This window comes from Carassius gibelio, chromosome B9 (assembly GCF_023724105.1).
Source record: "Carassius gibelio isolate Cgi1373 ecotype wild population from Czech Republic chromosome B9, carGib1.2-hapl.c, whole genome shotgun sequence".
Lineage (NCBI taxonomy): Eukaryota > Metazoa > Chordata > Actinopteri > Cypriniformes > Cyprinidae > Carassius > Carassius gibelio.
The window spans coordinates 8,561,638-8,834,708 of NC_068404.1; the positions used below are offsets into that span (position 1 = coordinate 8,561,638).

A 273,071-nucleotide genomic window follows, 5' to 3' on the forward strand; every position below is an offset into this window, starting at 1 on the left:
GCCCAATCTGTGGTATATTACATTGACTTCCACCATATAATGTAGAAATAACTTTCAGCATACACTGCTACACAGTATTTAATGTCAAATAAACAGAATGCATGAATACTCATTAGTCATGACACATCCTGGATGACAAACTGCATGTGCTGAGATTCTGAAGTGTGTGACCAGTGGGCATTTTGCAATCAACAGAAACAGGAGCCAGATTCAACAAGAAAGATTGTGTTATCTTAAAAATATGAACATGCAGGAAAAAAGTAGGCTAAATCGTTCACATGATTTACTAATTTGTTCCCTCAATATGCTAAATTGTGTATACGATTTAATTTGCTAAAGATAGATAGATAGATAGATAGATAGATAGATAGATAGATAGATAGATAGATAGATAGATAGAACATATCTTTAAAGACTGAAGCTGTAAATCTCAACTTCAGAAGCTCTTATAAATCTATATTCTGAAGATTTTTACGGTTTTACAGAGGGGTTTGTTCATATACAATTTGTCTGTTTTATATGACATTTTCCCCTAAAACATTTTACATTTTATTTATTTTATTAAAACATATATTTTTTTTTTTTTTGTTAGGTGTGAGGAGTGATAAAAAGAGATATCCACAATCCTTTGAATGAAAAAACCCTTTAATGAAATATGTCAAAAATATAAAACAATATTTTTTTCCAGTTTCTGTTCTGGAATTGTTCCCAACGTAAAGTGATATTATCCCCCTATTGTTCCAGTTATTATAGAGGAAGAGACAGAATAAAGTATAAAATAAATAGAGGAGATGTGAGGGCAGATAAAGTAAACAACAACAACAACTTGGATGCTGATTTGAGGAAACAAATGGAAAGCAGGCCAGATTTTTGTGAGAGAGTGTGTATGTAAGTGAGTGTGTGAATGAGTTCATCAGTGTTTGGCCAGCCGCAGTGTGTGCACAGCTTGTTTCATTTCCTGTGGGACAAAAATGTCTCTGCCGTTCCTGCTTTCTCTCCATCACCCCATTCGCCTCCCTTCTCCTTTAGAAGCACATTCACAATGACATCAGCTTCCGCCAACACACCAGCAGTTGCCATGGCAGCACACAAAGACATTTTTGGGAGGAGGGGGGGGGGGGGGGGGGGCGTTGCCTGGCTGACACATTCAGACATGAGGCCGACCAATCCCCTCACCCCATGCTCAATAGACATTTGCACAGCCAGATGCTCTGTTTGTAAAGCCTTTGAAGACATTGGCTGATTGCATGTTTGGCCTTTCAGTTGGCCCGGCCTTTTCTCTGCTGTCCATTATAGTTTGAACTACAGCCATCCCCAGTGCACTCTGGCCCTTTCTATTGTTTTTCTCACTGTGCTTCTCAGACTGTGCAGTGACTCCGGAAATGTACAATACTAAAAATAAAGCACAAATGTTTTTTTTTTTTTTCATTGTCTTATTTCTAATTGTAGAGCTTTGTGTATTTAACACTCTAATGCATAACCTTAATTGTTAAAGGGAAAGTTCACCTTCACTTGCTGATCCCTATTGATTTCCACAGTTTGTAAAAAAAAAAAAAAAAAAAAAAACAGTATGCAAGTCAAAGGGGACCGGAAACGATCCCTTTAAGGCCCCTTTATTTCCAGCTAGTATAATGTAACCTGTTAACTGTGCTCTGAATTCTTTTTGTAGTTTTTTTTTTTTTTCTTCAACTTATCAAATATTTTAGCAATCACACTAAATTAGATATCATTCAAAAGCTTAAATGCCCACATTTCATCTTGTAAAAACTGTTTTGAAATTGGACATTGCTTAACCATTGAATTTGTGCTTTAAACATTTAGTGTGACGGTTGGGTTATGGGAAAAACACAAGGAGAAGGTAGGATCCAATTGTAGGTGAGGTTTATTGCACAAACAGGTAAAATACAAAATTAAACTGTCTAGAGAGACAAACCAAACAAAAAGGGAACCGGATGAAACGGATAAGACTGCGGATGAACAAGAAGGTAACGAGAAGACTCACAAGACAAGCAACACTCACACATAGGGTAAGGACTCCATAAAGACGACCGAGAAAGACAGCTCTATATAGGGAGACTAATGACTAAGGATAGTCAACACCTGTGCGATTTAATTGGAGTGCAATTACTGTGACGACATGACAAGACAAGCGGAATTAAAGTGCCTATGGTGAAGTGCCTAAGGAGAAGTGCGCTCACTAGGGGACACCCAGGAAACAGAGACTGATAGCGTGACATTACCCCCTCCCCTACGGAGCAGCTACCAGATGCTCCACCTGAAACCCCGAAAAACCCAACAGAAAAAGAGGTAGGAGGGAGGTGAAGCGGAGGCGGACTAGGGGGAGGGACGGAGGGTCAGAAAACAGAGACAAACAACCAGGTGAAAAGGAGAGACAAAGGCAGGCCAACCAGGTAAAATGGAAGAAAAGAGACGGAACAACCAGACGTGATGGAAAGGCAGAGACAGGAAGGTGTAACACAAAACAAGGAGTCCAGGAGGGTGGTGGACCGGCGGAAGGAAAGAGGGGAGGGACGGAGGGCCAACGGAGGAAAATAGAAAAAGCAAAAAACAAATGAAAACAAAACATGGTAAATGGAGGACATTAGGTGATGCCCACCCGGGCGGAACAGAGGGCCATCACACCCATGTGGTCAAAGCCGAAGCCCCCCCAGGGCGGAGCGGAAGGCCACCACCTCCACGTGGTCAGGGCCGAAGTCCCCCAGGGCGGAGCGGATGACCACCACGTCCTCTTGGTCACCGCCGAAGTCCCCCAGGGCGGAGCGGATGACCACCACGTCCTCTTGGTCACCGCCGGAGTCCCCCAGGGCGGAGCGGATGACCACCACGTCCTCTTGGTCACCGCCGGAGTCCCCCAGGGCGGAGCGGATGACCACCACGTCCTCATGGTCACCGGCGGAGTCTCCCAGGGCGAAGCGGTCTCGGGCACTGCATCGGGAACGGCCTCCGGCACCGCATCGGGAATGGTTTCGGGTCCCGCCTCGGTCTCCGGAACCGCAACGGACACCGCCTCGGCCTTGGGCACCGCCTCGGCCTCCGGAACAGCATCGGGCACCGCCTCGGCCACCACTTCGGTCTCGGCCTCTGGAACAGCATCGGGCACCGCCTCGGCATCGGCCTCTGGAACAGCCTCGGGAACAGCATCGGCCTCGGGAACAGCATCGGCCTCGGGAACAGCATCGGGCTCCGCCTCGGCATCGGGAACAGAATCGGCAACAGCATCGGCCTCTGGAACAGCATCGGGCACCGCCTCGGCATCGGGCTCCGCCTCGGGAACTGCATCGGGCTCCGCCTCGGGAACTGCATCGGGCTCCGCCTCGGGCACCGCCTCGGCATCGGGCACCGCCTCGGGAACTGCATCGGGCACAGCCTCGGCGTCGGCCTCTGGAACAGCCTCGGGAACAGCATCGGCCTCGGGAACAGCATCGGCCTCGGGAACAGCATCGGCCTCCGCCTCGGGCACCGCCTCGGCATCGGGCACCGCCTCGGGAACTGCATCGGGCACCGCCTCGGCGTCGGGCACCGCCTCGGCATCGGGCACCGCCTCGGGAACTGCATCGGGCACCACCTCAGGCACCGCCTCGGCATCGGCCTCGGGAACAGCGTCGGCCTCGGGAACAGCATCGGGCACCGCCTCGGCATCGGGCACCGCCTCGGGAACTGCATCGGGCACCGCCTCGGGAACTGCATCGGGCACCGCCTCGGGAACTGCATCGGGCACCGCCTCGGCATTGGGCACCACCTCGGGCACCGCCTCGGCATCGGGAACAGCCTCGGGCACCGCCTCGGGAACTGCATCGGGAACAGCCTCGGCATCGGCCTCTGGAACAGCATCGGGCACCGCCTCGGCATTGGGCACCACCTCGGGCACCGCCTCGGCATAGGGAACAGCCTCGGGCTCCGCCTCGGGAACAGCCTCGGGCACCGCGTCGGCCTCTGGAACAGCATCGGGCTCCGCCTCGGCCTCGGGCACCGCGTCGGCCTCTGGAACAGCCTCGGGCACCGCGTCGGCCTCTGGAACAGCATCGGGCACCGCCTCGGCATCGGGCACCGCTTCGGCATCGGGCACCGCATCGGCCTCTGGAACAGCCTCGGGCACCGCGTCGGCCTCTGGAACAGCATCGGGCTCCGCCTCGGCATCGGGCACCGCATCGGCCTCTGGAACAGCATCGGGCACCGCGTCGGCCTCTGGAACAGCATCAGGCACCGCCTCGGCATCGGGCACCACCTCGGCATCGGGAACTGCATCGGGAACTGCATCGGCCTCTGGAACAGCATCGGGCACCGCCTCGGCATCGGGCTCCGCCTCGGGAACTGCATCGGGCTCCGCCTCGGGAACTGCATCGGGCACCACCTCGGGCACCGCCTCGGCATCGGGCACCGCCTCGGGAACTGCGTCGGGCACCACCTCGGGCACCGCCTCGGCATCGGGAACAGCCTCGGGCTCCGCCTCGGGAACAGTCTCGGGCACCGCGTCGGCCTCAGGAACATCATCGGGCACCGCCTCTGCATCGGGCACCGCCTCGGCATTGGGCACCGCCTCGGCCTCGGGAACTGCATCGGGCACCGCCTCGGCCTCGGGAACTGCATCGGGCTCCGCCTCGGGAACTGCATCGGGCTCCGCCTCGGGAACTGCATCGGGCTCCGCCTCGGGAACTGCATCGGGCTCCGCCTCGGGAACTGCATCGGGCTCCGCCTCGGGAACTGCATCGGGCTCCGCCTCGGGAACTGCATCGGGCTCCGCCTCGGGAACAGCCTCGGCCTCTGGGACTTTCTCCAGGCCTTGAGGGACGGTCGACGCCTGTCTCCTCCTCCTCCGTCCTCCACGATGGCGAGTCGACGGCACCTTGTCTGGAGACTCAGGCGTTGAGTCGTCCATCTTAAGCTGTGGCTCTGGGCTGGCGACCATCCTGTGCTGTGGTGCTAGGCTGGTGGCCATCTTGTGCTGTGTCGCTGGGCAGGTGGCAGTCTTGTCTGGAAACTCAGGTGTGGTTGTTGCATCCCACTGAGCACGATGGTGCAGGTATTTGGTAAACCCCCAAAAGTCCAGGATCTCTAACCCCTTCATCTCCCATTGAGGTAAAGGATCATCCAGGCAATTATTAAACAAATCTTTTAGTGCTGCATCATTGTAACCTAACCCGACTGCCAAAGTCCAAAACATTTGCGCCAGACCACCCACCTCGCTTCCCTTTTGATGAAGGGTGGTTAAGTTCCGGAATCTCCCCCTCCGTTCCTCCATGGTGGCTGGGGAACAGATTTGAAATCTCACACCGCTGGATCTAGGCATGATGGAGTCCTTCTGTGACGGTTGGGTTATGGGAAAAACACAAGGAGAAGGTAGGATCCAATTGTAGGTGAGGTTTATTGCACAAACAGGTAAAATACAAAATTAAACTGTCTAGAGAGACAAACCAAACAAAAAGGGAACCGGATGAAACGGATAAGACTGCGGATGAACAAGAAGGTAACGAGAAGACTCACAAGACAAGCAACACTCACACATAGGGTAAGGACTCCATAAAGACGACCGAGAAAGACAGCTCTATATAGGGAGACTAATGACTAAGGATAGTCAACACCTGTGCGATTTAATTGGAGTGCAATTACTGTGACGACATGACAAGACAAGCGGAATTAAAGTGCCTATGGTGAAGTGCCTAAGGAGAAGTGCGCTCACTAGGGGACACCCAGGAAACAGAGACTGATAGCGTGACATTTAGTTTAAATACCCTTAGTGGGCAGTGTCAAGTATCATATCACAAATTGATCTACAATTTTATAATCAAAATGTTCTAATCTTGAGTAAACATGTATTGTTGGAAAGGTAGACAGAAGGTAATAGAAGTAATATAGTAAAATAAATTTATAAATTTGTGACTGGAATTAAATAAAAGTTTAGATGCCACCTGGTGGCTATTTTAAATAATAGCTAATTTTTTTATGATATCAACTTCAAATTTGGAACATAACTTGTGTATATGTTAGATATATGGCTTTTTTATGGACATTTAAATATATTCCATTTAATAATATTTCATTTATCTGCATATATCACAAAATATTGTATGTGAGAATGCATATAAGATGTAAGCTACTTGTGCCTTAGAAACACTGGATACATTGATACATTTTGAGTAATACTGAGTTACTTAAACAAATAGTTTATCCTCAAAAATCTCCACAACCTCTCATAAAGTTCATATTTCATGTTTATACTGAATGTTTAAACAAATGTAAATATTTAAAATCTATGAGGATTTAACTGTGCAGAGGACCTGTCATAACACATGCCTTATGATAAATTCATAGGCAGACTTGAAGGATAAAATACTTTGACTACATATGCATAAAAAAAAAGTAAAAATAAAAACTCAATGCAAAACTGCCTCAAGTAAACTTGTACATGTGTTAAGGTGGATAAAATGTGAATAACGCGAGTGTGGAAATGCTGATTTCTCAATTCTTTCACCGTCATCCTCTCCTTCCCTCACCCTGTCTGACTTTTCCTACCTAGGATTTTCTGGAATGGTGCTGGGTAAGGTAAAACTATAATAATAATAATAATAATAATAATAATAATAATAATAAAAACACTAGGGAATGTGCAAAAGGGTTTGAAAGTGGCAGATATGCCAGTCACGGGGAGTATTCCTTGCAAGCTGCACGTTTTTCCTTCCTCTCCTCATGATTTCTTCACACTCAACACACTCTTCACATGTTTCTTCTGCTTATCTTGCTTTCTGTTTATCACAGTAGGAAAAACTAATTCAATTTGGTACAAAAATATAGAGGAAAAAAAGAAAAAGAAAAGAGTGCTGCTTTCATAATATTATTAATAATAATAATAATTCCTTACATGTATATGGCGCTTTTCTAAGCAGTCGATGTGCTTTACATTGTTGGGGGTATCACCTCATCCACCAGCAGTGTACAGCATCCACCTGGATGAACGTTCGTGACAAAAAAAAAATATGTGCAAACTGTAAAGAAGCAGTTTGATCAGGTAATTCCTCACTATCCATGCTGAATCCGCAGCTTAAAGGTACAGGTTGTAGGACCTGCCACGAGAGGGTGCACCATCAGAACAATAACAATCACATGGTTTGATGATGCTAAGAAGGAGAGGGGAATGATGGGATTTGTCGTCTTCTACCCAAGCGCTGATGGCCATTATTCAGATGGAAAGATAAATAACGGATTTAATGCGAGTTCAACGATTTGCGTGAGTAGATTGCATACAAAGTCAATGCAAAGACGTGATCAGACTATGGATCAGAGGCTTCCTGGCGCGGGTCTAGAGACGCGATGCCCCGCGTTTGCCGTGTATGCTCCATACTACTAATCTTGTTGATCATTAAAATAGCATACGTTTTCTGTAAAGATATGAATCAAAACAACCTACCTGTCAAGTAAAACACAAGTGAGATCGGCATCTCTTTCTAGTTGAAGTTTGTCGCGAAGCTACTTCCGCATTTGTCCATGACACTGTTGTCATGTGGTTTTCTACGTCAGTAAAGGCGGTAACAAAGGGCAACTAACGTCATTGACAGGCGACTCACTGCCCGTGTCACTGTTTAAAATGGGAATTTTCTCATGATTTACCAATAGTTGAAAACATTAGAGATATTGTTAGTAATCAGCTGGACAAAATATATAACACTAGCCTAGTGGTTTTGTATATGTTACAAATTGTACCTATAAGTGAAAGTTAACGTTCCTAGCATTTTCGTCTCGTACATTAGACGTCACATCCTGATGTGATGTGTCATTACAGTACCTTTATGGGTTGTGTGTGAATGCACACACAGTTTCCAGGAAATCACTGGCAGTGTGAATGGACCAAAATCTAACAATGCTGGAACACTTGCCAGGACACATTACCCGTAATCTCAGTGTGAACGAGGCTATTGACAGTGATTCCCTATGGATACATATTCCACATACTGTCCTACAATACACACCTACTGTCAGGGTTTTGGCAAGGGAGGAACTCCGGTGCAGACAGGAAGTCACAAAACAAGGGGTTTATTTACAAAAAGGGGAAAAACAAAAACCCACGAGGGGGAAAACACTGGCTAGGGAAGACACTAAATAATTCTGCAAAACACAATAAACAAGGCAAACAAAGACACTGAACACTAACTACAAATAAACACTCACAGTGATACAAAACACTTCTTCAGGAACAATCGTAGCTGTGGAATAATCTCAGACGAGGTACAAACACAAATGTTAGGGAACAAATCTCAATGAACCGACGCAAGACAGAGCACACTAGGAAAGCTAAATAGAGGGAACAATCAAGACACGACAGGTGGCACAGATGGGACAATCAAGACACGACTAGGTTAACAAGGGGGGCGGGGCAAGGGAACGAGACAACACAAGCACATGGCCCAAAGGCAAGGCCATGTGCTTGTACACAAAACATGGGTCTGTCATGATCCTGCCTCAAGACTAGGAAAAATCAAGGACACGAGGGCAGAATCATGACAGAACCCCTCCCTTAAGGAGCGGCTTCCAGACGCTCCTCAAGGGAACATCAAACACGGGACATGACTGACATGACAGACTGGGACACAGACACAAACCAACAAGACATGACAAATAACAACAAAGGCAAACATGAGTACACAACGGCAGGGTTAGGGTGACATATCAAAAAAACAAACAGGGAAGGGGAGGGGGTGGGACCACAAAGTTCATGGGGGACAGACCAGGGTGAGTGGGTGGGGCAGGAGTTTTAGGAGGACGGGACGAAGGATGACGACGAGGGGTCCGGGCAGGTCTGGGTGGAGAGGGGTGGGGAGAGGTCTCTGGACAACTGACAGAGGACCTGACAGGGGCAGACACAGGATGCGGGGCAACACTTACGGGACGCGGGGCAACATCAACAGGACGAGGGGCGACTACATCAACAGGACGAGGGGCGACTACATCAACAGGACGAGGGGCGACTACATCAACAGGGCACGGGGAGACGACAGGACATGGGGATACAACATCTACTGGACACGGGGGGACATCTACTGGACACGGGACATCTACTGGACACGGGACATCTACGGGACACGGGGCCACATCAACAGGATACATGACTACATCAGCAGGACACGGGGCAACACTCACGGGACACGGGGAGGCGACATCTACGGGACACGGGGAGACGACATCAGGACACTCGGGATTTCTGGGGACAGGGTCTGAGGACAAGACAGGACTGACGGGGACTTCTAGGATACGGACAAGACTAGACAAATAATCTGAAAAGGCTTTAGCCGCTAAGACAATTGGCATCTCCTTACGAGATGAGACACACTGAACTAAAGTCTTTGCTGCAGAGTCGGCCGCGGTACTCTCCTGCGCTCTCACGACTGCCGACTTGCATACTGCCCTCTTCTTTGCCGGCTCGGGCACGCCAGCGCTCACCGCTGCTGGCTCGGGCACGCTCACCGCTGCTGGCTCGGGCACGCTCACCGCTGCTGGCTCGGGCACGCCAGCGCTCTCCGCTGCTGGCACGGGCACGCCAGCGCTCTCCGCTGCTGGCACGGGCACGCCAGCGCTCACCGCTGCTGGCACGGGCACGCCAGCGCTCACCGCTGCTGGCACGGGCACGCCAGCTCTCTCCGCTGCTGGCTCGGGCACGCTCACCGCTGCTGGGTCGGGCACGCCAGCGCTCTCCGCTGCTGGCACGGGCACGCCAGCGCTCTCCGCTGCTGGCACGGGCACGCCAGCGCTCTCCGCTGCTGGCACGGGCACGCCAGCGCTCTCCGCTGCTGGCACGGGCACGCCAGCGCTCTCCGCTGCTGGCACGGGCACGCCAGCGCTCTCCGCTGCTGGCACGGGCACGCCAGCGCTCTCCGCTGCTGGCACGGGAGGAGACAGGGTCACAGGACCGGCAGGCCCCCTCTTCCTCCTCTTCCTCCTTGGGCGCGGTGCAGAGGCCACAGCTGGGTCAGAGGCGGGTTGGGGGAGTTTGGTCTCGGGCAGGGCAGTCTCGGACGCCGAAGACTCAGAAGTTGACTCCCATGAAAACCGTCTCCCTCGTTTCATGGGGAGACTGCTGGCTGTGGAGGGCACCTCAGGACTCTGGGAGGGGCTTGCCTGATCCCCCAGGGTTGCCACGGCCAGGACACGACCCTCAGGGATCGTTGGCAGCTGGGTAGGTGGAGGGGACCTCTGTGGCTCCTCCTGGGAGATGCTTTCCCACAGCCGGGCATAATTACGGAGGATCCACTCCCCCTCGGGCGAGTATGGGAGGGTGACCCCCTTCCTGTCGGTGGGGGATGACGTCCAGCACTGCCTCCGGAACTCCAACAGGTGTTGGAGCTCGGAGGACCTCCTGCCTGCTGAGTTCCTTTTTGGTCGGTTCATTCTGTCAGGGTTTTGGCAAGGGAGGAACTCAGGTGCAGACAGGAAGTCACAAAACAAGGGGTTTATTTACAAAAAGGGGAAAAACAAAAACCCACGAGGGGGAAAACACTGGCTAGGGAAGACACTAAATAATTCTGCAAAACACAATAAACAAGTCAAACAAAGACACTGAACACTAACTACAAATAAACACTCACAGTGATACAAATAAACACTCACAGTGATACAAATAAACACTCACAGTGATACAAAACACTTCTTCAGGAACAATCGTAGCTGTGGAATAATCTCAGACGAGGTACAAACACAAATGTTAGGGAACAAATCTCAATGAACCGACGCAAGACAGAGCACACTAGGAAAGCTAAATAGAGGGAACAATCAAGACACGACAGGTGGCACAGATGGGACAATCAAGACACGACTAGGTTAACAAGGGGGGCGGGGCAAGGGAACGAGACAACACAAGCACATGGCCCAAAGGCAAGGCCATGTGCTTGTACACAAAACATGGGTCTGTCATGATCCTGCCTCAAGACTAGGAAAAATCAAGGACACGAGGGCAGAATCATGACACCTACAAGACATTGCATTTGAATTTTAGGTGTGCGTTAAGGTGTGCCTTATCAGTGGCGCATGAGATGCGATGACGATGTAAGTGTCGTGGCATTTAAATTTTTATGTTAGCCTATCCAGTTGCATGAATCCACTAGATATACTGTTGCTGTGTTGTTAATGACAGATATTGCGGGAAAAGAGCACATCAAAGCGGAGATCATCTTGTTTACATCAAAACTGAAACCAAGCCTTTCACACAGAATGCACATTTACTAGAGGGACATCTATCACCATTGCACTCGTGTCTCGCACAAAAGAGTGGCATTTTTAGAAAGCCATGTAAAATTTCACTTAGGGTGAAAAAAATCTTTTGGCTTTTCAACTGAGGACACAAAAGGGCGCATAGAGCAAAATATTATTAATGCACGTTTATTCAAAGCATAATAAAACATGACTATATGTGCAAAAAGGGCATAATTTTTAAAACAATGTTTATAAACCAGTTATAATGAATTAAGTTGCTATAACTATAAATGAAACCGCATCATGTATGTATGCATAGTTTAATACAAAGCCAACCACATATAATACATTTTTCATTAAAAAACACGAGTTGCAGTGAGATGGGGAAAAACCCCCAACATAAGTCTTGAGCTGTTTTTTCAAAGTTGAACTAGCATTAATTATGCATTTTAAATTTAAAAGATAATTAGAATTTAGAAAATGTTTTAGTTCAAAATTCGAATTAATTTTTTCGGCCAATTTGATAGCCCTAATATATATATATATATATCTGCATGTATAGAAATAGGGAGAGGGAGTGAAGAGACTTGGTTTGGAGTCTTACGATGCACAGGGATCAGCTGAATAGCAGGAGAGGTGAACATCAAAATGATCAGTACGACTGCCTGTGAGGTTTGCAGCAATGACAGTCTGTTTTAAAAAGAAAAGTCATAATTTTGAGAGCAAAATCAATAGAGCATGCTTTTAAAAACCCAGAGTCTCAGCTGAGCAATCTCCTTTTTGAAAAATAATCAAAAGAAAAGGAGCAAAAAGCATTGCTGAACACTGCTCATTGATCTTCATTCAGCCTCCCAATAGAGTCCAAGTGTGTTTGACTGATCTGATCTCTGAATCTCGGGTCGTCCCTTCCCTGCAGAGGAGTCAATACCTCAGCTTGAGAGACAATCTTAAAGTACCCATCACTTACTCAGCCTCCCCAAGCGACATGCTTAAAGGTAGATGCTCTCTGTGGGTGAACTTTTCAAGGATTGGGTCATATTACACCAAGACTTCGCCACACTATATGCATGTCTCTCAACAGACCATATAACATCTCTCTCTCTCTATCTTCCTTAGGCTTGCTTCCTTTTTTATCAGCTTCGCCACAGTGGAGTGATCTGCCTTGGAAATAGCAAAGCAAGCACATTTGTATGAAGGCCGTTAGAGATTTAATAGTGAGAAATGTCCCTCAGAGATTTACCAGGTGATTCATTATACATCATTTTTTGAAAGACACATAGGAACTGTATTTCATTTCATTACTCGAAAATAAAATAGCAGTAGTGGTCTGTCTGTCTATCTATCTATCACAGTATTCTTGCAAATGACAAAAGCAATGTTTAAAAGGCTTATGTCTCTTCATTTTCCCAGAAGCAAAGCAGCAGATGTTCTAAATAAAAACAGTTAACAATGTTATTGAATAGAATAGAATAAACCGTTATTGCATGACAAAAGCCTATTCTACAGAGACAAAACAGTCCGATTTATGCATTTTTTTTTTTTTTTTATTATCGCATTATTGGTAAATCAAGACTTTGCAGGTTCTCTTGTAAAAATAAAATAATTAAAACAACATTGAATGTGTACAGAAAGTGAGTAAATAGCTCTCAACATTAGGTTACTAAAACGGTCAGTTTAATCTCACAACCCCTAAAAAAACCTACACTGTAAAAATAATCTCTTTTAGTTTAAGATGAAAGTGGTGCTTGCACGTACACCGCTTTTATTATTGCAGCTTAAGTTTCAAATATCTGCGGATACTTTTCCACATAAAAGAAAATTTTTATAAATATGAACATTGCCATGGATTTTAGCGTACGCACACTCTAAAATCAAATCTGTGTGTACACACATTTTTTAAATGAGGCCCAATGGGTTTACAGTACAAGCATAATTCCAGTATCTCAAGGCCTGTGACACTATGTTGACTGTTTCTATATGAGATGCGGCTGACAAATTCACACACCAGAAGCATATTATATAACCTCTGTCAATGAACAGACAGAACTGACTTTATGAAAGCTGTGTGAAGCACTCAACAGAAAGCAAGTGCTTTCCAATGCTCTTCCACAGTGTGATACAGTCTCCATCTGCTGGTAGAATCATGGAGGCTTCATGTTCAGTGCTAACTTCAAAGGTACTGATGTATGAAAGCGCACTTTCGTGTTATAAAGGTCAAAATATTTAGTTAAAACCAAAGCACATGCTGAGGTGTTCTTCTGCAACAGATGTTCTGAATAATAAAACGTTAAATGTATGTGTGTAGGTGCATGTTCACAACCCAACAAGAAATGGCATTTATAACTATCTTAGAGTAAAATGTGTTATGCACAAAGTGTTTATTTAAAATTTGTCATATAAAAAATGTTGAGCGGGATATGATTTTATCCATCGGGAACTGACTGGATTGTGAAAAAGTGGTTGTTACACACCTGAAACGAGTTGTTAGAGATGTGAAAAACAAAGAGGGAAGTGATTTCGGAAGCGTACATGGAACTATATTTTGATAAAACATTATGAAGACTGATGAATCATGACATAGAGGAACTTCAATATGGGCAATAATGTTCATTTTGTGCATGGGTGATGAAATGCCACTGAAGTGTGAACCAAAGTAGCTGGATACAAAGTAATTAGATGAAGACATTTTTAGGAATGCTCCACAACATAAAGCAAGTGTGGTATTCGTGGAGTCCAGGGAATGTCAATAATTATCCTTATGAATAATTATAATAAAGCATATTCAGTCTCATTCAGTGTCTGATCCAAAGTCGTTCTCCATTGTCAGGCCAGTTGTATTGCTCCTAAGAAGGTGGAATCCCCATCCAGAGAGATATTTGCATTGGTACGAGGTATCAGAAGCTCCAGTCTGTCCCCAGAGTCCAACTTCACTAGGCCTGCAAATCACATGCTCAGTTACATTCATTTTTAATAACAGGTACATTATATATTTATTCATATATGCATAATACCTCTCTATAAGACATTTACAGCACATTAATAGTATTCACAGCAGTACATTACATTTAAAATACACAATTTGAAAATAAATAGTATTTACAAGTAAAGTGTCCCAATGCATTACGTTAATGAGAATTTGCACTCTTTTTTACACTGATAAGCAGCTCACCTCCAGTGTAGCATGTGTTGAAGTGATTGACTCGATTCATGCTCTGAATACAGCGGAACAGAACAACGTGCTGACTCTCGTCTCCTACAACGTTCTTCTTTATACGAATCACGATGTGGCCCATAGCGAACGTAGAGTCTGTGTAGTAAACCTGGGAAAAGGAGAGCTGAGCACACACTGAGCACGGTGTTGGGATGTCTCAAAGAGGCCAAAAAACTCAAGAATGTGTCATACGTTGAGAATGTATATACCTGACTATAGATGAAGAAGAAGCCTTCCTCTTTGATTAAAATGGTGCCCTGCTCTTCCTCCAGAGCCGTGCCACGCTTCAGTCCGACTTGCCATGGGATGGCTGTGCATATTTCCAAAGCAAACTCTGACAAAATAAATCAATAAATAAAAAGTCATTTTTGCTGTTGGGGTCAGATAAAGAATTTAAATGCTTCTTCCTTCCATAATAGTCTAAATATTATGATAGAAACATTAAAAAAATCTGAGCTGGCATGTGCCGCACAAAATGCTAAGATCCAACACATTATCATGGCAGTTCATGGGTATTTTACGTTTTAGTGAATTACATGTTTTTGTATGATCTGCTCACACACTCCAGTGACAGTAATGTTTAGAGGTTGAGTAAGGAGTAAGCCTTTATGCTCATTTTTTTTTACTTTATAATCAGGGACTTTGTCCGAATTAAATGCTGTGCCTTATTTTAACACCGGCATTTCTTATATTGATATGCAGAGTCGTAGGTGCTACACCTCTGCAGCTTTCCTCGTATTACCTCACCACGTTTCTAGACAGACATCCCTGATGTTATGGATGATGTGTTAATTAATTTGTCAGTAGTCCAATTAACTCTTTCCTGACTCTAGCAAAAAGCAAGGTCATGACTAATATAAAGGATCACTTGAATGTAATTTAACTTAAGTCTGTGGCAAATTTTGTGATATAGCAGTACATTTACATGCTGCAATTTTACAAACTCCTTTAGTACCTTTCTGGAAGGTTTTTCTCCTGTTGTTTGCCATCATTTGTAAACAGGGCTGGGATTCTGTGGAAAGATGTTTTCATAGGGGAAAAAAATGACTTAACGTAAATGCATTGTTATTAAATATGTCTTAAAGTATTGTCTTTAGGGAAAGAATGATTATGGCGGTGCAACTTCAATAATGATATTATAAGGGTTTTGCATTCAGTGACTCATAAAGCAACAGGATATGCAAATGTATAATGATGCACTTTTGCACTATGTGCATGTTTTTTTTTTAGTTTTAATTTATTAAGTGGTTTTAATCTTACACCATCTGTGCTTCTCACAATTCCTGTCAGTATACACACACCAAAAAACCACAGCTCTTCTCAGTTAACACTCAAAAAAGAAAAGCAGAGACAAGCATCATGGAATAAGCAGAAGTGTGCGCTTGCCTGCTTTGCTTGATGTATGACCCAGGCTCCTTTTTGACAGGACAGTATGGTCTGTTACGGCATCATCCATCTCAGTCTGCTTCAGATACTGTACACAGACAACCAGAAAACCTGCTGAATTATGAACAGCTCAGACATCTTCTACAAGATTACATTTCAAGATGGTTTGTTACTGGCACAGAACTCAAAGTTTGTCACTTTGTGTTATAGATTATAACAGACAATTTGACCAGCATGAAAGTGCTCAAAATATATCTACATTAGCTAAACCAGTTTAGCCATTAAAAAAAAAAAAATCTCAATTAGTTTTAAACCTGTTGATGGGACTGGAGCTAGTTGTCATACACTTTACTCTAGTGAATATTTCTTATTTCAGAAATCTTTCTGAAAAGTGAATTTCTGTATAGGGACATACCCTAAAGTCTTTTCATTTATTCAAAATGGGAACCTGCTATTAAACAGGCTATTAAACAACTTTTCAGCAAAACTAAGACAGTGACTGTGACACCAGATAATTCCATCAGCAATTCATTAAGAGCAGAAAAGTGCACTTTATTGAGCTGAGCAATGACAATATTGCATTCTTTCGAGCTGCTTATAGTAGAACTGAACTTGTTTCATAATTGATGATCAGAGCTTGGTAGATTACTTACAATTTTTAATACATTACTGATTACACATTATTATACATGATGAAAACTGCAGTTACTAATGTAACCTAGGGTAGGTAATCTATTCTGACTATGTTTAGATTATCGTTTTTTAAAACATACCATTGAATGTACCATTGTGATATAAAAAAAAGCAATGAGAGAGAAACTATATTCCTTTTTTTTTCAACACCATAAAATTGATTACGTTAAACCAGGGTTTCCCAAACTGGGCTTAATAAATGTAATGAATGGACTGTAAATTAAATGTAATGAACTTTACAACATTGTTATTGAACTGACTGAATAATGACATAGTTTTATAATAGTTTCCGGTTTAGAGGACATGGGTTCTCTAACAAGCCATAGGACATTTGATGTACTTGTATTGTGGTCCAAACCTCGATTGTCTCTTTGCTCTCTTCATCTTCCTGCTGATGGGTTTGTTTTCCTGCCACTTCTTCTAGTGTCCCGCTTTGCTCCTCTCTCCTGCGGACCACCTCAGCTCTCAAACCCTCCACCTCGGCCCGCAGGGCCAGCATATGGTACATGGAGATCACAGACAGGGAAGAGGAGGTGATGGTAGCAATCACCAGAACTAGAAACATCCAGGACAACCTTCTCCTTTCACCCCGACCTGGACCAACATCTTCAACAGGCATGGTGGAAACAAACTTCTAGAAAGTATGGTTATCAGTGAACAAGTGCAGCCTGAACAGCAAATATAGATTCTGAAGAAGCTCTGTTTCTTTAAAGATCTCAACCCACCTCAAAACATCCTCCTTACAGTGAGAGGTTTCTACTCAGAAAGAAGCTTGACTGGAGTTTTTTGTTATGCCTGCTGAATCCAATTCACCCTCAAATGGCATGAATATTCCTCTGAAGCTCTTAGCATACATTTCTTTAAGAAAAATCCTGGATCAGACTTCCTTTCCTCTTCAAGCTGGTATTTGTTGATGTGGTATAGATGAAAACTCGGAACAAAAGCAAACGTACTCAAAAATGTCCCGTCTTCAACAGTGCTCCTGCTAACAGTCTGGTTTTTGTGTCCCTTTCCTGCCGAGCTGTCCACACCCACCGTATTTAACACTGCACTGTAACCGAAAGTTGCTTTGTCACCACTTACTTTGTGGCTGTTCCAACAAACTGCGTCAAATGTGCAGAGATAAATAGCAGATAAATGAAAATGTCAGACATGGACTTGTTGACCATAAATGAATAGCACATAATAAAGTATATAAATAACAGTGACAAGCAAAAGGAAAGCTATTCTTGGTATAAAATCAAACATTAAAAAAACCCAGCAGTTTCGTTCTTTTTAAAGTGGAGTTTCCACCGTGAAAACCAGAACAGGAACCAGCGACTTCAAAGTACAAATACACTCATGCAGCCAAGTTATCAGAAGGGTTTGATTTCTTTATTGCATGTCACCACACAGAAAATAGAAAGTGTGATTCAACTGTATGTACATGAACAAATGATTTAAATAGAAAACCCAGAGCTCAAAACACAAATGTTGAAAGTATAAGAAAACCCTCCTTGCACATTCAGAACTGAATCTTTCTGCTCTGCTATTTACTGTAAAGAGCAAATATAAAACATGAGCAGCACTTTATATTATTTCATATATTCAGTTTATGAACAAGATGAAATGAGATTTCAACATACAAACTAGCCCCAGAGAATGGCCAGAACATGCCAATGGTGTGTTAGTAAACTCTTTAAGTAGTATTTTAGGTTTACACTCAATCACACAGACATTCAATAAGGTATCATGGCACATCACTTTTGAGTTCAACTAAATGTCACATTGCAAAACATTTTCATTTGAAATTATTTCCTATAGGGTTTAGAGGCAGTTATGAATTAGGCCTATATGATCAATAATGACCATTAGGAATATTTCTTTTCAAATCAAATGGTCAATAAACAGATGTACAAAAGTATCTAATGTATTGAAACCATCCAAAAACTGACGTCTTGGGAACTTTTTCTCTTGCATTGGCTGGTTCCACTTCTTACTCAATTAGAACTGTCCTGTTTTACTACATAACTAGTAACCATAAATAATACTAGCCGTAACTGAAGACATCTAGAGCTCAGCTGTGCTGTGCTATACTATACAATCTCTTGAGAACAACGGGGCCCAAAAGAGCCTGTAAAATCCCAAAAGGTGGACTTTGGAAGCCTGACATAAACTCTGGTTTGAAGATAGCAATATCTGCATGCAAACTGACAAAGGATCACTCTGCCTTGAAATCTGTCATCTTAAAATTCACAGGCAGTTTTCACGCATTACAACAGACGTGAGCGTAAAAGTGCATCAGAGCTAAACGAAATGTGCTGAGCATCTAAAGCATGCAATACAGTACATAATGGGCCAGGTTTGCAAAGTCCACCGTTCTCTTTTAATGGGTGCTTGACAGTCAACCATCAATGTGAGACTATAGAAACACAAACCTCATGCCCTTGATTCGATACATTAAATTGTAAAAAAAATAATAATAATTTTGCCAGCATTTACTCTTCCAAACAGGTATGATTTTCTGTCTTCTGTGGAACACGAAAGGAGACATTTCAAAGAAGGTGCTGGCTGCTCTTCAACTACAATGAATGAGGACAGAATCTTTCAAGATGACTTCCGGTCTACATTCCAAATCTCCCATAGACAATATTATAGCTTCTAGAAGGAAAATACTGACATTGTATTTGTTCTTCACTGAATCATCATGAGTTCATGAGAGAACCGTCTGAATGCAACAAAGATCTCATAATTCTGACAGAGTCAACTCACTGGAAAAGAGTTTTTAGTAAACAGCAAAACTTCTCAGCTGTCTATCATTGTGTGATTTCAAGTCATATGACCAACTTTTAAGAGTCCTTTTGAGTCTTCTACCTACAACTGCATGGAAAAGGGTGACTAATGTACTCTTCAAAATTCCTCCTTTTTGTTCTACTGGAAAAACTGGAAAAAGTCATACAGGTTTGGAAAGGCATAAATGGTAAGCAAATGATAGCAATTTTCATTTTTGTGTCAATAAATCCTTACATTGTTGTGAATGTTTCTGCTTTTTAAAGGAAAATGCAAGAAAATTGATGAGACACAGTGCAACAGTCACCAATGGGCAGGTTTTTCAACATGATCCAAACAATACGGGTCATTGGTAAAGATCTGATGTTAAGCACTTGACCTTATTAAAAGAAAGGAAAGACCTTATTTACAAGTTGTGCAAATGGACTGTGCTTGGAACACTGTCAAGCAGCTGCTATGTGCGATTTCACTCTAACTTTCAGAAGATCACTAAGCCTGAGATAGAGTAAACATAATTTAGGCTTGTTGTGTTTGTTGGTATTTTCATACAGTGCTCACAGTGAACTGTAGCCCACATGAAAATCAGTATAGAAATCTATACTTCTCACACACAGCTCCATATGCAAATTCATAAAATGGGACCAAACCACAATGAGCCGATTTCCTGAGTGGATTTTAAACCTTCCGTAAAAAAAGAAGGCAGTGTGATAAGATAAAGCTCCAACACATTACAGCCGGGTACAGAAGATTGTATGCATGAAATGCCATAGACAAAGATGAGTGAACTAGGATCAATTGCCCCCATTTTCACTAGAATTTTAAAGGCCAAAAATATTTTAATGAGCCCTCTGTTCCATTTAATAAAAAAAGTGTGAATATATATTAAATATAAACAAAATAAATAAGAATATAGCTTCTCAGCTTATTTAGTTTGTTAGAATTGTTTATTTCAGTAGTCTTAGGAGTTTTTGGAGTAGTAGTTTGTCATTCATGAGTAAAACAAAATTTTAAATGTGAGAATGTCAAATTTTATTAGCAACTTCAAGCTTGCCGTTACCAACTTTATGTATGAAATATAGGCTAAGTGGTAGAACAAATGTGACCATCTCAATTAATGTTAATCCCAGACATTATGATGTTACTTGTGAATTTTAAACCAAAAACTGATGCCTAAATTTAACTGTTCAAGCTCAGAAAGTAGTTCTAACCATTGTGTTTAGGCAAATAACTATTTCCAATTGAATTTGCAGGTAGTAGGGATTTAAGTATACTTTTGAGGGCAAACATTGTCAGCAAATAAAGAAAAGGACTGAGAGGGCATTGAATTCTTGAGGCAGATGCATTCATACTTAATATAAAATATTCTGAAGTCTTAAAAAATTCAGCCTTCTCTATTAAATAAATGAAAATCTAACTAATGAATTATTGGTGTGTGAGCAATGGAAAGAAAGAGCTTCTGAAGTTTGGGAAAAGAGAAATAATAATAGCAAGAGAGAATAAATTGTACATTCTATCTGAGAGGCTCCAGATTTAAAGCAGTCAATAGTAGTTAATGTTCTAGATTATGGTGACGTTGGTCGTCCCCTGGGCCGTCTCTTCTCGGGCATGGCTTTTAAGAAGCTCCTTCATAAACTGCTCTAGGGTGGCAAAATAACCCTGGCACTGCCAGGTGTCATTGTGTGTACCCTCGGGAAAGATGCCGAGGCGTTTAGTCCGAGATGGCGACAGTTCGTACAGCTGTTTCATCATCACCGGAGGGATGAGTTGGTCTGATAAGCCCGAAATGAAGAGAGATGGCATATGGCACAGTGCCACGTGTCTATAGGAGAGAAACTTGTTCTTGTAGCACCAGAGCGGTAGGTAACGCATGGGGAAGAAAGAGAACAGTGTGGCCGCCATGTGTGGGATGCTCAGGAAAGTGTTCTCCACCATGATGGCAGCCACTCGATGTGGGTTGCATGATGCCAGACGGATGGCCACCGCGCCACCCAATGAGCGGCCGAATAGTACCACCTTGGTCTTGTCGATGTCCGGCCGGGTCATGACATAATCCAAGGTGGCCTCGGCGTCCTGGTACAGTCCCTCTTCACTAGGTTCTCCTTCGCTCTTTCCATAGCCTCTGTAGTCCACCAGCACCACATTGGCCTTCAGATTGACCAACATCAGCAGCGCGTTCGGGACGCGATGGCCAATGTTCCCCGCATTGCCGTGGAAATATAAAATGGTGGGAGCAGAGATGGGGTTTTCGCCGGTGTAACGGAGCAGAATGAGGTTCAGCCGCACACCATCTTTGGTGCGGATGTACACATTCTCATGGGGGATTCCTGTTGGCATTGGAACGTAAAGACGCGAGGATGAAGGCTGGTCGGGAAAGTAGAGCAGAATGTCCTGGAACTTGTACAGGATGCCGGCCACAGAGGCCAGGATGAGTCCCAGCAAGATGAAGCCTCCATACAAGTGGAAGGTCAGAATGAGGGCCAGTAGGGACACACGGCAGACTGCCCAGGACCAGGTGCACATGGTCAGCAAACACGCCTCCAATGCCCCCCATAACCTCCATGGCTTCTCCATGACAACTGGGATGACAAGAGTCTCCAAACTCACTGCAGACGTAATCTGAGGAAACACAGAAGGTAGGTTTGTAGGGCTGGGCGATATTATTATATTTAACTATAGCATATATTTTTTGCATTTTTTAAACTATATTACAGTGAATATATGCTTCAATGGCATGGGTTTCTTCCTAATTACCCGCTACTTGTAGTATGGCATGGTCAGTGTTGGGGGTAACGAATTACAAAGTAACGGAATACAGTGACTATATTACTTTTTTTGGGTAACGATGTAAAGTAATGCATTAAACTAATAATATTGGTAACTACACTACTTTCCTAGACTATAGGAACGCGCTTTCCTGCGTTACACATGCCGTGTTTGCCTGTGTGTAAAGTTCTGGGGCGGGTTTCCCGATAACGATTGATCTTAGTGCTTAAGAGTGTTTTCTACGAGTAATTTTACGATCGTTCGTTATTGTTTGACGTGTGTTTCCCAGCATTTTACGTAAAGCAATCATACAGCTGTGCTTCAAGTGCTACGTAGGAGTAGCTCTCCATTTGTCAAGTGCTGAAATGTCATCTTATAGACGGTTTCATCTGGCGCATGCTCCTGGCCCTAAGTTAACTTCCGGTCTGTGTTGTGTATATCGGTCTGGCTGCGGTGCCATCTAAAAATGCAGTTAAAGTTAAGGTGATGAGTAGACTGAAGTTGGGCTCAGGTGGTTGTGATGTGGGATGTGTTTCCCATACATTTATTTATTTTTGGAGACTCGCCATGATTTTAAAACTAAACGATTTTCCAAAAGGCTTTGTTAAATAAACATGAGCACGTACTGCACGTTTAATAATAATAATTCCTTACATTTATATGTTTAAATATCAAAACGAGACACAGGTTTTTTTATATCACTGTATTTCTAAAGGAAGACTTGCATGTTACATGCCTGATAAAGCAGTTTGTGAACCCAGCGCTGCTTTGTTTACAGCTGTTACTGGGGAAACTTCTATTTCTCGCGCTTTAAAGCATCTCCTGCTTAACATTCCTTCCATTTTATTTTTAATAGTAAATCCCCTTTGTTTACCAAAAAATACAGTTTGCTTAATTTCAATATTTAAAAGAAAATCAAAATGAATGTTTTATGCCTTCATTTGATAACCAGAAAAATGTAAATACACAACAGAATTTCTGAGGGGGAAAAAAAAAAATCATAAGGCTATTTTAAGAAAAATTTAATAATTTAAGTCATTTTTATGCTTTTATAGATTTACACATGCAAAAACAAAAACAAACATATGATGAAGAAAAAATTAAACATTTCATAGGGCCCTAAACATGTAATTTTTTAAAAACCTTTTAATAAATTGCTGTGAAAATGTATGTGTTATGATTTAAATAAATTAGACATGCTTTTTGATTAATACAATTAAATTTAACCATTAAAAAGGAGTTGAGAAAGAAATTCAACAGAAAAAAAAAATGGAATCCAGAAAAATTAAAATGGAAAACGGAATTTGGAAAAAATTCCCTAAAAAATAAAAAAAGTAATGTAATAAGTAGTGAAGTTACTTTTCAAAAGCAGTAACTAGTAAAGTAAAGTAATCTCATTACAATTTACAGAAGTTACTAGAAACTAGTAACTAATTACTTTTTTTGGGTAACTACCCCAACACTGGGAATGGTGGGCCAAATCAATGGTCATAACAGGCCAATTTTGACCTCAGAATGAGGAAGAATTTGTGAAGTCAATCACAATGTATTTCACTTCCTTCAGCAAGAGGAAATGTAGAGTAGAATTGAATTTATCCATTGGGAATTGATTGGATAATGAAATGTGGGCATCACCAAAGTTGAGCAAGACTGAGTATGACTTAGGCAACTCCACTAAAACGTAACTTAAACAGCTATTTGGCTGTTGGATAACATTACCCAATTGCCTGTAAGGATAACAATACAAGTAAAAAAAACTTCTTTATCATTCTTCATGCGGGTTTATTATTGTATATTTGTTTGGCATTTCATTTGTTGTATACCCTTTAGATTTGCTTATTGAAAGAACAACAACAGCAGCAACATGGTGTAATATTGAAACGCATGTATTTTGTACTTTCTACTTAATATCTTTACTCTTTCCTTTCAATCTTTTCATGGGCTCGGATGCTTCTCTGTGTCGCTTTTTGCATAACTCTGGGTCATCGACACCAAGCTTTGTTGCAATTTCTCTCTAGAAATTAAATGCTTTCTCTGAAATCTCTCTGCGAGCGATTGTACAAGTGTGGATATATTTAATTGTGCCAGCTCAGCTATTCAACACTCCAGTGTATTCAGGAGATGTCTCCTGTAGGTCTTCTGCAGAATGAGAAACGAACCGGTAGAAAAAAAAATTGTGTGTCAAAGAAGGTGGAGTTTCAGGACACACCCACCGATTGTGTTCCATGGACCAATGGAAGCTCAAAGATGTTTAGCAACCAAAACGAACTCCCCCAGAAAGTTTGCATTGGTCGGCTGTTTCGAACTGCCGAAACAAACTCAAAACAAACTTTGTTTAGGCCTGATTTTATTCGAAATGCCATCATATCACTTCATTCTTTGATTTCGTTTGAAGTATATCCGGGCCTTAATGGCTCATTTCCACTGAGTGGTACAGTTCAGTACAGTATGGCATGGTACACAATTATGTCCATTGTCAGAAGTTGTGAATGGTACCAAAATAGGGAAACGTACCATATCACTTTTTTGTTACCCTTCCGTTGGGGTACCTAGCATAGAAAAGGGTACCAAAAGGGTGGAGCTTAACTCACTGCAGAACATTGGTTGGTTGATTAGAATTGTAACTTTTGCCTGGTACAAGTACTGGTATTATTTTATAATAGCCGTTTCTCAATATGTGTTATTTTCTGTTATTGTGGACTTGTAAAATGTCTTTACCCAAAAACCCGCATCATTTTCTAAATATTTCCAAAATTTGCCATGCTGATTTCAGAGCTCAAGGCGATCACCGAGCACTCAGTGCTCATTTATCGGCCAGGAGCAGCCTTAGCTCAGCTAGTCCTTCCAACATTTGCTGTTAGCTCTGATGTCTCTGTAGTGATTAAACATGAGATACAATTTGTTTTGGGTATATTTAACAGGCATTCATGGTCTTGTGAATCTATTCCTGTTCTTGATCATACCATTTTAGCGGAGCACAATTTTTTTTTTTAACTATGTAGCATTCGTTTGACTGAATTGTTGGCATTTTTCTTTGTTTTACTGTTATATAAGCCTCTTATACTTTCTATTTATACTTTAATAATGGCTATTATTGTTCATTAAAACTGACATTTAACAAAACGAGGCAGAGTTGTGCTTATTGTCGTGCTTTATCATTGATCGCTACTTTCCGGCATACACCACGCCTATTTAGTAAAGGTAATGTTGGCAGTGGAAACGCAAGTTGGATCAGGTTTTTCGGTCCTGAATTGTACCGTACTGTACTGTACTCACCTGTACCACTCAGTGGAAACAAACATACAGTTTTTTTAACATACTGGGAAATGACATGAGAGAACATCTGTAACTTAGTCCAGATAGGGGGAATTGTAATGTTTAAAAATTTATATATATATTTTTTGCATTGAAAAAAAAAAAGTTTTTTGTTTGTACATGCTTTCAATTATAGTATATCAACTATAATATAATTATATAGTTCTTAGAAAGAAAACATGGATAAGTTGACTATTTTACAACAACTTCTTGTAATTATGGCACATCCATTCAGGCACATCCAATCAGAAAAAAATATATATATATTATTATTTGTTTTATAACATTAATCTTAATAATTTTTCTCTCTCTTTAAATTTTCCTTATTTTCTTCATGGAAGTTTCCAAACAGAAAGAGAAAATTATAAAATTAGATAAAAATTTAATTCACTGGATTATCCAAAAAATATATATTTTTTGCAATATTGTAATTTACACAGTTGCCTTGACATAAAATCAATTGTGATATAGGACATTTGTCATACCACCTAGCCCTACAATGACCTTTACTGAAATACCATGGTATTACCCTCTGATACCATCATTGCACAACAGGTTTTTTTTTTTTTTTTTTTCAGAAGCAGAGCATAGGTGCACATATACACTGTGAGTCATCTAAACACACAGACATAAATTATTTAAGGTATTATGCGATGACACAACACAGTGCTGTCTGAAGCCCTCTGGGTGTTTTAAATACCAAGTCCAGTCTTGACCAATCAATTACACTGGAATGCAGATGAGGATCCGTATTCACTCATTCACCTACTGTATACTGCAGACAGAAACATTTATAGTTCACACATTGAGCTTTTTTTTCTCCAGATTACCATTACTTTTACCATGCATGGAGTGCAATAAAACAGACGAAGTAACGTTACCACGATCTGACCCCAATATCAAATTATGAACAGATCCGCACTAAACCCCGCACATTTTTTTTTCATTCAGCTGTTGACATAGGGAGAGAGAAAACACCCTGAAGTCCAAACCCAGCTGACACGAATCATAAACGCAATGATGACAGATTGATGTTGACAGCGGCTCTTTCCCTCTGGAGTGCATGTACTGCACAGCTAACACTGCTGCTAGCTATGTCTACAACACATCTGCTCACAGTCTGATACAAAACTACTCACATCTATCGCATTCTTCAGCGGTGCATCTTCAGAGAGCTGAGTTGACGAGCAGGTGAAGCGGTCATCTATACGAACAGCCCCTGAAATATCAGCTGATCCACTGTGGCTAGCAGCAAATCTAGCCAGACTGCTGCTGTACACTGGTGTCGCTCCAAGGAAGTTCCGGGCGGAAACAGCGGAACCTTCTGCTAACAGTCAACACGTCATGACATGTTGCTACAAGTTCGACGTCCGTGCTTATAAATGTTTATTCTCATAATTGTTACAAATGTGTATCCAATAACCTTGCTATTTACAAATCGTATACATTTATAAATTTAAAACACATGCGACAACTCGTGAAAATTAAAATCTTGCAACTTGCCCCCGTATTTATGAAAAATACATTTATGAAAAGTATTTATGAAGAGCCTTTCAGTAGGCTTTCAGTAGGTGACTCTCGTCTGTGAATGCTTGTTAGTATGTTGTGTTTACTTATTAAAAAGCAAAAAGCATGATGATATTAAATGGTCTGTAATTTTTGGGAACAAAAATAAAAATCAATAAATATGTAATTTAAGCGAGAACTGAGGTGATGATTTAAAATGTGTTACACACAACTATGTGTGACCCTAGATCACAAAACCAGTCATAAGGATACATTTTTTGAAATAGAGATTACCTGAAAACTGAATAATTAAGCTTTACATTGATGTATGTTTTTTTTTATGATGTGACAATATGTGGCTGAGATACAACCTATTTGAATATCTGGAATGAGAATGCAATAATACAATATATTAATATTCAGAAAATAGCATTTCAAGTTGTACAAAAAAAAAAAAAAAAAAAAAATACAAACAACAACAACAAAAAAAAAAACTCCTTTGCCATGCATATTACTAATCAAAAATTAAGTTTTGATATACTGTATTTACGGTAGGAAATTTAGAAAATATATTTAATAATATCTTTACTTAGCATGCTAATGATTTTTGGCATTGAAAAAAAAAATCAATAATTTTTACCCATACAATGTACTGTTGGCTATTACAACCGATATACCCATGCTACTTATGACTTATAGGAAGTCCAGAGTCACATATTATCTTAAAAATATTAAATTAAAAAATAAACAACAATTTAACTGTGTTTTTTGTACATTTCACTGTAATGATAAAACTCAAACTAATTATTTTTTTTTTTTCTTCCATTTTAACCTCCTCTTGTAATATGGCAAACAAAGGTCATCTGAGGGCCCTGTTATGGGAATCATAGCTTTGTCTATGGAGAAACCTCCATGTCACCAACATATGACCAGAATCACTTGTTATCTCTTGCAGATGTAAAGCGGTGGTCTCTTCTGCTGAACTCACGTTTAATTGTAGTTTCTAATGTTGTTAATTTAAACTCCAATGGCTTTTAAAAATGGTGGATTTTAAACTGCGGCATGAATTAGAAGTTCTTCTAGCTGATGTTCCCTTGATCAAGACCAGCAAGGTTTCATGGTGGTTTGGAACCAGGATCTGGGCACTGGCCTAGGAATTATTATAAGTTATTATTAGTATTATTATTATTTTTTTATTTTTTTGAGTGAAACACACAGCCTGGTTCCTGATTGGGTTCTGGCACCAGCCACAGTGGAAAAGCAGTATGTGTCATAGAGAGTCTTCAGTGCAGTGTCTATCATCTGTGACATCAAAGTAACTGGAATCTTACCTGAAATCTGTTACTGTGCTATTGCCCTCCCCACCCCATAAATATAAAAGATCGATTATATTTATGCATGTTCAAAAAGGAAAATAAAATTCATTTCCTTATATGTATTTCAGCTGGTTACTCACTTTAATTTTAATTTTTATTTTAAACTATAATAATAGATAGCCTTTAAAATATACAGAATATATATATTTTTTAAATGCATTTGCATTCAATGATTTTTCATTTGATCTTTCAAAATTTGCATGTTTATTTTTCCTCATGCACAATCACAATGAAATAGTAGTCAAAGTGATAATTTGAATACACAAATAACACAAGTCCGTGAACTCTGATATAGCGCAAAAGTTTAACATAAGCTTTTCATGAATGCCCAGTTCATTTAAAGATAAACCAAGACACTGATTCACTTAATTGCTACTGCATTGAAGAACATCATTTATTGTGTTACAGTAAGTCTTTTCAAAACTGCCCAGTCTTGGATATTTGTATTAATAATTTTAGGGCAAATCTACATTCAAAAAGGTGTAACCTGTGAGGTCCACTTCTGTTTCAGCTTGTAGAACTGTTGGCTTTACTTTTGTCCCTTCATCATGACTCCTCTTTGTTACTTCTGTTAACGCTCAGGTGCGTCAGTCCGGTTGATCAGGTTTAACCTGCAAACCTGTTTAACTAATAGGTCACTTCAGACAGATAAACATGCATACTGTACCTCACTGAAGAATTATTGTATTATCTCTTCTACACAAGAAAACTGCCATGAACACGATTCATATTTTCCTCTGAGTCACTATTTGCTCAATTCTCAGCCAATTTTCACATGTATTAACGATTCTGAAAACACTGTTGTATGTCTTATCTTAATTTAATCTTTTTACAGATTGTAGACTAAATTGTAAATTTTTAATTCTTCTTTTTGTCATTAAACTAAAACATAATAATAATAATAAAATATATTCATTCTTATTTTGCGGAAGAAAAATGTGTATGTGGTGTAAAAAAATTTATATTTTGAACTCAGTGATGTGTTATATATAAATTCTTCCATTATATTATGTCAAAATACAGTTGTTTTAAATAGTTATTATTTTACATACAGCTACGTATGATGCCCAAAACCAAAATTTCACACAAAACAATGGTTTGTAACCTCTTTTGACCTTAAAAGACAATTTATCTGATTGACAACACACCCCAAATAAAGGAACATCCAGACACAAATGAACAGACGATATTTGTTATTTCATCAGAACACAACTTTAATCATTTTAGCAGTATAATCATACCTTCGAAAAGATCGTAACTTGTGAGATTGTTTTATAAATTATTTCATCAAAGTTGCTTGTAAAAAAATTAAATAGGTTACTGAACTAAATCATCTATAATATTACAATATACCGGTAGTATATAATTTTTTTTTTCAGTATAGTCATAGTCATAATATTATCTCTATATGCCTTTAAACCTTTATCTTTTTTCTTAAAGTCATTGCTTTGCACATACCATCACACACAGCATCACAGCCTGCAGGCGCCGAGGTTGTGACCAAGAGGACAGTTCATGTGATGAAACCACTCCGCTCTCAGTATCCATCTCAGCACAAACCACCCAATGATCTCTGACACTTACAAAAGAGGATTTAAAAAAGGACACCAACTCAGAACACAAGGAAACCTCCAAATCAAACAGAGACACACATTGTTTAGCATTCTCCTAACGTATTTACAACAGAAAAAACAACTGAGGTCGAGGGCTGCATAGGTCCACAGGATTCAGAATAGAAAGTATTTCTGCTTGCTAAGTGATTACGCAGTGTGGAATACTACTTACACAATTTGGAAATGACCATAAAACATGTGCAAGCATAAAATACATCTTATAGTAGGTTTGGTGGTGTTTAGTGATATTAGCAGGCATCTGTTACATTCAATCTCGTTGGTCACTCAGACAAACTGTATGGTGATTGAATCCCAACAAACACAGAGAAACATGTTCGAAACCTGACAAATCAGAGCAACAACGACGCCGCTCTCTGTTTAAGAATATGTTTTAGTCAACACTTTGCTGTGAATGGTGTTGTCTGAAATACGTTTGGTGACCGATTCAACATGTTGCATTCGACCAAATATTTACGAGGCAAACCAAATTATTATATTGACATAAGTGTCGCAACTGACGGAACTCGAATCCTTCCTGACTTGTAGAGCATCGGCCAAGTATACTGTATATACAAAGGACTCCAGAGTGAACAAGCATGTATGTGTGTGTATTAAGGTGTGTGTGCATGCTTGTCTTGCTATAACAAACATCCAGAACTTCAAAGCAAATGAATAATAGTGCTACGCCACTGTCATTAGCCCACCTCTCTCTGACTATCTCTTCCTTCACCGTCAGGCCCAGCTGGAGAGGCAGAATTAGTTTTGTTTGGAGATGAACCGAGGGAATCATTTCTGTTCCAGAGCAGGTGGTCCGAGCTGAATGTCCAGGGTTATAAACTAACTAATAAGCTCTCGAGAGGGTATACTGTATCTATCAGTGCTTTTCTCTAATTATTCATTAGGAAAGTTCTCAGCAGAGCAAGCCGGACTGCCCTTACACATATCAAATAGGTCAGTTGTGCCTTGTCATTATGGTCAGGATTTCCTGGTCAAGCTGTCATCATAAGCGTGGCATAGCACTGTGTACATATACTACTAATTATGGTATTTCTGGTTTGATATGAAACAGAGTAATGTATTAATAGGAGATAGGAGGAATGAAAAGATGGGCCTAAAGTCAGAACTGTATGGGTAAGGATATTAAAAGTCATTATAATCAGATATGTTTGATAAAACTCAGCTTGCCCAATTCCACAAACAGCCAAAAATTAGTGGTTTGAGTACATTTAGTGGAAAATCCTGAAATTTTAAAACAGTGGAATAAAAGGAGCTTCTTTCCCAGCATTTGACCGTTCAGGTTAAATGCTTTTTTTTATCAGCTGAACTGAACTGCATTAGCAGTCTATTTCAGAAAAAAAATCACTTTGTGCTTCTGACGCATAAAAAAAGTCACCGCTAATGGTAGTTTAAACAGCAAAAGGGCAAAAGGATTGATTTGTTCTCTTAAAATCCAAGTTATTAAATTTGCCTCAGAGTCAGTATTCAGTGTTTAATGGTACTGCATGTGATGGTAATACATAAGAGAAAATCAGCTTTTTTAAGTGTAGACTAAAGGCGTGGTAACATTAGCAAAACATTTCCAAACCAAGCAGCTTAATGTTGGTAAATGCGATGAATTTGCATGTTCAAAGTTGAATCCGATGTGAAATTCGCAATTAGTTTGAACATTCAAAGTTTAAGTAATCTGAACACGATGCAAAATTCACTACAGATTTACACTCAAATTTGACCAAACCTGATTCAGATGCAAATTTTGCATGAAAAAAAAAAAGTTTCCCTTCATGCGGAATTCCAGATTGGGCTAACTGACTACACAGAATGTCACCGTACAAATGTGACTACACATCAATGGCAGACAATCTACAGAAATGTACAGGGAGGGAATAAAATGGTATGAAATGAGATTGCACCATTTTATTCCTATGGCATGCATTATGTCAGCCTGCTTTTGCACAATTGAAATATGGCTGCAAAACACTTTGTGTTTCATTTTAGTTAGCATACTTAGCCTTAAAGCTAGCTGTGACTGATATATGACATATGAATGTGTATCTAACATTAACGACTGTTAGTCATCCAATGAGATGGAAACACAGGGGTGAGGCCTGCTATTTCAACAGGTTCACACTGAGGCTGTCTAGAGAACTTCGATAAACTCAAGGCTTCGTTTTGTGTTTGTGTCACAGTGACACATCCTCATTAGAGCATACCTGTAGAAAAGAAGAAAGAAAAAAAAACAAAACAAAGTAATATATCAGCCCTTAACTTAGCCTCTCCTCCACACAAAGAACCAGATTCCTCAGCCCAGCCACCTGAGACGGGCCTCCGTTCTTCTATCCGGAGCCTCGAGATTGAGCTCCTCAGCTTCCTGTTGGCATGACTATCTCAAGGTTTGCAACAAATGAACATTATTCTCGCTGAGTTATTCATGCAATGTGAATCTCAGTGTTTGAATGCGTGTGGATGATGGGTAAGCCCTTTACTATAATAAAGAATGATGGATCCTCTCTGCGTTTGGGGTAATTTGTCTCGAGAGCTCTGATTGGCTGGGTTCATGCTGCCAAATAGCACTTTGGATGGTACTCGGAGTACAAGCTCCTCTTGTTTTCAGATCGTTTGGGTTTATTTCTTTAAAACTTTAGCGAGACTCTGGCTCTAACATGCAATTACAGAATATAGGGTAGAGAATATAATACCTTATAATACCATAATATATAAAACACTAATAGTGTTAAAAACTGTTTTGTGGACATCTTTTTGCAGATTGAGGGAACAAACAGAAGTCTGGATACCTAGACCTTTCAGTCGAGCGCTTAAGCAAATAAGCGACATGAATGTAGCCAGACCCCAAAGGTACTGACCTGACCTCATACCAACAACAGAAATATAAGGCTACTTTAAAGAGGTTACAGGATCTTAACGGGAGAATCTGAGTTGGGTGTCTTGGTATTTGTCTAGGCAGATTTGAAAGTGGATAAACTGCAATAGAAACCCTCGTAATGAACAGAGCAGCATTCAGAGAGTTTGTGATTACGAAGAGAAACGAGAAGAACATCTAAGTGGACACACGGATGCAAGCACAGGCACACATGCACACGCACCCGTCCATTCGCTCACATAGACACGCGCTCAGTCTTGAATATTCACTTGGATACTGTACATTTAACTCATCCATCTCTTCCAATCCTTCCTGCACAAAGACTCAAATGAAACGAAAACGAAACGGAATTAGATCCTGTAGTCATCTAGTGCAACAGAAATCCAAACCATAGACACAGTGTAAAAAACATGGTGCGAGAGAGCTCCGCCCCCTAGAAGCCTCTTTCAACAAAGGCTACGGTGTTGTCCCTTGTTCTTGTTGCTTGATTGGATTCGTCCAGTGTTTGTTTAGCTTTGTCGGTTTGCTTGGTTGGATTTGATTGCATGTCCACAGTCTCTGTACCAGAGGTCCCAGCAAGTTACCCACGCTCCGTCACGTCACTGTAACCGAGTGGCTAATCCGTCATTCCTCGTTGGAGGAGCTGGAGGTGAGGTTGAACCCGGTGGGATTGTGGGATGCTGTGAGAGTGGCAACAGTATGAAGGAGGACGAGGACCAGCAGGCAGAGTTTGAGTCTGCTGTTGCACAGTCTAGAGGCCGCTGACGAGGTCAGGGATGTCCCGTGCTGACACGACGGGTGAGTTCTTTTGAGAGTGCCTTTGGAGCTGTTGTCTGCCTTGCTGTCCCATCGGACATCGCAGCACTCTGTCTCTGCGTCTGAGGGATTGTCCTCTTGGAGCCCTGGGCCGGCAAAAGACACAAGGTTAACATATGTTGACCATTAAGTAAAAAAAAAAAAAACGTTTCAAAATCGAATACTTGAAAAATGTATTTTTGTTCATGTTGCTTTGTTTATGGTTTGGATTATTTCTTTATTTGTTAATTTGATTGATGAATAATGTGAAGTGGTGTGACCATCGAGGGTTTAAATCTATTTTAGCATTTTATTTGAAAAAAAAAACCATATCATGAATTTTTAGGAAAAAATTACAATCTTTTTCAAGGTAATTCTTCTTTATGGATCATGAATTATCAATTGTGAGTGGACACATCTTAAAAAATATATTTTTTATAATAATATATAATAAATGATTTTCAGAAGTCATGAATTCTTAATTGTGAGTGTAAACATATTAACGATTGAGTTAAGAAATATATTTTTTAAATTATTCTTAAATGTATTCTTCACAAATCGCTATTATATATATATATATATATATATATATATATATATATATATACACACACACATATTTTTTGAACAATAAATTTTGTTCCTGTTCTTTCTTTCTTTTTCTTTTTACACATTTTCTCAAATCATGAATTACTAATTTTGGGTGTTCACATATTAGTGTGTGTTTTTGCAAAAAAAAAAAAATTATCAAATTTTCAAGTTAAAAAGTGTTTTCATGAATTATGAATGTACACATATTATTAAGCGTTTGAGGTCTCACGACATGGCGTTTTATATTCTGATCTAACCTTATCTTGTCATAAAAAAGGTCAAGTTGTCTGAAATTTTATGAGACACAGTCGTGAGGGTCTGCGGGGCTTCTCTTAAATATAATATCACGTTAGTTGCACCACATGACATTTTACAGCCTGAACATAACTTGTTTTGTCATAGAAAGGTCAAATTATCTGATATTTTAAGAGACTTATTGATCTTGACACAATCATGCAGGGGTCTCCTCTATGATATTATTGCTTATGTTTTTTGATTACTCTCTCATGATTCTGCATGTTAGTGCTAACTTTGTCGACTGATATTAAGGGAACTCAAATTTAAAATTCAGCCATCATGTCGTTCAAAACCCATTTGACTTTCATCCTTCTGTGTAACATAAAGCAAGATTCTGAATGTTTGTAACCAAACATCTTCAGCTTCCATTGACTTCCAATCGAATTCATTTTTTTTATGTTCAAAAGATAAAGAAACTCATACAGGTTTGAAAAGACTTGAGGATGAGTTGATAATGACAAGTGGTGAACCATCCCTTCAATTAGTAGTTCAGTATTTTTGGTAAAAGATAAAGATGGATGGACGGATATGGTCAAATATATAAGTTACTTTTCCACTTGACCTTACCACACATAAATCATTGATGACAGGTGTTTATGGTCATGTGGTGATGATGATGGAGGCATATGGTCATGTAAAGTTTAGTGCTGCGAGACCAGTCTGTGTTAAGTGGGGATACTTAAAGCAATTAAAGGGCAGGTAATTACTGTGTGACCACTCAGCCAGTCTGTGCTCTTATGCTCTCAATTCCCCATTTATCATCAGTCTGTCTCATTATAGCACAAGCCTGCAGGCCATTGGGAGGCCAAAGCACTCATTCACATGCACCACTCAGCATGCACCCTCTGAGATTAGGAGAGGAGCATATCCTGACAAACACTGTTCAGGGCATTTGAGTACACCAGCCCTATTCTTAACATGCAGATCAGAGAAAGCCTATTTCATGCTCTTTGTATTCATACTCATGATCGGCATAATTATTCAAATGGAAGATAATTTAACTGTAAAGTATTTATTAATCCAATGAGTCAACTCAAATTTTGTGCAAATAGGATATGATCATGCTCATTCATCCAATGAAAGTTCAAAAGCAGAAAGAAGAGGGGAGGGATTGTACTTCCTCTTTCAGCCATAAGGAGGCAACAGAGACCAAGTGTGAAAAAAAAGAAGAAACAAATCATCAATAATAACAGAAAATGCTGCCTGCTCTGGAAATAAATGGTCCAAATCCAATGTTTACATAACATCCTGTCTACTGTGATGCCTTCATTTTGTTACATCATTCTCTGTCTATCACATCCCACAACTCTGTAGAAGTTTAAAAATGTAATATTATCTTTTTTAGTAATATTGTCTTCCCCCTTAAATTTATTACTCAGTTGTTACTGAAAAATAATCTTAGTTTATATAATATATATATATTGTTAGTATTTAATATAATAGAATTTAATGAATAACTTAATGGATAAATAAACCATAAAAAAAAAAAAAAAAAAAGCCAAGGCAACATTTCTCCTTTTTGTTTAGTTTAAGTTGAAGTATTCAAACAACTAAAACTGAAATTAACAAAAATTATAATGATATATCAGTGATATTAAACAACACTGGTTTGCAGTATATAAAAATATAAAATATACTATATGCATTAAAAAAAAAAAAAAAAAAAACTTGGACTTGGTTTTGAAAATGATCTATAAAGTAAAGTAAAACCTTTTAGAAATAATTCATAACATAAAAAAAAAAAATCTGTTTAATTTATTAACTGGCTAGGCAGTGGAGCAGTTGCCATTGGTTTCGGTCACAGCTAATGATTCAGTCCTCTCAAGAAGAGGAACCACTGGTGATTAGTTTGCTTGGCTAAAGGTCAAAGTGCCCACCTGTGCATATAAAACTGGGGCTTCCTCCATAGATGAGCTCATCATTGTCAGGCAATATGAAGGGACACCTCTTCTGGACCTCCAGGCAGTACTTCCTGCAGGGGATCCTGTTGCTGCAGTGCATCTGTGTGGTGTGGAAGAACTGGGCACAAAGCCAGTGTTTGTAGACAGTCTGTGCAGAGAGAAAAGTACAGAAGGAGAGCTGTTAGTGTTTCAGTCTGGGTGTCCATTGCAATTGATTACATCATCAGTACTGCGGTAACAGTCATCGCTTAAGCTCTCCCACCTATGTATCTTGGCAACGCTGCAGCCTTCTTCCTCTTCATCATTTTTTTCTGTCACTCACAGTCAAACGTTTGTTTTATGTTTTATATTTAGCAAACACACCAACATCAAGTAGCCAATACCATTGTCTATCAGTAATAATAGGTCGGAAAAAAAAGAAACAAATTGCCCAATGCTATCCACAATGCTTTTTTAATCTCTATACTCTTACTGTACTAGGCTATATGTCAACAACTGCCCACATAGCAAATGTCTTCTGGCATATACCCGGGCAACACAATGACTTTTCCCTCAGCCCAAGTACCGCAAAGAATGACGGACCAGAAGTGTATTAAGGACTCGGGCCATACATGGGCCATAACAGGTTTTATTAGTGGTTCCAATTCTCAGCCTTCCAGAATCCAGAATCCACAAATCTGAGCCACACCTGAGCCTTATATAGCCCCGACCCAACCCCAGATCCGGTCCGAATGAATTTCACGCGGGCCAGATGTGGGCCGGATCTGGGCCAACACTATATTGCTGTCTGGGAATTTTAATATTTCATATTATAACCTTGTATATTACTATGATCGCAATTATTCATTTTGTGACATGCCTTAATGCAGACAACAAACTATGCCAATAAAGTACATTAAACTGAATAGAAAGTCAGACTTAAAATCCACACATCGTAACATATTGCATTGGTTTTTCTAAGGTTTGGGGGAAGTCGTGGCCTAATGGTTAGAGGGTTGGACTCCCAATCAAAGGGTTGTGGGTTCTAGTCTCGGGCCGGACGGAATTGTGGGTGGGGGGAGTGCATGAACAGCTCTCTCTCCACCTTCAATACCACGACTTAGGTGCCCTTGAGCAAGGCATCTAACCCCCAACTGCTCCCTGGGCGCCGCAGCATAAATGGCTGCCCACTGCTCCGGGTGTGTGCTCACAGTGTGTGTGTGTGTTCACTGCTCTGTGTGTGTGCATTTCGGATGGGTTAAATGCAGAGCACAAATTCTGAGTATGGGTCACCATACTTGGCTGAATGTCACTTCACTTCACTTCACTTCACTAATTATTTTTTTAAAGAACAAATCAACCAATAAAGAGTGAGCGTATAAAGTATACAGTCTATAAGAGAAACGTAACAGATAGACACATGTAACTTAATCCTAATAATTTATTGCAGATGTGACAAAAAGCAGTACCACAGTAGTCCAAATGAAGATGCATTGCAGTTGCAATCCACTCTGGCAGAATATAATAGTAGTGTGAGGAGCAGGGCATAATATAATTTGTTAAATGCTAAAAATACTATCCCGATCCACTCCCTCAAGGCGCGCATTTCTTATTCAAAACACGAATCACCGGAAACCCAAGTCGCAATCTCTGACGAAACCATAGACAGTAAAAGAAATGGACACAGCGACCCCATTGGAACTCAATTGAGACAAGTGAAGCCCATTTTTAGAGTTTTTTAGAAATTCCGTTTCTGACGTGCAGACTCAAACGAAACTTGACAAAGTCAGCAACCTGTCTGACAGATGTAAATCTTCTAAGTGGCTATGCGTGCAAACTGCCATCGTTAATCTTGCAGAGATGGCGAGCTTGAGCGAGGAGTTCTTTGGCGTGAGTGAGCAGGAGTAAGTATTCTGATTAATTATTTTGTATAGTATTTTAAAATGTAACGCCAGTACGCCATATTAAGTTAATTACCTGCGAGCTTCTCCTCCTGTCTGTACGGTAATGCGACAGAGAGACGAGTGGCTCTGACGCAATCGTTAGCCTATTTTTTACAAAAACTGTTTATACGGGGCCATAATGTAACATAGAAGGTAATGGAGCCCTTTATAGATTGTCGTGTATCTTTAGAAATAAATAATGGACAAACGGAGTCTTTAAACGCCTCAGATGTAAAGTTATTCGCTGTCAAAGTGACGCCAAAATGAATGGGAGTCAATGGGAATGCTAACACAAGTGAAGTTCTGCTAAAAGATGGCAGCCCCCACCCGACTTCAACTTCCGGTTGAGTTCCTTGCCCCCTGGACGAAACCAACGAGAGCCAATCAGCGTTTGATATCACTGCCGTAAAACTCATTGTAAAACTTCTTAACGGCACATTTTTAAATAGTTACTATAGCTACAGAGGAAGGAGATGCATATCGCGAATGAATGTGGTTTGAATTTGGATCTGTTCCTCACACCAAGTATAAATGGATATAGGATTTAAATAAAAATAAAATACTTTCATAATCATTTTATTTAATGCTTGTGCTTGACAGAATACTAATAAAAATGATGTGCCCCCACACTCTATTATAGATCAGTATGTGTCCAATAGTAAACCAAATAAATATTACATGATAATGGTTAAATACTCTCTCTCTTACTCTTTCTTTTCATAAGGATTCTAAGCTTATTTGTGCCAAGAATAACAATATACAAAATTATAATTAAGTGCAGTTTAAAGCACTTGAGTGATTTGCTTAATTTTTAAATGATATGTTTCATTCTGTTTCGACTTGCCATTTCAAAGACTACATTTTAAAAATACTACACTTCATCAAAATGTATGTGTCCATTTAACCATTATCATGCAATATTGTATTTATCTTGTTTATCATGGGTCACATAATATGCTGCCAGATCTTAGCCTGATTTGGGCCACATATCACTGGACTGATCTGGGCCAGACTTCTCCCATCAACAATCGGCCCTCAAGTTGTTTGCTGGATCCCCGCCGTGCCGTCATTGCCACACATGGCCCAGCTCTGGCTTAAAGGGTACATGCCATTGCCGACAGGAGGCCAGCAGTGCCACCTTCAGGCCACATGTGGGCTAAGTCCGTTTGCTATGTGGGTGCCTCTTGATTCTACTTGATTCTTGATTCTATGTATGTACTGTTTGTGCTGTATGCACTGTGTGTACAAACAGACAGACAGACAGACAGACGGATGGATGGATGGATGGATAGATAATTTATCAGTTCAAGATCAAATTAATGCCAGAATATAGGGATAATTGAGTGTTTGTTTAATGGTTAACTTGTTTGTGGATTGTTTTTATGGGGTTCAATCTAAGGAATCATGTTTAAAAAAATCTATTTTTTTTCTTTTTACATTATTTTTTTCACATAATTTACCATTATTCAAAACCACTCTGTCCCTTCTTCTATAAACGTGTTGATAACTTCCTGCTTTTATGAGCCCCCCCCCCCCCCCCCCCTCAGAAATATGTAATGGGCTCTGATTGGTTAGCTAGTCCAGTGTGTTGTGATTGGCTAAACCACCTCTTGTGTGCGTCTAAATGTCTAACCCCTCACCTCGGCATTATGTGCTCTGGTTGTATTATGAACAATGGCATTGTCTATATTGCTTATCAATTTGAGCCCGATTAAGACGCAGAGGATATTAGTGAAGAAGATCACGCAGAACCTGTGCAACCACGGCTCTTAATGGTATTTTTATTGTTTGTTGTTGTCTCATACTTTTAGATACACTGTTATTTGTAAATGCTACTGCTTCTGTTATCTTTTAATTTAAAAGTTTTAAGTTTACATAGAAGTTAGAAGCATAGTTTGTGGTTAGTAATTACACATAATTTGTGATTTTGTTTGTGAGTGTTAATTAAAAAAAAATTTTTCAAGGGAAGACCAGAATTGCTTAAATATGTTGCTAAGAATGAAACCTGCATTCCATAGTTGACTAACAATGCTTTTGGGAAATTCCTGACACAGGCAATACTGGCTTAACCAATATTGTAAATTTGGGGCAGGACTATTTGCTTCTTGACCAATGGAAGACTTCAATGTTTGAAAACATTATTTTTATGTTCAGTGACATTAGCACATACATTTCAGCTTTATATTGAACATTACTGAGAGGAAAACAATAAAATATTCTGATGAGATGATGTAGAGCTCTTTTGTAGACGGTGTGCAACAGGGCTCTGTTAATGGCCCATTATGCATTTGTATCAGCACAGCAGGCATTAAATTGGATAAATAACCATGTGAACAAGCATTTTTGTTGTGTTTAACACCAAAACCTCCTTTTTTCCCACTAGCTAACATAAATGTGCACAGTCAAACAAGAGGAAGAAAGACATCAATCCAAAACCATTGGCTTTGACAGTTTCCTTAATGTACAACATAATATCCTAACACTGTTAAAAGACTAAATGAATGGACCGTAATGCATTAATTGTGCTTCTATAGAAAAACTGAGGAAAATCTCTGGCAAGTTTTCCAGAAGCTATTATTTACCGTTGAGCCAGCACATGACATACCCTCTTTCCCATCAGGAGCCTAATGGAACAAATTTGTATTAATTTTATTCAGAGAGAGAATGACAAAAACACAGCGAAACAAGTTAAAACAAACATAAACACCTTCTCTCCCACATCGCATATTAAAACTGTTGTCCAAACACGCAATGGACCTGTAGCTGCAATTCGTCGCTGTCAGCAGAGAGAAGAGCGCAGGCAAGTCCTCGACTCCATCTACAACAACAGCTCAGGCAATTATGAGTGCAATGAATCACTGTCTTTGCCTTAAGCACAGCGCCTTGCCTTCACACAGCTGTACATCATGTCACACCGCCATCCCCAATGAAATATTTATGTAGCGTCACTCGCGTAAACTCTTAAAAAGCACATTTCCTTCCTCAGCCTTGATCCTCCACCACTTTGGTTCGCCTGTAGGTGCTTATTAGATGTGCAGAGAGCAAACCTCTCAGCGGGCATTTGCTAATGCCTGTTCACATAATGAAGCCCTCCTGAGACAGAGTGAAAGCAGACATTCGTGGAGGATGACTGAACACAGAGGGGTACGATTGCAGCCTCCTGTCTCCTCCCTGGGACATTTCACGCAGGCCTGATTGACATGCAAAGAAAAAAGCTTTTCTGAAGTGAAATAAGCTTTTGTAGGAGTTATCTGAGGACATTGTGATGATCTCGAATCAACATTAGATTTGACAAATAGTAAACCACAGTCAGGTTAGACGCCATGTAGAATTTTAATGTGGATGAAAACAAGGCTATGAGGGATAGACATACAGTGTTTAGAATGGCTAGAAAGACATTTCACCAGCGTTGGCATCCCGTAGACTTAAGAATTGGTACTTATTTATATATAAAATTATTTTAGGTTTACTTTTGGTTTAGGTTTAATTTGCAAGAATTAAGGGCTTCGCTTAGATGATTATTATCTTTTAAGCATCCCTAAAGTCCGTACTAATATGGGACAAGGGGCTTTTAGTTATGCTGCTCCATTTGATTGGAATTAACTACAACATAAGTTATGCTTAAAAGATGATTATAAAATTATCTTAAATGCATTTTAAAGGATCTATTTGTAGAGTCACCTGATTGTAAATGTTTTGAGTGATTTGTGTATGTAAACAAATTTATTTTGTTTTATGTGTAACTAAATGTGCTGCTTATCTTGACCCTCTTGTAAATTATATTTGAAATCTTAAGAGTCAAAAATAAAAATAAAAAAATAAAATAAAAATAAAATCAGATCGTTCTGATTGAGGGTTAAAACACGACAGAAAATATAACTTATTTTTATTTATGTTACAATCTTGATTACATTATAAGTGGACCTCAGAGAACAGTACAAAATACGTAATAAAAAAGGCAATTAATGACCCCTTTAAATGTGACATATTATGCCCCTTTTGACATTATGTAAAATAAGTCTCCGGTGTCCCCATAATGTGTCTGAAAAGTTCCTTTCCTTGGTTGGTAAATCCATCAGGGACCTGATAACAGCACTTAAAACTCGGTAAAGTCACCTTTACGTGCTTAGGATGTTTTATTTGCACATCTAGTGAAAATAAAGTAAAATGTGCCTTTTACCCTATACTTATTGTTATTTCATTATCATAGAAGGTAATTTTTATATTCACAACTTCTCGTCATTTGGTAATTGTTATAATCACAATTTCACCATAAAATTCTGTAATTTTTTATCAATGCATTTTACCAAGCTAATTACGAACTTGCATGAAATGCAAAAGCCAGAAGCTTCCTACAATGACACTAGAATTTCTGCAGTATCGTGTACAATTGCCTACTCAATTCACATCCTGCACAATGTCTGCTCCAATCTGTATTAGTATGCATACTCCACGATGCATTGCTATAATGTAGCAGATAATACAATACAATCTTAATTCACTACATTTCTTTTTTATTATTACTGTATACCGTATTTAAATAATTACTGGGAAATAAAGCTGTTTAATTATTTGAGGAATGCCATCGTTTTAATTTAATTTGTTAATATTGATATTAACATTGAAATTCATTTGATGAATGAAGGAGAGTTTTCAGTTGAATATTAGTTTTTGCTGTGGTATCAGCATTGGTGACAAACCTGACAACCTTAGTGCTGAATGATGGGTGAAGTGCTGTGACAGTGACAGACAGTTTAAGAAAAAGTAGAGCAGAGCAGTACGATGATAGCTTAACACATACACCTCACTTAAGATGGGCACACACACATTCCCACGTGCACGTGGCACACATGAGCAGGGCCCTGGAGACTGAGCGTGGTGACGTGCTGGTGGCATTTGGAGTTGGCACATGATGACATTAATCCAGAGCTCATTTGCAGTGCTACAGTGTGGCAGGCCTGCTCAGACTGACAGAGAGAGAGAGAGAGAGAGAGAGAGGAGCTTCCTGGGCGTTTTAAACACACTGAGCCTTCAATGTGTGAATGTCAAATCCTTTATCTGGACTCTTAATTTGTCCAATCAACATTAATATTTAATTTTAAAGGTGGATCAATCCATCCAAAACAACCTACCACTCATATTTGGACATAAACTATGGTCTATGGTATTTTTTTATTTATTATTATTACATTTCAAAATGAGCATTTTCTATATTATTAGATTTTCAAATGTAATTTTATTCCTGCTATATAAATCCTTTGCAATATTATAAATTTAATTCCTGATACTTTTCAATGTAATGCATTGTTGCTGAATAAAAGTATTAATTTCGATAAAAATAAATAAATTAACATTTTTCATTAAGATGACAGCCCATATTTGGTATATTGCAGCTTATGCAATACAGTAATTAGCATAAATATACTATACATAGCACTTAAATCTATATAAAAAAATATCTATATACATTACTGAAAGGAATATATTTATAATTTAACATTTCTCTCATTTTGGATGGATTCTTTCAAATTTGATAATAATTTGATGTCGATGTTCCTATCTAAAGACTTTGATTCTTAGTATTTTATAAATCTATGAGTAAAAAGATGAGAGAAACAAAATGAAATTAAAGTCAAAAGCTCAATTCGTTTTTTAACTCTAAACCCTCCTTTTTCTATGGGGAGACCAAATTAATGCACCAAATAAATGTCATTAAAAATATATATACTTTTTTCTGTGGGACAACACCTTTCATATCCTAACTATTGTTGTAGAACATTGGCAGAACCTCTCACGGCTGGTGAATATTTTTTAATGCAGCGTGAGTTGCTGCTGTCCAGCGCTCCATTAGAGATGTGATGAGGGGTGAGTCCTTTCAGATGAGTATAAATGCATTATCGCTGTAAACACAACCTGAGCGACAAGGTGATGTACAGTCTCTGCTGAATCCCGCTGAAGGACATTCCATTGAAAGAGCCATTTATGCTTCTAATAGCTGGTTAAATCTACACTGCTGGCTTCTATAAACTTGCAAAGTTGTGACCTGAAAACCTGCCTCAGTTCTCTGCTATCTGAATTGCTTTTAACATTAATGCATTCTGTATTTTTAAAATGTAATCAGTCAATTAATCTGATGTCACAGACATCATTTATTGGACAGCATAATATGTAATCATTTTCTTCAGGTTTCTGTCTATCCATCCATTTTTTTCATTCATATATACTGCAGATGTGGGAGGACGTAGCCAGCAGATGGAGCTAGCATGCTAGGTCGGTGAACCATTGCGGATTGATACCCTCACTCAGCAGTCTCTCATTCACTTTAAGATAGAGTATCTGTTAGCAATCCCGTTCATTTTAATGTCACAAAGACTCAGAACCACCCAGAAGTAGGGCATTTGAAATACACCGTCTGTTGGCACTCAGGTCTTCAGCCAGGTTGTTTTGAGCAAAGCATCTAAGCCTAAAGGACATCTAATATTGATAAAATGATGTAGTACAGCAGCTAAAATCTTTATGGTGTACTGTAGCCTTGAGCTGCAAAAGCTCTGATCTCCAAAAAGATTTGTTAACGTATTCATTTGGTGACTTTTTGCAGGTTAAATCATTATAAAAGTAGGTGGAAAACAGCGAGTACATGCCTTTTCTGTGTTATGAAATAGTTATTGAATTATTTAGTCACCTTATTTTTTGAAAAATGTTGGTCGTGACTAGAAAAAAGAGTCTTAGCTTCCTTTTTTATAAAATGTATACAGATCTCGAGAAATTATGTTTAAAATACTGCAGGTGACTAGAGTAAAAAAAAAAAAATATATATATATATATATATATATATATATATATATATATATATATATATAATAAATATTACCATACTGTACTTCCCCTTGCTGATTAATCAGTGCATTAAGACAAGACAAACCACGTTTCCTGAAATGCTATATATGTGAATATGCAAATGTAATTTTCAATTTAAATACACACTAATTTGCATACATTTCCAGAACAGACCTATGAACACTGGATAAAGCTACATTCAAAAAGGTTTTATTTTTGTTGACATATTAATGTTTTTTACAGAGAGAGTCTGGAGATAGATAGATAGATAGATAGATAGATAGATAGATAGATAGATAGATAGATAGATAGATAGATAGATAGATAGATAGATAGATAGATAGATAGATAGATAGATAGATAGATAGATAGATAGATAGATAGATAGATAGATAGATAGATAGATCAAGTGAATGGCCTTATAAAACCTTCAAAATATGGATATGAAATACAAAGTACAAAGGAAGATTTCTGGCTTTGTGTGTGAAAATATACAGACACAGAGAGATAAACTGAAATAAAATAAACACTTAAATGTCTGTTTTGTATGATTTTATTCCACTAGTTTATTCCACTAGCCAGAAAGACTATATGACATGTTATGAAAGCAAAATAACCCAGAATCCCAAAATTGACAAGTGTATGAAAAAAAAAAAAAATTTTTTATAAATATTATTTTTTTTCCTACAGTGTCTTGCCTGAATCACCAAAAGTTTTTTTTTTTTCTAAATTATTGGCAATGAAACAAATATATATTATGTTCCCTCAGTTTTGTCAGCTGCTAAGCTTGAAATTTAAAAGGACGATGATGTCCTTTTGTCAGTGTATGCGTATGCGTCATTATAATTGATATAATAGTTTGTTCACAAACTAATGAGGCGTCTCTTTCTAAACAATAGGGTTTATTCTTCATTCAGGAGATCCAATTCATTTTATGCAATCATTAGCTTCTTAAAGGAAAAAAAATGATCAGTGTATCAAAGTAACTCAAAGAAGGATTTGTTTGGTGCTAAGACCAAAAAGCAAACGCAAACCTCACTTCTAAATCTAGGCATGATGGGGGCAAAACAGGGCAGGCACGCAGACAGAATCAAGGTTTCTGATGCAGGCTTCATCACTTTTTCGCTCTGAGGCTGCAGTAGACAGAGGATGGTGTGATCTCATTAGTATGAAGAGCGGAGGGAGTGTTGGCAGAGGAGCTCTGAGAATCATTCGGCTGCTATACTGTCTCTGCCCTACTTACCTAAACCCTCAGCTGCCTGCACAGGGACCTGCCCAAACCTACTGCATCCAACACTGCTTCTGCTCACATGATAAATGACCACCATGCCTCAGACGCAACAGCATGTGAGGAAGCTTGAGAGAGGAACATTTCCATCTTACATAAGCAGACTTTGCCCTTCCTTTCCCTGCAGTATATTTACCTTGCGCTACAGAAGGGAACAAAAGTCTGAGACTTTATTCATTTATAAATAAATATAAATATACTGTATAAAGAATTGTTGCCTTGACACTTAAAAGAAATAAGAAAAGTTTAGTGACGTAAGCTTAATAGAAATGTTACAATATCTTAATTTAAATAATAAAAAAAAAACATGAAAACTAAATAAATAAGTTGAAGTTGTAAAGTATATTAAAGCAAAAGCACATAATACAATTACTAAAAATAAATCTAAAATAAAAAATAAAATAAGAAATAATGCCATGGCAACTAACTGAATTTAAGTTTAAGTTTAATTAGATCTAAATAGAAATGTTGCAGTCAAATAATCAAATAATGAAAATGACAAAAGCACATAATACAATTACTAAATCAAACCAAAATTATGAAAAAAAAATTGAAAAAAAGCTTAATGTGTAATATATATATATATATATATATATATATATATATATATATATATATATATATATATATATATATATATATATATATATATATATAAATAATTCAAAATACTTAATTATATAATCATACCATTAAAACCACAATCCAAACTAAAATAGAATTCAAGTAATTATACTGCTGTAAAAAACACATTTTTATTTCTTTCTTTTGCCCTCTCTCTTTATTTTTTGCCTCTCCCTAATCACTCTTCCTTTTCTCTTGTCACTTTCAATCTGACAATGTGTGTTTAACTTTCCATTCTGGGGCATTAGCCAAACTATCCTGTAGGACTGCATTATTCCATTATGAGTAGGATAATAACATTGTAATTGACGAAAGGCCTTTTATTTCTGCAGCCTCAGTATGGGTTTTTAAAAGCCTCCATTGCCCTGTCAGTGCCTTTCCTTTGATGTTTTCTTTGCCTCTTCTTCTGAAGCCCCGACCAGAAGACACTGCTCAAACCTCGAGTTAAACTCTCACACACTTCCTCTTCTGACAACCTCTGTTAAAAACCATTGCAGTTAAAGCAAAACGTTATGTCAAAAAAACTACTGGCTTTTTCAACATGCAACGCTTATTTACCAAATTACGCTTTTTTAACCAAATTAACCAATTCATTGAGAGTTTCTACCTCATATAAAGATTTATAATTATACATTTCTATGCAATGATTATGCAATGGAAAATATCCATTCTTGGCTGAACTATCCCTTCAACAAAGAAAAACTGAAGTCTATCCAATTACCAGCCTGAAAGCCGCTTAAGTGTTGCTGTTTGGGAATCACCGGTCTATTTAACACCATCTGTGAAGATCCATCCTGAGACTACAGTAACTAAACCCTCCAGAGGATATGAGGAGGTCGAAGGTCAGAGGCTACCATCATCCCCAGTGAATGAAGGGGGTAAACAAATTCAAGGCAGGTCAAAGAGCAGTCTGCACATTTACTGCAGCAGGAGTGCATTACAACACGGCCCAGGTCACGGGTCACTCCGCAATCTTCAGTCCTGCATTCAACCACACACAAAACCAGAGCCAGTTTAATCAGTAGGAGTTGGAGGAGAGACAAATCTGAGAGGGACTGGTGCAAATAAACAATTTCAACATATGAAAATGAGAAGTTTGCTTCATATGAATCATGATTCAGAAATCAAAATCCATTTCTAAAGCTTTTTTTTAAATGTTTACCTGTGTAACTGAAGTACTATCATTTGTGCAAGTTGTGCCTTTAAAGTGACATGCATTGCATATAAACTAAAGTTAATCTATTCCCTGACAATCGAACCCATGACCTTGCATTGCTAGCACTCAGAGATATATGTATATATATATATATATACAAAAAGTGGAATTGTGAAATATAAACTCAAAATTGCTAAATCTTAACTACCAATTCTAAATACTTGTATATTTTTTTTTACAAATTTTGAGTTTATAATTAAAAATTATGAGTTTGCATCTCACAGTTCTGACTTATGAGATAAATAAGTCATGATTATGCCTTCTACACAAGCTTCTATACAATCTGTAATTGCTCTAGTCTAAAGGGATAGTTCACCCACAAATTAATGTTCTGTCATCATTTACTCACTCATTTCTTTCCCAAATCTGTATGACTTTTTGCTTCTGTTCAACGGCTTTTTCCATACAAAGTCAACAAACGCAGAGAAAGAAGGTTTTTGCCACATCCTTTTTTGTGTGTGTTCCACAGAAGAAAGTACAGTACAGACCAAAAGTTTGGACACACCTTCAAATTCAAAGCGTTTTCTTTTTTTTTTTTTCATGACTATGAGTCACACTGAAGGCATCAAGGGCTATTTGACCAAGAAGGTGAGTGATGGGGTTCTGGCCTCCACAGTCACCGGACCTGAACCCATTCGAGATGGTTTAGGGGTGAGCTGGACCGCAGACAGAAGGCAAAAGGGCAAACAAGTGCTAAGCATCTCTCGGGGAACTCCTTCAAGACTGTTGGAAGACCATTTCAGGTGACTACCTCTTGAAGCTCATCAAGAGAAAGCCAAGAGTGTGCAAAGCAGTAATCAAAGCAAAAGGTGGCTACTTTGAAGAACCTAGAATATGACAAATGTTCAGTTCTTTCACACTTTTTTGATATGTATATAATTCCATATATAATTCCATGTGTGTTAATTCATAGTTTTGATGCTTTCAGTGTAAATCTACAATTTTCATAATCATGAAAATAAAGAAAACTCCTTGAATGAGAAGGTGTGTCCAAACTTTTGGTCTGTACCCTAAGACATACAGGTTTGAAACAATGTGAGTGTAAGTAAATGACACTCAAGCGACATCAGAGCTATAACTTGTGCAGACGGAACCCCTGCGATTTGTGAAAAATGAAGCATGTAGCAATTCAACCACTACAGTTGTTACAGTTTAAACACGCATTCATCCTCCTAGTTCTGTTATAAGATTACAAATCACCAATGTCAGCCCAAATAAACAAAGCCTAGTTTCGCAGGAGATGCACAAAACAACACAAGCTAATTAGGATCCGACTTGGGCTCACGGCACAAAGTACATTTCCAAAACGTCAAACTGAAATCTGAAATAAAACACAAGCGCAATGTTTTTGAACATACAATGCCAACAAAACTAACAAAGTTCTAGTACTCATAAAAATTAGCTTCTGTTGAAGTCTTCGCTAACTGAAGTTAGTGAAGTGTGCTACGTGTGTTGAGTGAAAACAGATACAGATGTACAGGCTAATAATGGCTGTTATTCAGCCAGCAGAACCAGCGTGCTAAGCAACAGTAATTTTAGACTAAACAAAGCGGGTGGACGCAGGGGTTGGCTAGGCAACCCTCGCTCCTCATTACAGCCCCAGATAACACCCTGCCCTAAACAAACTGCACACGGTAGTAGGTGAGAGGAGAAAGATTAGCTTCATGTTGGCCTCCAAGTGCACAGCAATAATAGTCAGCTGGAAACTGGGAGGGGGTTGTGAAGATTTGACTTGTGATTGAAATCGCTCAAAGCCAGTGATTCACCTGCAATACACGACACGAGATGACCGAGCACTTTCTGCTTCCTGCAGTCTGTCTGATAATAAATAAAGCATTTTGATATTGCATGCCATGCCATGTAAATATCATTATCAACAGGCAGGCCTTATTACACGCTGCATAGCTTATTAAATATTAAAAACACGACTCCAAATCATATTCAGCCAGAGCTAAGTGAAGTGGGCACCTCTCTGTATGCTAACACTACTAAAAGGGAGAACGGGATAGAGCAAATGAAAGAGAGATAGTTTCACTTTAAAGTCAAATCAGGCGTACAAATAAGCATTTATTTCACACACTCATTCATACATCCTTGCGTTGCCAGATCTCAAAAGAACAACCAGCATCTTGGTTTAATAAAATAAAGTGATTCCGTTGTTTTTTTTTAGAAATATATATATCTGATGTAGATAAATAAAATGCAACCTATGACTTCTCGTGTTTTAAGGCAAAGAAAAAAAATATTTTTTTTTAATTAAAAATAGAGGATATGGCAACACTGTTATGAATTGCATAAATGATTCACTTTTAACACCATATATTGTGGGATTGACAGTAGAGCATGAGATCAGAGCAAGTGGAAAATATGAAAAATGCTCTAAAAAACATGGGAATGAGAGGAGAGGGGAAAAAATAACTATGGAAAAGCCAATCGCTCCTATAACAAGTGATTCAAAATATGCTGATATTGCTGTGGTTTATGGTGGATCTTAAATCATATTATTACATATTACAACACTCAGTCATTCAAATGGAGTGTGAATATTTTCATTGCACCTAGGCTGTGATTAGGTTAACAAAACTATATTCAATTGCAATTCATTCCTGGTTGCTTGGCTTGTTTGCTCTAGGTTATCTGTATTAGGTTTATTGTACTGGTAGCACTTGTTTGTGTTCATACAGGAAGCACTTCGTTCCAGATAACATGCTCGCCATCTGTTGATCTCTGCTGGTCTCATATGCATGGCTAAAGCACTTTTTAAAGTCACTCCAGGTAAAAGTGTCTGCTAAATGATTTAAATGTGAATTTAGTATAAAATCGACACCATATGCATAATTTAGGCATTCAGAAAAGTGCATTTTTCCATTTGTGCATATGTATGATGACTTTACTAGCAATCATAAATGTTCTGAAAATAACCAACATGCTGTATATTATACGGCACATCCCTAAAATAGCAGACTGTTGGTGTTTTGGGCTGTATTGAGTGGATTTCTTCCACACCAGTGCACAGAGGGGGTTACTAACTGTCATACAGGACATAGACTTGTAGGACATAGACAGTGCAAAGCAATAGGCACACAAGCTCATTGAAAAACGCACCCCTACTTGCATTTTTTGAAAAAAGTCCAAAAACCTATATTTATAATTCACTGCAGTTTCCAGCATAAAATATCAGTAAAATGGAAGTAAAACACCCACAACTTTTCTTTCTTTTCCCACAAATTGGTTAGGGGCAGACTATTGATCACAATACTATGTTAAGACTGCAAAACACTTTTACCATAGTGCATGATTTGTAAACTAATACATTTTGATATTTGCATCAAATAACCAGTTTCATATATATATGGCTTTTCTGACACAGTAAACTTGCTCGGTAGCTCACCTGGTACAGTGCTACACTTGTGATGCGAAGCAAAGGGGTTCCAGTCCCGCAAAACACAAATCGTAATAAAAGAGCTCAAATATTTGTAGAAGCAAGCTAAAATGTAATGGTTAATTCAGCAGTTAGGTTTTGTGTAGGTTGTATGTTATGCATAAAAGGCAATTTAACCTTTTAATGAGCATTAACCTTTTAGAGGCATTTATCTGACACGTAATTTATAAACTGGTGCAATGCATATAACAACCAATACAACAAAATGTTGCCACATTTATGTTTATCAGTTTCTGGGAACAATCTATGTGCTGTTACAGCAATATAATATCATTTTCAAAATTTGTCACTACACTTTTATCTATCAAGGTTGGGTTGGATTGGAAATAGAATAGCACACATTTCTAACATTTTTATCTTAAAAATATACATTTTTAAGTACAAGTTTGTGAACCCTGATAATTATCATAATTTAAATTTATAATCTGCTGGGCTTTTGAAGCAGCAACTTTATTTGGATATAATTTATGCCATATGGAAACAGTAAAATTTCAGTTCTAAAATAACACTTATTGAATCAACAGAAACAATACAATGTGAGTCAACAAAAACAGACAGGTGCAAAAATTCGGGCACCCCAGTGGAATAATTACATCAATTTTTACTAGAGCCTGAAATAACAGTCTGTAGATGCTTCTTATAGCCACTGGTAAGTCCCTGAATTCAGGCTACATGTATTTTGGACCTTATTGATACTGATAAATTATCCTCGTTTTTAAGTCTTTATAGAGTTCTTTAGAGCTTTTCATGTTGCTACTTTCCAGCAAAAATTCAAAGAGAAGAACAACTAGCAAGTTACTATCTTGAATATCCTTTTTCATTAAATGTTGCACTTTTATTTTAACATACACTGAGCTAATCATGTGCCCACTAAATTACTGAGAGTTGTTAACTGTAGCTGAAAAAAGTGCTTCTCAATATTATTAACTCATCGTTATCTCAAGGTCAAATCCCAAAACCATAAAAGCGTGCGGTTATTTGTCTTATTAAGAAACCACAACTAGATCCTAGTAAACTGGCAAATTACAGACCCATTTCAAATCTTCCGTTTATGTCTAAAATTTTTGTAAAATTTGTGTCTGCTCAGTTGTGTTTCTTCCTGCAAAATATATGTATAGCTATGAAGAATTTTGGGTTTTGGCCCCTTCATTGCACAGAAACTGCACTTGTTAAATTTACAAATGACTTGCTTCTTGCATCAGACCAAGGCTCCATCTCATTGCTAGTTTTACTTGATCTTAGTACTGTGTTCGACACTATGGATCATGACATACTCATAGATTGATTGCAAAAATATTGAGTTATTCAAGGACAGGCTTTAAGATGGTTTAGATCCTACCCTTCCGATCACTATCACTTTGTCTACTTAAACGGGGAATCATCTCAATTAAATCCAGTAAAGTATGGAGTTCCACAAGGACCTGTCCTAGGCCCTCTGCTATGTTCACTATACATTTTGCCCCTTGGTAATATTATCAGAAAATATGTTATTAGTGTCCATTGTTATGCTGATGATACTCAACCATATATCTCAACAAGACCAGATGAAACTTCTAAATTATCAAATCTAACAGAGTGTGTTAAAATGTAAAAGACTGGATTACCAATAATTTCCTCCTATTAAATTCGGATAAAACCGATATATTACTTATTGGACCAAACAATAGTGTATATAATCAAACTAATAAAATAGTACATGTAATCTTGTAGATTACAGTTTGCATCTATGGGTGTACTGTTACTTACTCTACTGTCCAAAATTTGGTACACTGATTTTTCTCTATTACCTTTTCTGTTTCTGGCATCCCGTGGTTAGGAATTACACAAACTTCAATCTAGATCCAGCTCCAAAAAAGACCTGAGATGACCGAACACCTGAGAAGAGATGATGCCAAACCCTCCGAAGATATCAGATGATGCCAAAACTCTAAAATATTGTTATAAGTTTGATCGCAAACATATAATCATTGCTATTAATAGTTTTAACTGTCTGTTTGAGTACATGATTACAATTACACTTGATTTTTACTGTACATTTTTGCCATATGGACATCATTTTTCACTACTGTTAAGCTATTACTAAATATAATGTAGAAACTTTAATTTTCTGTATAATTTTCTGTTGCTTTGCAACTATTTGCATCAGAAAAAGCACTATACAAATAATCTTGAATTGAATGGAATTTATTTTTTCTCTTAAAACTGAATGGCATATCACTACAATCTTTTCTTAAAAAGACAGATCAAATTATTATGCAGCCTCAGAGGGGTGCCCAAACTTGTGCATACAACTGTATATTTTCTTCTCTTTTATGATTTATTCAGTTTGCAGAGATGCTCAATTTGTATTTGCTTTAAAGTGACAGTTCAATCAAAAATGAACATTCTGTCATCATTTACTCCTTTTCATGCTGTTCCAAACCTGTATTACTTTCTTCTGGAGAACATGAAGATATTCTAAAGAATGTATTATCTTCGTTAGTCCAGGTTTGGAACAACAAGAGGGTGAGTATATAATGATACATCGTTCATAATTGTGTGAATTATCCCGTTAACAGCCGTAGATGAACAAAATATTACGCATTACTTTATTTTTCAGTGTGTGCTTTAGGTATTATTGTTCTATGTATCTGATTTGTGTCATTGTATTTGACAAATAAACCAGCACTGTTCTTGTTGTCATTTTTTTTTCTGCTTTGACATGTTGCTGCCATTTTTATTTAGACGCAGGACTGGCCGTGCTGAACACAGATGGGTGTCACCTCGGCCCAAACCCACTCAATAAAGCTATAATACTTTATGTCAAGATTACAGTCAGCCCCTTGGCTTGCCTTACAATGAGAATCAATAGCTTGAGAGCCTTCAGAGTGATAAGATAAGAGAAAAACACAGAGAGAAAGTGTGGACCAGAATGAATAGGCTACTGCCTACTAAAAAGACAGAGTGGATAAGAAAGACAATGACAGAGATAGAAAGACAACAACATTACAAAAAAAAAAAAAAAAAAAAAACTACCCACAGAAGCATGCTACAGGGGACAGGATGTAGGACAGGGGCATGAACTTTGGACAGGAGCCCATACACTTGCAAAAAAGAGGAGATAATCTGTGTTTTTGCAGAGTTGTTGGATTTGTGGCCTAGTGAGGGATCAACTAAAATACAAAAAGTGTCATGCAACAGGCAGCTTAAGGTGATGAAGTTTCTCGCACTACCGCACACAGAGAGAGAGGAGAATAAATATCAAGGGATGATATGAGGTTATAAACTGAATTTTTGCTGTGATTGTTTTTCTTACAAGAAGTTCCTGTTCCATTGTGTTGTACAAGGCAGTAGCACTTTACATGAGCAGCCAGAAGAGCCGGCATGATCAAATATTAAACATGACATTCAGTTCAGCATAAACAGGGCTTGTGAAAAGCACATTCATGCACAGAGAACAAAAATGATTTTTTTTCTACTGCAGCATCACTCTTGAATACATGGAAACAGTCTAAGTCAACATGAAATGGTATTCACAATCTATTTTCATTCTGTAATGTGTAATTTTGAAGCTAATTTCGATGCTAAATTATAATATAACACATCTCTTGAAATTGCATTCACTGATTGTTCACAACACAATAAATTGTTGTTTACAAAAATTCTTACATTTGCATACAGTTTTGCATTTCGCCACCTAGTGGCAGTCATTACACTCACCCGTTCACCATATTAGCATGAAAATGATATAATAATGTATGGTAACAGGAATTAATTATGAATGTATCTATGAATACATCCACAGAAAACAACTGACCAGCAATAAAGAAAAACACTTTTCTAGAGCTACTATTCAATAATTATTTCAGACATAATTATTCGTAACTGCATATTTTCCGGAAATGCTGTACAAAGGTTAACATTTTAGTGCAGAAATACAGGCAATTCTCACCTCACGCTCACAGTTTTCATTAAAATACTTCACATGTGTTTTGCTGGTCACACAGTCTAGCTGAAAAGGTTCAAATATGTAAAAGTTCAAATCAGAAAAAATCCTGTCCTACCCTCAATTCAGAGCGAATGACTTCCTGTCTGTTGTTTGGCAAGATTTTGAAAGTGAAAAGCCAGCTTTAGGTCAAATATACAAAGTATAGATGAGTCAATGTCCAGGACCCATACAATTTGCTGTATTCTCATTTTCTGGTATTTACAGATGACATTTCAAACCCACTTTCCCACAATGTTTATACAATCTTTCAATAAACTGCCAAAAAGAAATCAAGCCGAGAAGGAGGTAACCTTGCTTTAAGCATTTCTAAATTTAAAGTATTGATTATTATCCAAGGTGCCTTTGCAATCACAAGCAACATGGCCACAACCGACAAAACCATGCTAGTTTTAGAAAGACAATATACAGATAGAATACTAAAATGACAGAAGTATAGAAAGATATACGTGCATCCATATGACACATAAAATGCCAATTTGTAACGTTGGAAATATTTTAATAGGCGATTTCTGACATCTTTAAAATGATAAAGGACTGGGTCACAGTTGAGGGAGAGCTCCTGTATTGGAAGACTGAAAGAAAAATACAGAAATTATGTTTATTAGATTTAGTGCTGCAGAGCTATTTCTTTTCTGCTACTGCCTCTCTCTCTCTCTCTCTCTCTCTCTCTCTCTCTGCAGTGTGCGCCGCAGCAGACACATGACAAATGGACTGAGAGCCAAGAATGGTACCACAGCCCCTGGTGCAAGGTTACAATAAACACACACACACACACTGTACAGTGGAGAGCCAAAATAACATGACAACGCATAGACTAAGACACTCTTATTCATAAACATCAGACAGTCTGTAATCAGATGAGTTTGTTACCCACGAACAGGTCGATCGATTCAACTTGTTTGAAATATGGTTACTTTCGCACACGTCTTTGTAAGGTGTTTGCACACATTAAATTCATTTTGGCTGTTATTTAGCTAGTTTAAACTGAACATGGACACTGTGACTGTGTGATCAGGATGGACTCAGTCATGTGAGCTGGTAAAGGATGGGTGTTGATACAGATTCACACCACTTCTATCTGTTTAAACAGACATACACACCCTGCAGCTGACATTTGGCAGAATAGCCAGTGCTATAAAGTAAGCCAAAATATGGAATCCAGACGATTAACCAAACAGAGAAACATTGGGAACATAGAGCTACCATCTGCTTATGAAGTGTCTCAACAGGTGCTGTTTTTTCATTCGATGCAATATACTGAAAATAATATCACATGAGTAAGAAATATCACAGAGAGAAAATGGCTAGTGAGATGAATTCGTTTAAACAACGATCATGGCACAGAAAAAAAATAAAATGTACAGAATGATAGAACAAACAACAGAACGAAAGAACAAATGAACAATAGAAGGAACAAACAAACAAACAGACAGAACAATAGATCAAAAGATACAGTGAAGGAACAAATGTTAGATAGATAGATAGATAGATAGATAGATAGATAGATGTGAGTCAGTCTGTAACACACCACAGCAGAGCTGAATCAAAGCCACGGGTGGAAGTTAATTCTCTTCAAAGCCGTTTAGTGTGTGGCAGGCACACTGTTTAATTAAAACGTGATTTAGGAAGAAGATCACAGCCTCTTTATCCCACACGCACAGTTTTGGCTCAAACAGGCGGACCAGGAAGCAATCATACTCCATTCCAATTTGTGTTTATCGTGATGCTAATACCATGTATGGATCAGCCAGAACACTATTCATGAGGAACATGAGCCATGGTGCAGGACTCGCATTGGTGTGGACTCATGCATATTCAGTGAGACAGGAACAAGATGGCCAAATAAATAGAGAGTGAGAGAGAGAGAGAGAGAGAGAGAGAGAGAGAAGGTTATAAAGCAGGTTTGTTCTTCTACCCACACTGTGCTTTAACTAATCACACTCAGTATAACCTCATAAAGTCTTAGAATCACAAACAGTAAATGAAACAGTAGCTGCACTATTATCAAACATTTTATCAATCAAGCCATTTGTAGGTTTGATGGGATGTTGTTTTTCAAAGACTGACAGCCCATTTTGCAATATTCATTCTTATAGCATGCAAGCTTTAAAGGGGAAATTTCTACATCCCTAGTGGCAGTAAACAGAAGTGCTCAGAAGCTGGCCTGGCCTGCCTAGAGACAACTTATGGATACCTGGTCGCATAGCATAAATGTACCTGGGGGCACTTTTTAGAGAGATTTGAAATACGTATACCAATAAGTACATATCACTGCAGTTTCCAAAATAAAATTGTAAAACTGAGACACCTTTTAATCCTTTTCACACAAATCACCGACAATCACAGACATTTGCATTGGGACGGGATTTGTTTTCTCAGAGGATCACTGAGTTTGCTGAAAAACAGTCTGAAATCGCTCTGGAATTTTTACAGAGGTTGTGTAAGAAAATCACCAAGTACGTCTGTGAAACACAAATTTCTCTAACTAGCCCCGTCCGAATAGGGTTTTACTTCATTTCATGATAAAACTGATGCTTTTTCAATGTTAGCATCGCACATATACTATATCCATAGTGTTCCCGTGGCTCAAGTGGTGGAGCATTGCGTTAGCAGCGCAAGGTTGTGGGTTTGATTCCCAGGGAACACATAGGTAAAAAATGTTAGCCTGAATGCACTGTAAGTCGATTTGGATAAAATGCGGTGATGAGGCTCCATTTACATCAGGTGTGCCCCATCACACGTCGCCAGCCCAGGCTCATCTAGCGCTCCACCTCTCCCCAAAAACACACTCCTGTCAGGAGCCTGGTGAAGGGCGGCGATTTAGGATGGGGTGCCGATGATAATAAGGGGGAGGCAGCTGACTCGTCACAATCTCTATATAAGGAAATTGAAATGGCACAGTTGCATTAACAAATGTGTTTTTATATCAGTTTTGCATTTGTTAACACTATCTGGTGGGTTTTGGGTTGGTCTGGTGTAGGGCATATTTACAACATGATAGAGCATTCATTTTAAGCTACATCCCACGGATATTTGAATTCTGAACTGTCATGAACAATATGTACCAGAAGCAACGTAATAAAAAACATGACAATACATACGTGTATCAACGCAATTAAAACATGCCAGGATGCATGTACTCAGTGGACATTTCTCTTTGAAACTGTGGCAAAACGTGCAGCAAGGTACGTAAAAACAGTGTTGCACAAAACGTACACAGATGTACGTATTTTTATGTGACAAGGTTGATTTAAGGAACAGGAAAATTTAATCATTCTGGAAAGAACAAAACAAATGTACTGATGAAATGTAAACAGCACAAAAGAACGATCACACGGATAAGCATAAAATGACTAAGACCACTGTATTATGCATTACAGGCTGTTTGAAGGTAATATGACATGGCAGTTCTGGTGATAACAATTCTGGAGATTTAAGTTCTTCCCTATTCAAGGTCTATCGCCTTTCGAACAACGTTTTTGTTGTTTTACTTAACATTTAATATTTCCGTATTTCAGCGATCATGTGAACTGTCAAGCTCAAATGATGAATAATCCACTCATCTTTCCTATTCAATGAATCAATCAAACTAGTTTGGAAAATAAAAAGGATAAATTTGGATAAATTCAAACATTTACCTAAATCCACTGAAAATGAGCCCCAAATACATCTTTTCATTTGGCAGTGATGAGGATCTTTATTAAGATCAACACCTGAAATTTGAGTGATATCTGTCAGAGAGATTTTACTACGGTGATGTTTCTGGTGTTATTTTAAACTAATGCTCTTTGATGCGTTGAGTAGAGCTACCACACTGGGTTTGTCAGCCCTAATATGGCAGTGAATCAGCATTTAACAGCTTAATTGTGACCATGCAGAGTTACGACAGAAAGTATGCTTTCAATCTGCCAGCTCCCCTGTGAACCTATCTGGGAAAAGACGGATTGCTTCTATCGGTGAACACACAACACGGGGGACGCATGGCTCCACACATGCTCGCGGACTCAGTGGAAATCAATGCACACTCTGTCTTTAATTATCAGACGAATAACTCTGTAACCGCACAGGCATATTAATAATAGAAAAAGTCATCCAAACTCTGGAGCCATTAGCGCCTAGTGTTCTGGGGCTAATGCATCTTTTTAATAGGGTGCGGAAGTGTCATTGCTTATGGAGACAGGCATCCTCTAAGACCCTCGGCCCCTCCTTTCTCAAACGCTCTGATCTAGTGGAACAGGCATGAGCAGAATTTCCCCTTTTACATTTCTCAGTCTCTTTTCTAGTATTAGTGCACTTTTATATGAAGACATGTGCAATACAATTAAAACAGGGACGATTCACCCAGAGAAACTAGAGGTTAAAGGGGATAGCCCAAAAATGAATTTTTTTTGTCATTAATCAGTTATGTGAAAATCACTGGTGTTTGCAATTGTTGATGGCATCAGTTATGTGCCATTTTTTAATCTTATCGTCACAAATACAATTGAAATTTCAGTGCCAAAGGGAACAATTCCAATAAGTTCAAATGTATTTATTTTTTACACATAATTTTTTTTTACAAGTCTTGGAATATAGTGCTCACAATGAGTGGGCTTTCTTTTCTTTCTTTCTTTTTTATTCATTTTTGCCTGTTTGGCATAAATTAATTATATTAAATTAGATTTTTAAATTAGATTTTTTGTAATTTTATTCTAAGTACATAGACCAATTGTGAGGGGGGAACAACAACAAAAATGACAACTATTTTACATTCTCTCTCTCGATTCGGTTGATTAAAAATACAGCAAAAAAACAGTCATATTGTGGAATATAAACATTTAAACAATTGTTGGTGAAACCATATTTTGGTGAGAACTACTTTCTTTCATTTATTTTGACATAAATAATTTAATTTAATGCATGGCTGATTAAAAGCAAACTTTTTGTAATGTAGTGCACATTCTGTACACAAATCTATATCCTTATATAACAAACATTTAATTTACATTAATTAATTTAATTTGAAAGCATTTAAATCAATTTTAATCTGTGCGGCACTAAAAGACATACAGGCCCAATCAATACAGCTTTGATGGTAAAGGGCTACTTTTATAAATATCAACCCTTATTTCTCAAATTATAATTATTTCTTCAACAATACACTCATTTTTGGTGCTTGCATGTTAGAGGTACTACTGACCTTGCATAGACCGGAGCTGTCTGATTACAAGAATTTCTCCTTTTGTGTTACTCTAGTAGTTCAGCATCCTAAACTTTTCAAGGACAACCCAAAAAATGACATTCTGAAGATAAAATGTTTGCAGTTCATGAACATTCTAAACCACAGGCATTACCCTTTTAAAAACAGAGACTTTCTCCACAAGATGATGTGATAAAGGCAAGCATGGATGCATAAACCCTGCAGTTGAGGTATGAGGTAAGACCTCAGATTAACAGACCTTAATTTGTTTTTTCTCTATCCAGGGGTTTGGTAACAAAATTGAAGTGGTGAATTAGCATAGGTATATTCATTTTATTATACTGCCCGTGGCGAGCAGAGTCCCCAGTGACACTCACACACTTCACAAAGCAGTTTGAGGGTGGAGCGAGCGCTCTGACACACTCTCACAGTATGAATATACCTCCCCTGGACACATCATCTGAATTTCACACTCACAGAGGAGTCACTTCCAAATTCATCTCTTGCATTCATTTGTTCCACATGAGAGCATGCAGTTTCTCCCACTGAGGAGCCACCAAGTTTCTCACTCTCTCTTTGCAGTTCATCATCTTAATAAATACATTTGTGTGCAAACTGTTATCCACAATGAGAAGAGAGGCAGCGGTTACAGCTAGCATGCCTGATGATTGATGATCACTTACACCAGCCCAGAAATGCAAAATGCTTTATTCTTCACAATCCATCCAGCCATCAGTCCATGCATGTATATTAACACTACCGTTCAAACATTTGGAGTCAGTAAAATATTGTAATGTTTTTGAAAGAAGTCTCTTCTGCTCACCAAGGCTGCATTTGTTTCATACAGTAATTCAGTAATATTGTAATAATTTGCTGGTGCTCAAGAAACATGTATTATTATCAAGGTTGAAAACAGCTTATACTGTACACACAAACATGCATAGAGAATCTAACCAGAATTCCTAGCAATATATTTTTTTCCACTATAAATTATGATTGGTGTTGTCTTCTTTGTATATATATTGAACCATTTATAGCCCCTTGTGTTCATTATTGTGTGCAGCACCTGAAACAAGATGCACTATTACGCTTTTAAGCATTTAATTTACAGAGAAATAAAGCATGAAGTCTATATTTACGTAAGACACAACACAATTTTCTGCCTTGTAAGCACAAGTATTTCTTTCAGAAAATGCTAATCAAGTTTGCCATGCTTCCTACAGTCCTTGATATATTATATCCCATTTATTTGTATGTTGGTTTGTCTTCTAGCAGATTAAATGCCTCATATTCATATAATTATAATACTATTTAATTAATTCTGAGGTTAAATAGTCTAAATGGCCTCACATGCCACTGAACGTATAATTAGAGTAATGTGGAAATCGAAAACAGCCTGTATACTGTATACATACAAACACAATCAGATCCTGTAACACAACTGTACCACTAATTAAACTGTTTTCCCATTTTTTACATATTGTATCTGGCAAGCCTCATTCACTTCCAGTATATTTTTTAATAATGCTAAATGTTCCACAGAAGAAAGTCACAGACAAACATGGAATGACATGTTTGGGTCATTTAAGCCATTTAAGGATTTAATTCCAGACAATTAAAAAAGCCCTTATAGGACACAGATTTAGGGCAACCACAGGTCAACCTATACTTATAACAAAAAAGAAGAAGAAAAAAGGCTGTTTCTGATGGCTGGTGAACTTTTATGTTCTTCGCTGATCTCTGCATAAAACAAGTGCTTTTATAATTTCAGCCTCAGGGACTTCTACTTCTGAGATAATTGCACTGAGACTCAGTACAGTAAGAGGGTTTGGATAGACCAGTATTTTAGTAAAGATGCCCGTCTGCATTAGTGTAGACCCATGAGGCCAACGGAGAAAAATTACTGCATAGCTAGATGAAAATTTATTTCCAATTATCTATGATAAAACTTATGAGGCGATGTAACCTTGCAAAATATTACTCTCTATTGATCACAAATTATCAAAACTTTCTCCCTGCCAGCAGTCGGGAGCAAAAAAATAAGGCCATTAGGAAACTTTACTTCCAGCTCTTAACATACAATATGACTCCTTGAATATTTAATGAAGAACCCTGGGGTTAACCTTTCAATGCACGAATGTTTCACCAATCATTATTATATATTCAGGTCTTTAGCAACTCAGGTCTTTATATCTGAAATTGATACAGTAGATCTTTAACTGCTTCAATAGCATGAAACTCTCCTGATATTTTAATAACAACTTTAAAAGAAAGACTTCTATTTGCTAGGGGTGCTCTGATCACGATCGGCTGATCGTTAAGGCCTGGTTCACACGGGACAATTTAAAAATTGTCGGCCAATTTTCCAAACCTGAGAGACCCCACACACGGCGATAAAAAATCACGGGTCTAACAGTTTTGGTCGTTCAGTGTGTGGTGTGCAGCCACACGGCAATATCAACACATCACACACGAACCGATTTGACTCCCGAGCATTCCCAGGTAAGACAGGAAATCTTGCAAAATCCCTCGAGATCAAACATGACTTCAGAGTAAACAATCATGGCGACGAAGAGGACGCAGTGGCCATAGTTTGTGCTTTGTTTTTAACGGAAAAAAAACACAAGAAAAACAAGAAAAGGCGATGGTCAAAGAGGTGGAGACAACGCGAGCATGGACTATACTTGCTACATCATGATATGGAGGAAAGTTGTTGTTTTATCTCATAGAAATGTTGTTACGTACTACACAGATCAATAACAGTTCAAATAAACGTTCATATATTCGTTTCCATGTACTCTGGTGGACTGCAGTTGTGGATGTAGTTATGCCCATCGACTTTATTTGTATTTGTTATATTATATACGCCGGCTGTTTTGATTTTGTTTTCCGGTACTTTCTCACCGCCTCGTCACCTCGCTTTCTGATTGGCTACACGCCACAGTCCACAGGCTGCGTGATTGTTTGTCCTCGGGGGACACCACACACGAGAAGAAATCGGGCCAAATAAATCCAACATGTTGGATATCCCCGATTTGAGATCGGAGCGGTCCCGACGTTCTTCCGAGCAGAGGAGAGCAGTCTTAACTGTGGGAAGTCGTGGCCTAATGGTTAGAGGGTTGGACTCCCAATCGAAGGGTTGTGAGTTCTAGTCTCGGGCCGGACGGAATTGTGGGTGGGGGGAGTGCATGTACAGTTCTCTCTCCACCTTCAATACCACGACTTAGGTGCCCTTGAGCAAGACACTGAACCCCCCACTGCTCCCCGGGTGCCGCAGCATAAATGGCTGCCCACTGCTCCGGGTGTGTGCTCACAGTGTGTGTGTGTGTGTGTGTTCACTGCTCTGTGTGTGTGCATTTCAGATGGGTTAAATGCAGAGCACAAATTCTGAGTATGGGTCACCATACTTGGCTGAATGTCACTTCACTTTCACTTTTTTTAACACACCACACACGGCAGGAATATTTGATCAGATTATTTTACGATAATCAGAGCATCCTAAGATTGTCGGAAGGGGTGAATCGGGGCTAAAATTGGCCTAATTATCCTGCCGTGTGAACCAGCCTTAAATGCGCATCTCGTCAGTAAAGCCGGTTTTCTAATTAGCGGTTAATTCCATCAGGTGCGTGATTTCACATAGAACAGCTGTTACTACACAGAGCCGTTGTTAACTGAGAAGATGCGCCAATAAACGCTGAAAATGAAGTGGATTTGCGCATCTTCTCTATTAACAATGGCTCTGTGTAGTTACAGCTGCTCTATGTGAAATCAGGCACCTGATGGAATTAACCGCTGATTAGAAAACCGGCTTTACTGATGAGATGCGCATTAACTATCGGCCGATCGTGATCGGAGCACCCCTACTATTTGCTTTATGCCTGTGGTATTTACGAGTGAAACATCAGATCAAGGATTTGTATCAAACAGTGGAATAAAGGTACATTTCACATATTGAGTCTATATCTAATTATCTAATCTAATTATTTAATTATTGTTGTGCAGGAAAAATATATTTCCACTATTACCTACCTCTGGTATACATTTTACAAAAAAATAACTAGATAACAGTCATTCATATTGTAGTCACAGTGTTTAACCTAAGGACCAGTTTCTACTCTCATTCATATATATAAAAACTACAACAACAACAAAGTAATTAATAGAATAAAGCACAAGATGAGACACCAGCAAAAATATTTGCATTCCCGGCTTCTTTTCATCCAGCAATGACAATATGCTGTATAAAACAGAAAAACTGGAGCACAGATCTGCACAGTCACTAATCCCAAATGATTCCATTCGATTTCATTATGCAAATGTACTGAAGCCTGGACATGCGTGCCATTGGTTTAGTTTATAAGAAGAAAGCAGAACCTTAAGACAAACTGACAGCCAACAGACACTGTTCCACAGGACTTCACTGTCTGCTAGTTCTTATCGACCTAGTATTGACACGTCCATAACTGTTGGCAATGACAGATATGGATATTGATGATGTGTGCTTAATGAAACTGTCATGACAGATGCATGTCTACACATGACGCAATGCTTGCGTCAATGCAAAGGTCGCTGAGTTTCAAATGAGGAAATGATCACAGGTGCTGCCTTTCACAGTGTGTCCCGTCCACCTGATACCTCTCATTTTTGTCTGATACGCTTCAGGCAATTCTTATTTTTATTATATAGGCAATTTTAAAAATGTGTCTAAATATATAGAATATACACTTAAAAAAGTAAATCAAATGCTTCAAGTGAATTCATACATCACATTATAATATAATGCATGAAAAATCAATATTAATATTGAGATTCGCCAAAAAATATGAACAGAATTAGTACAATTATTAGTATTTTTAACATTTAACTTGAGTTAACATGAGTGTTATGACTAAGCTGAGGTAGGGGAAATGAGCATGAGCCATTAGATTTCAGCTGATAAATGAAAATTGAATAATGTAATATCAGCAGAAAACAAAAATGGTACTAGAATAACATTCTGGTCATGAGTAAAAGCATCTTTAGAAAGTTTTTAACTCTAACAACAAAGTATTTTAAAAGAGGCCATAACCATATAGTTGTTCAAAAAGAAAGAGTCTGGACGTCTCATTTACACTTAGCTAATTATTAATAGTTTCTTATCTCAAAACTACTAAAAGTAAAACCCACAGTCCAAATGAATTAACCATCATATGATCCAATTCCCCATCCTCTTTCTTTTGTCCAGTAACTACAGAGAGCAGGATGAAAGTAAACACAGCTGAAAATCAAACTCAAGCATTTGAAGAGGAAAGTGCTTTGGTTGCTCAAAAAGGCCGCCGGAGGAAAATAAGGATTACTACAGAGTGGTGGGGTGTTACACATCAAGCAACATAGCCATTTTCCCTCACCCAAATACAAAACATATCTTACAATAGAGGGATATGGGCATATAACCAGATTATGATGCATAGTGACCCATCATATGACAAAATCAATGCAGTGCATAGAAAGACATAGCTGACTGGGATCAATAGCTGTCCTCTCTCTCAATTAATCCATCTGTCATTCCACATCATTAGCAGAGATCATTTAATACAAGCACAGGAACAGATTTTTTTAACACTCAGTGTTAAGCTAATATTTTAGGGGTGAAAGAGAAAAAAGAGAACAAAATATCACTGTACTGCCCTGTCAAATTTCTATGAAATGTGGATGGTTGAAATATCAAAATAATATAAAGTGATTAATGATCATATGATCATGTATTTGAGTGATGTGGAGATCTGTGGGAACTGTGAACTGTTTCAGATGGTTCAGATTTTATGAACTGATTCACTAAAATACTTGTTCAAAAGAGTGATTCAATGTGAACTGGACATAACTCCAGACCTTTGCCTGCCACTATGACACATTCTAATATTGTTAATAATTTAGTTTATTTTCTTGTGCATACTGATTGTTTTTTTCATACGACCGCAATATATTGTTAGGGGCTGCGAGTATACATTTTTTTATTTTTTTTTTTACTGTCAAGTGCCAGTACCTGCTGAGTTGCAGTTTATGAAACACCAAGCATCACTGTTTCAGCTAAAAATCTTCTTTACTGTTCTACTAAAGAAATAAAGTCACTTACACCTTGGATGGCCAGAGGGTGAGTAGATTAAAAGGATAGTTCACCCTAAATGAAAATGTTATGTTTATCTGCTTACCCCCAGGGCATCCAAGATGTAGGTGACTTTGTTTATTCAGTAGAATTCAAATGGGGATTTTGCATTCAAACGGTTGCAGTCTATCAGTCTTATAATGTAAGCTGATGTGAATCACAGCTTTGAGAATCATAAAACATACACAAACAAAACCAAATTAAACCCTGAAGCTTGTGATAATAAACTGATGTGTAAAGACACAAAATTATCAATCTGTGCAAGAAACTGAATAGTATTTATTTAATTTATTACCTCTGCAATGTCTGAACAGTCCTGAGGGCATTCAAGTCTTCAGCCTGTGCGAGGCATCTTCTTCTTCTTGCTTTACGCCTGTTTCACATATAATCCGTCTGCAGTGCGTATGCAGTCCGTGTGCGTTACGTATGATGTGCTGAAACAGCACGGACTCATTGTGCTTTCACACAGGGCGCGTTTGCAGTCCGCTACTGATCCGCGGCTGTTTAAGCCACAAAAAACATGCTTTGTCCATTATTTTGATATCAAATCATGTAAAAAAAATAAAAAAGCTTTTTCAGCATTGTGGTACTCTTTCATCACAGTACAGTTACAATCTTTCATAGACATATTTAAATTCAAATATAAACAACGTATTATTCATGCATTTGACTGCTAGGTTTTTATAAAAAGTTGCTGAAACAAGCTGCAACACATTTAAACACAACATTAGCCTACTTTTCTTGTTAGGATATAGCAAACATTCAAAATTAAAACTCATCAATGACAGACACAGTCGACTCTCGTGCCTTTTGAATTTTAAATCTTTATTACACGCAATCAAACGGGTCTTAAATAACTTTGTTTTTCTGCCTCTATAAAAGTGCATATGTAATGTTGCCTTGTTTCTCTAAAGTTGCTCCTTTTCTTGTTTTAAATCTAGCCAAAACCCATGTGTTGCGTGTGAAACACAGTAGGCTTTTATTAGTATACATTTATTGTGAAATGACTGCATTTCCGTGTCAATCCATGTTAATTTTTACCGCGAACAACGCGCTGTCACTTTAATTCAGCGCGTGCAGCACAGCAAAAATAGAGTCTGTACGTAAATGATCGCTGTACTGCTGCAGACGCACTGCTCCTGGAACGGACTGACGGACCACAACCGCGTGCAGTGTGAAGGCTGGAATCCGTTAACATGGGTGCGTAAAAAAATACGGAACGCATACGCACCGCAGACGGAGTATGTGTGAAACGGGCGTTAGTCTTCTTGCTTGCAGATCGCCGACTTACAAGTGCATTACTGTCACCTGTCTCTCAAATGGACATATGATTATCCTAATTAAGACTGTAGATAAAGTGGCAATGGTCCATTTGAGATAGGTGGCGGTAATGCACTTATAAGTCTGCGATCCACCATAAAGCATGAAGAAGAAGAAGCAAAAGTGCTCAAGATAGTTTAGACATTACGGTGAAAATCAGAGGTAAAAAAAACCTATATAAATACTGTTCAGTTTCTTGCACAGACCAATCATTTTGTGTCTTTAAGTATCGTCATGAGCTGCAGGGTTTAATTTGGTTTTGTTTGTGTATGTTTTATGACTCTTTAAACCATGATTCCCATTCATTTACATTATTAGACTGATAGACTGCAACAGTTTGATAAAAAAAATCTCTGTTTGTGTTCTACTGAAGAAACAAAGTCACCTACATATTGGATGCCCTGGGGGTAAGCAGATAAACACATTTTCATTTCTGGGTGAACTATCCCATTAACCATAATTGTTCATTTTTGGACAAACTACCACCTCATAAATGTTATCTTTACATGTAAAATGAGTAACAGCATGTTGCAGCACTGATATAGGCTGTGGGTTTGTTGTTGAGTCTAATATACTGTGAAATTAAATGCTCCATCCTTAAATAAACTTACTTTATGTAGAGAAAAACTGCACAAAACACTCCATGCAGAAACAAAACAAAAACATTTATGTAATGATACAATTGAAATGATCAGGGACTTTGTTGTCGGGTATTCACTGAGAGGCTATGCAGAGTTGTAGGTGCTACACAGAGTACTTAAGTGTGAGAAACATTTATGCAATGTTTTTTACCAGTGCACCATCTGAATGTCAATATAATTATTTATAGTTAACTTCCTTTTATATGTGTATGACAGCCTAGACATGTCAACCTCCCATCCCCATTGACAATTCTCTGCTGTGTTTTATCTACTGGAAACAGCACACTGTTCATGTAGCCCGCCTCTGTGAACTCTAGGCCTTAATATAGCTCCCCTCTTAATACGCCAAATTAAAGCTCTTCAACCATTCATTTCTTAGTAATGCAGGCACTGAGAGCCCAGGTCTCTCAGGGTTGGGATCGATGTGGAATGGCTAAACGGGCACGTGCACAGGGGAGATGGCAAAAGAAAGACATCAAGAGAGGGGTTATTAGTCCACGTTATCACACAACACACAAATGGTTGGGCGTTGCACAGGGGGCAAACAGCCCGGTTAGATACTGTTTTATTTTCTCCCTCTCAATCTCCCTCACTCCTCACTGGCTTTCTTCACACCGTCATGGCTGTAAATCAGTATGCGGAGTAAAACAGAAAACTGGAGTGCACCCAGAGGATCTATGGGCTGCACAGGGGAGAGTTTCATTAGCACTATTAGTTCTTCCATAAACATTATGTCTTTCAAGCCTGCCAATGCCTTTAAATACATGTTGGCTCAGAAGCACAATGTGTTGGACTTAACTTTAATTGAAGTGAATGCCCTGCCCTGCCATGCCATTTTGCTTTATAAAAACAGCAGCTTAATGCTTGTCTAACATAGGTGGGGCAATTACATTTTTGCAGACTAATGCAATTTGTTGCTGTAAGAGAATATATGTGTGCTTTATTGAATTTTATTCAATCACACAGAGATAGTTGCAACACTTGAAAAAATTAAAGACAACCAGATGTGAAAACCACGTTGTTTACGTGTCTGACATTTTTAATATGCTTTAAAGACAAACCATGCACAAATTCATCACAATTGCATTTTCCCTTTAAAACTGCAGTGTACCAAATACAGACATGGTTCAAGACAGTCACAAATGCATAACCAATTCAGTCAGTTTGCTTTCACATAAAGTGTTTTACATATGATGTTGATTTTTAAAAGGAAGCAATCTAAGATGATGAACAGAAGCAGAAGACCAGGTTTGTTTAACATTAACGACACATTATTAGCTGTAATGTGTAACGTTGATAACAGTCAAGCCAAAGGCAAATTATATCAATTACCATATATGATGTTGTAGGTAGCAATACATAAAATGCATCACCCTTCAGACAAATAAAAAATATATATCATTCATCATCCATAGTCACTACCATTGTTTAGTGTTATTTTCTTCAGTTACCAAATACGTGTTATAGTAAAAACAGGTAGACCGAGCTGGTGTTCTGAGTGGAGGTGGATTCCAATTTACATAATCATTGCATATTCATGAAAAAAAAAAATAGAAATATGTAATCATGTCAAAGTTACCACGTTTCAATATTACCATATTTCAATGTTTAAATGTGTTCTTAATTATTAAAATATAAACAAGAAAATACTGAAACACCAGATCTTTTCGATATTTACATTCCTTTAAATCTTATTTTTGAGTTTCATATTTCTGTAAGGGCTCTGTATGGAATTACATTTGCTTCAGTAAAAATGAACGAAACTTTATAAAACTGAACGTAACTTTTACAGAAACTATCAAAAATATGCCATTACAAAAGAAGAAAAACTCAATTAAAATGAAAAAAAAAATGAACACAGTTGCACAAATTTAACAGGCTCTTCAAATATGCTTCATTCTTTGTTAATGTTTTTGAAACATTTGTTTTAGTTAATTGTCGATTCTGAATTCATTGCCACAGATTTCGCTTATGCTTTGCAGTTTTTTGTCTGGTGTTTTGACATAACTTCATACAAATCACCGCGATAGCTTTTTTTTCCCCTTTCTTTTTTTATTAATGCCGAGAACAAAAACATACAACATACATCACATAATATCAACCACAAAAAAATTTAAAAAAAAATAAAATAAAGAATAAAATAGAATTAAAGAAAAGAGGGCCGAAATCTAAACAAAATTACACAAGATCAAAGGGCAAATTCTAATATTCCTTATAGCTTTCTTATTAGTAGATACTGAGATTACATTCAAATAGTTTTCCATTTCTTTTAGAAGAACAGAGAAGACAGGTTTACAGTTGGAGAATTTGCAAAATCTTACACTTGACAAACACACCAATTTCATCCCAAAGTTTCTGAGTGTAGTGACATGACCAAAATAAGTGTACAGTTTCTTCAGAACTGGAACAAAAAGAGCATGTAAGATCAATGTCAGATTTAAATCTTTGTATAAACTTCTTTACAGAGTAGAACCTGTGTATGAGCTTAAAATTAATTTCTTTCATTTTGTCTGTGAAAAATAATTTTTGCGGCTCCAATATGCACGCCACTGAGTGCCAAAAGCCCACTATCCAATCAGAGTAGATCACTGTTAAGCCCGCCCCACGAAAGGTTTGTGTCAAAACACCAAACAAAAAACTCAGAAGCAAAAGATAAATCTGTGGCAATTTATTCAGAATCCACGATTAGCGAAAACAAATCTTTAAAAAACATTAACAAAGAATGAAGCATATTTGAATAGACTGTTCAATTATTATTATTATTTTTTTTTTCATTTTCATTGTGTTTTTTTTTCTTTTGTAATGGCTTATGTTTGATAGTTTCTGAAAAAGTTACATTCAGTTTTATAAAGTTACATTCATTATTACTGAACCAAATGTAATTCCATAGCTCTGTAGCATTTCAGTCACATTTGTAATATACAGCATACAAATAAGTTATCTTTTATTAACAAAATATATGAAACACCTTGGTAAATTAATCTGATTCATGCATTTATACAATTCATATGTGTTTCTTAAAGATTCTTTTGTTTTATTTTAGTTTTAAACTAGCGAGAATGTGAAATAATTTAAATGTTTATTTTGTAAAAGTCACAAGTGCCCTCATTTGCAGACAAAAAATAATTACATTTAGTTGTTCCTCAACAATATTTTTAAATGACTAATATGCATACTGTGTACATTAATTAGTCAGTAGTAACACATTATAGTTGTTTGGTATTTGGTTTCCTCTAAACTCTAAAATAGATTCTCCTCTCTCTCAGCATGTAGCTTTTATTGAGGATAGTAGAACCACAGCATTCATGTTTCCCCTCCAGTGCTTTCTGAGAAAAGCAGTGAGCTGCGGACCGCCCGCAGTCCACATGCTTCATCCCGGGGTCAGAGCAGTGGAGCACAGGGTGCATCTCACTGTCAATAGCATTTAATCGATTTCAGAGCACAGCTCCAACAATAGTTCAGAGAAGCTGGGAGTATCATCTCAGAAACACACCAAAGACCCATGGAATGCTGTCTTTCTCCGAAAAAAGATGTTTTGTGAGATGTCTACATTAAAGAATGGATGGTCTTGATGTTGTTACACAAAAGCCTCTAAGTGCCATTTGAAATTTTATTCTAAAATGAGCATTTTTATTAAGCTTTTTTTATATCATGTGTAGGTTCGATAATTTCACTTTCATGGCAATGAATAGGTTCTTTTCAATTATATCAACATAAATTAACTGAACATACACATAGGAGCCTGAGAAAAATACTAATTTTAGAAGAACATTTCAGATTTCACTTAGGGGCTTTTGCATCTGTACTCTTCAAATGTTGCCTTGGAAACTAACATTAAATACAATTTTATTTCAGCAATATTTCAAGATGTTATTATTCTAATTATTATTAATAGTTTATCTTTAGTTAATCATAACCACACTCCTTGCAACTTTACTGCCCTTAAAACAACTCCATTAATATTTACATAATTTTGAGGCGGATGTATTTGAAACATATCTTTTTCTATTTATCTAAAATAAACATTTTAAATAAAAAAGAATGACATAGGTCAAGTTTGGATGAGCAAATAAGTTTTACTTTTGAGTCAAGTATTCCTATAAGCTTCAACGGTAAGACTGTAAACATAAGCTTTTTTTATACAGTGAAGGACAGATCAAAACCGTCTTTGATATTTAAGGCCACAGATGCAGTACACAAATACTGGATTAAAAAAGCAACCCAGAATTCTGCATTGGACCTTTACTTAAGACATCACTGCCCTGTGATCAAACATCCAACTGTGATGCTTATTTTCTGTCTAGCAAGAAAAAACGTTTGATTAGCGTCTTAACAAGCTTGACCCATATTAAATGTGCAACAGTAAACTAAATATAAAAAAATGATAAAATAAAAGAGGTTTTCCCTTTTTAAGATATTCCCAAGACTTTCATGTGTCTAACAAGTCCATTGATGCCCACTGATCAAACAGAAACATGAAATGCTGTGAAATCTCCACATAAAGTGATCCATTAGCCAGAGAGATGCCCAGAGATGAAAGGCATCCTTGCATCCTTCCCTGCTGACACAGTGCTCCGTGTAAATAACCTTTTGCTCCGAATAGTGCCCATACATATTCAGTTAGAGAGAGAAAGGGGGAGTTCATGGGAGTGTTTTCTGAGTTTGTGAGCAACAGAGCGAGATAATTAATGCACGTCATGGCTGTCTGAATATTTTCCAGGAAAAAGCATGGTTATAAAACTCACATTCATATTCACACACACACACCGAACAGCACTGTATGTCCTATACAGTTACATTTGACACTGTTTTCCTTCATACATTAAATACAGCTAAGAATCTGCTCACATTGAAGTTACTGTTATTTTGTGCTTGTCAAAAAGACAAAATGCTTTGTGAAGGTATGGAAATTCAGAATAAACTGCAGTTAACTTTGTGTATTTACACACAATTATTGCGTTGGATAATACAAACCAAGCAAGCCAACAAACATACAAATTCTCCATTTTACTGGTCAGTTTTGAGCATTAGGTTTTGCAGGATGTGGAAGACTAACATAATCTGACATGCTTCACTGTCACAGTGCCCATATATAGCCACTAGAGGGCACGCTTCTTAGTTTTGTTTGTTTCTCTGGATCTCAGTTCCCATCACCCTTTGCTTTGACTATCAAGCCTCATTACATTTAGCTGTGCCTCAGTTAACTTGTTGACTAATCTAAGTCATGTCAACTCAAGCCCAGTTTTCCTTTTCTTAGGTTGCTGGTTTATTGTTTACTGTTACTTGTTTTCTGTTGCTCTGTTTTTGCCCTGATGTGGATTCCTCAATAAATGCTGCATTTGTATGTTTTTGTTTTGGAGCATTTCATGACAGAAGGCTGGGCTTATCGGATTGTGGACCATGGGTATTTGTATTCTTCCTCCTGCTTCGAAGAAGAAGCGGAAGGCCAGGCTCTCTATGTTGGCGGATCTTCACACACATGGGATGGAAGTAGAAGGTTTGGCTCAGACCTTCTGGGCTTTGCAGTAGGACAGGAGCTCTGTGAGTCCGAGCTCAGCAAGATTTTTAATGATTGCTTAGACAACCCCATGATTATCTCTGTTACCACAATTGACTAATGTCATGTTGGTCAGAGTCCATTGCAGTGCCCCTTGAGATACCAGAGCCTGCTCCAGTAGATAGCAAATCTTTACTGTCTCAGTTTCACAAGCGAAGGTTGAGAATGAGGAGGTCAGCAAGGTCAACTCCAGATTTCCCGGAGCCCACTCCAGTCGCAGAATCTATTCAAGATAGTTGAAGCCTACTCGCATATGACTTTTACAAACAAAAAGTGTATTAGAAAATATAAATCAAAATATTGTTTTCTGTGAGTGAGTAAACAAGATGATTTTCATATAATTTAGAAAGAAAAAATATAGGCTATAAGCTCCAGTTCTTAAAAGTCCTGGGGAACCATTGTTCTGTGTGTTTTATGGCCTTACTCAAGTGATTTAACATTTTTTGTTTTTCACTAACCATGCATATATATATATATATATTTTTTTTTTTTCTCAAAAACACAATCATGTACATACATGCTGCTCACATATCATTATAGCCCAGTTTGTGCTGATTACAGTGATATTAGACTTTAGCCATTTAGATGTTTATAAGCAACTGAAAAAACCACAAATGTCAGGGCATGGCAAAACTTCTCCAGGCCCCAAAAATACCCTTAGACCTCAGAGGGTTAATGTAAAGTGTTACCAAAATATTTTACTGCAATTCAAAACGAGCATGTGACAAATGAAACAATGAGCTCTGAAAACATGCAGCAAGAAGTGTTGAGAAGAAAGTAGTAACCTTCCCTTCAGACAGAGACTAACCACTGCAGCCTCTGCTCAGTGTTAATTAAGCTATTATTATCTGCCACTGACAGAGAGCTAAAGTAGCTTGTTTTCATTAAGATTCATGCCAAGATTTCCATCTTTGTCAGTAATCAGGCAGCTGATCTCACTTCATCTATCTTTGGGGCAGCGTTTCCTCAATCAAGACGATTAAAGCTCTTTTCTATTAGACACTGGCGATAATCTCAGCATATACACTCCATTCACATATGCCACATATTAACTAGTTGTCCACAATTTGTTGAAATATATTAATTTAAGTCATTTTATGTAGACCCCTTTGAAGATTGCTGAGGGACCCTAGTTCAGTATTTCATTATCTTGCTCCTGAAAGCACACCAACAAAACATATTTCTCCCTTATCTGACCCATTAATTTTGGGTCTTGGAATCTCTAACAAGCTGATGAGTTGAATCAGCTGTGTTTAATTAGGAACAGTTTGAAAATGTGTTGTGCTGGTATGCCTCAAGGAACATGGTTGGGCTTTGGTCCTGGCCAATGGCTGAGAACCACTTAAAGGGTAGTGTTTGCTTTTTAGATTTGTCTGCAATAATATTGAAGCTATTCTATAAAAAAAAAAAAAAAAAAAAAAAAAAAAAAAAAAAAAAAATTAATAAAATAAACTAAAATAAAAAATCCATGCTGAAACTGTATATCATTGTATGACCTAATTCTCATTTACAGTTGTCTGGGCTAATCCCTTGTCCCACCGTTCCAAAACCACCTCTGGATTGTAAGTAGACTTTTTATTTACTTATTTATCCATTGATAAAACAGATTGTATTTTAGCACGTTTTAAAGCAGCGTCAAAACAAAATATTAAGATTGCTGAGGAAGGTCATAAATGTATTTTGGTCTGACTGTGTTGCTGTATTGTACAGCAGTGTCTTCTCCATCCTATTCGTGGTTGGGGATAAGACCTGGAGAATGAGGAAGAGACTTGAGTTCCTCTCTCTCCGAATGCACAATGGAGCAGAGGATGAGGTGGGAATGTCAACGACTCTTTGGAGTGCTGAACAGCATGATTAAACAGGTCAGGCAGCAAGCTGGAGGGATTTTGTGTGTATACGTCTGAGTGCATGCCTTATAAGACTAGAAGTGTGAGCCAGCACATTTACAGCTCAGGATGTCATGGTGAAGACGTGGATGATGGCAGCAGGCTCACTTTGACTGATGCAGATTTATGATGATTGACGGGAGTTTATCACCACAGATAGACTACGGATCATGTAAACGCTGCTGTATTGCTGCAATTTCAGACCTCATTGACAAGCATCTGCTTCTACTGTATTGGGTTTAACTGATTACATTTACCTGCAGGTGTCCTCACACAGTTAACTGTGCTTCAAACCAACACACCCACAACAACTGAGTTCACAGGCGGTGAAGCTGTCTGATGAAAGCTGTGAAGAGTTTACATTTCACTATCCGCATTCATTAAGAGCGCACTTCATCATTTTCTACATACATTACCATTTATGAAGAGGAACTGCTTCTGAAGCAGATGAAGATGTGGGTCATGTAATACTCTCATAAAACGCCCTCCATACAGCAAAACTGTGTCTGCAGCATATAACAAATGTTCACAGTGAAACCTCAACACTCTATTTCACTTAACTAAACCAATAACTGTCTGTACAGACTTGACCTTACATTAAATGCAATCATACACATTGGTTCCACTTTCTCTTGATCTTTCAAATCAAACACAACATTTCCTGCAGTGGATTTAGGGCTCCTGTGTAAACACCTATTTAAAATGAGTGATAGAGCTGCAAGTTTGCAGTTGAGTACAATTGTGATGATTAATTGTCTCCAGATGAGCTGCTTAATATTTTTGTGGAAACTGTGATACACTTATTTCTTTGATTAATTGAAATGTGTTTTTTTATTTTTTATATCATTATGTCTTTGCTGTTTTGATCAATTTAAAGCATCCTTGCTGAATAAAAGTATCAATTTATTTCCAAAGAAATAAGGTGATCCAAACTGCATTTTAAATGTAAATTATATATATATATTTTTAATTTTATATACTTGATACTTTATATTTCTTATGTAATTTAATAATAATAATAAAATACTACTTTACTCATTTAATCAAAACATAAAAATAAAATAGTAAAAGTGTACAATGCATTAAATCTCCAGCCTCCAGTGTGTGTATATATATGAAGAGTTTGGTTAAAAAAAAAAAAAAAAAACTCACAAAATGCGATATTCGCAGAGTTAGGTCATGTTTTCTCCCTTTTTTTCCAAAATGCAAAAAACTCCAGTCTCCCATTTTTGGAGAATGCAATATATCTGCACAACCAATCACAGCGCACAATTCCATGCACATAAACCTATATACTACCTTTTCTTGTAACCTGATACAATCAATCAATGGCAGCGTCATCAGACTGATTGGAGATATTTAATGTAGATAATTTTCATTACTAAAACATCTAATTGTTACATTTCTAGTGTCCTACCTATAATAAATTTTACTGGACATGTAAAAAGTCATTTTTCTCAGTTTCACACTCTAGCGAGTTAAGGTCTTTTTTCCCCAGTAGGGAAGTATACCAATCTGCGCTGCGCAGACCGATCGGTATATGACATCAAAGTGCTGTGAGAGCTTTTCAAAAGGCTGCAGAGCTGTCTGCTTTCTAATAGCTCTCGCAGTACTTTGATTTCACACACCGATCGGTCTAATGGTGATGATCCACTTCAAGTAGAACAAGCTTGATTCAATGGACCATTCATAGAGAACCATTTACTTCACTCCTGAATGAATCAGCTACTGAATGAATCAAATGAATGAATAAACGACTCTCTTACTTAATCATTAAGACATTTACCACCACCTACTGGCAGTTTAATTTTATTATTTACAGTATAATTTTATTAAATAAATAATTTCATATTTCCATAATAATAATAATAATAATGAAATAATGAAAAAATGAAAAAATGAAGAAAAAAAGTCATCATTTACTCACCCTCATGGTCCAAAAGAGTATATGTAATACAATTTATGTTGAGTCACACTAAATATTTATTGCTGAAGCTACTTTTTTTTAATACCTGTTTGATACTATACACTACTTTAAATTTTCTTTTGGGAGTAATTTCTCAGCCAAGTTTCATGTGATTATGAAGGTCTGGAATTCTTGGCAGCGTTCATTGGCCAAGGCCCACCCATGAGGCCGTTTGACCGACATGTCAAACAACCAATCACAGTTCATTTTGTTCATCATCACGTTTTGAGGCTTGGAATATTTGAAAGATTCTATGCAGCAAACTTCAAATATTTCACATACTTTTGAAAATCCAGGATTTAGTTGATCCTGATAAGCGCTCGTTGTCACAGTTGTAAACGCAGCTGCTTTTTCTTCTTTAGTGAGGGGGTTTGTCGCCATGGCATCTTTGTTTCCAGGTGGAACATTAAAGAATGCAACTCCGGTGTAAATAATCTGCCCATTATTTGCTTTTTACTTCAGCCGAAGATTAATCCTCAAAAAAAAAAAAAAATTAAGAATCCTAAACAGTATACAGAGCTTATTTTTTGCAATAATAATAATAAAAAGTTGTAAAATGAAAGTGCTGAAGAAGATACATCATTCAAACAAGACTTTATGAAGACTACAGACTTGGTACAACTCATAACCAACAAAGGATAGAACAGAATCAGAACTATAAGAACACATACGGTAAATGAGAGAACTAAGCATGAACAGCTGGACAAGGATTAACTAATCAGAAACCAAGGTAACCAATTAGAGCTCATAACAGACATGACAGGAACTGAGCTAAACTGAATGTAATCGTGACATTAGCTGCCCCACTCAAAAGGGGTGACCTCATGCCACAACAGTAGATGACAGAAAAGAGAAACGAGGGTGGAGGCTTAGGTGGAGGGCGTGGTGCTAGTGAAGGACTGGAACCTGTAGAATTTTGAGGAACCCAACACCATGGCGGAGCAGACAGAGGGAGGAACCAGGGAGGAGCTTTGGCTGAAGGACTGGGTGACACCCAAAAGCCAATCCATGGAGGTGGAACCAGGGTACATGGAGGAACCAGCGGAGCAGAGAGATCAACGGACCAGGGTGACATCAAAGGCCTGGAACCCCAAGGTGGAGCGGCTGGCTCGCATGTCTGAGGCGGAGCCAGGGATTCAGCTAACCAGGGCGACAATGGAGCGAGCAAGGACGACAGGGAAACCAGAGGAAGGGAGGAGCCTGCTGAAGCTGAAGGGGTGGATGGTCAAAGTGACGCTGGAAACCCAGAAGTCCGTGGCGGAAGCTGAGCGATGATCAACCGAGGTTTGTCTGGATGTACGAGAAAGCCCAAAGGAGTCCTAGGGCAGACGAGCCTTGGTGGTGCCAAAGGAATGCAGAGCTGGAGCGGAGCTGGCAGGCTGACAGACCGAGGTGGAGACATGGGCCTGGAGGGCCAAAAGTGCAGCCGGGGACTCAGCACAATACCGAGCTGGTGGAGGGGAAGCCTGAGGCGAGGCTGATGAGCTGCATAGAGCTAGCGGCAGATGCAGAGGCGAGGAGCTGGATGACACCAGTAGGGCCAATGAGCCCAGGGGACTGGATGAAATCAGTGGGGAAGATAGGATCAGGAAATCGGATTGGGACATCGAAGGAGGAAGATCTTCGGAAGGGACCGGAGCCTCTAACAATCCAGACGGGACCGGCGAAGAAGACAAAAGTTTGAGGGTGGGTACTTGGGTGGGAACTAGATCCGCGGACCACAGATCTATAAGGTTCATGTCCGCTTCTGGCTTTAAGGTGGACTGATCAGCGTGCTTAGTCTCCACGGCTTCGGTGGACTCTGGTTCTGGTTCCTGAACAAGCCCTGTTGGTGTCTCGGGCTCGCTGACTGTGAGGGAGAGGCCACCGTTCTGGAGCATTCAACCCCCATATACTCCAGCCATCTTCAGCTTTCTGGCCTGAAGAGGAGATGTAATACTGGTGAGTCCATCCTTTCTGTTTATTTTGATGCTGTCGGTTATTCTGTCACATGATGTTGAGGAATGATAACAGCAAATGAAGATACAGCATTCAAAATAGACTTTACCGAGTCTTCAGACTTGGTAGCCTACAACTCATAACTCAAAAGGATATAACACAATCAGGACTATAAGTACACACATGGCAAATGAGAGAACTAAGCAGGAGCAGCTGGACAAGGATTAACCAATCAGAAACCATGGTAACTAATGAGAGCTCATAACATACATGAAAAGAACTGAACTAAACTGAAGGTAATCGTGACATTAACACATAAATACTACGGACCACTTGTATAACTTCTTTATTGTGTTTCTTTTTGAGCTTCCTCATTCAGTTATGAAAAAAGAGGTCAGGCTATTGCTTTTGTGTGTAACACCAAAGAATGAAAGCCATACAGAATTAGAAACACTTGAAGGTGATTACATGATCCTTTTGGACTGTGTAGAAGTTCTGAAAATAACAATAACACTTCATTCTATTTTGAACTCTACTGAATTATTAATTGCATGTCTCTTTTAAACATCACCAGCAATACCTAAGTGAAACAGCCATTCTTAGTATTCTTTTGTGCCCTTCCATTTGATTTTCTTAGCCACTATTTCTTTATGAATGCTCCTGTCCTCATAAATACGATCAATCAAGCGTCATCATCACGCTGATTTTACAGTCAAGCAGTATGCTGGTGCCTTTCTGTTTTTCTCGTTCTGCTTTTTAGCACTAAACAAGAAAAGTAATTTCTTCGTATTTTTTTTCACACTCAATTGCCTCTAACATGCCCTGGGGGAGATGGGCTAAGGCGCACTCATACATTAGAGCTAAATATGCCCCATAAATAAACCCCTGAGCCACAATGTCAGTGATTGTACTGCACTTGAAATACGCACAGTTTTCCTGTCTGAGAATGACATGTAGCATGAGGACGCTGACAGCTCAATTACAATAACTCAAACCGCATGTTTCGGTATGATTACACCATTCACCGCATCCTAAATCAAGCAATAATTAATAAAGCGTGCTAACAGCATGACAGAACAGAACAATTATCCCTCTCAAAACACGAGGCAGTATTTGGAAGGAATCACTTTTACAGCAAACGTACACGATTGTACTTAAGTCAAACAACAAACAGTGTCTCAAATGTACAATTGGATCTGAAGATTCACTTAGTCAGATATGAGCAATTAAGCAGTAACAATTTGCTGTGTAGTTTATATTATCTTATTTTCTTGTATGCGAGTGTATTGTACAGTATGTGGCTGTATGCAGGTGAACAACATTCCAATCAACCAATCAAAATTGAGGGATGACTTTTCAGGATATATCTCTTTTAGGCTTATGATCAGAGTTAGGTGCTTCTACACCCTTGTTATTCAGCTATTATTTCCCAATTATTTTAGGAATAAATTATGGTAGAGTTAGATTGTGTTAAGTCTATATTTTTGGACAGTAGTGTTGCAACCGTTGGATGCACAATTTGTTTCCACTGCAGGAACAAGGAAATAAATACATTTCTTGGTAAAAGAAAAAATGCCCTTCAGAAAGTCCATGCTGGCAAGGTCGTACTTTTTCAAGTTCCAGAACCTTTGGGGGCGGGACTTGGGCGCTAAACATCCTGACTGGTTGAGTTCACGCAGCATTGGTTGAGTTCAACCACCATTTATTTGATCATTTTCAAAATATTACTGTTATTGTGTCATGAAATGTAATTTTAAAAGTATTTCAGGCGAGAATGTAGTTGTTTACAACTCAAATCTGTGGTTTATTTATAAAGACAGCGCCTATTTAAAAATATTTTTCGCCGATCTCAGAGATGGTGAGCTCCACGCGATCAGCGATCAGCTCAGTCCTCATGTATCCGCCGAGAGCAGCCTCTCCTCAGTTAGACCTCCTGATATGTGCCGCTGGCTCTGATGTCTCTTTAGTGGTTAAACATAAGATATAATTCGTTTTGGGTAAATCTAACAGGTTGTCTTTGGTCTGTATTCAATTTATCTATATGTTAAAATTAAAATAAAAACGGCAAATTTATATAATATTTTGTTTCATTGTAATGGCTGCATATATACACATATCCCTGTTAAGTACATTTCTGCAGCTGTTATTATGTTTAAATGAAAACGAAAGGAGGCAGTGGTATTTTATATCCTATTTCATTTTATTGTAAATGTACAGTGAGTAGCAGATAGCAGTAATATAGCAGCAAATAGCAGTAGCCAAGGCGAGCTGAAGTTATGAAGTACGCTGCTGTTTACAGATTTACCGGATTTGCGTTTTCGCAGACATCACACTCCCGAGTCGAATGCACAAAGTCTGAACTACTGAGGATGCACGTCCACAATCAGCGTACAATAGTATTGAGAAACACGAGCATACCTATGTGACCAGTCTATTTGCCTAATCTTTCCGGTACTTTACACCGTGGTGGAAACGCAGGTCTGGGGGGAAAAAGTTCCTGGGGAAAAAAGTTCCTGGTACAAATGTTCTGGGTAATTTCGGTGGAAACGCGTCATTAGTTGTTTTTCACTCTTGCTATTTAGTATGCATCATAATATGCATGGCTTGTGATGAAGTCACATGGGAGAAGGCTGAAGATGCCATCTGTCTTTGCCAGACAGATCTACCTGTAAAAATTATCAATACTTTAACAGACAAGGGATTTCCATCTACATTCAGCATATTGTTGGTCAGCCAATAGACAGAGGTTTTATCTCACCAGCCACTGTCAGCGCCGTCCCCTGTCATTTGTCATCATTTGTTCTTGTTTGTGCTTGCTTGCTCAGTGCGGTCTAATTTAAAGACTTACATGCATGGATCGACCCCTGAAATCCCACTGAAGATATGCAGTTAGCCCTTCTAACCCATGTGTACAGTGGAATATGCTATGCTATATGTGTTTGAACAAGTATTAGCAAGGCAGTTATCTTGATTCCATGTATAGAACACACAAAACATACATGTGAGAGACATGAATACACTAGACCTTAATAATTCTCTAAAAACAAAAGGTTCTTCATCACTGTAGAAGCTCTTTCATAACTGTGCAACTGTACTTAAATCACTTCTTTGCTGCATCACCATAGCTACTAAACAGGGAAAAGTACATTGAGTATTGGACAAACTAGCACATCAAACAATTGAGCCAGGACTTCACAGACCCCTTTGATATTTGTGTTTGCTAAAGCTAAAGCTAATTTCGAATGTGATTTAACATCTAGCATGCAATTTAGAATCTTTGCTTGTTGCAGCTAGCTAAAATAGATTTATATCATGTTAACTCTCTTGACAATTTTAGCATGGCATGGATATGACAATGATAACCTATTGTCTTGGCGGAATAGATCTGCTATGCTGCTGTTGGTTATTGCTGTAGTTGTAGATTACTGCTGCTGCAAGCAAGTACAGGAACTTGCTACTGCCAATACATACACATTACGGTGCTGGGAGTATTTAAGACATACTGTTGCTGCGCAAATAAAATATTAAAGGGGGGGTGAAATGCTAGTTTTCACTCAATATCATGTTAATCTTGAGTACCTATAGAGTAGTACTGCATCGTTCATAAATCCAAAAAGTATTTAGTTTTATTATATTCATAAGAGAAAGATAGTCTGTACCGATTTTTCCCGGAAAAACACGAGCGCCTGGAGGCGTGACGTGTGGGCGGAGCCAAAGAATCATGAGTGCCAGTTGCGTTGAGAGCGTTTGGAAACTGTGACAGCTGTGAAGGCTGAAACTGAACGAGAGCAGCAGCAGCAACGACTCGCTCCGAGCGGGGCTCGAACCCGGGTCTCCGGCATGGGAGGCGGACGCCCTAACAAGCAGGCAGAGATATTTTAGGCAGTTTTACTCACCGCCTGTGGTTCCAACACACAATCGTGACCCTTTTTCGTTGGGATTGCATCATCCTTAAGAAATAAACTATACGCAAATCCGTCGTCAAACTGGGCTTTGTTTGTAAAACAAGCATTTTAGAAATGCAGGGAACAAACACAAACACTTGCACAACTCCGTTGATGCTCTGTAAAAATAAACTCCATCCACTGGTCCCTTAATGCTGTTTTTTCTTTGGTAATCTGTGCAGGGTTGTCTTGCCCTGGCAACCAAAAACACACTCCTTTTGTGACATTTTGCGACGCTCTCGCTCTGATCAGTGATTGTCTGTGCACAGCCTCTCTCTGCTCTGCTATACGGGAGCGCGCGCTCTTCCGGGAGAAGTGCCCTCAGGACCCATATAAGGAAATTCCGCTCCATCTAACGTCACACAGAGCCATCCTCGAAAAAAACTTTCCGAAACTTGTGACAAACCGGAAGGAGTATTTTTGGAACAGAAATACTCCTTCAAACATACAACTTAATTTTTGAAACTTTGTCCATGTTTAGCATGGGAATCCAACTCTTTAACAGTGTAAAAAACTCAGTATGCATGAAATAGCATTTCACCCCCCCTTTAACTAACCTGTAGCAGATCTGTACAGGTGGAGCTGGGGGAGGTTTCAGAAGGAATGGTTTCAGAGGAACTCTGATAGCACACTGCAAAATGCTCAAGTGAATGCCATTTAAATGTAAAGCAGTAAGCTCATTGGCTGTGTGTACAACATGAACCAATCAGCTTGTGCCAAGTCCTTTAATGCTGTGAATACCATCAGTTAGGTTAAGGACCCATCAGTCTGTCTAGAGTTTTATACTGAACAAAATTATAGACGCAACACTTTTGTTTTTGCCCTCATTTTTCATGAGCTTCATGAACTCAAAGATCTAAGACTTTTTCTATGTACACAAAAGGCCTATTCACAAATATGTCTAAATCTGTGTTAGTGAGCACTTTTCTTTTGTCGAGATAATCCATCCACCTCACATGTGTGGCATATCAAAATGCTGATAATACAGCATGATTATTGCACAGGTGTGCCTTAGGCTGGCCACAATAAAAGGCCACTCTAGGCCTTTAGCATCTAGCCTCATTAAACTTTTCCTACAACTATTTTTCCAATTTGCAAGAGAAAATCACAAACTTGTGCAGCACACAAGGGGCTGTGACCAATATTAGCCAAAAAGCATGCATACATTTTACAATACTATTCTTGTGTGACAGTCACACCTTGATGTAATTAGTGTAATTACCAGAAGACAACTTGGAATGTTCTTCTCAGAGTTGTTCATGTCCTCAGAATTATTTAATTTAATTTTTGTGTAATACTGAAATTAATTTGTGCAATCAGTAGATAAAACCACAAAACCAAAAAATACAGTTAAAATAATAAATATAGGAATTAAACATTAATTGTCCATTATAGAATTAAGAGTTCTAGGAGGTTAACAATCCAGAATCTTGTGATAATTCCAACACGCACCTTTAGCACTGATGCAATATATAGCATGTACAGTACACTATTCACAGTATGTGTAGCATGTGCAGACAGGGCATGCTTAGAATAACTTCTTGCATGAAATTATTCCACAATGCAATGCACCCAACTTAACCTTTTATTTCCAATGTGATGGATGAATTGGAAGTAGGGGTGTCGTGATATAGCTACCAGTATTGTCGATAACCGTGATATTTAAATCATGAAATATCAACATTGTGTTAATTTAGGGTGTGACAATATACCGGTATTGGCAATAGCCACAATATTTACTATGAACAGGACACTTATGATAACACGACACACAAAAAGCCTACTCCAGTGCCAGTACCTGGTTGACCTCCCAGGGTGGCAGTATTGCACCATAATGCTGACAACTGTCAATCAAGAAGAAGACGTAGTGCGTGAACGTGCTACTCCGAGAAGAACCATGTTTAAACAATAATTTGCCATTATTTTACTGATCATGGAATGGGAAGCGACACATTAACCGGGTCATGTGTTCATATATTTAAATTAAGGGGTGATTCTCTTAATAAGTAATATCAGATGTCATCTCTTTCTTTATTAAATTTTTGATTTTGAATGGCTATATATATATATATATATATATATATATATATATATATATATATATATATATATATATATATATATATATAAGCTGATCTTAAATGACAATGATGTCATATGACAATGTCATTTGAATATAGTGATCCACGTTCTATTTACAAAAAAAAATGTACTAGGCCTATACAGTGTATAATGCACAATATTCAGTAAGTATTTCACTCCAAACAGTATACTTCATAAATCCACTTGAGGCACTTCTGGCAAACTGTTTTTGATGCAATATGACTTGGGACACACTAATCTTATTATCTGACATACTACATATTTACAAATACTGTATATAGTATAGTGTATAAGGTAGTATGCAATTTATACAAACGCCTTTGGCATCATATAGAAGGTCAAAGTTGAAGACTGAAGGTTAAGTAAAACTTGTAAATTATTACTGTAAATTCACAAGGGACAAACTGCAAAGTCAGGCATGTCGAGTTGACCATGGAGCCATGCCATGTCTATTTGTCCAATCAAAGAGTGCCGCTTCACCTCAACCTCAGCCTCTACATGTTTCTATGTCCCATAGCCTTGCTCACTCTACATCCCGCTTCAAATGGCCAGGAAGCTTCCTGTTTCTGAAAGACATCAATGCATTTATTTTTGGCCTTTTTCATGAATGGTCACAGACCCCAGGTCACGTTCACAGAGACCCCTCTCCCTCCTTTCCTCCTACTCTCTCCCCCAGGGGGCTTAAAATCTAAACATGATTGATATATCTGCAGCTCTGGGCTTGCTGGCCAAAATAATGATTCCAATGAGAGCAAACCTCCCAGCTGTTACAGAGGAGGAGAGGACAGAAAGTTATTGAGATTAAAAAATAAATAAACCGTATGTGTGCAAATGCCAGAATGAGAGAGAGAGAGAGAGAGAGAGAGAGAGAGCTGATGTAGTGATGTACAGGTACAGTAAGCATACACAGGGCTGGTGCATTGCAGGTGAGACTGAGCTCTGCAGTGTTTTTGCAGATGACCCTTCTCAACACACACACACTCACAAGGACATATACACATGCACTAGGACACATACATGCACACACACACACACACACACACACACACACACACACACATATATATATATATATATATATATATATATATATATATATATATATATATATATATATATATATATATATATATATATATATTCTCACTTTCCATTTTACACTTACATTGTTTATTTTTATTTAAGTCTATACAAAGTTCTGTCATTAAAATTTGGGTGGACCAGGCCAATAGGTTCTAAGTTAATCTGATATAATTACTTAATCATTTACATGGCACAGCTCCTTTTCACATCAGCAGCTGCTCAACATTCAAATACTTGGCAAGTGCTTGCTGTAGCAGATGCAGTGCACTTCAGAAACCCTCCCCCTTCCCCAGCTCCACCTGTATAGATCTGCTATGGGGCGATTTCATGTATGATATAGATGGGGGTAATTTCTTTGTTATAAGTAGAGCAGCAGTATTTCTCACATGTCTGTGGATGTATTGGAGGTAGCAACTCTCTGTACTTGATCTGCCGCAGTAGCGTAGCAGATATAGTGATAACTGATTCTTCCCATAAAATTTTTTTGGGAAAGAATTACACAAAGTTGGTGTGCAGTAAGAGTGTAGTGCTATTAAACAATAGATACATATGGTTTTGGTAAAATCCGTCCTGAAATTCTATAAGAAATGTGCAAGATTACAGCTTTTCCCCCTTTATTTTTCAATTTGTTCTCCATTATTGTTTGTTAGCTTTGTTTAAGCTAAACAGTTGAGATTTTAAAGAGATTTGATTTCGTGTTTCATGTTCGATTGTGTTTTGGTGTTTTGTTGCATGTAGCAAAAAACGACTTTTTCTGCATTTCTATCTGTGTTGTTTTCTAAACAAAATTATGAAAACTGAAAATACAAAACTAAAAGCTAATTCAATAATACAATTTCCATATGAAAAAAAGATTTTGATTTCTAATGTTGTACCAGTGTTCTGTAAAAATCTTCTCCCACAAACATACAGAAAGATAGGCAGTTTAAAAGCCTTGCTCACATCTAAATCAATTCGATTACAGTATTCAATTCCTAAATAGATTAAACTACAATCTTCTTTTCCTAAATCAATTAAAGCCTTCACTATCAGCCAATCACATTCTCCCTGTCATTTCTGGCCACAAAGTCACTTTATCACAATTCAATTTCAACAAAAACACAACGTCTGAAACACCATCATTTTGTCAGGTTAAGCTCTCACCCAGAACAGACATTTTATGGTGGCTATAGTCACAGGTTCATTTCTCAGAGGGCTTATAATTTATTCATGTCGATCATTATTTTGGTTTTACTGAAATGAAGAGGATAAAAAAATGATGCAGCTTCAGCATTGATCAACGCTATACATCAGGCCAGCTGCAGCTCCATTTCAGCTGGCTCTTTAATTGATATTAAGACTGTATCAGGCACTGTAAATATTTGATGGTGTGGAGGTACAGAGAGGGAGAGTGGGTGTGAAATAAATCTGTTTTCTTTCCCTCTTTTACTTTCTAACTCTCTTTGTCTTCCTACATTTTCTAGAGGCTTTTTTCTTTCTACACTTTTTTGTTGTTTTCATCCCAGTATTGAAATTCCTCATTGTCTTTTACTCAATGCAAGCAGAATACAGCAGCAGTCTGTGTGCCGTTCAGAGAGCCATAAAGCATTCTGATGTATGATACATCACATCTTTCATTATCAGAGCACAAAGTCTGATCCCGGCTTTCAACCTATTCATTATCAAACTTACTGATCCTTGTCTAAAACAAGCCACAATCTGATCTGTGCACCAGCATACTCATTTCACACCCACCATCACTAACCCAAAAAAAAAAAAAAAAAAAAAAAAACAAGAACGCAGGGGGGTCGTCGTAATGTTTGGTGTTTCCTCCTGGTTGGAGGGTCATTTCAGGCTTTCAGAGTTGTACATGAGAGAATGACTCAGACCATTAATGGACCGTGGATGTGCAGCTTTGATAGGGGTCATTATGGAGTAACGCCGGTAAGTGGCCGTTAGAAGAGGAGAACAACTGTGAGAGGTGCATATGAGAGGATTGTGTTGGGGCATGTTGATGAGAGAGAAGATTCGGCTGGTTTATTAAAAGGACAACCAACCCTGTTTGACTGGCGTAATTATCAGGTCATTTCCAGCCGAGGTTCAGTCTCTTGTTTTAATGTCAGAAACAAAAACCTCCCACCAGATGCCCGCAGCCTGTTATCATCCATTATACAGTAACATTAGGCAAGCTTTGATCTGATTAAACAAATCTAGTAAGGGCACACAGGATTTAAAACACACATAATCCCTAAAACGGGAAGTCGAACCAAAACAAACCCTGACTAGATGCATCACGTCAATCATTAAAATCTGAAGGTCTCTTCTATGTGGTCCAAAATAAGTTGCAATGTGAAATCTCAAAATGAAATCAACCATAGGGAATTTAATTGTGAAATCAAAATGGAAATCAATAAAAATTTCATGCCACATTGTTGATTTCACATGAATGATGTCGCTGACAAGTTTAGTATGCTTTGTAAAAGTTGTGCATCCGTGTTTGTGCCTCACATATATCATCTAATAAGAAGGAGAAGAAAGATTAATCAATATTAATAAATCATGGCGTGTGTAAGAGTGGACACAGGAATGAATGAATGCACACAAGTAATCAAAAATAGCATGCAGTAGCTCTCAGTGCTAAAGGGTCAGTCAATAGGGATTAAGGGATCACAAAGGCTACATCACAAAATCTAGTGAGATTACTAGCTGTCAACAGCGATAGTGTTCTAACCATAAGTTTCATAAGTCACTGTTCTGACAGTTCACTAAAAAAAAAACCCACTATGGTATGCTCCAGTTAGACTCTGTCAGTCTAGCTAGCAGAGTATCTGGTTGCCATAAGAATAACTTCACATGCATCCCGAGGCTCCGTGACATATGTTTGTGTCTAGATGGGAAACATCAAATGTTCCTGGAACTTGTGTGAGTCTAAATAAACAGTATAAATATGTTGCAAGAGCAATGCAATTTTGAGTTTATACTACTTAGGTTATCTCGCTATGATCTGAAACAAAAACAATGACCACTTTTACATGGACATCAGTAATGCATTTATTTACCTTATTCTAAATAAGTCAATATTATGATTAAGGTGTTTACATGAGTTTCTTTAATAATATTGCTTTCATGTTGCCGTTTTACATGTTATAGTACATAGATCGATTAATTGCATGTAATTACGTCCCCACGCGATGCCGTCCTTCCCTTCAGAATTTCACGTATAAACATATAGTCCGTCTTCATTGTGATGCCATATACAGTTTTGGGTGTTTAACAATGTAGCCTACCTAGTTTACCTTTTTTCCAGTTTTTGCTAGCTAGACTAGCTATTTAGTTAACAATGTATCTAGTTACAAAAAAACAAAATGTTCCAGTTTAGAGTCTGCTAGCTAGACTTAGCTAACAATGTACCCTATCTAGTTTACAAAAAAAATAAAATAACAAAAAATGTTCCAGTTTCTACTAGCTAGACCAGCTATTTAGCTAACAATGTATCTGCTTGCAATAAAACATAACAAAACAAAGAAACACACACACAAATAATAATAATAACATATGCAACACAACTTTTTTTTTTTTTTTTTCAGTAACACTTTAAAAGAGACAGTGAAAGATATCCATACTCAGAATTCGTGCTCTGCATTTAACCCATCCAAAGTGCACACACATCTGGAGCAGTGGGCAACCATTTATGCTGCAGCACCCAGGGACCAGTTGGGAGTTCAGTGCTTTGCTCAAGGTCACCTCAGTCGTGGTATTGCCGGCCCAAGATTTAAACCCACAACCTTAGGGTTAGGAGTCAAACTCTCTAACTATTAGGCCACGACTTCCCCAAATAGTGACATATATACTATAGGGACCAATTCTCACTATAGCATGCTTAGTATGTTCCTGTGGCTCAGTGGTAAAGAACTGCATTAGCAGTGCAAAAGGTCATGCGTTCAATTCCCAGGGAAAACACATACTGGTAAAATATATATATATATATATATATATATATATATATATATATATATAGCCTGAATACACTGTAAGTCGCTTAGGATAAATGTGTCTGCTAAATGTACATTTATTATTACCATATTGGCTGTTTATTAGTATTTATAAAGCACATATTCTGCATCCCTAATCCTACCCAATACCTAAACGTATTAACTATTAATAAGCATCAAATTAGTAGTTTATTGAGGCAAAAGTCATAGCTAAAATAAAAGTGTGACCTAAAATTCTTTATGAAATGATTCTGAAATTGGCTTAGTTAAACCAATGATGCAATGATGCACAAAATATAAAGACAACCTCCTATCAATAATTTTAAGAGCTGAATAAAAATACCCTCATATACTGTAAGCCTCAGCTCCATTAATCAACTTGGACAGAGCTTTGTCACTGTGCTTGTCGCTTGCGGGATTGTCTTATTCATGCAGGATACATGCAAATTAGAACTAAGAAGGTATCTGAATAATTTGAGACAGCCTTTGCATTAGAAACATGTCTGAAAGCCGTCTATGTAAGCAGCTTAGTAGGTTTTAAAGCAGAAGATACATGAGCAGCTGATGATGAGGTCATCACACAGAGACATGCCTGAGCAGCAGCGGCTGCCGCAGTCCTAAGGTGCTTACAGGTCATCAATAAGTGTGCTCATGTGATAGACCTACAGTCATTTGAAACGTGCCCCGTCCAAAGCTAAATGTAAAGCTCTGTAGGCAGGCATGCACATCTGAACCTGTTTGTGTGCGTTTAAGAAAGTAACTGTGTGGTTATGCGTTAATGATCATTGAGAGGCTTAATTGTCTGTGTAATCCTTTATGTTCTACATCATTGACACTTTGTTCTTTAAGGCTGCTGAAAGATTGTTGTAATACTGTATTCTCTCTTCCTTCCTTAGCCTTTCTGACTTTTAAATACCAGACCTTTTGCAGAAAAAGGTCATGTGCTGAAAAATGTTAAGCATATCATGTTTTATGATCACAAGAACCAGACAAATCTCTGTTCAACTAGTGTCCCCTTTTTGATGATGTCACTGGCTACCATAAGGCAACTCTGTCTCAGAGTCAGGGAAAATCAAGGCCAAACAACTACATTAAAACAATCAAAAATCTTGTGATTCAAATTTTTTTTTTTTTATGTTACTCATTTGGCTTTGATTTTTATGGTGTTTAACAAGGGGTCTACCAAAACAAAACATGGCCAATAGGGGGAAAAACATCCAGAACTGTACTCTTTTCAATTGTCCAAAATGTTAGAATTTTCTGAATGATGGGCGTCCCAATTCTGTGGAAATCTGTGGAGCTTTCTGCAAGCTCTGCACACACAGATGAATTTGTTTATGAGCAAAGAAGTGATGATCACAAGCCACATGGCATCACTGTGAGCCCTGTTATTGCTGATATGTTTGTTGCAACAGAATGACAGCAGAGGTTCAGATGTGACTCTTTTGCTCAAGGCCTTCATTGACCTTGGACAGATGTGAAGAATTCTTCACTACAAAATGTTTGTGTGGGCTTGTGTGCTTGTGTGACATAGAACTGCACACACATCAGGGGCATCAAAAAAACAAAGAAAAAAAAACATTACACTGAAAACTTGAGTAACGGCTGATGAAAATTCTGAAAAATATCTATCTACCGGTATCTTAGCCCACTGTCCAAGATCCTACCAGACATGCAACCTATTTTTGGTTCACAGCTCACCAGAAACACTGCTTTGTTATATTTTTTTGCTTCCAAAATAGATGTAGGTTTGTGTTCGTACATCTTCACACATTACATTATGCATGTAATGCTGTATCTATAGCATAAGCAATTTTCAGCGTTTCTATCAGTTCACAAGTATCTGCCTATGTATTTGTGTGTTTATGAATTTATAAACATGCAAATTACCCACTTGAGTGCTTGCACGTATGTGTGTGTGTGTTTGTGTGCATGTACAGAAGATTGAAAGGGGGAGAGTGGGTGTGTGTGTAAGTGTGTGCGCACAACCTTCATCGTAACTCATTCATGCTTTCTTGGTGAGTGACACATTGGGGCTGCCTGCGGTTGCTAAGCAGTCTCTCTCTGGTTCCACCTCAGCACCCTGCCGTGTTCTCTCCTGCTGAGCCCAGCTCACATGCTCCCTGCTGCAGACCCCAACACGCTGCAAATCACCCAATAAATGTCTGCTTGACCCAATAAACGTCCATCATCTGTCCCCCACACAAAAAACTACATTTCCCAAGCCGAGTTTTAGTGACATGGAACATAGCTCATTGTCCTTCACAGAGGTCAGGAAGCCCTGATGCAGTGGACAAGGGATTTGACAGAGTCACGTGATGCAGTCACATGACCCACAGAATCTTCTGTTTCATTATTAGGTAAAAATGGGGTAAATGGAGAAAAATCAGTCTAATAGGAAAATACTTTATTAAAAACACCTTCTTTTATGTTCCACAGAAGAAAGCCAGTCAGAATGACATGAGGGTGAGTAAATTACAAACATACCTGTGCTACAAAATACTGGTTTTGTGGTCCAGGGTCACATTTATTAACACTTTCATTCAAGTAATTAAGGGAAAACAATAACGAATGCAGGTAAAATTATTAAAATAAAGTAAAATGAAAATAAAAAAAATCTAAAGAATTAATACTACAATAGTATATGCTTATAGTGAAAAAAGACTGGTCAGGAAGTAACAATATTTACATAATATATTTTTCATATAGCAAATTCTCCAGACTGTGCTATAGTGTGAATTAGTGTTGTCAAAAGACCCGGTACTTCTGAACCAAGTCGGTACTAAAAAAATGAAAATGCCACAGTACCAGGTTTCTTTAAGTACCGGTGGTACCGAGTACCCGGTCAACCCGGTTCTTGGCGCATACAGCGCTATTATTTCTGCGAAGCAGAAAACATAGACAGAATCTCAAAATCCAGTCATGAAAATGAAACTTTCATTTTAATATGGACAGTCATGGAATTTGTCAAAGTTAACATAAATTAATCAAATCAAATCTCCATATGGACCAGTATCTGTAAATGTTAAGCTGCAAAAGTTGATTGAAATATGAATCCTGCATGTTCTGCACGTCTCTGTGTGAATGAATGAATGGCAGAGAGGTGTGAGTTTGTTTACTACACAGACTGAAGCGCGGGACGCTTGAAGTAATTTCGGCATCTGCCGTCTCAATGAGGACATAAATACATAAACAACATCACCAGAACTGCTCTGAGTCACTTCACAAGCATTTTACAGTTTCATTTGAGTAAAACCACTTAATTTAAAGGTATTCATGGTAACCCGTTAAAATAAAAGTTTTTTTTTACATTTACATTTTTACATAAAGGCATTGCGCTAGAAATATTACTATTATTTAGTAGAATGTATGTGATACTGCTACTACTGTTGAAAAAATAATAAAACTTTATTTTTGAAGAAATAAATCACACAATATTTCTTCCATGTTTTAATTTGAATTGCAAATCCCCTTTATTTACCAAATTTTTGGGGGGTAAAACTGTTTTTCATAATTATATTACTTGTAGAAATACTTTAAACACAATTGTAAATATAAAGAATGGCATTGGTTTTATTTTAAGTGAAAAAAATAATAATAATAATTAGCATAAATTGGTACCGAGAACCGTGGATTTTCACTGGTATCGGTTACCGAATACTGAAATTTTGGTACCCTGACAACACTAGTGTGAATAAAGTCCCAGCTATGTGTTGTGCTTAACACCTTTTAGTAATACAAATCTAATAATACTATTTTCTTTACCCTTGCCTCAGCATTTGTTTATTTATTTATTTAGTTCTCGTTGTGTGCAGTAAAACAGTCATAAAAGGTGTTTTACAGTAAGTGAGTGGGAAGACAGAGGAGAGCTCAGGTGGGAGGAAATGAATTAGTGCCATGGCCACCGACTATAAAAAGATCTTGAGTCATGATGTGTGAGGAACCTGCTTTAGCTAATTACAGCATCACGAAGATCTCTGTGCCTTGGTTTCCAGGCCTTCCATTGTGCTGAACTCTGTTGTGTTATTATTCATCAGCAGTGCAAGAGCACACAGACTAGAGACCAATAAAAGCTGTGTTTGCAGACACAACAGTTCGTTTACATGCTCCGGAACATGATGTAAGTCTAGCTAACAAAATGTTCTCTCCCTTCATTTCCCGTCCACTTAGACAACTAGAAGCACTAGGATAATTGCTGCAGTATTTAGTATGCATATATGTAAAATTGTCTGCATGAATGTAATACATATACAGTATTGCTTCTAAATTCACTTTATCTGAAGCCCATCAAATGTTTATATTATAATGTACACAGACAGACATTTGTTAATGGCCAACAAATGGAAAACGAACCAGCAGCATGCCATATCTTTTTATATTCTGCCTGCCTTCTACATTGTTATAACATCTCAAAGCACTTATGAGCTATTCTAGAATAAGCACACATACAAAAGCTTTTCGTTGTTGATAAGCCAAACAGCATTAGCTCAGTACACGACTCACACAGGAGGAGGCAGACACACTATGGTAACAATAACAGCTCACACACGGAGGTGAGAAGCCAAAAACAAGAGCGCCAGACTCACCTGTGGCTCGTGTTATGATGTGTGAGATTGTGTGCGAATGTGTGAGCGGCTGGTCTGCAGTTATGCTAAAGTCCTTGATGAAGGACTACAGCCATCCTTTAGGTTCTTCAGATTATATTTGAGATTTGTCAGCATAAAATACTTTTCAGAAACATTACAAAAGCTTTTTGCTTTTGAATGGTATCACCCAAAAATGAATGCCATTGCCAATGCCATTGAAATGCCATTGCAACCCCTAACCCTAACCCTAACCCTAAAAGTGTCATACAAGTAGTCCACAACACTAAATCATCTAAAGCAATATGATCATTTTCTTTGTGTATCACAAAGAGTAAAGTGTATCTTTCACTGTATAACTAAATTTTCATTTGTCTTTAACAGTGTTGGGGTAACCCTACTGACTTCCACAGTATTTCTTTCCCTATGGAAGTCAAAATTTCTTCAATTTTTTTCTAAATATCTTCTTTTGCAAGAATGAAACTTATACATGTTTCAAATGATATTAGGGTGAGTAAATGATGACAAAACTTTTTTTGGGAGAACTTTTACTTTAAGAACAAATTCCTTTTAGGACACAGATCTACTAATGAAAGTGAAAGTCGTGACATTTGCCAAGTATGGTAGCCCATACTCAGAATTGGTAATCTGCATTTAACCCATCCAAGTGCACACACAAAGCAGTGAGAAGTGAACACACCGTGAACACACACCCGGAGCAGTGGACAGCTATATAACCAGCACCCGGGGAGCAACTGGGGATTCAGTGCCTTGCTCAAAGGGACACTTCAGCTATGGATATTGAGGGTGGAAGAGAGCTGTTCATTCACTCATGAGAATATCAACCCAGTCTCATGAAAATATGTATACATCATAATTATGTACCTTACTACTAATTTCAAGGAAGTTTCAAAGTGAAATGTTCAGAGAGTGGCGCTAAAACACACATTCAATATGTGCCATGGCACATTTTTTATTATATTGGTACAGGAATGTATTGCTGTATTTTTATTAAGCTCCTTGAGGTACAGTATTGTTCAAAATAATAGCAGTACAATGTGACTAACCAGAATAATCAAGGTTTTTCGTATATTTTTTTATTGCTACGTGGCAAACAAGTTACCAGTAGGTTCAGTAGATTCTCAGAAAACAAATGAGACCCAGCATTCATGATATGCACGCTCTTAAGGCTGTGCAATTGGGCAATTAGTTGAATTAGTTGAAAGGGGTGTGTTCAAAAAAATAGCAGTGTGGCATTCAATCACTGAGGTCATCAATTTTGTGAAGAAACAGGTGTGAATCAGGTGGCCCCTATTTAAGGATGAAGCCAACACTTGTTGAACATACATTTGAAAGCTGAGGAAAATGGGTCGTTCAAGACATTGTTCAGAAGAACAGCGTACTTTGATTAAAAAGATGATTAGAGAGGGGAAAACCTATAAAGAGGTGCAAAAAATGATAGGCTGTTCAGCTAAAATGATCTCCAATGCCTTAAAATGGAGAGCAAAACCAGAGAGACGTGGAAGAAAACGGAAGACAACCATCAAAATGGATAGAAGAATAACCAGAATGGCAAAGGCTCAGCCAATGATCACCTCCAGGATGATCAAAGACAGTCTGGAGTTACCTGTAAGTACTGTGACAGTTAGAAGACGTCTGTGTGAAGCTAATCTATTTTCAAGAATCCCCCGCAAAGTCCCTCTGTTAAAAAAAAGGCATGTGCAGAAGAGGTTACAATTTGCCAAAGAACACATCAACTGGCCTAAAGAGAAATGGAGGAACATTTTGTGGACTGATGAGAGTAAAATTGTTCTTTTTGGGTCCAAGGGCCACAGGCAGTTTGTGAGACGACCCCCAAACTCTGAATTCAAGCCACAGTACACAGTGAAGACAGTGAAGCATGGAGGTGCAAGCATCATGATATGGGCATGTTTCTCCTACTATGGTGTTGGGCCTATTTATCGCATACCAGGGATCATGGATCAGTTTGCATATGTTAAAATACTTGAAGAGGTCATGTTGCCCTATGCTGAAGAGGACATGCCCTTGAAATGGTTGTTTCAACAAGACAATGACCCAAAACACACTAGTAAACCGGCAAAGTCTTGGTTCCAAACCAACAAAATTAATGTTATGGAGTGGCCAGCCCAATCTCCAGACCTTAATCCAATTGAGAACTTGTGGGGTGATATCAAAAATGCTGTTTCTGAAGCAAAACCAAGAAATGTGAATGAATTGTGGAATGTTGTTAAAGAATCATGGAGTGGAATAACAGCTGAGAGGTGCCACAAGTTGGTTGACTCCATGCCACACAGATGTCAAGCAGTTTTAAAAAACTGTGGTCATACAACTAAATATTAGTTTAGTGATTCACAGGATTGCTAAATCCCAAAAAAAAAAATGTTTGTACAAAATAGTTTTGAGTTTGTACAGTCAAAGGTAGACACTGCTATTTTTTTGAACACACCACTTTCAACTAATTGCCCAATTGCACAGCCTTAAGAGCGTGCATATCATGAATGCTGGGTCTTGTTTGTTTTCTGACAATCTACTGAACCTACTGGTAACTTGTTTGCCACGTAGCAATAAAAAATATACTAAAAACCTTGATTATTCTGGTTAGTCACATTGTACTGCTATTATTTTGAACAATACTGTACGTATTGCGGCTGTTCAGAATTACATACCCGAGTGTCGCTAAAGGTTAATGCTCTATCATGTTGGAAATATCCCCTACACAAAACCCTACCCTAAATGTACCTGATAGTGTTAACAATTGCAAAAGCGTTAAAAAAAACTCATTTGGTGATGCAATTGTGCTATTTCATTTATTTTTAAATTTGAGCTGTTTTGTGGAACCATAGCACACAGAGTTTGTACCAGAGCTCTTCATTTCTCAATTGCAATGCCATATCACGTGAGCTACCATACAAACCTACTGAATTTCAGTTTCTTTTCTATAGGTTGTTTTTTCAGTTTTGCAGAAATGTATATAGAGGCAAGTATTTCCATTGAGCCTAGGTTGTAGAATATCCACCTTAAGCAAATCGCCTTTTTCAAGGGCCAATGGAGAGAGTCCATACATCACCCTTTGCAGAGTTTGAACCTACAACCTCAATCCATACTGATAACCTCTATAGGCTACACCGCCATTAGCTTCTATACTACACATTGTCTGGTAAATCGGATGGATGTTGACACCTGCAGGTCTTGTTGATTTTGTAGGGGTTGTGAACGTGTTGTTTACTGCATGTGAGGCATGTTTGAGTCACATGGTGAACACCTGCTCTGCACTTTCACTGCTCCTTTCATCTCTCTTTGTTCCTTATCAGTGCGAGAGAGAAAGAGATTCAGACTTCTGGAATCAGCATAAAAAGTAATTAATAAAAGAGGCCAAAGAACCACCGGGACTGTGTTTATCTGCAAGACGTCTAATTAATTTGCACTCCCAGTCCTCTGGACATAGTTTGTGTGTGTTTTGCTTTCTGGGAGTCTTCCTCCCTTCGGGAATCTCAGGCATTTCTTTTCTTGATCCCTCATGTTCCCTGCCTCACAAGAGCTTTATTACCTTATTACAATTAAACTGTCTGCACCATAAAACACAAAGACGACCACGGAGAGTGCTTTTGTCTGAAAGTGTGTATTTGAGCCAACAGCCAATGTGTCTCAAAGACTGTAGTGAACGTTACAAGTTTCTCTCGTGTGTAGCATTGCAAAGTCTGATTCATTCTGCTGATTTTGGACATCCAAAATGATCCTCTCTCTCATATGTGATGTTGCATGATTGCTTGTAGTGAATCAGTATATCCTAAATGGCCCACACGCTCATACAAGTGCTGGTAATTCTGATTCATTGTAGTGAATTGTGAATTGTGCAGTTAGGTATACATTTGTACTATAGATTGCAGTACCTTTGAAGTTTAAAAAAGAAGAGGAAATTAAATGCATTTGTTATGCAGATAATACAATTTGGAAATAAAAAATATGTTAAATTAGTAAATAAATAGAATCATTTTCAGTAGTTTTACAGACCTCTGCATCATTTCTGCAGTGGATCAGAGGAAGCTGAACCACATCATGCCCAGAAATAAGGATGAAATAGGCAAATTATTTATGGACAACATACATTTTTACTCCCAAACAACTCAGCGAGAAGCTTCTGTAGTTACACATCTTCCCGCTGGCAAACAGCTGCAAGTTAAATCTAACACTGAGTCATGACCTGCCTCGTTTACATCCGAGTGAATATAAATATATTGTGTGCAAATCTATGATTACCTGGCAATCAGCTTTGAGTTCATAGCTCTCTTCCCTGTGGGAGGGCCCTACATTCACGGTGATATTTACACGCTCTTCTACTTGCAGCTTTATGAATATCTCCCCAGCATGTATCAGGGGTTCCCGTCAGGTCTCAGCGAGCGGCCGGTGAAAAACGTGGCACCCACAACTGCCGCACAATCCGCAAGTATTCATGCCCATCAGATCTGCATGAAAATATGTCAGGGGGATTATAAAAGCCTAGTCACCTAATACAACCCTGCTGAAGCTCAATCCATGCACAGAGACGGGAGGTCTTTCATATGATAATACTGCAGTGATTGCACTCCACCTGACATATGCTCTCGCTCGCTCTCCCTCTCTGTCTGTCTGCTTCTATCTCTCTTTTTCCTCTCTGAACGCCCTTTGGAGACAGACCGGAATAACCCTTGACACGTCTACGTATACACACGCTCTCTCTAGAGAAGGACTGAAATAATCCTTTGGTATTTTCATGATTCCTTGAGGGCTGAATTTCATTGGCATAAACCCATGAGGACATCTAACAGGGAACGCTTGGAGACACTGGACCGTATCTCTAATATAGCGCACATGCTCACATGTTCTCCAGTGCCCTGAAGCCTGAGCTTTAATTAGCTTATGAAATATTAAATGCTCATCTGGCATTGTTCTAAGTAAAGGCTGCATATGGCTGGGAATATTTAGAACAGATCGAAGCCTAAAAGTCCACAAAGACCTTCTTTTGTGCCTTATGTTCTTGCTTACCTCTTGCACCGTGTCATAACCTGAAATTAGGTGCTGCAGAATTGCAAGGACATTTATGTTTATGCATCTGGCAGACACTTTTACCCAAAACGACTTATATTGCGTCTAAGGCATGAAATTAATTAGGTCATGCTTTCCCTGAATCAAACCCATGGCCTTGGAGTTGTTCTATTGTTTGAGCTATAGGAACATATATACCTCATTTAAAACTTTTTTGAATGCATGCTGTTTAAGACACATAGTAGGACACATGAGCCTGTCCTCCAACAAAAAAACCACCATAAAGGTCATTTGTGCAAGCATTTATTACGACCTATATTTACAATTTAAAGTTAAACGCCCTGTAGCGGACTTAAAAATAATGACAGTATCGCGTTGCGTCTGTCGTCATGAATTGACGTATAACGTCATTACCAATCAAAATGCACATTTATTTAAATGCAATGTGTGGCCGTTTTACACCGATCTCAGAGTATTTCCTACATATTTTACTACTGTAGGTGGCTTATTCGTTCGAATGACCACACCTAACCCCACCCCTAAACCTAACCCTCACAGAAATCTTGCTAAATTATGATTTATTGAGCATATACATTTTTGTGCACGTCCATTCGCTGGGATCGAACCCATGATAGCATGATTACATATCAAGGTATAACGCAATAATCTACTAACTGAGCTACATGAAACGCAAACCAGAGGGCAAATAAAAGAGTACAAAACATTAATATGAAAACGACCTTTTGCCGATTGGGGCGCAATTGTAGTATACGCTCTGATGGGTCGTATTTCAGGGATTTGGACAAAAGACCTATACAAGCGTATTGGTTGGAGGACAGGTTGAAATTAGGGGTTCACAATATCACAATACCCCATTTATTAGTATATTCCGATTTATTTGCCCATGCTCATATTCTCATTTTTTTTTTTAAGTTTTAAGGTACCTTTTACATTCTCTAACACCGGTGTTTAACTTAAACACACACACACACAGTTTAAAGTCGGTATGACATTGTGATCATCTTTTCTTCCTTATTCCAAATTGTGCATTCTGACATCTTTCTATATTTCCACATTCCTTCTGACTGTCATAAAACTAAGAAAACAATTCAGTGACGTCGAGGCAATAACATGATAACATGATGGCAAGTCACATGATCCCAATTGACTGTTATGCTTTCTTAATGGTAGAGCCTCAGAGGTTGGTCTGTCCTTTATGCCATATATTATGTCCTTTATCTCCACCTTGTCCTTCTTCTACACATCTACGAACATCCTGTCTATGGCCACACACATATCCACATGTCCTCAGAAAGCCGAATATGTCTGTTTATAAGTATGTAGATGAGAAAGTCATAATGCAAAAATAACAATGACTGTCTGATATGTTCTTGCTCACCCATTTACCTCAAAATGTGAATGACTTCACTCTTCCGTTGTTAATATAATTGTATCCCACAGGTCATGACACACACTAATATAGTGCTGTCCCGGTAATGAGCAGGTTCAGTTCTGACATTTCACTGATGTAAATGCGACACACACACAGTAGTGCAGCTGCTACACAGCAGCATTAAAGCATAAATATTCATCATACACTGTAATTGGTGCAAATTTGACTGGGAAGACCAATCATCATTCTGGATGGACCAGTGCCACCCTGGCCCTTTACAAAGCCTCGCTCCTGGAACACATCTGAATCGGCATCAGTGTTTCCAGGCTGCCACATTAACCAAGCTTGATCATTAATTATCACTTGATTATACATGTATTCACTGTGTGACATCACAATGAGAGGCCCAATGAAAAGTTCATCATGCCACTATTTCTGCCAAATTATCAAGCTGGGTTCTCAACGTTCAATTCATCAGGCAAATGATGCTGAATCGACACTGATCCAATCAGTTCCCCACAGGGCAGTACAGGAGTGCTGAAATTCAACCAATGCCCAATATCTAATGAGAATGATGGAGGGGGAGAGTGCTAGAGTTACATTCGCACAGTTGTGTATGAAAAGTAGAAATGTGCAAGACTACTTTTTTTTTTTTTTTGGATTGATTGTTGGATTGTCCAGTCGATTAGTCATACTTAAGGATGCTCTGAATAATTAGAGCCCACAAGGTCAAAATCAAACATTCAATTTCATATTCACAACACATTCTGGTGTTCAAACACAGCTGCACTCTTTTAAAAAAAACAGTTAAATTTTTGACTTAAAGCTGCAGTAGGGAACTTTTGACGCTCTAGCGGTTAATAAACATAACTGTTTGCATCTTGCGGAAGAACATTGTAGCCGGAACTACTTCTCTCTGTTTATGTCTATGAAGAATCACAAAGGTACTGGGTTACTCCGCCGCGGTAACCCTGAAGCAATCTAAAATAGTCTGAATATAAACACTTATTATAGGTGTACCCTAGTGATTCAGAACAAGCTAAAAACACGGTTTGGAAAATGGATTCATGGTGTACTCGCTTATTATGTTCATTTTTCTACATTTTGAACACAAAGTTACGGAGCGCAGCTCTGATTGGTTGTTTTTTACCGGGAGCGGATGACTTTCTGCAAATGGCAATAGGAGCACTGTGAGCAGCCAGAGGAGCTTGATTTTTTCACAGATTATCTGTCTCATATTCTACTGTCAGGACATAATGACAGGTTTAACAAATATGTAAAAAAATATATTTTTTACAAAAGTTCCCTACTGCAGCTTTAATACCCTATCCTAAAAATGCAACCATGCCTAAAAACAACCACGATGAACAGAATAGCCAAAGGACATTTGTCTGTATGTGTTCATATCAACAGTCATATCGAACATAAAAAAATAAAAAGCCCAGAATCAATGCAAGAAGAGGGCAAATATATTCAGCAAATAAATATGCTAAATATCCGTAAACCTTCACTGCACAAAACTATACAGTTCTCAAAAAAAAAGGAAAAAAAAACAGAGGCCTGTGGATTATATAATAACGGGAACATTGCTCACAGCAGACGATTTGTTCCTCAGTTGCCTCAGTAATTATCTTGAAATTTAGTGTTGAATGAGGCGAATTTGTTATGAAAGAAGAGCTTTAATGGCTGCAGCAGTGGTGCTTTAAAACAGATGAATTTAAAGACTTAACATATCTGAGATGGTTTGAGCGGCTGATGGATTCTGCACAAGCTAAAACCCTCTGTGGCAAGATAAAGCTCTCTTTAAAGTTCAATCCAAAATGAAAATTCTGTCAACAATACATATCCTCATATAGGCCCAAACCAAGCCCAGTCTCATGAAAAAAAAAAAAAAGGGATTCTTGCATATGTTTCTCTGAAGTTTTAAAGTTAAATGTAAAGTTAAAGTGGTCTCCATAAAGAGAGAGAGATTAAAAAAAAAAAAAAAACTTTTCTTTCAACTTTCTCTTCAACTTTTGCTGAAACAGATGAATGGGAATCTGGCAAAGTTCACTAAACCCTTAACCGAACCAATATTGTGAACAAAATAAACTCTAAAAAAATATTATGCTGTTCAGGGTATTGTCTTTACAAGTCATAAACAAGGCATTGAAGTTCTTCACCAATGTTTTTAATATTTAAAAAAGACAAATTTTACATATTGCTTATTCTAGAAACATTTTTGTTACAGTGAACTACATCCACACCGCCGACATGTTTACTTGTTGTGCACAAAATGAACACTGACAGAAAAAAGTGCCATTGCAGATGCACAAAATAAACATCACTGCAACTGAAAAATAATATTTGGGCTGTTTCAGCTAAATATTTTTGGTTGACAACATTTTGGTGACTCACCAATACACAGGTTGAGATGATATGACTCAAATGTGAAACTGTATTAGTCTACAAATCATACACTTTTAATACCTCAAAACATTTGACCACGTAGTATCATGCATGAAACTATGCAAATAATCTACTCCTGTAATCATAATTTGTGTGAAGATGAATACATCTAGTGTTTCACTGCCACTTGTGTTCATTTCAGCTTAAAGGGACAAAAAGTAACTTTTTAGGTATTTTAATATCTAAAATCAATATTTTTATTCATAAATATGCCCTCAATGGTGTACAAATACCTATGCCAATGTTTAAACTAATCCTTGTAAATGAAGAATTTATTATCTTTATATACATGGGACGGGTAGGTTGACGGAGGCTTCCATGTAGTTCCGCCATCTTGCAAAACTATAATAGCAGAGAGGGACAAAAAGTACTAAGCCAATGCGTTTCCACAACGCGTTTTCGGTCAGAGCCAGAAACGCAGGTGCAGAGCAGTGAGAGGCGCTTGAAACTGCACCGGCAAGTTTAAAAGTCTGGATTGCATTCTTATTATGGAACATACATATGCCGCGCCACAGGAGAAGAAAACATAGTCGCCAAAACAGTAAAAAATAGAACGTAAAAGGAAACGTGACCGTAGATTACAGAAAACAAGAGTTAATGTCGGGGAAGCTTTTTCTAGGTGGAAAGAGCTAATGCTTGATAAAGATTTCAAAAGAGACGCTGAAGTGGCCAGTTTTCTTCTCGACAGGTAAGTCAGTGTTACAGTCTATATTATAATATTTTTTTTTTATTTCTAACAATGCATATAATTCAGAAAATATAACGAATAAATTAGACATAACTACTAATTACAATATTTCATGTTTTCCACAGTCAGTAATTCATACTGTAACATTCGTTTGTTAGTTGTCATGTTGCAGTTTGTTTGAAATAACACACCTGTTCACCTGAAGGAAAACTCGACGAAGTGCTATTAGAAGACATCCTGTCAAAGCTTTTTGGTACATATCGCCTACCGTAGATGCAACGCGCATTTGAAAAAGCGAGGCGCTAGTTTGAATGCAAAATACAATTTCACCACTAGATGGGAGTAATTCCTACTTAGTGTCCCTTTAAGAGTGAACTGTATGTATATTCATGTTTTTTTTCTTTTTTTTTCTGTGTTGTCTAAAATTGCTTGACTTTGTTTCTTCTGTAGAACACAAAAGAAGATATTATGAGAAAAGTCTCAGAAGTGTTTTTTTTTCTTCCATACAATGAAAGTCAATGGGGTTCAATATTGTTGTTTTGTAATCAGAAGACGAAAGGCAGTCATATACTGTAGGTTCGCAACAACATTAGGATGAGCAAATGATGACACAACGTTTATTTTTGCAGGAACTGTCCTTTTAAATCAACTTTTTAAAACATTGCTAAAAACAAAAACGTATATGGTTGAACAACTAGTCAGCCATCCTGCCGTTTGAAAAGTGCTGTATGGAAATATCACTGTACACACATGCATGGATGCACACAAAGTGAAAGGGTGCATGCCCAGAGCAGTTGGTTAAATGACAGTCTTTCTCAGCCACTCAATCCCCTGGTGCTGGAGGCTGATTGACAGGCCTTTGCTGTGCTTGTCAATAACTCTGAGCTGCAGGTGCTGGAGGGGTGGGGGGACTCACGCCGCGTTCATCTCTTCTGCTGCTATATTTGTGCCTGCCAGTGCCCGGGCTGGCCAACGGGGGCGCTGTATGGAGCTGGAGGGCAGAGGAGGGGTGGGAGGAGGGCCAGACAAAAGCAGACTGCGGGACTCCCCACTGTCAGACAGTAAACAGGGGAAGTCCCGTGGAGCTCTGTCCGTCACCCATGGCACAAACAATTCAAAGCACCACCGCTGGACACTCAGTCCCATAGGAGACTGAAAGGAAGAGAGAGACAGCCGGCCTGTCAGAAGTTACACAACCTAGAGCAATAAGCTGACAGCAGCTTGGAAGAATAGGAAAGGAACAACAAATAAACTGCCGAGCACTACAGAAAGATCCCTATGAAGAAGAAGGGAGGTAAAAACGTCATTTTCATTTACACAAAATGAGATGCTCGTGCTCAGCCACACCTGAAGCTGTTATAACAGTCATTATCAGCATTTTATAAATAACTCTCATGCAAGAGGCCTTGCTGACAGCTTCTGACGCACTATCACCTCAAAGCAAAATTGGAACCCAGCAGCCAGCGTCACTCTCTCATCTGAATTCACCCAGCGGACCTGATCTGTAAACTTCATCAAGCCTGTGATGTCTGCCATAACCTTTCAAGTCAATGTGCTAAAGTGCAAACAAACTAATTTGTGTTTTAGAATCTTGTTCTTTAGCCACTGGAGGAATTACATCCCTGTTAAAAGTCTGGCATGTGGTGAAATGGACACTGGTGGATTCTTGACTAGATTAACCAGCCTCACACGAAAATGCATGCTAGTTGACCAACAGTGAGTACTAACAAATAGTTATCCACAAGACCAAAATGTAACCTTTTTTAAATACTGACACCGGTGAAAAAGAAAATTCTGTTTAATTAAGTGGGACTTTTAATTTTTACAGTGTTGCGACTTTTTTTTTGACAGCACTGAGAATGCCGCTAGGATATTTTATGCTGCATGCATATTGTAATTATTGTCAGTTCGAGATGACAACACTTAAAGTTTTACTTGGAGTTGTTCACACCCTTGGACTCGGACTCGTACTCGGACATGGATCTATAACACTATCAATGCCTAAACATAGCACCAAACAAATCTGAGGTTAAAAGTCATAGCCCTCAGAAAGCTCTCAGTACACAAATTGTAATTCTACAAGGAGTTGAATGCTTTTAACAAGTTGGTATATTTTAATTATGGTAATTATGATATGGCGTGAACGCACCTTTAGTAAAGTTGTAATGGATTTAGTTTAGATACTAGGACATTTTTAAACACAAATGTCAAATAAAGTGAAGGTTATCAAGTATTATTCATTTTATTTTTTAAACCTAAGAGTGGGTGTGGCCATTTATAAACAATTACAGAAACTTATTATGCATTATTTGCAGGAATATGTGAATTTAAATTAAATAAGTGTCATTATTTTTTGGCAAACACACCCCATATGCTGTAAATGAGGCTCATTTATAGAATTTGCTGGATTCACAGACTCCAGCACTATTTGATTGATGCAATTAGCAATCCACTATTACTGGCCATAAAAGAATAGTTTTTGCAGAAACAGCTACTCCAAATAGATCCATGCAATAACAGTTATTATGTGATTATTAGCATTAGGTATCTGCCACTCCGTTGTCTAGATATTTGGATAAGACACTGAAAAACCCATACTGGTCGACCACTGGCCAAAAATGTCATTATTAGGCAGAGATGAAAAATGCGATAGAATAGCCTGAATAATGTAAACCGCATAATGATGAATGGAGGCTAATGTAGTTCATATATAACCTGCCAATTCACTGACATCTACAGGTACATAAGAAGAAGAGAAATAATTTCCCCATCAGTGCTTTTTGAAATGAGGCAGTGGATGGAGGGGCTATCTGCCGTGCTGGACACATATTGGCCCGGCTGTAACAGGCAATTACAGCATCCACAGGGTGAAGATTAGAGTCATTAACAGTGCTTAACACCAGGCAACGCACCAGTGAATTATTAAAGACCTGGGATTCAGAACCTTACCTCAGCACTTCCTAACCTAACAGAAAAAAAAAAAACTTTCTGTAGCATGTACCTTTACTAAAAGTACAGCTCTTTTACAAATTGACCTTTTTAAAATGTTCTTGTTTTAAATCAGATAATTATATTGTATGTGCATATTATATGTGAGACTTTGTTATGATTCATGATCTGCTGTAGTCAGTTGTATTTTATTCATGTGATCATTGATTATTTTTTAATTTTATTTTGAAATTATTTAGAATATTGTTGAATTACTTGGAAATAACAATGCATATGCAACCTTTTAAATGTTTGGGTCGGTAAGATTTTTAAAAATGTTTTTGAAAGAAGTTTTGGTCACACTTTATTTTAAGGTCCAATCCACACTATTAACAAACTATTAACTACAGCTTTTGCCTTAAATACTTATAATTTGCTGCTTATTTATAGTTAGGTAGTTCATGCAGAATCTGTGCTTTATAAGCTAATAAACAGCCAGTAAGTATGTTACTAATAGCCATGTCAATAAGCAACTAGTTAATAGTGAAAAGTGTTAATGTTTTGTTCACCAAAGGCTGCATTTATGTGCGTCACATGATCCTTAAGAAATTATTCTAATATGCTAACCTGGTGCTCATAAACATTTCTTAGTATTATCAGTGTTATCAGTTAAGTACCTGTTTACTTAACATTTCTGTACAGTCTTTTTTGTTTTTGGATTCTTTGATAAAAAGTTCAAAAGATACTTATTTGAAATAGAAATCTTGTAACATTGTACATTTCTTAAATGTGACTTTTAATTAATAATGTGTCCTTGCTAAAAAAAAAAAAAAAAATACTAAAACAAACCCAACAAACAAAAAATTTGATTAAAGGCAAAATGGAATATGAAAATTGGAAAATAAAAAAACACATACAAACCCTAAATTAAAATTGAGAGATAGGCACAATACTATATCTATAAAAAGAAAGAATGAATCACTCATCCTAAAAATAAATTTTGAATGATGTAATCAAATAAACCTAGGGATTGGTTTATATGTAATGTATTATTATCTTGAAAAACACCTCTGAGTGTATCCCAGGTAAGTCTCATGCTGTTATAAAAAAAAAAGAAAAAAAAAGAAAGAAAATAAATTCTTTACTGGTAGCTATTTTCTTACCGATCTGAGCTAGTCATCTGCTAATGCAAACTGGTACATCATCAATAAACCAGCTACCACCTGATCATTCCAGATTAATGTGGTTAGACAGACCTGGTTTTGAAACACGCTAACAGCATACACACATTCAAGGTTACTGTGCCTCAACACATGAAGAGTGATGGTCAACGTTTTAAACACTGACCTCTGGGGTCTGTGCAAACTCACTGTGTGCAGTAACTCACTGTGATCTAAGTCCTTGTGATCAATGTACCACACATTCACACCCTCCATGCATCTCTCAAGGGAGTGACAAAGACTGAAAGAGCAGAAGAGAGGTGCAAAGCTGGAGAACGTGATTCCTGGAACATAAGTTGTGATGTTATTCTCTAATCCTGCTGCGACTTATATTCCAAAGCGAATTACATAATGCAATTAACATCAAGCACAAAAAAAACATTTGGATTCATGCTGAATGAGAGCTGTATGTGAGACCAAGTTTACAGCCGGTAGTTTCAGTTAGGCTTGGAATAAATTCGCTTAGGCTTGCCGTTTATAATATATGTTGTTTATAATGCCACTATAATTTATATTTGTTTTATACTTAAATTTTTCATTCCTGTTTTGTGCTGAAAACTGTTAAAGTTTGAAGGTTTGTAATTAATTTTCTTAACACAGTTGTTGTACCCTGAGCATGCCATAATGGGTTTCTCTCCCCTCAAAACACTGAGCCTCCCATGGCATCATTAAGCATTTATAGTAGTCCGCTCAGGGCTGCATTTCCCAAAAGCATTGTAAGCTTAAAGGGATACTCCACCCAAAAATGAACATTTGGTCATTAATCACTTACCCCCTGTCGTTACAAACCCGTAAAAGGTTTGTTTGTCTCGGAACCCAATTTAAGATATTTTCTGATGAACACCGGGAGGCGTGTGACTGTCCCATTGACTGCCATGTAAATTACACTGTCAAGGTCCAGAAAAGTCTTTCATCTGTAAACTGATGAGTTGATTTATCTGGATTTTAATATATGGTTACAGAGGTTTTTAGATGGATGCCAAGGCTTTTTAGGTCGGGTAGAATCTGGAATTTCTGACTCATTTTGTTTGTTGGCTTCCATGGTTGCAGTTTGTTGTGTTTTCTGCAAACTGGCAACCCAGGCTGCTGAAATGTTATGGGGTAAATTGTAAGTGGACAGAATAACACAGAACAAAACAAACAAACAAAAAAGACATTCTGACATGGACAGCACATTTTAAGAGTAGAATAACTAACTGTAGCACTGGATTTCTGAGAAGCAAGTATTCGAACTTTGCATGTTGCCTGGATATCTGCAGATGTATTTTGGTGTTTTTATGCTTTAGTACAGTCCAAAAACTACTGATATTAACCCTCTCAGGCTCAAATTAAGTTTTAGTAACTTAGTAAATTTAGTAACCTATAGTAAAGTTTTTAGTACTCCTGATTCATAAAATATGTATCTGGAGTAATAAGGTTTTTAGTTACTTTACTGTTGCAAATCTGCAATGCCTGCCTTGAGAGGGTTAAAGTCACTTTCTGAGGTTTTTTAACATTAATATGAGTTCCCCTAGCCTGTATATGCTCCCCAAGTTTCTAGAAATTTGAATCGGTGTAAACTGAGATTTTTCTATCTTTCTCTGCCTTTGAGAAAATGGAAGCTCAAACGGGCTGATCTTGAATCTCCTCGTTGTGACGTTGTAACGAGAATTGTTACCTCCCCTTTCTCTGCTTTGCCCGCCCAAATATTTACATATAATTCAGTCGCAATGTCAGCACAGGTGTTTCAAACAGACTTTTATGATATGGATTTCATGGCGCTGGCACAAACAGTGAGTAACAGTGTTCATTAATGCCTGATCTGTGATCAGTGATTGATGTGTAGCTAATCATTCAAGTTCACAAAGACTTTCTTTCGAAATCGTTTAATACTGTTTATGCATCAGTGACTCAAGCCAGTGACTAAACGATCAACTTCACGTTGTTTCTCTTAGTAGCTTGAAACAAATCTGTTATTTAAATTGTGATTTAACTACAGAGAGCGATCAAAGGACGCTCGCTTTTTTCCGGAGCTGTTACACATCGCGAGTATATCTGCACACTTGCCCAAACTGCCGTTACAATGAATGACGCTGTTATGCTGCACAACGGAGCTCTTACTGTATTAATGTGTTTGCTGTTAGCTGTGGTGAAAGCATTTTGTGAGGTAACGTGTTGCAATAATGACGAGATCACTGCATCCACGCGATAAACAGACTCTGTCTACTCAATGCTCATCACTGCAGCCTTTCATGTGATGGGGAAAAGATCGAAAAAATAATTATATAATCAACACTTCCATGATTCGTTAATCTCGACAGCTGTAATAGTAATATATATATATATTTGAGAGGGGTTTCACATGTAATATGCATTTCGAATGCAAAGATGTCAGCCAATCACAACAGTCTCACAGCAGACACGCCCCTTCAAACAGAGCATTCAGCCAGAGGGCTAATGTCAGGATATAAAAATGCTTTTTATTTCTAAATTTTAAATGTAAAAATCATACTAACAATATAAATACACCTAAGGAAACATTAAAAAGCATTTAAAGAAAAGGAAGTAATCCATGTCATGGGACCTTTAAATGATTAATCATGATTAATCACATTTAAATCAAAAGTTTTTGTTTATAGAATATATGTGTACTGTGTATATTTATGTATATATAAATACACACATACTGTACAGTATATATTTTGAAAACATTTACATGTATATATTTATATTTTAGTTTATATTATATATACATATTTAATACATTTTTAATATATACGTGTGTGTATTTATATATGCATAATAAATATACACAGTATACACACAAATATTGCTACAAGTGTGATTGCATCATATCATAATTGCTGTTAATAGTGTTCATTGTCTGGTTGACTACGTCTTCTGAAAATTTCTGTCATATGCACATAAACTAATAACCTTTGTTTGCAAAGGCTGTTTTAAAACATGCATTAGTTTTGTTATTCTGCTGGGTGATAGTAGCACAGAAACTGTATAATTCACCTTTAAAGGATTTGTTGTGGATTGATGAAAACTAAAGTATTTTTATAGCCTTTATAGTGCTTTTAAATGTTTTGTTGTGGTTTTTGTGTGGTTGTTGTTCTCATTAGGAAGGTGACCCCTCATTTAGAGCACAAACATGGTTGCCAAGCGGAAAGGAATTCACTCATTAGCATCATCCCAGCAATGTGACTTCCTATCAGCACATCTAGCATGTGTGTGTGTGCACAGAAGACATCTGGTGATCCTGTGGGAGATGTTCAGCTTGGTTAGGCTGCTGTTAGCTCTGCACTGTTGAGGACTTTATTATGAGAAATTAAAGAGTTGTTGTAGCTGCGGGCGGTTCAAGAACTGTATAAAGGCTGCTGTCTGAAAAAAAATCCTTTGGAAGTTTGGAAAGTCAGCGTTTTCTGACGGAGAGCTTTAGAACTATGTCCACCGAAAGCAACTCTTTCAGATGACAAATGTTTAGAGAACAGTGCCAGTCTCGCCTATGCCTTTGACCACAAATGCTAACTTTGGAGAAGTCAGAGGCCACATAGCTGGATCCCTTGAGTCACAAGTGCACCACTACTTCCTTTATATTAATGAGGCAAGTAGAAGTGTGCTATAACTTAATCTGATCAAAACAAATACATACAGTACATGTGCACATCCAAAACCTGAATAGATCAATGTTGATGGACAAAATACAACACACAAAAGGTAGAGGTCTGCCCACTGAAATTAAAAATTCAGAAAATGTATTCCAGCAAAGCAAAATGATTGCAGCAGTTCTTCATCAGGCACAATCCGGATGTCATCAGGATTGAACTGGTCAACACATTGCACTATGTTGTAAGTACATTTTTTTTCTTTCTTTTTTTTTGGGGGGGGGGGGGGGGGGGCTTTAATATCAGTGTCCTCACATCTTTTGTGTGTGTAGTAAAAATCATTTGGCTGAAAATGTTATACAAAAATAAACAAACAGTGTATTCCAAATACTTAAAATATTTTTTTCCTCATTTTAATAATAAAAATAATATATATGGGTCAATGACAAATAATATTTTCAAGTAGAAAAAAATATATTTTGAGCAAAACAGTTTTAAAATGCATTTTTATGCTCCCCAAAATGTATTGTGTTGATTTAGATTGGTTTTACAGCATTTTAGACAGCATTCATTCATTATTAAACAAGATTACTGATTTTACCACCCAGAAAATGTCAGGTGGGGCGACCATATATTAATTAAAAAATAATATACATTTAATTTACTTAGCACTACTAAGACTTGTAAATATGAATCACTGTAGTGTCTAAAATGCATACCACATGGTAATTATTTCCCTTTCTTTGTCTTTATTTAGTGCCCTTTTATTCCAAATCATATAAATTCTGTTTGTTCAAACACCCATTTTTCCATGAGGACTTTTTATGTTTTGTTTTTAACTTCAAAAATGATTTGTATACGTTATATAAAAGTTTACATTTATATTTCTTACTTCATTTTGCAATTGCAGTGGGAATTGATACATTTAAATGTAAATTTGCTGGTTGCACCACCTGACCATGACCGGTGTTCAATAATGATTGATATTCACAAAATAAAAATAAAGATATGTCATTTAATTTTATTCAGGTTTAAATTGGCTTTTTTATTTTAATTCTCTGACCAATTTATACTCTATCTCAATCATATAATTAAATTTCATTAACAAGAAAGTGCAAAACAATACTGCATGCTATGATAACATTTGATCATTGCTTCTTTAAAATATAACTTTGAAACCTCTAGAAACACATTTAATAAATGAAAACATCTTTTATATGAAACAGTGAATTAGTGCAAATATTGGGACAAGAAACATTAAGGAAAGAATTCAGTCGACTGTTCAATAGATTTAGTTGTAACAGTAAGTCAAGAAAGGGTTAGGTACTCTGCCCTTGCAACTGGATCACTTTTTTAACAAGCTCTATGCTGTGCTGTTTTCTCCTTGCTTGATAATGGTATCTACATTTTTTTTATAGATTAATTTAAAGTTGCAATTGTTTTACTATCAATGTTGATTATACAGTCCAATATTTTGAAGAATAGGACTCATACCATAATAAAATAAACAAATATATATATATACATATGTAGATTGTAACTTAACAACTTAAAAACTTAAAAGCTTTATATATTCATTAAAATGTATACATTTTTTTTCAAAAACATGAATTAACATGACTTTTTTTAGTTGGTTTAACTGTAACTGGTCGCGACACCTGACATATTGGTCGCACCACCTGACATTTCAAACTCAATTCAAATCTAACAGACATTAACTTGGATGCCTATAGAAATGTTTGACCCTGTGCTCATGGTTATAGATAAATTTTTTAAATCAAATACACATAATAACAACACATTTTCAAAGATTTCCAGGGGTCATACCACCTGACATGATTATTTGAATCAACCTCATCATTACTCAAAAAGGTCAAATTATCTAATATTTATGGGAGGGTGATTAACTTTGTTACTGCATTAAAGGGGTCCTCATTAGTGTTCTGTGTGATATCATATGCTGTCACATGGTTTTCTTAAAGGAACATTGCATAAAATTGCAGTTTTATGCCGGTCGCTCTCCCTAACATTAGTAGAAGTAAATTTTCCGGACAAAAGTTTTTTAAGTAATATAATAGCTTTGAAATAGCACCGATACACTACTTCCCCTTGTTTATAAGGAATTTAACATAAAATCATGCCAAAATATTTGATTAAGAATTTAATTGAGAAAATTAACATTTATTTCTCAGTTTTGTTTTCTGCTTGTATGTTAGGACGGTTGCACCACCTGACATTTTTGGTCTTTCAAACACCAAAACAAAAAAAAATCTATTGAATTTCAATAAAACGAAAAGGGTTTCTTATAAAGGACATATCGTAGATCCATTTGATATATTGCATGTATTTATTCAAATTCTTTTTAGGAAAATAATGAATTCTGACACAAAAAATACACGTCATGTCATTGACCCAGATATCCTCAACAAATTAAATATTAATCTGGCTTCAATGCTAATAGCATTTCCACATACTTTATGTAACATTTGAGTTATATGGTCTGGATGAATCACATTTGAAAATGTTATAAAATAGCTGATATATACACACACCTCTGACATGTTGAGACATATTTTGGCAACCACAAACAACCCACTGTAACTCTGTGACACACAATTCAAAAAATATTTAATTGTGTAAAAATGGTAAATCAGAATTTCTGCTGGTTGAAGAATTTGTACTGTATTATGGTATATATATATATATATATATATATATATATATATATATATATATATATATATAAACAATAAAAAAAAACAGATTACTTAATGTACGAACATTTTTGACTGGTAAAGGGAGAAAGAAATCTAAATAAACCTAAAATATCAAACTGCAAAGTTAAGAGGGATTACATCATCAGAGATTTAAGAGGGCTGAGGCCATCACTGATTTGTGTGCTGGCAGCTAATCGCTGAGAGTTAATCGCTAATTTCTAGGGGGGCCGAGATGAAAGACTTGGCTTTAAGTCCCTCCAAATAAGCTCTAGAATCACCTACGCATGTTACACACGAGTTACGTGCACATCCTCAGCTGTTCTGAAGGACGGAACATGTGGACTGTTCAACCTTATCAGATAAAAAAACATCAACACCAACAAATCAGATATCACACATGGTTTACTGCAGAAACCCCAGTCAAAGGTGGCATGTTTGTTCAGCTTTCTTCTGAGCATGAGCGTGTACGCAGTGGGGGTGGGGTCTGGGAGGGGGAGGGTTCTGCGCATCTTTGAAGACATCAGTCTCCTTGAAAAATATGCTGCTGCATTCCACATGATGTCAGAAACTCCACACAACCTGACTTTCAGCAGAACGGCACTTCACAGTGCCACAATTGCAGATGTTGTTAACCAGTTTAGACTGCCACAGACAGTAATCGCTTCATATAAATCACATCGCATCGCATCAAACAGTAGAATATCAAGCCGTGCCCTACTCCAATGTGTCTTCAGAATCCCGCCGAATGAATCACCGCCACCATCTGTCCCGAGCTGCTGATTGCCCAGAAAACATCTCCTGTCCCACCTGCCCCTCTTTCCTCCATTCCCAAGGTAAAATAAGAAAATCAACTACAGAAAAGTGCAGAAAAATTTCATTAATAAGGGAGGAATTATATGGCTATGTTTGGAATTGCTTGCTATACTTCTTATATTCAAAAAACACAAAGAACAAGCATTTATTAGAAATTGAAATTCAAACATCACACACATCTTTATTGTTACTTTAAAGTAATTTAGTCCTCGCTAGGTATTATTATTATTATAAAATATATATAAAACAAAATAAAGAGGTAATTTGTAATATTTTCTTGTTTAAATACTTTCTCCCTTAGTTGTTTTTTATTTTAGTTTTTTGTGCTATTTGTGTATCCAACCAATGGCCGCTGTTGAAAAAATCTATCTTAAAGAAGTCATTATTTTTGTTTTGCTGATGCCTGCATTGAAGAAATTGCATACTTCACCTTTTAAAACCGTGGCTATAATTACTTCCTGGTCAGACATTGCACTGGAAATGGAAGGTCAATTCAAGAACATTGCATTGTAGGATAATTGTATGCAATGTGCTCACACACACTGGAAAATATAGTAGGTCACTCAGATATTCCATGCATACTGTGCACAGTATGCACATTATATACTACACACAGTATGCATTTTATATACAGTACTGCATAAATGATAAGTGTAGCATTCCATTTTTCTGCATATAGCATGTCTCTATTTTTCCCACCCTGTCGCTTTCCCAGTATCTACTGAAGTCAACAGATTTCTAGCTACCAGATTTCTTAGATGTTATTAGTTGTATGCATTTCTCTGGCCTTTAAAGCTTTACATGATGGCACAAGCACCAAGAGCCTCCCTTTGGGGCTCCAGAATCAACGCCACAGTTAGCTTTAATGATCTGTTTTAAAGTAGACGCAGTAATCACGTTAGTAAATCAAACAGAGCAGAGCATAATTTAGTTTCACCATTTACAAAAACCTACAGATATGACAGCAGGAAGCAACAGACTATAAAGTGCAAGTTAGAAAAACAAAGCTTTGTCCTCTGAAACTGGATGAAGTCTGGCGTGACCCAGGTGCCTTGTCATGGTTGCAATCTGTGTCTGCCGTCCCAACAGAGAGCCACTGTGAACCAGAACTGTCGGTACAGTGCAATTTGTTCCGAGAGGAGAAAGCGCTGTGCCACCTACAGCACGTGCCTGCATGCCCACTGTCCCCAGAGGAAGGACACAGCAACAATTAGACTGTTGCATCTTCTGCTTTTTCCTTTGCGTAAACATTATTAACTAGACCTGTATCTTAAAGGTACAGTGCACAAAAAATTACAACCCTCATGGCATTACAAATCTGTAAGTCCTTTGTCCATCTTCAGAACACACAATAAGATATTTTCAATGAAATCCGAGAGCTTTCTGACCCTGCATAGACAGCAATGCAACTGACACATTCAAGGCCCAGAAAGGCAGTAAGGACATAATTAAAATAGTCCATGTGAGGTCTGAGTAATTAATTACAGAATTTTTAATTTTGGGTTTTAATTATGATTTTATGTTAATAACAGAATCATTCCAAACATTTGAAAACAGGGCTGAATTTGCATTTATTATATTAATTGACAAAATGCTTATAATAATGATAATAACAATGCTGCACTGTTGCTGAAAATATCAGATACTCTCATCAAACATAACAAGAACAATTTTCTTATGCTCACCAATGCTGTATTTATTTTGATAAAAAATATTACAAATTCATTAAAATTTTGCAATATTTATACAATCTAAAATAACTGTTTTCTATTTAAATATATTTTAAAATGTAATTTATTCCTGTGATGGCAAATCTGAATTGTGAGCATCAGTAACTGTCAGTGTTTTGATAACCTTACATTAACGCACGCACGCACACTCACTCACTCACTCACTCACAGAAACATGATTTCAATGATGGTAAACTATGCAATGACTCAACTAATCAATAATTCAATGAATAACTGATTATTAAATCTATCCATCAGTGTTGGTATCATTGCATGACTGCTGTTCTATCAAAGTTTAAAAGCAGTAACACTATATAATCTATATGTTTAAAATGATTTAAACATAAATATTAAGAAACAAGTTTTAACAACAGCAACGTATATTCTTTGGCTTTCTGTTTAGGTCAACGTGATTTCAATAAATAGAAATGCATTCATTATTACTATATGTATGTGGCACAACTGAAGGTTGAACAGAGATTAACCTAGCTAAAATATGCTGAATGACTATCAATTTTTGCCTTCAGCTGTTGCAGCTAGCATGATAACTACAGTAGTTACTGTCCTCAACATCTTAATTCATTTAACTAATGGGGGGCCACTGAATGATTGAATCTTGAAGAGCCACCAAAGGATTTCAGTTATTTCAAATTGGTCTTACAAAAGCAAAATAACCAAAAACCCACAACGACATTGGCCAAACAAATAAATATAGTAAGCAATAGGGTAAAAACGACAGGTAATTTCCATGTTTTGCCACAAAATTACATTTAATTATGTTTGTTAAGCACATATTTGTCCCATTCTCTTTCCCTTAGTGTGCTTTCACACTAGCACTTTTGGTTTGCACCCGGGTTCAGTTAACGCCAGAGTTCGGTTCATTTGGATGATGTGAATGCTGTCTTCTGAACTCGGGTGCGCACTCGCAAACCGTACCTTAGTCCGCTTAAAAATGGTGGACTGGGGTACCGTTCATGTGAACTCTGGTACAGTTCGTACCATACAATCGTACCAAATCGTGGAAGTGAACCACTATTAATGACATTATTTGATGAAAATGTGTGTTTGTGTGTGTTTTCACTCACTTTCCTGATGAGCATGACTGATGCACTGCAAGCAGAGTATGTCTAATTTCTGTTCGGCTTCAGCATTCTTTAGAGCATCTGTAGTACATTCGTAAGACAGACGCAAGTGGCATTATGTACCGAAGCTTGGTAAACAAAAGAATGGTTCAAAAAACGTAAATACAAGTGCAGAGAGTAATGTTATGCATTTGCCACCTTCTCTTGTGCCGTTGTTACTAAGCAATGGGGTAAAAAGCTGCTGGCTTGATGACGCAAATGAACTGCGGTTTGGGCTCAAATATTATAATATGAACACAGTCCAGCGGGGACAGGGGGAGGGGGAGAAATCGAACTTGGGTTCGGACCAGGCAAGTGAACCAAGTGTGAAAGCACCCTTACAGACACACACATGGAAACATAATAATACTACTCTGACGATTATATCAGTATTCACACTCGAGGTAACAATGGCACTGTACGTAAATCCCACTGTACGTTTACCCCACTGTACGTAAAAAATACAATAGAAATTGAATCAGCGTTGTTTATGTTCAGCATGTGTGCACTTTCACTGAACGTAATCAGCGTTGTTTACGTTCAGTAGACAGCACGCGCATGCTGAACTTAAACAGTGCTGATTACTTTGATTACGTTCTGGGGTCTGCAAAATGGCAGAAGATGGTTACTTGGGGAGTGGAATTGTTGAATAAATTATGTTATTATTGTTTTCTTTGCACACAAAAAGTATTCTCATAGCTTCGTAGAATTACGATTGAACCCCTGATGTCACATGGACTATTTTATTGATGTCCTTGCTACGTTTTTGTGCCATGATTGTGGTAATATCCTTGCTGTCTATGGGGGGTCAGAAAACTCTCGGGTTGCATCAAAAATATCTTATGTGTTCTAAAGATGAACGAAGGTCTTACGGGTCTGGGACGACATGAGGGTGAGTAATTAATGACAGAATTTTTTGGGTGAACTAACCCTTCTGCCGAACACTGTTGATAGATGTACAGACTCAGAGAGGAAATTCTCTCTTTCTCTCTCTCTCTCTCTCTCTCTCTCTTGCTCTCTCGCTCTCTAATAACTTAGTTATTAGCGCCATTTATCTGCTATCAATGGCTCAAGCCTCAATTAAATGACATTTTGGAATTAGCAATGGAGGCATTGGATGAGATGTGAAAGAAATTAATTCTACTTACAATGGTGTTCCAAGTACAAAAAACGGACAAATGCCTTAAAATATAGGCTAGGTCTATCATCTGATCAATGTCTTTAGGTGTGGTAAATGTAGTATAAGAGGAATAATTGACTCTGGGCCATTGGACTATTAGAAAAATAATACACACCCAAGGTGGTGATGTGGCCATGACATGAAGTCAATTATTCCTTACTTAATCCAGCATGTGCCTATCCATGACCTTTAGAGGAAGTTCACTTGAAGTTGTATCCTCCACTGCAGTAGATCTAGAAAATAGGGAACTTTCAACAGCTAAAGCTGTCATGGTCCCATCCTGGCTCTCTTTGTTCTGCAGTCTGTGACCTTCTGACCCTGTTCTGTGCCTCCAAGCCTTGTAGTCCTGTCCTGAGACACACACTGACACTGATCCTAGGACCTCAGCTGCAGCCCTCCCAGAGAGAGGGAAACACTCTCCAAAGAGACGTCTCATCGAGTCATGCAGAGCAGCCATCAAAAGATCACTTTCTGCAAGGGCACCAGTGACACGGCTCATAAATCAGTTTTAACACCATCCTGTCCCCGTCTTTTCCCTTCTGGCTTGTGCCAAACTCTCTAACACACAGACTATGTTCACTCTTATAGCAACACATTGTCAAACTTTAGCCAAAAAATGACATATGCATATAAAACCGTTGTGTCCAATGGAACAAACTGTCAACCATACTTTTCATCTTTGCAAAAATAAATATATATCACATTAAACTATACATATCAATATAATTACTCATACTATGATATAAGATCTTGGTCATACTGCCAACCTTTACTTAACAGTGTTGAGAAATCCATTTTTATATAAAAAGGACACCTCATTGTCTTTTTAAAACAAGAATGAATCATGTAAAATTGAGATGTAGGCTATCATGATGGAAGTAGGATCAAAGTACTGACCCTCACCCCCTTCACAGCATGAACACTCTGAGATTCAGCCTTCAGCAGCACAAGATCAGTCATTACAGAGGAACAACTACAATCCAATCCTAAAAATGAGTCATTTTCATCGGTTAGTAAAGAATTCTGAATTTCTTTGCTAAAATGATCTTGGCACCTTTATTGCTAATGACTTAGCTAATAGGACCTGATGCAACAATAAGCACATTTGAATATTAACACATTTGGAATATATTTTAGTCACTGTAATCCCTGTTGAAAAAAACACAAATAAAAACAAAAAATACATATGCTGGTTATGAGGTGATCCTGAGCAGGAGCTAGTTACCAACTTAAACCAGCTCATAACCAGCTCAGGAGCAGATTAAACCATAATAATAATAATAAATATCTATATAGATATAAACTGACAAAATAACAACTAGATTACTAAAACTCATAGGGCCCTATTTTAATGATCTAAGCTTAAGGTCTAAAGCGCATGCCACAGGTGCGCTCAATGATGGGAAAACGGTTGGCGCGCCCAAGCGCATGGTCCAAACAGCTTGACCCTATTCTCTTAATGAGTAATGGGTGTTGTGTTTAAAGGAGGGGGGGGGGGGGGTGAAATGCTATTTCATGCATACTGAGATTTTTACACTGTTAAAGAGTTGGATTCCCATGCTAAACATGGACAAATTTTCAAAAATTAAGTTGTACGTTTGAAGGAGTATTTCTGTTCCAAAAATACTCCTTCCGGTTTGTCACAAGTTTCGGAAAGTTTTTTTTCGAGTATGGTTCTGTGTGACGTTAGATGGAGCGGAATTTCCTTATATGGGTCCTGAGGGCACGTCTGCCGGAAGAGCGCATGCTCCCGTATAGCAGAGCACTGAGAGCACAACAGACATTCACTGATCAGAGCGAGAGCGTCGCGAAATGTCACAAAAGGAGTGTGTTTTTGGTTGCCAGGGCAAGACAACTCTGCACAGATTAACAAAAGAGAAAAAGCATTAAGGGACCAGTGGATGGAGTTTATTTTTACAGAGCATCAACGGAGTTGTGCAAGTGTTTGTGTTTGTTCCCCTGAATTTCGAAGATGCTTGTTTTACAAACAAGGCCCAGTTTGACGCCGGATTTGCACATCATTTATTTCTTAAGGATAATGCAGTCCCAACGAAAAAGGGTCACGATCGTGTGTTGGAACCGCATGCGGTGAGTAAAACTGCTTCAAATATCTCTGTGTTGTTAACTTAGCTATCGGCGCGTAAGCACATCAAGTAAACAACATGCGATGTTGTAATCAAACTGCACGAGTAAAACTGCTTCAAATATCTCTGTGTTGTTAACATAGCTATCGGCGTGTAAGCACATCAAGTAAACAACATGCGATGTTGTCATCAAACTGCACGAGTAAAACTGCTTCAAATATCTCTGTGTTGTTAACTTAGCTATCGGCGCGTAAGCACATCAAGTAAACAACATGCGATGTTGTCATCAAACTGCACTTTCCACATGTACAGCTTAAAAAAAAAAAAAAAAAAAAGACGACAAAGTGGAACTTAGTCCTTTTCCAAAACCGCTAAGCAAATATATACAGTTTCAGCACATACCACATAGAGACGTGGTTGCTGATGCTGCTCTTGTTAAATTTCAGCCTCACAGTGTCACAGCTTCCAAACGCTCTCAACGCAAAAGCCTACTGGCGCTCGTGATTCTTTAGCTCCGCCCACACGTCACGCCTCCAGCCGGTCATGTTTTTCCGGGAAAAATCAGTACAGACTATCTTTCTCTTATGAATATAATAAAACTAAAGACTTTTTGGAGTTATGAAGGATGCAGTACTACTCTATAGGTACTCAAGATTAACAGGATATTGAGTGAAAACTAGCATTTCACCCGCCTTTAATAAACAAAGTGTACGCATGTTGTGCACACGACAAAAAGATGCATATTACTAATGCACTCTTTAAATAACAAAGAAAAAATATTGAGCCAGACTTTAGACCAGGTATGAGTTGGTCAATGGTTCAGTCTATTTTCAGTTCCTCAAAATAGCAACATGCCAACAATGCACCTGAACACACCTCTTTTTTAGACCAGCACGCCTATGAGTGCACAAATGGGCGCAAATGCATTTGCTATTTAAACAATGCAGTGCAGTATGGGATAATGAGATCTGCGTCGGGCTGAAACTGACAAAAACATGCAGTCCTTGCACCGCATTGTGCCGGGTGTGTAATAGGGCCCTCAAATTATATTGCAAATAGAAAGTTGAAAAACGACAAAAATACCTAATTATTAAAATTTTACTGAAGTTTTCATGAAAATAGAAAAATAAAAATAGATTTAAAATATTATTAAAAACTATTTGATTATTTCAATGATACTAAAATATCATCTGTTATCATTCAGAATTTATATATTAGTGCATTTTTAGTGCTCACCACACAAACTGGCTTTGGTTGGCTTTTGTTCTAGTGTAATGACCAGTATATAAATAAAACAAATGCAATGAGTTTTTATTTCATTGACTGTAATGAATATTTTTCCAGAATAATATATTGAGCTACGTATACCTTAAAGGGTTAGTTCACCTAAAAATGAAAATTCTGTCATTAATTACTCACCCACATGTCATTCCAAATCCGTAAAACCTTCGTTCATCTACTGAACACAAATTAAAATAAATAAAAAAAATCTTCCGAAAATCTTCTTTTATTCCGAAGATGAACGATGGTCTTTTTTTTCATTTTTGGGTGAACTATTCCTTTACGGGACATACCAACTCCTTCAACATCAACTGTTTTATGAAAACTGTCATTTGACAGTTAAAAATGTGAAGTTAAAAACATGAAGTCCCTCTTTCATTCATTTTGATTGCACCATACTCATTAGTAATGTCTATGATGCTGTCATGGCCACTTTTCATTCCTCCTTAGCTAGTCTTATGATGCAGTACTCCTTCTCTCCTCTAAATCTGGCAACCAAACAGATGGCTGAGAGAGGGAGATAGCACGCATGCCCTGATCAAACATATGCTAAGCATATAGACATGCATACACGTATGTGCACAGCCCACGCTCATGTGCAGCAAGGAGCAAACCACTGCATCGCCAGGGAGGCCCATCAGGAGGAGTAGCTTTGAGGGTTACACAATCACATAAACCCAGAAACCCTCACACACTCACTTGCACACATAATGATGACAATGAGAGGATCCTTCAAAGAGAGAGTCGAGGAGAAGAGGACAATGGACAGAAACGTTGCCACATGCCAGGGGTCTGTTACTATAGTAACGAACCCCCCCCCCCCCCCAATCTCTCTTTCTCTCTCTCTCTCTCTCTCTCTCTCTCTCTCATTCTTTCTTCCATCTTTGCCTGGATTGAAGGAATAAAGGAAAACCAATTTAGTAAAACACATCTACATTTTACAATGCACAAAAATGAAAACTTGAGGTGCTCTAGATTTCAATGTCAGATTTTTCACTTGCCAGTAACAGTACATATTATATTATTATCAAAATCAATAATAAAATGGTGGTTGATTAGTTTAGCTCTTTTTATTACTTGTGCAATAAAATGTGTGTTTCACTGAATGAAGCCTTATACTTTTAGTCAATGACTTCTCTGAATGTTTCTTGATACATTTTCATCAAAAACATCTTTGTTTGCATTCCGAAGAGTTTGGAACGAAAAGAAGGCGAGTATTTTTTGAGGGAGAATTTTCATTTTTGAGTGAACTATCCCTTAAATAATTTACACAAATCTACTGTATAACTTTAGAGCACTTGCTGAGCACTTGAATGCTACATTTTTAGAATGCAGTCCACTTCCAAAAAAACTCTGTTGCTATTTGATTGATATATGAAAGCAAAACAGATTAAAGACATCTACATGAACTAAAAACAGAATTTGATGAACAAGATGTGACCATAAAAGAACAAAATGCAAATGCATACCAGGTTCTTCTCGCCACAGGAGCTACCGTATTTTGCCCTTTTCAGTTTGGTAGAGGCGTCAGAACCACTGACTACTTACAACAGCTCTTTGTGCTCAACTGAGAAATTCCTGCCATTGTCTTGACTCCTTTACACATTTTATAAGCTCTAAAAGCTAAATATGTCAAAAAAAGATGTCCCGGCACGTTTAGACCATATCCTAGGTTCAATGTTACAATATGAGTCTGAACACCAAGCCAAATGTACAGTATGCAGCCCAAAAGAACAAAGAGAACCAAACTACAAATAGAAACCACACTGTTAATTACTATTTTGCTGCTGAAACCAACTTCCAAAATGTAGCATACACCTCCAGCATTTTACAGACCATTGTATTATTCCGCAACATGTCAAACACTCACACACACAGATGCATTGAGAGATCCCTAAAGACGCTCCTAATGCAGATGCAAGGGGCAGCCGAATAGTGGTCACTAGGCAACAGCTAATGGGAACTTCAACAAACAATAAACAATAAACTTGACACTTACAACCATACACACACACACACACACCCTCACTCCCACTCATAGCCCTGGGCAGCGGAGGGTAATGTCTAGGTGAACGGCCTGCCTCTCTTCATTTTCTTTGACTGTCAGTCCTCATCTGGAGAACAGACTGATCCCCTCCGGCAGCCCTGCACTCCTACTCAACCACTGTCAACAGATACACACTCTCACACACCTGTTGGCAAGAGGTTCACATGAATACACACAGTACAAATGTGAATATTTATATAGACTTATTCATGCATAATGACACAAAGCACAACATATTTGAATCCACAAGTGCACAAGCACACACACACAAATTCTGACATTGGCAGTCCTCTGCTGTTTTAATAACAGGCACCGCTGCCTCCGAAGAGACTGTTTAATATGTTGATTACTCATAGGAGGTCATACACAACAGAACACACACATGTTTATTTAGCATCTAAATGAGGACATAGCACAGATTTCTATTGTTTTTATTCAAAAAGGAAAAAAGCTGATTACGTTTACTATAGGCTAAGTCTTTTTGCATTTATAGAACAACGACAACAAAAACACATTATTTATTAATATTTGTTTTCTTCCACTGGGAGCACACTGTTAAGGAGGATAAAGCTACAATGATACTTTTTGTGCACAAGAGAGAAAAAACAAATAGCACCTTAGCATGCGGAGGAGAAGAATTGTTAAATGAAGTCATTATTTCTATTTTCTTCACACAAAAAGTATTCTCGCAGATTCATAAAATTCTTTGGATTTTTTGAGCTGCAGTCTACATGGAAAATGTTCCATTAAAAAACTGCCCAGTAGGCACCAGATCATTGAACAAATTAAATTTGTTCTTTGCGGTCAAAATCCATTCTTGGATTGATGCCAGCAGAATCAGATGTTGAATTTAGGATACTTAATAGCACAACTTTAAATGAACAAAATATCAATGTGTAATAACTTAACATTGGGTTTGGTTACCATATCTTGTGTTTTACATAAATATGATGTTCGCATGAGATGTTTGAATGACTCGCAGATTTTGGTTACTTATTATTACAACATAAAAACAACAATATATTGATTATATAACCAAACAACAATGTCTTACGGGGTTGGTGGACTCCTAGGTGATCTGAGATGCTCTGATTTCAAGCCAGCAGCTTTGGTAAGGGTCACATAATGAAAACCTCATTGCTTTTATAATTCATTTTGTGAATTATATCAGAGTTGATTGGTTGGGTTCATGGCCTAGAAACAACAAATGGGAAAAACCCAAGGCAGAATAAAGAATTTTCAATAAAGGATACAGAGTTGCTTCCATTTTTTTTTTTTTTTTTTTTTTTTTTGAGGTACCTTGGGAGATAGCATGATTTTGTGACCTTGAAACATATATGGGGATAGTCACTAGCTTTACGATATACAGCACTACAGCATTAAATTAAAACTGCATTTTTGTATTCTTGGTGAGACAGAGAGAGACAGAGAGGGTGAAAATCTGCTGATGAATCTGTTGGACCTGATGTCCTCGGCACAGAAGGTGACCCTGACACCCACTCCATTTTCCTCTCACTCAAACACTTCTGTATCAACCTCCTTTTTATTCTCTTTATTCCGCTGGATAGTGGTATTCAGTTCTTGGAATTTTGCCATAAAAACTTCCCTTACCTTTTCCATTGTGGTAAACATGTCTTAATGTCATATAGTATAATTAATGCAAACACACTCTAAATGTAGACCACATCCACAGATATCAAATCTCTGTGCTATTTACTGTCTACATACTGTAGGCTACAACTTTCTAGTGTAGGATTCAAACGGAAATCAAACCTTATAAGTTGACATTTAGGATCACTGTTCAAATATCCAAAACTCCAAATGCCCAAATTCATTAGTGTTTAGCATTAGCATGCTGTTAAGCTATTTATGTAAAGGTGGGTTCAAGACGTGTCAGTATTACCATACATATAAGGTTTTGACTTGTAAAAAGTGCTCATATCCTTGTAGAATTAGTCATTTAAACATATGGAGCTCTGTCTTGTACGCCTAGATCACTACAACATCAGGTGGAAACACTCAAAATGGTGAACAGGTGAACAACGTTTGTATGCAATTACCCATGAAATCCGTTACAACAGCTCTAAAATATAAATCATAATAAAATATTACAGGTTTAAAAAACAATACTCAGGTAACAGTATGGTTTTTAATCAAGCATTTAAATCCAATTTTTGTGAAGAAATAAGTTTGTTTTATATAATGAGTGGTTTAGTTTATGCTTTATTGACATCTAAACCAGTGGTTTTCAACCTGTGGTCCACGGCCCACTAATTTTCTGTTCATTTCCAGTCCATTCTAGGGCTGTGCGATTAATAGAAAACGTCCTAAAATCACGATTTGAGCGTGCGCATATGCCTAACTCCAGGTTCACACACTGTCTGTGATGCGCCTTTTTTCTGAGCCAATGTAGACGGATCAGAGCGTTCTCACTGCGGTAAAAGGCTAGAAATAAAAACGTGCGAAAATAATTCATGTCTCACACATGAGCATAGAGTGAATTTGTTAGTGAACAGGATGCAGTTTAAGTGAGAGGAGACACGTTTTAAGTGTGCACACTCTCTCCTTGCAAAGCAGCGTGTATCTGAGCAAGCACGACCGGTTTTGTGACAGAGCAAAGGAAATCTGCTGCGAACAGAGAGATTCGCACTCGTGCATTATTTTAATGTGCTTTCGCGTTATATTTATGCGCTCTCACTGCTGACCGCATACACATACTGTATACACACTGCAAACACCTGAGGCACCGCTACAATTAATGAGCTCTATGAACAATGCATGGCAAAAAAGAAAAAAAAGTCCCTGTATACAGGATTTTTTTTTATTTATTTTTTTTGCCACAAGTCTATACATTTTTTTACATCTTCACTATAAGTGATAATTTTGACTTATGTCTGTTCTAGAGATGTTACAACTTTTTGATAAAGCTCTGATTGGTTTACTTTTGGAAATATGTTACAAATTAATCCTGAATGCATTTATGACTGTAAAAGCACAATTGCAAAATTGATCAAAAAAATCGCGATAGTATTTTTTTTTGTCCATATCGCACAGCCCTAGTTTATTCAATAAATATAGTTTAAAATCTAGCTTCTGAGTACTAAGTTATTAACCCAACAATAGCGGGGTCAGTTAATTTTTTTGAAGTGGGCCGCACAAACATATGTGTTTGGTTGTGTGGGCCGCGAGTTGAAAAAGGTTGGGAACCACTGATCTAAACAATGATCAACGCCACGGTGCATGGATCCAATAAAGCACAAGTTAAATTCACACACAGAATTCTGAGATTGCCATGTGATGTGCTCTATGTTTGTGTGTTTATAAAAGCCTAAATTAATTTTGTTCTTCACAAGCAATCATATATATTCACAAGACTTGGATTAAACCACTTGATTCATATGGATTTATTTTATGGTGCCTTTACAAACTTTTTGAATCTTTGGCTTACTTGGACTTGCAATGGTGGGACAAAGGCCTGTCACGTTTCATTGAAAATATCTTTAAAGATTAACTAAAATCTTATAGATTTGTAATGAAATGAGGGTGAATTGACAGAAATTTGGGTGGACTATCCTTTTAAGGCATCCACATAATGACTGTTATGAGACTTGTCTATTTATTACACAATGGATTCATTTTGTCGTTAATAATGTTGCTATAGACATGCATAATTCCAAGGAGTCCAAGGATGTGACTAGCTCTGAAAATGTGCAGGTTGCCATGTAGTAATTATGGTAATTATGACATTAATGGACCATAACACTCAAATAAGCATAAAAATTCAAAAGGGGCTATTTAGGTCATACCAAAAAATGTTGCATTTTGAAGAAAAAGAAAAGAAATATATATGTATATATATATATATATATATATATATATATATATATATATATATATATATATATATATATATATATATATATATATATATATATACTATTTGATATTACTGTACATCACTGGCTTTATTCACCATCTTAAATAAAGCCATATTTTTTTTTTTAACTGAGACTGTTGCAGTAGATCTTTGGATTGCCTTTTCTGTGAAGGATACTTGCAAAGCTGCCCCATAATATGGCAAAAACAAAGGCATAATTATGCTTCTTACCATTTGTAACTGCCTACCTCCAGTGCTGTCTATGTAAGCAGCTCACTAGGTTTTGGAATAGAACTGAAGCATTATTGAAGATCTTTGGTCTTAAATATCTTTTCACTGACACTCTTAGTTATTCAAACACTGCCCTGTTCCTGCCCTTTTATTAAAATTTGGCCCATTCTTCTTCTGCAGCCCAATTCTGCCAGACCCAGGCGTTTCCCTGAGGGCAGTGCGGGATGAGGCAGCTTAAAATTACCTCACTAAATTCTCATTCTACCTTCATCATTTCTTTCCTCCGTTCCTCTGCCAGTATCCTCTCTTGAACCCATCTCTCTGCGCTGGCGTTGAATGAATGACGGATCTTTTATGAATGGCTGATTACATGTAAGACAGGAAAAGAATGATGGTCACGTATCTCTGAGCAGGTCTACGTATCTCCTGACAAAAGAGTCCACAGGGACACAACGTTTAGCAGGGCTGGATAGTTAAAGGAGCAAATCTCCAAATCCTTTCAGAGGTAGAGTATGAAAAAGACAGGAAAGGGGGGTCCTCATATATATATATATATATATATATATATATATATATATATATATATACATAAACATTCTTGAATCATTGTTGTGTCTTGTCTTGCCTCTCAACAACTTTTAAAATATTGGCAGTAATTTAGTGACTCCATATGCTGATTCCAACTTTAACTTACCTGATAATGAGCTAATTCACCTTAAGGAAGTGAATCAATATACTGTATAATTCAAGAGACTTTTCAAGAGACAATTCCAGACTTTTAAGGTTCTTCGTTTTTTACAATTGTTTTAACATTGATATACATAAATTTTACAAAATTGATATTTCATTTATATTTTGTGTACATTAATGTTTAAATTTAAAATTGTGACTCATAGCACACTTAGTAATTTAACTCTGCAAAGACATATGCTCGAACTACCTTGCAAACAACACATTGACTTGTGGCACAATCTCCTGTACATTGATCTGTCTGTGCATCAGCTGCAGCACCAAATGCGTGAGGTGGAAGGGGAGCTTGCGCTCATCAAAATTCAATTGCGGGTCAATAATGCATGAGTCAACTGGGTTTGACTGAAGCAGAACAACCAAACACGCAGACGACGAGAAGACGTTTTACAAGAACGTTTTACAAGAACGTTTTACAAGAACGTTTTACAAGAACAACAAATGCATTTTCACAAGCTGTGATTACATGCCTAAGGGACGAGCATTGTTTACTTATGGCAAAACACATGGCTATCAATGGCAATTTCAGCATTTTTTGAAAAGCTTTCCATTTAAATTGCGTTAAATTGAATTGAGGTGGGCCGTAATAACATTACAGCAGAGCAAATGAAACCGAGGAAGAGAAGAGTCCCTGACAGGATGGAGGGTGCCGATTTGTGGCTAAGAGAGATGAGCAGATAGAGATGGAGAGATAGAGGTGATGGAGGGCCACTTGTGGCCTGAGGTGATGGATGGAGGAAGCATCACAGGACAGGTGGAGAGGATTTGCCCTCTAATGATTTTTCTCTCCATTCCACAGAGATATATGTCGCTGTCTTCAGAGCATTGGTGGTATATTCCCTTTTCTCTCTCTTTCTCTCGGCTCTGTGGCTAACTTTTTCTTTAAATGATGCTCTCGGTGTCTCTTTGACATGCAAACACACATATGCAGTCTCAAGCAGAGTGGAGAGGTTATGTGTTTGGCACGACTTCTTCTGTGAGAAGCCTCCAGCAGAAGCAGCAGCTCTCTCTCTCTCTCTCTCTCTCTCTCTCTATCCTCTGCCAGGGATGTGGGCGTCCGCTAGCAGTACTACCTGCTCCGAGCCCGACCACCTCACTTCATTGACACGAGCTGCCTGCCAGAAGCTCTATTTCTAAAGCAGACTGCAGCATTCCAAGTGTCTCATTGGCTGTTAAGTCTGTTCGGCTGGATTCATTAGGGGCTGCGGTACATAGGCAAAACAGGGCTATCTTAAGTGCACTGAGAAGAAGATTATTTTGCACATTTTATGTCTGTAGTGTTGTGCGTTATAGACTAGGTTGCGTTTGGATCACTTTTGGGTTCCATGGCTACTGCTAAATCACCTTCAAATCCTTTGCAGGTGGTCAAAATAGAGTTGTTAGGTACACATGATGCAATAAACACATTATTAAAAGAATATTTTGTTTGTTTATTGGTTGAAACCATCAATGTGTCTCCTATAAAGATATAATGTGTTAACCGGTAGATATTTTGCTATACCGTTTTTTACCGCAGTGACTACATTGTTGCTACCGTATCAGTGGGAGGACTGCTTTACATTATATACAAAAGAGATTGATGAAGAAAGTAAAATGCAGAAAGTTCAGAGCAGGGCGTGTTCAAAACCAGTCAAAGTGAAGAATAACTTATTTAACAGCTTTACATTTTAAATCTGGCTTGTTAAATCTGAATCTATCCTTTTATAACAGTGGTTTAACTTTTTTGAATATTTCGATTTTTTTTTGTTGTTGTAGTTGTTTGTTGAAACTGTGATACATTTTCCTCTAAGATTCCTTGATACACAAAATGTTCCAAATAACAACATTTGTTGAAAAAGGAGGTACGTTGTAACATTATCAATATCTTTACTTTCATGTTTGATCAGTATGCATCTTTGCTGAATTAGAGTCTTAATTTTCTATTTCTTTCAAACATCATATTATTTTTTGCCTTTATTATGACAGGGCAGATCTGAACCTAAATGAAGCGAAGTGGGAGAGAGACAGTGGCAGGATCAGGAATTGTCCTCAAGTCTGCATTCAAACTTGGCGCAACCACGCTGTATGCTGGTGTGCTGCCCACAAGGCTACCAACTATAGTATTGTATTATAAATTTAATTTAACATAATTTAATTTCCTGAACAAGGTGGAACATTTTTTTTTTTTTGACATATACCTCATAATGTACATAATGTACATAACCTACATACTACTTGCCCAAAAATTTAGTAGCTCTGTTTTATTTTTTTGTTGCATTTTGTCACTTTTGACACGCCAACTTACCATGCAAGCCTAAGACAACACAGCAAGTGCAGTTATGTAATATATATTCATTTGCTCTGCATTCAGACACACACACATGCATTTACATTGTACCAGAGACCCATTTTTTCCTGGACTCCACAAAGAAACAAGCTGCACCCCACATGTACAAGCAGATCCTGTTACTCTACTTGTACTGAAAGAACAAGCAGGAAGGCTTTTCATAACCTCACAACCAGAGATACAGGCAGGATTAGAGACGCTGCATGCAAACAGGTCGTGGTTTGGATTGGTGCTCCTCAGAAAGGCTTAAATATGTTAGCTGAGCTCTCGCAGTGTTTCGCCCTAGTTTGAGCAGACACAGTCCTCATACAACAGATGGATCCAGTCTGAATGGTGCTGGTCTCTCTCTGGGAGGATTCACTAAGAATGATTTGCGCTCACTGTCGTATCATTTATTTTTATATGCTGTCTGTGTTACTTTAGAGCCTGATTTACTAAGAGAATTATGCAAATGAGGTAACAGTGCGAATGCCTTCGCAAAAACATCCACAGTTCCCTATCTTGCTGTGAGTGTTAGACTGTGGAAGTCACATCAGCTTACTACAGTATTGCGTACTTTAAAGGCACTCTACAGCTGCAATCCATCACTGTGCTAAAAAGACTAGATTATAACACTCTATCCATTAATTGGATGAATAATTACTGCCATGACCAACAGAAAAAGTACACAAGCACTCTTTTTAACTAAAATCTCCTGGATTTTGCTGGCCATATTAATCCAACGTTAACTGTGACAGGTAAATAGTGATGGGTTTAGTAAATGTACTGTATGTACTTTTTATTAAAAAAAAAACTTAATTAAATTATTAAAACTGTGCACATTTTGCTACAGTACCAACAACTATACCATGGCAAAGTATCCTTCAAGGCAAGTCAGGTAATTTAGCTCCAACCTATTTAAATGGGTTAATGTTTGTAAAAGATAAATAAAGGAATAAGGTCTAAAAAACAGCGGTAACAAACTGTACTTCTCATGTACAAATCATGCTAAAAACATATTTTTTAATCCTGGTCTAATTAATATGCAGGCTCTTTTAACTGTAAAAACTGTCACACACCAAGCCAATGGTCAGCTATAAACCAATCCTGGGCTGCCATTAAGTGCCTGTTGTCCTAGAGTTTGGTATCGGTTTGATCTCTTTCAGTGGCTTTTTCATCTGATTGAACATGTTGAATTGGTGGCGGAGGCTGTCGGTGAAAAAGATCACTCTGATTGGCTGTTCAACTACTGCAGGGAATGAAAAACGCAAGGGAAGAAAGAGAGCAAACAACTAATTGATTTTCATTGTTTTGCTTTGTTTGCAGTTTGTATATCCGCAGTCCTAGCTTCTTTGTTATCCCTTTTTGAATGATGAGTAATATATAGACTACTGCCACCTACTAGTAGTATGGAGAGTTATTTTATCTTATATACATTAGCAGAATGTATGTTGGCCAATGGCTATAGTCCTTGCTGTGTGTTTAAGTGCAACTTTTTGGCCCACACGCAGGCGACAAGGATATTTTTCCTTCTGTCACCTGGTTGATGTGGGCTGATTACAATCAGCCACATGTGTGTGTGTAACAGCACTCCAGTGATCACTGATTTAGACCTGTTTCATTAGCCTGCTCTTATTCACACTGATGATGCTTCATGAAAAAAAAAAAAACGCTTCTCTGCTCGTAACTCCTCTCGTCTAAACAAGTCTACATGAGCCTGCTATTCATATTTAATGCCACTAAAACCAGCTGGGAATCTGAGCCAATTATCATCACTGAATGCTTCACACTCTCTCATACCCCACTGTAAAGAGAGAGGGAAGGAAAAGAGGTAGGAATGGAGAAACACAAGGCTAGGGGGTTTGTTGAGACAGCTCTCTTCCATTAGCACCATGTTGCGTTCCCTCTGGGACATGAGGGTGACAGAGACCAGCACTCAAACTCACTGTTGACCACTTTACAGCATGTGTATGCTGGGACACATGGTTCCGCCTGTGTGCTCTTCATGGGCAGCTTGGCAAGGGTGACAGGACATGTCTTGCAACGATGGATGGAGTACTGTAATGACCAAAACTGCACAATGAAATCAAAAACTATTAGCTAGAAAGGATCAAATAAATACAAATAATTAAATATGTATCATAGGTGCTATAGTTTTGCCATGTTTACTGGTAGGTTAATACCATGGTGTATTTTGAAGTAGGGCTGGGCTTTTTTATGATCCTTCAGAAATTATTCTGATGTGCTGACCTGTTGCTAAAGACACATTTCTTATTATTTTCATTCTTAAAAACATTTGTGCTGCTCAATATTTTTGTTGAAACTGTAATATGGCTTTTCAATAGAACGTTAAAGAAACAACATTTAGTCTATTTGAAATGAAATCTTTATCACATTTGAAAGTGAAAAAGTGAAGTGACATTCAGCCAAGTATGGTGACCCATACTCAGAATTTGTGCTCTGCATTTAACCCATCCGGAATGCACACACACACAGAGCAGTGAACACACACACACACACACACTGTGAGCACACACCCGGAGCAGTGGGCAGCCATTTATGCTGCGGCGCCCGGGGAGCAGTTGGGGGTTCGATGCCTTGCTCAAGGACACCTAAGTCGTGGTATTGAAGGTGGAGAGAGAGCTGTTCGTGCACTACCCCCACCCACAATTCCGTCCGGCCCGAGACTATATGCGTGTGTACTGTATATATTTATTATTTATATACAAATACATACACATACAATATATAGGCTACTTTGAAAATATTTACATATATTTAAATTTTTATATATTAATATATTTAATATATATAACGTTTCTTAAATACAAGCATGTATGTGTATTTAAATATCGTACACATATTATGTAAACAAAAACGTTTATTTTGGATGCGATTAATCCTTTGACAGCATATATATATCTGCGTACTCTATTGCAACTTTTGCAACTTGAGTCATTACAACAATCTTCATATATTTCCATATTCCTGCTGCAAATAAAATAAAATGGTGCATGAATATAGTAAGCATTCCATGGTAGAGTATATAAAAGTACCACTATCACTGTACCAACAGCACATTTACTATTATACAGTATACTGCATGTTGCCATCTTGGCTCATGGGCATTTCACTAGCAACTTCAGAAATGTGACGTGAAAGACAGCAGATGGGGAAATATCACTCCATTTCACACTTTAAAAGCCCTCAAAACATTTGTCACTCACATAACATCATGGGCATAACATTTAGACAGATGATTTATAGAGAGGCTGTGCAACAAAATGTGAAACTACTGAAAGAAGGGTTTGATTTTAGAAAATCTCCTCACCATATCTAGCTCACAGCCGACTGACAGTTTAAGGATATTCTGATTAAACGAAGACATTTGCAGACAGAGACAAAAATAAAAAATAAAATGTAGAAATTAACGGTTCACCTCAAAACTAATTAATTTGTGCCAACAATTCGATTCCATGCAGACATCTCATTAGCAGCTACAGGCAACACATTTAGTTTAAATTTTGGGAATTTTTTTTAAATATTATTAAATTGCTGAAATTTACTGTGTTCTTGTCATGGTTATAACATTACTGTATATAAAGGTTGCAAAAACATTTCTTACAGTCCTTTACTAACCTTTTTTCACCCAAAATATAATGCGAATGAACATTTATTTTTAACATTTTAAATTTTCAGTTGATTTAAAGGTTACAAACATTTCTTAGAACATTCACAAGTCAAAAAAAATACATCACTAGAACAGCCTGAGAATGTTGATCTCAGAACGTTGCCTCAAGGTTATGAAAACAAACAAAACATGCTGTAAGAAAAATGTATGGAATGTTCTTAAAACTTTTAGAACAATGTCCCACGCACATTACTTTAAGAATGTTTCATCCTGACATTTATATAACTTTTAAAAAACATTAGTGAAAGTTGTGAGAACGTTCCCCGCTAGCTGGGTATCTGCTATCAATGAGCTTTCCCATTTCTTCCTTCGTTCCCTTCGGTCTTCTTGTGGCTGACTCTATTTTCTCTGACAGTGATAGTGATCTGTGGGATAATAAAGGCTGTGTTTACATTAGGAACAGTATTCCATAAGGCGTCTCCTGATTCCCGCCTGCACCCCACAGCTGATAGTGTCTTTAATGACAGCACAACAGCAGCTATCTGGAGTAGTCTGTAGATACTGCGGATCCACTGAGATCCTGCTCCCTCATGGCCATTGTTGATCATAGATTTGCACTACAAGAGCACACACACCAAAAACAGCTGAAACAAAAACATTCACTCAAATACACATACAAACCAAACCACTATATACAGGTTTGGAACGACATTATGGAATTTCTTTTGAGTGGATATTCATTTTAGAAACAAAATGATATTCTACGCAAAGAAGAAATAATTGAAGATAATCCGACACTCAGGCACCCATGCAAACAAACCGCAGATTACGACTGGAGAGGGAGGATAAGGGCGATTGAATGAAAGAGACATTTTTGGCAGTGAGAAATTTAGTGCGCGTTACACATCGTCAGCGTAGACATCAATAAAGGCAGGAACTGTGCGCTCCAGCCCACTGCAGTGGCTTCGGAGAAAGAGGCATTTAGTATTGAAACAGTCATAATGGCTGGTCACACTCTCACGCTGTTTTCCTTAATCTCATTGTGCTCCGTAATACGTTTGACTTGCCGGCCCAGCGGCAGAATTCAGCCGCAAATGAGAAGAGTATGTTGGGAAGATAAAGCACCGTCTCCAGCCTCAGACAGGGAGAGGAGAGCTGCAGAGAAAAGACTGGCACCCAATGACACGTGCGAGGAGTCGTCAACAGGAAATGACATGATTACTCGTTATGTCAACAGGAGGCAACAGCAGAACAGAACCGGCACTGAAGACAGACAGTAATGAGGCCATTTTATGTAAGCAGAAAGGCGAATGTATGTAAATGCTGCACGCCAACACAACGGTATAAAGCAGCAGCTGTGGGCTTATGATCCAGTCAGCAACCTGCATTATGGGTAATTGCATGCAAAAATGGCAGCAGTAGTTGCTGTACATCAGAAGTCAGCGCTCATATTCAATCCAAACAACGTTATGTGCGGGGACACATAAAGGCATGATTGTGTGAAAAAAGGGCTCAGTGGCTCCGTTCCGAAACCTAGTGAACAGCCTACATAAGCAGCTGTCTTCTAAGCATCCTAACTGAAATGTAATGTCATAGGTGATTCATTTAAAACGTTCTAGAAGCAAACAAACATTGGTTTATATGAGCTTCACTCTATGAAAATACTTGACTAAGAATTGAATTCAACCAAGTTCGATATTAGCATGTTGCTAAGCTATTGTTGCAACACTCTAATAAACAACTATACAGAACACACATAATATTGGTTTTGCCAGTAGCATGTTGCTTAGCTAATGCTACAATAATCAAACTTAAAAATACTTAGTACGCAAAAATATTGGTTTATAAAAGCCTCACTCCAGGAAAACACTCACAACAGCTTGACTCACAACTGATTTCAGAGTTTGGTGTTAGCTAATAAACATAAAAATACATAGCACACTGAACGAAAATACGCCCAATGGCTTAAATCAAAATTGATTTCAGTTGAGTTTGGCAGTAACATGTTGCTAAGCTAATGTTACAATACTCAAAATTTATAAAAGCTGTACTCCATGTTAATACTTAAAACAGATTGACTCTCAATTAATTTAATAAAAGTTTGACATTAGCATGTTGCTAAGTTAATGTTGCAAGACTAATAACCATAAAAAATACATAGCAGACAAAACATTGGTTTATACGTCTCAAATACTCTGCAAAATACACATAAGAATCAAGTTTGTTTTATTTATATAGCACATTTAAAAACAGCAAGCAAAGTGCTGAACAAACAAAGACATAGAACACATGGCAACCCACAGATTCACAACATACACTCACAATAAATGGCTCAGGGCCAGCAACCGCAAAGGTTCCCCTCTATGCTTTAACTGTGATCTGGGAACAGAGAGAAGTCTTTGATCAGCAGACCTTAGATTTCGTGTAGCATTTTATGGATAAAGTTGATCAGATAGATAGCTTGGTGCCAGATTATTTATAAATTTAAAAACATAGAGAAGAATTTTGAACTCAATTCTAAGATGCACAGGTAACCAAGGCAACAATTTCAAAATTGGAGTAACGGAGACGTCATGGAATCAGTTCAGATTCAATATGGAAAACCAGTTATCTTTTATTTATCAACATTTGCTACCATAAGGTTAAGGTTAGGGGTTAGTATTGGTTTAAGCAATATATTCAGCACTGTTATTGCCATGACTATTGAAATATTGAAAAGGTTTCAGAAATATCATGAAAAAGCACCACTAGATTTCAACATATATATTATTCATAAGAAGGTGTGGCCTCATGCACTGACAGTCATCTACAGTCAAGCATAAGTCAAGAATATAAATTTGCATTCATATATGTTTATATATATATATATATTTAAAAAAAAAAATCAACTTGCCACATCCTTGAACTGCAAGAATCGCACCTGCTGCAACTCTGCATCACCAGTAGGCTGTCATAAATAAACTTCTGGCATCTGTCTGCTGTCAAGAAGTTCTGAAACAAGCTGTTTTTATCACGGTTCAGTTTTAACACATTTTTTCCCCCAATGAAAAGGAAGTCTTTATTAGTATGAACTTCTTTTGTATTTATCAATTTATTTTTGTCAAGGCATAAAAAGATCAAGAGACATATCATTGCTTTTTACCTAAAATGCAAAGTCATGAAGCATGGCACAAACATTGTTTGGTTGCAAGACACTGCTGTGTCCATCAAACGGATTGAAGGCAAAGCTCAGCAATCATAAGAAATCATATCATAGAAGGGAAGAAATGGGAGACTTCATCAATAAGCTTCTCATAAAGTCAGCACAGCTCTTCCTGGAAGCCGTAATCCCCCACACGTGCAGGGAAAACACAATCACATTGTGACTTCTCACGTGATTTCTCGAGTGGGATAAACACTGCCATTTCATGTGACATCGAGTTTCCTTCCGTTCTGCTGTTTGCACAACCAAAAACCAACAACACACTAATTAAATTAGATATCAGCTTCAGAGATGCAACAGGAAACGGTGAAGAGGGAGAGAAAGCAAGATGACCTCATCATTGGCTCTGACCTCAAGAGGGTTTGAGGTCTCTGGTTGACTCGGCTCAATACAGGACTGCCGTGACATCTGTTAGTCAGATCTGACTGAAGTCTTCCTGTCAGGGTCATATAAATAAATACGGTTCCTTTTGCTCATAGTTCTCCCAGGAGTGAGTCTTAATGAGCTGCTCTGTTTTATTCTAATTCATAATAACCAGCACATACTCATCTTAATTACCTACAGCACAGCACCTCCAGCTAAACAGCCACCTCAGTCCCTATGGACCATCCTGCAGTCTTGTGCCTGCGATTACAGATTCATCAGAGACAATTAGAAGACTCCCCAAATGCTAGAAAGACACTTTAGCCACTAAAGTTCACACCTCTGACACATCTTTTAAAGCGGGATCGATCAAAAATTATTGGGTTTTTGCATTTCATGTTTTTAAAAGCATTTCAGTTGGGAACTGGTAAAACACCTACTCTGAATTGAATATCTGTGATGAAATTTGTCAAAGTACATGGCTTTAGTCAAAGTTCATTGCTAATTTTTAATGGTCATCAAACAGGATGGACTGGGTTGATAAGATGGATCAACTTATTTCCTTCTTTCAAAAAAAGAAAGAAAGAAAGAAAGAAGTGATAATACCTACAATTCTGAGCCTGTCCTCCAACAAAAAACGACCATATAAGTCGTTTGTGCAAGCATTTATTACGACCTATATTTACGTCTTAAAGTTAAGCGCCCTCTAGCGGGCTTAAAAATAATGACAGTATTGTGTTGCGTCTGTCGTCATGAAATGATGTATAACGTCATTACCAATCGAAACACACGTTTATTTAAATGCAATGTGTGGGCGTTTTACACCGATCTCACAGTATTTCCTACATATTTTACTACTGTAGGTGGCTTATTCGTTCGAATGACCACACCTAACCCCACCCCTAAACCTAACCCTCACAGAAATCATGCTAAATTATGATTTATTGAGCATATACATTTTCGTGCACATCTGTTCCCTGGGATCGAACTCATGATAGCATGATTACATATCAAGGTATAACGCAATAATCTACTGAGCTACACGAAACGCAAACCAGATGGCAAATAAAAGAGTACAAAACATTAATATGAAAACGACCTTTTGCCGATTGGGGCACAATTGTAGTATACACTCTGATGGGTCGTATTTCAGGGATTTGGAGAAACAACCTATACAAGCGTATTGGTTGTAGGACAGGTTGACAACTCTACAGTGATGTTTCCCTTACAAGACTGCATTGCTTATAAATAACGTTAACATTGTAATTCACAACCTGAATGAACTGTATGGTATTTAAGAGTGCAGATTTCTAGATTTCAGAGGTTTTGTACATGTCCTCTAACAGAATGTAGCCTGCAGGAAGGATTAGTTCTGTAAAACAGATCTCTGGCAGAGCATGTGGCCATCCTCCACTCAGGAGAAGAAGAGAGACTTGGGAAGACAGAAGGAAGAAAGGCTTGTCTTAACTGCCATGTTCTAGAGGCAGTCCTGAGGGAGCTCAGGGAGTCTGTCTGGGCCTGTGTGGACACAGCTTGTAATAGAAATACTGAGCCAATCCGACATACAGATCTGCGGCAGAGGAAGTGAGATGGACAGTAAAGGATAGATGGGGAAAGAAAGATTCCTTTCGTATGTGTGTATAGAGAGTGAATATCTGAGACTAAATCCCCTCACCTAGAGAGAGTGTAACACAAGACTTCGGCTCTAGCAGTGGATGAGGCACGTAAGTGCACAGAGAGAGACGGTCCCCTCCTTTAACATCAAATACAGCAGAAAGAATCAGGAGGTCACAAATTGAATTAGACCGGAAGAAAGGGCCAGGCCTGGACCTGCAGGAAACAGCACTCCAGAGATACACAATTACTGCTTGTTTGCTTTAATGTGTGTGGGGCAAGACGTGTGTGCCTCTGTGTGTTGTATTGATGTGTTCTGTTGCAGTGTTACATCATGGCCAGCCAATCACAGCTCATACATGTGACTTCCTTCAGTTTAGAAAACAATAAAGGAGTGCTGCTGAAGTATATGAATATTTATCAAATTGGCACGACAGCAGTTCAGATTTCTTCAAATGCCCTGCTAACATTTTCACTGGCTCAAACATAAATTTGTTATTATGAAATTAAAAATTATATTTGCATTTATAAATGTAATATGTCTCACTATAAATGCATGCAAATTTCCTGAAAAATAACGATTGACTATCACAAGTCAGTTTTGATAACATTCCAAATGTCATTTATTGTGAGTGTATGTTGTGAATCTGTGGGTTGCCATGTGTTCTATGTCTTTGTTTGTTCAGCACTTTGCTTGCTGTTTTTAAATGTGCTATATAAATAAAACTTGATTCTTATGTGTATTTTGCAGAGTATTTGAGACGTATAAACCAATGTTTTGTCTGCTATGTATTTTTTATGGTTATTAGTCTTGCAACATTAACTTAGCAACATGCTAATGTCAAACTTTTATTAAATTAATTGAGAGTCAATCTGTTTTAAGTATTAACATGGAGTACAGCTTTTATCAATTTTGAGTATTGTAACATTAGCTTAGCAACATGTTACTGCCAAACTCAACTGAAATCAATTTTGATTTAAGCCATTGTGCGTATTTTCGTTCAGTGTGCTATGTATTTTTATGTTTATTAGCTAACACCAAACTCTGAAATCAGTTGTGAGTCAAGCTGTTGTGAGTGTTTTCCTGGAGTGAGGCTTTTATAAACCAATATTTTTGCGTACTAAGTATTTTTAAGTTTGATTATTGTAGCATTAGCTTAGCAACAAAAAATAAATAAATAAAAACACGCCAGCTTACTCTTCCATAAACCCAAATGTAAGGTTAGAGTGTGCTTAAGGCAGCAGTTCTGAAACAGGAAGCCTCAAAGGGAGCTGCAAAATTGCTTAAAATCATTAAAGAAGACAAAACCAGCTTGTAAAAAAGCTAAAATAGCTATAAATCTACAAGTAAACTGACATCTTTTTCTTTTTTAAAAGGGTGGTTGACTGCTTTTGTTCTAGGCTTAAAAATGCATTATATTACACACAAATTACCTTTATTCTACACTGCTCTGTCCCTTCTCCTATGAACACTCTGATGATTTATGAAGCCCCTCCCTCAGAAATACGCAATAGGCTCATATTGGTTAGCTGGCCCAGTGTGTAGTGATTGGCTAAACTGCCTGGTGCAGTCCTGAAACATCACGCCTCTCACCTTAGTGGCATATGCTCTGGTTGTATTGTAAACAATGACATTATCAATATCGCTTATCAATCTGAGGCCAAAGAGACCCAGAGAATATTAGTGAAGAGGGCCGAGCAGAACTTGTGCAAGCACAGCTCTTACAGGACATTTCAGAACGGTATGTTCAGAATGGTAGCATTTTTGTAACAGTAAAAAGTATTGGCCAGCAGGTATTGCACATTTTTAACACTTCCTGTAACTATGTGAAAAATATCTGTCTCTCTATACACAGAGTGTACAGCTGGAATACAGTTCATTGACGAGTTGACAAGAGAGAGAGATACAGAACAGAGCGTGTGCAGAGCAGGGGATGTGAGGAACAGAATTAGGAACCACTGCTTTAGAACATTGATTTTTAAACTTGTGAATCCATTAGAATTGTTAGAAGACAGAATCATGATTCGTATATGAATAGATTTTTTCATACACCCGTAGATTTGAGGGCACGGCAACAACTCTTCCTCTTCTCTAAAGTAGCACAAACCCCCTTAGCTGCTTGTTTCCGGGGGTAGGGTTTATGTACATTTCAGTGTTTGTGATGTCACCAATCTGGGAAGTAACTCGTTGTATGCAGGCATTAAACTGCCATAACTTTAAAAAGACAGTATCTTCGTCTGCATTGAACTTTCTTCGTTGTAACTTTGCAGATATTGTTTATGCTCAAACAGCAATATTACACACTAACTAACTTCAGTGAAATCACAATCAACCACCCCTTTAATTTATTCTCTTAAATCTATCATTATGATTTTAGAACCAGGCTTCTTGTTGTCTTGTAAAACCTAGATATGGAATTTTAAAATTGTGATTTCTAGACCTGGAAAAGTCATGGAAGCTAATAAAATCTTAAGAAGTCATTTCTATAGTGAACATAAATTGCTAACTGTGAATAAAAACTATTATTCTTAACTTCTCAATATCACAAATGATACAAAGCTGAAAAACACAAGTTCATTATTCTTTAAGGGAATGATTTTGGAATTTAATTAATTGTCTATAATGATTTTATTTCATTATTTAAACACTTTCAATCCTATATAATATTATAATTATATTTGTGTAAATAAAGTTTGACCACCAGCAGCTTTGTCATTACACAAGAAGTACCAAAATCACAGTCTAGATTCAGGCCTTTGATTATTGTCTCAGACAATGAGGGGCCTTGGAGTCAAAAAGGTTGAGAACCACTGGTTTAATATCTCCGCAGTCCACACACATTTGAACTTGTTTCCTCATTGAGCTCCTCATTATGAAACAAGAACGAATGCCTTCGCTTTATGACCATTCGCTCCAACAGAGAAAGACACTTCCCACATCCAACTTCATTTATCTTCCATTTCATATCTGTCTCGTCTCTAAATGGGAATTCACATTGGTAAATACGCCCATGTGTGCACAGAGCTGACAGTAATTGCTTGTGGTTTTACAAGTGTTCCAGACATTGGAAAACAATGATCACACGAGTGCCCTACAGGCCACGAGCGCATCTCTGGCCCGTGCAACGGCACTAGAATAGGGTCGTGATCCTTGGCTTTGTCCTCTGGCTTTCCGCTGAGCCTCTGTGCCATGTCAAAAAGGCCCCAGGGCTGAGGACGATAAGCCAACTCCAGGGACACGGAGTGGCATATGAGCCTCTAAGCCAAAGAAGCCTCGTCCGCAAACCCTCCTTTCACCATCTGCCCTTCCAGGAAAGGTTAAAGAGGACTCGAGCAGGAAGCATTGATTTCAACGATTTGGAGACCGTTCTAGTTGGAAAGGATTAAGGAGGTACCTGCTGCTCTGGCAGTGGCAGGGCTAAATGAAAGGTCTGGTTACTGTTGTTTATGGCCATGTGCTAGGCTTCCGTGCCTAGATGCAGGTGGACGATCCCTGCAGCAAGATTATTCTCTACCTGAGGAGAGTAAACAGTCACACTTGCCAGTTTCTTTCTCTACTTCGGGTTCATCTAGTGTGGGTGGGCGAGTTGGTGTATGGGTAGGTGAGGTTAAGAAACATTTCCATAATAGTAATAATGCTTGAATGTGCCTGTACAGTGGAGTGGAGATTTCTCATGTGGATTGAGGATGAATTGCTCATGTTTGGAATAGTTCATCCAAAAGAGAAAATTGTTTTTCTCATCCTCATTTCCTTCCAGAGCTTTTGTTCTTCTGTGAAACATAAAAAGAGACATTCTGAAGACGTGGTTCCATGTATTTGCAATGAAAAAGGACCCGAATCATGATTCATCAGTATGTTTCATCACGTTTTCATAAAATTGATCTCGCATCTAGCAGGAAAAAGGCTATAACCACACGAATGCAAAACTCACATGCTCTGGGTAATCTTATTCATGTGTAAAGATTCAACTTTATATGTAGATAAATGTTACCTGTTTTATACTAAGCAATACCAAGTTTCCAGAATTTCCTTTAAGACTTTATTTTTTGTTATTTATTTTTTTTGTCAAGTCAATAATTATGTTTCTTATTTTTAATCAGTTATGAAGTGTTTTATTGTCGTTGTCGTTAACATTATATCAGTTAATGAAATATATGTTTTAATTTAAATAAATGGTAAAAAGAAAATTGCTACTGTTTACATACACAAGAAAATACAATTTTACTACCTTTCTGCTTCAGTATTTCACATTTAATTTCAGGTGTTACTTGCCACTTCTTTGCTATTATTTGTGAATTTACTACAGCAATTTCTAAGTGAAAACGGCTTCAAAGTAAATCTACAGTAACTGCTTTTTTTCAGTGACTTTTAATATCCCACTATAATAAATAGAGTCAACTGTAAGTAGTTTGATTGTCCTGAAATGTAAACAACTCTGACACAATCAAAACCATACTATGTTCATTTCATCTTCACAACCAGCCTCACAAAGCAAAATTGCAATTTGAAGTGGGACTATATAATTGTGGTAGGTGAAGGGATAGTGTTCAGAAAACCAGCTTGAAAACAATCACAATTTCACCATTCCATTCAGTGCTGCAAGCACCACAGCAATGACACACTTCACCTTCAAGATCTCTTCATGTTTCTATGATGGATCTCTACAAGATGCGAACCCGCCCTCTGTATGTTAATCACCACTGATATTCAGCACCAAAAGTGCCTGTTCCCGGATGAGAACACGGGGCAGCACGGTGGAAATCGCTGTCTTTCCATCTCATTAATTTTCCTTGCAAACAGAGATCCGGCAGGTCCATGGCTCTTTAGTCCCATACATATTTAATGCCCAGGGGAAGAGGAGGCAGAGGGCCGGATTCTGCTCCCTCTGCAGTCACCATGGCTTAGACAGTGAATAAAGTGCCCTTACAAAGTCTCACTGTCGTGCTGTCAAGAGGGCAGCATCTCGCCAAAAATGTCATTATCTCCCCACTTGTGTGCAACAATGTGCAGGCCACAAAGGTGAGGAGGCGAGCAAACACACAGGGAGAGGGAGAAGATGAGGCAAAGATGTTTTTAAAAAGAGAAAAAATAGAGACAAAGAGAGACATGATTGTTTTCCCCTGAAATATAATTTCACTTCATGAAGCACAGGGGTCATTAAACTGACGTTCCACAATTTCAACACACAAAGAGCAGTGCTTGTGCAAAGGTCACACGAACATAAGAACAGATTTGCAATTTAGATTGTGTTAAAAGGATGCCAACTCCCCCAAATTCAGATTTTTATTTCATTACGACTAGGTGATACTTCCAACACTTTCTAGTCTGCATTTCACTCACTGATTAGATGATGAAAAGGAGGAGGACAAAAAAGAAAAGACTTGTGCTTCACATGCAACTACAGTGCCAAAACTACGTACTACATATATTAGCCAGGCAAGTATGCTCTATCAAATATAATACTCAGCCAAAACAAATATGTAATTGTATACTGTTTCTAACGAGAAAAGGAATGTGAAAAAAAAAATCTGACTATTATTTCATATGCCAGGCTTTATAAGGTAATGAATTCAAGTCTCTTCTAGGGGCTAAACCCAGACTGACCCATGGACAAAAAACCTGGTCATGTTCAAGGGAAGACACCTGGGCCCCCTTCACATCCACTAGCAGCTGTCAGTCAACATCTGTCAATCAGAGTCATTCTATCTGGCAAAAAAGCCCTGTGAGAACAAGCATCTCTCCACTAAGTGCTCCTGGGAAGAGGCAGTCTAGGTAGCCAGATGTTTGACTAAAGGCATAAGATCTGATTCACACTGCAGTGTATCTGGTCAAGAACATGGATGGTTGACACATAAAGTGACCAGTCACAGATTGTTTTGTTCATACCTCCAGTTTAAGGTCAGAATTATTGAAAATAGATTGCACTCTAATAATAGACTGTAAACCTGTATAGACTCAGTTATCAGGATTTCTGTCTAAGAACATAATGAAAACAAAGTATAACATGAACTACTTGTGCATAGTTGCCTTGTAAACACAACTTTTTGCATGTGGACAGAAAAAAAAGGATGTTGTTTAAAGCTGGCCAATCAGATTAGAGTTTGCCAGTTTTGTGTGCAGTATGCATCAGATGGTCAGTATAGGGACTGGGGGCGGCCCATGCAGCCTGAGGCTGAAACTAGGGAAGAGGTAACAAAACAAATCTTTCTCTTCGTTTTCATGTATTTCCTTAACTCCCTCTCATGCATGTATACGCACACATTTAGACAGATGGAGGATTATGAATTTATTTCTTCCAGAAAGTTGCTTTTCTGCCTTAGGTTGTCTACAGGCTTTTGGATTTTGGAATGGGAAATGGAAAAGTAATTTTAGGAAGTGTCTAAACAATCTATGGATTAATGTGGATTATGCATTGGATTTGTGTACCATCTGAAGTGTACATAGTTGATGTATGGCAGGATATGTACAGAGCATAATCCATATTAATGTGTCAGTTTTTATTAGTAAATTAAACCTTTAAATCAAAAATAAAAATAAAACATGCAAAACAATATAAGTATTTATTAAAGGAAAGAATTAATACCCAACATTTTAAATTTGCTGAAAATGTACTCACTTTTGGCTTCAAGTTAAAAATTCCTTAATTGTGAAATTATTTATTACAAACAAGCAGCTTTTCACTTTACAATATGTTGATTGGACTGGATTTGTTTGGATTACTTGTGGATTATCATGATGTTCTTATCAGCTGTTTGGACTCTGATTCGGACGGCAACCATTCAATGCAGAGGATCCACTGGTGAGCAAGTATGTAATGCCAAATTTCTCCAAATCTGTTATGAAGAAGAAGCAAACTCATCTACATCTTGGATGGCCTGAGAATGAGTAATGTTTCATGAAATATAAATTTTTCAGTGTGTATAAAACACTTAGCTAAGACTAAATGTACAATATCACACAGCAAATTGTATTAATCTGAATAATACTGTTTCTTTAATCCTAAACTATTAATTCTGAGTATGGGTCACCACTTGGCTGTATGTCACTTCACTTTTTAAAAAATACATTGCTATAACATAAAATGTTATAGAGCTTTGCAACACCTAGATGTGAATACAGCTTTAATGAAATATTAAGACTGTTGATGGGGAGAAAATGAGCAAAAATACGGATTGTTTTTGTTTTCATTTTCAGTGTGTCTTATTCCGGAAATACTACTACCAGTATGTATTTTGTGCTTGTTTCAGCACCATGGACAGGTACCAAATCACTCTCATATGTAAACCTGAAGATAAACAAATGCATATAGGGAGCAAGAGAGACAGAGAGAAAACAAACAAACAAACAAACAAACAAAAAAAACTAAAGAGATAGAGGCAACAATCTGCTGCACACCCACTGAAACCCTGTAGTGGGTAATGTACGTTACAAAGTGTCCTGCTGTCCATTTGGCAGGACATTTTGCCCTTGTTTTCTCATCCCACATCACAGGAAATATGAACTCAAAAATGTTATTGTTTGGGAATGGCATGTTTCATATGCTGTTCTGTGCTGTGGCAGCTGCAGCTGCTCAGTAGTCGAATGCTCTGTTAAGGTACAGACTAAAAGCAACAGTCCTATTTCATGCATGTGCAACAGCAACATGATTCATCACCATGACTGAAGAGGAATAGAGAAAAAAACCTGAACAATGACTGGAACAGAATAGCCTTCCGGGGATTACGCAGAAAAATCACTGCTGCGCTATTAACGTTATTGAAATTCCATAAAGCACTGCGCCACCTCTCTCTCGCTCTCTCTCACACACAATCTTTGTGTTTTCCTATCTCCTCCTAGATCGCAGGACACCTAGGACCATAAATCTCAGACTGTTTCAAATGAGAGGACATGCCCTCAGCTTCATCCTTCCACACTGAGGTAATTGCCATCTTTGAGAGGAGTCCCTGTGGATAAAAACATCTTAAACAAACCTAAGATGGTTTGCTGCTTTAAGCAGGTCTTTTTGCCTTGCTAGCTGAAAGGTGCCGAAAACCAACCCCCAATTCTACTCTGAGTTAGCAGAGAACAGCACACAAAAAACTTTACACTGCAAGGTACCAAAAAGAACCACTACACTACCATGGACATTTACCATGTTATTATTTTAAGTACCATTGTATTTACATGACACTTCACAGCAAATGAATAAGGCTATCATTATATATAGTGATGTCACTATATATAAGATACCATGAAACTACCATTTGATACTGTACCAACGTATTCCCACATTTGCCTGTTTCAGCTAGTGCTGTCACTTGAGCACACTCACAATAACAAGCAATATAGTATACCAAAATGATTATATATATATATCTAATAAAATATCTAATAAAAAGTAATTAAACAAATAACATTTGACTTTTTAAAATTGCATATTTATAAAAATGCTGAAACATCTAGCTAAACTGGGATCTTTGAGTTTAGTTGAGATTTTTTCTTCGAGCTGCATTTTTGTGTAGCTTGCCCATCAATTCTCATTTGTGTCATGAATAGGTAGGCTTTAGTGGATTTGCATAATATTTAGGAATCTTCTGAACACACCCCACGGTAAAGACATATTGCTGGACGTTCAAATAAGCTCCTTTCCATTTACCCCCAACTTGTGCATTGAAGGTGCCCAAAAAAATCCACCTCCAGTTAATCCACAAGTGCGCGCGCACAGTGTATCCGCGCACGTTCTCGCGCGCAGATGACAAAACAGCGGACCATACACATGTAAGAGCTTTTTTTCATATGCTTAACGTGAAAGAAATGTGACAGCATACCTGACGAGCTTCTGTTAGAAGCCGTCAACAAACAAACCAACACCATAGGAAAGGCAGCGTACGCCTACCGTGCACTCTTCCATACACGTCCGCATCGAATATACATCCGTTTCATATTTCTGAACCAAAAGCTCAAACTCTTGGTATTTCTCCTGAGCTCGTCGGTCGTAGCGTTGGTAAGCCTGGACGCACTGGCTGCATCCCGACGCATCAGCCATGTCCAGACTACATGTCAAATTGTCCGGACTCGTAAACCCGTGAAACAAATCCAAAAGCGAGTAGGAGTTACAAAAAGAAAGATAGAAATCGCTCAGGTTCCACTCGGAGAGGCCCGAGCACACGGCTTCCGCCTCGTCAAAAGTCAAGCAGTTTTTGGAGAAGCTATCAGGATGACAAGTTTCAAGTCTCCACAGAGGTTTGGTAGAATTGCCTATAAAAATAAGACTCTGCTCTCTCTGATGGCTGGATGAAAGTATATGGTCCGTGTGCTCCAGCCGTTTGTCTCGCGTCCTCGTCAGTTTCGCCTCGGCGCAGAACCACAGATGATCAGAGAGCAAAACGGTGATAAACAAAAGAGAGGCTAAGGACAGTCGCCATCTCTGGGCCCTTTCCGAATCGGTAAATAATGGCTTTTCGTCCTCTCGGGGTGCGAAGCAGATTTTTAAGCCTTCATCTTGCTGCCGACACGTCCAAGCACCCCTGGTCATATTTCAGGAAAGAGCAGCACTGGCCGACTCCACCGTGACGGCTCTTCTGCCACAAAATGCATTGATTTTAAATGTTTTCTTCCCGTTCAACAGCGCTCCCGGCAGCTGTATCCGACTCTCTGGGCTAGATGAAGCCACGCGCGGTCATATCTCCGTTATTGGCATGGCTCGCCGGAGAAAAAGCGCTTTCTGTGTGACAACATGCCTCCTCTGTTCCCGTATCTCCTCAAGGGAAGGCGAGACGCTGAACGAGCTGCTCTTTCCCTATCTGGGCGGACTGCCTTCGATCTTCTCTGCTGTTCATCATCATCATCTTGGGTCCTGTGTTAAGTTGCCGCCATGTTCGTCTTGAAACACTTTTTGGGGAGCTGGGTCATTTGCGTCATCTCCATCCTAGCGCAGTAACACAGATCTACAGACTACAGGAGATGGATATCCGCGTGCGCGCGCGCACACGCACTCACACACTCACTGGACGTGTCAATATGAGAGATCACCCATAATAAATGCACATTTCCCAGTACGTGTTTAGAATTCAAAGCCGTTCACCCCCTTGTCCTTCCTCTTGTCCAGATTCATAGTCCACTCATCTTCAGCATCCAGTCACGTTTCAGTCAAAAGCAATCCGTTTTACAAGCGCCGAGCAGAATAAAAGACGCAGTGTGGACGTTTAAAGACGCGATGGCGTTAAATAACTGCGTTTTGGCGGTGCGTAATGTCCTTTAAATGCGCAAAGACGGGAGGAAAAGGACACCACAATATGTTGCGTAAACGAGATGAAACGACATTTGCATGTGTCGTTCATCCAGTTCAGGCTGAAGTTTATTAGTATGCAGCGTGTAACTGTGTGTAAGGAGCCGGGCACAGGAGAGACAACTGGGCGTCAAAGCAGCACGTTGGAAAGCAAGCGCGGAAACGTGAGGAGAGAGTATATGTGTATGAGAGAGAGGGAGAGAAAGAGAGACTGAGAGAGAGACAGATACTGTATATTTGTCCTTTAACAGTCCAACATTGTGCGGCATGGCCCTGTTTGATCCTGCATTTGAAAGCAAACAAAGTGTGCACACAGTGCACAATCCCCACGCGCTTGGATTCCGCATTTCTGCCTGTATTTGGGATCTGAACGTGAGGAAAGAGCAGAAGCTGTCATGTAAATAAGTACTTTTCCCCATTTACACACTTTAACTCACCAAAACACTGTTAGATTCTATTGCTTGCCTTGGAGTAGCCTACCAAGTATATAGTCCTTTCCTTAAAAATTGCACCCCATAGACAAAACTTCCTGATACCAAAATAAAATGTTTATTTGATTGCAATTATATTATTAATATAGTTAACAAATATAGTAGAATATTAACTCATATTATTATTTAACATAAATTAATATTTATAAAGCTCAAACTAGAGTTCAAACTATGGAGCATGCCCCCTTTATAACTTAATGCCCCAATATTCTAAATCAGTGTGTAATAAATAAAGTGATACATGATAAGCATTAATGTTTTGTCAGCATTCTATAAAAGGATGATTCTAAAATGTTCCAGAAGTGTACTGTTTCTATGGTTACCATAAGGTTATCATTATCACTTTATTATAGATTTACATATCACAGAAATGTCAAGTGTTTTTATTTTTGTTTTACTTGTATGGGCATCATTTGTCATTTGGATAACTGCGCTAAGGACAGCACAAGATTATACCTGAAAACAGATTTCATCTCTAAAATATTTTATTAAATGTAGAGCATAAATTAATGAAAAATAAAATGTCAGATGGAGTTTTATATATATATATATATATATATATATATATATATATATATATATATATATATATATATATATATATATATATATATATATATGTAAATATAACAGAGCTATGATGTTAAAATACCCCAAAGCCTGAGGCAAAAGCCCCCGGGGCTACAGACTTTAGCCTGGAGACACCATGTTTTGCCTTTCTATCAGTAAAAATTAGGCTGTGAGGAAACTGACATACTCTAGATTCAATTGAAGGTCCTATATACATCACATTTTTCTAACCAGATGCTTTCCAGACTTTTCTGTTTCTTAGAAAGACATTTTTAGACTTGCATTAGCTTAACAATTAACCGCAATATGCAAATATAATATACTCTCTCTTTTTCTCTGCATCTTGAAAATATCTGTTATTATATAATATGTACGTTAATTTCTTATGAGTTACAATCTGCAACATTTTAATTATTAGATATTCTCATGGATCACATCAGTTTCACACTGCATAAAGACAAACATGTGTTGACCAAAGTGCTGTGGTGGTTTTGTTGCCATTTAGTTTTTTATAAAAAAAAAAAAAAAAAAAAAAAAGCCCCTGGAAGCCTTTAGCTCCATTACACTCTGTGAACCTAAATGCAGTTAGGGAAAACACAAAAAGATTTGTTTGGATGTTGTTGCACTTGCTATTGTCATCACAGCTCTCATAATGGCTAGATTATATTACTGATGAACCCTTCCCGGGTTAAAGATTTTAGAGGAAGTGCTTATCACTCATTAGAGAAAATCAGATGGCAGAGCAAGAGGAAATCAAAGATTCACATGGAAATAAAGAGGATTAACAGTGCCAAGACTGATCATCTGCTGCCGATCTGAACAGAACTCAACCTCTCCCATCGCAATATTTCATGAAAAGGCCCAGCCTACAGGAAAACATAGACATTTCCTTGAAGGAACATTTCTGCTGTAAATATATTTTAATTATACATCACAAAAAAAACAAAAAAAACAAGTTAGTGTTCCCTTGTTTTCCAAATTTTTGGTGTCACCCTAAGGGTAGAATCTCATCTACTCAGTGGAAAATTTGCCTGTTCATCTTCTAGAATATTTTCAGTGTTCTCGCACAACACTTTCAGCACACTCATTAAGAGATCTAAATTATGAATTGCGAGATGAGCCGGGGTGAAAATTGAGCACAGTGTCTGCATTAAAATCAAGACGATGAGTAGCACCTGTAGAGCTCATCTTCATTATGATGGTGTTTATGGACTTATCATTACACCAAGGGTTTGGTCTTGCTGTCAGCCAATCAATAAGTTATGGCAATGTTATCTGTCCAGTGGGCAGTAAACTCTAATGACATAACAGCTCAATGAGCCCCCTTCAAACAAACATACTCTAGAGAGCCGGCTGGTTCACTGCCACACACGGGGACGTGCTGGGAAGGGGGAGGGCCGTTCCCCCTTACCCATCTGTCACCAGTTACTCGTTCCCTGTCAAACTTTAATATAGGAGATCAATGTAATGATCCCAAGAAACACCCCTCTTTCAAGCAACTATTCATTTGCTGCATTATTGTTATTATTTTTTTCAGATGACCTCAGGTTCGCCTCCCATCGTCATAGCAACAGAGTAACCCATAAGACCTGACAAAACACCCTAAGGGGTACATATACAGCAGTTTTATCATTTGTCAAACAGAACTAAGGATCCCGTAGTCCTGTGGACTGTGTGTTTGGGACATTTGTAGTGGAATAAATGGTAGTCAGAGATATTAAGCGAATGAGATGACTTCACCCGCAGGCAGTCTCTGCCTAGAGCTTGATTCCTGTCCAAAGAGAATGAAATATGGCCAAGCATCTCTAACAACTTACTAGACCACAGCAAAGGCATTGATCTGTTTTCCTTAAAGGGATAGCTCACCAAAAATGAAATTCTCTTAAAACCATAGTTTCTGTCAAAATTCTGTCATCATTTACACAAACGCATAAGACTATTCTTAATCTTCAACACATAAATTAAGATATATTTTTTTGGCTCTCCACTCAAAGTCCAAACATTGTACAGATAGTACAAAAAGCCATTATACAAGGAAGACAAGTGGTTTAATTCAGATCTTCTGAAGAGACACAGTCGCTTTACATGATGTATAATTTAATATATAATTTAATTCAGGCTTTTATTCACATATAAACACTGATCAACACACATACATAGACCACATCAAATGTGGTACATGAAAGCCCAAGAATAATTGATGTTTTAAAATGTCATAGTATTGTTTACATGGATTTTCAGTTGAGGAATGAATGAATGGAATGAATGAGAGTGAGATGGCTGGTTGGTGTTTTAATGCTATTCAGCTTCCTTGGATATTTTGTTAGAGAATAGCACATTGATAATTTCTTAAAAAGCATTTTCTGAGTAGTACCATTTCCTAAGAAAACTTAAAATAACTGCATTCCTTTGCTTGTAAACAAGGAACAGCGCATCTGGGCTCTATGTCAGAATAATGGCCCCTGCATCGGCAGCTCCACATGCATGCATCATGGTACTGTTGTGATGTGAATAGAAGACTGACACGAAAAATAATAAATTATTGAGTTTTATTTTATTAATGAATTATTTTTTGTTTTCTTTGAGCATAAAGTATTTTAGTAGCTTCATAAAATGAAGACTGAACCACGGATGTCACATGGACTATTTTAACAATGTCCTTACTACCTTTCTGGACCTTGAACATTTTAGTTGCATCTATTCAGTCTATGCAGGATCATAAAGCTAATTTCATAAAAAATATATCTGATTTCATTAAAAAATATACTTTAATTTGTGTTACAAAGAAATTGGATGAATTCATTTAGGGCTGAACTATACCTTTAAGAACTTTAATGTGATTCTGGAATGTCTTTTTCAGCACTGTGCATATATTACAGGTATGTGATACATGCAATTAATGAAAATAAAGATGCATCTTTTATATTTTAAGTAAACTATGAATTTATTTTTCGGTACACTGTCCCTTTAATGGAGAAAGCAATGGATGAGAAGCCTGTGATAATGTATTGTTACACGCTGTACTGCAAAATAAAAAAAGATTAGATATTACACAACAACATGTGTACAGATCTAGCAGAGACTGAATCTTGTTTTGTGCACATGGCTTTCGTTTATCATGTTTGTGTCTCTCACCGTTCAGAAGTGCACAAAGGAAGCCTGAATCAATTAAGGAGCCGGGTATCATAGAGGTTCTGTAATTAAATGCATTGTGAGTCTCAAGGTCCTTGCACCGCCCCCAAGGCCCGTGTTAAATGAATGAGCAGATCACAGAGTTGATAAATTAATGCAAAATAGCATGGAGAGGGACAGGACAGGGATGCTGACTTTGACTGCTTATAATACAGATATTGGTTTCACTTTCTTTGCGAGTTTATCCAAAACATGTCTCATTTAGTTAACCCTAAAATTGTATTTACTTACATCCATGGCATTGCAGATCTGTATGACTTTTTTTTTTCTTTTTCTGTAGAATACAAAAGGAGATTGTTTGCAGATTTTGTAAGCATCGTTCAAATTCACTGTATATATATAAAAAAAAAAAAAAAAAAAAAAAAAACTTGGATATTTTACTAAGCTTCTCTCTTTGTGTTCTGCAGAAGAAAGGAAGTCACAGGTTTGAAACAACATGAGATTATTGAGTACATAAAGGCCACTTCTAGCCAATTTGACACCCTAGGCAAAATCCTTATTGGCGCTCCCCCAGATTGAGTGTTTGTATGCGTGTGTGTGTGTGTGTGTATGTATGTATATATATATATATATATATATATATATATATATATATATATTCTTTTCAGACACCAGTTTCTTGTCACATTCAAATTGGTTGTCATAGTAATAACACTAATTTGTGGAGATTCAGCACACTGTGAGCTCCACAAATCCGAATGCATTATTTGTAAACTGTCTGTTAAGATAAACATTTTGCACAATTTATTAGTTTTGGATTTGGATACACGTTTAGATATTATCAATGGCTACTTTTTGTATGTATCTGTTTTTTGTTCAATTGTTTTGTTGTTGTTGTGTGAAACATTGATTTTAAGTGTCAGTTACTGCATTATTATTTCAGTCAACACTATAAAACCCTTTGTTACCCCAAACTACATATAAAACCCTGATCAGTGGCATAACATTAATCTATCCAGCTCCTTAATGCTTTGCTACTCATTAACACGTGAACTTCCCCTTTAAATAATGTGATTCACTGCCCTCTATGTGAGTGATGCTGTTCCCATTAATTTGTGATTTAACTGATTCAGCATTTCAACATCTCCATTTGCATGCACTAAACTCGACAAATCATTTTAATTAATAATGTATTGTTCTCATGAATTACCAAATGTTAATATACCAATATATATTGGCTGTTAAAGTTTAAATGGGAATATTACATGACACACTGATCCTGTAACAATCAATTGGTGCAAAAACACACCTTTTGGGCAAATCTCGCAAACATGATTTATCAACTGCCAAAAATACTGCCTAAACAAAATACTGATTTTTTGCACTTTATTTACTGTACCAATATATTGTATTGGTCTTGAACTTAGCTTTATTGCATGGCCAAAATAAATAAATAAATAACTTGTCTTGCCAAAGCATTGACAGAGCCCATTGATCTAATGGCATTGATGAGCTCTCCAAATGTGACCGCCTAGCTCACCTATGTGTAGAAATGGCACTGGAGTTCATGGTGACACAAGTTACCTGGTGGAAATGTCTGAAGCCACATGCACAAGATGCTTGTGTTGCCATGATGCAGAATGTACAGCAAGCCTCTCTGCTCTACAACAATTTGAAAGGAACTTTTTACAGCTTTGTGACAGAAGTTTTCCTATGCAGGCATAGCCATGTGTTAATAACCACATGCAAGGTGAGCCATCAAGTTAATCTTTACAAATGCTCAGTTTATTTGGGCAGAAACAGTTTTCAGGTTCAGTTGTCAGTTTTTTAGATAATGATTATTGGAGTGGAGTCACAGGCATTTAAACACACACACACACGCACACACACACAAACACACACACACACACACACACACACACACACACGCAAACACACACACACACACACACACGTTTGTTTTTGTGAAAAGTGGGGACATCTCATATGCGTAATGGTTTTTATACTGTAGAAACTGTATATTCGATGGCCCTACACCTAACCCTGACCCTCACAGGAAACATTGTGCATTTTTACTTTTTCAAAATAACTCATTCTGTATGATTTATAAGCGTTTTGAAAAATGGGGACATGGGTTATGTCCTCATTAGTCACCCTCTCCTTGTAATACCTGTGTAATACCCATGTCATTATACAGTGTTGTGTCCTGATACGTCAAAAAAACAAGAGCACACACACACACACACACACACACACACACACACACACACAAACAAACACAGACACAAATGCAGGTGGATAACATTCTTAAATGTTTAAGATCACTAATTTAATTGATTAAGGTACAAATGAAACACGCACCTTCCAATATAAAATTAAAATCTGCTTTGGAGAATCTCATGAAACACATCCAGGTTAAATTTCTAATCCAACCCCAGTAAGACCAGTGAAAGTTTGCTACATCGTAAAATTTTATTCATTACACATTTCCCCACCAATTCTCCCAGCTACTTCTGAAATGTGGAGTATTTTACTTACAAATACTTTACTTGAAGGTACAATACAGAATTCTGAGCTCTCTACTGACACCAATGGTTGAAACATGAAACTGCGGGTTATTTATTCATGTATGCATGTATATGTTTTGTTTGTTTACTTTAGAAAGAAGTTGATTATGCTTGCCAAGGGCTATTCATTTAATCAAAAACACAGTAACAACAGTAACATTATGAAATATTACCATTTTAAACTATTTCATCTATTAGTTCAGTTTTAATTAGTTTTAATTTCTATAACAAAGTTATGTCTTTACTGTCACTTTAGATCAATTGAATGCATCCCTGATAAATAAAAGCATTAATTTAAAACTTTTGAAATGTACATACAGTACATGTAACGTCTTCTGAATGTGCAGTGGCAGAAACATAAAGGTATACACGCCTCAACAGAACAACGTTCATCTGATCATTAGCCAGCCCTCCTGGTGGCAGAGCCTCAAAATGTTGTCTGTTCTGTTCATGGCTCGCAGTGAACTGTGCTGCAGTAATTTGTCGGTGGAGACAGTGAGCATTCCAATAGAGCTTGTGAAAGCTCAAAGCTCAGCTATTTACTTCTCGAGATCTGCGGGAAATATCTGAGGTGTGACTTTTGACCTGCCATCCTCACAGCTTTCAAACACACCCTCACAGCATCATCACACAACTTCCCCTGTGTCTCACATCACAGCTTTCGATAACTAAATCGCAAGTACATGAGCACACCATCCTGACCCTGGGCTGCAGTTCATAAAATTCTCACAGAGAAGCTGTGTACCTGCTGAGTTCCTTTCAGATGTACACAGAGTGAGTGAGTCAGAGAGAAATGTGTAAACATGTTTGAATAGGCTAACATTAGACAACTAAATGTAATGGCCAGGGACCTTAATTTTCAGGCAGTTCTGCATTTCAGATCAATGACACAGCACTTATTTAACTGAAATAATAAATAAATAAATATTTAAACAATGCAATTCAGTGGCTTGAATAAAACTTTTCTATTATGAACAAGGTTGTGATTACTTGATACTCAATTCTGATATTGGGGTGTAATGATGTGTTGATGTTTCCATAAAGACCAAAATGTCTGGTTGACAGAACTGCCTTGATATTTTAATGAAGAAAGAAAATCATTAAACAAACGCAATTCTTGGAAAGTAAACCTTGGAAATTTGCATAGTCTTTTATATTTCCTTCTAAAAAAAAATAATAATAATAGGAAAAAAAAAATACTTTGACAAATAAATGAAAATTATTTGAAAATAACTTCTTTAGTTGCTAAAATAGAGAGAGAGTTTTTAATTTGAAAAAAAAAATATTGAAAGGCTTTTTTTTTTTTTAAATAAAGTCTGCTGTAAGGAAAATAAATCATGAACGTTATTATTATTTGCTATACACTATTTTCTTGTCGTAAAAATGGGCCATTTGTAAATTCTATGGGTCTGGCTTCTGATCTCATCTGCGTCCACTCTGTCCAGCTATTTTTAGCTAAACAAAAAAATTTGCTTTGCTGCTTGATATTGAAAGTTGGCGTGTCTTATATTATTTTAATGTATTATCTTAATTATGAGCACGCTGGCTTGTGGTGCAAACTGTTTTACTGTGTACTGCATGTTGTTATTCGCCTCCTTATTTAACTAGCTATATTTATTTTTCTGAAAAGAAAATCCCTTTTCTTTTCAATGCCAAGTCACTTCTTGTTAAACCAGGTATTGCCCCTGCATTTAATGTCAATTGGTTCTGTCCATCTCTGGGTCATGTCACTGTCAATCACACCCACACGCCCCTCCCTCCTCTTTGTGGATTTGAGCATATGCCTCCAGCCAGCTCGACTGCCCACGTGCCCATTTCTGCTTCCACTTCCCCGCCCTGTTATAAACATACTACATATGAATATCAACACACACGTACTCACACCCCACGACACCTGAAAGGTGGCCAATCAACAACATATGTGTGTGGGGTGTGCCAAAGCCAAAGAGGCATCTCTTTAATTAGCCACCCGCTGCTTTCTGGCAGTGAGGTGATGGCGGGAAAGTGCCCGTGTTCACGTGACCCCCATCTGAGCTTCTCACTGCAGTCTGGAGTTTTCTCCTTTTCCGACGAACATGAGTCAGACCCAACAGGAGAATTAGTGATTTGCAAACACGCAGCTGAGTAATGCTGAGACGCCTGATGGAGGAGAAGAGCCATGATGTTTGGATCAACTCATGCAGTGCATTTACAGTATGCCTGTATACACTGAAAAAGTTGAACTTTAAAAATTGTTAAGGTGGCTATAATTTACTTAAGAAGACAAATTCACATGATGTAAAATCTGCCAAAAGTATAAAAATTACTTATTTAGATTTTTTTTCCCCCTACCTGTTAAAATATAAAAGCTTTGACTGCCAATTACAATTCATATGATTTTAAGAAGCATTTGAAGTGGAAGACATCATAACTGCAGCATACTGGGAAGAAAAAACTAATATAGCACTAATATAGTTATCTTTATAGTTATCATCTTTGGGGTAAACAGGCCTCAGGTAAAAACTGTAAAAGTCATGGTGACAGAAAAACTGTCTACTGAGACTGTTGTTTGTTATGCACCTCATTCTGGACAACAAAGTGCTTGTGGTCTTGAACTGTTGAAGTCAACATCACATGCACAGTTATAACATGATTGCTTATGAGTCAAATAAATAAATAAAACTCAGGAAACACTTTAAGAAGCATACACAACAACAACAACAACAACACAACCATATTAAGTATTTTCTTTTAAAGGGATAGTGGTACTGAACAATATGAATATTGAGTTGTACCTGTTTAACTAAAACATGCATTAAACTATTGCGCTCACTGATTCACCTGTTGGAAACAAACAAACGAATAAATAAATAAATAAAACTATACAGTGATAGTAAAATGTGCCATCAGGCAAATTAAAAACATGCACACATCGCAAAACATTGAAAGTCAAATGAGCAGTGAGTGTAGAAGACCTAAGACTGTACTTTTTTACTCAAGACCATAGTAAAAAGGGCTTCTTAGGGCTTCCAAGCTGGCACTAAAAACATATTCAGTTTTATCCAAAGCAGATAAATGTGAATCTGGCAACATTTTTATTATGTTGGCTGGTGCACGCTCTGTGGCATTTTAATGTTAACAAAAGAAAATAAAGATAAAACACATTTGCGGAACCAAGTCCTAGCTTGTGCTAGTTCTTAGCTTTCATCGTTATTATCATATTTCATGATTCACAGGACTCACAGCCCAAACAACTGCTGTACCAGGTGAGCTAAAGAGCACATTTACTTTCTCAGAAAGCCATATATATATATATGCAAATATGTCATGTAAATGTCAACAAACTGCATGAAATTAAGTCTTTTTTATATTGATAAACAACCCATGTAATCATAATTTGTGTGAAAAGGAAGACAATTTGTTGTTTGAGCCTATGTTGAATATTAATGCAGTACTGTAGTACTATAAGCTACAAATAATAATAATAATAATATAAATAAAAAAGATCCTATAAAACTTATTAAATGTTTGGTCTTTTTTTAGCATTATTTATTTGATCAAGGAATCATTTTCAGTGACTGCAGTTTTATGTTTGACTGAGAGGCACCTGCTCCACACTGGCTTTCACCCCAGGCCTGTTGGTTGTGGACGGGGCATGCTGTAACTAGATCACGGAGCCTTTGATATGGAGCCGACCTCCAGATGAGCTCAACCTTGATCTACAGCAGCAGAGATGGAACATGAAAGGACATAGAGTAGGTTGGTGGTGGTGTGTTTTCAGAGGCCTCAGATGCACTCATACAGTCATCCATAAACAGTTAAATGTCAGCATTATTGGGAGGGTCAATATAAAGCTTTCGAATTCAAATTCTGTTCAGAAGTTAAAATATTAGTTTATCTGTCAGACATGACTAAACAACTGCATGAATATCATATATACCTATAAAACATACAGATCTAGTCTGTTGTCAGTTCAGTAGGTTCAATTTCTTCAGAATCAATTTCTCTGAACAAGTTCCTACAATCATGAGAAACATGGAATAGTGTTGGCGACGCTAGCATAAGTAGCTTGGTTGTTTCCAAAACTGCACAGTTTTTCTAGTAACATTCAGAATTCCCAACAAATAGTGACTAAGCATAACTCATTGTTTAAAACATCAATGTTTTTTTTTTTTTTTTTTTTTTTTATCATGCTTCACATCTGACTTTATACACAAGACAAAATACACAATTATTAAAGTCACTTACCTTAAATTCCTCTTTCTCACATTCATTTTAGAGAACCTGTACGTTCTGACATTTTATATGATTATCAGATTCATTTCTTTAGGTTCAAAGAGACACACTGATTCCCATAGAGACACCTGTTCTTTTTATTTATTTAATTATTATTATTATTGGAAGCGATACAAAACATATTACTATATTTACAAAAATAATTGAATAAACTTTGAATTTAAAGGCTAAAAAAGTTTGCTGATTATATTTTATCACACACATTTTGTGTGAGAAAATGTGTTTAATAAAAACAAATAGAGAAATAAAATTCTCTGTTTAGAGATAAAAAAAAATATATGACAGTCAGTAGCCTATATATAAAAAAATTTATAAAAACTACAACATTCATACTTCATTTTCTTAAGAAGTCTTAACGCAAAGCTGAACTTTGTATTTGTAATTTTTAATTAATTAATAAATGTATTTATTTTTTTGCTTTTAAAGGCATACCTATTCATTAAGACCTATGTATCCAAGTTTATTTATTTATTTATTTATTCATTCATTCATTCATTCATTCATTCTATTTTATTTTATTTTATAAACATGGCAGACATGTCATTGCATCACTTTGAGATGACTCAGTCTCCATCTCTCAGAGGAAATGCACCTGTCACAACATGATTTTGTTACTAATACTTTACTGTTGATTCCTTAGTACACAGAATATTCCACATATGGACTGCCACATATGTTCTGAAGAGAGAAAAAAAAAACATCCAATATATGGTTGAATTTCCTATTAGGTTTGACATTTCAAGACAAATGTTTTGTGCAGTTGGCGATTTATCTCTGATGTTTAACAGCTTTTGATATCATGATAATCTGAATGATTCAGTTGTACAGGACGGTCTTTATTTACCTGACAATCTCTGGGCATAATTTCTAGTTTTAATAGCTTAGAAATTGTCAAAAGCCACGCTGATCTTGACAAGTCTATAATGTATACATTTTTGAGTGATGTTATGAATGATCAAGCACAAATAGCTCTCGATATGTCATGCCAATTTAGCGTGTATAGATGATTTGATGCCATTTGTGTCAATCACATAATATTAGTGGCTTCATCTCTTAAGTATTTAAAGTGATTAAAGTGTGGACACATTTTCAAGGGACGTTTGTGTATGCGTAGGTGCATGTGTCTTTTTGACAGATTTAACAAATCCATTTCATGTCCTCCCTGAAGCACAATGCACACATGCCAGGATACCTACGACCTCATGCAATCAACTTTAGGCTCTGAGGATCTGTTGTGTGGCTTTAGGATGCTGTGATTGATGAGAAGAGGGGACAGCGATGAAGGCTGAAGAAGCAGAGATTACTCTCAACCTCAAGCGTTTCCTCCCCTCTTGTGGCCTTCCTCATCACTTGAATGCACCAGGTGTCTGTCTCGCTGATGCAGCTTGACGATTTGGCCTAGATTCCCACAATCCAATCAGGACCCTCTTCTCCCTGACTCTGGTTTCAAACAGGGAGCCCACGCTGCTGCTGACAGCTCTCCGTTGTTCCCGGAGGAGGTCTGAAATAGTTATTTACCTAGGTCTGAGTGGAGAATCTACAGCCTTCTGATCTCCAGCAACCTTAGTATCTGAGAACTGTCAGTGTGTGTTAATGATTTTGCAGGATATTCTATGTCAATGGACTGTTTCATTATTCTATCATACTGTTCTCCTAACGCACTAAACCTGCCCTCTGGCAAGAGTTCATCCAACAACTGTGATGTGCAATAGACTATAAAAAACACTTAGAAGAGTTTGAAGTCACTGTAGCTTAGGAAATATGTGAAGAAGACTGATGTCTTATTTTTGTTTAGAGCTTAAATAATGATGCATTTAGAGATCCAAATGTATTCAGAAGTAAAGCATACAACGACCACAGTGTAGTTGTCATGATCCAGTCACTGAACTTCCGTTAATTCACCACCAGAGGTCATTATCCACAACACAGACTCTCATACTATACAGTGCACCCTGGACTACATTTCCCATGCTCCATTGCACCAATCACAGTCAGTTGATAAAAATCACACATGCACCTGAGACCAATTACACACACAAATCACAATAAAACAGACATGCTTTATAAGCATTAGACTTCCTTTAACACACTGCCGAGTATTGTTCTGCACATATCCCTCCCCTAATGATTGTGGCGATATGTACGCCTTTCCGTTTCTAGTTTTCATAGTTTAGTCTTTCTGCCTTTCCGTGTTAGTTTCTAGTTTTCATAGTCTTGTTTCAGTTCCTGGTTTTCATAGACTTATGTTTGTAGTTTTCATAGTCTTTTCTCTGTTTCTTTTCATAGTTTAGTCTTTTTCTTGCCTTGCTGCATTTTGACCCTTTTGCTCTGGATACTGGATTATCCCTCTTGCTTGGCCCTCTGGATATTGTTCGCTCATCAAAGACCCACGCTTGCCCTAGGAATATTATTTGTATTGCCCTCTATATACCTGTTTGCCAGTGTTTGACCCATGCCTGTTATGACCACGTCTCAGTGTAATAAAAGCTTGCATATGGATCCGCACATCTCACAACTCGTCAGCCCCGTTACAGTAGTACAGTTATGCAGTTACTTGGGAGTATATTATTTATTTATTTTTTCTTCTAGTGAATCAAAATCACACAGCGCAAACTGTATAGTCCAAATCCCAAATAAACAACTCTTATGTGTTGGTATCCACTTTTTAGGCAATCAAAAACCTAAACTGTTAAATCCGCTCCCCAAACAACTGACTCTATGTTTTCGTTCTTATAAGTGAATCAAACCAACAGAGTGCCATATATATAGTCCAGTTTCTGAACAAATTATTGTTTCTTAGTGAATCAAAACCATTCAGCGCAAAACCATAAAACCAACTTAGGAATCAGTTATTTTTATTGAAAAAAAAAATCATACAGTGTACAGCATATAGTCTGATTGAAGAAAAAAATGAATCGTATAAGCCAGATCGTTTAAGTCAAAAACAAAAACAGTAGCCTTGAAGTTCTGGATGAATTTTTATTTTTATTTTTAGTGAATCAGGGGCATGCATTGTAATTAAACTTAAATCCCAGAGGAATAACTCTTAGTTAGTTCTTTTTGGTAAATCAAAATGATAAACTTTACATTTGTGTTTGTTTAATAGTGTTAGTTAAGCACAACTCTTAACCACTTCTTACAAATGTTTAAATGCACCTTTTCCAATAATTTTTTTTATGTATTTTTTCTCAAAATGACCTCATCATTAAAAAATTTGATTTCTCTTACAAATAATTATTTTAGAAGTATAAATAATTAGAGCAACCATTTATGGAACTGTTAAGGAACTGTAATTATTAAGAACCTGAACCAGAATTAGGTTAAATCCTTATTTTATTTTATTTCTCTTACATTCGCATTTTAGTGACCAGTCACAATTGCACTCGACCACATTAAAATCCAGACGTAAATACACCCAAGATATACAGTATTGTGACTGAATCATTGAAACTTAAACATTCATTTTTAATTATTCACATGCAACTATCCTTGTAATATATCAAGTCAAATAAAACACAAGCTCATGCAAATGTAAAGAAAATGCAGAAATGTTTAATTAATCACCAAATAAAACTCTGAAAGAATTTCTCAGGTACCTGATCACCATATCTGTGCTTGTAATTGTGGAGGTTGACTTGAATTAATGATCCATTCACTCCTTACATCTCATGATATGATTGTTCTGTCATTTCTCACACCTTCTCTCCTGATTTTCTCTCTGCATCATCCTGTCTCTCTGGTGCCATGGGGAGTCTTAGCGGTGGGTCAGGTCTCTGGTTCCTGGCCAGATGGAAGGAGCAGCTCCCTGTTGGAGCCAGTAGAAGCTATTGCATAAACAGCAGAAGTCTGGAGCTCCAGGGGTTCTGGGACTGAGAGTGTGTTTCAGATTCCCGTTCGAGAGGCCTGGATCCTAGCCCAGATCCCTTGCTCACCCCGTGTCCTCCACTGGAGATGTGGAATAGTGAATGCGTGCCACCCAGAGAGGATCATAGACTGTGCAAGAGTGAATATATTTTCCACTTGCCAAGTTTCTAGAAGGATGTGATTTTTTAAGTGCAAAATCGAAGATGTTAAATAAAATAGCTAAAAATGTCATAATAGCCCTCATAGCGCACCGACTTTACTTTTTTTCATCACTGTCAGATGAAAAACCAATGTAACCAATGGAGGGTCATATTCTGTAATTATGTTTAAATGAGATTGAGCTTGAAACTATATGTGAATATATTAAGTGTCTTTCTGAACCAAATCAGTTCAGAGCACCATAAAACCTGAAATGAAGTCAATGTGTAGGCTATTAATAGGATCAGTGACACTTTTAGTGACATTAAATACTGTAGGCTTCTGAAAATTCAGCTTTGTCATCACAGAAATAAATACAATTTTAACATGCATTAAAATATAAATAAATAGATGGATTCTGATAATGATTACCACGTTTGTCAATTTTTTTTATGTGTATAAGTCATGTCCAATACATGTGTGTGGCTCTGGGTCACAGAGAATGGAGCAATCATTCTGCAATGACGTAGATCATCTAAAATTGTGGAACCCTTAACAGAATAAATGGATTCCATGATGTTATATATGCATAAAATGTACAGAATTATTAGCTAAAATTCAACATAAAAACTGATTGAGATGAGTAATTGAGACTGCCACAAAACAATTTTGATAAACAATTGATATATAAACACAAACACATGCACACACTTCCTTTGAAGAACTGGGATTGCATTCAAGATGGCAGACCATGTTTGGATTCTCTCCTCATCCAATTAAAATGTATTGTCGAGTATGAAAAGTAAGTGGGAGTCCATGTAAGGTCTCTGTGTCTTCTGTTGGAAGAGGGCCAGAGTACCTCCTGTCTGAAAAGGCACCAGTCATCTCTTCACTCCACAGACTTCAAAGTGACCAACAATCTTCACTCCTAACAGCCACTTATTCCCTCTCACTGTAACAAATGCAGCTGGCCCTGTCAATACTCACAATGCCTTGCACATCGCTGCTAATTTTCCAATTAATATGAGCATAATTACATATGTAGGGAAGACAGTAATTTAAAGAAAGTACTAATCATTGAAGCGTAGCTGTTACAATCTCTCAGGTACTGTGTGTGTGGGCTTGGGGGGTTGGTTCAATGTGACATGCTGTATGGTCAAATGGCACAACTGTCAACTGCTCACTGTGCAGCTGCTTTTTACCTTAACTACAGAAACTTGAGTGAGTGTGTATTAGAGCTCTTGCAACCCAAACAAACCCATTTTTTTTTGTAAAATTGATTGCTCATAAAAAACAAACAAAAAACCACCACAGCCTCCTAACCATCCAAATACACTTATTGGCTTCATCAATCTGTCTCCTCTCAATAAGCTTGTGTGTGGTGGGCATTCTGGCGCAATATGGCTTCCGTCCCATCACCAAGGTGGATGCTGCACACTGGTGGTGGTTGAGGAGGTTTCCCCCTTCAATGTAAAATGCTTTGATTACCCAGAAAAGCGCTATATAAATGTAAGGAATTATTATTATTATTATTAATAACAAAACTATTTATGAAAATATATTAGATAATGCGTTTATAAAATGTATAAATATCAAACCATTAATTTGGACAAAAATATAAAAATTAATAAACTTTATACATCTATACATACAAAAATATCCCCCAATAAATATGTCTGAATCAGACATTTATGAAAAATACACTTGTCCTGCCAACCGTTAATCCTTTTGCTTAAAATCTGTCATTGATCTTTTTGTTAATGTGCAAGTGTGCTTTAAGCATCACTATTTAGCAATATGCTAATGAAAAACTCCAGTGAAATCAAATGGGAGTCAAGCCTCCCATGTGTTCTGTGTAGAAGCAGAATTTGTATGACATAAGGAGATGGCTGTAGAGTGCTCAAAATTTTCCACTTATGAGGTTACAATGAGCCAGCTGCCCATGTAGAAAACAGACAGCTCACTAGGTTTTGGAAAAAAGCCATAAACTCAATGACGAGGACATCCCAAAAAAGCACAAAAAAGAATGAGCTGTTTGTGTTTCCATTAAATTGCGAGACATCAATATTTAATTGCTGATCAAACAGCTTTTTCTTGCTGTGAACACAGGAATCGGTCATGGGATCGAGCATGTGTTTTTGCAGCCATCGCTGCACTGGGCTTTGATCTTCAGTCCAGATAAGCTATATTTCATTCCACAGCCACAATGACACTGGTACAGGATACAGTCTCACCCCTCTCTCCGTACACATGATGTGTCTCAGTCCCTCTCTACCTTTCTCCTGTGTTTTGGGTACTTTGTAAATACCTAGCCCGGACAGAGTAAAGCTTGGAGTTTAAGGTCAAAAGCAGAGGTGTCAATAACGAAGTACAAATACTTTGTTACATTACTTAAGTAGAAATTTGGGGTATCTATACTTTACTTGAGTAATTCTTTTTCAGCTGACTTTTTACTTCTACTCCTTACATTTTCACGCAAGTATCTGTACTTTCTACTCCTTACATTTTAAAAATGTAAGGAGTTCTCTCTGTTTTTGAGAATGTTTGAGTTCATGTTTAACCTTTTTTGAGGTGTTCTACCCAATAAATATTTTTCTTGCATTATAATTTGACAGTTTCATCCTGAAAGCTATGGATTTATTTTAAATATTTGTAATGTTATCCATGTTTTTTTTTTTGTTTTTTTGTGGCTCTTTTTTGTAACTATCGGTTCAGGCACTGTTTAGGCGCCGGTACCGTTTTAAAAGTATCGAAAAGGCACTAGACCCTACTTAAAAGTTATTATTTCTCACTGGCTCATTTACCAAATGGGTGCTTTCTCTTCATCCTCTACAAATTAAGATACCGTAGATAGTTCGGTATCCCAACTTTGTAACTCGTTACCCCCGAACACTGGACATAGCAGATGTATATTTGTGTATTGTACTAAAATAATGTATATAAGTAATGTATAGTAATGTATATATTTGCATTGTACTAAAGTGCGTTCATTTCACCCCGGCAGTCATATCACCCTGGAGCCCAAGACCGGTTGCCCACTGAAGCTAAGCAGGGCTGAGCCTGGTCAGTACCTGGATGGGAGACCTCCTGAGAAAACTAGGTTGCTGCTGGAAGAGGTGCTAGTGAGGCCAGCAGGGGGTGCTCACCCTGTGGTCTGTGTGGGTCCTAGTACCCCAGTGTAGTGATGGGGACACTATACTGTCAACAAGCACCGTCCTTCGGATGAGACGTTAAACCGAGGTCCTGACTCTCTGTGGTCATTAAAAATCCCAAGATGTCTTTCGAAAAGAGTAGAGGTGTGACCTCGGCGTCCTGGCTCAATTCGCCCATTGGCCTCTGACCATCATGGCCTCCTAACAATCCCCATATCTGCTGATTGGCTTCATCACTCTGTCTCCTCTCCACCAGTAAGCTGGTGTGTGGTGGGCGTTACGGCGCAATATGGCTGCCGTCGCATCATCCAGGTGGATGCTGCACACTGGTGGTGGATGAGGAGATACCCCCTGACTATGTAAGCGCTTTGAGTGTCTAGAAAAGCGCTATAGAAATGTAAGGAATTATTATTATTATTATTATTATTATTATTTTCAATGGGCATATATGTGGCTGAAACAGGTTGTCTAGTGCATCCCAAATTTTTCAACATGAACATTTTGATATAACATTATAGTGATTATGGCCTATGGCCTTTAGAAAAATTTAGTTTTGAGGAGGTGGGGTAGTGCACAATAGGCCCCTGTGGTGCGGCCTAAGTTTTTGTTCTTAATGGCATTTTTCTTCCTTACATTACTTTTACTTTTATACTTTAAGTTTTTTAAACCAGTACTTTTACACTTTTACTTGAGTAAAAAGCTTGAGTTGATACTTAAACTTCTACAGAAGTCTTTTTAAACCCTAGTATCTATACTTTTACTTGAGTAATGAATGTCAATACTTTTGACACCACTGGTCAAAAGAGATAAACAGCACTCCTACTGCTCACGAAATAAATAAATAAATCTGGGATCGCCCAAAAGCAAAAAAGAAGAAGACAGGTTGTCAAGTGAAAAAGAAAAGTGGTGTGAGAAAAGGTATTTAGAGGAGACGAGTAAAGATAGGCAGTGGGAGCGAGAGTGTCAATAATAGGTGAGAATGAAAATAGAGTGTTTTGCAAAGCATTGTGGGTAAGTTTAGAAAAAAGAAAGAGGGGAGATGTTGGATCAGGGATTGTAAAAAGAGCTTTAATGTGGACAGACTGATTGCAAGTTGCAATCAATTGATTGCAAGATGTAAGTTTCCGGTGTGGATTTGGAATGGTTAGCTGTGACAGCTGAAGAGACAAAATGACCCTTGTTGGTTGTGGGAAATTATCACATGACCCTTGTTGGTTTTTAAAGGTCAAGTTAACAATATTCCAAGTGTGAATGCATATACCATTCAAAAAGTTTTTTTTTTTTTTGTTTTTTTTCTGCCAATGTCCAGCAGCCCTATAGGATAAGCTTGTTTGGATAATGAGTAGATGGATGAATGCTCTGGCCTCAGGCAAACGGCAGTGACTCCTCTGCTCCCTCATGAACGGCAGCCGTCCCTCCACATCCCAGGGCCACCGCCTTCAGCCCACCGCCTCAAGCATCCATGACGGCAGACTGCTCCACCATACTCAATGGCACCGTGGATTCACCACAGCGGTGAGGGTTCACTGGCAGCGTGTCCCTCCTTCCTCCAGGTTTTTGGCACCAATGTAACAAAGTTTGTAGTTTGGGAAGAAGGAGGCAGGAACCGGCAAACATTTAAAGACTTTAATAAAATAAACAAATACAAAATGAAAGTTAAGTGGCAGCCCCTTACAGATGACTGCAGCACACAAAATACAATCCAGGCCTGGTCCTCTCTAGTCTTGCACTATCGTCACTCCTCCTTTTATCCTTCCGGAGCTCCTCCGTGGGACCTCGCTCCGTTCCCACGGCCATTACCAAACAGCAGCATCCACCTCTAAAAGCAATGACCACATTTATTGTGTTACATCTGCTCTCTCTGAAGCTCAAGTAAATTATTACATATGAAAATTAATATATTCAGTGGCTTCTCCTAGTTTTCTTAAAGATATTTAGAGCCAGTTTATCAGGAAGTGACCATTTTGTTCTCTTTGACTCGTTGGATGGATGTGTTTTATTAGCAAATGTTTTATGCGATATTCCAGTTTTGCGCATAAGTTGAATTTGTATCTTTGGCTGGAAACATAGCTGCTGACTGCATCCTTTTAAATCTCTGACTTGACTGTCGCCTGGAGAATGGAGAAGAGAGAGTAATGGAGAGAAATAGTGATGGGCTCTATAATGTCAGTGTACAGCCACAGAACGTAAATCAACAGAGGAGGATGATCTAACATTATGAACTTGGATCAGATGCTGGGCTTTGATTTACGGAATGGCTGGAGGGTCAAGGCCATGCCCTTACTGGCTGAAATCTAGCAAGTTGTCAGAATGGCAGAAACCTTGCCATTCATCAGTCAGTGTATGCTCAAAATGTAAAGAGTAACAATAGAGGGGTAAAAAGGGAAGGGTGAAGGAAATTAAAGTGAGACTGAAGAGAAGACATGTCAGGGGACAAAGAATGAGCTAGACAAAAGAAAGTGTAAGAAGACCTGAAACAGTGAGAAAAGAAGGATAATTCAACCCTAGGTGCCTAGAAGAATTTTTGGACTTGTAGTTTTTCACAATAACCATAAAAAAACAGTATGATGCTAAAAGACATGCTAGTTTTGTTGAGATAGCTAGGTTGAAGCAGAGAAATGTTGTGTCACTCAATGTCTCTTACTAACTTCATCCAAACCCTACAACTTATAAGGATCATGCCTGGACAGCCATTCCTTCACTGATTTCAAATGCTGCACGCACACACACACACACACACACACACACACACACACACACACACATCACATCGCCACAGGCAGCTGCCCTGTCACGGTGACCCGAGGGTGATACTAAAAACCAGATCGATAAATCCAGGTTGAAGAAGGTCAATCCAGACGGTATATCCTTACATGAGGAAATTGGACCTGCAGCCAGAGCTGTTTTTCACCCCCACTAGCACTTCAGCAGCTGCCAGAGCACCATAATCATCGCTAATTCATACTGAATCCAGTATGAGTACAAGTGGTTGACAAACTCTCTCAGAGTTTCACCACCTCTATTTGCATTGGTGCTGTTTGGTACTAGTTACCTGTGTGTTACAGTGCAGCAGGCTTGAAAGCAATAATAAAGTGTTTTCTGCAGAGCTGCTATTTCCACAGAGCTAATGCTAGTGTTTTTTTGTCAAGTATTTTCAAGCACTGGCAAGATCGAAAAAGTGGCACCTTTACATAAAAATAACCAGTGGCGTGTCAAACGTGTCAAGATCGACCCAAACAGGGTTGTGTCACACCACTGCTATAATGGAAGTGGCATATCGTGACAAAACAAGATCACTCCTAATGTAATCTGCTGTTGAATTTCAAATATTTTGCAAATATATACAGTATATATGAAGAGTTCAGATGCAAAAGCCTCTAAGTGCCATCTGAAATTTTCATATAAAATTAGGATTTTTATCAGGCTCCTATATTTATGTTTATATTTATTTCACTTTAATAGCCTGGAAAAGGACCTGCACATTGCAATTAAAGTAAAATGAAATGAAAATTTCAGATGGCACTTAGAGGCTTTTGCATCTGAACTCATGTCTTAATGTATTAATGTATTATCAAGAGGTACATTTATTTTAATGTGTTGACTAAGAAACTTAACCACATGTAAAGTACTTGATATTTATTTTAAATGTGATAGTCCATATAAATTAATATATTTTAAATGTACTAAATAGAACTTCAACACTATTATTCATCATAAAAAATAGGCCTACATGTAAATATATTTCAGTTTATGACAATTTAATTAATTTGACAGTATGCTTGGCTATATGTAGGAAATTACATGTAAAAACATACTACTACTAAAGTGGGTTTTAAAAAGTACTAAAGTTCAGCTAATGGCATTTAGCAAAAATCTAAAAATGCAAATAACTTCCAAATAACTTTTTTATTTATTTAATTTAATTAAATGTCCTAAAATGTAAGTATATTCTTTTAAATAATCATTCTTATATTAAAATATTATATATTATAGCCTATATCAAAAGTCAAAATAGTTGTTAAGTTGTCAAAAAAGTGTAAAATTAAAATCAAATACTTTTTGAAAATGTTTTTTTCTTAAGTTGGCAAAAAGTCACTCAGTCGCGCGCATATTGGAAGGAGTTCATTTTTTTCATTGTGTTTTTCTTCTTTTGTAATGGCATATTTTTTATAGTTTCTGAAAAAGTTACATTCAGTTTTATAAAGTTTTCATTCATTATTATTGAAACAAATGTAATTCCATAATTTTGGGAAGAGCACAATCAGAAAATTAACATAGCCAGTTCATCATGAGTAATTGCACCATCTATCCAACCAGCACAAGAGAAAACCCCTATAAATAATCATTATCTCTAGTCTTTCAGCATTTGGTTTGTTCTTTGGCCATAAGAGACCCATATTTCCCCGTTCAAAAACGACTAAAGTTACGTGTGTAACCCTGGTTCCTCGAAGGAATGAAAGGCTGCGTCGCGAATGAATGGGGACCCCGTCCAGCGTGACGTCTCTGAATAACGTGTATAATCAGTCCAAAGGAAGGGCGAGACGTCATAGGTGGGTGACATCAGAGACCAGGAAGCATTAAAGCATTAGTGGTGAAGCCAGTAATCAGCCTCAAAGGATGAAGCAAGCACCGGCCAGAGATGCCGGAAGTGTGGCACTGCGACGCAGCGTCTCGTTCCTTCAAGGAACCAGGGTTACATACGTAACCTTAGACGTTCCTCTTCAGGAACTTGAGCTGCATCAAGACCGAATGGGGAATGAGAATGCCCACACCGCCAGACTTTCAAATCTCTGCCTAGTGTGGAAGAGCACAGCTAAAGCAAGAGAAGGAGAAGGAGCCTGACAGGAATCGGGGACAACCCGTCCAATGGCAAACTTCAGACTTCAACTTCAGGAGTGAGTCTTGACCCCCAGGAGAGGGGAAATCAGAGGACTCGAGGCTTAGGATAGCATCCTGATCACCGCTTAGCATAAGCTTCTTCTGGCCTTCTTCTGAGCTCCCTCACTGAGGGAGCTCTGGATTGGAGAATGGTGTTACAACCTCGGTTGAAGAACCGGAAGCAAAGAGTTGTGCCTCCTCAGAGACCACATCTACAGCCTCTTAGCTCAGTGCCTCGAAGTGGCGCGCCAGCAGGAGACGGCCAAACTAGCTGCTCTGGAAACCTCCCAGAAGGTCACGAGCCTCTTAGCACTGCTATATTTCCGGGCGGTAACTGAGAGAAGCGCTTGCTGGAGACCGTTGCGCCCTGGAACACCGGCAGCGTTGGCAGATTGATCTCCTGAGGACACTGAGGAGAGACGGGTAAAGTGTAATGCGGTGTTCCCCAGAGGGGCCTGCCCTCTGAAGTCCTGAGCTGCAGCATCAGGACTCTCGTAGCTGAAGTCTCCTAAAAACGACGGTCCTCAGACCCACGTCATCTGCTAGGTAAACTGGACCAGAGCCTGCTCGGGGCAGGACCCCGTGAAGTACTCTTGGCAGGGGCTCCCATACTGCCATGTGACCTCCTAAGGGAACCAGTCTCGCAAGACTGGCCTCTGGTGCCTTCGGCCTGGGAGCACCTCTCTGACTCTAGTGTCAGCAGAGTATAAAAGTGACACCCCCGGCACGAGGGGCTGGAACATGGTTGGGACTGCTCTGCCCAGCAGCCCCTGACCGCCTCAACCTCCTCAGAAGAAGAGCGGTACAGACCTGTTCTCACATAAGAAAATACATCCCTAGAACCCGACATGCACGCTGTATTACATGTATTACATTGTTTTTATGTGAGTTTTTTCTACACCAGTCCGTGTTGACTCATCTCGTTGTTGACTACATTTAATACTAAGGAATAAAATGAAAGCATATTTATCTGACTATGTGAAGATAGATGTGCAGGGGCTATATATATATATATATATATATATATATATATATATATATATATATATATATATATATATATATATTTCCCCGTGCCTCAGCCTCAGCCCCAGCGCAACCGCAAGATCGCATGCACGGACACACTCCTCGGAGCGTGCCCAGCGAGAGAGCATGCAGCAGTGAGCTGTCTCAGAGGGCGAAGAAACCGCAGCGCTGGTTTCCAAGCCTCGAGAACGAGCTCTAGATCTAGTGAATACAGGTGGAGATAGGACAAGCCGTCTCCAACCCGTTCGCCAGATCATGTGCGATTCTCGCTAATGCGGTCGCCGCAACCGCAAGATCGCATGCACGGACACACTCCTTGGAGCATGCCCGGCGAGAGCGGAGTGCTCAACAGTGAGAAAAGCACAATCAGCCCCACGAGAGCCGACTGCGTGAGCTCCACTCTTCATTAATGCTGCTTATTATAATATTAGGCATAATATACTTGTGTAACTGGTGCTTGTGCAACTGATGCTTGTGCAACTGGCGAGTTCGTTGACACCTTTCCACATCAATCTCCTCAGAGAAAGACAGGCAGCGCGTCGCGCCCTCTCATCCGGGAGAAAGTACTGCAAACGCGGGCTTCCGAACCCCTGAGAGCGAGCACCGGATCTGTTGGCTAAGAAAGAAGATAGGGACTTGCCCGTCTTACATTCCTTCCAGCAGATCCGAAAGCGAATCCAGCAAGCACAACCACCGCTCCGCCTCGGCGAAAGCATGGCTTGCACCGCGAGAAACGCCAGTGAAAGCTCACTCCTCAAAGAGAGCCTTCTGAGAGTGAAGCAAAGGCTCGCATCGCAACCGTCAACTCCCTCGAGAGCTGACACTGCGCGTTTCACTCTCAAGCAGACAACACACGAGCTGCGTGTGTCCTTACATTTTTTTTTTTCTTGCCAGGGAAAACACACACCCTGAACACTGCCTGCTCTCTCCCAAAACTTCTCTTGATTGAAGCTTTAACAATGGAGTTTATCAGTGGACAAATGACACTAAATAAGACTCACAAACAGATAGCGACTGACACACACACACAGAGTGCTTGCTGAAGACACAAGGCTGATGACCAACTTTGCCGCTCATGCTTTTATGCTTCCTGGTCTCTGATGTCACCCGCCTATGACGTCTCGCCCTTCCTTTGGACTGATTATACACATTATTCAGAGACGTCATGCTGGACGCGTTCCCATTTGTTCTCGACGCAGCTCGAGTTCCTGAAGAGGAACGAGACCTTTACTCAGGATTTTCGGATCCTCTGCAACAATCCACTAGCCCCAGGATCACTCCTTCTCTGCAAGTCATCGCTGCCGAGCCCCAGGCTCAAGCACAGCCACCGCCCGGTTCGACCAGCCACACGATTTCCCCGATGCTGAGGCTTAACCTCACCTCAACTGCCTAAACTTCCAACTTCTATGGCATCTTTGTATCATTAGGCAGCACCAATAATTCCACTGATCGGAAAGAGGACTGAGGCAAACATAGATTAAATCTGATGCACAGTTTTCAGAGAGGGTAAACAAAGCAGATCTGTATGACCTATTCGTCAACCTGATTATCAACCAACCTCACTCCAAAGTCCACTCCAGCCGCCAAGGTGGCCAATAGATCATGCAAAGCCCCAAACTTGCCTCCCTTGACACCACCATCGTCCCACACAAGACCCAGCTCTCCTTAAGCGCTGGGTCACAGCAGCAGGCCTTCAATGAGCCTTGGTCGTGCCCCAGATCTCACTGCAGCAAAGCCTCACTCGCTTTTCGACTCAGCTCTACCTTTCACTGTGGCTCTTCCAGTCGCAGCGTCATATGCAAAATGAATTTTAGGTTAAGTTGCTAAAATAATATGAAATGAATAGCACGTATCTGCACAGTTAACATTATATGTATAATAATCATAGATGTCTATTGGTACAATATGTGTTACATGACTAAGCATGAGTCATTTTCAAAGCCTCCGTTATCACAGCCCACTCTACAATGCGAAAAAAGCATTTCAAATTTATCTGCTTTGGACAGCATTTTCAAAAAGCTCAGTTTTGGTTGGAAGGCCAAAACGGAGAGAAAGATGCGTTTCAAACAATACACTTTTTTAAATAAATAAGCTTCAATTGACCGAGATACAACTATTTGAAACTCTTGAAACCGAGGGTGCAAAAAAATCTAAATATTGAGAAAAGCACCTTTGAAGTTGTCCAAATGAATTCTAAGCAATTCATATTTCTAATCAAAAATTAAGTTTTGATATATTTACGGTAGGACATTTACTAAATGTCTTCATGGAACTTGATCTTTACTTAATATCCTAATGATTTTTGGCATAAAAGAAAAATCAATAATTTTGACTCATACAATGTTTTTTTTTTTTTTGTTTTTTGTTTTTTTTGGCTATTGCTAAAAATACACCCAACAACTTAAGACTGGTTTTGTGGTCCAGGGTCACATATTACTGTTGCTACAGAGGCAATAAAACCAATAATGCACCCATCCTTACAATAATCAAGCATTGTTCTTTATTAAAAATGCACTGGAACAACATATATTGTAAAAACCACTATACAAATATATCAAAAATACATAGTTTTGAATTGACTTGAACTGCTAATTCATGTTGTGTATTAGATATTGTGTTTCATCAAGGTCATTGATAAAGACACACATAGGCTTGCACACCCAAACAAAGCCTTGTGATGAAATTTATTTTATGTATGAATGTTTCATTCAGATGTTTCCAGCTCCAATTTTCAGAGACTTCTAAGAAAAACAGTGCTTATAAAAATACACTAATAACAAGTTAAATATATCAGAATTTTCTCCCACTCACATAACATTGCAGATGCAATTTTATAACAAACATAATGTTTTGACCTCTTTAACTTTAAGTTTAAAGCACAGTTTGGGTCTCCTCCACCTCAATTCAATGGGGCCTTTCCCACACTGGTGGGCTCCGAGCAGGCTCTGGTAATGGACCAGAAGTAGACACTCTCTGAGGACGGAGGCCATCGAGGTGGTCCCTTCTCGCATTGCAGAGTCCGGGTCCTACAGCCGGTACTTCACCATTCTTCATCATAGGAAATTCCTGAGGATTGCTTTTGGGGGCAGAAGCCTACCAATACCGGTTCTTCCCCTGACCTTGCACTCTTACCCCACACTTTCAACACTCATTGTTGGTTGATATCAGCTCAATCAGAAAAAGATGGCAGTTCGGCATCGAGGTGTTGTTCTTGCTCACATGAAAGAGCGTCTCGGTTACGTACGTAACCCTCGTTCCCTGATGGAGGGAACGGAGACGTTATGTCGACCGACAAATGGGGTCTCACTTGGGAGGCCAATCATCTCTGATTTTAAGAGAAAACGCCAATGAAATTGGCAAGTGGATTAACACACCTGAGCCACTCCCCGTGCCAGCGGGTATAAATAGGGCGACAGGTGCATCCACTCATTAGGTTTTACGCTGAGGAGCCGAGAACGTGTCCCGGCAACAGCGAATGGTTCAAGGTTGTGGCATGGGGACATAACGTCTCCGTTCCCTCCATCAGGGAACGAGGGTTACGTACGTAACCGAGACGTTCCCTATCTGTCGGTCACTACGAGTTATGTCGACCGACAAATGGGGTCCTATGGAAAACGCCATAACCTGAACCTTGTCACAACCCTGAGGCGCTGCAATTGTTGACAAGCCTTGGCGTGCCACAAAAGCTACGCGTAAGGTCGTAACCTTCCCAAAGCCCCAGCGCAAATCCACTGACCTTGGTACCGAAGGGGCCAAAGGGTGAGTACATCGCTGCTGGAGAAGGCCATGCTGCTGTTCCGCCCACATAAAGTAGATGGAAGGGATTTCAACCTTCAGAGAAAGATTGCTTCAAATCTTCCCTATTTGTTCTTTCAGCTGGCAAGACAATGGGGAAGCGAGCCTTTAGGAAAGGTCGCTACGGAGACCACATCCTACCCGTAGGGAGGTGACATGTGGATATACCGATATGGACTGACCCAGGGGGCAGTACTACATATGGAAAGGGTCTCTGAGGCAGGTCCTACCTTGGAGTAGGGATGGAACGGCTGCCAGAAGAGACTGACAGAGCGATCTGTCAAGGGAAGACACGGGTTTGCCAAGAGGGAAACCTTACCGTGGAAGAATACACATATGGGATTACCCGTAGGGAACCCAGCCATATGGACACCTAGCCCAGTACAGGGGCTGACCGGCTCCGGGCATGCTAACGCCAGTACTGGGCCTGGCGACAGACTGCTCCGCCAAGTCTGACGCCGAGGGTGCTGGAGGATGCTCGACCAGGGTACGCCAACCGGGGAACTCTACTGGGAGAAGAAGGCGCTCACATCCCCGTGTTAGGGGGAATGGCGCAGCAAGCGAGACACCCAGCCAGCCCTTCCCGCCAATTATCTGTTACCCAACACACGGGAGGAAACTGGCTCTACACGGAGGTTGTAAAACCTCGCAAAGGTGTTAGGTGTCGCCCAGCCCGCAGCTCGACAAACGTCTGCCAGAGAGGCGCCGTGCGCCAACGCATAGGAGGAGGCCACACTCCGTGTGGAGTGGGCCCTCACCCCCAGGGGGCACGGCTCGCCTTGGGAACGGTAAGCCAAGGCGATGGCGTCCACTATCCAGTGGGCCAACCTCTGCTTAGAGACAGCCTTCCCCTTCTGCTGACCTCCAAAGCAGACCAGGAGCTGCTCAGAGCTTCTGAAGCTCTGGGTGCGGTCCACGTATATGCGGAGCGCTCTTACGGGACACAGCAACGACAAGGCTGGATCTGCCTCCTCCAGGGGCAGCGCTTGCAGGTTCACCACCTGGTCTCGGAAGGGAGTGGTGGGAACCTTGGGCACGTATCCAGGCCGGGGTCTCAGGACAACGTGAGAGTAGGCCGGCCCGAACACAAGGCACTCTTCACTTACCGAAAATGCTTGGAGGTCCCCGACCCTCTTGATGGAAGTGAGCGCGATCAGGAGCGCTGTCTTGAGAGACAGGAACTTCAGCTCAACCGAATCCAGCGGCTCAAAGGGACCCCTCTGAAGTCCCGCCAGGACAATAGAGAGGTCCCAGGAGGGAATCAGGGGTGTCCTAGGAGGATGTAACCTTCTGGCACCCCTCAGGAACCTAACGATCAGGTCATGCCTCCCCAGGGACCGGCCGTCCACTGCATCGTGATGTGCTGCAATGGCAGCCACATACACCTTCAGGGTGGAGGGTGACAGCCCACGCTCCAGCCTACCTTGCAGGAAAGAAAGCACGACTCTGACCGGGCATCTCCGGGGGTCTTCTCGGTGAGAAGAACACCAATTCGTGAACAGACTCCACTTCAGAGCATAGGCCTGCCTCGTAGAAGGGGCTCTAGCCTGAGTGATAGTGTCTACCACTGCTGGGGGCAGATCACTTAGGTCTGCCGCGTCCCGTCTAGAAGCCACACGTGGAGGTTCCAGAGATCTGGACGCGGGTGCCAAATGGTGCCAAGCCCCTGAGAGAGAAGGTCTCTCCTCAGGGGGATGCGCCAGGGAGGGGCTGTCACGAGGAGCATGAGTTCCGAAAACCAGGTCCGGGTGGGCCAGTAAGGCGCAACCAACAGGATCTGTTCCTCGTCCTCCCTGACCTTGCACAGTGTCTGTGCGAGCAGGCTCACTGGGGGAAACGCATACTTGCGTAAAGCCCGAGGCCAGCTGTGTGCCAGTGCATCTGTGCCCAGGGGGGCCTGGGACAGGGAATAGTACAGCTGGCAGTGGGAGGACTCGTGGGAAGCAAACAGGTCTACCTGGGCTTCCCCGAATCGACTCCAAATCAGCTGGACCGTCTGGGGATGGAGTCGCCATTCCCCGGGGAAAGTGAGCTGTCGTGAGAGCGCGTCGGCTGCACGATTGAGCTCCCCCGGGATGTGGACAGCGCGCAGCGACTTGAGCCACGTCTGACTCCAGAGGAGGAGATGACGGGCGAGTTGAGACATGCGGCGTGATCGTAACCCGCCTTGTCGGTTGATGTACGAAACAGCCGCAGTGTTGTCCGTGCGGACCAACACGTGCTTGTCCAGCACTAGCGGACGAAACCGTCGCAAAGCTAGATGCACTGCCAGCAACTCCAGGCAGTTGATGTGCCAAAGCAGTCGAGGTCCTGTCCAGGACCCTGAGGCTGCCCGCCCGTTGCATGTCGCGCCCCAGCCCGAGTTGGAGGCATCTGTTGTGACAACAACGTGCCGGGACACTTGTTCCAAGGGCACACCGGCCCGTAGAAAGGCAAGGTCCGACCAAGGACTGAATAGGCGGCGACACATCGGTGTGATGGTGACACGATGTGTACCGCGGCGCCATGCCCATCTCGGGACTCGGGAGTGTAACCAGTGCTGAAGTGGTCTCATATGAAGCAATCCGAGCGGCGTGACTGCGGCTGCGGATGCCATATGCCCCAGGAGCCTCTGAAAGTGTTTCAGTGGTACCACTGTCCTGCCTCTGAAGGAACTCAGGCAGTTCAGCACTGAGTGGGCACGTTCGCTGGTGAGACGTGCCGTCATACTCACCGAGTCTAACTCCATACCGAGATAAGAGATTCTCTGCACAGGGGAGAGCTTGCTCTTCTCTCGGTTGACCTGAAGCCCCAACTGACTGAGGTGCCGAAGCACGAAGTCCCTGTGATCGCACAACTCTTCTCGGGACCGGGCCATAATGAGCCAGTCGTCGAGATAGTTGAGGATCCTGATGCCCACTTCCCAAAGTGGGGCAAGGGCGCCCTCCGCGACCTTCGTGAAGACACGGGGGGACAGGGAGAGCCCGAAGGGGAGGACCTTGTACTGCCATGCCTGACCCTCGAAAGCAAAGCGCAGGAACGGTCTGTGACGAGGGAGGATAGAGACATGAAAGTACGCGTCTTTCAGGTCGATCGCTGCAAACCAGTCCTGGGGCTGGACGCATTTGATAATGCGTTTCTGCGTCAACATCCTGAACGGGAGCTTGTGTAGGGCCCGATTCAAGACTCGCAGATCCAGGATAGGTCGAAGGCCACCGCTCTTCTTGGGCACGATGAAGTAAGGGCTGTAAAACCCCGTCCTCATCTCGGCTGGAGGGACCGGCTCGATTGCATCCTTCGCCAGGAGGACAGCAATCTCCTCGCGCAAGACAGGGGCGTCCTGGACTGCCACCGAAGTCTCGAGCACGCCATTGAACTTGGGGGGTCGCCGGGCGAATTGAATCGCATAGCCGAGTCGAACCGTCCGGATGAGCCAGCGTGACGGGTTGGGCAGCGCAAGCCACGCTCCCAGATACCGTACAAGTGGCACCAAAGGGACAGTCGACATACCCGCAGTGGTGCAGCGATGGGGAGTCGTGCCGCAAGGCCCAGAAGGCACAGCGTCCTGGGTCATCGCAACCACACTCCTCGTGTTCCCGGAGGAACTGGCCAGAGACGCGTGGAGAGGCGTTGCGTCTCCGAACCGCGACCTCTTGGCCGCTGGCGAAAGGGGGCGTCGTGGGTGAGAGTGAGGAAGCTGTGCGTCGCTCATTGTCAAGCCACGAGCCTTGCAACTCGGAGGAAGGAGAATTTGCTCTTTTATTGAAAATGTGGGTACCACTGGCCGTCCGGCCAGTGGCGGAACAGAACAAAACAGAAACTGAGGATTCTCCGCCCGGCCCTCCTCCGGGGGAAGGAGTGGCGCTGTCTTCGCCATCTCCTGAAGAGCAGTTCTCCGCATCTCCGAGTTGCCCGTGTCAGGGCCGCTTGGTCGACTTCCTGGAGGACTTCGCAGCCGGGAGTGACACGGGGGGCGCCGCTCTCCTGCGCGGGGCTCGACGCGCCGGCCTCGAAGAACTCTCAGCACGGGGCGGAGCTGGCGTAGAGGACGCAGGGGGGCGCCCACGGCGACGAGCAGGCTGAGGCGCTACCCGCGACGGAACGGTGGCAGCCGGAGAGACACGTCGGGGCAGGATGTGCTGGATGGCCTCAGTCTGCTTCTGTACCGCCGAGAACTGCTGGGCAAAGTCCTCGACAGTGTCGCCGAACAGGCCTGCCTGGGAGATGGGGGCGTCGAGAAAGCGCGCTTTGTCCAAGTCCCTCATCTCAGCCAGGTTCAGCCAGAGATGCCGCTCCTGGACCACCAGCGTGGACATCGCCTTCCCGAGGGACCGCGCCGTGACCTTCGTTGCCCGTAAGGCGAAGTCGGTCGCCGTGCGCAGCTCCTGCATCAACCCCGGGTCGGTACCACCCTCGTGCATGGTTTTGAGTGCCTTGGCTTGGTGTACCTGCAGGATAGCCATGGCATGCAGGGCAGAGGCAGCTTGGCCCGCAGCACTGTAAGCCTTGGCAGCGAGTGCGGCCGTCAGCTTACAGGCCTTGGACGGGAGGCGCGGACGATTCCTCCAAGTGGCGGCGTTTTGTGGGCACAAGTGCACCGCAACCGCCCTCTCCACCTGGGGAACCTCTACGTACCCCCTGGCTGCCCCGCCATCGAGGGTGGTGAGGATGGAAGAGGGAGAAGAGCGGCTTCTGGCCGTGAAAGGGGCCGTCCACGACTTCGTCACCTCTTCATGCACCTCCGGGAAGAAAGGCACCGGAGCAGAACGAGGTTGTGAGCCGCGTCCCGCGCCGAGAAACCAATCATCCAGCCGTGAGGGCTCGGGACTGGGCGGTGTAGTCACCTCCAGTCCGATACTCACGGCTGCCCGGGCAAGCATGGCCGACAACTCCAAGTCCGATTCGGCAGTAGCGACAACACCCGAGGGGGGCAGCCCCGCCGAACCTTCATCCTCAGAGGTCGATAACCCATCCCCCGATGCAGCAATCGACATCTGGTCCTCGGGCGGCGCACCGAAAGACACGCTGGGACCGCTGTGAGACGGCCCAGCAGAATCAATCGGCAGCTGCACGGGACAGTCGCTGCGTGAGGAGTGAGAGGTCCGTGGGGCGTGGCCCGGCGGAGAAGCTCTCACTGTGATCCTCAGATCTCCCAGAGCGCCAGCCGGCGGCCCTCTGCTCGAGCCAGAGAGACCGGGACGGGTGGCGACAGAGGGGTCTGCTGCACTCCCCTTGAGGAGTGAGAGACGCGATCGCAGCGCTGCCATGTTCATACGCCCACAGTAGACGCATGAATCATCCACGAGCGCAGCCTCAGCGTGTTGGACGCCCAGACACTGCAGACAACGCTCGTGACCGTCAACCGAGGACAGGAAACGACCGCATCCAGAAGGACACGGACGAAACGGCATCTTGAAAAAGACGCGAATCGTCCGTGATTTGCTCTTTTAGAGAACTGTCTCTTTTAGCCGAAGCGCCCAGGGGAATCGCCGCTCGCAGGGACACCACTGTAACGCGCCGTCACACCGACCAGGAACAGCTCTACCAAAAACAAAGATGAATGGCTTTGTAGTGATCTTCTTCATCGACTACTCGGCTCCTCAGCGTAAAACCTAATGAGTGGATGCACCTGTCGCCCTATTTATACCCGCTGGCACGGGGAGTGGCTCAGGTGTGTTAATCCACTTGCCAATTTCATTGGCGTTTTCTCTTAAAATCAGAGATGATTGGCCTCCCAAGTGAGACCCCATTTGTCGGTCGACATAACTCGTAGTGACCGACAGATAGGGAACTGGGTTTAACCCTCTGGAGTCGATCAACGGGAATATGCGTTTTGAGGAATCTTCTCCTGATAATCCCGAAAATATCTTAAATTGCACTTTCAGTTTTGATCTCATAGTTACACACATAATAACAACAAAACTTTGTGCATTTACAAAATAAAGAAAACAAACAAGGTGCGCTGTCTGTAGCCTTGTTCTGTGGTGATCTTCATTTAGAAACCCGTCATTAAAATGAACTGTAACTCAGCAAATACTCTACAAAGAGACATGAGAGATATATCTATAGAAAGCTTGACATGTCTATTTTTAAACTATGCAAGTGCTCCCGAAAACAAATATTCTCTGATAAAATGAAAGCTATGTGATGTCCAGTCTTTCACATCTTCCTTCATTATTTCTAATGCGACCACATGCTGAACGCACTATTAATATTAAAATGTTCCACATGAAGCTCACACTGTGTAAACTGCAATACCACAGAAAACAAAGCAGCGAGACTGTTTTTTTATTTTACTGTTCACTTCGCAGAAGATGCGCTGAGGATTACCTCAGGATGTGAGTTTTGGATTTCCTCAGAAAAAAGCAGAGATTTGAAAATCTGGCGGCGTGGGCATTCTCGTTCCCCCAGCTTAAGTTCCTAAAGTCTCAGGGTACACATGTAACCATGGTTCCTCGAGGGAACGAGACGCTGAGTCTCTGGGCCATACTTCCCGCATCCCTGCCTGCCAACGCTTGCTCCATTCATAGAGGCTAAATGTCCGCTTCACCGCATGTGCTTTTAAGCTTCCTGGTCTCTGTCACCTGCTATGATGTCTCGCCCATCCATTACTCTGATTACAATTGTGGTTCAGAGCCGGTCACGCTGAAGGGTGTTCCCAAAGCGTCCTCTGACGCAGCGTCTTGTTCCCTCAAGGAACCATGGTTACATGCGTAACCTGAGACGATTTATAACATTCATACGCTTGTGCAACCAGAATGACACAGTAAGAACCATGACACAATCGCATCTTTTGTAAACAGGCTTATGGGAGATAATGAATGTGATCAGTTCAGGAACCAAAGGGACTGCAGCTGTCGAGAGGCTGCTCTGCTTCATCATCTGTAATGCATGAGAAGCCCTTGAGAATCACAGCAGCACAGGGAAGAGAACAGTGATTACACTGTGGTCAAATCATCTCACTCAGATAGCCATGATTCCATCTCATCACCCTCAGGAACACCGGTTTCATCAGCACCTGCAGAGCAGAGAACATGGCTGTTACTGCGACACACACACACACACACATAAATATATATATTGCTTTTGTACTAGACATTACCATGGTGTTTTTGGATAATGTACGGTCTATATGTATGTATGGTTTTAATTTAATTTATTTACTTAATTTAAGATTTAATTTACATTTTTCGAATTGAGTACATTCATTGCTGATCATCAACCCAACCCACCTAAAAAAGACTCTGATGCCATTAATATGACATTTAGATAACGTGAAAAGTTATTGATCGGCTTGAAGAGGAGAAAATGTGAGATGCTCATTTGCAGGGGAAATGTTTCCTTTATTAGTTAATGTCTGCTTTCACTTCACAGGAGGAGCTCTAATTGCCACTAAAGACATAAAGCAATTTCCACCTAATTTATCCCTGGCAGGGCCCACAGAGGGCACCCACACATACACACAGACTACACAAGACCGTGAAAGACCCACACAGGGCAACCCTCTCTGTCAGAGATATGTCCAATTATCAAGTTCAGCTAATTAAGCTCCCCACTTTGTGCTCAGATTAGTCAGTGATGATTGACGTGAAAAACAGGAAAATTCACCAGCCAAGCCTGAAAAGAAATATGGTTTCCTCTCATTAATTAAACGTTAGATCTCTTATACTCCCTTTTACTTTCTTGGTTATAGAAATTCATCCAATAAATGTTGTTGTTGTTGATGTTTTAGAATAATAATAAATAAACACCCTTGAAGTACAAATACCAACATCCACAGACTGATACTAATTAAGAAACATTAAATAGTGGCAAATAACTGGACAACAATGTAATGACTATGGGCCACTTCGTCAGATATATTTGGGTGTTTCTTAAATTTCAGACACATTAATGTTTCAGGGGTTGACTTTTATTAAAACTGACAGATTTAATCTTCATTTAATCTTTTTTACTACTAACTTTTAAAGTGAATAAATTGTATAACCTTTAAACTATCAAAACCCATAAATGTATTTATTCAGTGAAAATAATTAGTATATTTTTTAGAACTATACCTATTTTTTTTGCAGAATTTTCACCATTTTTTAATTTATATTTTTAGAGTATATTATTTAGGGCATATAATTGGTCAATTCACTTCAAAATCACTTATTCATATTTTAAATCAAGATGAAATTGTGTGCAAAAATTTTATGGAAATATTATTTTAATGTAGTATGAATAGTCAAGTCAAGTCAGTTTATTTATAGAGCACAACTTAAACACAACCATCAATGATCAAGGTTACTTAATAAAAGGTTACTTAAGAAGCAACAGAGATCAAAATTAAAAGGGGGGAAAATAAATAAATATAATAAAATCAAAATATGTATATGTACAGGTGCATCTCAATAAATTAGAATGCTGTGAAAAAGTTCATTTATTTTAGTAATTCAACTCAAATTGTGAAAATTGTTTATTAAATAAATTCAGTGCACACAGACTGAAGTAGTTGTAATTGTGCAAAGTTTGGCTCAGATTTAACAAAAACCCACCAATTCAATATCTCAACAAATTAGAATATGCTAACATGCCAGTCAGCTAGTCAACTCAAAACACCTACAAAGATTTCCTGAGCCTTCAAAATGGTCTCTCAATTTGGTTCACGAGGCTACACAATCATGGGGAAGACTTCTGATCTGACAGTTTACCAGAAGACAATCATTGACACAATCATTGACACCCTGTTCACAGAGTGCTGTATCCAATGCACAACCAACCGAGAGAACTGCAGCCTTATGAGGATTGTCAAGAAAAATTGATTCAAGAATTTGAGTGAACTTCACAAGGAATGGACTGAAGCTGGGGTCAAGGCATACAGGTTTGTCAAAGAATTTGGCTACAGTTGTCAACCAAGTTGCTTGAAGTCCAGTGTTAAGTTTCCACAGTCTGTGATTATTTGGGGTGCAATGTCATCTGCTGGTGTTGGTCCATTGTGTTTTTTGAAAACCAAAGTCACTGCACCCATTTACCAAGAAATTTTGGAGCACTTCATGCTTCCTTCTGCTGACCAGCTTTTTGAAGATGCTGATTTCATTTTCCAGCAGGATTTGGCACCTACCCACACTGTCAAAAACACCAAAAGTTGATTTAATAACCATGGTGTTGGTGTGCTTGACTGGCCAGCAAACTCACCAGACCTGAACCCCATAGAGAATCTATGGGGTATTTTTCAAGAGGAAAATGAGAAACAAGAGACCAAAAAGTTGAAGACCACTGTCAAAGAAACCTGGGCTTCCATACCACCTCAGCAGTGGTACACAGAACTGAGGCAGTAATTAAAGTAAAAGGAGCCCCTACCAAGTATTGAGTACATGTACAGTAAATGAATATACTTTCTAGATGGCCAACAAATCACAAAAAAAAAAATTGTTCTGAATTATTTTAAAGGATGTCTTATGAAGTATTCTAATTTTGTTGAGATGGGGAATTGGTGGGTTTTTGTTAAATGTGAGCCAAAATCATCACAATTAAAGAACCAAAAGATTTAAACTACTTTATTGTGTGTAAATTTAAATCATTTAAATACACGATTTTCACAATTTGAGTTGAATTACTGAAATAAATTAATTTGAGTTGAATTACTTACATAAATTAAGTTTTCCACGACATTCTAATTTATTGAGATGCAGCTGTATATGTATATATATATATATATGTATGTATGTTTACATACATACATTTGCAATGCCTTATATACAAAAAGAAGGATCTTAAAATCAACTTTGAATTTGATAGGGAGCCAGTGTAATGAAACAAGAACAGGAATAATATGCTCCCTCTTTTTTGTTCCTGTCATCTTGCTGCCACATTTTTAACCATCTGAAGCCGAAATAGAGTGCTTTGAGGAAGGTCAACCTACAAGTTATAATAGTCCAGTCTGGAAGAGATTATTGCATGGATGACAATTTCGAGATCTTTTCAAAAGAGAAAATGTTTTACTTTTGCAACAGGTCTGAAGTGAATGAAGCTACGCTTTGCTTGTCATATTGTAGTAATGGATCATAATGGACCCCTAGATTTTATTATATGGTGTTATGTTAACATGGTTAAGTTATCACTTAGGCAATCTAACCTTCCTGTAAGAGAAGTATTAACTGTATTAAGTATTAAGCCTAGCAGAAGCACCTTAGTTTTGTCAGTGTTTAGTTGCAAAAAAAAGGTAAAGTTGGAGGTCATCTGCCTAGCAATTATAGTTAATTGTTATATTTCTAGAGAATGGAGCCTATAGGGGAAACATGTAGAGTGAGAACAATAAAGGGACATGAATAGAACCCTGAGGAACACCATAACAAATGGGCGCAGAAGCTGAGGTCGAACAACCTGATATGTGCTGAAAAAGTCCTACCCTTTAAATAAGAGGTGAACCACTGTAATGCCATTTACCACTAAAATGCTAAAAGTCCTGTGTCTAATTATAAAAAAGTGGAAATATTATACATAAAATACTAGACATCCTATCTTAAATATACTGCTGATGTAATGTCAACGATCAAGCTTTTAAGATTTATGTAACAAAACAAAAACAAAAATATATATATATATATATATATATATATATATATATATTGAGCACTAGTAAAATGCACAGCTATTTTTGAATTGCCCACAAATTGTTGTATAAATGACATCTACTAGCAGGAGCTAACTGGACCGTGCTGACCAGCCAATCCTTGAGCCTGTGGTTATTTAGTACAAATCTTTTCTGGTGCATTAATGGTCAACAGAGTAAAAACCAGAGAGACATCTGCAATTAGCCAGAATACCAGAAGATACCAAACGCTGCAGAAAACACACAAATGTAGGCACATATGCTCTCTCAGTGGAAAGTGGTGACTGGAGGCAGGTTGTGGACTCATCAGCTGGATGCTCAGATGGACTTGTGTCCAGGGTAATATAGCCAGACAGATGAGTGGGCTGGTGTAAACAGTCAGAGCGGATCTTTGACAGCACAGTGACTGCAGTGTAACATAGCACAATGATCACATCTCAAAGATGCCCATTAGCCTCAAAGCTTGCTGTTACATTAGAGCTCTGTAATAGGATGGCGCTCAATGGGGTGCAATTCATTAGTCCATCCCCAGCGAGGCAGTGTGACCACTACATGTACTATATTGTGCTTTTAATCACCACACCACAGAGCAGTTGCAGATGTCTCCCACACTGCAATCAAGATAAACACACATGCGTGTCAAGACTGCCTTTACTATGCGCCTAATTAAGTCACTTAGAATAAATGTACACAAACAAAGCAATAAACACACACACAAATGCTTTTGCACCTGCACATACATGCAAAGACAGTAGATATAATGGCACACAAACAAGGTGAAATTTTACAATAACAGTCCATAAATAGTAATTTAATAATACTTCAAATAAATATTACTTTAATAAGATTTATGTTAAATATTAAATATGAATTTATAATTTATAAACCAAATTTTGGTGCTTTTTGGCAGTGTGGGCAGGTGCCAAATCCTGCTGGGAAATGAAATCAGAATCAGCATTTCAAAAAGATGGTCAGCAGAAGAAAGCATGAAGTGCTCCAAAATGTCTTGGTAAACAGGTGCAGTAACTTTAGTTTTCAAAAAAACAAAAACAATGGACGAACACCAGCAGATGACATTGCACCCCAAATCATCACAGACTGTGGAAACTTACTGGACTTCAAGCAGCTTAGGCTATGAGCTTCTCCACCCTTTATACAGACTCTAGGAACTTGGTTTCCAAATGAAATACAAAACATGCTCTCATCTGAAAAGAGGACTTTGGACCACTGGGCAACAGTCCAGTTCTTCTTCTCCTTAGCCCAGGTAAGACACCTCTGACGTTGTCTGTGGTTCAGCAAATTCCTTGACATGTCTGTGTGTGGTGGCTTTTGATGCCTTGACCCCAGCATTCCTTGTGAATTTCACTCAAATTCTTGAATCGATTTTGCTTGACAATCCTCATAAGGCTGCGGTTCTCTCAGTTAGTTGTGCATCATTTTCTTCCACACTTTTTCCTCCCACTTAACTTTTTGTTTACATGCTTGGATACAGCACTCTGTGAACAGACAGCTTCTTTGGCAATGAATGTTTGTGGCTTACCCTCCTTGTGAAGGGTGTCACTGATTGTCTTCTGGACAACTATCAGATCAGCAGTCTTCCCCATGATTGTGTAGCCTTGTGAACCAAACTGAGAGACCATTTTGAAGGCTCAGGAAACGTTTGCAGGTGTTTGAGTTTAGCTGATTGGCATGTCACCATTTTCTAATTTGTTGATAGGTTATTTTATTTATTTATTTATTTATTATTATTATTTTTTAATGTTTTTTATGTCCTATTAAAACAAAAGACAAAATCTTGTAACACTGAGCAGGTTTGATGTGCTTTACATGACACCATTTTCAACTAAAACAGAAACCTTTTAATGTATCAACAATATGGATTCAGGTGTCCCCTTTTTACCACAGAGCTTGCAGTATGGGTCGTCCCATCTAAACCCCATGTGTGTAGATGAGACTGTGAAATAAGGGTTTCATACTCAAAGCAGGTGGGAGATGCAGTAGGGCTCCAGTCTCCATAACTCTGCCCATGTGACCTTGTGATTTGTCCATGCTCCCTGGGATGCTTGTTCCACTGCTTTGGACAAATGCATCTGTTCCTCTTGAGCTAGGATTTCTGTCTGGACCATCGTTAATTTTATGAATTTTAAATTTCATTTCAGTAATGGTTAACGGATAAGACTTTTTTTTTGACATTTTTAGCTCACCTTTGTGCAATATATATTTCATTACATTTTAATTAATATATACATATTTTAATATATACATCATTACATCTTAAAATATATTAAAACAGGAGAATGATTTTAAATAGGACAAATATTTTATAATATTACTTTTTTTCTGTAAGTTTAATCAAAGTAAACATATATATCAAAATGTTATTTCACAGTGAAAATGTGCTTTGTGGACTGAACTGTCTGCAGTAACTGGGTTGTGGAACTGAGGAGAGCGTGTTTGCCAGCTGTCAGTCTTCACTGCACATTCTATATCACTCTCTTCATCACATACACAAACTCATACGGACAGACCTGCGTGCTGTTTTCCATAATGCTCTGAGTAACATCAGTCCACATGAACGTAATTTGAAGTATCATTTGAAATGACAGAGTAACAGACCAAGTGTGTATAAATTTACCTGCTATGAAAATGATCCTGGGGTTGCTTGCCTGTGCATGTCAAGGGAATTTTAAATTTTAAGTGATGCATTTTTTGGCACATCCATTTTCTTCTCTCTGTGTTTGTTATACTTGCAAACATGAATCATTTATGTATACAGTTGTGTTATGACCAGTCCAATGTGTTTAAACAATTATTGGTTGCATTATTGCAGTAGTAAAAGGGATTTGAACAACTACATCTGTATATTATAATATTCTGATATATGACCCAACCTCACAACACCCCAGTGGCAACTGATTGATGCAATTGCACTTGCCAAGTGTCCAATCACAGTTCATCATCCTTATGCCGACCTTGCATTTGTGTGCCAGCTGTGATCGTGGTGGGTGTGTTAAGAAAGCAGCCTCCTCATTGGCCGAGATGAGTCATGGATGTCCTGGTGAGGCAGTAATTGACAGAGCTGCAAGTGAGTGGTGGGAGACTGACAGTGATTTTTGTGGCTTGAAGTGACCAACAGCTATTGATCTAAAGCTAAATCAGCATATCTTTATTAAAATGTGCTGCTTTAACCTCTTTAAATGTTGCAAAACTGGCATATAGGATGTTTGTATTTACAAATATGTAATGTTACAATCATATAATAATATACATATGTTTTGATATTTTGAAATGACACTGTTCCAAGGTAAACTGGCACTGTATTGTGAAACATGCATGATCCTGAATATTCATACATGTGTATGGCTCTGTACCTTGAATGGTTTGTGAGCTGTGGTGGTGCAGTAACCTTTATTTACAGATTGGCTCTGATGTCAGAGGATAATGCTTGATCCTACTGTCTCCATCACATACTCCCCTATGTTCATTGGTTCTTCATCTAAAAGAGGAATAAGCAGACTCTTTTTGTCTTCCCCCATTAACACAGTCTCTGCCAAATCATTTGCAATGATTTGAATATTTTATCACTGCAGCTATACTCAATTCGCAGCTGCAGACTGCCGAGAGTGAGAGACACTCCTGAGAAGAATTTGACTAAATATTGCAACACTGATCCAAAAAATCATAGACACTCTATAGCTAGATCTCATTTTATGTTTTTCTGATTAATGACAGGAACTGGAATCATATAGTCATTGAGCTCCACCTACTGTTGATGTGAAATTTATAAAGAACTGGTCAAATGATGATCATGATGATGATGATATTAATAACAATATAGGTAGGAACAGTACTTAACTGTACCAATAAAAATCAAATATCAGCCAAAATGTATATCTAATAGTTATTATAATGCACAAAATATTGAATAACTCGTTTGGACTGGATTAATGAATGATAGCAATGATATAGGAAAAAACATTTATTTCTACCATAGCATTATTTTTCTAAGCAGTAGAATTACAATATGTAAATATGTTTTTGAATTTATATATTTGATTTTAATTCCTGCATTCATTTTTGTTTTAGTCTGACAAACCATTAAAACTTATATATACAGATTTTACTAATGGGGCACAAATGATGCTCAAATACAGGAGGATTTATCGTTTCTGGCAGTGGCCAACGCTTCAAATCGTCAGCCTGCAGCTCTATCTGCTGGCTTTGCAGTTGCTGCACAATCACTGTATTGGGTGTTTTCACTGGCAGCACCACCTAGTGCTTCGACTCAGATTCAGTGACGACACTGTGCTTTCACGTTTTATTTATGGTCCATTCACCGAATGGGTGCCATTTCTGTCCACAGGACATTATATGTACAAATATGCATGTAAATGAACTCTTTTATTATTTAACAAAGTGTCCTGTACATTTATCTTACTGCAAATGTAAACTATATTATTTTAAAAATATACAAATTTATAATAATAATAATAACATTAATGAAAAATAATAATAATAAACACTGAAAAATAGCATTTGGTAGGTGTTACCAGTCTCTAACGCTACATTTTAACAAGAAATATAATGTTTACAATCCTCCAGAATTTTTTATTTTTATTTTTTTTTTTTTTTGCATTTTGTGTACCCCCATATCCCATCTGTGCTTTAAATACATTTAGGCTATTTCAAAATGAACCTATTATATTTGAGCTGAAATATAACTTTTTTTGTCATGTCCCCAGGTTGGTTTTCACTCAGTCCTGTTAATCTAACACATTCCCCCCTCTGAAAAAAATGGGGAAATTTCACAAGACACATTTTCAACTAGATATTGCAACCTCTGAATCTTCTGAAGTCAATGAAATTACCTAAAGCATGTGATCTTGTTTTCTTTTCTGTATATTTGATGATTTTGTAATGATGACTGGGAGCGTCAATATTAACTACTGTTATCAAAATTATTTATTTGATGTTACTCATTTAAAAAAAAAAAAAAAAAGTAACTCTGCAACTACATTTGAACTAGTGGTCATCAGAGTATTTGTATGTCTGCCACTGTAAATATATGCTAACACTTTATTTTGATGGTAAACCAACAGATAAACTGACATTAAAGTAAGTGTCTTTCCAAGTACATCAACTTATTATTATTAAACATTGCATTTTTTTTTCATATGGGGTATTAATTAACATAAGCTGCACAGGAAACACTCTAATAACACTCAACATCTAACCACTCACACACTGTAGTAAGATACTATGCAGATCTTAAATAAACAATGTCAAGATATGATATAGTCCATTATACTGTAAATGAAGTAGATTTAATATCGTGTTCATTGTGTGTTATAAATAATCATACTCATTAAACTCATAACCACAGAAACATAAGTATAAGGTTTATGTATGAACTGGTTCTTGCACATCAAAAGCACTTTTGAGTTTCTGTTAATGTGCATGACATCAAATAATAATAATAATAATATTAATAATAATAATAATAATAATAATAGTAATAATAATAATAACAACAATAAATTAATGAGTAGCCTACTTCTTAAGTTGAAATAAAAATGTAAGGTGTAAAAAGTATATATTTTTTCTTCAGAAATGTAATCAAGTAAAAGTACAAATAATCAACTTAAATATTATATGAATAAAGTAAAAATACCACAAAAATAATACTTAAGTACCGTAATCAAGTACATTTACTCAAATGTTTGACACCCCTGCAAACAGGAAACATCTCAAAACGGTAGGCTAGTTTTATATCAAAATTATGGCTTTACAAAAATACATAAAAATAAAACAATAAATATGTTATTTTCTAACTGTATTTAACATTTTCACAACTGTGTGTACATGCCTACAACTTTTCAAATTAATGTTTATAAACATGCTTCTGGAAAAAAAAAAAATTTTCCCCCTGTCCCTAATCAGGGTTAATGTTTAGCATTTAGGCTCATATTGACTACAACGTATCTTCTTTCTGCAAATATAATTATGCAAGTGTAATTGATTAATTTATAGTTTATATATATATATATAAAATTCATATCAGAAACTTCTGAGTTGTAACAGTGTGTAACAGCGCACCAGCAGAGGGAACCCTCGCCTGAGTACTGACAGTGTACCGCTCCCTCTGCTTCCACTTTCATTTCCTGTTTGATTAGTATTTAGGAGACTGTGGCTGTGTTCGAAATTGCAAACTTGCTTACTGCCAAGTACACAGTGTATACTTCCTACTATTTTTTGAAGAATAGAGTGTGAAAAAGTATACAATAAGCAACACGTTTCAGAGTAGCGTGCTAAAGTGTTGTCACATGTCAAAACATTAATTCAGCTCACAAACTTCAGTTCAGTACCTCACAAATAAATGTACTAACCATTCTTTTTACAAAGGCTTGTTAATCACAATTATTGTTAATGGTACAAAAACCTCCTTATACCTGTTCTGCTAACCACCTAATAACTGTATTATTAATGAGATGTTTTATTTAAAATTTTCAAATTTTTTTTTTTTTAATTTTTATTGAAAATCAATGCCTTTCTGGTCTGATATGTGATGGGAAAAGGAGTAGCCTAGAGCAAGCTTGGTAAAGGGTGGCCTCGATCTGGGGTCGATAGTGTTAAAATCATTTATCACACATCTTTTACCCACTGTGCTACTGATATTAGAAACACATGGGCATCTTTTGCAGTGCTGTTTATCGCAGCCAGGCATTGGTGGGCAGAGTTAATGTAAATAGTCTCTGCCAACAAATTGTTATTTATATATTATATTCAATATTTTTTATTATTCAGTGTCTTTGAAATAATCTGTACTGTATTAGGCACTACAGAGATAAAGGTGATGTAATTTGATTTGATCTGAAACGTTCTGTAGAGTAAATACATTTATGTCCTACTTGCGATTATTGTTTTTATATATCTTTGCGATAGTTTGTAGTTTACAGTAACATGTATGTATAAAATTGTTTTAGAATTACCATTCCCTGCCTCCAGTTAACTCACGCATTTGAAGATGAGACATTACATGGAGCGTGTTGCGTTCTGGGAAACAGTATCCTATGCAGTGTCTTCGGATGCATACATCAAAATTCAGCAAATGTAGCAGGTAATCCATGCACACAGAACATTCACATACTATTCACAGTATACATGCAGAAAACTGCAATATAGTAGGAGTTTTGTTGTAGTATGCCATTCCGAACACAGCTTCTGTACTGATTTCAGTATACTTGATCTATATTTAGCAGATTCTGGTAAATATAGTAGGTCATCCGGATATTTGATGGATACAGAAAATTTGCACACTATGCACAGCATACATACTGGATACTGCAGAAATAGTAAGAGTAGTATGATAGTATGGAATTTCGAACACAGCATGTGTGTTTGCTCATTGCAAAACATTGCCAGTTTACCTGCCTTACCAAGCGTTTCCATTGGCATTGTACCTGCCTGATCTGTGTATGATTCTGCCTGAGTTCTTGTTTTACAATTGTTGGATTGTCCCTTTGGACTGATAGCGTGATTTGGATTGATGATTGTGTTTGGACCTTTTGCCTGCTTACTCGTCTCTGCCTTTTGGATCTCCCTTGGGTATGTTGAAAGATTGGACTGATATTGTGGTATTGACTGGTCTAACGTTTCTGTCTATCGAACCTTCTATTAATAAACTTCAGCAAATGGATTCTAATCTGCTTCGTTGTTACATAGCGAAGTTTCAGGAATGTTTAATAGGCCTATTGTATGCAAAACAATCCTGCAACCTACATGTCTTGTTATACACTGCACACAAACATTTTATAGATTTAAAAATCCTGCTTATTACTTATAAAGCCCTGAATGGTTTAGCACCTCAGTATTTGAACAAGCTCTTGTTACATTATAGTCCTCCACATCCACTGCGTTCTCAAAACTCTGGCTATTTGATAAATAACACTGCGGGTGGCAGATCCTTTTCCTGTTTAGTGCCTAAACTCTGGAATAACCTACCTAACATTGTTCGGGAGGCAGAAACACTCTTGCAGTTTAAATCTAGAGCCCCTTTCACACTGTGATTCCGGAAAATACACGGGTAATGTGTTCCGGCATATGTTCCCGGGTCACTAGATTTTGCACTTTCACACTGCCAGTGATTACCCGGAATATGTGCGTGCATTCACACACAACCCGTAAAGGTCCCGTAATGACACGTGACATCAGGATCGTGACGTGTAATGTACGAGTCAAAAATGCTAGGCACATTAACTTTCACTTAAGCTGGTGAACGATCTCAGTGTCAGTGCAGATAGTGAGGAGATAACTGATCTCTGTTTCATTACAGTTTGCACATATTTGTTTCATCGTGAATGCTGATCTGCCTTCAAAACACTTGGTAAAAGAGTCGCGCGATAATGTGCGTCATCGCTACGACACGGCATAAGTTCTAAGGGGCTTAGATTAAAGTCCCATCTCTTTAACGTGGCTTACACATAAACTAACATGCTTCTAATATGCAAATCCTTTAAAGGACTTTTAGGCTGCATTAATTAGGTAAACCAGAACTGGGAACACTTCCCATAACACCTGATGTACTTACTACAATACAAAGAATGGCATCTACGCTAATATTAGTCTGTTTCTCTCTTATTCCGAGGTCACCAAAGCCACCAGTTCCAGTATGTATCCAGACCAGATGGTGTATCAGTAAGTAGAGAGGACCTCTACAGCCCTGAAAGACAGAGGAGACCATGACAACTAGATGAGCCACATATACAGATCCCCTATAAAGACCTTGTCTCAGACGATCACCGGGACAAGACCACAAGAAACAGATGATTCTTCTGCACAATCTGACTTTGCTGCAGCCTGGAATTGAACTACTGGTTTCGTCTGGTCAGAGGAGAACTGGCCCCCAACTGAGCCTGGTTTCTCCCAAGGTTTTTTCTCCATTCTGTCACTGAAGGAGTTTTGGTTCCTTTCCGCTGTCGCCTCTGGCTTGCTTAGTTGGGGACACTTCATTTACGGCGATATTGTTGACTTGATTGCATATGATTGCACAGATACTATTAAAACTGAACTGAGCTGGATGATGACATCACTGAATTCAATGATGAACTGCCTTTAACTGTCATTTTTGCATTATTGACACACTGTTTTCCTAATTAATGTTGTTCAGTTGCTTTGACACAATCTGTTTTGTTTAACCCTCTGGAGTCGATTAACGCGCATACGTGTTATGAGTCATTTTCTCCTGATAACTCCGAAAAGAACTTACATTACACTTTCAGTTTTAATCGTACAGATAAGAGCAATACATCAATCGAATCTGTAAAGGGTCTACTTTTTTTGGATACAGACATAATAACAACAAAACTTTGTGCACTTATAAAATAAAGATAACAAACAAGGTGTGCTGTCTGCAGCCTTTAGCCCTATTCGGGCGGGACTAGTTTTACAAGGGGTCGTTAGAGAAATCTGCCTTTCACAGACGTACTTGGTGATTTTAATCCCGTCCGAATCTGCCACGTCTGTGTTTTTCTCACACAACCTCTGTGATAATTCCAGAGCAAATTACCTACTGTTTTTCAGCAAACTCAGTGATCCTCTGAGAAAACTAATCCCGTCCGAATGCGAATGTCTGTGATTGCCGGTGATATTTTATTTCACAACGCGTTTCCTTGTGTATTTTGGCCAACGTGAATTACCGTAGATGCTCTTACCGCGCGGATGTTTGATATATTTGCTTAGCGGCAAATAAATAATAATAAAATAATAATACAAATAATAAAATCAAGAGCAAGATCACGTAAACTGTTAATACCGGCCATTGTAATATCAGCATCAGGTAAGATTACTCACGCTCATTTATGTACTCAGTTACATAATGTTTTAATTACATTTAATAATAATAAAAAAAGTAAAACAAGTTAAACTAAAGGAACCACACATTAACATGGTTTTGTTATACTAGCCATTTAGTATTTATTGTGTAATACTAAGGCAATCATTCTGAATGAATTCAATGCACGCATACAGAGCGTGTGACTTCTGTGATGCCCAGATGCACAAATCAGACCCTCCCACCTCTGTAATAAACACAGAGATTTTAGTCCCATGGGAATTGGTACATGAAAATCACAGAAGTCAGGTGGTAAGAATCGAAACTCAAACGTAGTTTAGAAAACTAGTCCCGTCCAATAGTGCTTGTCTGCGCTGATCATCATTTACAAACGGGTCATTAAAATGAACTGTAACTCTGTGAATACTCAACTAAGAGACATGAAAGAAATATCTATAGAAAGATTGACATGTCTACTTTTAAACTAAACAAGTGCTGCCGAAAACAAATATTCTTAGATAAAGTAATCCATATTAAAACAACATGATGTCTGTTTTTCACGTCTCCCTTTATTATATCTAATGTGACCACGCCCCCACGCTGAATGCGCTATTCAGATTCAAACTGAAGCGCGCGGCTTGAATACACCCACACAGAAGAAAAAGCAGCGATACTGTTCTCCAAGTTCTTTTTATTTTACTGTTTGCTTCGCGATGAGAGGAATAAGACATAATTCACCCCAAAAAGATGTGATGTGGTTGAGGATTTGAGATTTGGATTTCCTCAGAAAGAAAGAATGAAGCGCTTTATTCAGCAGAGATCATAAACATGAGTAAGTCTCTTTTTATTTATATATATACTTGTACTAGTTTTCACATAACGTGTGAACATTTTACTAGTTAGACTTTTTCCAAAGACTTTTTACAAACTATAATTCCTGACTAAATGTATAATCAAGTGAAACATTATGAAGTTTCAGTAACAACATACAATACTATACCATTCAAAAGCTTGATGTAAATAATATAAATGTAACAAATAGATAACTGTAACAAATGTAACAAAAATGGTGTTCTTTTAATTTCTCTTTTCAACATTAATAATAATAATTATAATGATAATAATAATAACAATAAATGTTTTTTTTTTTTTTTTTTTTTTTTTTTTTTTTTTTTTTTTTGAAAATAAGATTGTAAAAGGATTTCTGAAGGATTGTGTGACTGGAGTAATGATGCAAAAAAAAAAAAATTGTTTGAAAGTCAGCTTTGATTGTTCCTAATAAACTGTTTAACTGCTCTCCCAAGTGGATATTAAACTATGTTGTGGGATGATTAAATATATTCTTAATAAACTACAAACATAAAAATATATAGATTTATTTTGTCCTCACATTCTTTCTTGTAAATTTTCCCTCTCAGTGACACAAGCTGACTTAAAGGTTCATTATGCAGCTCATTATGCAGCTCATTATGCAGCTCATTATGCAGGCCTTTGTCTTTTCAGGTGTAAATCACAATGATATTCATGATTGTTGACGCCTACTCAAGTATGACTTTTACCAACAAAAAGTGTCTTAGAAAATTTAAATCAATATATTGTTTTCTGTGAGTGAGTAAACAAGATGATTTTCACATAATTTAGAAAGAAAAATTCTAGGCTACAAGCTCCAGTTCTCAACAGTCCCGGGAACCATTGTTCTGTATGTGTTTTATTGCCTTATTCAAGTGTTTTAAAATTTTTAGTTTTTCAATAACCAAGCATACTTTTTTTTTTTTCCTCATAAACACAATCATGTACATACATGCATTTCACATATTATTATAGCCCAGTTTGTGCCGATTACAGTGAGATTAGATTTATTAGATTAGATGATATTTAGATATTTATCGGATCGCAGCACCCTCTGCTGGTGAAAATCATTGCAATCATACGATAGCCAGCTGGCAAAATTGCTCAGGCTTTTCCAGTGTATTTGTGTGTTGTTTTGAACATGCTGTAAAACGGGGACATTTCCGGGGACAAGTTCAGTCAAGGACGGGCCCCCAAAAACCAGGACTGTCCCCGGAAAACTGGGACGTCTGGTTACCCTAATACTGATGGGTGTATTGAGCTTGTCAGGATGCGCTACCCCTCTACTAGCACATCTTTATCAAGGCACAGAGTTCGGTTGCATGTAGTTGCCCAAGTCTGGTTATTCACTAAAGCTAAGCAGGCCAGAGTATGGTCTACTCTTCGAAAAAAGCTTAGGTGCTGCTGCATTTAAATTATATATCAGCCAGCAGGTGGCGCTCATTTCCTGACATGTAATGGTGCAAAAGTCCTATTATAATGATGCAGATTTCAGACTGCAAAAAGAAGATATATTTTAATGAAGCTTTAAACCACCCTTTTTAAACAGGAGCATCCTTCAGATGAGGCATTAAACTGGCCTCCTAACAAGCTATCGTTTTGGCTCAGACCCTAAAAGTGCCAATTTATAAAGTACAAGCTATAAAATGTGATCTGTGGGGTATTTTAAACTAAAACTTGACATACATTTATTTTGTAATTTTGTAAAAAAAAAAAATGTAGTTTGTAAAAAGGGGTATAATAGGTCCCCTTTAAAATAAATTAAATTAAACCACTGTTTTTAAAATAAAGTGTGGTTCATCATTATCCCATTTTTTTAATAAATTGCATCATAGAAAACTGAGCTTGAGGTTTGAGTCACCTTAAAAAAAATATATATATAAAATAAAAAAAAAACCTTTTCAGAACCAAGGATTTCCATACATTTGAATGGGGTTATTTTTTATAATGTCATATTCTTTATTTATTTATTTATTTATTTTGTCTTGTGGTCTGTCAATAACACGTCCAACAAGGGTTTTTATTGACAGAGACTGTGGAGTGAACCAGGAGGTGATAAGAGGTGAGGGATCTTGTAAATGTCGGTGATGATGACTGTGTTTACTGTGGATGAAAACAGGTGTGAGCATATATATTTACTGTATATATATATATATATATATATATATATATATATATATATATATATATATATATATATATATATATACTTTTTTTTTTTAACCTTTTTTAACACTGAATTTAGTCATACATATTTAACTTATCGAAATCACTAAACAAATGTATAAGGGACATCTTACCGAATGATCTGACCGAACCTTATTCATTTATTGGAAAATCAACATTTAAAGTTAGATGATAAACTAAATTAGCTGATAAATAGATAGATAGATAGATCTGGCTCAGAATGTTCAAACACTGTGTTGGCTCAATGCGGATACTTGCACTGCATAGGTTTGCCAGTAGAGGTCAGTGAATGAAAGCAGATAAACAACAACAACAACAACAATAAAATATATAAAATAAGAGAAGAGCAGTCTTTAATTCCACAAAACACTAGTAGTGATTGTCATTAATAAAATAGAACAGGGTATTTAGTACAACATGAATGAGGTCTTTGGAAATTATAGAATTTAATACATTCTGCAAATCATTTCAAGCATACCATGTAGGTAATTTGCCGGCTTCTATTCTGACTGGTTTGTGACTTTCATTATGTTTCTTACATACACATTTGTTTTTCTATCATGGTGAGGCCTTTGTTCAGACAAAGCTAAACGTATTCTCTATTCTCTACCCTTAAACCTAACCCTAACAGAACTTTCACAAATTTTTGAATGTCTAGTATGTTTATAAAGCTGTATTCCTTGTGGGAACTGTTGATTGTTCCCCACAGTGTGGGTAATTTCAGGTTTTATTATCCTTGTGGTGACATTTGGTTCCAACAATGCAGGAAAAACCTGACTCAGGCACCCACACATTTAAGTTTTAGGGGGCCCTAAATAGGCATAACAAGCTATTCTATCCCCCTAAACTAAACCTATCCCTCACAAAAACTTTCAGCATTTTTACATTTTTGATAGAACATTGTTTAGTATATTTGTAAAGCTATTTTAAGTATGAGGATTCAGGAAATGTTCTCTTATAACAAATTGATGTTGTTATACCAGTGTAAAGCCTGGTTTAACAACAATACAGATTTGGCTCTCATAAATCATGCAAACATGAACACGCACATACTTTCATTTTCCCTTCACAGCTCCACACCAAAGGTCAGGTTAACGTTATTTTGATCAAATGTATGTGTTGAGGCTGTGCTGTGAAACGCATGAAATGACAGATGAAATCATCTGAATGAATGTCAGAATCCTATAGTATTCTAAAAACAGAATATCTTAAGCTGTGCTACCAGACACTGATTAAGAGGAAAAATGTGGGGGGAAAGTGCTGATTGCATGGCCGTTTCGAAAAAGTAAAGAGGTACGGGAAACATCTATTATTAAAGTCCCGAGCAGGTACAAAGACAGCTCTATGGAGACATGATGTCTCTCCGTGCAATTACTTATTAATCATATCTTTATTTTGAAGAGCATTTGTTCATTTCCATTCAACGTCATAAAGAATTCCATTCATTTTGGCCGGAGTAAGCAGTCCGTGCTCACTGCCATAACATCAGCTCTCAGACCACCAAAAACTAATAATGTCAGGGCCATATCCGCTCACTTGGCCCTAAAACGCTGCTTAGTGCACTGATTAAAAACACACTGAGTCTCGGTTCATTCGATTAGATTCACCTGCGACCTCTTTCAGTTGCGTCATGAACATATACACATCTGTGCAACAATACGAGAGAAGCTGAAGCATGCGAGAAACTCCATCAGCAATGCCAAGTGACAGATGAGTTCGCCCGTGGACATGACATTCCCCTCAGCCTTTCATTTCTTTGCCGGACCAGACATGCTGATTCTTCAAGAGAGAGGCAGTCAAGAGAGTCTGACACTAATAGACATGTACGTCATTCATTAGCAGAGAGAACAGCTCTCTTCTCCCTCCGGTTCCCTCCTTCAGAATCCCATTTTGCTCTTTTCTCCTCTCAGTCTCAAGTATCGTAAATCTTACCAGGCTTGTGGAGAATCTGTAATTGGAGGTGAGCTCTTTATTGACTGCAAAGGCAGCTCCCGAAGGATAGTGGACAACGTCTGCGCACTTTACCCTGTGTGTGTTTAGTGAGTAGACTGCAGTAATAACCTGATGCGACTTTCTGCTTTGAAGTGAACCAATTACTTTTGAAACTTCAAGCATGAGGCTTAGTGAAGTACAACATTAAAGCCGAATGATATTAACATAAATCGTCTGTCTGAGATCATTTTTTTGTCCATAAAATGCCTGAAGAAATCTTTGAATGAAACATTCTCACAAGCACAAAATGTTTTCGTATTCATAATGGTGTATTTTGGTTATAATTGGTGCAGCCTTTTGAAAATGTCCTAGGAAAATGTTGCCTTAACATAATGTGCAGTTTATGTATTTGGATTAGTAAAAATTACCAAACTGCAACTTTTATTTAACATTTATTTTTGACATTGTTTTCCATGCAAACATGCAGTACAACTGTTGCACAAATGTTCTTTGCTTTTCCTTAAATAATAATAATAAAAAAAAACAAAACCAGAATTTATGGGACACTTAACAGGCTGTAAATAACATCAAATTTATATTTTATTATGAGTTTGTTTTTGTTTATTATTTATTCTGTGGCAAATCAGTGGCAACAACCAAATATTTCACTTGTAAATATTAAAATCTTTGTAAATGGAAGATACATTTTGAATATTTATATCACTAAAACATTATGATTTGTTTTACAAGAATATAGTCATAATAATACTAGTTACCTGCAAGTAAACCGGGATAAAAATGGAGTGCTGATAAAGTCAGCTGTTTTGAGATATTTGGATCAAATATGGTGTTTATACATAATTTAAGGAAATATAAAGTGGATGAATGTGACAAATGCGACAAAAGCAATCTGACATTGTTGGACATGGTAATGGAAGATTTGAAGATGTCACCTATACTAACATCATCATAAACGTGTTTGTTTACTATGTATAAAAACAAAACAAAACTGACATGTGAAGTATGCTAATAAGTAATCAAATAATCAAACTTTTCATGAAAAAGCAGAATAGATAAATGGAATGGCTAATTAAGGCAATCAAGCTACAGCAGTGTTTTGGACTCTGATGTTAAACAAAAAGACCAAGGAAACTCAGGCAATCTACATGATTTAAGACTTGCATCTGTTGGGATTTTAATTTGTCGCTCTGTTTTGCAAATCTGGTGATTTAGTGTGTTCAAATCACCCGTCCTTCCTCCACACAAATCCCTCCCCTGACGCTTAATCTCTCATCTAAATGCTGATTGAAATAGATCATCATGACATATTGCATACAGAATTTAACGGGAAGAGAATGGTCTTGCAAGCGGCATCAGAGAAAACACCAACCAACTGCAAAAGCTTATACACACATTTACTCCCCTACCAGTATGTAAGCAACACCAAAACCTTCAGGGACAAACTGGATCTTTTCTGTCTGGTTTTGCATCTGTGTACGTCATGATCTGAGGTCAGATTTCTGGGGTCAGCGTGATCAGCTGCCATAGAGCGCTGGCACCGCTGGCGAGCATGTTTACAGTTTTATGACTGTGGAGTTATTAATAATGAAATATGTTTACAGTTTTATGAGTGTGGAGTTCTTAATAATGAAATATGGTGCTGTTTAGAAATTTACGAGGAGCCCACCAGGCTGCATCATGTGCTGCTTCGTACATGACCAAGAACCAACACAGGTTGCCGGTTAACACGCCATTTTGTTTACATTGCAAAGAAAAGCAGACTGATGATGTACAGTATGAGAAACCGCTGGTGTGTATTTTAAAACAATGTAAGTACATGGAACAACTATCTGCATTAAATGTGTTTATAGAGTGCATTAGTGCCTTTCCACTTTTTCCATACATGTTTCCCATTGGGATTTTAAAATGTCTTTGATAAAGCATTATGAACCATAATAAGCCATGAACCAGCCAGGTGAATCACAATATTATAAACTTTATTTAAGGCAAAAATGTATAATACTGTGTATTTAATAGCTTTTATGTGGAAAATAACTACTATCCAATTAAGCACTGCAAATAACAAAAAAGGTTAAATATAAAACTACATAGTTAAAGTAGTTAATTGTATCTATAGAAACAATATATTTAAGATTACTGCAAATTATATATACAATTTATATCCAATTAGAAATATGTATAATAAGTATTTTGAGAGTGTAGAAAGAGATCGACATGATTACACTATATTCCTCCAGAGCTTTTTTGGTGTGATGTGCTGGCTTGCAGCTATCTGATTCTGGACAGCATCATGAATAATGGAGCTTTTCATGACAAATTCCACAATTAAATGACATTAACTGTCTATCATAGACAAACTTTAATTAAACTCAAAGTGTAATTATAAAATTGTGAATGAGCGTAGATTTAACGCTCAGATCCATATCAAACTCTAGAATGTTGTTGTGACGAGTGGGGTGGGGCCAAGGGCTGTGGGAACAGAGCGAGGCCGGTGGAGTGATAGTGATAATGAGCTACACCTGCGCCACTCACACGTCTGTAGTCCAATAGAGTAGCTCCAGAAGGATAAAAGGAGGAGTGACAGCAGTGCAAGACAAGAGAGGACCAGCCCTGGATTTTATTTTGTGTTTTGGTTATGTTTGTCTGTTTATTCTCTTTTGTGTTTATTTTGTTATTAACGTTTTATTGAATTGTTCAATTGTTCCCGACTCCTTATATTGGTGAAGAAGGTGGGGGGGGGGGGGGGGTTTCAGGATGATATAAAAACACACAAATACAGCTGGAATTCATAATATTACAGCAGGGATAGGGATATATAGCAGGACCGAAGTTGCCTATCCCTGTATTACAGTAAGGAAGAGATAATAGATATATGAGATTTAATAATGTTTGAACACGTTTAAATGTATTACATGCATGTGACTAAGAACTCATAGAAACACAAACATCTATATACGGTATTAAAGAAATCCAGTGCGCGTGTGACTGTAGCGTGCATACTTTGAAGAGTAGCCGCATACAGAGGAGCTGGCAGAGAAGAGACAGCTTGGGTGAACCCAAAATAAAATTAACAATAAAATAAATAAATATAAAATGAATAGAGGTGGGACTATCACCCATGTATGATTAGAAACAGTTGTTGGTGGTATGTGCCTATGGTGTGGAATACGCCAAAAATTCCAAAGAAAAAGAAGAAGAGACTCTCGACTCTCTTATTTGTTTCCTTTATTCACAGATAAATAATATGAACATTTTGGGGAAATTGTTTGCATTTGGTAACATCTGCTTAATTGCAATGTATAGTTAGATCCATGTGTGATGTTACATGAAAATCACACACTTTATTAATTTAATGCATTGTGAAGGTTGTGTCATGGTGAAATTGCTGTATACTCTTCCGTTAAATTGCCTATTTGAGTTTAACATGCTGTAATTTAGTAGATCTGGGGTAAATGTTTATTCGTTTACGCTGAATTGGTTAAGTTAAAACATTTACGGTAGAAAATTTACTAAATATCATTTTGACCCATACAATTTGTTTTTGGCTATTAATACAAACATACCCTATAGCGACTTAAGACTGGATTTGTGGTCCAATGTCACATTTATGGGGAACTGAATGTGAAATAAGTGTCACAAATGTTTTAAACTGTGAAACAGGGCTGAAGTTTGCACATATGTGCTTAATACTTGATTTAACTGTGTTTGTGCGTGAAAGAGCATGAATGAGGAATTTTTTAACGTTAAAAATAGACTAAATGCAAAAGATACATGCTAGAACGGATGAAAGGAAGAGACAAACAATGTAAAGTAGTACAGAGGCTTTATTTGTTTTCTTTTGAACGAAAACAACTGTTTGTGAATGCTGAATATTGAATGTTTGTCAGTAAATATACAAGGAGCTGGCTATCAGTTCTCCCGAGCTGAGACTTGCAACATTAGCAGTTATCACATCATGCATAACTGATAATAAATTGCATCACTGATAAGAAAGGGTGCAACGTATATGTCTGTAGATGGTTCACTTATTTACAGCTTACACTCTTATTTACATTAGAGCAGATATTCACGAACAGAAGCTTAGTTGTAGTCACAAAAACAAGCATTCTAAGTAGGCTTATTAGACAATACAAAAACATCGTATATAAGGGAAAAAATATCATAACTGTTATGCATGTTATGAAAATCTTTACGAACAGAGCCTATAGTAAAGTTTATTCTAAACATTCTTACTCTGTTGTTAACATTATAATTCGTATTACTTTTATATTGTTGCTGTCTATTTTATAAAACAATAATAATAATAATAATAATAATAATAATACTAATAAAAACATCCTGGCATCGTAAGTCATTTGATGCAGTGAATGAATCTTGACAGCTATTGACAGCATGTTTTGTTAATATTGTGAGTGTACACAAATAAAAGTAGATCCTTTACAGATTTAAATGATATATTACTCTTACACGTATGATCAAAGATCTGTTAAGCAGTTTACATATTGAGACTTGCTAACTATATCTACAACATGCTGCTGCACGTATAATAATCATATATATGAAATAACCCCCATAATATACATGAAAATACCCAGAAGTAGAACTATATAGGCGGAGCTGGGAGAGGTGGAGGATTTCTGAAGTGCACTGCAACTGCTGCACCAAGAACTAGCTGAATATTTGGCCATCTAGAATTTCACCTAGAACTTTGTATTTTATATTTACATTTTGTTATAAAATGTATATATCCATTTAGCGGTTTACCACGGTTACGAGTCATCCAAAAATATTTTTTATGATATTCCGGTTGTGGCTGGTCGGGTCGTTTGAAATAAAGGTGACAATTAAACCTTTGTAATTTATATAGTACTAGACACAATTTTGAAATACATAGACTTACACTTTATAACTGGCGTGAAAATGGCACAAGAGCTCAGTCTGCAGGTAGAGATGGAGGCGGCGAGAGAACAGGTGAAGACTGGGGAGAAACGGCGCTGTTTTTGTTAAAACATGATTTTGACGACTTCATTAAAGGGGGGTGAAATGCTATTTCATGCATACTGAGTTTTTTACACTGTTAAAGAGTTGGATTCCCATGCTAAACATGGACAAAGTTTCAAAAATTAAGTTGTACGTTTGAAGGAGTATTTTTGTTCCCAAAATACTCCTTCCGGTTTGTCACAAGTTTCGGAAAGTTTTTTTTCGAGTATGGCTCTGTGTGACGTTAGATGGAGCGGAATTTCCTTATATGGGTCCTGACGCACTTTTGCCAGAAGAGCGCGCGCTCCCGTATAGCGAGGCTGAGCAGCACAGACATTTCACTGATCAGAGCGATTCACTGATCAGAGCGAGAGCGTCGCGAAAAGTCACAAAAGAAGTGTGTTTTTGGTTGCCAGGGCAAGACAACCCTGAACAGATTACCAAAAAAAAAAAAAACAGCATTAAGGGACCAGTGGATGGAGTTTATTTTTACAGAGCATCAACGGAGTTGTGCAAGTGTTTTTGTTTGTTCCCTGCATTTCGAAGATGCTTGTTCACAAGGACCAGTTGTTCACAAGGACCAGTGTCAGTGCGTCCCCTCCCATGCCAGAGACCCGGGTTCGAGCCCCGCTCGGAGCGAGTCGTTGCTGCTGCTGCTTTCGTTCAGTTTCAGCCTCTGGATCTGATTCTGGATCATAAATAAACGGCCGAATCTGACTGTAAGCCATGGTTTGTTTTGGATGATGGGTTTTCCCTCACGGTAATGTCACAGCTTCCACATGCTCTCAACGCAAAAGCCTACTGGCGCTCGTGATTCTTTAGCTCCGCCCACACGTCACGCCTCCAGCCGCTCATGTTTTTCCGGGAAAAATCAGTACAGACTATCTTTCTCTTATGAATATAATAAAACTAAAGACTTTTTGGATTTATGAAGGATGCAGTACTACTCTATATGTACTCAAGATTAACAGGATATTGAGTGAAAACGAGCATTTCACCCCCCCTTTAAGTTTTGTTCTATAGAAAACAACTTTTAAAAGATTTTCATTTTGTATAAATTGTATCTTAATTTTGATAAATGTTTTATAAATCAATTGCCCATATTTAATAAAAAGGAAGCAAATATATAGCGGACAATGTAATGAGGCGCCGGCACGATCACTTGCATTGCATGTGAACTGGAAGGCGCTGAAACTCAGCTTGTGCTCACAGTTTGAGAAATATAGGCTATATATTACAGAAAGCTTGAAATGTCTACTTTTAAACGAAAATATTCAAACCAAAATAAATAGGCTACTCTCTGATTATGTAATCCATATGAAATGTGCATTTCTCTCTGGCGTTCATGGCGAGTCCACATTGTCAACTTCATCTTTGCAGCAACACAGAAAACACCAGTTTATTACTAAACAATTAAATGTCTCCTTGCTAATTTAGACCCATTCATAATAATTACATTTACCGGTTCTTTGTGGCAAGCTTTACGAGCTCTGATCGGAATAAATTACTTATGCCTAGTTCCGATGTCTATGGCCCAATGATGCTACAGTGAGCATATACTACTTTTAAAAAATGCGGGTCTGGTAAAATATTTTCTTTTTTTGTGGTCCGAGTTGCGGATGGGTTAGTTGAAAACGTCGGTCGGGTGCGGGTTGTTTATACATTGACCGCGCTTCACTGATACAAACACACACCGATCTATATATAAGAGGGATTTATTTTTTTTATCCCAAGTGTAACTAGTGGCTGTAGCCATTTAGCCTCCTTGTTAGTGTGTCCGCCTCCCATGCCGGAAGACCCGGGTTCGAGCCCCGCTCGGAGCGTCAGAGAGGACCCGGGTGAGAGGGGTTACATTGGTGCCGTGACCCGGATGGGAGTGAGGTTTAGGGGGGTGAGTGTAACGGAGGCCAGCGAGTAGTGCTGTGCAGGTAAACCTCACTCCCCGATCTCAAGAGATGCACTAGCGACAGACGTTAGTGGCTGTAGCCATTTAGCCTCCTTGTTAGTGCGTCCGCCTCCCATGCCGGAAGACCAGGGTTCGAGCCCCGCTCGGAGCGAGTGCGAGGAGCGTCATAGAGGACCCGGGTGAGAGGGGTTACACAAGCATCAAATCAACATGTCAGAATTATTTTTAAAGGATCATTAAAACTGAAGACACTGAAGATTGGAGTAAGTATCCTAAAATTTAATCTTTGTATCAAGCAATAATTTACATTTTATTTAATGAGTCCACTGAAGGAGAGCATAGATGAACCCAAGTACAGTTTATTTACAAGGTACAATCCAAACATTTTCCAAAAATAAACAAAGTCTTGACTTGACAAAAACAGACTTGACTAGAATAGACTTGACATAGCATGAACAGACTAGACTCACCGACAGCAGGTTACAACATGAATACATGCCAAGAGACAATGGCAAAGACATGGGTACTTATATCAAACAATGAGGGTCACATGATAAAAGACAAACTAATGGGTAACAAGACACATGACTAAAGCAACCAATGAACAAGCAGAACTGATAATCACATGACAATAACCAATGAGAACATGACAATGAACAAGAGAAACCAATAGCATGAAGACTAGAGGGCAAGGGAAGCATGACATTAACAGACATGAAAACAAGTAAACAATTATTTTTTTGTGTGCAACTCTTAAAATATTCCACAATATTACTATTTTACCTGTGCGTTTAACTTTAATTGTTCAAAACAGATATACAGAAACAGAACAGATCTTAGCCTTGACCCCTGAAAAATCTTGAAATCCATTTACTCACTTGCCATTTAGCAGATGCTGTTCTACAAAGCGGTTTATGGAGCATTAATTGCATGTACTGTCCCTTGGGCTGAACTGGGCAGAAGTGCCTTGATCAAAGGCACACTGCTGGTATAGAGCATGATTATTACAGTAACTTTAGCTCCCTTGTCACCTTCAAATGAACCTTTATTTGTGTTAGCATCCAAGACCGTTAACCATTAGGAACATTACCTGGATAACACTATAATCAGTCAACTTGTGTTGCTGTCGTCATATATCACACACTGTTGCACAGATCACTGATGAAGTCACAGTTGAAACAACGCCTAAATTAAAGCCTTGTGATTCCAAAGCCATTTCTCAACTCCTTCATTCTTGGTTGCCATGGTGCTAACATTTAGGAGCATGATGACTTACAGCTCATGGCCGTGTGCATGGCGATCTGTGATGAAGCCAGTGAACGGAGCATCATTAGAAAGGGATCACAGAGTCCACTCAACAGAGATCAGGGCAGTAATAATAAGAAAGAAATCCTTTAATGACAGCATGGGTCACACAAAAGACCAACATGAAGTTAAAATACAGTAAATAGCATACACACAGTGGTATTCAAAGCATGATTTCATTTGAAAGTTCAATGACAGTTTCAATATCAAAATACAACACTGATCTTTCACACGAGACAACAAAATGTGTAACACAACATAACTTGCCATTAAATCTGAAAACAGCAGGATTTCCATTGTACATTATATAAAATTTGAATTGTAAGTATACTAAATATGAAATATTACTCGTTGGTAGAGCTATCTTCATACTTTAGTTAACACTGTCAGATATTTAACTTGAAACAAAAATTTATATTTACAAAATCAGTCCATTCAGTAGTTCATCATAAATGTTATACATCATTATGCAGGATCTGGTCTTTTATAGTTAATTATAATAATAAAGTCCGTCTCAGCCATATCTGGAATGTTTGGATTATTTTACTTGTATTAATAATTAATAACTTACATTGATGCATTAAATACATATATTGAACAAAATTATAAACACACTTTTGTTCTTGCCCCATTTTTCATGAACTAATACTAATAAATACTGTAAGACTTTTTCTATGTACACAAAAGGCCTATTTCACTCAAATATTGTTCACAAATCTGTCTAAATCTATGTTAGTGAGCACTTCTCCTTTGCCAAGATAATCCATCCACCTCACAGGTGTGGCATATCAAGATGCTAATTAGACAGCATGATTATTACACAAGTGTGCCTTAGGCTGGCCATAAATGAAGGGCCACTCTAAAATGTGCAGTTTTATCACACAGCACAATGCCATGGATGTCACAAGGTTTGATGGAGCGTGCAATTGGCATGCTGACTGCAGGAATGTCCACCAGAGTTGTGGCCGTGAACTGAATGTTCATTTCTCTACCACAAGCCATCTCCAAACGCATTTCAGAGAATTTGGCACTACATCCAACCGGCCTCACAACCGCAGACCATGTGTAACCACACCAGCCCAGGAAATCTACATCCAGCATCTTCACCTCCAAGATTGTGTGAGACCAGCCACCCAGACAGCTGCTGCAACAATCGGTTTGCATAACCAAAGAATTTGTTAGAAACCGTCTCAGGTAAGCTCATCTGCATACTCGTCGTCCTCATCGGGGTCTTGACCAGACTGCAGTTCGTCGCGTAACCGACTTGAGTGGGCAAATGCTCACATTCAATGGCGTCTGTCACTTTGGAGAGGTGGTCTCAATGAATCCCAGTTTTCAGTGTACAGGGCAGATGGCAGACCGCGTGTATAGAGTTGTGTGGGTGAGTAGTTTGCTGATGTCAACATGATCGAGTGGCCCATGGTGGCGGAGGGGTTATGGTATGGGCAGACATATGTTTTGAACAATGAACACATTTGCATTTTATTGATGGCATTTTGAATGCACAGAGATACCGTGACGAGATCCTGAGGGTGATTGTTGTGCCATTCTTCCACAACCATAACCTCATGATGCAGTATGATAATGCACAGCTGTACTGCTGATACAAGGATCTGTACACAATTCCTGGAAGCTGAAAACATCCCAGTTCTTGCATGGCCAGCATACTCACCAGACATGTCACTCGTTGCTCACTGAGCATGTTTGGGATGCTCTGGATTGGCGTATAAGACAACACGTTCCAGTTCCTGCCAATAGCCAGCAACTTCACACAGCCATTAAAGAGGAGTGGACCAACATTCCACAGGCCACAATCAATGGTCAACTCAACTCCAAATTATAACATTCAGTTCACCTATGCTGCATGTTTTTGGATTGTCAGGGTGAAACTGAATCATCTGGAGGAAGCCTCCACAGGCACAGGGAGAATCTGCAAACTCCAGACACAAAGGTTTGTTGTCAATATTTATAATAAATCTTCGATATGACAGCAAATGTTGGTATCTAACTAAAGGTGTTGGCCTAAATTTAGTGATAAGCAAAAACATTTTGTGAGTAAATGGCAGAGGTAGGTTGTCCCAAACACAGATGAATACCTCTGAGTACTGTATGTTAAACACATCAGAGTCTGTTTTGTCCCAGTGTTCAGCACAAACGCCATCACAAGGCTGATGAAAATATATGCTGATGGCTTATTCATGAATGATAATGTTTTTTGTTGTTGTTGTTGTTTTCATCGTCTGCATAATATCCCCTAGGTGCTGAACAAATGTTTAAAAAGTTGTATAATGATGACTTAAAATCTTGTCATAAATAAGCTAGAAAATCTTAAATATAATGATGAAGTGACCTTTCAAAAAGTTGCTGTAGCCACAATTCATAATTCAAAGAATTCAGCCCTGATTTCCCTTTGTGCAACAGAGACTTCGACCCTTTACGCTCCTCTGTGCTGAACTGACACATTCACAGATGCTAAAGTCCTAAAGTGAGTTGTAAAGTTTTAAAATGAGTCAACAACATATATTGCACTTTAATTTTCCATATATAATATTATTTTTGTTATGTTTTTTATGAATGGCGGCAAACTCTTCAATAATATATATAATTCAATTCAATAACTGGTTTATCCAGTTCACTAAAAATAATCAGTTTGGAAGAACGATTAGTTTGCAAACTAGATCCCAGAATGCACTGCAAATTAATTTCGTTGAATGAATATCCAGAGTAAGCACAGGTGAATTTTAGACAACATGAGATGACTTTCGAAGAATCAGAAGTATAAGATTCAGCATTTCTAACTGCATATTTGTGCCAATAAAGCTGAAGCTATAGAGATAATATAATGAAGGCTGAAGCACAGAAAGCACATGGAGCACCATATGGCTTATGAATGATAACAAATCTTAGCACACGTTTCATGCAGTGCTTAGGGTGGAATTTTCTTATTTTCTGATAATGCAGGAGTTTAGCGTATGTCACCAAGCTTATAAATATAACTAGTTTGCTAAGTAATTGATAGTTTTAGCATGGTGCATATATGCTTTCACATCCTATAAGCAGATTATTGCTTTAAAAAATATAACAATAATAACAATTTCCCCTCAAGAATCCTGCAGGTGAAGGTTTCTGCATCTGTTTATTTGTAAGTGCTTCTGAAACATAACTCTTCAATTTCTATATTTCCATATATATATATATATATATATATATATATATATATATATATATATATATATATATATATATATATATATATACAATATCCTTAAATTTAGATATCAGAATGTTCTATATAATGTTGTAGACTCATACTCTTGATCATTAAGACTTTTCTTTTGTTTGTTTTTCAGCCAATCTAGATTCTTCTTTCTTGTTTAATGATTCTCACGGCCACAGACACACTGGTCTGATCAAAATCAGCATAAACAAATACCCGTTAAAATAAAGTTAATGAACACCATTTAAACTGTCCCGTGCTTATGCAACAACGGTGGTCAGAATCCAGATACATCCTCTAAACAACACTTAAGAATCCTAACAAACTCAGAGAAACCAGTAACCCGATCAAGACCCAAACATGCCACCCAAGAAGGTAACATATAAACATGGTGCAATTAACAAACACGAAACACCTGGCTACAATCAAGAGAAGGAGAAGAGACAATCAAAGAGGAGAGACAAAACAAGAACATGACAAACAGAATTTTAAAATAAAGACACGAAAAACAAAACAAAACCTTCCCTAAACCTTGATCAGAAGTAGCATTTGAGCTATTAGGTATTATATAGTCTTTGATTTGTACACTGTAAAAACAAATAACGATAATCATGATAATGGTGTAATATTTTTTACTGCTATTTGTTTTTGGTTTTTTTGTTGATTTTACTTTAATTTGATGTTGAACTGTTTATATATATATATATATATATATATATATATATATATATATATATATATATATATATATATATATATATATATATATATATATATATATTAGTTTAATTTAATTAAAGAGTTTCAATGAAAACAACTAATATATTTTTATAAGCAGAAAAACTAATGTAAAAATGGTGACATTTTAGTTTAGGGACCAGCTGTCACTATTGCTTATTAGCATACATTACTAGCATATTGGCTGTTTATTAGCAAATATAAATGCCTTATTTTACAAGACAATATTTTAGATCCCTTTATATTCCTATCAATAAGCTGTAAAATTAGTAGTTAATTGAGGCAGAAGTCATAGTTAATATTGAGAATTGGTCTCCAAACTTAAGTGTCACCATAAAAATGACTCTGAAAGTCATCTGCAGGGTTAAATACTGTCCTTGATTATATCAGTTGGGTTTTATAATACAGCAAATTTGAAATTAATATTGTTTGCTGCTGATGAAAGGAGAGTGAAAAAGAGAAAAGCCTTCCAGATTAAGTTATAAATCATGTTTATGACTCTCTTAAAGGATTCAATAGGTTCAGATGATCCTGAATATCTCAAATATTACAGCACTTCCACAGTCAGTGCACTCTGAAAAGGCCTATTCTACTTATTGAATAGTGCTTTGTGATGCAAAAGAATATATAATCTATCATTTTCAAACAGAGCATGAAATAGATTTGTGTTCCAACTCTACTCAAGGTCATCCAAGCTCGGTTGCACAGCCTTTGCAAACTAACACCTTTTACTTGCTAAGATGTTCAGGGTGCAGGTCTCTGAGCTCATTTAACTTGTGGGCCAATATTACATTCACACCAATCAATGGCTTTCCCACATAATGGCACACGTCACCTACTCTGGACCTTTCAGTCCACTAACAACCTGTTTGTCAATGTGCCAAACTTGCATTTATGGCATTGAATTAGTAAGGCTCCAGCCAAGAGCAGTTAAGCTCCACCGGGATGTTGTTATGGTGGAACTGGCAGGCAAAAGCAACACAGACATTAGTGTGTACAGTTAGAGAAACCCTCTATGCACTGTCAACAAGGTGATCCAATTCCCATAGTGGCACTCTCTGTTTGCTCTAAAGCTAATTGTCAAGTTTAGGTTCTATTGATAACTACAATACTCAAATATTTGTCATCTTGAGTACTGTTGAAATGTCATGCACTGTCAGTCTCTCCAATCAGCAACCATCAATTCCATTAGAGGACATGCACTGATTGAAAGCCCAAAGTTTAATAAATATTTATATTTTTTTTTTCCAATGATTTGTATTTTTAGTGCTAATGCTGCTCACTGTTGATTATGGCATCTTTGTGGAACCCAAAATTATGCTTAGAGATTCTTCTCCAATGAATGTGAGTCTTTGCTCCATTAATCAATGACACAGGAAGCACAGCTTCAATGTGAAACATTGATTTCCCTAAATCAATTGATAAACAAACAAACATGCATGCATACATTATTGTTTTGCAGTGATTTCAATGATATCATGGAATGAAAAAGTAAAAAAAAAATATATAATAATTGTGAATAAAAAAAATATTTATTCGGAGGAAAAAGTCTGATTTGGGAGACAAACTGTGAAAAAATAATTCCATATAAGCTTTATTAATTAAACAATATTCTTGATGTTTCAAGCATTATTAGCTGTGCTCTAAGAGATCTTCCCTTACGTTTTTCAAGTTTGGCAAAGGAATGCATCATGAATATTATTAAAAGCAAGATGCCCTGTTGAAATATTGGAGATGTTTGGTTTATTTAAACTGCAAAGGTAAAATAAATTAAAATTATGACAGATGTGGGGGGGGGGGGATTTATATGCACATCAGGTTTTGCGAGAAAAACTTGAGCATTGAATACACATGTGCAAACTCACAATAGCTCCTCTCTAAGCTTCCTCATCCCTTGTTCCTCGTCTTCTTGTGGTGCAATTAATGAATTGAGATGTCCTTCCAGATGACTAGCTGATGGTTTTCAAGTCACAGGCTGGAAGAGTAAGGAAACAAGGACGCACCAATTTGAGTATTGAAAAGCAGCCATAGTCCAGACACTGGACAAGGATAAAACTTTCTGTTGAGCGTGTGTTGACCGTGTGTTTTTGCACATGCTATCATATAGATGGTATAATCTGAAAGGCTACAAGTTTGGCTGTACGCTTGTGCTAAGTGTTCACATCAAATCTGAAGTGGGCTAGTGGCACAGAAATAACACACTTCACCTCTATAGTTTCACAAGGAACTGTAAAAGCACAGAATGCCGATTGATTGTAAGAGGCCAGCTCCCCCACAGAGCTCTGACAACCGCTATTAAAAATGACAGTGTCTGCAGAAACTCTTGCTAGAGCATTTAGGGCCAGATTTACTAAACAGGGCAAAGAGAGCAAAATTCCAAAACACTGCCAATGGGCATGGAAATTTCTTCGGGTGATTTACCTGCAATGTGCAAATTAAAGAACACAGATTTCATGTACATATCGACCAATGCAATGGATGCATCCAAACACATAGACAGCTGCCTTGCTGCCGTTCTAGGCAATGAATTTGCAAGCAGCGTATTTTGTATGAAGTCACCTCATGAAACTGACTACGGACTGGCTTCTGAGGAAGCAGAACGGTTTAATGATCAACAGAATAGAATGAGTTTTGGTGACAACTAAACAAATATTTAATTACTCTAAAACTGAATTCTTGCTAGAAATAACACCAAGGGCCCTATTTTAACGATCTGAAACGCAAGTGTCAAAGCGCGAAGCGCAAGTAACTTTGTGGGCGGGTCTCGGCGCTGTTGCTATTTTCCCGGCGGGATAAATGGCTCTTGCGCCCGGCGCAAATCTAAAATGGGTTGGTCTGAAGTAGCTTCATTATTCATAGGTGTGGTTTGGGCGTAACGTGAAATAAACCAATCAGAGCGTCATCCAACATTCCCTTTAAGAGCAGGTGCGCAAGTTCCATTATGGATTGCTATTATTATGGCGTATTTACCAGGCGCACGCCAGGAGCGGTTCACAGCCGAGGAGACTGATGTTCTTGTAAGAGCAGTGAAAGACAGAGAAGTTGTGTTGTATGGGGATGGGAGAAACCCACCCAAAATAGCGTCGGTTAAACAGGCGTGGGAGGAAATAGCCACAATTGTTTCATCGATTTTTTTTTTCCTGGTTCTTGATGGACAAACCAATTTGTCAGATGTCCTTATACATATATGACCTCAAACATGTCTGATCCTTAATTACTACAATTAGCCTGAATAATTTGTAAGCTAGATTTATGCCTATTTTTTCACATCTTCGTGGCACACCACAATGATTTCCGTCATCTCATGTGTTAATATTTTTTTTAAGTGTAACAATTTATAATTTGCAAAAATAACTGTTGCATCTGTGTAGATTACATGAACAAAGTGTATGCGCGTTGTGCACGCTATACATTATGGTCAAGCATGCGCCCTTAAAATAGCAGAATGAACAACGCGTAACGCGCCACTGACTTTAGACTAGGTTTTTTCTGGTCAGTGGCGCAATTGTTTAATGGAACATCAAAATAGCACCAGGGATTGTTTGCGCCGGAACACGCCTCCTTTTTTGCGCTGAACCGCCCAGGGAGCGCAAGTTCATTCACTAGTTTAGCGACGTGCTTCTGTGGAGGGAAAAGCGCGCTTTGCGCGGGTGCAAAATAGGAATGACACATGCGTCGGTGTACAAAGTCAATTGCGCTGGGTGCAAGATAGGGCCCCAAAAGTGCACAGAGTTAGTCAGAAATATACTGTACATGTACGCTAGTGTTATCAAAAATGATTGTTTACATAATATATGTGTATATGTATTATGTATATATAAATACAAGCACATGCATGTATATATTTAAGAATAATATTATTTGTATATATTAAACATTTATGTATGATTTAAAATATAAGAATATTAATATATAAATGAGTGCAGTCAAATGTTTAAACGCAATTAAAAATTATTTGTTTACATAATATATGATAATATATTTATTATCTCATGAGACAAGAAGTGAAGCTAACTTTGGATTTGGAAATGCGCTAATTCTTCACTGTGAATCTTAATTAAATCCAACTATTACTATTTACTATTTACTAGTACTATTTTAATGCCAAACAGTGGTTTGTACTGGCACAAGCTTAGTAAAACTTGCCCTTAAACACAAAAATTACCCACACATCTAGGTTAATCCAAGGACATTAATGGAGTAAAGAAGAAAAAATGTTCAGTGGCTTCAAAAAAAAAATTGCATTTATGCTAGACATTAGAGAACAACATTTTGAAAGGAGTCTTTGTTTCAGGAGTTCAGTTTGACCTTGTAATTATTAGAATTACTCAGGATATTTTTATTTATTTATTTATTTATTTATTTTTAAGTATATGCTAATAGAATAGTAAAGCATAGCTGTTTGCTGGAGGGATGCCAAATTGTGGTGTTATTGGTTGGTGGCAGATAGGACAAAAGGGCAATTTCCCTTTGCTTCATTTAAAGTGGTGGACTAACCAAACCCATTAACTTTAATTGCACTTAAAGTCCTCTGGGGACCCACTTGGTTTTACATGATTGCAAAACATAAAACAAAAGAAACAGAACGATGTCAGAGTGAAAGAAAAAAACAAATGAAAAGATAATTTTGCTCCAGCTTAAGATATTAAACCACTTTGTTCCTGTCAATGGTTTAATAAAACGTAACATTTAGTTTTTGTGTTATATAAAGGTCGCATTACATTGTCTTTAAATAATTGATTGTGCCTTGATTATTGTTTTCAATTAATTTTTCAAAGGACATTTACTCATAAATTCTGATATTTTACACCCTTTTGTTTTATCAGAGTCGGACACTTTAGTCCAATGTTTTTACAATCACTGTAATATCCACTATACAGAATGCTACAACAAACACACTAATAATAATAATAATAATAATAATAATAATAATAATAATAATAATATATATATATATATATATATATATATATATATATATATTATATACATACATACATACATACATACATACATACATACATATATATATATATATATATATATATATATATATATATATATATATATATATATATATATATATATATATACATACACACACTAATAAGAATAAAAAGATGTATGTACATTGTTGCCCATTTTTGGTCCAGCAGGGACAAAAGTGTTTATAGTTCAAGAAATAACCATAAATGTGGAGTATGGAAGTCAAAAACAGAGATAATGAAAGGAAAAGCGATGCAGCCAAACTGAGAATATAATTTTTACTTATTATGCCGGAACAAGCCACTGAGTTAAAAAACACTGGTGACAATTTTAAAAAGTCACAGCCAGTAATAACTGAGCAAATTTTCTACCTTTAAGAACCCCATGTCAGACATTTAAATGGCAAAGGGAACTGCAATATGTAATTTAAAGTTTGATGATTGTCATTGTTCACCAAGCCTGTAGGAAAGGATGAAGTAATCTACAGAGTTAAAGGTAAAGTTAATGTGCTCCCCTATTTTGAAATGGGTTTTTGAAGAGTGTCGCTTAAATCAGTGCAAAGATTGTTTTTCTTGATTAGGTTTTTGCATCTAGTTGATTCATGTTCAACTCACTAGTTCATGCTAATTAGAAAAGACCTTAATTAAAAAAATCATAATTATGTTTGCAGGTGTGTTGTGCTTGTGTCATAATGATTCCACAGGGGAGAAAAAAAACTCAAATTGCAAGTACAACTTTGAGCTAATAGCTATGAGTGATCTAGCAGATGTTTGTCTTCTCGATGAAAGGTTTTTACATATATATATATTGATATCACATACCACCATAATCCAGTTCAATGAATCCAAGTTAATCTCTCGTCGTATATATATTCACATCTTTGTGAGACTGTTACATAATGCATTAGCTGACTCTTTATTTCCACCCTGAGGGTGAAAACCTTCCCTACAGTATCATTAAAGAGAAGACAATATCGAGGCAGGCATCATCCTGGAGGGATGTCAAGACCTCTTCTTTTTCTCATTATCTGTATGTGTCTGCTGCCAAGGGTGGAGTCAAAGAAAAGCACCAGGGCAACATTGTCAAGATGAGAACAGGAAATGGAAAAGACAAAGCGTTAAAGTCTGTATGAAAATGAGGGCACAGGTGAACAACTGTATGCAGCACAAAAGAGAATAGATGTTTAAGATAGATAGATAGATAGATAGATAGATAGATAGATAGATAGATAGATAGATAGATAGATAGATAGATAGATAGATAGATAGATAGATAGATAACAAAAGTCAATGTGTTGCATATGGAGCAGTGCATACCTGTTTTGTGACCCTGCCTTAGAAACAGAAGAATAAGAAAACGTAAGCGTTTAGACCATATTACTTCAACCTTGGAGCACTTTTGCGTTAATAGATTTTCCAAAGGCCACTAAAGCAATACATACAGGGAGCAATGAGATATCCCTAAATTCTCTCTTCTATGGTACAGATCTAACCTTGTGATCCACATATACCATTGTTTTAACTAAAAATGCACTGACTACAAACGTTTTACATGATAACGGTCGGTTAAGGTTCACAGCAGATGCATAAGCACATACATTTGTTCTTACCCTCGCTGTAGGGTTAAAATTGAAGGCATTTGAGTCCAGCCAGTAATTAGGCCTTTCCACACAACATGATCTCATTGTTAAACACACACACACACACACGCACGCACACATGCACGCACACACACACACACACACACGCACACACACACACACACACACACACACACACACACACACACACGCACACACACAAAGCATGTCAGCAACATTTCATATGTTCTGATCTCAAAACTCCCATACAGTAGGACCTGTTTTCTTCCTCCTAGTGATTTTTTACATTAATTTGAATGTTTTATAGTGTATACTGTAAAATTGTTGTTTGTATATGTATTGTATTGTTGCTTTGGTCAGGCTAAGTAAAACAATAACTTCAAAGCATTTCAGACTCACTGTTTCACTATTCTCCTTCTGTAGATTATATACTCAAATAGTGGACAACAAGTGTCTTTATGAGTGAGTCAGTGATATTCAAATTATTTAAATAACACAGAATCATTAGAAACAAAAGATGTTACCATAGAGTGAGCAAATAATTTACTCAATTGATTCTTCTGATTTTTATTTCAGATTTATATACCTGTATATCTGTTTGGTTAGTATACACTTAATGCTTAAGCTTATTTCAGTTATTGTGATTTTATTTTAATATTTCTTTAATTATTAATTTATTAATATTCATTTAAATGAGCAAAACAGGTTTTAATAATTTAAGTGAATGAAACCAACCCTACTGTATTTTCTGTTCTTTAGGTTGAAACTCTCTGAGAGAAAAATAAGGAATAAACTCAATATGTCATATTTGCATATCACTGAAGGCATGTTGAGGGGTCTCAGAAGTGTCAGGCACAACCATGACAGTGCCCAGATGACGTTAACGATAGTCTTCGTTGAATGCCAGCTTACACCCTCACTGAATTTATTTGAATGTTTTAAATGTCATCTCAATGAAAAGTATGTGAGACAATTTTATATTCAGTATTTAACTTACAGACTAATGTTCCATAGAAAAGTTACATCCATGCAAATCAGATTGTCACCACGCATTCAGTCAATCTTACCAATATTGAAATTCCTCCTTAAGCAACTTCTCTGTTTGTGTGGGAGAAGAAGCCTTGAGGTAAGAAAGTATATCACATGGAGCAGTGTGGAATAAGTTCTACCAGAAAGACTCGGGAGATAGAGGAATGTACGAAGCATACATTTATTGACAGCTCAGCGAGCACAATTATAAATTTCTTTGGCGGAAGGCCCCGTCCATGGTTCGTAATCCGAGGGTAGCGAATCTGCATTTCCTGCCTGAAGACGAAGGCAGGGGCGCAGCAGACCCCCCTGGAAGGTAAGGACAGGACCATCCTGGTGGTGGTGGGGAGGGTGGAGGTTGTTGTCGCGTCGGCATCTGCGAACTCAAACATGTGTAAGTACAATCTTTTATACAGGAGCATAAAGACGTGATTGGATAATGATGAAGGTAATTAGTGACGAAGTGATTGAGTCTTCCTGGCAGAACTTAGGCTAAAGCTTCCATTTACCTAGACACAAATCACTTTCAGTGAGAGGACAGAAGTTAGAACAGATACAATCCTGTAAAACTGAAGTGAATGTACGACAGATAAGTGGAGAGCTCTTCTTAGCACTGTGGGGGACAGAACATTGCCTATATCGCCTGTGAACGGCAGGTTACGCAGCTTAAATGGTCTGGAAATTGTGTATTGCTTAAATCTTTGCATATTTAATTTGCCCAGACTCAGTTACCTGGGACTTGATGCATCTTCATCTAGTCCCAGTACTTTATGGCTTTTAGAATTGTGTATATCTTTGAGCTTCAATGTTAGTGCAGGCATATTTCACAAACTGCTCTTTGATTGGAGCAGTAAACGTTCAATTACCTTCACAACAGTTTGTTGAAGAGCAGGCATTTGCTTTTTTTTTTTTTTCTTCAGGGGTGAGCTCCTTTATTCTGTTTGACCCCAATACTAACCTTTCAGTTATTAGATAGTTGAAAACTGTCACACTGAACGAAACTGAAAACTTATATATTGCATGCAGGGCTGCCTCTGCCCTGCATGCCATGGCCATCCTGCAGGTACATCAAGCCAAGGTGCTAAAAGCAATGCACGTGGTTGGTACCGACCCGAGGTTGATGCAGGAGCTGTGCACGGTGACTGACAAAAGTCACAGCGCAGTCCCTCGGGAAGGCGATGTCCACACTGGTGGTCCAGGAGTGCCATCTCTGGCCGAACCTGGCTGAGATGACAGACATCGACAAAGCCTGTTTTCTCGATGATCCCATCTCCCAGGAAGGCCTGTTCGGCGACACTGGCGAGAACTTTGCCTGGCCATTTAGCACATCTTGTCCTGACATGATCCTCCGGTTGCCAACATTCCGTCGTGGGCAGCGCTTCAGTCTGACTCAGAACACGATGCTTTCTGGGCCATCCAACACACCTCCCCATTGCTGCACCACTGCGGGTATGTCGACTGTCCCTTTGGTGCCACTTGTACGGAGTTTGGGAGCGTGGCTTGCGCTGCCCAACCTGTCACGTTGGCTCTTTCGGACGGTCTGACTCAGTTACACAATTCAGTTCACCCAGCGACCTCCCCAAGTTCAATGGTGTGCTCAGGACTTCAGTGGCAGTCCGGGATGCCTCTGTCTTGTGCGAGGAGATTGCTGTCCTGCTGGCGAAGGATTCAATCAAGCTGGACCCTCCAGCCGAGATTAGGACAGGGTTTTACAGCCCTTACTTCATTGCACCAAAGAAAAGCAGTGGCCTTCGGCCTATCCTGGATCTGCGAGTCTTGAATCGGGCCCTGCACAAGCTCCCATTCAGGATGTTAATGCAGAAACGCATAATCAAATGCGTTCAGCCTCAGGACTGGTTTGCAGCGATCGACCTGAAAGATGTGTACTTTCATGTCTCGATCCTCCCTCACCACAGACCGTTTCTAAGGTTTGCATTTGAGGGTCAGGCATGGCAGTACAAGGTCGCTCTCCCTGTCCCCCTGTGTCTCCACGAATGTCGCGGGGGGCAGCCTTGCCCCACTCTGGGGAGTGGGCATCAGGATCCTCAACTATCTCGACGACTGGCTCATTTTGACCTGGTCCCGAGAGAATTGTGCAATCACAGGGACTTGGTGCTCTGGCACCTCAGTCAGTTGCGGCTTCAGGTCAACCGAGAGAAGAGCAAGCTCTCCCCTGCACAGAGAATCTCTTATCTTGGTATGGAGTTAGACTCGGTAAGTATGATGGCACTGACCGTGCCCAGTCAGTGCTGAACTGCCACAGTTCCTTTAGAGGCAAGACATCGGTACCTCTAACTTTCAGAGGCTCCTGGGGCATATACTGTAGCATCTGAAGCCGCGGTCACACCACTCGGGTTGCTTCATATGAGGCCACTTCAGCAGTGGTTGCACTCCCAGGTCCCGAGATGCTTGGAACCTCCACGTCTGGCTTCTGGATGGGACGTGACAATTGCAGCGCCACATGGTTGTGATGGTGTTCAGGTTGTGGCGTTTTCCATAGGACCCCATATGTCGTTCAACATAACTCGTGGTGACCGATAGATAGGGAACGTCTATAATAAAAGAAGAAATGTTTTTTGAGCAGCAACTCTTGAGCAATAACTTTTTTGCCACCACAGGAATAAAACAGATCCATAACAATATCCATAAATTTGAAACCATAATCAAATAGAACTTTTTTAATTAAAATTATTATTATTATTATTATTATTATTATATGTAATAATATTTCACAACATTGTTTCACAAATGCAGCCTTGCAGTGCATAGACTTCTCTCAAGAACATTATAACATTTTACAGACCCATATGCTTCCATTTTAGATTGAATTAAGTCAAAATTAACCTTTACACATTAAATGCAATTACATACTGGATTGTGAAAAATAGTTTGTTGCTACTATACCTGTAAAGTGTTTCAAGAGAAAAATAAAATCAGTACTTCTACTCCGGCTGGACTTGGGCCTTTTTCATTGCATATGTTAGATTCCTTTCCTAAAGTTTGTTAGAAACTAGATACTTTGAGTAGATTTAGCAAACTCTTTTCCATCTAAAGCACCTCTAATTACAATTGTGGTGATAGTTATCCTGAAGGAAAGGAGTGGAGTTAAAAGCCTGGCTCTAAGGCACGATGGAGTGTTTTCATTTGCGTAGAAGGTGATGAAGTTCTCTCATTAACTTAATTATTCAAAACCACTGGACTACTACTAATCACCAGAGTAAATCATGCCCCTGTGTCCATATATGTACCTGCCAATATTATTTTCTCCATTAATTTTTATTTTGGTCATTGTTGTGTACATTTTCCATCCTAGCACCTCGTGAAATACCCTTCCTGCTCTCCAAAGTGCTACAGATCCCCTTGCATTCCCTAACCATGCACTGCACCTTTCCTCTCTCACCCCCATCTGTCCCCTTTGGCTGGCTCCTTTCCCATATGTCCAGTGATGGGCAGCTCCACAATCCGGCATGCCGACCCTGCACATCAAAGCCCCACTCGAAGCTCTTAGCAGAGGGGAGACGGCCACAGCAGAGCCCCTTCAATAATGCATTCTTGCATCAGAGCTCATAGTGCTGTCCTTCATGTAAACAGGTAGACATACAGACTCATGGAAGAGGACATGCAGCAGTCTACTTTAAAGTTCAAAACATGCCTTTTTAAAGTGGTAGTTCAGCCATATATGAAATTACTGTCATTATTTACTCACCTGTATGCCCCACTATGACATTTTTTCTTTTATGGTGCTATGTTTAAATGCTTTCAAAAGCCATACTGCAACTGCTTTTGATTAATTACTTTAATTACTTGATTGCTGATTTGTCCCTGCTGTGATCATGACAAATGAAATTCTTAAAACCTGTGTGCCAATGTGTTTATGTACAAAACCTTTGAAAAGTTTTGGGTCATAGTTTTTTTTTCTTTTCTTTTTTATGTTTCTGAATATATAATGTATATATTGGTTAAAATAGCTAATCAAAGGGTTAGTTTACCCAACAATTAAAATTAGCCCATGTTACTCACCCTCAAGGCATCCTTGATTTATACGACTTTCTTCTTTCAGATGAATCCAATTAGAGTTATTTTAAAAATTGTCTTTACTTTTCCAAGCTTTATAATGTCAATGGGTATATATATATATATATATATACATACATACAACAGTCCAAGTGAAGTCAAATAAAACTTTTGGACTGTTGAACAAAACCACCCGTCCATGCCGTTATATAGCTTGAAAGAGCCAGGAAACTTTTTAATATAACTCTGATTGGATTCGTCTGAAAGAAGAATGTCATATACTACACATACAATGCCTTGTGGGTGAGTAAAACATGGGCTAATTTTCATTATTGGGTAAACTAACTCTTTAATTAGACTTCTAGTAGTTAGTTTTTTGTGCTTTTAACTGTGAAATGATGTAAACTCAAATTGAATGGCATTTAAGAATATGTATTGATGTATTTAAATTAGACTTAAAAGCACCAAAATAAGAAGGGGACTTGTGGAAATGTGCTGATCGCATAGTGTAGGAAATATGGGATTCAAAATCTAAATTAAACCTAGAAAGTTTAGAAAATGTTAAACAAAGAAATGTTGTGACATTCATTAAAGAAATATTTAAGATTTGTGACATTGAACATGCAAAAACATCCTTTGCTACTATCATTGAATATTTATCTATTTTTTCACCAATCATTGTTCTGATAATATACTTTAAATAAAATGTATCCAATTAGAATAGTGCAAATATAAGCATTTTCAGGGGCAGCATTTCCCCATTTTATAGTGTGATGTGTGATGGATGGTACATTGCAAGCTTCACAAACAGCAAGATGTATTCATAGACTGAGACAGGGGGGGTACAGACAGTGAAAAGAGAGAAATCGAAAGAGCGATTGTGAGAAATAAAGCGACATAACAGTTATTGCACTTTGTGGACCCAGATTTTCTCATGGCTTGGCTTTCTGCTCCCTCGGGTCTTAAGCATTAAGCAATCAATAGAGGTATTGACTTTGGTCAGCACATTCAGGACAGTCCTCTTCTCAGTTTTACTACTGCAGAGACACTGCACCAGTAAAATGGAGGCATTAACATCCAAGCCAGCATCTGTTGAATTTCCTGGTTTCAAATGGCAATGCGATACCTGGAAAACATAACAGTAAACTGGTCTTGACAAATATTGCTCTTGGCACTAACTATAGAGGATAACATATGGCCAAATCCTGGGCAAGTCTAACAAATGATATGTTGCTCAACAGCAATCATAGATGTGTGACAAATCAATGCAATCATAGGTAGTTGAAACATCTGAAGCTCTTAAGGGACCAGGAGCAAGATGCCATCTTTCAATTTGTTCTTAGACAAACAGATTTTTTTGCTTCCTTATTTCCACAACTTTTTTAGTGAATTGTGTTGTATGTGTAAATAAACAATGCAATCAGCAAGGGCAAATCATTCTTAATATATTCAATATTTAACCCAAATATTCTGGTTAACATGGGTTGTGCCAAGTGTGCGACTACATGGGGGGATTTGCGAAAATTGACATAGGGGTCGCAAATTGACTGAATTTATTATAATGCATTATAACTATTTGCAAATAATGATTTGACTTTAAAATACACATTCACTCTTAATCATATACTTAATATGCTGAAAACAGCTTTGTTAACGATTCTTGTCCTGTTAACAGATAATTACAGATTTCATGAATCCCATAAATTATATATTTTCACTTCAAATTGGAAACATTTGACATAAAATATTGAGTAGTTTATAGCACTGGATCATTATTTGCCGTCTAATGTTTATATTGTAAAATAATTATGTTAACCTATAGCCTATGTCTTACCTTGAATTCTTTTACTGTTAAAAACTGACGTATCATACTGGAATCCATACCGCTACAGTGGACTTTAAATTTTTTTTTGTCATCCTTACAACATATGGAGTGGTACAGTACAGCAGATCAAGCAACATAAAGAATGTAAAATACTGAGGACATGTCTACCATCAATGTCTATTAATACTGCTTTAATGCAAAGAGCATAGCATCACCATCTCCCTTAATTAGGTTAAAGTCAGCAAAACTGGGACCCTTTTTGGCAAACTGTGTGTTAAATTAAAAAAAAAAAAAAACTATTCTATCAACACTATTAATCCTAATAAACAAATTCTCAAAGTATTCTGTATCTCTCAATATGTTTTTTTTTTTATTTTATTTTTTAAGAATATTTGTTGTTGTTTTAAACATGCAGAGATTCAAAAATGTTAAGCACCCATTTTTTATTTATTTATTTTTTTGGGGATGTTGCCCCTATGCCTGGGACACACATTTTTATCCGGGAACACATGATAGGTAAAAATTGATAGCCTGAATGCACTGTAAGTAGCTTTGGATAAAAGCGTCTGCTAAATGCATGAATTTAATTTTTACATTTAAATTGTAAATATAAAATATGCTGCGGCCTCAGATTGGAATTGGAAGTTAAAAAAAATTGTATCTTGTGGTCACTTTAAATATTTATTAAACATTCATCAGAGTAAATTAATGGTGTGTAAATGTAACTAATCAGATGCATGTTTTATATGTAATGATGTTTGTTTATGTTTGTGTGTTGTCACTTCGATGTAAAATTGTCTATGTCTATTCAGTTGTCTATCTTGGCCAGGACACTCCCGTAAAAACGATTTTAATCTCAGTGAGTCTTCTTTCCTGGTTAAATAAATAAATATTACATCATTTCAAGACCACCCATTATTAGATTTTTTTTTTTCACTTTAGCTGATGTCCCACTTTTCCTGACTTCACTCTCCCAAAAACATAAATAAAATAATAATAATAATAATAATAATAATAATATTTACAATTGCCTTTCCTGTTTTAAAGAAGACATCAAATTCAAGAAATCTTTAAAAATAAAGAAATAACAAAGATATTGATGCATGAATCCTTACTGACATCGTCCACGTTAATATCAATCCTCTATGCCTTTCTGTTACTGAAGTCATCACCATTATTGTATTTATTCTGATTTTGAAATACCAAATTTGTAGCCTCATTTTTCACACTTTTCACCATACTACTTTTTTACGTTTTAACTTTGGGGCACCCAGCTAGTGCATACTTGCATTGGGCCTCACTTTATGCTTGTGCCAACCCTGTCTACTGCCCATCACTATCCTATAGAGTGACAAAGTATCTTAATGTGTTATTGCACATTCATGTGCTCACAATACTCCTGAGGCAGGTAATACAGCTCTGCTGAGACTGAGAAGTAAGAGGACTCCTGAAATTTGAGGTGAGTAAATCCATAGAGGACACATTTCCTGTGGCAAATAGCTCCCTGCGTATAATTCAGCAGACCATCAGGACTCCCGCTCAGTGGAAAAGCACTGTATTACTTCATTAATCTTGTGTTGTGACATCAGCGCTCACAGAATATGTTAAACAAATGTGTGCTGAAATTGATGTACTCTATTACGAATGATTTTATTTCCCCTCTTGTCTCCGAGACACTACAGTAGACTGAATTTAGATATGTCCATGACTCATAAAATTGTGTCAGCTTCCCGAACAAACAATTGCTTATTGCCAATCTTCAAATCTTTCTAACACGCCTTTGGTTTTTCATCGTTATCTTAATGCATGGTAAAAAAAAAAAAACAGCCAACGATGAGGTAAATGTCATGTTCGTAGTGTGAATGCAATGAACATTACTTCCCATTGTCTTCCCGTGCATTAATCATGAAAGTGTTTGCATTGTTCAATGATTATAGCACACGTACCCACAAAAACAAAAGGGCATATCAAGCTAATTAATCTATTTCCTAGCCAATAAATGTTAGGTGTACAACCAGCCAATTGAAATGTCTACAAGATCCATGATGGAAAAAATAAGGTTTATCATCTCTGTTGCACTGTCATATGTTTTTTTCTTTTTTGAATTTAATGCAGGAATGTCTATGTGCATCTGTTTCTGAATTTTCCATGACCCCTGATGTAAGTTGTGGGTTCATTTGTACTTATGGATCCTTTGGGAATGTCTTTGTGATTTTTTAATGACTTCTATAATGGGATTCTTAATGAACGTTTCAGTCCAAATGGGTGACTGACACTCCTTCAGCATGTCCTAATCAGAGATGATTACATGCCCCCTGCAGTTGTTGTAATTTACCTACATGAACTGACAACGAATACTGATTGTTTTGCTGGGTAAAATGCGACCCGACAACAAGAAAATGAGAAAACTGAAATTCACTTTGTTGCAAACTCTCAAACATGGATGCAAATAAACAACCACCGTGCACTGAGGCATTTTGAGCTCAACCCACCCTTAGGAAAAAATAATTTGCCAGAATGGCTAGTTATTTTACATGCTACATGAATAGGATGCACACTGTATGTATGCATATGCAGGAAACTTCAAATAAATGAAAAAAGAGTGCTGTGTGCGCTCTAACTTCAGAGTAAGTAAATGAATATGCTAAATTTTTATTTATTTAATGTTTCTCAGTCAGTATAGTATAGTATAGTATAGTTTATGAAATTGCTCATTATAACATTAATTTGCCTCCTTTGTTGTAGAAGAACACACAAACATACACAAAAAGTAGCTTTTTTTTTTCCTGAGACCTGTCATGGCTCAATTGGTTTTGTTACTACCGTGTGTTTTGAGTTTGAGCTCCGTCAAGTTAATTCTTTATCGTCTTTTTTTTCTTAAAATCAATTACATAGACCATTATTTGTTTCTATAGCGTCTGAATATATTTTCTATAGTATTCTACAACAAAAACAATCAGAGCTCCTTATCACTAGTTTTTATTTTATTTACTGAATTTTAAGAAGGGCCCACTTTACAACCTGCCCCTCTAACCCCAGCACTGTGTGTACTGTAAGAAATAGAACAAGGCATGTGGTTTAAAAGATGGCAAGTAAAATAAAAAGCACATCTGTATGCAATACAGTTTCATTATTGTTCATTGTTATCCAGTAATTACTATACTATAAATAATTTGTACAACCAAATCATTTTTTGCGCCAGTAACTGAAAAAGTTAGTAGCGCAAGTGCCACCAGTGGAAAAAGTTAGTGTAGTTTTCACTTAAAAGAATGGTTTTCGGCCAGTTATTTATATATTTTGCTGTAGTGTGTCAGTAGAAAATATCAGTTTACATTTCCAAACATTCATTTTGCCATTGTCAAACTGCTTTTGCATTCAAAATTGCACTAGATTATTATTTAAATGAATGTCAAAATGATATTTCCTACGGACACACTACAGCAAAAGATATAAATAACTGGCTTAAAACCCTTTTTTGGGGTGAAAATACTATTTTTCTTTTCCATAAGACTTTTGCACAGTACTGTATTTTAAAAACGACATTGTTGCTACTTCATAAAGAATGACCATACAGTAATTCACAGAACTGATTTAAGACAGTGACAGACAGCGCTCATCTTAACTAAATATCAGAGTGATTGACAGGGATACAGTAGAAACATTATGTGTGGTTTTGTATTAAATAATGTCCCAGATTGTGAAATACCTTCATTAGCCTTAGATTAAGGGAAGCACAACTTGGGAAATGAGAGCATCCAAGGTGATAGCTATGGATTTATTTTAAATATTTGTTATGTTCTTTAAAGTTATCCATAGTTTTTTTTTTAGGTTCTTTTTTTTTTTAAGTATCGGTTCAGGCACCATTTAGGCGCTGGTACCGTTTTAAAAGTATCGAAAAGGCACTGGACCCTACTTAAAAGTTATTATTTCTCACTGGCTCATTTACCAAATGGGTGCTTTCTCTTTCTCCTCCACAAATTAAGCTACTGTAGGTAGTTCTGTAGCGAGACGTTTCCATAAATGATCGTTTGCTATTGATGACGCGATTGACAATGTTGTGATAACTAGGCCCTACCAACTTTGTAACTCGAATACAGGAAGCTATCAATCAAGAAGGTATCAGGATTATGAGTTATTTTTCATTTTTAGTTTTTGATTAATCACTTGGATTAATCATTCATTTTGACAGCACTATAATGTTTATTGTAAATAGACAACCATACAAGTGTAATTGTTACTAAGCCTGCACCAATGTTCTTGTCCATTGCCCTCGCAGATTCCTGCAGCTAAGCTTGGATGTACATTTACATTCCATTAAAGGTTATTGATGACATGCTGCTGAAGTTTGACTTTTTGCACCATAACAATACTTATTGGCAACTAGACATCATATCTCTAGCTCTTTAATGTATTTGCATTGTACTAAAATGCGTTCTTTTTCAATGGGCATATATGCGGCTGAAACAGGTAGCCTAGTGCATCCCAAATTTTTCAACATAAACATTTTAATATAACATTATAGTCATTATGGCCTTTAGAAAAATGTTTTTCTAAATTTTTTTTAGAAAATTTTTTTTTTTAGGAGGTGGGGTAGTGCACAATAGGCCCCCGTGGCACGGGCCAAGCTTTTGTTCTTAATGGCATTTTTTCCCTTACATTACTTTTATACTTTAAGTAGTTTTTAAACCAGTACTTTTACACTTTTACTTTAGTAAAAAGCTTGAGTTGATACTTCAACTTCTACAAAAGTCTTTTTAAACCCTAGTATCTATACTTCTACTTGAGTAATGAATGGCAATACTTTTGACACCACTGGTACTGAAACTGTATATATTTGCTTAGCGGTTTTGGAAAATGACTAAGTTCCACTTTATGTCGTCTTTTTTTTTTCTTTTAAGCTGTACAAGTGGAAAGTGCAGTTTGATGACAACATCGCATGTTGTTTACTTGATGTGCTTACGCGCCGATAGCTAAGTTAACAACACAGAGATATTTGAAGCAGTTTTACTCACCGCATGCGGTTCCAACACACGATCGTGACCCTTTTTCATTGGGACTGCATTATCCTTAAGAAATAAACGATGTGCAATCCGAAATGCAGGGAACAAACAAAAACACTTGCACAACTCCGTTGATGCTCTATAAAAATAAACTCCATCCACTGGTCCCTTAATGCTGTTTCTCTTTTGGTAATCTGTGCAGGGTTGTCTTGCCCTGGCAACCAAAAACACACTTCTTTTGTGACTTTTCGCGACGCTCTCGCTCTGATCAGGCTGTGCTCAGCCTCTCAGTGCTCTGCTATACGGGAGCGCGCGCTCTTCCGGCAGAAGTGCCCTTAGGACCCATATAAGGAATTTCCGCTCCATCTAACGTCACACAGAGCCATACTCGGAAAAAAACTTTCCGAAACTTGTGACAAACCGGAAGTAGTTTTTTTGGAACTGAAATACTCCTTCAAACGTACAACTTAATTTTTGAAACTTTGTCCATGTTTAGCATGGGAATCCAACTCTTTAACAGTGTAAAAAACTCAGTATGCATGAAATAGCATTTCATTAACCCCCCCCCCCCCCCCCCCCCATCCAAGATTGGATGACAACTTATTTTCTCCAACTGAATTCGGATAAGACAGAGATATTACTTATTAGACCAAAAAGCAGTACAAAGAATCTCTTGGATTACATTTTGCAACTAGATGGACGCACTGTTACTTCCACTACAATAAAAAATGTGGGTGTTACTGTTTATTAGACAGCAATTTGTCTTTGGAAAATCATATTTCCCATGTTACAAAAACATCATTCTTCCATCTTATAAATACTGCCAAGCTAAAAAAAAAATCAACTAGTTAATGCATTCATGACCTCTAGATTAGTCTATTGGGTAACACTTTAGAATACTGTTTCTTACTTACTACATAACTCATAAGGAATTATTGAAGAACTAACAGGTGATTATTCATTAACACTTAACTCACTGTTAACTACTAAGGAAGATGTGTTAACTAATCAGTATGTAATATAATTTTATGATTATGTTAAGTTACAGTTAGCTAATCAATAACTAATGTATTATGTCATACCTCCTGAAGAACTACTATTAATTATCTACTAGTTAGGATTCAAGAAAAATAACTATGAAGTAACTACTAATGAACAGTTTTACACAATTACATTGAATTGTGACCCTTTCATATAAAATGTTATTAGCAATAGTAGTAGTAGTATGAAAATGCAATATTAATAAATGCAATACATTTTATAGAGGTTTTGCCTATGTAGTAAATTGTTTTGTGAGTGTGTTTTGTAAGATATCATCTTCCAATAGGAACCCCACCATGACTCCAGTGCCTTGCAATAACTTACCTTAGTTTTTATATTTTATATACAGTACTGTATGTGTGCCTCCTCAGCATATACCACATTATCATTAATTCAATTTCTTTATGTAAGGCAAAGCCTGAGGAAAAGTGAAAATGCAGATATCCAATTTTTCATTAATAAAGAATTATAAAATAATTATGCAGGACTTATTTTGAACCTGAAACATTAGGTCTATTCTAAAGTGAAAATATTGGGAACCCATTAGTAATTAATAAAGAATTATCAGATAATTCCTGAAGAATTACTTAGAATCTGAAACCGTATTCTAAAGTGAAAATATAGGGAACCCATTAGTAATTAATAATTATTTATCAAATAATTCTGCAGGACTTATTTTGAACCTGAAACATTAGGCCTATTCTAAAGTGGAAATGTTGGGAACCCATTAGTAATTAATTAAGAATTATTAGATAATTCCTCAATAATTACTTAGAATCTGAAACAGTATTCTAAAGTGAAAACAAAGGGAACCCATTAGTAATTAATAAAGAATTATCAGATAATTTTGCAGAACTTACAGAATTCTAAAGTGAACCTATTAGTAAATAATAATAAACTACATCATTTTGACAAAAAAAAAAAAAAAAAACTATAAAAGTAATCATAAACTTTGTAAAATACTCTCATCTGTTTATTTCAGATGAGAACATTTCTTAATACAGCATATTTTATTCCATTTTAACATGTATGCTGCCCATATTTTAACTAATTTAACAAACATTTCATAATCAAAAGTTAAACATTTAGAAGCAAACAAAATCCATACTTAATTTCCATTATAGGCTAATAAGTGGACTGTGAAGTTGCTATCGTAAGTAGTACTTTGTACTTGTCCTTTTACTCAAGTAGTTTTGAAAATGAATTGGCCTACTTATAATTTTACTGGATTAATATTCTTTTGGGGTATCTGTAATTTTACTCAAGTACTTGATTTGTGGGACACATCCTGATTATTATAGTGATTATTTGCGTAAAACTGTTCAGTAGTAGTTATTTCATAGATATTTTTCTTGAACCTTAACTAGTAGATAATTAATAGTAGTTCTTCAGGAGTTATGGTAGAATACATTAGTTATTGAGTAGCTAACTGTTACTTAAATTATAAAATTATATTACATACTGATTAGTTAACACATCATTATTAGTTGTTAACAGTAGTGAGTTAAGTGTTAATGAATTATCACCTGTTAGTTCTTCAATAATTCCTTATTAGTTACGTAGTAAGTAAGAAACAGTATTCTAAAGTGTTACCGACTATTGTAATGCACTGCTAGGTGGTTGTCCTGCATCTTCAATTAACTAGCTACAGATAGTCCAAAATGCAGCGGCTAGAGTAAAATGTGATCATATTACCCCAATTTTACAATCTCTGCAAGGTCTACCTATTAAGTTATGTATAAATTACAAAATATTGTACCTTACCTAAGGCCCTTAATGGTTTAGCTCCTGCATACCTCATAGCCTTCTACCACGCTACAATTCAACACAATACCTACGGTCGCAAAACTCTGGACTTTTGGTAGAACCAAAGATAGCAAAGTCCACTAAAGGAGGTAAAGCTTTTTGCATTTGGCTCCCAACTCTGGAATAGCCTTCTTGATAACATTTGGGGTTCAGACACACTCTCCCTGTTTAAATCTAAATTAAAAACACATCTCTTTGGCCAAGCATTCAAATAATGCAACCCATAATCTTCTACTTGAGTTGTATCTGACCAAATGCACCTTTTATGAGGACCCTCACACTGTTTGTTTAGCTCAAATCATGCAAAATAATAATAATTAGTGAATAAATAAATACATTTCTGGCTGGTCTGGCACATATTGAGCATCATGACATTTTCCACTCATTTACTACTTCGCAGGGCTCTTAATTGATGCTTCTGTGTTTCTCTGCTCCTCCGTCCTTCAGCTTGTGACCTGGAAATTAATTAAATGTCTGTAATCATTAATGATACATCTATTCTATAAAAATGTCTCTGATTCCAGACCTCAAAGGAGATCCATCCATATGTGCAAGTCATTTTCCGGCAAACTTCTGACACACACATAAATGCTCCTCCTTCATCTCATCTGGCACACACTGTAAACAATATTACATAAAACTTACATTTTTATTCATTGTGGTGAATAATCTAGCTCGACAAAAAAAAAAAAAAGAAAAAAAAAAAACAGGCAACATTAAAGGAATAGTTTACCCAAAACTGAAAATTTGCTGACAATTTACACTCAGGCCATCCAAAATACAAAATATAGATCAGTTTGTTACTTTATTAAAGAGATGTGGAGAAATTAAGCATTTAATCACTTGCAGTGGATCCTCTGCAGTGACTGAGTTTGTCAAAATGAGAGTCCAAACAGCTAATCAAAAACATCACAATTCATTAGCTCTGCATCCCTTGTTAGCCTTGTTACCTGTGTTTATACATACGCCATTTATTTGCCTTGTTCAGTGTCAGTTGTTGTTGATTCTCTGTGGATTGTCTTTTCTAATTTTCCTGGTTTGTTCCTGCTCTGTGTTTTGTTTGTTTCTTTGTTTGATTAATACACCATGCTTGCACGTGGATCTGCCTCATCTCACTTTCATTATACCCCTTTGTAACACAGCTTAAATTACCAATGCATAATATTGCTTTCTCCAATGAAATAGTCATCTCATCTCAAACAGGAGAGAACTATGCACAGATTATAATCCATATATAATGCTTACTCCAGTGAAAAAGTCAATCTTCTGTTATCCTCCTACATCAAAATCCACAGAAATATTGGTTTAGAACTAGTTTGTACTGCTTTTACTAGTAAACAGTGCACGTTCTGTGCTTATTTTTCTCGTAATTGAGATGAGATCACTTTTCTAGTGCTCCCTCAAAACAGTAATTACAATACCATCCATGTGAGTAATAATTTAAGAGCTTTACACAAAACAAAACCCTTTTAGTGTGACATAACATCCTGTTGACCATATTTTTGCAGGTAATGTTGCATGTTTTAAATCTAGTGTGACTACCTCTTAACACACAGGAAGCTCCATATATGTCAAGAGCTTTTAACACAACTGTATTTCTATTCTGATCCAGCTCTTTCATCCATCACCCTGACATCATATTCCCATTTACCTACTACTTACTCTTGTTCTTTTCAGCAGTGTATTAACACAAACTACTTAACCAAAATTGCTAGTGATTTTTTTTTTCAAGTCCTACTATTCTTAGCCCTTTTAGAGGAAATGTTCATTGTGATTTATTATAATAGGCTTAATATATATACAGTCTTGTTCAAAATAATAGCAGTACAATGTGACTAACCAGAATAATCAAGGTTTTTCGTATATTTTTTTATTGCTACGTGGCAAACAAGTTACCAGTAGGTTCAGTAGATTCTCAGAAAACAAATGAGACCCAGCATTCATGATATGCACGCTCTTAAGGCTGTGCAATTGGGCAATTAGTTGAATTAGTTGAAAGGGGTGTGTTCAAAAAAATAGCAGTGTGGCATTCAATCACTGAGGTCATCAATTTTGTGAAGAAACAGGTGTGAATCAGGTGGCCCCTATTTAAGGATAAAGCCAACACTTGTTGAACATGCATTTGAAAGCTGAGGAAAATGGGTCGTTCAAGACATTGTTCAGAAGAACAGCGTACTTTGATTAAAAAGTTGATTAGAGAGGGGAAAACCTATAAAGAGGTGCAAAAAATGATAGGCTGTTCAGCTAAAATGATCTCCAATGCCTTAAAATGGAGAGCAAAACCAGAGAGACGTGGAAGAAAACGGAAGACAACCATCAAAATGGATAGAAGAATAACCAGAATGGCAAAGGCTCAGCCAATGATCACCTCCAGGATGATCAAAGACAGTCTGGAGTTACCTGTAAGTACTGTGACAGTTAGAAGACGTCTGTGTGAAGCTAATCTATTTTCAAGAATCCCCCGCAAAGTCCCTCTGTTAAAAAAAAGGCATGTGCAGAAGAGGTTACAATTTGCCAAAGAACACATCAACTGGCCTAAAGAGAAATGGAGGAACATTTTGTGGACTGATGAGAGTAAAATTGTTCTTTTGGGGTCCAAGGGCCACAGGCAGTTTGTGAGACGACCCCCAAACTCTGAATTCAAGCCACAGTACACAGTGAAGACAGTGAAGCATGGATGTGCAAGCATCATGATATGGGCATGTTTCTCCTACTATGGTGTTGGGCCTATTTATCGCATACCAGGGATCATGGATCAGTTTGCATATGTTAAAATACTTGAAGAGGTCATGTTGCCCTATGCTGAAGAGGACATGCCCTTGAAATGGTTGTTTCAACAAGACAATGACCCAAAACACACTAGTAAACGGGCAAAGTCTTGGTTCCAAACCAACAAAATTAATGTTATGGAGTGGCCAGCCCAATCTCCAGACCTTAATCCAATTGAGAACTTGTGGGCTGATATCAAAAATGCTGTTTCTGAAGCAAAACCAAGAAATGTGAATGAATTGTGGAATGTTGTTAAAGAATCATGGAGTGGAATAACAGCTGAGAGGTGCCACAAGTTGGTTGACTCCATGCCACACAGATGTCAAGCAGTTTTAAAAAACTGTGGTCATACAACTAAATATTAGTTTAGTGATTCACAGGATTGCTAAATCCCAGAAAAAAAAATGTTTGTACAAAATAGTTTTGAGTTTGTACAGTCAAAGGTAGACACTGCTATTTTTTTGAACACACCCCTTTCAACTAATTGCCCAATTGCACAGCCTTAAGAGCGTGCATATCATGAATGCTGGGTCTTGTTTGTTTTCTGACAATCTACTGAACCTACTGGTAACTTGTTTGCCATGTAGCAATAAAAAATATACTAAAAACCTTGATTATTCTGGTTAGTCACATTGTACTGCTATTATTTTGAACAAGACTGTACATATATAAATAAGTCATGCGACTAATTGTCTAATTTCAGCCGAGAGCACTACTGAACTTGAATCATAAAAAGCAGTTTAAGAATCATTCATGCAGTGTCAAGCGTGATTCAGGTCAGACTGTAAGACAGGTGGGAGCGAATGTCAGTACTAATCCATTTATGATGTGACATGGATGGAATTTGGAGTGACGTGAGTGGGAATTATGACAGATTTTTCAGTTTAAAGCCAATAATGTAGGAAATGTGTGGGACAGGAATGAATTGAAATTTTTCTTCATGAATGCAAATCTTTTCCAAAGGTGATTTAAAGGGTTAGCTCAAAATAAATTGAAAATTCTGTCATAAATTACTCACCCTCATGTCGTTCCAAACCCACAATACCTTTGTAAACTTCGGAACACAAATTAAGATATTTTTGATAAAATCTGAGAGCTCTCTTATCCTCCGTAGACAACAATGCTTGGTTTGGAACGACATTAGGGTGAGTAATTAATGACAGAATTTTGATTTTTGGGTTAACTAACCCTTTAAATCCCCCAGATTCAAAATACACAGTTACTTTTTACATAAAATACTTTTATATTGTGTTACTGTTTCTGCACAGGAATTTATCAAAGCTAGCCAATAGCTCACTTTCTCTGTTGACTTATGTCTGCATGTTGTTTTGCAGTCCAGTTCAGACATGAATCCAGCAAATTACTGCTTTGCTGACAGCTATCCCTGCAGGTAGAGTATGTAAGTAGAGCAAGAAATTGGCATGTGGGAAGCTGCAGTTCTGTTATGGTCACTTGGTCACATTTTGCTTAGAGAGGATGACACAAAAAGGGAAATTGGATTGGCTGGGAAATGTAAACCAAATCGAGCATCTAAAGTGTGTCCAGATGAGTCTCTGAGTTTGGCACTTCTGTCCAACCTTTCTAACTGAAACTTTGTCATTTTTAATGAGTTTTAACCTTAAATTGAAAGCCTGGTGTTATCCGATAATTGGAACAAAATGAAATGAGCCTTGAGTATTATCCGAGAAAGGTGCAATATGTTACTGTCATCAGGCGAGCCACTAGAAAGCACTGCTTAATGTCAAATCAGCTCTGGGGAAAAAGAGGCAAAAGGACAAATGAGTAATAAAGATGGTCAGTGGAGTGACCAACATTACAGTCTCAAAGCGTTCAGAAAGGATAGTCTCATGAGATATACTTCAAAAGTGCTTTCACATGCTCATGTAATGTTAATGAAAGTGATAGATGTGAACAGGGTTGAGTTTCTGTTCATAATGGAGAGGCTGGAGCACAAGATTTAACTCAAGTTCCCCTCAAACTGCTCTCATTAATGTCAAATAATTATAAAGATAAAAATAGGGGAATTGGGTTGCTGGTGTGATTATCATATGCAACATTTGTCATATACATGTACTTTTAATGTAAAGTAGCTTTTAAAATGTGGCATTATATACATTATATAGATTTGTTACACACACACATTTTTTTTTTTTTTATATGGGTACACGTGTGTTAATGAACAAGAAACAACCACTGTGTTTCTAAAATAACAAAATTTTGTATGAAGAAATAGTTTCTTCCACCACAGATTCAAATCTCAATTTAACAGTTTTACACCGGAGCCCTAGCATCCATTACTAAATTGAAAACATCCCTTTAGAACTAGTAACAAATAAATGTTAAAGAACAATGTCTTTGTCATAGTATCCTTTCATCTGTTAAGAGTGATTTCCGATGTAAGAGCTGCTCAATGCATTGGCTGCATCTGACAAGGTGTTGTTGAAAGTAAAAGTAACTTTCTTGTTTACCACCCTGATCTTCTTCTTCTTCAAGACAAGATAACTCGTCAACAGCATCGAAAGAGTTAATGAAACCAAAGACTGTTAGATTTACAATGAAGCAAATTTTCAAAAAGGCGTTATCTTACCACATATTTTAAATCAGATGCTAATTTTCCACTATGTGGTATGATTTGTTAGGGTCTTCCTGAAATGTCTGTAACATCTTTTGGCTAAAATTCCTCAGTGGTCATGTAAAACAACCTTGTCAAATATAGTTCTGGTCACAGCAAACCATTTCAGTGCATGTCTCTTTAAATGATAATGAGCTAGTATTATATATATATATATATATATATATATATATATATATATATATATATATATATATATATATATATATATATATATATATATATTATAGTGGATTTGGATGACTGTCATGGCATTTGCTGTGAGAAATACTGCAAGCAGAGTGACACAAACAGTGAAATGGTTGGAACTCTGTTGTCACTAGAATATTGCACTCTTCTCAGCCAAAAATATTCAAGGACAAGAAAGAACTGTTGTAATAATAAAGGAATATATCATTTGTTACTGCATGAATTGACCTCATGAATAGTTTGCAGAGCATGATGTCAAACAGGTGTTTAAAGAAAGTTCTGTGCTTAGGTTGTAGTTTGTATTTACTAACGTGGTGGAAAATGATTTCAAATGGAAATTTTTTACACTACTGTAGGGCTTCATTTAACCCGCTTGTGATCTGTTCATTCATTAAATGAATCAGGTTAACAATAATTTGATTTATTTAGCCACCTGCTATATAATATCAGATTTTGATGCTATTTTTTTGTTTGCGTGTTTTAATCAGTTCCTAACTGCTGTTTAAACCTAGCTGGAATGCTCTGTGTCTTTTATTAAAATACAATTTATGTTTGCTCTGTTTGCATGCATGGTCATTGTATTCTACTCTCATTAATCTATCTGTCTTTCTATGTGCAATTTATGCATGCTGGTGTTCTTGACAGGGAACCACTAAGTTCTGTGGAAAAAATTAAGTAGCACTTGCCAGCTCTTCTATCTCCATGAAGATTTCAGAATGGCATATGGGCATTCACTCTTGGATGGCAATGCAGATTCCTGCATCCTCCGAGTTACGGCTCCGTGTCTAGACTCGCAGATGAGGGTAAGTGGCTTTGGCATGATGGTTTTTCCTGGGGCAGTTTGTTTTTCCGCAGACAGCTGTCCCTTAACATGTCTGGATGGCTGCAGAGTCTTACTGGATGGGTAAGCAAAGCCTCAGGCAGGAAATTAAAGCTGGATTTAATAAACAAATAAAAGCAGGGAAGCTGGAGATGAAAAGAAGCCAGCAGAAACATTTAAAACCACAAAGGCATCTTTAAAATAACACTGCACCAGTGACTACTGAAGGATTTGCTATTGTGGGTAAAAATAGAATGTTTTAGTTTAGCTGTATAGAATGTTATTTTCTAATTTAACGATTCCGGGGAAATATCATACTTTTTATAGGAAACATCATCTGTCATCTCAAATACAGGTTGGATTTCCAATACTTAAAAGAAAAATACTGGATTTGGATTTAAATCTGATGTATGTCATGCCAGGATTCATGCCGAACACCATCAGTAATTGTATCTGACTGTGATGCTGTAATCTTTAACTTGCTAAAGTGTGAATGAAGCATGACTGAAAGAGATCCATTTTTATTGATATTCCCTAAAATATTCCCCTCTGCTACAGCTCTCAGTTTTCATTTTCTATCCTTCATATTTAAACCAGCACTTCAAAAGTTGCTATAGGTATACTAGAATGTCATTTTGGGATCAGTAACATTACAACCTCAAGTTTGAGTCATGTAAAGCTTCAATGGAAGAAAATATAATTGCAATTTAAAGGAATGGGTCATCCAAACATTTGCAAAAAATTTGCTAAAAATGTCCCCTCAGGCCACCCAATCTGTAGATTACATCATTCTTTTACCAGAATTTCAAACCATCCCAAAAATTCACAAATAATCCACATGACTCCAGTCCATCATATAACATCTTGTGAAGTGAAAATCTGTGTGTCTGTAAACAAATCCAATATACCTTGCATTATGTCTTCTGTCTGAAAGAGGCGGCAACATGCGGACCCTTTCCTATTTTGTTAACCTGTCATTCCACAGGAATTGAACATAATGAAACAAATCACCCTGATCCACGGTGTAGAATGTTTTATCCTAACTAGTCTCTTCATGTCAAGCAAAATATCTACCCCCTTGAGTAAACAGCATGTCTCAGTGTCTAAAGCTTTGTTCAGACAGGCAGCAAATATCTTTATTTTTTTTTTTTTTGGAGCATCAGACTCTAATATTTTTTCCCCTAAATAGTCTGAAAAAACTCATTTCTGCTCACTCTTTATGTGTATAGCAAACATTCAATACGCAGTGAACAGTGAAAGATGAAGAAGAAGCTACCAGTTTTGGACATATTATATGCTTGAATGCATATAATGTCAATGCTGCTTATGTTTTCTCATGCCCCATGCCTCTCCCTTCATTTCTTGTAGAAAACAAAGCTTTTGGTTTCGGCTAAAACAGATTGAACCTTTAAAATTAAATTGGCTTTGTAGAGGCACATTTCTGCAGCAGAACACAGTAATGGTTGCTTCGCCTTTGATGATTAATTTGTTTCCCCAGTGGCACTGACAGAAGAACAAAAACCGCATCCTTATCATGTTGCCCATGTTAGGAAACCATACCAATATCCATGCTAATCAGAAATGATTAAATTGGCTCATCAAATAAGTATGACTAATTTCCAACAAACAGATAGTATTCTGCATCTCTCATGGTCAATAATCTCTTTACCTATGCAAGGAAAGGTGCTTTTAAAAGAAAAATATGGCGTTTATTACATTTCATAGCGCATCCCAGAAGATCCTTGGAACTTATGTGCGGTCTTTGTTTGTTGATGTTGCTTGATGATTTATTCTTGCTATACATTTTCAAATGTTATATCTTCTTTTTTCCCAATATAGCAGACTAACAATTTCCAAAAGGGGTTATTCTTTGACAGCCTGAATGTTACACTTTGAAAGTCAAATATTATTAAAGGGATGATTCACCTAGCAATGAAAATCCAGTCATGTTGTTATAAAACTATGTGTTTTCTTTTTTTCTTCTGTTTTTTTTTTTTTTTTTTTTTTTTTTTGTGTGTGACGCAAAAGAACAATTATCATGTTTCGATTAACTATCACTCATAAGGGTTCCACCGTTACAAATATACACCATAACCAGTTGATATACATTTAAAATGGACATTGAAATGAAACGTGAATGTAATGAGAAATGAAAGTGTTCTTATAAAATAAATCCAAATTGATTTTGCTCTATAAGGATCACTACAATCAACACACTCAATCCACAAGTGGAATGCAGGAAGAATTTCAAGTAGAACTGTTGACAGTCTTCTGCTCTCTCTGAGTCTGGCCTTCAAAATAGCATATTATAGAATAATAATAAAAAAAGTATATATATTTTTTTTATTTCTATGGTCTTGATATAATCATATTGTAACACTGCTGCCAATGTTAAGATGATCAGGGTTTGTAAATACAGATTGTTACACTAATGTGCCTTACAGAAAAAACACTAACACTGCCTAAAAACCTAAAAACATGACTTTTTCCCCCCTACTACTGTTCAGCCACATTATTTGGTGTTCTTTTTTATATTTTACTTGCACTCAAAGGGCTTGTTCACACATGACATGTTACTCCGTGTAAGAAATTGTGTCAAGATGAAATAGATGAAAAAGATGAAAAATAACTTTTGACGTGGCGGACAGTGGATCAATATCAACTTTGAAACCATAGACCAATTATATAAATGTGGCTGCATATCTACCTACCTGCATGAGCTAGCTTTTATTTATAAATATAAAGACACACATACATTCACTTACACATTGTATTTTGTTTAAATAAATGTGTTTCTTTGTCATCAGTTATGTATATTAGGGTTTACATTGCAGCTCATGTTTTATGAATTAATGTTTTGTTTACTATGATGGTGTTTCACGAGTTCACACTTACATATATTAAACAGAGAAAAGGTTACACGAATTTGGCATGCTGTCAGAGGGGAGGGCTCCGAGCTCTAAATTTTGGCCCGAATCCAGAGTACCCCACTACCCCAGGTTACTTCAGAAATAGTTGTAAGTGCGCAGAAGGTGTGGTGGAGGGATTCTGGAAAAAATGCCAAGGATCAGAAGAAGATTTACTGTGTATACATACACACCTCTTATCTTGTTAATTGAGTTGATTACTGATTCTAAACCTCTCATTTTAATTAGGTTAATTATCTAAACGTACTGCTCCAGAATTTTGATAATAAAACATAAATTAGTGTTTGTGTGTATGACACTTTGCATCTTCTATATTTACCTCAGCTTGTGGAAATTCTTGTGATGATCTTTGGTTCATCATGTGGCTTTCTCATTATCACCTGTGATTATGGAGGTTGTCAGTATATGTTAACTGCGTACCTATAATATAATGTATGGTGCATAGTATCAATAGACCTACAAATGCACATTCCTTTCAACTGCTTTTCACCTCTATCGCTGTTTTATGTTTTAAGTAAAGTGTAAGTGTGTATGGCCCCTAAGGACACTCTTGTCTGCAGAGGTGCTGTGTGGTCTGCTGTAAAATCTTGTCCATGTACTATAAGAGAACAATGACTTGTACTGTATAACAGATTCAATGGTTTATACATTTTTTATTTATTTTTCTGATAGAACCAAAATTTCTTCAGGGAATTTGTTAAATCTCTCTGCACACAACTGCATTATAGAAAGTACAATGAGACTTTCACTATGCTGCAGGTGTTCCCTGCTGAGATGTGTGAGGGAGAGAAAAGAACTGAATTACAGTTATCAGAGCCCACCGTCTCCATCTGAGAGACCAATCATCTCTGATTTTCAAATTAGACCCTTCCAGAATTTTTTACATTGCTGCTCACATTATAGAAGAGCAATTCATGTTTTAGTCCCCCCCCCCCCCCACCACCTCCAAAACACACACACACACACAGAAACATTGGCATTAAAGAAACCATTCACCCAAAAACGAAAATGTGCAAAAATTTGCTTATGAGGACATCCAAGATGTAAATGAGTCTGTTTCTTCATGGTAGTAGATTTGAAAAAAATGTAGCATTACATCCATTGCTCACCAATGGATCCTCTGCAAAGAATGGGTTTCTTCAGAACAAGAGTCCTAACAGCTAATAAAAACATCACAATAATCCACAAGCAATCAATATAGATATGTCATTAATAAAGCCGTCATATTTTTAAAATTGTTTTGGACTGTTTTCACTTATTTGAAAATTTCTCTCCTGATTCAGACAAGATTACTTTTTCAATGGAGAAAGGAATATTATGGATATACAATTCATATTTTACCTGGAAGTAATGCTTGGAATTTATGGGTTACTCCACCCCAAAATGAATTTTGTAATTAATCATTTACCCCCATGTTGTCCCAAACCTGAAAAAGCTTTGTTCGTCTTTAGAACACAATTTAAAATATTTTGGATGAGAAGTGGGAGGCTTGTGACTGTCCCATTGACTGTAAAGTAAAATACACTTTCAAGGTCCAGAAAAGTATGAAAAGCATCATCAGAATAGGTCATCTGTCATCAGTGGTTCAACCACGTTCTGAAGCATAGAGAATACTTTTTGTACACAAATAAAACAAAAAATTATTCTTTATTCAACAATTTGTCTCCTCTGTGTCTCTCCACATCACCGTAGAACCATTTTGGAGAACATCCGCTGTACGCAGGTAGCGTAGGCTCTTCTGTGTCAGCCACGCTGCCCGGATGCGCTGTTTTCATTCAAATCAAAGCATAAATACACGTACAAAGTGTAACTTATATTCTTGTAAGATATATTCTTATAGTATTTTCTTATATTCATATATTCTTACAGACTTGCAGTCTTTTTCAAAAAAACTTTTTATTTTTATTGCAAAAAAATCTGAAAATTTTGCCATGGTGACGAACAAATCTGAAGCATCCATGTGATGTTCAGTGTGCCCGTTGTCTGCCGTTAGCCAAGGATTCCAACAAAATAAGACACTTGATCAAAAGATTTCGTAATTTTGTTCGCTGTAGCACTCCGTCAGGAAGATTGGGGCGAGCATTGATGCCTTGATGTTTTACGTGGAGATTGCTGATCCTTGGCCATTCTAACATTTTCAGTGCTAAATGCTTGAACACCGGATTAAAATCATGAACATGCTTTCTAAACATTCATAATGTAAATGCCATTTGCTAGAAAAAGTTAAACTGTTGGATTTGAGAGGGAGCTGAACAAGACTACATACTGTTTTTAATAATTCACTATTGGCTGCTCTGCCGTTAGCTCTAAGCACTGTGTTGTAACCATATGTGTGACTTCCTACAAAACCCGCAAACACTGAAACAATAGAGACACAGCCAGAGCTACTGCCTGAGAGCTTACATCAGAGCATGACTTCCAGAAACTCTCATGTAGTGTTTTTTTATGCATCATGACAGCTGACCATTTAGAAAAGAAAACAATGCTATCATTTAGAGTAATTTACCAAGAATCCAAGCATTCACTTTGACTCAAAGACAATACGTGTTTACATCAAACACTGGTACCAAGAAAAATGCGTCATATGCAGCTGTGGTTAAAAAGCCTTGAATTCAGAGGTCAACATGGTGATGGATAGAAACTGCATCCATGCAATGGAGAGAGAGTTTGTGCGAGGCAAATAAAGAGAAATCATGCCTTCAAACATTTTAGAGAAATGGTCTTAGAGACATGTGAAGCAGTCTGGCACCACTCTCTTTGATCTTACACAACAATCCATCTGAAACACGAGAGCCCCCCCGCTACGATTGAAACATCCTGATACAGTCAAATCACACTCTCTCTGAGAAAAACAACGAAAGTCCTTCATCAGTTTTTGTTCATATCAGTGTAAATGCTGGACTGATGTGTGATGCATGCAAAACTGGCTCTGGTGCCATTGCGTATAGGCATTATTTCCCCAGTGCAGGATGTCATTATTTTGAGGGCTCAGAAAATGACGCTGTAAATATGTTGTGAAACAGAAGTGACATGTTACCATCTTGTGGGAGCAATACGTCACTTTAAAATTAACATTCAATTACAACAGAACAAGTTGTATTGACCTGTATTTCAGCAATTTGGCCAGCAAAACCCTAAGGAGACACAACATCTCCCCCCAGTAATAATAGAATCCTGTAAAAAAGATATTGATTTACTTTCTGCTGCCTTCCCTTTGGTATTAGAGTCATAAAACAGAGGACACTGGGGCTAGTTGTCTCATGGGCTGCATCTCAGTATATGTACATAAATATGTGTTTTCTTGTATGCTGGTTTCAATTATGTATTTCATATCCCTACTGAATTAGTTAATTTTTGTGAAATCTATAATCAGCTGTTTGACAGCAGGTTCCCATTAGGTCAACTTATTATGACAAGTTGATCTTCAGTAGTGTATATGTTCAAAGTAACCAAGATTTAAGGTCATTGCTCATGGAGTCCGAATTTTTCGCATAAGATTTTTCGTTTTCGTGAACCTAAAAATTTGTCACTCACAGAGACCTTGCACACTGAGTCTGATGCCTATTAATCAATGGGTTACGAAAAGAAAATCCAAAACAATAAAAAAAATGTTTTTCAAATAGTGAGGATGATTTTTTGTCCTCTCTAATTGAATTAGTAAATCGTGCGCGCAATTTATTTATGTTTTCTTGCATGTCATGAGCGGGCTACGTATGATTGAGTGAGGTCGAATAAATTTTTTGACGTGCAAAATTTTGCATGCAAATTTTGGACTCAAGGCCTTTGCACACTGAGTCCTAAATACGCATATGAAATTTCTGAACTTCAAAAAAGTAATTCGATAGAACTTTTTTTTTTCTCTTTTTTTTTTCTTTTTCTCAATTCTTAAAAACAGATTTACTAATTTGTTCCCTCAATGTACTAAAATGTGCACACGATTACTACAGCGTTACTACAGCATTCCCTTGATTTACCCGGCGCTGACTGATAAAAAACCTCATACGTGGTGCAGCACAGGACAGACTCCTGGACATTCAGTGACACATGTGTCACTTACTGTTTGTTGTTGGCGTCTGTAATGCATTTGAGCTCCGTCACTATAATCTTTTTATTGACTATTTTTATCTTAAAAATCAATTTTATACACCATCGTTTCCATTTATATAACGTGTTAATATATCCTCTATTGTATTCTACAACAAAAACAATCAGAGCGCCTTGTTATCACTAGTTTTATTTTGATCTCCTGGGTCCGCTATTAGCTTATAGCCCGTTAGCATCAACAAGCGTGGTTGCTGCTAACTGCGCTTACATTGCTAAAACTCTATTCACACACATTACCATTGCTGTACTCACTGTTACTTGCTATAATGGCAGATGAATGTCTACCTTTGATTGCAGGTGATGACACGTTCGAGCTGCATTCGGTGCTCAAGGCCGGGGAGAAGCAGATTTGCGACCTGGAGGTGAGGCAGGCCCAGCTGAGAGAGAGGAAAGCCACGCTGGAATCCTCGCGGGCTGACTCTCACAAGTCCGGGGTAGGTATGAAGCATGCGGTTAACAGTCCCACCACGTCTACTCCATGTGTTTCTTTGCACAGGCCCGGTGCACCCAGGACGCAATCTTCCCAGATGTCCTTCACTCCGGCGCCGGGACACCACGGACCCTGGGTGCATCCACAGTGGAGGACGCGAGCCAGGCCCCGGGCGATGACTTCTCCCCCTCGGATCTTCGAGATCTCCACACGGAACCACTTCGCTCCCCTCCACGATACGGCACACAACGCTGTGATCATTGGAGACTCCATCGTCCGACACGTCCATGCTACGTTAGCCGAAGGTAAAGTGCACACTCATTGTTTCCCTGGTGCTCGTGTTCTCAATGTTTCTGCGCAGATACCCGCGATCCTGAAGGCCGACGAGAGCGGTCGTGCTTCACGTCGGGGTTAACGACACCATGCTGCGGCAGACGAAAATGCAGCATCTAGAGTCCTTACCAGGTCAAGAAAATATGATCATATTACCCCAATCTTACAGTCTCTGCACTGGCTACCTATTAAGTTCCGTATCAGTTACAAATTATCATTACTTACCTATAAGGCCCTAAATGGTTTAGCTCCTGAATACCTAACTAGCCTTCTACCACACTACAATCCATCACGCTCCCTAAGGTCACAAAACGCTGGACTTTTGGTCGTTCCTAGGATAGCAAAGTCCACTAAAGGAGGAAGAGCTTTTTCACATTTGGCTCCCAAACTCTGGAATAGCCTTTCTGATAATGTTCGGGGTTCAGACACAATCTCTCTGTTTAAATTTAGATTAAAAACGCATCTCTTTCGCCAAGCATTCAAATAATGTATCTTAAATTGTGAGTGTAGTTGCATCTGATCAAATGTGCATTCTTATTCTTTAGCTTGGGTTAAACTAATTAATTTTACTTTGTTGGATCAGCAGCTATGCTAATGGTGTCTCTATTTGTTTCTATGTTTTGCCACGGGATTTACATCCCATGGTAACTAGGATATACACAAACTCCAGTCTGGATCCAGAACACCTGAGAAGAGATGATGCTGACCCTCAGAAGACCTCAGATGATGCTAACCCTGAATCAACAAACAGAACTAACAAAAATTGCTAAAAGTGTGACTTCATTATATAATAATTATTAATTATTAATAATATTAATAATTTTCATTGTCTGGCTGACTACGTCATGTATTAATTTTTCAAAAAATCCTGTCATACGTGCACAAACTTACAGTCACCACTTATAAGCTATTACTAAATATTTGTCACGGTTCATGAATCGGCTGTCTCACACTGAGGTGTCTACTTGAGTGTAATTGTGTGGGTGTGGTTACTCATTGTGTTTATTAGTGTCATCAGCTTTCGTTGATTTCACCTCTCTTTATATGCCAGTAATTTCCCTCTCATGTCAGATCGTTGTGGTTGTTCCTTGGTGTGCGTCCTGTTCTAGTGTCTCGTCAGCCCAGTTCTCCGTCTGGAAATCCTAATTTCTTCGTGTCGTCTGGATTTCGTCAGTTCCTTGTGTCATCTGGATGTTCCACGGTTCCTGGGTTTCTCTACACGCTCTTCACCGCACCACCACCGGATCGCCATCTCGTCCCTGCTTCACCACCACCTGATTGTTTGTCCCTGACCTGTGTCTTGATTCTGACTTTCATTTATTAAACCTTGTTTACTTGCACCTTGCATCCTCTTGTTATTTCATCACAATATTGTAGAAACATAATTTTCTGTAAAGTTGCTTTGAAACGATTTGTATTGTAAAAAGCACTATACAAATAAACTTGAATTGAATTGAATTACTGTTGCGTTCACTTGATTTATAAATTGTGCACACGATTTACCAATTGTTCCCTCGATTTTGCTAAATCGTGTGCAGGACAACTCAGAGCCACCATAAAACTGCTGGCAATAGTGGTGAATGAATCGCCATTGCTCAGATACTAACAATTATATATATATATAAATATTATTTTATCAAAAATACTAAAAAATATTATTATATCACATTTATAATTATAGCACACCAAGTCCCTGTAAACCGTGTGTGCGCGTGTGCATACCATACAGTCTATGGTCCATAACTATACTGCCAGTCTCTGTTCAGGATCAATTGATTCACGGAAATTGGTGGTCTTCTTTTTAATATGTGGTTCCAGTATCGCTAGCAAAACATCGAACTGAGCCACTGACATTCTAAAGTAAACTTTGAATCGGTCTGGATAATCCTGTAGCTCCTTTATAAGGAGGTTCAACTCTTCTTCCTCTCTACGCGATCGCAAGAGTGGATGTCATCCTCACTACTTGACAGTAGCGGTTTTAGGCACGGGCGAACCGGGCAGCCGCCCGGGGCGTCATTTTTTCGGGACACATTGGGGGCGGCAGCACGAGTAGATAAACAAAAAATCCTCTGTGTCTCGAAGCGGTTTTTCGTCATTTATATCATTTCACTGTGTGTGGAATTGGCAAATTGGCGCTCCCTGCAGCTGCCGGCGCCCCTGCTTGCTGAAAATATCCACTGAAGCTTTGTGTTGTGAGAGAAGTGTAAGGGAGTGGGGCGAGAGGCGCGTGCGACATTTCACCTCTGGGTCTCTCTCAAATGGAACGGACAGGGCGGGGGTGGACGGGGACGGGGGATCCACACTAGTAATATAATTAACAATAGGCTAAAGTCAGTCACACACCTCGACTTTCTTCCAAATAACGCACATTTCATTCATAATGTTATAATACAGGCCTATATACAGGCCTATAGTTCCTGCAAATGAAACTAGGTAATACAAAACGATTATGCGGTCATCAAGGTGAATTGGTTTAGCTTTGACTTCTGGTCCTGAGTGACAGTTGGGGGGATGGGAAATCTGTTGATTGTCGAGTGCCAAATAAACAGAGATGGAAAAGAAAAGGTCAAAGCCATCAGGTGCCCAGTTTCGAAAAAGAAGAAGAGGAGAAACGAGCAAAAGATAAAGGTATGCAACTATTTTCTCTGTATGATTACAGTATCCATTTCATGAATGAAGGGCTAATGTTAATTGGTGGTGGGTATAACTCTTTGTTAGCCTTTTTGCTATGATGCTTTAAAAGTGTGTCATGCGTATAATTTGAGGCAGCAACCTAATGGTACCTCCATGAAAGTTAGATTGATATACAAATTTTGGTTGAAAAATATCCTGAAACCCAAAAAGTTTTTGTTTTTGCCTATACATATAATTTAAAGTCATTTTATTTTTTTAAACAACTGAGTCCCAGTGACCATAGCATAACGTGAATAAAATATAATTTTTCAATGTATTTGTTTTACTACTTGTTTCTATGCTCTAAACAATGTGATGACATGGGGGAAAAAATGAAATAAATAAATGTTTTTTTCCGGGTCTAGGAGGATATAGTGTGTAATGACAGACATTTAGTTTGTAAGAGCATGTTTATGTAACCCTTCTATTATGTTTTGAGTTAATTTGACCCTAGGCTGTTTTAACTTTATAAAACATTATCCTATGGTCTTTTGATTTCAAATGCAGTTAAATTGCAATTTCAGGGGCACTTCTAAAATATTTTGGAGCATCCTCTGCCACTGGTCAGGATGAGCCAACCTCCTCCTCCGCTACACATATGTCTCCACAAATATCTGATATTGAGGATGAAGACCTCTTTGCCTCTACTTCTACCCAGCATGAGCTTTCAGGTGTGCATATCGTGTGTGTGTGTGTGTATGTGTGTGTGTGTGTGTGGGCTACAAGACAACTGCAATTTAATGTAATTTTAATATTTCTGATAATTTATGAGTAGGACTGTGTTTTTTCACTGCTATGTGTTTTGAGTAATATGCCAATATGCTGTCTGATAGAAATGCCTGGAGCTGAACCCCCACTGAGCCCCACTGGCCTCATATCTGACTGACAGGATTCGGACTGAGCTGGTTCACAGAGGACCAAGTAAAGTGCCACCTGGCTTTGTTTTCCGTAGGAATGAGAGTAATGGGAGAAGTTGCCACCATTAATATTTTAAGAAGACATTAGTAAGTGGTGAAAAGATGGCAAGAAGTTGGCTGATTTATTCAATTAAGAACAACAGCCTCTTTTGCTTCTGCTGCAAATTGTTTTCCAAGAGGAACATCAATTTAACAAGTGCAGGAATGGCAAATTGGAAACATGCATGCAATGATATCACATCATATGAAAACAGTTGTTATAATAAAATATTGCTGTTTATGCAGAACTTTGTTTGCTATTTTTTGTGTGTGTGGGGGGTGGGGTTGGTGGGGGGGGGCTCGAAAGGGGTCTCGCCCAGGGTGTATTTCAATGTAGAACCGCCACTGCTACTTGAAGACGTGGTTTTGTATTGTTTCGTGTGTTTTTTTTCGTAACAAGTTCATTAATATGCATTGGACTCAGTGTCCAAGGTCTCTGTGCATGACGAATATTTCGGATCACGAATACAAAAAAATGCATGCAAAAATTTCAATATCAGTGTGCAATTACCTTCATTGTGCAAGGGCCTTTATTGTGTGTGTACTTGTACAGAAATTGACTTTCATAAATAATATAATATTCTCAAGAATAATTTAATTCATCAGAATACTTTTTTTTAATCAGTATATAGAAGTTCCACTACTTCTTCTATTTTCAGCATCCTCTCTTTTCTTTCCAGATTTGCTAGCAAAGTATTTTAGTTTAGTTTATTAGGAGGTGTAATTGCATTATATAATACCCCCCCCCCCCCCCTTCTTTATTATTGGTATTATTGTTATTAATTATTTTTCTCATTCTCTTATCTATGTCAAACTGCAGTAGAATCCACCAAATGCATTGCATGAGAATTGGCCTTTGCGGCAAACATACTCCAACATATTCTGTTAATTTTAACAATTTATTCCACAGTTATGTGCAACTTCAGTGTTCTATTTTGTACTTTTATTCTTTATTTCGGGGGATAGGATAGTTAAATCAGCTGAGAAATCCTCTGTTAGTTTAAGAGTCTCTAGTGAATTTGAAAGGCTTTAGTTGCGCTGGTCTCAGGCAATTATCACTTGCCTTCTCTTAATTGAGAGTCTATTAAATGCACTCTAGGCTGTGTAACCTCCCAGCATCCCAAACCATTAAAATAAATCACGTCTGTGCTTCTCAAAAATCTCTATATAACAATCTTTCACCATACCTGGTAATTTAGCACTTTGTGTGTCTGAGAAGGATATATTAGCTCTATTTCATGACATGTAATTCTTAAACACATGTATCAGATGTTCCATAATCATCAAATGTTTAGTTGTCTTTTTAATTATTATTAAACAAAATACAGTTTAAGTCTGATTTGCATTTGATCTGTCTTTTTATTTCCAAAATGATAGAAGTAGAAATGGAAAATTAGCATCACAACATTGACATTTTAAGAAACTTTTTTCCACCTCTGGCACATTCATCTCCCTGGCGACTTAAGCCAAATAAGGCTTAAGAAGAATGGGATCTGAAAACAGCGTTTCTGCCCAAAGACTCAGGTAACCTTCCCTGGCTTACCATCAGGACTCGTCAAGGTTATTTTCACATAAACACACCCAACTCCCAGAGTGCACTTGAATGTTATCCGGGATCAATCTGAAACCTTCCTGCACAACGAGGGAAACCTCAGGGTCAGATTGTTTTGTCTTGTGTGTTACAGCATCACGACAGGCAAGACTAAAGCTCTTTATCAGATGTTTATCTTATATTGTTCCATCAAAATATATTTATCCTAAGCTTAAGGCTACAGTCTGTGGAATTTACATCAACAAAACTGACCATCTGTATGCTGTGTATTATTAATATGTTATATATATATATATATATATATATATATATATATATATATATATATATATATATATATATATATATATATGCAATAAGCAGACGCTTTTATCCAAAGCAACTTACATTGCATTCAAGCAATCAATATATATACTGTATGTAAATATATATATATATATATATATATATATATATATATATATGAAGAGTTCAGATGCAAAAGCCTCTAAATGCCATCTGAAATTTTCATCTAAAATTAGGATTTTTATCAAATTTCTATATTTATGTTCAGTTATTTCACTTTAATAGCCTGGAAAAGGATCTGCATATTGCCATTAGAGTAAAATTTCTCAACCTAAGAATAAGAGCTGGTTAAAAATCGTAATTTTAGATGAAAATTTCAGATGGCACTTAGAGGTTTTTGCATCTGAACTCTTCATATATATATATATATATATATATATATATATATATAAAATTAAGGGGGTAAAATATTTAAACATTTATTTATTTTATTTTTTTAGTGTATATATTATATTAGAACTTTTTCAATAGGTTTATTTTAAGGCAGTTTTTGTATAGGCATGGCATAAAGCTTTGTCATATAAAGAAACTCATACAGGTTTGAAACAAATTAAGAGAGTAAGTTATGACACAGTTGTTAAGCTTTTTATAGCACACTCCAGTATGTGATCAGATATAATAGTGCTAATAACCAAACCCTGCAATTGTACATCTACTATGGATCATACCGGAGCAATTTTGACCGAATGTCATGGCAATTTTCCGAGCTGCATGTGTCAGGCAATCTCATGCCTCCTCAGAATTCGAATGAGCTTTCTATCAGTGATTAATTTATACCACACAGAATTAATGTGAACAAAAAGCTCCATTAATTTGTTAACTTTTACCTCTGGCATGATGGAGTCTGTGTAGGTACACTTAATTAACAATACGATTCTGTTATACTGACATTCCTTCATCAGAACAGACTGTCAAGAAGGTTCTAGGCTTTCTTGGTAATTGCTAACCATGGGGAGCAAGAATGGAAAGATTAATTGATTTAGCGACAGGTGCTTGGAAAAGGAGCCAGGATGTTAAACAAGGGTGTGGTGAAAGTTCTTCATGTACAACCTCACCACAAAAATGACAAGTATCATCTTTTGGGAGCTGCCAATGACTTTTGCAGATGAAACGATGTATCCTTCTGTCAAGCTGCATATTGTTAATGAAAAACAGTCACAACCTTCATTCCCAAGGAAAATGAGGGCCAGTTAATTGAATGTTAATGAGATGCTGTATAAGAACTGAAACACTGGCTACATATCAATATCTAATTAATCACAGCCACCCGACACCTGCTCAGCTGTAGATCTAGATGCTGCACAAACATATACATTACAAACTCTTATACGCAATGAGTTCACCAACAGCCAATTAACTACATGGAAACAAAGAATCAAACTTAGTAAGAAACTTAATAAGATGATGATGATGATGATGATGATGATGATGATGATGAAAAATAATTAAATATAAAAACTGCTACTACTACTAATAATAATAATAATATCAAGAAAAAAGCATCAATAGGTCAAATTAATGTAAATATAAAAATATTTTTTTCAAAGCCATTTGATTACATGGAAACAAGGTAAACATAACAATAATAATAAAAAAATTACAATATAAAACAAACCATTTAAATTATAATATAATACACATTAATTTAATTATAATAATGATAATCATTCATCAAGATAAGGAGCGTCATATTGTTAAATTTATAAATATAAACTGAATAGAATCTAATAGAAAAAGCTTGTTTCCCAACCTTTTTCACGAAGACACACCAACAGTACAAAACATTTGCTTATAATATTATAATAACAGTAATTATTAGTATAATAAATAAATAATACAAATATAAAACAATATATAGTAATAATAATAATAAGAAGAATCTTTACGGAGCATCCTTTTTCCAATTTATTATTATTATTATTATTAATACAGATTATTTACAAACTACTACCACTACTACCACTACTACTACTACTAGTATTGTAAGTAAGGTTGATGACATTAAATTTCTGTTTAATTAATTAGTTTTTTGGATTTCCATTTTAGTGGTGATATTATAATTTTTCTATCTATATGTTTAGTGGAGATTTTACATGCACATGTTTTTTTTTTTTTTTTTTTTTTTGAACTCTTCCATTGTTTCACAGCTTCTCCAGCAGTTGGTTGGATCGTTTGTTTATTTCCCACATTGCAGAGCTGTCCATCACCCTGATAAGACTGTTGGCATTCCAAAGTTTCTATGCCACTTACATTAACCTGAGCTGAAGAGGATTATCCAACAGAATAAACACCACCGAGCACATGCATTGCTGACATTACACAGGCCAGGTTATTTATTTATTTTTTTTTTCATCTAAACTTTTTGGGAAAAAAACCTGTTGTTATTGAGAACAGGATGGATAAGGCAATTGTTTGAGAGTAAAGTGAGAAGGTTGTTTCCCAACCTTTTTCCTGGAGACACACCAACAGTACAAATTTTGGATACCTCTCTCTTATCTGACCCATCCTTTCCATCAGTCTCTGTTAACAAGCTAAACAGGTTGAAGCAGGTATGCTTGATTAGGGAAACTTTAAAAAACTCTGCTGTTGGTGTGCTTCCAGAATCAGAGTTGGGAAACACTGCTGTAGTTTCAGTTCGGCGCTGTTCGCATTTTCCCATCCAGCGCCGAAGTGAAACTACAGCAGTGTTTCCCAACTCTGATTGTGGAAGCACACCAACAGCAGAGTTTTTTTAAGTTTCCCTAATCAAGCACACCTAGCTTCAACCCGTCGTTCAATTACAATGTGTTCAGGCGCATTGCTACTTCAAGGAGCTGAAAATAGACTATATAGATGCAATTTTAATTTTTTTTATTTTTTTTTTTTATTTTTTTTATTTAAAGAGCGTGTTGGTAGAAAATGCACTTCTGGGCAGTCCACTGTGCGCGTTGACTTTGCTTATTACACACAGGGATAGGCATCACACAAACATGCCAAATATTAAAAACAAAATGATTACAGTGTAAAGTACTATTATTGTGTAGGCTACATAAATATAAAAATGTAATGATGGATAGTCATTCCATGTATTAGAATTAGGCTACCTATTTGCAATTCAGCCTATTACTATACTTATAATGATGAATGAAATTGGCTAATTAATTGAACAATCATGCCAATACACAAACACATATATTAACTGATTCATCGCGCTGAGCTTTGGTGGATTCCTGCTTGTCCCGTAGATGATCTGCTCACGTGCTTTAATTTCGTGCATGAGCAGATCGGTTTCTTCACTTGAGAATCGTTCAGCTTTTCTCCAACAAATTCTGCCATGTAAATAGCAATCTGCCATGCTCTACAGTGGCATCTATTGTTAGAGTTTTCCAGCAAACCAACATTTGAGTAAGTTGCACATTACAGAAGTAAATAAAATTGTGTGTAATTGTTTTTGCATTTCTGCATTGGACTCAATGGTTACCTCACACACGTAGGAAAGGAAGGATGCTCGCTGATGTGCAGGAAACTGCCATTGTTGATATGGTCATCAAAAACAATGGGAGAAAACACACTGAGACTTGAGACATAGTCTTGGCAGACAACGTTACTTTTGCAAATATTCACAGTGTAAGCACAACAACAATTTCTAGAGTCCTGAAAAAACATCAGGTCAAGATGAAACAGTTGTACACTGTGCCTTTTGAGAGGAACTCTGAGCAGGTCAAGCAACTCAGGAACCAATATGTCCAGGTAAGATAAAATACAGAACTGTTTTTCATCAAAACCACACACACAAAGACAATTTTTACAAATTTACTACTGTAACAGCTTATGTTGCCTTGTGGATTTATTTTAGAGAGTCATGGAGACTCAAGGCAGGCAAACACCCCACATTTTCATCTTTGTCGATGAGGCGGGTTTCAACTTGGAGGAATGTGGTTGGGAAGAGAGCCGCAGTAAATGTCCCGGGCCAGAGGGGTGCCAACATTACAATGTGTGCAGCAATATCCACTGAAGGACTGTTGTTACACAGACCACTAATTGGGCCATATAACACTGAACGCCTCCTTGCGTTCCTGCATGATCTCTATAGAAGGGTTGTGCTAGGTGAGGAAAGGGATGCAGAGAGAAGGAATCAGCCAACACTTACACAATGGCATTTCACCACTCCCTTTGCGGCCCATCCCAGAATGGAGTCACTTTTCCTCCCACCTTACTCTCCATTCCTCAGCCCCATACAGGAATTATATTCCTCATGGAGGTGGAAGGTTTATGTACCTCCTGGACGCAATGAATGTTGAATGCCTGGAAATATCAGCAGAAGATTGCCAGGGATGGCTCAGGATTGCCAGAAGATTATTTTCTCTGTGTATTGCTCTAGAAGACATAATATGTGATGTGGATGAGAACCTGTGGCCAAATGGAGAAGACCGAGTAGATTAGATTTACTTTTGTATCCGTATCAGTGGATGCTGTGTATACAAATTAATGTATTTTGGAATTACTAAAAAAAAAAAAAAAAAAAAAAACTAAAAAGAAATAAACTACATAAGTGCAAAAAACTAAAAATAAATAAACAACATAAATTATTGACGAATTCTGCGTCATGTCTGATCCATTCCAGTAACGTATATTGACGTGAATTATACAAGCAAACATTGTATAATGCTACATGTTCTTAGTGTTTTTTAAGTCATTGTTTTATGGTGACAAAGTGTGTTTGTCGGCTGTCAACCTTTGCTAGTGTTCTGGAAGAATGAGTTGATTTGAGACCTGAATAAAGTGTTTTGGTAGTTGTAGTGCATTTAGAATGTGAAATGAATTGCTTTGCTAAGCTGAATTTTTTTTTAGGAGAACTGTGTGAAGAGTTTTGCCAAAGTGACCTAAGTATTGAGAAATTTATTTAAATGGTAAAAAAAAATTAAAATGGGTTTCAGTTGAATGTAACTAAATTACAAAAAACAATGGAATTTTTGAAAAATGAACAAAATGTATATTGTCTATGCAAGTAGAACTGAAACTTCTATGTAAAACGTGGAAGAAAGTAATGCAGTTTTTGTAAAGCCATCAACTGTTAGTATATTGACAGTCTCTGTTCTACGATTGACTATATGTTCCTATTGGATAGAAAAGTTTTGTCCAAATTACTCTATTTTGAATTGGGTTGGTTGTTATTTGATAGAGTTAGTATATGTAGAAAAGGGTATTCAGCATTTTTAACAGAGTTTGTATTTATTTAACAGAATGTGGTTATTGGCCAGAAAATTAACTGTTTGGCTAAGTGTGTGATGTAGTTGTGTTGCTGTGTTTAGAGTTTAAAAAAAGTATTGGTAAACGCTTGTTAGCAATTGAAAAAACTGTAAATAAATGTTTTTCTTTTGAACATTCTGTTCATGAAAGAAATCATTAATAAGGGTATCACAGTTTCCACAAAAATATTGAGCAGCACAACTGTTTTTAACATTAAAATTCTGAAATGTTTCTTAAGCAGCAAATCAGCATAAAGATAATGATTTCTGAAGGATCATGTGACACAGAAGAAGGGAATAGTGATGCTAAAACCAAATGGTTTGCACCACAGGAATAAATTACATTTAAAAAAACATTTTAAATTCTATTTTTTTATTCTTATTCTTTCTTTCATTCTTCCTTTCTTTCTTTCTTGGTTATCTTTTGATAAATGTATGGCTTTGGAATGATTTTGTTTGGAAACATGGATCAAGGAAGACACACTGGTGGGGGAAAAATCAAACTTCAGAGGTAAAAGTTCATAATTTATGCAGTGCTGCTCGTTGTAAGTGTTTTTTAGATCAGTGTGTTATTAATGAAATATATGTTTTCTGAACTAAGAATTGATGCCAGTGTTATAGTGAAACAAACTTATTTTGAGACTAATATAAAATGTTTTGTTGGTTTGAGTGAGTTTTGGAGGTGAGATAAACAGTTTGGCCAAGATTCATGTTGGTAATGCAAACTGTATGAACAGTTTTGAAAATGTGGCTTCAGTATTAAACAAAACTTGTTAGCAACTGAAACTGTACTGAACTGTAGTACAGCTATCACCATGGGAAGTTGTGGCCTAATGGTTAGAGAGTTGGATTCATAACCCAAAAGTCCTATGCGGGCAGGGATTGTAGGTGGGGGGAGTGAATGTACAGCAATTTCTCCAACCTTGAGCGATGCACCAAACCCCCAACTGCTCCTCGGGTGCCGCAGTAAAAAAATGACTCTGGGTGTGTGTGTGTTCACTGCTGTGTGTGTGTGCACTTTGGATGGGATAAACACAGAGCACTAATTCCAAGTGTGGGTCACCAACATGTCACGGCACTATGAATCGGTAACTGGAAAAGTAGAAGAGATTATGTTTTTATTGTATTTCATTCTTTTATAGATGTTTTTGTGCACCTACCTCACCCCATAATAGTCCACTTTTTAACAATGTTACATGACAGGTAGATCACTGTATAGTCACAATAACCTTTTTTTTTTCTTTATAGAATATGAAATAATAAAGTCTGTAAATGTCATGATTGTCAGCTGGAGTGCTGCCCATGAACTCCAGTAAAGGGCACTTCACTCAGGAATCTGACATCTTGTATTTCCATTCCCAACTCCATTTCCCATAATCCCGTGCTTAGGGCTAATAACCGCCAGGTGTTCCCCATTACCACACTGTGTTTGGAGTCTCAATAATTGCCAATAAAAGTCAATAAAAGTCTTGTTTAGTTCTGTCTGGCATTTCTGAGCGTTTTCCTTGTGTTTGTTCCTTCCATGTTTGACTTTGGATTGTGTATCCGCCTTTGATTCTCTGCTGCCTGCCCCGACCTCTGCCTGGTACTGTTACTGATTCTGGATATCACTTGACATACCAGACACTGTTTCCTGATCTCTGCCTGGTTGACCACTCTCTTAATAAAATTTTGCAAATGGATCCGAACGTCTCTGACTCCATGTTACAGTGAACACTGTCCAATATGAAATTTATTGCAAGACAAGCACTGACATTTGACATCATTGACATTATTGTTGCTCTTGGCGGAGAAAACATAATGGTATTTGCAAAAAGCAAAAAACAAGTTATTCACATTATGAAATTTGCGAACAAATGAACAGGATTAGAATCAATATAAACTGAACATTTTCAAAAACTGCATTTTTAAGTAATTCACAATAGAAAAATATGGCTTTATGTTTCCACAGGAATTGTAATGTTCTGGCGTTCATTCAACATTTTAAACCATAAAAACTAATTACTACTGACAGGCAGTGGAAAGTAATACAACAGAACAGTGGATCTAAAACATTATTTGGCTGGGTAACTGTACAACTGATTCAATATGTCAGTTCTGTGAACTGTTGCACCCATTGTCACAGACCTGTGAATATCTCCAGACTCACCGGGCACAGGTGCATGGCTAAATTGAAGGTGACAGAGGAGCTTGACCCCTGAGGATAAGACTCTACTTCAGACAAAAAATACAAACAAAACAAAACTAGATTAATTTCATCATAATGTTTCATTACAGTTCTGAAATTAATAAATGCATATCTTTTGTGAAAAGTAAGCTGTGCGCAAAGCATAATTAACCGGATTTTATGATGGATTTCAGAAACAGAAACAGAATCTTTTATAAAATATGTCTTCCTAATTTATATGTTAATATGTCTAATTCACAAGCTGAGTCTACTCTTGTCTGGCATTATTCTCAATGAAGCGTCAAGTCTGTTTATTCCCTTGTCTCCATTTTTGACATGCTAAATACTAGAATGGATCTGTGGGTTTAGAAGAAGGAACACAAGTGACTCTGATCTAGATGGATGAGGCAATCATTAGCTTATAATAATGACAAATCTGTACAAATGAGTTTCTTGGAAAAGGCAATGTGTTTTTTATCCTCCACTGATGTCAGTTATCTTTTAAGGAATTGATTTAAATAATGTGCTTCTTCTTGATGTAACCATAGAAATAATTGTTAGCAAAATGTGAGATCGGGAGTTGCTTTGACACAAAAATCATTTCCATGAATGTACTAAGCTGATCTAATGTGAGTTGATTATTTCTGCAAAAGGTGGTGATTTTGTATGAATTTGTACAAGCTGACTGATACAAAAACATATGATTATCATGAAGGTCCACCCACAACCCTAAACCAAACCCATAAAATGTGTGAACTATATTATATGAATTCGCCAAGATTTTAGCAGATGGTAAAATACTGTTAAATATTTTTTTTTTCTTTTAGATGTGTAAACAGCAGTCATTGTCAATTGTTTGTGTGTGTGTGTGTGTGTGTGTGTGTGTGTGTTATGCATTTCACTGGTACCTTTCCAAAGTGACTCCCAATGAGTCAAAAACTGAAGCATGGTCAAGTGTTTTGGTTGTTCCCCAGGGATACATTTATGGTCCCTTTGGCGCTTTTGCCAGCTACTAAGAATACTAGGTCTTACAGTAAGGTACATTTAGAACAGATAAATACTGCACTTAATCACAAGTTAACTCATGACAATCATACAATTGATCACGATGAAATACTTTAATCGATTGACAGCCCTAGTTGACAGATTACTGAACGGTGACTGATTTTCGGATTACTGTTTTTCTGAGGGTGACAGCAGTTTAATCTGATGTTTGAATGCTACTGTAGGCCTACAGATAAAAAAGATGGAAAGCCATTGCACGTGTGATTAGCAGATGTGGTATATTAACCACAAAAGCTAATCTAGCAATTTACTGCAGTTTAACAGGTTTCGTGTGTGGAAATGGTTGATCGTGTTTTATGTGCTAACACAACACCTATTAGGGGGCAAAAAAAAAATCAAAATGATCAAATAATCTTTTTATTTAAATACTTTAATAATGCTTTTTCCAAACTGGTCTCATGAGCCAAATTTAACTCTAAATGCATTTCATAAAGCAAGAGATGAATAGGGAGAGACAGGGAGAGTTAAGACAGTTAAATGAGCACAATTACTGTAATTGCACCATTATTACCGCAAGATCACAATAGCGTAATTTTCCCTGTCTGATAACAGCCATACATAATTCATACCGGACAGAACAGGTCCTGACTGAATTTACAATCAGACACTTATTTTAACTGAGCGCTTTACCAAACAAGATCTGGCCAGAGATGAGGACCTCCTCACCTTTTCTCCAGGCCCAAATGAATGGAACGAATCAGACAGATCATGGAGAAGTGACATCATGAAAGGTCACCTGTCAGTTTGGCCTGTGTGGATGAAAGGGGTCCCTTGCATAATGAGACTCACCGCTGCTTCAATAACACCCACCCCAAACCTCTGAGCGCTAAATGAGTGGGAAATGTCAGATTTGTTCCACTATGCGAGTTACTCTCAAGTGGAATGCCCCGTCATGAATTTTAATGAGTCCCATAAGTCATTAATAACTTCACTTATCAAACTGGAAGACCACACTAACTCCACTTAAAGGCTTTCATTTCTGACTAGCAGAGCAAAGATAATGTGCAAACCACGCGAAAAGAAATTGTACACTTTGGCTTTCAAGGGACTTTATTGTCTCCGCTTCTCTGTCACACTCTGTACACTTTTAGCTCTACAATTCATTATTCCAAAGAAACAGAGTACATGTATATATAGCATTATTATTCAGCCAAGCTTTATACTTTGCATTAATGGCATTCAAGTCATTCTGTTTACAGAGCTTTCGGGTTTATACAAGCAATGCCATTCTGATGAAAGATCATAAGGAATATTTCAATTTTGAGGAGCGTGTGTACTGTACGTGTTTGTGAATTTCCAGTCAGATCCAGTATCTCACATAAACTGGCAGAGATTTAGAGAGACATTACATCTGAGAATGTTCAGCCTATGATGCTGCCATTTCCATGGAAATTAAATACATTATTCATGCAGTGAATGACTGGAATGATGTATAAAAAGCCTTTATGGAAAGTAGCTATTCTGTAAGCTTGATGTGATGTTTATGGTTAACCTAGTTATTTAGCATTTTGCAAAGATTTATACTGTATCACTTTTATTCAGCCATTGATGCAATCCCTTTGACTTCTTTGATCTGTCTTCTAAACATACATATGTCCATTCATTAAGCAATTTATTAGGCAATGGAATTTCTGTATACCTTTTATTTTTTTTTACGATTTCTTAGGCACGATTTAAAAAATAAGGCTCATTTTGTCAAAAGACAACACACAATTCACACATCCAAACACAATTATCTAAACATCTCAGATCTTTTGCAAAACAAAGCACTTCATTCAAAACTTTTCAATAATTTAACAAAGCCCAGTTTTGGTACCAAATGGCACATGGTTCATACAGTTAGATTATGTTAGAACCACTTAGACACTTTATTATTATTATTATTATTATTATTATTATTATTATTATTTTGATATTGTTAAAGTTCATGACTACACTGACCAAACACAATGCATGAGACGAGTACTGCACATTCATGAAAATATTTATTTCCTTCAGTACATCCTTCATAAACTTTTGTGGAGAACAAAAAAACCACCTTAGCATAATTTATTCGTATAGCTGGATATAGCCAATTCCTCCATATTACAGTTAATGTCCTCCCTCGCAAGACAGTGATGAATCCATTCATCTTTACACAGACCATTCAGTTTTCAACTGCTTACACACATTTTCTAAACTTTACCTCTTTTTTTTTCAAAACTTACACAAAACCAAGAACTGCACAACACAGAATGCAAAATGCCTCACATCTCTTGCAAAATGATACACTGCATTCAGAAGATCCCAAACACATCTCAAAAGCAAACATCGTTGATGATGTTATATTTTTACAGTATTTCACAATTGCTAAAACACTAAACCCCATTCTCTGAACCCAATGCTCAGTGGCCTAAACCCATTTGTCGAATCAGTCACTTTGTAGGCAAAACCTTAAACAAGTTCAGGTAAAGACACTGTTTGCAAATCTCATCCACTCTTTTTGCAAAACTTTAAACACATTCTTACTCACTAAGACACATTTTGCACTGTATTGCAAAATGGTAAATACAGGTCCTTCTCAAAAAATTTGCATATTGTGATAAAGTTCATTATTTTCCATAATGAAATGATAAAAATTAAACTTTCATATATTTTAGATTCATTGCACACCAACTGAAATATTTCAGGTCTTTTATTGTTTTAATACTGATGATTTTGACATACAGCTCATGAAAAACCCAAATTCCTATTTTAAAAAATTAGCATATTTCATTCGACCAATAACAGAAAAGTGTTTTTAATACAAAAAAAGTCAACCTTCAAATAATAATGTTCAGTTATGCACTCAATACTTGGTCGGGAATCCTTTTGCAGAAATGACTGCTTCAATGCGGCGTGGCATGGGGGCAATCAGCCTGTGGCACTGCTGAGGTGTTATGGAGGCCCAGGATGCTTCGATAGCGGCCTTAAGCTCATTCAGAGTGTTGGGTCTTGCGTCTCTCAACTTTCTCTTCACAATTTCCCACAGATTCTCTATGGGGTTCAGGTCAGGAGAGTTGGCAGGCCAATTGAGCACAGTAATACCATGGTCAGTAAACCATTTACCAGTGGTTTTGGCACTGTGAGCAGGTGCCAGGTCGTGCTGAAAAACAAAATCTTCATCTCCATAAAGCTTTTCAGCAGATGGAAGCATGAAGTGCTCCAAAATCTCCTGATAACTAGCTGCATTGACCATGCCCTTGATAAAACACAGTGGACCAACACCAGCAGCTGACATGGCACCCCAGACCATCACTGACTGTGGGTACTTGACACTGGACTTCAGGCATTTTGGCATTTCCTTCTCCCCAGTCTTCCTCCAGACTCTGGCACCTTGATTTCCGAATGACGTGCAAAATTTTCTTTCATCTGAAAAAGTACTTTGGACCACTGAGCAACAGTCCAGTGCTGCTTCTCTGTAGCCCATTTCCTGCACACGCCTGTCCACAGTGGCTCTGGATGTTTCTACTCCAGACTCAGTCCACTGCTTCCGCAGGTCCCCCAAGGTCTGGAATCAGTCCTTCTCCACAATCTTCCTCAGGGTCCGGACACCTCCTCTCGTTGTGCAGCGTTTTTTGCCACACTTTTTCCTTCCCACAGACTTCCCACTGAGGTGCCTTGATACAGCACTCTGGGAACAGCCTTTTCATTCAGAAATTTCTTTCTGTGTCTTACCCTCTCACTTGAGGGTGTCAATGATGGCCTTCTGGACAGCAGTCAGGTCGGCAGTCTTACCCATGATTACTGTTTTGAGTAATGAACCAGGCTGGGAGTTTTTAAAAGCCTCAGGAATCTTTTGCAGGTGTTTAGAGTTAATTAGTTGATGCAGATGATTAGGTTAATAGCTCGTTTAGAGAACCTTTTCATGATATTCTAATTTTTTTAGATGAGCTGTATGCCAAAACCATCAGTATTAAAACAATAAAAGACCTGAAATATTTCAGTTGGTGTGCAATTAATCTAAAATATATGAAAGTTAAATTTTTATCATTAAATTATGGAAAATAATGAACTTTATCACAATATGCTAATTTTTTTAGAAGGACCTGTACATGTGGCAAAAGTTAAACACAACTACAACACAACTGTCATCGTTTACACACAACAACAAATCAAAATTGTTCACACTCAAAATTGTTTCTAATGATGTGATCAAATCAGTTTTTCTAGAATATAAGACAGTATAGGTTGCCCAGGTACGTTGAGTGTTGATACCACAATGGATGGAAACAATGTGAGAGGAAGAGGAGGAAGAGGAGGAAGAGTTTGTGTAAGAGGTGGTGGACGAGGAAGAAGAGGACAAGGACAACTGCGTCCAACATAATCAGGACACTCAGAGAAGAGAACAGGTAAATGTTTTTCTAATTTGACATTTGATATGACAATGTGACAATGTCACCCTATGTGCAGCCATAAGCAATGGGAGGGTTCTCCACCATCAGGATGCTGAGGCAGAATGAGTCTCTCATTGACTTTGATTTTGCATTTGCACAATGTTTTGTGTAATACGCTTTGCATTTAGAGTTGTCTTTCTTGTTTGGGCTTACTTTATTTTTATGCTGAAAATACAAAAATTCCATACTGTATTACTTACTGTTTTATTTATGGCAAAATGATTTTCTATATGCAATAATAAAAAAAAAAAAAAAAAAAAAAAAAAAATATATATATATATATATATATATATATATATATATATATATATATATATATATATATATATATATATATATATATCTGTAACTACATGCCCTGGACGCTGTGTTGTCAATTTTTTGATGTAGTGTCTAATGAATGCTGATGAGTGTTTATATATTGACTGGATGTGTTTATGTTTTGAAAGCATTGTTTGATTTTGAACACAGATCAAATAGTTTTGAGGCAAGTGTTTGATTTTGCCAGAAGACGGGTTTAGTGAATGTGGTTTTAAGACTGGGTTTTGTGTTTAAAGTTTTGAGAATATGGATGAAGGTTTCCAGAAATGTTTTTTAGCAATTGTGAAATACTGTAATATGTGATATACACACAGTAATTCAAAACCTAAAGTTCTTCTTTCTTGAGCTCCTATAGACATTTCTGTACAAGATTGAAAGTAATTGTCAGAGAGATCTTGAAATATTCACAGTAAACATGAAAGCAAGATTGAAACCAAACAATTTATTTTTTTACTGTAAGCAATTGTGGTTGTGAATACAGTACTAGAGAAAAGAAAAGAAAAGAAATACAGTACAACAATGTGTAGTTGGATAGATTGCAAACATAATTTTGAAAAAGGTGATTATTCCAAAGGTGTGTGTGTGTGTGTGTGTGTGTGTGTGTGTGTGTGTGTGTGTGTGTGTGTGTGTGTGTGAGATGGTTGGGTTGCATCTAGGCTCAATCCCTCCTCTGGGCTGGGGCTGGCCACAATACTTCATCCGTGTCACATGCCATGTTCTCTCTTGCCAGACATCATGGAAAGTTCCTCCTTGTATGTCGTATCCAACCTTGAGGTGGCATCGATGTCTCCACCATTGCCTGGAGAAGTGTCATGTTGACATACGGATGATGATCATATACTTTCAAGCACCATGGGGAGAAAAACTAATCTATAGGGTTTAGAAATGGTGAATATGGAGGCAGGTAGACAACAGAAAATTGGGGATGAGTAACAAATCTATTTTGGACCTGATGGGCGGGATGAAAGCTGACATTAT

The 273,071-nt window shown here is 38.0% G+C and overlaps 3 protein-coding genes across 4 annotated transcripts; all 3 read right to left on the reverse strand.

Annotated features, from left to right (window-relative positions):
* Positions 1 to 13,788: 13,788 nt before the first annotated feature.
* Positions 13,789 to 17,705, reverse strand: LOC127965241 (tumor necrosis factor ligand superfamily member 13B). Of its 2 annotated transcripts, none has more exons than XM_052565937.1 (7): positions 17,212 to 17,705; positions 16,845 to 17,120; positions 15,794 to 15,881; positions 15,363 to 15,419; positions 14,617 to 14,741; positions 14,366 to 14,516; positions 13,789 to 14,132 (listed from the first exon to the last, which is right to left on the reverse strand). In XM_052565937.1, the coding sequence occupies exons 2-7, from the start codon at positions 17,103 to 17,105 to the stop codon at positions 14,020 to 14,022; spliced, it is 795 nt and encodes a 264-aa protein (XP_052421897.1). In that variant the 5' UTR covers positions 17,106 to 17,120; positions 17,212 to 17,705; the 3' UTR covers positions 13,789 to 14,019. The 2 variants fall into 2 exon arrangements, with proteins under 2 accessions (XP_052421897.1, XP_052421896.1); XM_052565936.1 differs by having other exon boundaries at positions 14,366 to 14,531.
* Positions 17,706 to 17,838: 133 nt separating this feature from the next.
* LOC127965239 (protein ABHD13) lies at positions 17,839 to 26,686 on the reverse strand. The gene is made up of 2 exons (XM_052565935.1): positions 26,473 to 26,686; positions 17,839 to 21,871 (listed from the first exon to the last, which is right to left on the reverse strand). Exon 2 carries the CDS (start codon positions 21,824 to 21,826, stop codon positions 20,813 to 20,815), a length of 1,014 nt encoding a protein of 337 aa, XP_052421895.1. The 5' UTR covers positions 21,827 to 21,871; positions 26,473 to 26,686; the 3' UTR covers positions 17,839 to 20,812.
* A 2,734-nt stretch (positions 26,687 to 29,420) lies between these two features.
* Positions 29,421 to 152,542, reverse strand: LOC127964306 (NALCN channel auxiliary factor 1). Its single transcript, XM_052564439.1, has 3 exons — positions 151,050 to 152,542; positions 36,267 to 36,438; positions 29,421 to 33,608 (listed from the first exon to the last, which is right to left on the reverse strand). Exons 1-3 carry the CDS (start codon positions 151,686 to 151,688, stop codon positions 33,331 to 33,333), a joined length of 1,089 nt encoding a protein of 362 aa, XP_052420399.1. The 5' UTR covers positions 151,689 to 152,542; the 3' UTR covers positions 29,421 to 33,330.
* Between the last annotated feature and the right edge of the window lie 120,529 nt (positions 152,543 to 273,071).

Coding starts and splice junctions, on each gene's coding strand:
- LOC127965241 (XM_052565936.1), bottom strand. CDS start 17,105: ATGCCTGTTGAAGATGTTGGTCCAGGTCGGGGTGAAAGGAGAAGGTTG. Junction 14,742..15,362: donor GAGAAAAACCTTCCAGAAAG/GTACTAAAGGAG, acceptor TTATTTTGTCAG/AGTTTGCTTTGGAAATATGC. Junction 14,133..14,365: donor CAACACATGCTACACTGGAG/GTGAGCTGCTTA, acceptor TGTGATTTGCAG/GCCTAGTGAAGTTGGACTCT.
- LOC127965239 (XM_052565935.1), bottom strand. CDS start 21,826: ATGGAGAAGCCATGGAGGTTATGGGGGGCATTGGAGGCGTGTTTGCTG.
- LOC127964306 (XM_052564439.1), bottom strand. CDS start 151,688: ATGACCAGGGGTGCTTGGACGTGTCGGCAGCAAGATGAAGGCTTAAAA. Junction 36,439..151,049: donor CGTGTATGGAAGAGTGCACG/GTAGGCGTACGC, acceptor CTCTCTGCACAG/ACTGTCTACAAACACTGGCT. Junction 33,609..36,266: donor CCCCAGTTTTATATGCACAG/GTGGGCACTTTG, acceptor TTGCCGGCCCAG/GGCTCCAAGAGGACAATCCC.